Genomic DNA, 288358 nt, shown 5'->3' with positions numbered 1-288358 from the left:
ACTTAACGAGTTACTGCATCTGTACTAAAAAGCCCTCTGAAAACTGTTATTTTTCTCAGTCTTGACTTGCGTGTTCTCAATCGATTGCAGTTTCTGCTTTGTCTCCAGATTCATATTCAAGTGCTGTTATATTTACTGGTTTTCTTATGAAATGTGCGGCTGGTGTTCTGACAACTGAGTGCTGCCTTGGTGGTGGCATTACTGCAGGGCATTTGTGCTGTGTCTACGATGACAGGGCCTGACATTCAAAGCTTGGCTTCATCCAGTTGCTTGAGGGGGGTTGAGAGCGGATTCTTGCCTGGGAGCTGCAGCCTTGATGCCAAATCTTTTAAGGAAGCCTGTGTCTCGGAGGTGAGAGCTCCCCTTTTTCCTACTCATTAGGTGGTAGGATCTGCTACAGTGCTTTGACTTCTACAATGCCAGAGGCAAGAGCTACCACTGCTTTTTGCATTTTTACCTGAATCATTGGCATTCTACCTCTCTGCATTTGAGACTCGGATTAGGTATCAGATTCAAGAAGAGGCTGGGAGACACAGAAGCGTGCTGACTGCTTTCTAAATCAACCCTGATTAGACATGAAAAAAATATTTTGTTTATAATACACATTTATGAAAGCACATTACCTTTTTTACCAACTTATAATTACTGAGGCAAAATGTATCAGTATCATTCTTTGCATTTGGGAGGGGCATTGTTAAAGCTGCCTATGTTTTTTTTGGATTTCTGAATATTTATTTTCTATTTTTTTTTTCCATTCTCTTCTTGATGCAATTGATCTTGGCACCTTGTTTCCAATGCCTAGCCCTTGTATTGCAGAGGAGAGACAGAAACAGAACGTCATACCCTTGCTCATTTGGAAAGAAATTTTTCCCCTTGCAGTGAGGAAGGGGGTGACAGCTCCTCAAATGGTGGAGGGGTAGAGAGGGAGTGAGCAAGCCTGTGAGGGGAAAACCCAAGCCAGCTGTTATTGCAAAGTCACTGTGGTGGTAGGAACCTTACGTACCAGAGCAGTGTAAAGTACTAGAAAATAAGTAAAATTATATTTGCATTCTCTCCACCCTGGAAAAAATCCTGCATAAGCATGTGGATCAAAATGAAAACAGATCTCAGCCTCCTAGTGACTCCAGGTCTCCCTAGTGGGCAAGTTTGCTGCCTTTTTTCCTCCCTTTGCTACTTCCCCCCACTTCCTTGCTCTCCTAGCTGAAGAAAAATGGTTTGCCCCCATCAATCTATCACGTTTTCTGCACTCCACTCCAGCTGACAAATAAAGCCTTTCATAACTTTGATAATCCCATTTCCACTCACCTAATTGCTAACTGTGATAACCTGCAGAGGTATCGTTTTCCTCTCTCTCCCTTGTTAGATCCTACATAATTTTAGACCATAAATAATACTTTGATATACCTCTGCAGAAAGTGCTAATAAGCAATGGTGCTCTTGACTACTTCTCACAGTTATCTATATCCTGATATGGCTATGTGCTCAAAGGCAAAATGGAATGTTTCCAAATACCCACCTCTCCTTTTGTATTGGCATTTTGAGCATGAGTGTACACTTTGAGTCTGCAAGTGGCCTCACAGCACATGAGTATCTTGGATATCTACACAGAGCAGGTACTTTCCCCCATGTCTTTGGGCTATACGAGTTGTTCTGGATTCGTTCAGGGCTTGTTTTACATAGAGTGATCTATGACGGGAAAGGTGAGCTCTGCCTCTAGTAACTGTCTAAAGACTGCTTTTGCTGGGCTTCAACTAAACCATGTACAGCTTCATTTCCACTCGGTGTCCCTCGTGCTTCCCCTGCCTAGCTGTATATGGCACAAGGCCAAAACAAAACGTGAAAGTCCATGCCCCTTTGGGGAAGAAATGCACCAAATGCCCCTAGTTTTTCCCAGAGTGAGAGCAATGGGAGAAGAGGTCGCTGGGCCTCACGTTGTGGATCTTGGATGGGAGCACCCTACAGCATCAGTAAGTAGGAAGTGGATTTGTGGAAGGTAACTCACTGTATAATCCCTTTAGCTGGTGCTTTTTGGTAGGATCTGACAGCAGGACTCTACAGGGACTCAAAAAAAAAAAAAAAAAAAAAAAAAAAAAAAAAAAAAACAAAAAACCAAAAACAAACAAAAAAACAAAAAAAAAAAAACACCCCAAAACTCATGACAAACTTCTTAGCCCTCTAACTGTTGCCACATGTTATCAGAAGGGCCTTTGGGGTTGGTGTCTTCTAGAACCTCCCATCCTTCTGCCAGTAGCCCTGTAAAGTAGAGTCCTGTTCATATAATGGAGTCACATTCTTCAGCAGGCCCTCCTCCATGCCGTGCAATAATGTCTGGAGACAGTTGAAAAGGGAACAAGTTAAAAAAACTACTAATTGTAAACACAACAGGAACTTTGAGATGCTGCAAAAAGTAGCAGAGAGGAATGAGTCCAGGTCCCTGAATCCCACCAGCGCCTTTGTGTGCCCACCATAGGCTGCTGAGGTGCGGAGGTAGGCCAGGGATTACTTGTTCTGCTTGTATTATGGTAGTGCCCAGAGGTCTAACTCAGGAACCAGTTCCTCACTGTGCAAGCCATCGTTGGCACTCCCAGATCCCCACTCACATGAAGAAATAGGCCCTGCCCTGCTTTAGCTCACATGAGGATTGATTTTTTTTTTTTTTTTTTCCCCCTAAGAATTTCCACTGATGTAATTACATAGTGTTAACTGAAATTATTTATACAGCTCTGACTGAAGTAGTTGTTCCTCACAGGTAGCTCCTGGTCAAGGCACTATTGTTTGTGCCTCTTGAATGTCCGCAGATGCCATTCCTGGAAAGAGAAATCAACTGCTCCCAAAGGGCTGCCCTACCCAAATTTGCTTAGGCCTGTGTCGTGAAAGGAGCTCGGGCACAGGGGCCTGTGCGTGAGGCTTTGTCAGTGAGGGAAGCTGAATCATGGGTAAAGCACACAAACAAGGAGGCACACAAAATCTAGATAGCCCAGTGTTTGCTGAGTGGTGCTTGCAAGGCTTTTGTTGGGCAGTGTGCTAGTGAAAGGCTCGCAACCCAGAGCGAGGCTTCTGAGTATTCCTGCGCTATCGGGGGAGGCTGCTGGTATCTTGCCTGAATTTTTGTGTTTATCTTCTCTTTGATAAGTAAACATCAATGTGCAAAACTCTGCTGTATCCTTGTGGCTGTTCTCATGGCTGTAGTCTTGTCTACAGAGCAAAAAGTCCAACAGGCTGTTTGCCTCACTGGCAGTTAACCTGTGAAGGCTGGGTGTGCACAGGGGAATGGGGTGGGGGCCAGCTTGAACTAAAATTTATGCTTCTTAAGCCCCTGACTTCAAACAAGCCAAAAATGCTTCCTCAAATTTTCTCAGCTATAAAACAGGGAGAAGATGGATCTGTCCTTATAAAACTTGGTTCTAAGTGCAGTTAAAAAGCATCTTGTCACAGCAGTATTTTTTCCACTCTTGGCACTAACTGTTCTTTCTTATTTCTGTTTCTTAAAGCAATTTCATGCCTTGATAAAATACAGTCATTTTTCTGTGTTGCATGTAGTAGAGTAGCTACTCTTGAGCAGACCAAGTATATTTTGTTCCCTCCCTGTCCTCGCTGCAATACAAAATAGCAAAAGTAATTAGTCCGCAGTATGGATGAATTGATTAGATTTTTCAGCTTTGGGAACAGATATATTTTAAAATGAGAGCCTCTGGAGTGGTATCTCCCTCCCTCATATGGAAGTTGACTGGAACTCACAACAGAACTATATTCCTGATTTTTTCTGTCTCTAATTTACTGTGCAATTTAACTGAAGCATTTAAGCTCCCTGCCCTCGATTTATCATCGACCCTGTGCGCTTGGTTTCACCTGGGCAAAAATGGAGCTGTGCAGAGCAGAGGTTCAGCACACAGTGACTACGTGGTGGCTCTTGGTGCTGTAGGGAAGCTCTGGGCTGGGCAGCAGAGGGGTTAGTGGTGCCCAGGCTGTGCTGTGGGTCTGCTGTCTCTGCTGGAGCACGAAGGGCTGTGAGCAGCTTTTGTGAGGGAGACCCAGACCAGCTCTTTCCTGCTCTGAGAGATGTGGAAGGGGGTGGGAGATGAACCTTGAAGATGTGCTCTGCAGCTCAAGTGATGCCTTGGTACTTGAGGATTTTTGGATAAGAGGTGCAATTAAGTGCTGGCATTATTCTGTAACTTGAAAATGGTCAACTCTTCTTAAACCCAGATTTAATTAACTTTGTTTTAAACAAAGATTATTATAAGACCTTTAACTGCCAAGTTTCACTTCAGTCCAAGCATTTGCAAAGTGGAGTTTTATGCCCTCTTGAAATTTGTGGTTTGCAATGGAAAAAAACAGCAGACTTATATCAGCATTAACAGACACTCAGGATAATTGAAAATACTGTCTGTTGCCAAAAATTGAATCATAAGAGTTTTACAGACTTTTTTCTGTTCCTTTCACTTTAGTGACAGAGGTTACTCCTGAGTTTAAACGTGAGCCACACATCTACTACTTTCCCCCTCCTGCACCTTCTGCCCACAAGCTTGGGGTGACAATACAGTCCCCCAAACTGAGAACTGCAGTATTTCCACCAGCTTTCCCCACATAATGAAGTGTGAGATATAAATGGCCAGGGATGTTTTAGAACACCCTGTTTCTCAGGTCAGGCAGTGCTATGCCCTTTGAAAATCCCTATGTCAGGGAAGAAAGGCAGAGGGGAGGCAGGAGGGATACTCATGTTTCACAAAGTCCACAAACTGCAGCCAGACTCAAAAGCGCTTAAACACAGCCTGACTGCAAAAGGAATTCAATATTCCATTCTCCAGAGTGAATGACTCTGATCAAAGGAGCTGCTTCTGAAAAGACAAACTCTCTCCTGTCCCCTTCACTTGCAGGCTTGAAGGAAAAAGTATGAAAGATTGCTGTGCCACAGGAACTGCCAACCCCCATTTCCATGGAGAAAATCCTTTTTTTTTTTTTTTTTTTTTTTTTTTCCTCTTCTGTCAACAATCCCTTTTTATATCAAAAATACTAGTGTTTAATTTTAAAAAGGGAAACACTTTACTATACTTGTACTGCAAAGCTGCCTTCAAAAATGCTAGGGCAAACCCAGGGTAGGGAAAAAAAAAATCCATCAGGCACTGCTGCTAAGCAGCCCTAAACAGAGCTGCAAGGACAATCTCTGGCTGGGCAGTGGGACAGTGCAGCACAGAGGTACGACACCATCCCTGCCCCTGTACTCCCACCCATGCCGTAATTCCTTCGCTCATCCCGAGGCAGCTGCTGCCGCTGTTGTCAGCGTAGGGCCAGCTATCAGGAGAGGCAGACTTTTGGTTTGACAGAGGACAGGTGTCATGTTGGCTTGTCCTGGTAAACACAGAGCAAGGCATTGCTCCTGGCCCATGTGATCTGTTCCCCGGAGGACTCATCCTGCACACATAGCTTTTGGGAGCTGATAAGGCTGTCAGCACTGAGTGTCCTCCCTAGGAGCATCCTGCTCTCCCTGCAGAGCAGCTGCTGCCCAGGGAGGCCAGTTGCAGCTGTGGCCAGCTCCGTGTCTCAGGGCAAGAGCTCCAGCAGTAGAAATGGCTCTGTGTAAGGAGCCAGGCCTGGTCCTCCAGGCCTGGAGGTTTGCATTCAAAACGCCACTGCCGCAACCATAAAAGCATAAAACTGCATCAGATCAAACAGTCATAATTATAGCAAGCATATGAGACAAAACCCATTGTCATTTATCTCTCTGGGGACACCACACTTTTTGTTTGAGCCCTATTACTGGTGAAGTATGAGTTCTAAAATTACAATAATTAAAATGATGATTATAAAGTGTCAGGGATTGTAATTTTTTTTTTTTTTTTTTTTTTTTATATAGCTGAGAACAGTCTGTTCATTACTGAAGCAAAGATTTGGCTTTAAATTCACATCAGTTTAAAAGACAGCCAGAGGGGGAGCATTGATGTGAATGCAGAGAGAGCGCCTGAGTGCTGAGGCCCCTTCTTGTGCTGCAGACTGGTTCCCCCTTCTCCGCTGGGTGTGAAGAAGAAGGGACCTGTGGTTAGTGAGGGGGCAGCCCTGGGCAGCGTGCCACTGCTTGAATTTCCAGGGGCCTGCTGGTGATTGCTGCTGCTCGGGGGGGCTGCTGGGTTGTGTGAATGGACAATACGTCATCCACACTTTCTGTAATAAAATGTGGGTAAAAAATTGAAGAAAACCACTAGACACATCAACAACTGGAGCACAGGAGACCCTTGCTCTTGTGTGCCTCCTTAGTTTCTTCCTTTACATTGCGTATCTTCTGGAGCTGGTTCCCATCACGAAGTCTGGGCTCTGTCTCAGGCAGGACCTGGGCTGCCCCTGGCCAGGCATCAGCCTCTGCCAAAGGTGGTTATGCATCTTGGGGTTAACTGGCTTTTTGAGCTTTGCATGTTGCCAGGACTAGACCTGGGTGCCTCAAATGTGAGAACGTGTTGAACCCCTGAGATTCAAAATACTTGGCATTTTCAGACAGACTCAACTGTGGGGATGAAATGGTTCCAAAATGTCAGCTCTATCTGTTCCATGTCAGAAGTAAATGAAAGCTGAGATATGTGTTGGTTTCAGGCACCCATCCAAAGCTGCGGGGGAGAGAAGAGGAAATCTATACCATAGGTTTCAAAGAGTCCATATGTATGATCCAGGACTCGCTGTCTGTCCTTTGCTGGATAGGGCCCACCTATGAAAGGAGGCTGGGGAGCAGCTCGGGGATGGAGGGGAAGAGAAGAGAAAGGAAAAGGAATCCGAGAAACATTGATAAATTCTATTTAGTGAATAACACAATGCATGTAGCAGCACAATGGCCTTTTCTGCAGGCAGATTATCCCAGCCAGAGTCTTTGCTATATTAAAAAGAGGGGGAAAAATAGAGCACCAAAGAAAAGGAAAGGCGGGCTGTACAGCAGCAATCAATGCTGCCCTTTGTGCTGCCTGACATTTGAGGGACTTGTTATCAACGATTGCTGGCTGCTTTATCTAAATGTATCTCCCCAGCTGCCAGGCACAGCACTGATAGGCAGCGGGACGTGCCGATGGCCCCAGCTGATACCGCTGCCACCCAATTCACCCGCACACCTCGCTGTCAGGGGCTGGGCAGCCTCTGTCGCTCCACCGCTGGCATGCCTGCACCTACCCCGTGGAGGGGGCAGAGAGGATAGGAAGATTGCTCTCACTCCTCCCCTTCCCAATCGCTGCTTCTTTGTTTTTTTTTAAAGGAGGAGGAAGGAAAAAAAAAAAAAAAAAGACAAAGGCCAGAGTTAAATAAAAATTAAGAAATGTGGGATGGGGGAGGAACGTGTTGAGGAAAGGAATTTTATTTCATTTTTTGTTTGTCCTGCAACAACTCTGTCATCTGCTGCTCTGGCAGAAATTGCCTTCTGTGCTCTCGCCTTCTCTCTCCTGCTTTACTGTAGAAGAGTGATAAGAATAATCTACTGCTTGGCTGCTAGGTTCCCTCATCATGTGGAAAATGTCTCTAATATTTTCTGTTTATATATACAACAGATATGCACATGTCTGTGTAACGCGTAGAGTTGTACACACATGTATGAGTGCAATTATTAAGTCTTATGAGCAGAAGATGATGAATAGGCATAAAGCAAGGGTTAGCTTTTAACATTTAAAATCTTATGTGTGTGTGCATGTTTGTTTATTTAAAAAAAAAAAAAAAAAGGCACTGCAGGCTGTTTCTGGCCAGAAAGTAGCTGCGTTTAGGTGTGCAGGCTGCCTAGAGGCAGCTTAGCACTTGCTAAAGAGTAGTCAGTTATTGACAGGTTTTAAAGTACAAAAATTCTAGATTGGTGTGGCCTCTTATTTCAAGAGACAGCTTAAATTATTACCTTTGCTGCTAAAAAGGTTTTGAGGTCTGCATGGAAATGTCAGCTCACAGGCTTGCATGTATATTTACTCTTGCTTGGTGCTAATGAATCCATTAAAAATGCAATATGGCACAGTTCAAAGATTTCCCTAAAAATGAGCATTTTCTGCTGTCTGTGGGGAAAATACAATCTTAGACTTCTTCTGAAGAAGCACTTGGAAAAAAACCACAACAATAATACAGAGGCCACTGTGTATTAACTAATCTGCTTTTAATGATTCTTCACCAAAACCTGAAAGTAATTAGAGTTCTCAAAAAATAGACGATTCCAGGAGAATAGAATAAATTCTTCCTTGTGTCAAGTTCAGCTAATTTGTATATTTAGCATACACTTACCAGTTACAGACCCAGCTTCAAAAAGTGTGCAAACTGCTGCCTCGATTGTAATTGAAAACATCACATGCAAGTAGTGAAAATGAATCTGGGTAGTGTATTTGGAGGAAATTCGGGCCAATTTATAGCGCCGTATATTTTTTTGGATCTCTGTGTCTCAGGGAAAGACTTTTTGCACCATCGTGTTTGCTTTTGCTCTGCAGTGAGGTACATCTATTTCCATCAAAAGGCCCCCTGAGGAGGAGAGCAAACATATTCCAGAGAGTAAAATCCCTCCAGAGAGCCAGAGCCAAAGACCAAGGTATCCCTATATACCTGTTTAACAGGAGAATAATGAGACATCAATAAAATACAAGAACTGCTTTTCCAAAAAGGGACAATACATAGAGCTTCAGGTCTGAGCAACCAGTGTGTTGAGTTCAGCCCTGGCCTGGGTGCTGAGCACCCTTGCCCCCTGTGCTGAGCTGGGGGCTCTTGGTGAGCCCGCGCTGCTCCTCCCGGCGAGGAACAGCAACGATTTCTGTGTGCTGAGGAGGGCCATTAAATAGAGGCTGTCCTGCCTGGCGTCAGAAGTCATCCAAAATATGACATAGGCGCTTTTAATTAATAAATGGCTGGCACCAAGTCCATTTGCCTTGCTGTCTGACCATGCTGAACAAGGGCAGAAATAGCCTCCACCTCCCTGACACTCCTCAGCCCTTCACAGTGCAGTTCAGGGAGCATAAGCTCCGGCACACATGGTATAACCTTCCTGAGCATTTCTCTTTCCGTGGCATTAGGAAGCCAATTCCTCCCAAGAGCATGTTTATATCAATCTAAAATTCATTTCAGCTGAAATATTTATGATTTTTGGGGGGAAGGCTAGAAGTCTGGGTGTTATGTGGTCAGATCAAGTTAGCTTCAACTGGCAAGGTTGACAAAAGTAGTAATCTCTCTGTCCCTCCTCCCAGACCTAAATGGGCATTTATTCCGAGCTCTTTCTTAATGCTGTAACATAATTCATTAGGACAGCCTTAATGAGCTGGTAATTAGTCTGGTGGGAGGGGGTGAGGAGGGGAAATAGAGCTGCTAGACAAAGTCGAGCAGGCTGGGGCACCTTAAAGAGCCCTGAGAGAGCCTTTTGTCAACAAAATGGATCAGGCTTGCAGGCAGTAAAACTTTCAAATGACCTTCGTGTCAAAATATTAGGCTGCTATTTTTCGCTAGATGGTGGTTTCATAAACATAAAAAGCACACATATCATTCAGAGTGCTGTAAAATTTGTCTCAAGGATGTGGTGTTTTCTGCCCTCTCCCCCCCCCCCCCTTTTTTTTTTTTTTTTTTGTTGCAAGACTGATGCCACCTCTACACGGTATGAGCGGGGGATGGAGTAAAGGGAAAGGCATCTGATACCACAAACTTCTGCTTAGTCTGAAAGTAATGTTAATAGCAGCTCATCTTTGTTCCAATGACCGATGGAACAATGCTCTTTTTTTTTTTCTTTTTTTTTTTTTTCTTCTGTGTGTATACATGCCAGAGACTGAGATGAAGGGATGGTGACATTTTCACTTGTAAAATTCAGGAAAATTACTTATAGCTGCTTATAATTTATGGTAAAAGCCATAATATTGCCCTGTAATTAGAAGACGGACATGTATAATAAGTATAACAAAAACAACAGCTCATTCCTGGAGATGTGAAACATCAAAACAGTTGACTATTTAAATGTTTTCCTTTTGTGAAATCTTTATTTCCAAAGTTAAATTCTGACGTGGGGTGGAGGGTAGAGGGGCAACGATTTTCTACAAAGCGAGGAAATGGTTGATCAAAGCATTTGCTTGTTTTGCATTGCAGTTGTCTTGAGGCTGCTTTCCTTTCTGTCCTTATCTAACAAGCCCCAGAGCAGTAGGACTTGTGTAACTTGAATAAGTAGTAGGTGACTGATAAGACATGGTTTGAATTGAACCATAAGAACATGTAAGCAGCAATAATGGGGATAAGTAGCCAATTTATTGAGAGCAGAAACTAAGGAAATCGAAGAAGGCCAGAAAGCTGGACTTCCTGATCAGACGAGCCATTAAGTATTTATTTCTCTGCCATCAGACATCAGCTCACTTCAGATTGTGCAGATGCACCAAGTGGTTCCCATGTGCCTGCTGGGTCTCACCTGCACTTCCCATTTGAACACCAAATAAGATAAGGCAAAGCCAGGGGTGGGGTTGCTAGACACCCTGCTGCCTGGCCACTGCTTCTAGTCTTGGTATAGGGAAGACCAGAATCATATAAAATATTTGTAATGTGGCTGGAAGTATCAGGAACTGACCCAGTTTGAGGCATTTCTTACCCCTTTGATCTGCCAAACAAATGTCTCTATGGCCAGTTTGTGGCTGTAGATGGAGACTGGTTGGGTCTGAGCCTCTCTCCACCCACGTGTGAAAGCCATGAAGGGCTGCCTCCAGGCTCAGTTTTAATGGAATTTCCTTTTGGGACCTGAAGGTCATCTTTCCCACAGAAAACATGAAGAAATTAAGAGAGAGAAACTTAGACAGGGATGAGATGATGTCTGACTTCTCCTCATGGACCCAAACAGAACAGGAAGTTTTACTGGCACTTGTGAAAAGTTTAAGCCTGGAATTTGGTATTGTTCTAATTACCCATCATCTCAAAAATAAAATGACCTAGATGCTTTTTCCCCCCCTCAAACTCATCCGAAGTACTTTGCCAGTATTGCACTTGTGCTCTGTCAGAATAGCTGAATATTGACCACAATGACATCTGGAGAACAAATTGTTGAGTTAATACATGAGGCTTTCTTTTCTTTCTTAGTTAACTGGAAAGTCACAGTATAGCTTACAGCATCTGTAGCATACAGATCCATTCAGAAATGCTCAGGTATGTTCAGTTTGGCATGGGGTAAAACATTGGCACTGCCTTCCAGAGTGATTGGATTGTGTTGTCTGGCTACGCAAAAGCTACCAATGAAACTCTACTTTCAAACTTCTTTATTTAATTTTATTTTCTTTGCAGCCACTTAGTGAGAGAGGCAACAACTCTCTCCACCTTTTAACATGTTATATATAGGATGCTCCAGGCACACTGTGCAGTAGTAAAGTATTAAAGCTCAATAAAGAATCTAGATCTGTTCACAAGGTGAAATACACTATTTCTGATACTTCTTATACTTATGATTTGTTCCAAAATAAAGCATGTTCCAAAATCTGCTTTTTACAGCACAGTTTGAACTTGGAAAGTTTCATCACGTAAATAACTGGCAAGGCTGCAAGATCTGTCTGGCTCTCCTTATTAGAAGTTTGTTTGTTAGCTTATCCCCCAAACATAGATTTGGGCTGAAAATTTCTCTGCTGGATGTCTGCTGTAGAGTGAAGTTCATCACTCTCAAGAAAGACAAATCTTAGTGGGGTTACAGTAAGAGTACATGTTAGATTCTGGTGACTTTTCCTTGCAAAGTCCTACCGTCACCAAGCAGGACTGAAAGACAGTATTTCAGGCAGGGGAATTGCTCTGATTTTAGAGGGGTATCTTTTAAATTTTTCTGATTTGAAAGAATAGCCAAAATCATATGCCTTTGAAAATTGGCAGCATGTATAAGCTCAGTAAATATTTCTCAGGTGACAGAAAGATGTCCTAAGGAGAGAAGGAATACAGCTGGAGGGGAAGGAGCTCAGAAGGAGCTGCTGGGAAGGAGGCTGAGCCAGCACGTGCAGGATCAGGCAGGTCTGGGGGAATCCAGAGGGAATAGAGCTGGGGACTGGGCTTGCCAAGCAGAAATTAATTGCTTGTGCTTATGTGCCTGAGGAACAGAGGAAGGAAGTACCTCAGTGAAGAGAGGGCGCCTGTGATGGAGTGAGTGGATGGATTAGAGCAGAAATGAGCAGGAGGGTCACGTGCTGTGTCAGTAAATATGGAGCTCTCTGTGTTCATCACAGCAAGTGCCTCGCTCCCTGCTCCCGAGTACCTGGAATAGCATCTCGGGTCTTTGAATTTCAGGATCTGTCTGCTATCAGTAAATAGCCAAGACATCGATTGGCAAAGCCTTCCACCCCCTCTGAAAAATCAAATTGAGACCCAAATTAGTGGCTCCTTTTGACTTAATATCCCCGTGACTTGCCTCTATGTACCGTGGAAGTAAATTAACTGTGAATTAGTGCTGGAGCCATAAGGAACTCACACAGAAGTTAATAGTTCTGTCTTCATAGCAGGGCCTGAATAATGTGCAGCAGGGTGAGAGCAAGGCAAGTACACAGAAGAATACAAACAAAATATTGAAGAAATGTGGTCTGTGCTGAGGCAAGGGTTTCCCAGGCAAAATATACGATTATGTAATTAAGAGCAGTGTCCTAATGCAGAGGCGGTGAGTAAAGGCTCTGCAGGCATCCTTCATTCCAGCATGTCTTAACTCTGCTTTGCCGCCTGAATAATGTTCTTTAACTCGCACGTTTTGTGAGATATATTTATCATTGCACTTTTCACCTACCTCCTGCACAGTGTTGAGTGTCAGCAATTCACTGTACGCCATCCCTCAGTAGCAATGTTATTTTTCTTGCTCTGGAAATGCCAAAGCTAAAGTTGCCCACATAACCGCAACTCTGGTCCCTCGTGTAAACATATTACAAGGCAGTCTTTAATTACACGAGTTACGTTTTTTTTTGGTTTTTTTTTTTTTTTTTCCCTGCTGCATGATGCTCAGAGACATCTGGCCATATCATTCAAAGTGTGGCCCAGGCCTTATTTACCTCACACCATCCAAACAGTGTACGGAATACAAAATTTTTGGTTTGTTCTTGGGTGTTTCAGCTATGTTCTTACCAGAGCGTTTGAGTGCTTTATAGACACTCACAGATCTGAATTCATAGCACCCTTGTGAGAAGAGAGGGTGACAGTATTCCCATTTTACAGTTGGGGAGCTGAGTCACAGGGAGATTAAGGTCAAAGGACCCACTGATTTTGGGGTCCCAGTTTGATGTTTCTGAGTACTTAGTGTTTTTATGGCTCAATATATGTTCAAAGCACAGCTCCCAGAGATTTCAATTACAGCTTCCAGCACTCAGCACTTTGCAAATCAGCCCCCAGGGTTTCAAGTCAGGCATCCAGAAAATGAGGAATACACAGTTAGTGACCACCTGTGGTTTATAACTTGGCCAAATGTGTGTGGATTTTCATGGTAATAGCAAAAGGCACCTTTTTTATTCCTGGGTGATTCTTTTCTTTTCTTTCAGGCAAGCCAACTGGTCCCAGCGGTGAAACAGGGAGCGCTGCTCGGGGCTCTCAGCAGAGCAGTTCCGCACCTAGGGGAGAAGGGATACAAGAGGGAGAGGCCATCACTAGCAAAACAAAGCCATTTTCTTTTCTGTCAGTCTTGAAAAGAGCTGACATCACCTTTGCTAAAACTTTACATTGCATTTCAATCTCTAAGGCGTGGAGACTCACCTCCAAAGTCTTAAGCCTCAGCAGCAAAATTGGGGCAAAGGTATGCGAGTCTGAGAGCACGGTCACAGAAGGGAAGGCAGTGGGTGCCCCGCTGCAGGGTTGCTGTCTGCACTGCTGCTAATATGCTCTAGCAATATACTGAAGGTGAAGTGGTGATAAACTGAGGCTAATACTCTGTTCCTGCATAGTACTGGTGTGAGAAAAGGAGTACCTTTCAGCTGTGTTCAGCCTGGGGCAAATTTTTATGGCAGAGTTATGAATCCCCTGGAAGTAATATTTTTAATGGAGACCTCCCAGGCAGACCATAATTATAGATATGCATGAAGCTTTCATAAAAAGCATTTAAAATGTGAGTAAAGTAGAGCTGGAATGCCCAGATATAAGTCACTAGCTTTGATAGTATTAACAATAGCAAGATAGCTGTGAGCATGGTAGGGAGGATGCAATATATAAATGAAATACTATATATGATTTGTTTTCTTGAAATACAGAGAAGTAAAACTGAATTAATCTCATGGTTTTATCTATATTCCACACCTTATTGTCTGTGCTGGCAGATGCTTATTGCTGAGTAAGGTGGAACATAGCTGGTGAAATGAGCTGGAGATTGCTTCAATTTCACAAGGAGAGAAATAAGAGAAATACCAATTCATAAAATTGTATGAAGTGGGGTGAGCTGAAGTGTGGGAAGGTGTGTTGCATGGAAAGATGCAGGTGGTTGGGACTGAGGGAGGAAAGCTACTTTGAGAACAGATTCCTGTGATCTGGTGAGATATGGGGAAAACTCAGAAATTACTTCAAAATAAGTTAGTAGAGCCAAAAGGAAGATGCAAGATGCTGGAAATGTGACTGCTAAGAACTTGTAAGGATCCAGCCTCCTTAGAAGAGCAATATCTGTGGGAAAAAATGGCTGCTCCTAATTTGCTGGGTGTCTTGTTTACTGTGACTTTCCAGTGCTGCTGATGAACCTGTTCCTTAGCAGCAGTATATTTTGCTTGTTAGTTCTGCCGTTGTTCCACAAGAAACTGAGGGGGATTTCTGGTGGCCAGATTCAAATCAGAAAGCCACAGCTCCTTGTGCATTGACAATAAAAGAAGTCCTCCTCGGATGTTCATTCCTGCTGTCACCATTGCATGTCTTATCATAACAGCTTGGTTACAACAGGGAAACCCTGGACCTCAGAAGAGGCAGTGGACTAGATTTTATCCTATTTTTTTTTTTTCCACTTGATTCTTCTGGTTGCGTCTAGGTTGGAGGGTATGTTCTGAGGGAGCAAAGAGCAACATTTGAGACCATGCCTTAATATGAGAGAGAGAGAGAGAGGATGCCTGTAAGGAATGGAACAAGGAAGTGTCTTCCTTATGTGAATGTTTCTGAAACCTGCTCACCTTTTGTGAGCAGCTACCATATATCAGTGAAATGATTTGCACCAGGTAGGTGAGCAGGATTTGTTCCCTGGCAATGTTCAGAGAGCTTGGAGGAGAAGCAGCAGCCTGTACCCTAAGGAAATGAAAACAAACCAAAAGAAACTTCCCAGCTTCTTTTATAAGCAGTCCTGTACAGGTCACCTTTAAAAGGTTTACATTTATGGCATCAGTATTTGAACTTCCTTCTTGTACTGTCAGTGTGTGTGTAGGCTGAAGCAGGGCTACAAATGCCCCAAAAATACAGAGGCTAATTACAGCAGTGTGAAAGTAAAATAATGAGAGCCTGAGAATGTGACTGATAAGCAGTTAGATAATAGACTAACAAGCAGGATGTCTGTAGCCCATCAAAGAGCTAATGAAGGTCTCCATGTCCTCTGTTACTGCCTGAGGAGGATGTACAAATGGAAAATATCCCAGAAATGGCATTTAAGGGTATACACCATGTACTTACTGACTGTGTGGTGACGATAATGATTGGATCCAGTGAGTGCTTAACCTATGGATAAAGTAATTACTCAATTAAAAAGTGCACCCTAGGTACTTAGAACTAAGTGGGACGTGCTTGAAACAAATGTTTACAAAGCAAATACTGCTTGTTTTCTTTGCACTGAAGCTACTGTATGGAGTCCAATAACCTGCCCTCCAGGCTGGGCTTGTAGCCCATGGTATTACTGTGGTTTCAGTGACCTAGCAAGGTCGAGGGGACTGGCACCTGGGGTGATGGGTTTGGGGAGCCTTTGCTCTTAGGCAGTGAGTGAGCAGCTGTGGACCAGCAGCAAAGGGTTTGGGTGCCCAGGGTGTTAAGGAAGGCCAGTGGGAGAGGCACATCCTGAAAGGAGCAGGACACATGGGAGGTGCTAAGTACTTGTCCCAGCTCCTTCCAAATATACTGGGGTGGTGCTTTCATTGAACGCAGAGCTAAAACTTTTCTCCAGAATTAAAGGGGGTGTACGGCTTCTGTGCTTGTGTGTCACCTTATGTGTCACAGCAATGCAGGAGAACTTTTACTGAAAACAGCTCTGTGCACGTCGACGTCTCTGCTATATTTTCAACCTCTGTCAGTTGCCTGACTTTTCTCGGTACGCTTGCAAATTCTGACCCTTTGGGGTGCGCTGTTCTGGGCGAGGAAGCTGGGGAGTTAAGCACTGTGGCAGGTTTAGAAAATAGCAAGGAAACAAAAGAACAAACAAGCAAACCCATGACCAAAAAAAAGATTAATAAAAAAAGACATTTTGGCCATTTGGTCATAAATAGTACTGTTCAATAGCACAAGAAATCATGCAGACTGTGCAGGGAGGCATAAAACCACTGAATTATGTATTAATATGTCATATAAAAGGAAAAAGTACTAAAGAAATACTGTAGGAAAAATAAATAAAACCACCATTAAAAGTGAACATGTCCCATTTGGTCAGTTATGCCAAACATAAAACAACAGAAAATGCCATTTGGAAGTTAACAACACTTTTAATTTTACTGCTGACTTTTCCATTAGAAGCCAAACAAAGGTGTGGTTATACCACAGGCTCAGGAATTGATTTTAAGCCTGTATCCATCTAAATCAGTAGGCTTTTGAAACCTATATCTGCATAGGTATCTCTCTGAGTGTATGCATGGAGGAAGAGGGGAAGAAAGAACTCAGGAAGCTGGAGTTGAATGAGCAGGCTAATGTTGAGCTGGAGGTGATGCCCTCCTTGGGGCTGTGTGGGTGGAAGGAGCAGGAGCTGAGATCAGCTGGTGGTAGCAGTGAGGTCCCAGCACCATTTCTCTATTGCATGGAGGTGGCACATGGGCACACCTGGAAGACCAGTGCCCGTTTTGCATCAGCCTGGCTGGCCCCACATGGAGCAGGCTCGGCTCAGCAGTACCCCAGGGGGACAGCACGGCACTGCTCAGGTTGCAGCTTCGGTTTCACTCCGTCCTCCAAATGTTCCCGGCTTTAATGTGTGATGACAGGTGCTGCGGCCAGCCCGTGTTGTGAAGCAAGCTCCAAAAGCCTGGCAGGATGTAGAAAAGCAGCTGCCTGCATTAGCACAGCTGGGCCTGCTCGGCCAGGTTGGTTTGTTTACCCACCGAGACACCCGGTGCAGCGCTGGGTAGGCTCTGGATGCCCCCTTTTGTGCCTGGGGCAGCTGGTGGAGGCTGAGCCATATCTGGCAAGTTGGGGCTGCTCCGATCCGGTTGCTGCTGCTGGACTGCTTGCAGTTGTGCCTTTCCTTTATTTTGAAAGCTGCAGTGGCAGCCCGAAGCCAGCTCACACACCCCAGCTCAGCCACACGCACCAGGAGCACCTCTCCTGCACACAGACCTCTGGAGCGATTAAAACAACAACAACAAAAAAAATTCAAGGGAAAGAATTTGCTAGCACAAGTGACACAGAAACCACTGTGCTGCTGGTTCATTAAATACATTGGCATGCTGGAGCTGCATTGCAGATATCCTCTCGGTGTGCTTTGAAAAGCAAAATTCCCTTTGGTCAGCTCGGCTGCGATCTGTCTGCCTTCCCTAGCCTGGCCATGGTGATGCCAGTGACATCCCTGCTGCAAGGTGCAGAGAGCTGGGGGCCCTGCAGTGACAGCTGGGGCTCACTCAGGTGCTCCAGCACCTGCACTTGGGCTGCTCCCATCTGCTGCTGCTTGTTCGTGTCCCCCAGTGGTGCTGCTGCTTCTGCTTGGGGGCTGGAGATCAACATCCAGTGGAGGTGGCCTGCCAGACCTACCAGAGCTTGTCTTCCCTCCTGGGGATAAGCAGGGAGACCAAGGAGGCCCATAAAACGCACTGCAGCCAATTCATCGCCCATTTGGGAATGTATTGGTGTGTGAATTTACAGAGCTGGGTCTTCAGGGCCCCTTCCAGCTCAGCACAGGGCAGTGCTGCACAGTGATACCAACTTGCTTTAATTTCAGCAGCCTGGGAGCGTGTTACAGAGAATGAAAAGGGAGAGGAAGAATAGAAGGCAAGCATGTAAATAATCACAATTAATCTAAAGGGCTAATGGCCTGCCTTGCTTCCCACTGCAGTTCACCATATGCTCTAGCACTTGTGTGAGACTCCCAGCTCACGTGCTGTTGGTTTATGTAAGTGCGCGCAGACCTTTGGCAAATTTGTATTTTTATTATGTAGAAGCTAACATTTAGCTTTCTTGTTGTGGGTATGTTGTAGCATATGTTAGTGTTTATGTTGCAGTGAAAATGGATCTCCTGACTAGAAAGTATCTTCATCTAATATTCCAGCCATTTGTTATTTTGACCTTTTTGCAATGACTTTTTGTCAATAACAAAGGCAAAGCTGAGTGGGACGGGCCAGGCGAAGGCGAGTCACTTGTGCATGGCACCCATGGTGTATTATTTCCACAGGGTCCTTGAGGGGATAAGGTACGATTCAGAAGATTGGCTTCAGTTGGAGGGAAATGATTTCTCAGAAGTGGCTGAGAAATAGAAAGTTGTTTTTTTTTTTTTTCCCCTTTTTCCCTGTTTCAGTTGGAAAACCCTATGTGTGGCAGAGGCGCTACATCTTCTTCCTTAGTTTTCTTTGTGCTACTCTTTTTCCTTTTATTTTTTTTTTCAAAACGATTTTATTTTTAACATTGCCATGGCAGAATCTCTAGCACTTTCAGTGGGAAATATGTTTACATCATTGATATGTTTTCTCCAGGGCCAGCAGAGAGAAGCTCTCAATATGTTGTTACTGGACTGAGACCAATAGATAACATACTATAATTTTCCTCAATTAATGGGGAAAAAAATAGTTCTAGCAACATTTTGAAGTGTTTACACTGAATTTGGGGTCTGGCTTTCTTTCAAAAGCCCCCACAAGAAATGTCACAACAACGCTGTGTTTCAGGGTACCCAGGAGGAGAATAAAGTCTGAACTGGCCACCACAAACTGCCCAGAGGACCAGGCCTATAGACAGGGCTCACAGCTTGAGAATCACAGCATCATCCAGGTTGGAAAAGACCTTCAAGGTCACCAAGACCAACCATCAGCCTGACCTAATGAGTCCCATCACTAACCATGTGCCTTAGTGCCACGCAGCCATGCCCTAAGTGCAATTATGATTGCTTTCTGTACCCAAAACCTACGGAAAGAAATACTCATCTAGCTTAAAGAATGGAATGAAATCATACACAGCATGTTTCACTGGTCCTGTTATCACTTTGACTCAGCTGTGCCCTCATTTGCTCATCACCCCCACCCCCTTTTGTTTTGCTTTGCTTGGTTTTTGTTTTGTTTTTGTAGCTCTCAGAGGCAGAGCTCCCATGTCTGGAAAAGCCATCTGCATGCAAGGGGGAGAGTGGGAGTGGCATGCCTTTTTCTTTGGTTCCCATCAATTTCATTTTCCATCATTCCCACGTGCTATGGGCCTGACCCTTGATTTGTTTTTGGAAATATCTGTCTTCTGCATTCACAGAGAAGTCTAATTTGATTATCTGCAGTCCTATGACTTTGTATGCTACGTTCAGGTCAGATTCAGTAAATATTGTCTATAAGTTAATAGATGTGGGTTTTTATGAGCTCATATGATGTCTCAAGAAGTGCATGTGAATTCACAATGAGTGGTGACAAAGGGAGCTTTTGCCTGTGTGAATATCAGATTCTTCACTTGTAGCACCATGAACGTTACTGCTTGTGAGTTTTATGCAATACAGACCAGGAGAATGCCTGGAAATCTTTTCAGTTCAGAAGTAGTCTCCTAGGACTCCATGTGAGAGGCTATTTGGAAAATTTTACCTTTACTTCGCACAACTTCACTTTGACCGCAGTACATACATGTTCATAACGATGCAAACTGGGTTGAAAATAAAAAGGATTCATTATGATTGAAGTCCAATGTAGTTAATATTATGAGGATTAGAAAAAAAAATGTTGTTGAAATATGCTTTTAACCTTGATTTGATGGTATTTACTGGATTGATGTTTCCTGAATCTCTGTGAGCAATGTGTTCCAGGCCTGCTGGACATAATTTGAAAAGACTGACACTTAATGATTTATAGCACTACCGTGTTTCTGTATTAGCTGGAGCCCAGTATCTACCAAGTACAGAACATGACCAGGGCAACAGGGAAACAAAACCCCATTTAGTTATACGGAAGCCTAAATTGAGCACTGCTTTAAAAATCAACAGGATCTTAAAATGAGCCTTGTAAGCAACTCAGCAGCAAGTGAGAGATTTTGGATGTGAGGAGGGTATTTCTGACCGGCTTTATGCTGTGCTGAAGCTGGGACAGCTGGATTCTGTGCAGTTCCCACTCCAGGGAAGCCCGTGAGAAAAGATGTATCCATAATCCGCTAACTGTCCCTGTTTCCGTTTTTAGCTGCTTTGTCTCTTTGGATACTACATCAGAAACAGTTTTTTGTTTGTTTGTTTCTTTCTTTCTTCCTAGCCAGTTTCAAATCATTAGCTGCTCTTTTCCAAATTATTTGCCAAAAAATGGCAAGAAAACAGAAAATCTGAGGTTTTTGGCATGAAGCCATCCATATGCATTCCCATTTGATAAGGTTTGCTGGATTTTGTTTTTGTTTCCTTTTAAATGAAAAGTTTGTTGACCCACTGCAAGTAAGATATCACAAACCACCCTATCTGATGGAAATGTTGAGATGAGTTCTTTGTATTTGACAGGCAAAAAATACATGAGGAGGAAAAACATCTATGCAGTGCATGGAGCACGGCTAGCACTCATTCAAATTGTGAAAGCATAAGGAAGTAAAAAGAGGCTTCAATATTTTGTTATGAGAGGATTTTTCCAGCAGTATTGCTTTTTCTTACTAGAGTGGTTTCTCACATGTACCACAAAGATAGGGGGATGTTTTCCTAGGAGAGGTTAGATTATTTTATGAGTAAAATACAAAGGAAAAGGTCTAGATCTCCACTGCAGGAGCTCTCTGCACCGTTCAGTCTTTGGTGTCTTCAAAGCAGTTATTACCAGGTGCTGCAAGGCAACAGCTATTAATAATGTACTCTCAGAGCCTGCTCAGCCTCTGCCTTTTGGATTTGCACCAGCCCACTGTGGGTGTATCCCCCAAATTGGAGCCACATGTCTTCAAGCTTTCTTAATCTGGGCAGAGTCCAGGGATTGTCTCCAATCTGGGTTTCTAGGAACATTTTTGTGGCATGGAGTCTTTCTAGGATTGCTCTCTCAGCTGAGATCCTAGAAGTAGGGAGTTGTTCTTTCTCTGGCATCTGCGGTTTCCCAGAACCAGCTCTGTTAGAAAAAATAGGTGCCCTGCAGTACAAGCAATTGCCTTCTCATCTCCTGTTTTCCCTTGCCCTGCTCTGTTTTTTAAAGCCTTGGGGATTTATTTTTATTTTTGTTTTATAGTTTTGTTGCTCCTAGTCAAGATTGATTCTGATGCTGATAGTCCTGTCTGAGCAATCTATTATGAGACAGAGATGCAAGCCACTGCTCAAAAAAGTACACATATAACAGATATTTGTGAGGGTTTCAGTGTACAGAAAGTTGGTGATCTAAAACAGAATTACAAACTGTACCTCCATTCCTTGAACCAGGGCACAGAGATAACTTAGCCTCCATCTGCGCTGCCGTAGCTATGTGTCTCGGAAAGCTGTGGTTGGAGATGGATCTTTCTGTGCTTTCTAAACACATCTTGAAGAGGTTTTGGGTTGTTCTTAATAACCAGTCACATCAACAATCCAAACTGTTACATGTCTCTACTTCTGTGGAAATATGACATGTTCTGGTAACTCTGACTTAGGAGGCATTATTTAATGCTGTTAGAACTTTTCTGTGTAGGATTTTCTGGGGGACAGAACTCAGCTTTCTGTGGAACACGATTCATTTGAATTGGAACAGATTGTTCCTCCTTAGTCTACCAGTAAATCCACTGTGCTGGCCTGACGTAGCTGGAAACAGCTCTCTCTAACATCTCTAAGCCAGAAAGATCTGAAGTTGACAAAGTGTTTGTGGCATCTCTTGTTTCTTGCTATTTTTTGCGATAACTAGGCTCTGGGGAAAAATCCTTAAACAAGCTGAAGGAAATCACTCCCTCTGATCTGCAGTGTGGAAACTCCTTGCTGCTTGCTCCATGCTTGTCAGTTGGAAGAGCCACACATGGGACATCAGTGGCTCTTCCACCTGTAGGAACGGCACTTGCTGTGGAAAAGGACCCAGTGACCCTACAGGCTGGGAGGAGGGGATTTCGTCTCCTTGATGATACATTATTGGCTTGAGGAAAAGAAAATGTATATTTCCAGAAAAGCCTGGAAGAATGCCCATTGTGAAAAAAAGAATGAGTCTTACAGATCCCAGTTTCTCCCTTTTCCAAGGGAAAAATTGAGGGATCTGTGTAGTGGATGTCTGATCTTTGCACAGCAACGTCAGATGTTAGCTTCTGTTTGCTCTCCAAGAACAAGTGTAACTGCTAGTATTTGGCACAACATTGGTAAATCTTCATATTTTTGCCTTTTATGATCTTTCTGACCTTTTACACCAAATCTATTACCATGAAGTCTGAATATATGCTTGGTTAGGGGCCAGTTAAATACAGAATGTATAGCCATTTGGAAACTTTTATTACAAAACACTTGTTTAACTTCTTAGTGCATGTGTGCCATTAGAACAAATGAATCACAGTAATATTTGGCATTGTGGTTGCACCTGGCAACTGAGGATCTTGAAGCATTTATGAATTTACTAGGTTTTCTCTGACTGTATATTGTGAAGTATCTGTTTTTTCCAACTTGTATAAGACGGCCATGAATAATTCCTTTTACAGATTTGAGCTTTTTTTTCTTTGTGAGGTGTTCTGGCCAGTGCTTCCTCCACTTCCTAGGTGGTTCTTATAAAGAATTATCGCTGAGTAGTTCTTGATATTTATACTGAAGATGGCTGATCAGATACGTAAGTAACTCATCAATATGACTAGGTGCCTGACCTCAGAAGTCATTGCTCATAAACTTTCACATTGTATTTTTTTCTTTCGGTTAGGGTTGATTATAAACTAATAATCATTATAAACTACTAATAAATAATATTTGCCTAAAATTTACTCTCATGGGCATTCCGAAACTTTAGGAAATATCATAAAAAGTGAACACAATGTGCAGATCTCTGAAATTTTGGTTATATTTATATAGCAATTGTTATAAAGCTTCTGTTGAAAAACCTATGGCCAAAGCATGACTTTTTTTTTTTTTTTTTTTCCTTTCCCCTGTTTCTTTTTAATGTCATACAGCAGTTTTGTGAGTAAAGTTGGAATGGTCTTCAGTCTTGAACTTTTATCACTGGATGATTGTTTCTTAGCTGGAAGCAGAACAGATGCATATGGAAAATGTGCAAGGAAAGGTTTCCAAATCTTTCTGTGCATATCCAGGGCTGGCAATGCGCTAGGGGCTCTGCAGGTATTCTGCAGGCAATGCTCCTGCTCCACCATGGAGCTGAACCTCCAGCTCTCAGTGCTGAAAGAGTTCTTTCATGTTACTTCTCCCCTTTCTCATCTAAGGAGAAGCACAGTCAAAGCAGATCATTAAAAACTCTGGAGCACTTGTAACATTTCCGCAAAGGATAAGATGCTGACTAGTAACAGTACCTTACTGCAAACAGTCATATAGGCATGTGTGACCTTGACATGTATCAGAAGCTTCAAAAAGCCGTTCCCACTAATGCTTCTCATATTTCCTGGAGGCACAGAACATACTGACAGTTCGGCTTTTAGGAAATGCTTTAAGATGGGAAGAGCCAATGGACCAAACTGAATTGTGCTGTAGGTGGATAGAGCTCCTTTGAAAGAAGCACTTGCTCTCTTCAGTGATTTTGTTCCTGCAGCAGTGAATTTGTGCCACTGTCCCTTCCTCAGGAGCCCACCTTCCTTTTTCCTATTCTCTCTCTCTTTCTTTCCCTTTCATGTCTTAATTCACTGTTGTCATGATTTATACTAGCAATACAATGTGCAAGACATGAAAATCTATACATCTATCATACCCTGATCTGAACACCAGGACATGACATTTCAAAATTATTTTTTCCCTATACATTTATCATACTTTTTTTTTTTTTTTTTTTTTTTTTTTTTTTTTTTAATTCTTTCCTAAAAGGAGACACTGTCTTCTTTGGATTGAAGCAGGCTGAACTTTCCAAGTTGGTTCAGCACCCCTTACTTATCCTAGTTCACATACTCTATTTTGCACATGGTATAGAACAAAAGGCAGAAGCACCACTCCTCTATGGCTCTCTGCCTGTCCTTTGGCTGATAGTATGCAGCTAAATATTTTATGATTCTTGTAGAGATTAAGGTACGTGCATTTAGCATGTTATCCATCAGTGGCAATTTGAGGTTTAGTGTAAACATAAATTGTTCTTTAGGGAAGAGTAAGAATCTGTGATAGCCTGTTCCTGCAACTGGCTGATCTTTATCAGCCTTGTGACAGTCCCTTAGGGACAACTGGTCACAATTAGCTCATTTATTATTGATTCAGTCTTTGGACAATTAATCAGAATTAATCAGAGTGGTGCTTTAGAGGCCTCAAAATATGTACATAAAAGCCAGGGATGCCTGAGCTTGCTGAAGGAATCATGTAGTGCACTCTGTCTGAAGAACAAAATGCAATTGTGTTTCTTTCAAGGTTTTAAAACAGGTGATCAACTTTTTGAAAATCTTTGCTTCCTCTCCCTCATCTTCACTTCCCTGTACATATAGTTGTAGGAAAGGCTGAACATAAATAACAAGCTACGCTGAGAGAAACTGTTCTTAAAAAATGTCAGCCCAATCATAGATCTTTCTCCCCTGGTCACTCCCTCTGCAGACAAAGTCCTGCCTTCCAGAAGCTGTAAGGCACTGGAGCCTGAAATTAGCTGCGTGATCTTATTACTGCAGCCCTTGTGCTTTTTTCTGCACATACAAATATTGGTAGTTACTCTTATTCTTTATAATTTAATTTTAGACATAACATAATCATGTTGGAGTAAATGCTTCTGTCTTTTTTTTTTTTTTTTTTTTCTTTTCATAATGCATGAATGGTGGTGTCTAGATACTAGAGGAGAACGTTGGTGTAGTGTAAGGACCAGATGTAAACATGTTATAAAATCACTTAACACTTTTTTATGTCTGTTAAAAATGGTCAAGAATTTTGACTGGAAAATGAAAGTGGTTGACAGAACTGGGATATGGTTAGGAAACAGTTTTTCACAAAAAAATGGTTTTCTTCTACATGGAGCTTCTGAACGAGATAAAAATTTGTTTCATTTCCTCTGTTGCCTGTGTGTTTTAGAAATAAATTTTTTCTTTTAGTGTAAATAAGTGTTTGAGTTAAAGAAAATACACCATGGTCTGTCTGCATTTTAGAGTTTCTTGCAAAAGTTTTTAATGCAGAGTTTTCATGCAAGAAAAGATCTCATTTTCTACACATTCTCAACTGTTTTTGATGAATTCACACTTGGATTACAAATATCCTGATGAAATAGTCTGGGGTTGTGTAGACAGTATGATAGATCATTTGGAAAGGAAAGCAACAGAGAACCTATAAAAGTTTTTAAAATAAGATATTGGTAAATGCTGAATATCTCCTGTGCATTAGTGGATACTCATTAATTCTCCTTATATCTAAGATATATACTGATTTTATTAGCAGTAAGTCTAAAAATCAAGTATGTAGTAATGTGGAGCAAGTTATTGTGTGTTATGGGAGCCATAGTAGTTAGTTGGGTAATTAATTGAACTATATGTGAGTTTATTTTTCAGTCAAGGTATTTAAACTAAATACATGGTTCTTTATCTCATCTTAATGAATTGTTTGCAGAATGTATGTATTACCTTCTGCTACAGATATATTTACTCAGTCTCATGTCGTTAATACCGTGGTTAACATCCACGATTAATTAAATAGTTTTGGCACAGTATCCAATCTAAGTTGATGAGCAGAACCGGATATAATTTGAAGATTCAATGCATTCATCTGTGTGTTTGAATTTTTCTCTAAAGGAGGTGGAGATGCTTGGGTGAGGAGGCTGCAGTTTTGTTGAACTCCTCCCATTTTTGAGTTAAAGTACCCTGGAGTGCAATTGAGGCTGAGGCATTGGTGCATTATAAAATTATTGCCAATGACATGTAGTATTTGAGATTAATTTAGCCATGGGTCTTGTTGTCTGAAAGATTTAAGAGTAACATTTTAAATGAGAGTCCCAACTATGCATTTAATTTAGATTTAATACGACAGTTATTTGTTCTGCTAATAAATGCCCCATTGCATATTAAAAACATATTAATTGAGGATTAGCCCAGATATAGTAGATTTAGAAATCTTAGATGAAAGCATTTGAAAGCATCAATTGGCATTTACAATTACTGTAAATACATTAGCAGCATTAATGTGACCATCTTTTAAAAATCTAGTGGATTTTATGCATTTTGGAAAATAATGCTTCTGGTGTTATGTTTTTTTTCTTTCTCTGTCCACCTCAATTGAGCATTTTGTATGTCGTTTGAGCAGTGGCCTTTTCAATACTGTTTGTAGGTGCTGCCACTCGAGATGTGCAATCACTTCCTTGGTCTGTGAACAAATGGTAACTGTGCACTGACTGTGAAGATCATGCATATTGTGAGATGCCTTCTTACAAAATAAAGACATTTCAAAACAGATATTTCAGTCTTTTCTGGAGGCTGGAAACTAGGCTTACTGCCATCCCAGTTATGAAGTTTTTGGACATTTGCACATGCATAGTGATTTTATCACTTGACTGCAGCGGTCATATGCAGAAAGTTGGTATAGCTTCATTGTAGTGCGGTGCGGGTCAGCCTGGGGTGCTCCATTGCCCTGCCCAAGCAGCATCCTCTATGCACAGCAAGGAATATAATTAATCCTAGGGGTAGCTGTCAGTGATGTGTAGCTCATAATTTTCTGTGAAGTATCTGCTGGGGAAAGCCTCTGGCTATGCTAATTGACAAGCTAAGGCCAACTGGAGCCGTTGGTGGAATCTTTTTGTGCACGGTGCTAAATTATCTTGTGTTCTTGTTCTCACTTCTTGGTCCGTGTAGTTGATGATCCACCTTGCACAGGAGTGGCTGTCACTGAGGGATACCTTAGCTTGAAGTCAGCTGGAAGGAATGAAGAAAGGGAAAGGCTGCATCTCTTCCAGGAGAGAGGAGAACTCTTCATGGAAGATCAGTTGTGGAAAGGGCGGGGACAATGTGTGTCCTTTCTCCCTGTGAGAGCATGTGGAATTTTTTTAGTTGGCCGTCTTTTTAGGAAGATGGCAGTCAGTAAGAAGTCACTGACATGCTCTGTCAGTGCAATAGTCTTCTGCTTTTCTTCTTTTAGCTTTTAGGTAGATAAGAACAGAGCAGACTAGGTGACTGTACTACTCTGTGACTCCAGCCAAACTTGTCCTCTGCTTTCTGCCTGGTGTAAAGAGTGGTCCTCTGCTGACCAGTTAAAGCCCCAGTAGCAACCTGCTCTATTATTCTACTTCTCCTGCTCAACAAGCTCCAAGACAATTTCAGAAAGGCACCAAATCAGATCTGATGATTGCAGCATTCTCTAACACACAGCAAGACACTGGGCAGGCAGTGTGCATGGTCTTGCCTTGAGGGCTGTAATGCAGCCTTGTAGTAGGATCTAGGAAGGATGTATTATTATAAATCCTTATCATGTTTATTTCACTTTTCATTCTCATTCCTTCCAATCTTTTGATATTTAGCCTCAGGGCAGATTCAGCTATATATCCAAAGATGCAACTTTACATTGAATTAATGTGTGTCTCTTTGCCAGTTAAGCAGTTAACAAAAAAGGAGTAGGTGTCACTATTTTGCTTATGGTGGGAATTTGACGATGCACTGAACCAAGCACAACACACTTCCAGAATCTTAACTAGTTTGATTGCACCATCGACACTGTTATTTCGACAGCCCCGCTCTATGGCATCTGGCATAATTGGAAGCAGCAGCCAGCAGGTATCAGATGTCAGTATGAATTGTCTCCTGCTGCGTGAGCACTGACTATGAAATTGATTTGCTGTCTTTTTTACACAGTTTTGTAATGAAAGTAATGTAAAGTCCCGAGCAGACAAATTCCGTATTTGTGTACATACAGTTAAAATAGGTGTGTATATATAAAAATTAGAGAGGGGAAAATATGTCAGCAGGGAAGTAGCATGGCACCATCAGGTCCTGTTTCCTCACAGGTGGTTGTGGTGGCATTTCCCCTTGTGCTTCTCAAGAAACTGAGCTAAACCAATAGCTGGAAATGTATTTCTCTGGGTACTTGTATGGATCAAAAGCATAAAACATGAGAAAGAAGAACCCTTCAGTGAGCGAATTTATATCTCTATTTTACTTGCTGGAGATAATAAGGCAAGAGAGACAGGCTGGAAAACAAGTCTCCGACCTGGAGCAAATTTTCCCCTGATTTGTCATCAGGACGATCGAAAGCCCTAAGACTGAAAAAGTGGCCTGGTATATTTCTGTTGATTTACTACAGTCAGTATGTTGCCTTAGGGCACATCAAAAAACCAAAACAAAACAACAAAAAAAAAGACAGTTTTCAGTGCCTTCAAGGTGCTGTCATAGACAGCAATTTCAGAAATATCAATAAAGGTAACACTTCTGGAAGTGGGATCTTAACCACCTATTTGAGGAACTGTAGGGACAATTAGACTGGGTATAGAAATGGCATCCTCATTCCAAGCCTTGAAAAGCCTTTGGGAATTCCTTACAGATTGCTGGCTTCAAGGTAATCGCAGCACAAGCCACAGAGCTGAGGCTTCATTGGCAAGAACTGGTGCTCATTCTCAAGCAGGGAAAGAGCTGGCTATGAGAAAAGCAGTGTTTATGGGCCTCTTCCTCAGCTTGAGGCAATGCTTGGCTTTGATACAGGAAGGTTTAGTCAGCTCCTACTGTAATCGAATTATTTAAGCTTTTTCAAAGAAGTTGCAACAAGTTCTCTTCCTAAGAAATCAGGGTCAAAACCCTTTTTAGAAAAATCAGCTTGAGCATCAGTTAGTGAACTCGGCCACCTTCTAGAGAAGCACAATGGAGAAAAACATTCCCAACATCTGGTTCAGTAGGGCCAAAGTCTAATGTTGAATTGTGTTTTCACTCTGACACCCAGTTGCATAGCAATAAGGGGGAGCATATGATACAATAATCTATATATAGAATAGGTGGGGCCAAACCTTTGACTAGAGGCCAGCTAGTCTGGTATTGCAATCTTGGTGCTGACACGAAGGCAGTCAGTAAACTTCTGCAGGTCACTTGAAGTTCTTCCTAAATTTCAGATCCTTTCTTGATGATGGGCAGGTTCTGTGGCTGTCCTGCAACAGACAGCTCTCATACCGTGATCTAACCAGCCATTTCATACAAAGGAAGATCACAGATGTGCCAAAAAACTGTGGACCCCCAGGAAAAGCACAAGATAGCTTACAGGGAGCTGGGTGTTGTGCTCTGAGGACAGTTTCCCACAGAAGCAGGAAAAGCACTGCAGTTATCTTCCCTGTGGAAGCAACCAACCTGGTTGTTACCTGACCACAGCGGGATATGGAGGTCAGTTGTTGAAACAGCCTGTCCCCTTCTTTTTCCCCACCACAAGGTCCCGGCAATGATGCTTTGGCTCCTCCTGATTCCTGGACTACTTCCTTTCCTCAGTCACAAGCAACAGCTCATTATTTTCTATCTGTGAGGCTGGGTCTGTTTTCATAGCCTGAGCACAACAGCCAGACTAGAACCAGATGTTTACCCTATCTGATTTGCTTAGGCCCTTTTCCATGGAAGAAGAGTTTCTGTGAGCATTTAGCCCTGTGATTCAATTCCAAGGATTAGTTGTAATTCCACCTGTAAGAAAGTGGAGTTGTAGGAATGCTCTCTGCAGATCACTCCCCAGAGGGATGCTCCACAAAAAAACTCTCCTATCTTTGTGCCAAATCACTGTGTGGGCTTGCTCAAAGACAGGACACCGCTGACTGAGTCAGCCCAATTTGCCATCGTGTTTTTTCCCTCATTTTTGTGGGGAAGCTTCAATAAGGTGTACAAACCTCCAACAGCAACTGGAGGTGGATGAGGAGGGGGAGGAAGACTTAGTGCTCTTCTTCCTGCAGCTGCAAAAATTGACCTGTACTAGGGAAGCTGCTGCCTACTGTTAGGGATGTCATTAAAATCAGGAGAGGAACAAAGACATGACCCAACACAATTTCCTGTCCTGTTTTAAGTTAGAGGAGTCCCATCATTTATTTAAAAGACGCTGTTACTGGAGTCAACTTTTTTCTTTTTGTACCAATGCATCCATTAATAGAGGAAAGAGGATTCCTGAAAGAATGAAATACACTGAATGAAGTAAACTGAATGAGTTAAAAAAAAAAAAAAAAAAAAGCCTTAAACCAGAGCATTTTATAATGCATTTAACAAATTCTTCCAAGCTGTGTGCTTCCAGTCTGTTTCCTTCCCTTCATTGTTGTGCTGTGAAGGTGAGTGAATAGTAACACCGGGCACTGGTCTCCATAAGCCTACTCCCCTTTCTCCCTGCAACACATAGCTGTCATGCTGTCATTTTACAGTGACTTTATTTGCTTTCCAACTTCATCAGACCCCTTATGGGGATTTAGTAACCCACATTTCTCAACAGAAGTTGAATTTGATTGCATGTCTAAATCCAGCATGGTGGGAGGTTTAGTCCAGAAGTGGCCCAGGAGGATCTCAGTGTGCTTCCCCTCACTTTTCTCAGCTGACTGTTCAAGTGTTGCTGCTCTTTTACCCTGGTTTATTTCTCTTAAAAGGAACAGACCAGTTCAGCCTTCTACTCCTGGATGACTTTGAAAAGAAATTTCAGGGGAATAAGTGTAAGCATCATGGTTAAATTCCTGTCTGCTTCTTGCTGAAAACTTACCCCTCAGCTATTGTTTTAGTAGCAGTGAAACTTTTGCAACTGCATGACTTTTCTGAATGTTTTACTGTTCCCTTTACAGCAAATGTTGCAGCATGCACATTTGATGTGAAATTCCTCTTGTGAGCATTTGATTTTTAGTGACATGAATATGACACAGATGGACATGAGAACCAGGCTGCCGACGCAGTTTCTCAGTGCCCTTTTGTTTATGCCTGTGACCTGGTCACGTAGTACAAAGAGCTTCCTGCTGAACTACATGCAGCTGCCTGGCTGAAAAGCATGTGAGGGCTTTATTTGTCCTGCCTGCAGCCTGAGATCTTCTTGGAACCGGCCCTCAGATCCCTCCTGGCGTGGAAGTTGGTGATATCACCGCCCAGGCTTCCCAAGGATCCTGGCCTGTCTGGAATCTGCGGTCAGGGATCTGCCGGGTATTACAGCACGTATTTCAGCCCTCGGCTCCACATAAGCTGCCCCAGTAAGGCAATGGGCTCTCCAGGGCTTCAAAGCAGCACCACCACCACATTTTGTCAAGGGAAACAAATGTTAGTGACACGTGGGGGACATAAGCTGAACTCTGCCTGGTTTGTCCTTTTTTTTTTTTTTTTTTTTTTTTTTAATTTATTTTAACAGATCCACATCCTCCTCCCACCTCGCCCCTTTGAATCTCTCTCATCTCTCTGTGAATCCTGCTGTCAGGGAAACTCTTCAGGACTGTTTTCTCATTTTTTTGATGATATGAAGGACCTAGAGATCAGTCAATCCAAATGCTTCTCCAGGCGGCTGCACCACATTGCATCACACCCACAGCATGCTTGGCATAGCCTGTGGGCAGGAGGAGTCAGATGTTTGGGGCATGCAACCATTTCTGGGGCATTGGCAGGCAGTTGGACAGTTTCGCATATGAGCGAAATGCAGCGTTGTTATGCAGCTGCTGAGCACAACCTCAGGTGCCCAAATGGGAAAATAGTGTGTTAATCAGATAGCACACATTTCTTAATTGGCCTGTGTGGAGCTGCATACCCTGAAGTTACTTCTTCACTTCTATCTATCTGAAAGCACACCCTGGGGCCCAGGCCTCCCTGTGTCAGGTGAACAGAAGAGAAACCTTGAAGCAAAAGAAAGTCCCTGCTATAAAGAGTTCATGTAGTCCCAGGATAAGAAGAGGCTACGTATACAGGCAGAAGAAAATGTTGAAAAAAAAAAAATATTAAAAAAGTTTCTCAACAGCCTTAACTGAAATTATATATGTTTTCCAGTATATCTCATTGGTTTTCAGATCTGTTTTTCTTTCTGAAATAGGAGTTTGGCTTTGCCCCTTGCATTTCCCCAGGGTGATTCATGCCTCCCTTTACCATCTCCCAGTGCATGGAGCACCGCTCTGCCACCTCTCATGTCGTCAGTTTTCTTACATCCTCATTTCAACACTAGCTAGTGATCACATGAGAAAGCAATATTAAGAAATCATTTGGTATATTTTTAGCGGTGTTCAGGCTGAAGTAGCAATGAGAAGGGAGGAGTGCCAGCCACATGTGACCAACCAGCTGTCTGTGGCCCACATTTTGGAAATCACTGATTCAAGTAACTGGCAATAGGTTATGGAAAGTTTCTCTTTTAGATCGCTATTTCAAATTGACCCAAGTTAAACATGATAGGAAGGTCATCTTAGCTATAAACAACTATACAATGTGTGAGCAGTCTTCATCTAGATTCTTTGCCTTTAATGAAAGAGAAATATTTTAATTGGAAGTGAGTTCTTTTGTGCTACTTTAGCCACAAGAGCAGCTGAAATATCACTATGGGGAGGGGACGGGGGAGGGAACTCTGTGCTTCCTCCTCACTGTTGGGTACTTGGTCACAGTGAGGTAAGTGCTGTGGTCTTGTCCTTTCTGGTATGGAGAAAGGGGAATCATGAAGCAGGTCTGGTTCTATAAATCTTAATGCAACAGCCATATAACAAAAACCAAACAAACAACCCCCCTCCCCCCCTCAAATAAGAACAACAAAACACATTAAATGTGAGCAAGGGCAAGTGAATCTTCCTCCTTCTCCAACCTCCTGTCATGTACAACAATTGGCTATGACTTCCAGCGCACCTCCTTTCCTGTCTTCTTACTCTGTTTTTTTGGAGCCAGTAACTCCTTGTCATCTGGCACCTACTGATATATATGTATTGAAGGCAGGCAGTTGTTAGAGTTCAGCATGTTTCCACGGTTATTTAACTGTACTTGTAAGTAGACCTTGCATTGCTTGCCCCTGTGAAGTCCCCTGTCCCAGTTTCAGCCAAGCTTGCCAGCCCAGCTACCCACTCCTGTCTACTCCCTGCCACACCAAGTGTGTGGGGGGTGTGTGTCTGTAATGTGTGCTGCCTGACTTCCAGTGGTTTTCAGCTTTGTTTCTCCTGCTGGCTCTCAAACCAACTCTGAGCACAGCAGGGAGCAGGACTGGTCCTTCTCAGGCCCTGTCATGTGCAGAAGGTAGAGTGAAGAATGACTCCTACATGCCAGCTCCCTCAAATCCTGATAATTAGCCAAGTCTGCTTAGGTGAACAAGGCCCCAGCATCCAACTTGTGTGGGGAGGCAGGCAGAGCAGGCTAGGTGGGATTCATTTTTCTTTGTGGGGTTCAAGTCTTTGCCAAGCTGCCTGTGCAGGAGATGACAGGCACCGCGTAGCAGCTATGATGGACGCTGTGGGACTGAGCTCCTTTGTGTTTTGGCTGAAGCCATATTTTGATTCCAAAGAAATGCCCCCAGCAACAATCTTTCAATGTCCAGGGAGACTATTTAATTTATATATATATATATTTTTTTAGGATGCATTTTGTAAATCACTCAGGTGATGGCAAGTTTATGTATTTGGATGGCAAATTTATGTTGCTCTATTGGTTTCAAGGAAATGCAATTGTGTGCATAGATTTTGGACTGTCGACCTTTAAGCAGAATGCGTATTTTTTAATTATTTATTTATTTTTTGGAGAAGTGTGAAGCAGCCTGTTTATCTCCGTGAGATGTACTCTGCTGAATGAAAATGCCCTCTGCAAAGACATAGGGACAGGAGAATTAAGGGGTGTGTACTCCTGCATTCATCTCAGCCAATGGTACCTCCCTTCCTAGCCTATGCAAGTACTAGGGACAATGATAAGCACTGACCAGGTCTGTTTTCAGTCTCACACTCTGTTCTGCAGAAGTTCCCAGAAAGCTGGGAAGGATTCCCTAGCGCTGGCTCTCATGAGGAATTAAGAAAGTCACTGCTTGCCCTAGATGGCACTTGGGGCAAGGATTTCCCAGGTCCTGTTGTGGATGGGAGGGGGGCAGAAAGGAGAGTGACACACTCATTCCCTTGATTTGGAACATCTGTGAGCATGGCTGTGCAGCTCCAAGTCTTGTCCAAGTTCTTCTCCCTTCTCCAGCCCTCCTCTGTCCCTCCCCAGCTCTGAGCTTTTCTCCCTTCCCCTGCACACGTGCAGTTTATTTAGCTGCAGTGCCATTTGAGCTTTCTGTTTTTGCTGGTTTTATTTCTGTCAAACCACAAACTCCTTTGACAAAGGCAAACCATGACAACATGCCTGCCTCCTTTGTTGTATTGATTTTTATTTATTTATTTATTTATTTATTTATTTATTTATTCTCTTTTCTGCCAATGATCGGGTTTGAACTGACATTGTCTGGTTGTAGGTCAGGTTCAAAGACACTGAGCACTACCTGAACATCCCCCTGAGCTACCAGCTTATGTGAAAATGAGTAGTCTGGAAAACCTCTTCGACTGCACAGGTTAATCCATTTTATGGGTGAGCTCCTAGGGTTAGCAAAATTCTCATTTAATATGGAGCTTTCCATATTTCAACCTGAAATCATGCATCCTGTGGTAAAGGATAGGGTTAGTAACTTCACTGTTATGTTTCCAAAAAATCATGTGGAGTTCTAGGCTGAAATACAGAAACACAGTCCCACCTTATATTTTTCTTCACAGCTTCCTTTGTTGTCTTAAAGCTGCTACTTTGGCCTGAAAGCAAAGAAGGTTGTAAGGTGTCAAACAGGGAAAGATGGGTGCATGAATGATAAATGGAGAGCTGCACAAAGGAGTGGTGCTGAGGCAGTAGGACGGGGTAATCCCATATTCTAAAAATGCTGATTTTAAGGAAACTACTTCCCATTTTATTTCTATAAAAAGTCATGGGTGGTATATATCAGCTTGTGGGTGTATTAAGTGATCACATATGGAGGGAGAGAGGAGAAGCAAGGCTACAACTTGTGGCCCCTGCCACTCCTACACCATTTATTATACTCATTTTAGGAGCTGCTTATGTAAAGTTCTCCAAAACCGATGTACATACCCTGCAATGACCCACACAACTTTTCGGAGCAGTTTTTGTGAACATGTGGATTTAAAAACATTTATAAACTGGATGTTTAAACAAAGATGAGCTTCTCAGCTATAACTGTGGAGGAGAGACTGTTCTGCCTGAGTCAGGGTGCACGTCTTTAGCCTGTTTAATTCAGCATCAGCTTGATTGAGACTCTGCTAATTGACAGCAGCCAAGGATCTGGCCTTTTTTTTTTTTTTTTTTTTTTTTTTTTAAGGAACTTAGTGTGATGGGCAGTGGCGGAGAATACACAATATCCAGCTTCTGTGTGTTTTCAGTATGCAGCACTCACAAGCTATTGCTTGATGAATATGGCCTGAAGTGATGCAGGCAACTTATTGTAATTTTTTTGCTGTGCTCTGTTCGGATTTATTTTGCAGTCAGTCAGGTGGGACACCCTGTAGATTAAGACTTAGCACACACATTTTGAATCTGTAGACTAGTACTTGAGGTGAAATAGGAATTGCTTTATGTTTCTGAGCAGTAATGGCCTGAATTGCCAGAAATAACCATAATAACAAACTACTTGTTTCCTGAGTCAGGCACATAGTGCAAACAGCCGTAGTCTCGGTGCACCAATAGTCTCCTTGTTTTTTAATGAAAATAACAGGGATGGGAAATAATCCAGGAAGAGTTTGTTCTCTTGGCTTGTCTGATACTCTTTTTAAAACTGTCTGCTGCTACCAAGAAATATAATTACAGACCTATTTAAAATGTGTGGGTCTTCTGAGGAAAGGAGTGGATGGGTTGTATGAAGCTGTAGTCAGTGCATAGGCAAACTAAAAAAACAGGTGCACACTGACAATTTCAGTTTTCTGGGATGTCTCTGGGTTACTCTTCATTTTATTAGAACTATTATGCAGAATTGAGCTTTCCAGCTGACAGTCCCTCCTTTCCTCATGTGCCTTTCTCAGAAATACTTATCTTTTCTATGCATCTTTTCGTAAATTGATTTATCCTCTCACCCGCTTCTCTGGGACTTTTCTGGATGCTTCTGAAAAGGGGACACACCCATCCACATTCTTTAAAGAACTGAAGACTTGCTCAGAGCGCATTATGGGGTGCGAGGCTTTTGACTTCACTGGTTTCTCTCAGCTTGATACAAAAATTTCTTCCTGCCTCATGGTAGACTACACTAAAAAAAAAAAAACAAAAAAAAAAACAAGCCTGATTCACCATGAATGTGAGTTCGCATCACACAAGCACATGCCATGGGCCCTCATGACAAAAGCCGTGGTTTGTGTCGGCTGAGGCCGCTGTTGCTGTCTCTGGGAGGCAGAGGAATGGAGGAACCTGAGGAATGAGCTGTCCCATCAGCCGTCCAGTCAATCACTATCGGTCAGCTGCTGCTTATGATGAAACCAGTCTTTGGGGGATTTCATTCTGCATGGCTGGCAAGCTGGTATGTGTTTCTGTCTGGGCTCTGCAGCCCTGGCCCTCATTTGAGGAGGCAGGCCTTTTGTTCTGTATCAGGCTTCAAATAATTTGGCATCTGTTGATTTGTGTTGTCTGTTCAAACATTTGTTGCATTAGTGAGCTTACTTCTAATCACAGTCCCTAAGCAGTCTGCTCCTTTGTGACAGTTTTTTACAAAGTAGAGGTGGATGTGTGCTGATGGCGAACTTCTGAACCTGTTCTCACTGGAGAGGTGAGGATACCTGCACACACGAAGCAGAAGCTAGCTAACAGGATTTGTTTCTGATTAGCTCTTTGGTCACACTACGGTTTCTTACCATCAGGGCATGTTACTGGAGAAAAGTATAAGTCTTGTAATCCACGTTTCCACTGCTTCACAAACAGCAGAGTTGATGGACAGAAGAGAGTGGTACTGATTAGATCCACAGCAGTGATTCACAGCCTGGGATTATAGTTTCAGCAATTTGCTTGAGTTTGTACAACCCAAGTATCAGATAACGTCACGATTTACATTTTCTACGGAACACTGTCTCAAGAATCTATTGATTTGTGCTGCATCAGATTACTCAAGGGTTGGAGACAGCCAAAAGGAGAATTTTATATATATATATTTTTTCCTGCCGACATCTGAAAAACAGGATTATACAACTTTTGCACCTAGCCCTGTGTAACCTTTGGCAATCAGCCTTGGAAAACCACTTAAGAATTACAATTTTTTAGGCTTTCTTTAAACAGTTAAGACCTCTCTTCAAATCCCTTGAAGGAAAGCATTCGTCTGTTCCAACCACCTTAACCACAGACAAGATGCAGATCAAGATGGGGAAAAAAAGGCAGGAGATGACTGCAATTCACCCTTTGGGTTCAGTGTCACCCTCATTCTGCCTTAGGCTGATCCAAAACCCATTGGGGGTTTGTTCATTAGCATTCCTGGGCTTCTGGATAATTGAAGTTGAATGGGATCGGTCATCCCTTGTGCTCCCTGCTATTACTGCCTGTTGTAGCACATTCTCTGTGTGACATTGGCAGGAGAGTGGTTCTGTCACTGCAGAGCCTTCCACTACCCCAGTCCATACTGCTTCATGCAATACTCAGCCCCACAGTAGTACTTAACGTGGTTAATGCTACAGAAACTGGACATATAGTGCTTGATTTTTTTTATTTATTTTTCCCCCCAGTGCTTAGTTGTCTACACTTAAACTGTTTCCAGAAGAGCAAATTGAAGGATTGAGCCATTAAAAATCATAATGTTAAGGCACCTACTCAAATGTGCCCAATTTTCAGAGGAACTGAGCTTCTGTGTTTGCCAAGAAACACAGTTCTGAAAAAGCAGAATCCATGGGCAACACAAGTGCTCTGTACCTCCTGAAAATCAGATCGCTCTTAGTTATATGCCTACTTTAGTCATCAGAGTTTGGCATCAGATCTAACGTGTATGTGGAAATGAGTCGGGAGGGGAAGCTGAGTGTTTTTTTTTTTTTTTTTTTTTTTAAACTTCTCAGCTGCTTTGCTTAGAAGTCACAAACCACTCTTTGTAAGAGTGCAGCTGTGGCTAGTCCATCACACGGTATTTTATTTTAGGATAAGACAAGCACTGAGGCAACGTAGCTCCTATTGTTGCTTGTCTGTCATCCTATGTTAGTAGAATTCAATGCATGCAGTGTTCGCCAAGGAGATGTGGCATTAGAGCTGCATATGTAGATGAAGACTCCCCAGATGTATTGTACTGAAAATGCAAAGCCCAGAGCATGCAGCGGATATTTTTTCTCTCCTTGGTATCTTTATAACTTGATGAGGCACCACAGACCCGATAGTCTCAAAGGAAGTAATAGCCTTTGCCACAACAGGTCACCTTCTGATGCAATGGGAGAAGACATCTTCAAATTGCTGAGCCAGGAGTTGTGCAATCCAAAATGTCAACTTAAAACATGTCCTGGTGCACAAGAAGTAACAGTAGAGTTGAATGTTCAGGTGCTGGAGATGCTTTGGTATTTAGAGAGCATGGTGGTTCAGCAAAATGAATTTAGACAAGTCTGAGAAAACAATGGAAATTGCCAAAATTGAGCTATTGAGAGATTCAATTTGTAGTGGAGGAGGAGGAAATTACCTAATTGTTTCAGCGCACTAGGACTAGGAAATGAATGTAATTCTTAGTAGGTAGAACTCTTTTCTTGATCTAATGGTGCTGTTAAATCCCCAGTCTCTCTTCAAGAAGGTGGGATGCCATGTGTCTGCCTGGGACCAATGGTGTTTCTACCCTTTCTCTGATGTTACTGTGGCACACATTTGCCTTCCTTTGCAAAGGAGTGTGGTGCGTGGGCTCTCAATTAATCTAATCTCTTCATTTGCTTCCCAGTTCACTTCCACCAGATACTGCTTTGCAAGGACAGAGTGTGGGGACCCTGAGTGAAGAGTGATTCTGGGGTAAAGTGGCAAGGGGGAAAAAAAACTTTTAACTGGCACAAATCTGAGGCTTTCCTAGGTTCCTCATTGTTTTGTTGTCCAGGCATTTTCCTGGCTACAGAGGAAAAAATGTTTGTGATATTGCTTTGCTTCCCTGTACCAGATATTACAGCAATGTCTCTCACTAGAGTAACCATATCCAACTTACTTCACCTCAGGAATTTGAGTCACCCTTCATCAGTTCTTTCGCAGAGTTCAATGATGCATAGGAAACATTGAATTGCTAAATGGGGGGTATGGAGACGAGTCAGCAAAAGCTAGGGGTTAATGAAAAAAGCTAGAGCTAAACTGGATAGGTTTGGCTCAGGCAACAAGAAGAGCTTTGGAAAATGTGCATTTCAGCTCCAGATGCTTCTGCAGGGGTGAAATGGTGACCCTTAATACTACTGTCAACTGTGATTGCCACTCTACACACCATCACCTTCTTGGTAGTAGCAGTAAGAGAAAAACTGATTTTCCTTGGCTTAGAAAAAGGAAGAAAAGGGGAAAAGGAGCCATAGCAGTCTTGCAGCCTAGAGTCATCCTTTTTTGGAGAAGCTCTGTGTAGCCTAGTTTCTTATGTTCAACTGCTTCTTTTCTCAAGCAGATTTCAGAGTTAAAGAGAACTCAATCACAAAACTGATTATTAAAGGAAACTGCTAGTAGATGGTGGAGGAGGGAGACCGCTGAGGTCAGTTCATGCTGTTCACAAATGACTGTTACATGGTCTGTGGTGCTGCACGGTGTTGCAGATTCAAAAGGACATCTCCCAACATTCTGCTGGTGCTCGAGCATGGGAACTTGGCTAATTAAGTAAGTCAGACCAAAATTAAGTTGCATCCTTGGCAAGCAGGTGCTCATCAACACAAATGGCCTGGGAAGAATGTGAGGGGAAAAGAGATAAATCTTACTAGTCCATAAATCTGACCTCCCTCTTATTCCTCTATGAGTTATGAATGAATGCAGCTACTTAGGAATCTGGTAACTATCTAAATGACAAGGGGCTGTGTAATAATCATGTGGAAGGGAGGCAGGAGAAGACATGAAGTGCAAACAGGACAATGAATTACAAAATAGAAATATATATTATTTTTAATGCCAAGTGATTGACAACTTAAATTCACTGAACATTTTGAATGAACTATTTGTAAATTAATTATTTAAAATTTGTTTTCACAAACAATCCCTAGGAACACAACAATAAATTCAAAGTGATAATGACCTGTTTGCTGATAATATCTTTAAATGGAACAGTAAAGTTGTTTGAAAGAGAAAACAACCATCCTGTACTGAATTATTTGCTCATCTCTGTTTCTGAGATGTTTCATCTTCTTCCATGGGCTCCCAGGGCACAGGCTGCTCAGTCTTCTCCCCTCCTGGTGGTTGGTCTGCAGTCTTCAGAATATCACAGACAATTTCTCCAAGCTCCTGGAGTGGGGCAGCACTGGCACAGACTGCGGCTTCATACAGCTCCATCACGTCAAAGGGGCTGCTCCAGGTGAGCAGTTTCACTTTGCAGGTCCAGAACTTGGTGCATTTTTCTCCTTGGGGCTCACAGGACAGAATTGCAGAGAGCTCCTCTGACTGGACACCCTCCTTGATGAGCTTCAGGCACTCAGTTAGCAGGTTGTTGATTTTATCCAAGTGGAGCTGCTCAGGCTTCTCTGCTTTCTCTTCCTCCTTGACAGTGCTCCAGATGGGCAGCTTCTCTCTCACTGGCTTTTTATTGGACAGCATCATAGATGGCCATTTGTAGGACTTGCCTTTGGATGCCAGCCCCTGCTCCAGTTGTCTCTTCTGATCCTCAGCCATCTGGGTCTTGGGGATGCATCCTGCGTGCACCCTGCATACCTGCAGCAGCTCCAGGTTCAGGCTCTCTCTCCTGCTCTCAGCCCCTTGAGCTTTGGGGCTGTGAGAACAGCCCATGGTGGCTCTGGCTCGGGACGTTGCTGTGTGTCTGGGCAGCACTGCCTTCATGTTCTTCCTCTCTGCCCCCCCTTTAACTGAAGGTCTTTGCCCCAGCACCGCAGTGCCCAGCTTCACGCTGGAGCTCCTCATGGACCCCAGGTTTGCAGTCCCCTGGGGCCTGCTGGAGGCTTTGGGGGAGATCTTTTTGCTTGGGGAGCCCTACTGCGGTGCTGAAGACTTCCCTCCAGAAGCGTGCCATGTGGCTTTCCTACGGGTTGCCCTGCTGTACTCATTTTTTAATGTTTTACTGCTGTTTTTTAGTGTAGCAAATTAGTAGAAACAGCAAGCAACTGAGGGGGTTGCAGTGGTTGGGTTTTGCCACTTGGTTTTTGAGATGCACTCTGAGTTTGGCAGGGACTTCCTGAATTTGTCCTGAATCAGTGTTTCCTTAGCCTGGCAGCTATTAATTCTGTCCTTTGGGCCCTGGATAGTGCTTGACACAGTGTCTGAGGTTTGCCTATGAGCCAAAGCTCTCTTGTTCCTGAGACTGCTTCCATCAGACTGAAAAGCTCTGCTCTGCTCAAGGTTTATAGGTGCTTGTGCTGAGAAGTTATCTTTGTTGCAGTCCAGATGTTCCTGCAGGCCCTCACTCAGTGATGAAGGTGCCCTGGGAACGGGGCGGCCACTTGCGGTTTCCTCAGTCCCTCCCTGGGTTTAGGGAACCAGAGGCAGAAGCTGGGAGCCTCCCTCTGGGCTGTGTAGAAGGGTTCATGCCTGGGATAAGCCCTGGGGAAAGCTTTGTGCTCTTCCCCGGCTGCTCTGGATATACCACGGCTACTCCCCTGGATGCACTTGAAGGTTTCTGTGGGGCAGTGTGGCCACCCAGCCACGTGGGTTTGGAGGCAAGCTTGCCGTCCCTCTGAGCGTCCTTTGCCACATCTGGGAGAGCATCCCTCTTGTGCCTGTCAGCATGTTCTGTTTTAGAAATTGGTTTTATTAGTAGATCCAGGTGATTAATCCAGTCATTTAAATAGGGGTTGGTGCTCAGGTGTTTCACCTTTCCTGTGGCTGCCAGGTACTCCTGGTGTTGTCTCCTGCACTCATCCTGCTCAGCCTCAGTTGCCTGCACCATGTCCCGACCCCGTCCTGCAGCACATGGCTGCCGCCCTTAACTGCTGCCTGCCCTGCTGGCTGCTCCCGCTCTACTCCGTGCTGGTGCGGCATCACCTCAAGTACTGTGTGCAGTTCTGGGCACCCCAGTACAAAAAGGATGTAAAACTGCTGGAGAGTGTCCAGAGGAGGGTGAAGAAGATGGTGAAGGGCCTAGAGGGGAAGACGTATGAGGAGTGGCTGAGGTCACCGGGCCTGTTCAGCCTGGAGAAGAGGAGGCTGAGGGGGGAACCTCATCGCGGTCTACAGCTTCCTCACAAGGGGGAGTGGAGAGGCAGGTGGCCTATTCTCTGTAAACACCAGTGATAGGACCCGCTGGAATGGTGTTAATCACAGAACTGTAGGGGTTGGAAGGGACCTCAAAAGATCATCGGGTCCAACCTCCCTGCCAAAGCAGGTTCCTCAGAGCAGGCTGCCCAAGTAGGCATCCAGACAGGCCTTGAATATCTCCAGAGAAGGAGACTCCACAACCTCCCTAGGCAGCCTGTTCCAGTGCTCCGTCACCCTCACCGTGAAGAAAGCTGAGGCAGGGGAAGTTTAGGCTGGACATCAGGAAGGGGTTCTTCACCGAGAGGGTGGTTGCACATTGGAACAGGCTCCCCACTGCACCAAGCCTGTCTGAATTTAAGAAGCGTTTGGACTGTGCACTTAGTCACATGGTCTGAATTTTTGGGTAGACCTGTGCGGTGCCAGGAGTTGGACTTGATGATCCTTATGGGTCCCTTCCAACTCAGGATATTCTATGGATTTCTAAGCCTTGATGCGTGAGTCACAGGCAATATGATGAAACAAGGGATTTGCATGAAAAAAATCTCCCATCTTTTTTAAACAGCCATTTCATCACTTCTTCTGTACTTCTAGCTTTTCTCTACACACTGAATTAAGATGGGAAAAATATATATAGACTATACACCTAATGATATCCTATACAGTTGTTTCTTTCCACCAAACATTCACTTTATCCATGCTGTTATTTTTGAAGCTGTTACTGAGTGAGAGATTTTAAAACTATTTTTCATCATCAGTGTGTACTGCTTTTTACGGATGTGTTTTGGAGAGATTGCTCTTTACACCAAGGTTTCTCATCAGTGGATATTTTTAAAAAAAAACATAATGCATGATTTTTATTGTTTGCCAAGGTATCTTTTTCTCCACAGAAGGCTGGCGGTAACTTGTTTTGCCGTTGTCTGTGTATATATCTTCTGACTGCATTTCTTCTGTAATGATGTGCTGCGTATGCCATGCATGGGTCTGAAAATTCAACAATACAATAAATTAGAGAAAGATGATGATTGATTTAAGAGACCTATTATTTCTATCACATTCTGCTACAGGCATACCAGGACTGCAGTTTTGAGCAGGCGTCGCACTGCTATCAGTATCTTTTAGATAAGCTTTAAATAACTACTGGAAAAACACTCTGGACAGTTTTATGAAGATAATAACAGCAATTAAATCGTGACTCTTTTGGGAGAAACACTCAGCAAAACACTGAAGAAAATATCTCAGTGAGACCTCCTTGCTCGGATGTAGAGATACAAAGACACCTGCTGGGAGGCTGGGATTGATGCGGTCCACAGTGGGTGGCAGGGGGCTTTGTGGCCTGGCAGGTGGGCAGAATTTGTGCTCCACGTGGGCAGGATGTGTGCTCCCTTCCCCTGTCAAACCCCTGGGCTTATGTCCTCCCCTGGCTCCATCTTGCTGACAGCCAGTGGGGCAGCCCTGCCACCAAGCACCCCCAGGCCTGGTCCCCATGCAGGGGCAGCTGTTGAAAGGCTGTGGTGTGCCCAGAGACTGCAATTTATGATGAACACTCTCAATGGTGGCCTTAGGGATGGCTTGGCAGGGCAGGGGGCTGGGTGACACTCATTGGTACTAAGAAGGCAGTGTCTCCTTATCCTGCCCAGGCAACCCCAGGGGCTTTCTTCAGGAAGGAGGTTGCTCCTGAAGCGCCTGCTGGTCTGAGCAACAAGGCCATAGTGGAACCCTGCCTCCACCCAGGAAGGACAGCCTGAGGACTCACCGATCTCCATCTGCTTACTGGGCCCTATCCCTCCAGTGACAGGTGATCCCTGCTGTTGCCTTTTACTCTTTCCAGGACATCGTGGAAGTGGGGCTGCCCGTCTGGGTAACCTGATCCCTTGCTGCCTGTTGTGAGACCCAAGTCCAGTCTTTGTTTCTGTCTGGGGATTTTCCCGTGTGTGTCCTGCAGGCAACAGCTGATGGCCTGCTGGTCGGGGCAGGCCCAGGGCAGGATCAGCTTTCACCTCAGGGGTGACATCCTTCCATTCTCCAGCAGTTGGCTGAGAAGAATGCTGTCTAACCCAGCCAGCAGCTTACTGCCAGAGGTGCAGACCAGTTTTTCCCAGCTGCCAACCCATAGCTGCTGGTCTGCTGGAGCTTGCACAGAAAGCAAATAATAGCAACAGGAGTGGATCCCTGACTTTTTATATATTGTATAAAATAGTCCCGTAAAAAGGTGAAAAGCAGTGACACAGCTGCAATCTTGTTTCTAGGCCTCATGGGAACACTGAGATGCAGAGGTGGGAAAGTGGTCTTGTAAACCAGAAAAGCTTTGGTAGGGAAAGCAAGGAGGATATTAGAGTGGAGTAGGAATATCCAAAAAAGGCGTGAATAGCTGTTCCTAGTGGGTACAATTACTTAAGTCCTTGCTTCATTTATATTCCTCCCATACCTAGCTGAGTGCTCACTGACTTAATGGTGGCCTCCTAAATGTCCTGAGAGATGTCAGTTTGCTAGCTTCCTCCAGGAATAAATAAAATCGACTGGTAAGCTTGAAGTTGTGTCTATCTGAGGACTGCTACTTTTGTAGGAAATAAGCTCCGCATTATGCATGTGGACAGTGAGCCACCAGTGAAGCCAAAGTGAGGAATAATGGTGCCTTTAGAGCTTTTTTCCAAATGCCTGCTATTAAAGTTTTACATTCTGAAAGGAGCTTATTGCTTTCAGGCAGGACTGTTTTACCACAAGAAAATTGGAAAGGGGAGGAAGAAAGAAGAGAGGAGGGGAGAGAAAGAAAGGAGTCCTGCGTTGTATAAAAACAATCGGGACTTAGTGGAAAGTGGAATTGGTTACTAATGATCTGTGGCTAAGAAAGTATTAAACAAATTCAGACTCCAGCCTCTGTGATGATAATACTCAGTGGGTGAGAGCAAGGCAACGTGAATGTCAGTGAAGAATGAAAGCTGTGGTCCTGCTGCAGCCTGGTGTGGCTGCTTCCCTGGCTCTACTGCTCCGCCTGACTGCCTGATACCCACTGCGATGCAGTCCTGCACTAACAATTAGCAGCATTCCTGGCTGCTCCTTTTGAACCAGCAAACAAACAATTTTCTGCCTATCATCTCTCCATTCCCCTCAGTCCTTTTGAGTGTTCATATGAAATGGAGTTGTAAGGAGCCTCCCTGCAGCATGGAAGAATAAATTGTTACCGCTGGAGGAACTGCAGGATAAAATCCCATGGCCTGTGTTACGCAGGAGATCTGGCTACATGATTATTGTAATGGTTCTTGCTGACCTTAAAATCTTTGTTATTTTCTGCTTCAGCAGGGCTGACTTACATCCTAGAGGTTGTAATATAAGGTTGGCTTTTTTTGTGAAATATTGATGTTGACTCTTCCTGCTGTCCACTCCCTATGACGGTAATATATGCCACTCGGAAGAGTTCATCTTGTGCACTGCATTTATACAAACTACTCTAGCTATCATTTTGTTTGAAGCATTTTTAATGCCAGGCACTTTTACTGTGGCCACAGACTCCATGGGCAGAGAACACCTGATATGGTTCTTTGTACACCACGTCTGTGGGAGAGCTTCCCTTCCAAGAAGTGGATCCTGAGAGTGTCTCTGCCCTATCCTGGTGTCTCTGCACTGCTTACTTCTGCAGCAGTAAATGTGCAGTGAGAAAAGCAGTCTTTTGGGGGTCATTACATTCCTTGTCTGCAAATGTGTCAGACAGCAGTGTAAGCTGTCTGTAATGTGTAAGCAAAGTTATTTCCTTTCCCAGTTCTGCAGATGGGCATGGCAACCTTCATGCTGGACTGCGGCTAGGTGCAGGATCTGGTTTGTGTTACTTTGTCAGTCACTACATCCTCAGGTAAAGGAAAAGCCCATGAGTAGGCTGCAATATCACTTCAGAGCTTGCACATCATTGTGTTGTCAGAGAAATGTATTTTGTGTCAAAGCCTCGATCCAGTTCTGAGAACTGAAAAATCTGAAGTAATTGCTGTCTTTCTGTGTATACGTCCATGGCTCTGCCTTGTGAGGTGCTGCTGTTGACTGTGTATCATAAGCAAAAAGGGAAAGAACATGGGGTTATGTATCCAGGCTCCACTCAGAGCCTTTCATTTTCTTAGTTTGCTAGAATATTTTCTAGTTTGATGACTTCAATCACAGGCTTCTTTGTTTATTTGCTCTGCTGCTAAACTGTGATTTCTTAAATCACTCCCTGTTGGCCCTTTTATAATTCTCAGCTTCCCTAATAACCTTAATTTTCTGTCCCAATTTTCTTCTTCGGTGTTAACACCTGCTATTTTCTTTTTCTTTGTAAACTGGAAACTCTTATGGTGCAACTCTGTTTAGTGGAGTGGCTGTGGTGAGCTGAAATATCTTAATCAAATCCTGTGCTCATATGGAGCTCAGACACCAAGGAAATTTGAAGGTGTGAAACCGTTTTCTATTCAAACAATGAAAAATAAATTGTCTTCACTACTACTATGTAGGAAATTCATCGTAAAAAAAATGGTGTGGTCATTTCAGTCAGACTGCAGCTTTTGATCTTGCTTGTATATCTGAATTGTTAGAGAAGGAAAAGAGGAATCCATATACATACAATTTTTGTGTGTTGATGAATGCATGTATATGAACCAGTAGGCACTGAAGTGTTTCTCTCTCATTGGGAAAGCACTATTGCTGAGAAATCATCTTTGTGCTTTTTCAGGTATACGAGGTCTAGTTGTGTTACTTTGCATCATCACGCCAGAAGAAAAATCCATTTTTCTCTAATAAACCTGATGTGTATTGTTTTGCAGATAAAATCAGCCTCTGCTGATGTACCTCACTTAGTTTCTGCCTGGAATTGTCACTTAGTCTTGATCTCAACTGCTTCTATGTAAATGTATTGAAAATTGCCTGACAGTCACAGATATCATCCAATTTGCAGTGAAGGTGCATAAAGTCGGAACTGGCTCCCAGGACTGAATTCTTGGTCAGTGTAAACCTTGACGTGATATCCATGGTGTGACTCTGGACCTGCCTCAGTGGATGCAGGACAACATGAAGTTCTTGCTCCTGAAAGCAGACAGTTTAGATGTTGAATGTGAGCATGGATAGAGAAGAGGATTGCTCATCAGAAAAAATGGCTAAATTGAGTTAGAACAAGAACCCCTGGGATCCTCTCTTGTGCAGTATCTGTGAGTACGAGTCCTGTAAGAGCAGAACAAGACTAATACTTCCCCTTAATGCTCTCCTGGCCTTTACCTACTTTCAGCTCAAAGAACTTCCTAAGCTTTTTGAGCTCTATTTAGTAACGTGTCTTGTAAACTGCATTTAGACAAGTGGATGTGTCTTACAAGAATTTGTCTGACTTCCTGTTGAGCCCACATCATTTTCTTGTATGCACAACTTCCTTTGACAAGGAGCTGCACAGGCAAACCACCTTTGTGTGAGGGCTGTCTCTTTTTATTTGCTTTAAATCTAGCTCCTATAAGCTTCATTTGACAGTCTTTAGTTCTTGCAGTGGATAGACAGCAAACAGTCTCTATCCATTTGCTCCACAGCATTCGTAACATTTCAGAACTCTATAAACCATTCCATAGTTTATCATAGTTGGTCTTTGTCTGAGCTTTTTCCACCTCAAATGTATCCTTTTTTGAGATAAGGGAACCCAAACTGGAGAAAAAAAAAAAAAAAAATCGGTCTGCAGATCAACGGACTCATTATATTTTTGGTTTGCCTTTGAGTTGTATTTTTGTGTGTGTTGGTTTTGATTGTTTGTTTTTGACTGCTACTGAGCTCTGAGCTGATGCTTCCATGGAGCTGTCTGCTGTAACCTCAAGCTCTCATTCCTAAATAGCAATTGTCAGCTCAGAGTCCATCATGTTATATGTAAAGCTGACAATGTTCTTGGACACATACGTTACTTTATACTTCCTGAAACTGAATTTCATCTGCCACTTCCTCTTCTAGTCATTTAGACTTGTAAGGTCTTCTGTGGTCCTTCACAGTACTGCCTTGAATAATTTCATATTCTCAGCAAACTTTGATACTGCCCTAGTCAGCCACCTTTCCGGGTCATTCAGGAATATGTTAAACATCACATGTCTCAGAGCAGACCCTAGCACAATTTCACAGTGAAGGATATTTGTTCTGTTGCAAGGACAGACCTATTTCACGTCTATCAGCCAGTTACCTGTCCCTGCCAGGTTCTTCCCTCTTATCCCATGGCTGCTACATTTCTTTAGAAACCATTAATGAGAGACTTTGTCAAAAGCACTTTGAAAATCCAGCTGTACTTTGCTTGACTGGCTCACCCAACCCACATGCTTGTCAACTTCAAAAAACTTTAATGTATTTTACAAGGGAGAAATTCTCTTTACAGAACCAACATTGGCTTTTCCAAGTAGACTGCATTTAGACAGGCATCTTAGATAAAAAGTCTGTCCTTTGTTGTAGCTTTTACAAATTTGTGCACTAGAGATAACAGCTTGCAAGCCTGTAGCTCTCTGAATCCTTCCTGGCACTATATTTGCTAGCATTTAGTGTTAATGGTACCCAAAAAGTGAAACTGGGAGGTCACATTAGTGGTTCATCTCTGATCTCCTTGGGTTTTCTCAGAGCTCTTGGCTAAATACTGCCCAGTCCAGAGGTTTTGTTAGCACTTACGGGAACTTTACAGTAGCCTTTCCACAGTTACTGACATCTCAGATGGACCCTTGGCAGCAATGACTTCCGAAAAGGCTTCTAGCGAAGAAATCTCCTGTTTCTTCCACAGCGCACCATGATACAAATATTCATTCTGCTCTTCTGCGACAGCCTTCCCCTCTCTGAGTACTCAGCCTGGCTGTCAGTGCGCCCTACAGACTGCCTGGCAGGCTTTTTGCTCTGATGTGCTGCAACAGGAATTTAGTACTACTTTTGATTGCTTCAGCCAACTGTTCCTCAAACTCTTTTTTGGCCTGCCTAATTATATTTTTACATTTAATCTGCCAGAGTTTATGATCCTTTTTATTTTCTTCATTTGGATACAGCTTCTGCTTTTTGAATGATGTCTTCTCAATTCTAATAACCTCTTTTACTTCCCAAATCTTTAGCTCACTGCTCCACCACACCTGCTTCTTTTTATTGTTTTTCAAGCTTTTCCTAACAGACAGGATGCATCGAAGCCCTGCTTTCAGTAGGATGTGTTTTGGTAGTGCTGCTCAGAAGGATTTCATTCTCTTAGCTTTCTCTTTTAGCTTCTTTATTATGAAGTTTCCTCATTTTTGCATACTTCCACTGTTCAAAGTTCAGCACTACTGTGGTGATTTTTTACTCTTTGCTGCTTCAGAGGGGAAGTTGGATCTAAGTACATTATGGTCACTGCCCTAGTGGTGTTTTTCCTGTGGAATTTTGAACCAGAACCTACATGGTCTTTAGTACCATGATGCAAAATATTCTGAGAGCCTGAGGTGAATGTAATTTAGGGTTTAAAAATAAAAATAAAAAAGAGAGGCAGCTCAGGTACTTGGACCAGTATTAAGAAGACTGTTTTGAAGGCAATATGGTAGAGGTAGGTTTAAGAAGTTACTTTGAAGAAGTAAACTGTTTAGGAATTTATCACAGACCAGGAAAGAGGGCAATGTGGAGATGGATTGACTGAGGCTAGTTTCACTGAAGGAGCAGACTTGGTGTCAGCTGGACATGGTGCCATGAAGTGAGTACAGGTGGTATCAAAAGCAAGCAGAACAGATGGATTGGGAAGATAGATCTTTTAACGGTGCTTAGAATGGATTTGAAAAATAATCAAGAAATATGATTGGTTTCAGGGTGTTGCATGAGGTGATAACATGGCCTTTCCCCATATTAATTCCTTTATGCAAATAAATTTTCCTCTGTGCAAAATGGGCCAATATCCTGAATGCATTTGAACAACTGGGCCCCTGTCTGAAACAGTTAATGTATTAAAATCTGATTCAAACTTTATAAAATGTTAGCCTGAATAATACATGATAGAAATTAAAGATTAGAAGTTATGACTAGGACTGATGGCCTTGAAAATATACTACATTGAGGAAATACTATGAGATTATGTATGCCATAGTGCTTAGAAGATCCTCCGGTAAGAGGAAAATTAGCAGAATAACCTTAGGTCAAAAATGGTAACAGAAGGCTAATCCTTCAATTAATTCAATCATTGCAGATGAACCATCTTTATGCAAAGGGAGCAGGTGAGTTTGCATTGCTGTTTTGCACACGTGGGTTTTATTCACTGAGGAGAAGTAATCATCAGCCTAGGCAGTGATTTTCTCCTTGCCCCCCAAGCCCCTAGGTTAGAAATGAATGTGTGCAGAATGGATGTGTATGGTAGGAGCTATATTCTTTTCCCCTGATTTATTTGGTCCCATATGCGCTAAATACATCAGGCATTTGTTTAAGCGTGCCTTTCTGGGTAACCGTGGGCTGGAGGAGTATTGAACTTGGTATAATACGAATCTCTCAATAAATAAAAAATCTCCTACTAAATCTCCCTTTATAAAGGCTGAGAAGAGAGATCTGTAGCATTCCACCTGTGTATGAATCGATTTCAATCAGCCTTTAGGAGGTTTCAGGCTGCGTTAGCTGTGGGATAGTTTAGGGAAGCACTGAAACTTCCCTCAGCTCCCTTATTGACAGATTTTTATGAAACTTGGAATATTTAGATTGAGGAGATTGGTTCCACTACTGTTGACACCCAGCCCTATTATGTTCACTTCAAACCTATTGTAATACTGTCCATGAGCACACCAGCTTTCCCATCACGTGTAACAGGCACAATCTTCTCTGGATAAGCCTTTTCTGGTAGCTAATTAGATCTTTAAAGAAAAGAAAAAAAAATAAATTCTGACTTTTTTTATTATTATTTTTTAAAGACCAATTTCTGTGTTTAGAAAAATGGGCCAACTTTCTCATTTCAGAATCCTCTGATTCTGATACGGGCAAGGTGAGAGGTTAGAGGCCTCGTTGTTAATGAGAGAGGCAGACTGATTTTTACACTAATTGAAGCATTTACATTTTTCAGCAGAACTAAAATGCAAAACTAACACATTCCTTGGAGATTTATAACCCCACGATGGATTCTCCTATCCTCTCTCCCTTAATTATCCCAAATTATCTGAACTCTCATGAAGAAGAAAGAAATTAATATTAATATTCCATTTAGAATATACTCTAAAATGCAGTAGAAAATGGAGGCAATAATAATGATAAAGAGGGTAGCTGAGATGATTTGGAATATATAATCTTTCTTCTCTTCGTTGCAGCTTCGTTATACTAGAATATGCCAGGAAAAGTGTGTGTTGCATTCATTTAGCAGAACAATTTTTGTGCTGCATTGACTTCCAGTATAAAAGTAAAAGCTTGGTGAGATATTGCTCAGTTAGATGCAATATTTTGGTTTTGTGCCTTGATCAGAAAACGTATAAGGGTAAAGAAAATTGGATAACTTCTTCTGAAGTGTCTTTGTACAAGGATGTAAATAGACAGATAAGGCTCATTACTGTACAGTAGATGAAAATAGCAAGAAGAAAAGAGCTATAAACTGGACATGAAATGAAGCAGAAATCAGAGTTTGAAAAGAAAGGAAGGAATTACAGTCATCTGAGGAGCAAACGGTGGGGTCAAATTAGTCAAAAGCTGGAAATGTTGAATCCATGTATATGAGCTATAGGGGAGAGGAGAAGATCTGCTTTTATGAGAGGAAACAGACGGAGAAGTGCAACAAGAAAGGGTGGCAGGGAAAAAGTGAGAACGTGTTTTCATTTGGATGGTGAGACCAAAGTGCTTGGAAATCTCCAGTTAGTCACTGATTAACTACTAATCATGAGTTAAAGGTTTGCAATTGGCCTTTACTGCTTGGAGGTGGCTCCCAGCTGCTGCCCTAAATTCCTTGCTCCCAAATTTAGGGCATTGGATTTGGGCTCTTAGTGCCCTGGAAGCTGGTAGTTACAAGGCACGAATGAAAGTGGAGCTTAGTTTTGTTTTAGAAGAGCCCCAAGATACAAAATGTTCTTGATAATGTTCTTCAGTGTTGGGTTACCATTCACATTAAATGCAAGTATAAGCCTAAATTCAGCTTTAAAATTGAAGGCAAATAATAATCTGGGCCCCATAATCACGTCAGTGTTTGCATTAACAGTCATTCAGTGAATGGAACCAGAGACTTCCAAAGCACCCATCACCTGTGAGCATCTTGGCTTACATCTGCCTGGATGTTACAATGTCAGCTTTATTTAGAACTGTATTATCCAATGAAAGTGATATTTGATTTTTCATACAATACTTTGTGATGAAAATATAACTTGTTAAAGTTAGGTAAGATACAGACTAGCCCCCTACTCTTTTATTTTTTGTAAACTCTTCCTTTTTCACTTTCTTAAAACAACTTTGGCAGGTTGGTGCAAGGGTGGGAAATATCAACCAAAGTGAAGCCCATCTGCAAAACTGTTGCATACAGTATCACATACGAGGCTTGAGGATTGACTGTGGGAAGAAAAGCCTGTTATATTAAAAAAAAAAAAAAAAAAAAATAAAACTACAGAGTATGATATTAAAATTGGAGAACAGACTTGAGATCAGCTGTGAATTAAAAAAAGCATTTTGCTGTGGTTTGAAAATAGCCTTTACTGTTTTTGTAACACTTTGCCTCTTGTGTTTTGTTTGCTCAGCTTTCAGAGGCTGGAGAAATGTTTGTGAGAATTCTTGAGAAATAGAGCTAAACTTGAGTCTGACAATATATAGGAGCTGTGCATGGTCAGCATCCAGTAAAATACGGCTGGTACAAGGAACCAGGCAAATGTACTGTTGTGTGTGGAGGATGCCATGGGCTTGCAGGGACAGGCACCACAGCATCATGTGTAGTGATGCCACCTGTGGCATGGAGCCAGCCTCTGGGCTTTGTGTGTTGCAGTGTCCACAGCACACGTGCAGAACTGGCCCTGAGGAGTGCTGAGCAGAACCGACTTGCTGGCGCAACCACCTCACTGTGCATGGTGACTGCATTATTGTATGCCACTGCAATTGTACTGTAGCTAGAGGATGTGGTGAGTTGGATGCTTTGGGTTTGTTTTTAGTCTGGAGCATCTGCAAAAGGACTCTGTTTTTCAGCCTTCTTCAACAAAATATTTGGGGAGAAATGCTAGGTCCTAGTACAGTCTTTTGGTGTTACTTTCAAACTAACAACTTTCACTATAATTCAAAGCAATTTTGTGTTCCTGCTGCCTTAGCTTTATATAAAAGTAAGAATGAAAACCAAACCAAAAAGCACTGCTAAGGATGCCTGTAGTAACTACAGCATTTTGGTGTATGTGTGTTTTGAATAGTTATTAGTATATATGTGACCTTTAAACATAATGGAATGGGGAAAGTAGATTTTATTTCATTTAGCCTGATGCAACATTTTTGACGTTAAGCATTGCAAGAGCATTGAGAAACAGTAATGTCATGGATAAAGCACTGGACTGGGATTTTATTCTAGGCATAGACATAGACATTCTACATTAATTTGGTTAAGAAAATTAAACAGACCATTTTTCCAGGATTTTCTAATCTGTAAAATGAGAAAGATAATCCCACAATACCAGTCTGTAACAAATACATGACTATTACTCGTATTTACAAAAGAGCTTCAGATTAAATCTTTCTCTTGTCCGGTTATTTCAAAAAACAGCTATGAAGAAAACCTGACTAAAGCAAATGAAAGATGCTATAGCAGACATCTAAAATGAATTGGCTGCCACTTGCCAGACAGTTGAATGTCTCAGGATGAGAAATTAAAATAATTTGTTTAAATTCTTAAATAACTGCTGAAGTTATATGACTGAAGGCACCTCCTACTGACTTCACAATCATTGAAAATTTCTGCAGCAGTCATAAAAATGATGCATCTTAGATACATTCCTCATTAATTTTGTTCATTAAATGAGATATATGAGGCTAAAATGAGACAATTTTATTATTAAAACTATGATTTGATTTCCAAATACCCTTTTGATTTGTTCTGCAGCAAACATTTTATGGATTGCTTCCTTGTTCATCATTCAATGAGCAGCAAACCATTCTGCAAACTGTCACAAAAGAAAAAAACACTTATGACATATATTTATTTGTAAATATACAATTTTATATTATGTTTTATGTGATGTTATTATCCTAATGTAACATACTGTATATATACAATATAACATATATATTATATCACATAATTATATATTTATTTAGAAATAAAACAGCACGTAAACTAGACAAAACAAATGCAAGGTAACTTTTCATATCTTTTATTACATGTTGCCTTCTGTAGTGCTGTGTTTAAAAAAAAAAAAAAAAAAAAAAAAGAGTAATCTATATTTTTTCATTAGAATTCAGATAAGACAGCAAATTCCAGAAGCTGCCTGGTGCCTTTTCTTAATTCAGAAAAAAAAAAGTCTTTTTTTTTTCATTCTTGTTTTCATTTCCTTACAGCTCTCTCCTGTGCATCACATACAGAGTCTGCAGTGCTACTCATTTGCAAGAAAAGTGCCGCATATGTGTGCACAATGGTCTGATTGTGAAAGACTTGCAAGCCTTCCCCTTCCTGGAGATCCCAAAGGCCACATTTGTCATATAGTCACTTTGCTATGAGTGTGTAATTAAATGTAAAGCACTTTGGGATGTTCAGCTGTATAAAGTATTGCTATTGAAATGCAAGTTGTTTATTTCTGCAGACAAACACACAAGGAAAAAAAAACAAACACAGAAAACAAATGAAAAGGTTTCTAGGGATAAAAATGTGAACACTGGTAGATAAATAAAACATTAGAAAAAAAGGAAAATACTTCCGGAAAACAAATCAATAAGATTAAAAAAAAAAAAAAAGGCAAAAGATTTATTTGAGAAAGTTGACAGCCTTGCAGAAATTTCTGGCTTACAAGCTATTTACAGAGAGAAAATATGATGAATCAAGACACAATCATCAAAGTAAAAACCCAAGGTATTAAAATTTTAACTCTAAATTGTAGAAAGAGTCCAGATCTTTTCCTCTGTGACATAAATTTGCACAGGCAGAAGAAGTTTCCAATTACAGAGTTTCTTCTGTATTTTACATCTTTTGAGATAATGTTTGTCCTTTTGTGAAATAAGTGTAAGATTCTGTCCTCACCAATTTATGTCTGGAATATACTGACACAATATATTAGGAACTGGAATGATTTATAGAAACTGGAAAAATTAAGGCTGAACAAACGTGGTGGTGGATAGTTCTATTTATTTGTTGCAAAAATGACTACTTGCCATGTTGAAATGTCAGGATTTAACCTGAATTTTGGTCCAGCCATAGACTAGACCCCAGGCATGCAACCTTTTGGAGGAATACCCTGACCACAAGGTTTTAGAAGTATAGGTATGATCATATACTTTTTTCTCTCCCTTATTTCTGCTGGTTGACATCCACTACTATAGGTAAAGGAGCTGCATGGAGATCTCCCCTTTCAGGGAAGCACCCCTTGCACTGCTAAGTCGACAGTCGAGGAACAAGTAGCACCTCATCCTACTCCTCCTTGCTGTTTTTGGAAAGGCTACCTATGTCTAAAGTCAGGGACGCTTCTCTGCTCCTTGTTCCATCTGTGGTGTTTTGGGAGGTTACCAAACCACCTCCTCATAAACCTCAGTGGATGTTACCATCCCTTCCAGATATTCTAATGAACTGCTCCCCTGATCGTGCTCAGGCCCATTTACATCAAGCACAGCCAGGTTAACACAGAGGTATTATTTTAACTGAGAAGGCTAACCTGCCTCAGTTTGGAGAAGACTGGTGAGGGAATGGGTGGCAGGTGGGAGTGAGACTGGTGGCAATGAGGGGGAACTGAGGATGAGGAACTCATCCTTTGATGAGGATGAGATGAGGAACTCAGCCTTTGAAGCAGGCCACATGCACGCATCATCCTCTGACTCCAGCTGTGCTGAGCACCTCATGTTTTCATTTAAAGTGTCTAAAAAGTAAGTGAAACTCTAACCTCAACAATTTGGGTTGGATATTTTCACAACAAATACAATGTGAAATCATATATGCTATATTCCCATGTCACCTTATAACCAAAGCAGTGAATTATCAATAAATGTCCTCTGTGGTCTCCTAGCTTTCTTTCAGCCTTCAGTGACAACTTGTCATCAGACATTGTGCTCTGAGGGTCCTGGATTGCTTTTCCTATGATAGCTTTATCATAGTGCACCATATTAACCCCTCTTATTACCTCCCAGTGAGTCCATGCTGAATTGAAGCTGATGGATTCATGGCAGTTCTCTTTACAAAATGTTTGTGCTTCTCAGTTTTGGATTATTACGTGCTGAAGGCCAAAGAATAACAGAACTGAGACCTGCCTTTCAATTTTCTACTTGCCCTCTGTACTTTTATTTATTTATGATTAAACGTGTCAAATATGTCAAATCACTTAGTACTATGTTTTTATGAAAACTAAGTTTTCTCACTGTTTTACAGAATACATAGCTACATATGATTCCATGCCAGGAGGGCTTTGTAGCAGGGATTTGAACTACCCTATAAAGTATTGCTTCAGCTTGCTCAGTTTGGGCAAGGAGATTTCAAAATTTGAGAATCTCCTGGAATTTTGTAGTTAGCTCAATGTGCATGGCCCTCAGGCATCCACAGCACTTTTGAGTAAAGCTCTTACTTTCTTACTAGGTATCTGAAACTGTTTTGGTTAGATCTGGCAAATTCCAAACATTGGCTTTGTGTTTCCCTCTTTGTTTGGAGAAATAATCCAGTGTATCTGATTTCCTGCAACACATAACTATAAACTCTTAAGAAAACATGTTGCTGGTTGTGTTGTTGTGACCTAGACTGAAATGTAGTGAGAAGATGGCAAAAGGCCTCAGAGGAGTTGAAATTAAAGAGAAAGAAAGAAATGTGCTTGCACCATTGAAATCTGTATCCTTAGAAAGTAGTTTTTATGGTAACTTTATTGTTCGTATGTCTCTAATAACCTTCTCATTTCATCCTATTGTGAATAAGGGGAGATGATGTACCACCATGAATGCTAGCACCTGGTCTAAGCAGCAGCTCCTATTATTACTTCCATTATCACAATGGATCTTCATTGGCCTGAATTGCTAACATTCTTATAGGAACGATAAGACTAAAATGGCTCTGGCTGTCATTCACTGATGTGTGAATTGACAATCAAATGATTGATCAATTTTTCTGCACTTCAATAGCTTCTTTCAAGCCACACATCCTGAGTTACTGTATAAAATGCTACAGTTCCAGATAAGTTTTCTAAGGGATGGGTAAAGCAAATTAGGCAATTAGACCTAATCTTAGATTTAAAAATTGAAAATCCATCAGCATCTCTGTCTTGCAAAGAAAATACATTTCCAAATCTGAAAGGAGAAAATATCCTTATAAAAGAAGGATAGTCCTGACAGCCTGTGAATGGCTTTCATGATTTTCTAATATATTTTTCTTTTGTTCATTTTTTCAAAAAACTTTGGACCCTAGAAGCTTTTAAGAAGGAGGAGTTTTGAAACTTGAGCAATAGAAAGTGCTAAATATTTTATTAGTGATTTCTGAAAACATGCTTTTACCTTATCCCTTTAATAGGAAAAAAATCATGACAGCAAAATGATGAGGATTAATGTATGAAAATGGATTGCATGGCAGCTTCTGAGTAATGGATTTATAAACAGTTCCTTTTTTAAAAAAAATAAAAATATGTCAAAATGGATTAAAAGAGGACTAGGAAATTATCATAGTCAGGTCAGAGTACACAGACCATGAGTTTTTCTCTGCTAAACCCTGAAGTCATCTAGTCTTCATCTAGCTACCACTCTAACTCTATCACGTTGATTTGTTCACCTGCCTGATTTAAAGCAAAGACTAAACCAGGTGAATCTCTAAGCAGTTCAATGTAGGGAAGATGTTTCTTGATTTAAGATAAGCTTCATCCAAAATCTATTTTTCGGTATCTGATACTGATACTATTTTTCGGTATCTGATACTGATGTATTATGTGTTATCATTTTCACAATTGTTGGTGAGCCTCTGCCCTTCCTGGTGTACAGGTAAGGATTCAATTTTAAGCAGGAATATAACCAGATTTGGAAGTTCTACACAATCAGGCAAAACTGAGAAACACTAGAGAGCTGTAAAAGGGACATAAAAATAATAATAAAAAAAATAAATAAATCCAGAGGTAAATGACAAATGTGAGACAGAAACCATCCAAATAGAAAAGTTGAGTCAGACGAGGGCTGGATAACCATTTTGACAAGCTCACTGGAAGTCACTGTGCTTTATTCTGTGAGGGCTTCATCCAAGTTTCACTGGTGGCAGTAGAAAGGCTTCAATGGGCTTTGATGAAATTCAGCCAATTTATTGAATGATTTCTTTATTTTTGTGATACTAGTCTTGTTGCTGAGCAGGGATGAGGAAGAAGGGGATGAGAGGAGGCCAAAGGAAAGTTGACCACACAAATGTAATGTTGGAGGCATTAGACCTAGTATGCATGGGGCTGTTCAGCCTCCACAAAGAACTGAACTTATTCCCATGGAAACCAATGTTTGAAGATGAATAAGTAGCTTGGCTCTCAGCAGCTCCCTTTCCTTTTTCTCTTTTCTTCTCTCTTGGGATGTTTTGTTGTTGTTTTTGGTAAAGGGAAAGAAAGAGGCTCTTCACCTCTAAGCAGCTTGAGAAAAGACTGGCAACATTCATTCCACTAATAAGCTGGCAATTAATGCAAAGAGGAATGTCCTGGATTTCTCAAAGGGAAGTATTTTTCAACAGGAGCTAGTCAAGATGTTGATGAGGTTTTGTTTCTCTTTTGTTGTTGTTGTTGTTTAAATGAAACTTTTTTTCTGGAAAAGGGGCTGCTAAACTGGTGTTGTAAGTCTGCCCTCACGTGTTGGATTTTAACTCTTCAGAAGAGAAAAATGTAAGCAAGCTCAGTGGAATCCACCAGATAAATCATGGCATCACCCATATACAGGTCTTCAGGTCTTCAGATCTGCTCTTTTATTTTTCTTCTGAGTTTTAGGTGCTGGTGGATGCATAGCAATGGGTTACACACACTAGGAATACACAGAGGCCCACACCATCCATTTGATATAGCAGATATGGGTCATTATCATTCTTGCACTAAGTAGATAATGAATTCAAGGGGAATGTTACAAAGGTGTTGCTGATAGTATCAGTGTTAGAATGTGTTGCAACTATTGACTGATATAAAAAAGAGACAGCCGAAGGTAGGCTGAAAAACAGAAGAATTAACAACCAGCTTTCGGTAATTAAGGAAAATAATCACAGCCTCAGTAGTTTGAAAGAAATCCTTTGTGGCTGGCTTCTTGTGAGAAGAGTTTCAGGACCCAGTTCAGTTTCTGACAATAGGAAATGTCACAAGGAATGGTATCATATGGGGAATTTCCAGTGTGAGTCAGCATGACACTTGTGCTTAGATGGGACATGAGAGTTTCTGCAGGCTCTGAAACTAATGAAGCCAGGTTGCCTGAAGCCAGTTGCTTGCATCTTCAGGCCAGTTTACTTTGGAGTCTCTGGAAGTGTAAGTGCCTACTGAACTTTTGGTATCAACAGCATTTGTAGCAGACTTTTTCCATGTGGATTGTATAAATGATGACCTCACACTGCAACCTTTCCCTTAGCAGGGAATAATTTTTCATTGTTCTGCCTTTTCCCTCTCGACAACTGTTTTTACAAAACTTGTAGGAACATTATTGTCTTTGAGAGCTCTGTCCCTCTATTCCACTTGGCTGAAATTGGTTAGTAGGTTCAAAATTATTAGGGAAACCAGCCAGCCAAAATGATTGCCTAAGCCTCATTTCCTTAAGAAACTAGGTTAAAAAGTTAATATTAGTAATAACTCCTGAACTGGAGCTGCCATGGGGGAATGCAGGGTGGCACTGCAAGCTGCGTGTGCCAAAGCACAATCTGATGTGTTGCTCCTATTATGCGTTTGCTGTAAACTTTCTCCTGGGTCCTGTTAGCAAGCAAACCTTACCCTGGCTGCTCTATGGGTGAATGGTCATAGCAGTGTGCTGAGCAGGGGTGAGTCAGAGGCTCTTTGGTCCTTGGTTTGACTCTCTGAGCTTACCCACTGGTGATTTCAGGATGTGGACCCCTGCTCACCAGAAAGTGGCAGAGACCACACATGCATTTAATCCAGAGCTGGACTTTGCCTGGCCTTCTGAGCACTTCAGACCTACACTGAAATCAGCAGTTTGCAATGGGTTTCATATCTTATTACCAAGTAATTCATTTTCACGGCAAAATATATATTTTTAATCTTTTATAAAACCTACACACTTCTCTGCTTGAGTATATGAGTATCACTTTGACTTAACCTGTCTGGAGGCCATAAATTGTTTTTGAATTTACTTTTTAAAAGTTTTATTTCTAGACAATGATTTATGGATGTGCAATGTGAGAAACATATTTTCTGCTGCAATGGGTGGAAACCTCAGTTTCCATTGCAGCTCAGGGTCTGAATATTTATCTGCTCTGGGTGGTTCATGGTATATTTCCTGCCTTTCCTCCTTCCCCTTTCTTAGAATTCTGCTTAAGAAATTGTCTCTAGCTTAGCAAGAAGCTGAAAGCAAGAAGCTCATCTCTGTTTCTAAAAAAAAAAAAAAAAAAAAAAAAGGAAAGAAAACACATTTCACAGCAGACTCTTCCTTCTTCATCACATATGGTCAGCGATAGTCACCTCACTGAGATTTATTCAGCTCCCAGTGTCTTTTAAGTAGTTCCTGATATACTTAGAGAGGCATATGGCCAAAGCTCCTTGTGCTGAAATTTTTACTGTCTGAATATAAAGCAGGGAAATGTAACTGCTTTCCAACATGAGCTTATCTTTAGTATTTTGTTTTATCCTGAGGCATTGACCTTTCTATTATCAGACTCCCTGAAAAGAAGGAGTACAACTATGTCTTGTCCGTATCATCTTGTTTATGGTTTATATGTGGCTCCAAGTTCTGCCAGAAACTTAGTGTCATTTTACTGCCTGGTTTTACATTCTGCCTGTGATGTTCTAATTATTGGGGTGTGACAGAGCACTTATTTCCTATCATAAACCAGGGGTTGTTATCCAGGAATGAAATTTTGTTGAAATCATGAAAAGATGTAACAATATGAAATATTCTCTGAGGGCCATATTCTGATCTTGTTGACATTGATGAGAGTGTTACTTTTGTCTTCACTGTGAGAGCCACGTAATGAAAGACAATGGAATTACAATGTCTGCTTCTATTGTTTTTTAAAAAAACATTTCCCTACAGTACTGTGAGCACTGGAAAATGAGGCTGTTGTATACCTCAGCTGAGTACCTGGTGCAGCACTAGCATAGGATATGTAGTACGTTAGAGAGATGCAGTCTTTGTGGGTATAAATCAGCGTAGTTCCTTTCACATCAGAGGCAGTGTATGGTTATATATTGTGGGGAAATCTTACTCTCAGCTTCAAGCTGCCATTTCCTTCCCCTTTCAAAGCAGAAAAAAGCAAAAAGGCTGCCCTTTCAATCCATTCCTAGTAAGGGGACGATGGGAAGAAAGAAATAAAATGATTTGGAGATAGTGTAGTAGTTTCCTACTTCACTACTAGTAGCACACAGTTAATGCACATGACTTAATGGGAATATACTTGCACTCAGCTGCAGTTGCCTACGGCAGAAGAGATAATGAAATATTTCTGCTTATACCATCACAAGCTCTCACTTGAACAACAGAAGCACAAGTACAGACCAGCCAGATTGAAACCAAGAGCAGGGGCAAACTCAGTGCAGCCCCCAGCCTGGCCAAGGCTCCTCAACACAGCTCTTGGAGACATGAGGTATTGCTGTACATTTATGTATTGTGTTAGAGCCTCACGTTGCTGTCGGTATAGTTGTTTCTATTCTGTGTTTTTATTAGTGGCCGTTTCTTCCTCCTCCATGGAAGAGATGATAAAATTTAAGGACAAGTAAGAAAACTGGTCTATTTAGTCAGACTCCAGTAGACTAGACAGCCTGCGGTGTTCTGAACATGCGTGATGTTATGTTACAGGCATTTCTGGTTGTAAGAGTAGAACTCAACCTCGAGCTCATTTACATGATTAAAGAGATGCCATAATGTCCCACCATGCTTTTATAGCACTGGAATGCAAATTTGGATTTACAGATCCAACTCAGCTCTTTTCCTTACTGATATTCTCCCTCTCTACCCTCATCCTGAAAAAAAAAAAAAAAAATCCATGTCTTTCACTTCGATCTTAATAATCTCTTTCTGATTTTCTACAGACTGAGCCTTGAACAGTTTGTAAGAAAATAGATGGTTCTTCTGTTCTACATATCCCATAACTCGCTGGCTTCTTGCACCTGTCAAATGCCACATTTCCTCCCGCTGGGAGTATGCCCCCATTCATGTAATCCTCCTTCCTCTGTAACTAGAGAAAGAGATAAAGTTACAGGTGTCAGTTAAGCCATGACTGCTTCTTTGATCTTTCCCAGTTATTTTTTATTGGAATGTTTCTTCCTAAGTGTTTTTCCTGTGTAACTTTGCTTCCAAAGAGAGCGGCATTTGTTTTGCTTTCATTAAGCATGGAGCCCCAATTCTGCCTGTGTACCAGTGAAAGATGGAATTGATTCCCCTGATCTCAGCAGATCCTGCTAGGTTGAACCTCATCTACACAAAGGGTGTTGGGCTTGTTGAGAAATGAGATTCCTGTTTGTGAAAAAAAAACTCAATGTGTGCTTCATATCCTCCCCTTATTTGAAAAAGCACTCAAGTACTTTCCTGAATCAGGAAGGCAGAAAACATACACTTACTAACAGGACAATGTCTTGATAAAAAATCAGGTACATTGAGGGGGAAAACAAAACCCTTATTTATTTTCTGTGGAATCGAAATGCCTTTTGTCAGGACTAGATATCTTTCTAACTGATGTCCTGTAGGTTAGGAACAGAAGAGCACGAAGCTCATAGCATTGAGAGGCCATTTCCTACTGCTGTTCAAGAGGTTAGGCATAGTCTCTGCTAGTTCTCCCTGCATCAGTGAAAGGAAATAGTTGGGCTCATCACTGTGCTTTCCAGCTTAGATATTCAGACACTTTTAAAGTAATAAACTCTAAAACCCCATAGTTTTTAAACTAATGCTATTAGTCAAGGCAGGCATTTTTCATATCTTGAATTAGTCATCTAACCGGCCACTTTTATTTTTGACTCCAGTCTTTCATCCCTTGATTCTTCTGTCCTTGCAAAGGGATAGTGCTCTGTGTATGAAATGGCAGGAGGCTGCCCGTGCTTCTGGCAAACAAATCATTACCTGCAAGGCTTTCAAAAACCCTGGAATAATGTTTACATGCACGCTCTTGTTTTCTTTTGGTAATGCTCCATCTCCGCCTCCCTCCTCTCCCCCCCCCCCCTTTTTTTCCCCATGGCCAAACATCAACAAGCATTCACTTTGGGGCAATATCAAGATTAATTCTTTAGGTTTTCTTTTGGTGCACTTAATGATGCAGTTTACTTCTTGCCCTGCTGAAAACACCCCTGGACAATACAACAGACCTCGCACAAAACCCCTGGGCTCTGTCCCCTCTTCTCCCCTTCATCTCCCACCTCCAGCCTGTTTCCTTCCATCAGGGCTAAGGGGAACAAAACACACTCCTGTGCCCTCAGTGCTACCTCGCAATGACACCTGCTGGTGGCATTGCCCTGGGACCGGCACAACTCAAGGTGCTTGGCTGTGTCCTCGCTATGCCTGTAGAAGGCTCCAAATATATATATGTATATACATGTATACATTTATATGTGTATATATATTTAACCCTCTGTGAAAAATGGCTTGCTATCTCCTTTCAGTGTGACGTGACGGAATTTAGGAAATTTCAAACTAATTTGTTCAGCTACATTTCCCTATACTGCAGCAGCCCCATATCAAGCGAGGTGGCTGGCAACACAAGTCGGAGGCTCTTGTAGAGTAGATTTTCTCATCTCAGTCTATTGCATTATTGTCTTTAAAATATTTTTTTTTTTGTAATATCTCTTTCAAAGTACATGTTTTAAAAATGTGAGGAGGATCTGTGAGCTTCCTGCTTTGTTTATTCATTCCTCACCCCTCCAAACACTTGAGAATTCGAATTATTCAGCTAGGCTTAATGAGGCTGACTCAGAGCAAAGTTATGTGCATAAAAGTCAAGGATAGGGGCCTTGATGTGATGCATTTTTAGGTGGTTACGGGGGTTTTAATATTAATATTTATTACTGAACAGTTTAAAGGGGAACTTGGGCTGTACCTTTTCGTCAGTGCTTGCTGCTTCTTACCTTACTGCAAAGGAGCTCTCGGGGGGTTCTGGCAGGTGGAAGTTTGTTTGGTGGAGGCACTGCAACCCAGCAGTGCTGACGTGCACAACTGTGCAGGTTGGTGCTGCTAACCACTAAGCTCTTACATCAATCCCTTTCCTTTTGCCTCCACTTTCCAGTCAACACAATGGGAAAAAAACCTTTGAATACCTGAAAAGACAAGTGTGAAGTATCGCCATGGGCTGTACTGTGATCCCTATCACAAAGCACAAAAAAAGGTAAGAAAATTTGATACAAGTAAGAGTCTGCCCATTTTCATATCCTGTCTTTTCTAGTCTTTTCAGTCATTTTTTGTTTGTTTGTTTTCCCCTCTTTGGTAGCATTTGACCCTCCTTCTGGTCCTGAAGAGCAGGAACAGGCCAATGTACTTGTGGCCTTGGTGGTTCTGAGTCACGGGACTGCAGGCAGGACTGTAGGCCTTGTGTTGGAGACATGATGATGACTTACCCTCCTGCAGCTCTGGAAGGGAAATGGAACTGTTTGGGTAGCCTAGAAAAACCGTGTGTGAGTTTGGGAAGTTTTCTGTGCTGGTCTGAACTAAGCCTCCTGGGACTCCTCACAATTAATCTTACAAGCTTCTCTGGGGCTTTATCCTGACCTCATCCCTGCTCCCATTCACACATATAGTAACAAAATTTCCTTTTGAGTCATCCTTAATAAGTGTTCAGAAAACTCACCTTTTCTTCCCAGATGTGCTGTTTGCTGTGCTAAAGCAGCTCCTGGACAAAGCATATCCTAGGATGACAAAGACATCCTAGAAGTGCCGCATGGAGAATTTTGTTTAACCCGGCTGGAGAATTAAATTTTCTTCTGGCTTGCAGCAAGGGTACAAGGGTGCAACTCTCTTCATTTCAGAGGATCTGCAATTTCATACAGTATAAGAAAGGCCTTAGCATCTCTGTTATGAGAGTAGAGGAAGAGGCGTCTTTCATTTTTCTTGTGCTTTTTATTCTGATTTTGCTCAGGCCTTCAGATGCAATTTGCATATCTGTCTTCATAATTTTGAGCTGGTAAAAGATTTTGATCAGAAAATGCTGACTGCAGTGAAGGAAAACTTTTTGCTGAAATATTTCACTTTAATGATGTAAATATCATGTTATACTCAGATCACTCCCATAAAATTGAGTATTTGTCCTCCACAGCATGATTTTGGGTTTTACACTGTCTTGCAATATTCATGCTATAATTATAAAAAATGCATAAACATAGAATTGGTTTCGGAATATTTTCTTTCACAGTAAAGTTATGAGATTATTGACTTTTTTTTTTATCCTGTTCCAGTAGAAGTACAATCTGAAAATTCTCAACTAAATAGAATTTTCTACTTTTAATTAGTTTTACTAAAATTATAACAGCTCCCCCCTCCCCTTTTCCTTCTCTCCCCTACATCCTACCACCCTCTTACAGTCCAGGGCTTTGGAAAGAAGTCCCACCTGTTTCTTAACAGCATGTTGGGGAAGAATGGAAAGTAGGAGGACAGGAGAGGGAGGTGTGACTGTCGGTGATCTGAAACATTAGCAGGAACCTCCATTCGAGTTTTATCTGTAAAACTCCTTCTGGTGTGAGACAGCTGCTGCCTCTGAAGGCTTCTACATATCTCTTGAAATCCCAAGGATCCTTCCTTTTTTAACCTGTATTGTATCCCCATTGCCCTTGAGATCCTATATTACAGCTGCTTTCTTCAGAAGGATTTGATAAGAATATCTCTTTTGGACCATGTCAGTGTTAGAGAATTGCTGTCAAGCATCAAGAGATGCTCTCTCTCTTCCCCTGGGGCTTTAAAGATGCTATTCTAAAATTAAAGTGTTTGGTATAGATAAGATACTTAGGGTTATAATGAGGTCAAGAGTTGCTGGCAGTTTCTATCTGGACTTTTTTTTTAGAAGTTGATCAGATCTCTGGCTGTGTTATTTTCCTTTTTAGACAGATAAATATAGACAGACCAGGTAGAGAAACAGTCAAGAACAGGAAGCTTTTGAAAAATATTTGGAAATTATTCTGATTGCATTGTTTAAGTCAAGTTGCACCATTTGATTGTGCTGGCATTCTCTGCAATGTAATGTGACATGGAATATGTGATGTAACGAGATATGCCCGCCAAAACCCAATGTGCTTTGTTTTAGTCAGAATGTATTAATCCACTTACTGAATAATTGACCCAAAGATATTCTGTCAAACAGTACTAAATTATTCACTGGATTTCCAAACCAGCAGACAGTGTCCTTTAAATATTTAAGAATGATGTCAAATAATTTTCCACACCAATATATATATATATTTTTTTTGTATATTTGTTTAAGTTCTCTGGCTCTTCTCAGTTGCTTAAGGAGGAAAGGGTAATTAAATAAAAGCCATTATGCCCTTCAGAGGTGCCAGGCTGGTGGGAGGGCAGAGGCTGTCCTGCCTGTGAACACCCCCAGAGGGAGAAGCAAATGCACATCCCGTTTGGCTGTCAGACTCGGCTGGATGCTGTATCATTAGCACCTTTTCACTGCCTCACCCCTATATTTTAAGGCAAAAGCCAAACTCTCCACATACATATGCATATATTTTACCATGTAGCGTGTGCCTTGGCGGTAAGTTCCCCAAGACAGGGCGCAGCACTGCAGGCTGCACAGCCAAGGCTGTTAAGTGCCTTGCTATTCTCTACCCTGAGGCCTTGCAGTGCCTCTCTAGGTGTGCATTATGAGATAACAACCTTGCCGGATCAATTTTGGTGTGGAAAATAGGTTTCCTTAAAAAAGGGACACCAGTATAGCAGCATTCAAGTTCTACCAATTACAGTGTCTGACACCTTTCCCCTTGAAGGTTGCATGCTGAACGAGTGCAGGGTATATTTCTGGCTTGTTTAAAAAGGATGAGGACAGGCATCTGATAGCTTACCTTAATTATTCCATTTCCTACTCTCTATATACATTTCCAAAATCTAATTATAGTGCTTGTGGCCCCTGCTATCAGCCAGTACCCAGAGATTAATGTAAAGGCAGGGGAAGGACAGCTACCTCCCTTCACGCTTTACGCAACATTGCAAATATATTCCAGCAATCTTTTGATACTAATATTTTGATATATTCATCATTGTGTTAGCATCTGCAGTGAGCAATATTTGCAGTTTATAAGCTCTTCCAAGACCAACCATTTGTATTACTCCTATTAAGTCCATTCAATTTTCCACCTGAAATACCACATTTGTCTAGTCAGGGTTTGACATCTATTTTCAGGGGGGTACTTTTAATAACAAGTTTTATTTAATTGTATGTTCTTCTTCTCCCAAATAATAAGCTAGGCAATCTGTTATGTATTGTCACACAACTAAGATGTACTTGGCTGCATTCTCATGTTTATTATCTTGGCCTTGATAAGGGGACATTTTTGTGTATATGCATCTGTGTGTGTGGAGTTGCAATTGTTTATCTGCTCTTCCGCAGCTTTATTTGGATTGGAATTTGCTGCGACGTCCCCACAAGTGCAGGAATGCTGCCCAGGGGTGAGCTCTGTGTGCAGGCGGTCAGTCGGCAGCAGGCAATCCTCCTCAACAGGTTTGCTATTCCAAGCTACAAGTATTGTCACACCCGGTTCCTTCCTGTGGGCAGCCAGAGCCCAAACATACACATGTTAAATATTATTTATTTGGGAAATTAAATAAATACAGTAATGATTCCCTTGCATCTGCCTTCCTTTAACAGTGTTTAGAACTGGCTTTAGGAGAGAGCAAGTCCGCTGACTCTGAGCAGCCACAGTTCAATAGGAGGAAGCAGAGCATCTTGTGAATGAAAATTGAACAAAAATACACAAACTCTTCTTTGTCTTCTTCTTCTTCCTATTATGATTATTGTTACTTAAGGGGTGTGGGGCAGGGAAATAAAACCAGCATTAAAAATAGACTTTGCAACTCCTTCAAGGACTAAAATTCTAGGCTTATGTAGGTCTCCAAGTTCTTAATGCAAGAGGGTTGTCACAGGCACCATGAAATTCAATGTTTTGGCATTTTGGAACAGTAACAACAAAAAAAGACTTGCCCAAGAAATGCACTGCTTCATTGATTTGCCTCATAATTGCCATTGCATGGGCTCTCCTGCCATAGCCCCTACTCACTGCATAGATAAATTCACTCCCAGATGAGACCTTGTGACAGTCATCTTCTGCAATGAACTTCCATCCTTTTCTGACACTTCCTGTGGATGGATATGCTAGAATTTGTGCATGGTTACAGTGTGTGAAGAGCATGTCAAAGACCCCTTTTAACAGTCACTGCATGCAGCAGAAGTGATGGACAGAGCTGGCTGGGAAATTAAGTTGATGTTTTCTGAGAAATTCTGAAATTACAGAAGATTTTCTGTTAAACAGAATAAACAAACAAAGATGTAGTTATTTCCAGAAGGAAAAAAAGAGAAGAAAAAAAAAAAAAAAAGAGAAAAGGAAATTGGAATCATATCAAAGGCTTTTTGCGTAGCAGAATCAAAACCTTTGATTCTAATTCTAAATTCAGCCCTCTAAAAATTCTGTATAATAAATGTACCCATATAAAGGAATTAAAAGCCATAATATTGAAACAGAAAATCTACATCTTCCTTTCAGAGATGACACGAAAGAGCACTCTGATCTTCCCTGGATTGTTAATTTCTCTGTGCTTTGGGTTTTGCATCTTGCAACCTTTTTTCTTGCTTGCCTAATGATATCAGGTGGTTTGAACCTAGGCTTCTCTTTCAGCATGATATTTGTACCACACTTGTTGAACTAGGCAGCACAAAGCTACAGAAATGACTGTGCTCTTCCAAAAGGAATTTTCTTGGGCATCCTCAACCTCTGAAAAGGATCAAGCAGGCAAGAGAGATGGGGATGGCAGAGTCCCAGGCTCTCCTCCAGCCAGAGCAGAGAGGTGGAGTGGTTTTCCCCCAGTCACACAGCTAATAGGCATAAGAGTTGGGATTAAACCCTCACCCTGTTTGTATGAGCAACACCCATGTTCTTCCTTTTACTGGATATGAGGCAATATCTATGTTATGGTGCTCTATAGGTACATTAACTACACTGACAGACATGCTGTATAGCCTGCATAAAACATTGAACCAATGAAATGAATTTGGAGGCCAAATTTGGAAGCTGAACTGTTTCTGTCTGGGTTACAGTCTTGCAAAGCAAGCTTTTAGGAGAAAGGCTGATCAAATCTTTGCAGAAAAGCACCTTAAGCCTCAAGTGTCACAGCACTAGCAGTCAGGGTGGTGATGCACTAGGATGTACTGTGTGTGTGCTGGTGGGCTAACATGAGCATGAAGCAAACATCTTTTGAATGACTTGGTGCCAGAGGGGGCATGTACAGCATCCTGAGACAGCCTTGGTGAGACATCTGACTGATTAGATACTGAGGTCAGGCGCTGACATACCAAGGTCATGCCACATGCTGTTTTCCTCGTGCAGCTGGGCTCTGATAACATAGCAGTTGGTAGGACCACCCATCAGATAAGGTGGCAATTTTCTACAGGCTCAAATTGTTGTTGCAGCAAGGGAGGTCCAGATAAGATCAATCAGGCTCTAGAATGATTCAGCCATTCCTAGTCTTTCCCTCTCCCTGTCCCTCTCCCTTTCCCTCTCCCTCTCCCTTTTTTTTTTGTGAGGACACAACCTGTCTTTTGAATATGAATTCAGGGAGCACTTGTGGAATCCCATACCATCCTTGCAGCAAAATGAGAGGATTGATTTATGGGCTAGATCACTGAAAAACAGTAATTCTTCACTCTTTATGATGTTTTGTCAGAAGGTGCAGTACCCTCCAGTCAAAGAAGCGTGATTTCAGCTGGGTTTTCAGAATGAGAAGTGTGTGTGTGCGTGTGTGTTTGAGAATACAGCAGCTCCTGTAACACAGCAGTTAATAAGACATGGGCACATTAATCATGTGACATGTATTGAGTCTAACAGGGCAAGGCAGCAGGTTTTTAAAACAGCCAGTTAAGTTACTACCTGGTAGAAAAAGGCTGATGGCATGCCCCAGGTTTTATGCCACTGTCTGCAATTAAAGATATTTTTTATCCTTTTCTTTTTTTTTTTTTTTTTTTTCTGTTTTAAAGTTTTTAAATGTCTTTTGGTACCTATAAGAAAATAAGCATGTGGAACTGGAACAGAAGGCTGTGCAGCCCCTTTCCAGTTCTTTTCCTGTTGATGTGCTGTGGCCCAGTCTGTACCTCAGGAGTTTGCACAGGACTGTGCTGTGGTCCCTCTCCTGCACCATGGCCCCAAGTGCTAGACACAGCTGAATTCGTCCTGAGGGTCACAGCACAGAAGAGAGACTCCAGTGCTGTGAAACAGGCAGGATTGATTCTTCCCATTGGACTTTGTGATCAAAAAAGACCTCAGCTGTAACCTAGAGATGTGACAACCCCCCCCCCCCCCTTCATGTGACTCTACAGGCAGCTTTATCACTATAGGCCATATGTACCTCTGCCTCTTATTATCACCCACCCTATCAGGAGTGGAAAAGTCAAAGGGGAAGAAGAGTCAGGGTAATCCTTATTCATAAAGGCAGATGAGCCTGTGTGTCTTCGGTGTCCTTTATTTAAGGCATCTCCAGTCATTTCAGTTGTGAAGTTGTGCTCCAGCAATACTTATTTTCTGTTGCTAAAAAATGTTTGTTATCAGGAACATGATAAACTAAAGGAAGAGAGCTTTTCTAAATGAATCCTTCCCATGATTTTGTAAGCTTTCTGCATGTGCACATGTTCATCATTTTGGGCCTTTGTCAAACACTGCTTGCCATGGTAGGTTGAGAAAAAGTGGTTAGGTGAGCCATATATGACCACATAAATATTTGTCTTCGTTCCCATATGACAACTACAGATTTCAAGGACTGTATCCCTTGACCACTACTGAAAAAGGCCCTTAAAGTAGGATACAAGCAGATGACACCATTGAAAAGGAGTTATAAAGATTGCATTCTCAGAGGATATGGAAATTCCATCTTTCTCATTAATCGGTCCCTGACAGTGATCAAAGCCTGGTGTTTCAAGGAATAATAAAAAAATAATTGTAATAAACAGAGACAAAAATGTGCCTAGATATGATCTGGTGCAATGGGAAAAAATTGTCCTGTTGACTCTGGACTAATCATCAGCAAATGCCAAGCAACAAAAGGTGAAGGGCATAATTATGGGCTCTGTTGCCGAGAATCATAAAATGGCGTTTCATGGACAGCATTGGCAGTGGCTACGGTAAGCACAGCTTCCAGGGGAATGGGTGTGTTTGCAAGATGCAGGCCATAGATTTGGGTAAGATACCTGGCTTTGCCTGAGAATCACCACTTTCAGAAGGTTCGTGGTCTGGGCTGAGGAGCTTCCTTTTCTACAGTGGGATATGTCTGGTGCAAATCTCTATAGCTTTTTCTGAGCTGATATATGTGAGTGGTGTTTCACTCGAGAAAAGGAAACCATAATGATTTGCAGCACCAGAAGATCTCACCTACAGTTTTCAGATGTTAGTCTGTTTGGTTTTCTTTTCAATGTGGTTGCTGGTTGCAGATTGCATTTGGAGGATCTTTGTGTTTGATTTTATGGACTCTTGAAGATGTTTGACAGTAACAGTGCTGAGTAATGGCTACGTGAATTTCATGTTGCTAATCAGATGGTTTTTTTTTTCTTCTTTTCTTCTTTTACACATTTGTTGTGCTAAAAAGTTGAGTTGAGATGTGCCTAGGAAATAACTTCTCTGGCAAGTTCTGATTTATTTTTCTGATAAGTTATTTTAAATTTATTTTATGTTCTCCCAGCTGTTGCCTCTCTGTGATTTCTCTTCAGATCATAGCTTCAGAATATACTGCACGTTACAGAGTAACTGAGGGAGATGACTGAACCAGTTTTAACTGAGTGGTAGTTTGAAATAGCACTGCTGCAGATATCTTTCTTCTGGCACCCAAGCCAGCTTAAAGCAGTTGGCTATCTCTACTTGACACTGCTGCCCGGAGTGGAGATACACACTTCCAACCCTTAGTCAATTAACAGAAAATATTGACAAACTCTCTCGCACTTTAATATTTGTTTCCCCGTAGAAAATCCTTTCTTAAGTACATTACAGTGTAATTTCACTTGTAGCTGACTAAATACAAATATGGCTTGTGCAGTTGTGTTTACTGTCCAGCTCTCTTTCTGCAGAGCTCTACAGGCAAACTGTGTTCACAGGAGCATGTTGGATGGCTGCTCCTCTCCCAGCCAAAGGGAAATCTTGGCCCCACTGAACTCACTGATGAAACTCTCACTAATTATTTATGGGGCCAAAATATTTATTGTAGCAAACACTCTGGGTGTGCAAAGAACGAGAGTGCCTATTTTCTTTCCCAGAAAGAACTGGAGTTCTCAGCTAGACTGTCACTTTGAACGTTGGTGCTAAGCAAATGACCTCTCTGTCACCTTCTCAATCTTATCCAATCTCTCTTTTTTTTTTTTTTTTTTTTTTTTTCTTCACTGGGTTGTTCTGACCATATAATTATCAAAATTAAGAAAGGCTTTGTTTCTTTTTTTTTTTTTTTTTTCTATTCTTGGCAAGTTATGTTTGTTTTCAGTTGTGTTGTGTTTTTTGTTTGTTTGTTTGTTTGTTTTTGTTTATTTATTTTTTCCCAAAAGAACACACAAAAAAACCAGGAAAGCATGAGGCGTCTCTTAATTGCCAGAGCACTGATAACTTGTGATGAGTTCAAGTCCACTTAACTCCCTCTCAGACTGGCTCCATCTCACCTGGAAGCTCTATCTGCACTCCAGCCCACTGACTGCCCATGAGCCTTTTCCCTGCAGACACTTGCATGTGCTAGCTCATTCCCTAATGAGCTCATTCCCTAGTGCTCCATTTTAGTTGTGTACCCGTGCTTAGAAGCTGCTGCTGGGATGAAATAGGCTCTTATCTCTGTGGCAGCGTTCTTGTGCAGTTGAAGTCAGGATGGACAGACAGCTTGCCCTCCGCCTGCCTTGTTCCCCAAGGGTGTCTGCAGAATCTCCTGAGGGATTGCGCTGTGACACCAGGTGAGAAGGCAGAGCCCCACTGCTTCAGGAATGATCCCAAGAGCACCAGTCACATAACAGCTCCTATTCCTTCACTGTGCTCTCAGTAACAGATGAATATTTGTGGCTTAAACCTCAGGACTACCTAGACTTTCATATGGTCAGTGGTGACAGAAAGGATCTGTAGGTTATGTGAATAGATAATCCTCTGGAGACTTGCAAATGTATCTCCTTATTTCCTTTATTTATTTATTTATTTTAAATATAGTCATCATCTAGCACCCAAAATCTAAAATTTTCCAAGGTAGTGCACTCCCTAAACAGGGCAGTCAAAGCAGGTGGACTGGGTTTCACTCTTAATAGGCTAACCAATGATCTATAAGGTAATGCAAAAAGCAAAATAAAAAGGGGGGGAGGGAGAGAGGGAATGAAATCTTCCAGTAACAGAAACCACTTCATCTTTTGTCATTCTCAGCTATTTGAAAGTGCCTCAAACTTTCTTTTGGTAATTGCTATGCAAACATTTTTGATGTCTGTGTAAAAACATCTGGATGCTTACAGTGGCATCTGGACATAAATATTAAAATATCAACAAAAACCTGATGTGAATTAACCATGTGGATAACCATAAAAACCACAACCACAAAAACCTGTCCTGAGTCTTTGGCTGGAAAAGTGGATGCCTCCTCCCTTGTTTTTAATGTACTTATGAACTAACATTTAAAAAAACAAGTGGTCTTGACTAATGGCTGTTTTTTCTTTCATTTTGACAGCTCATAGACTAGAAATTCCCTGGTCTGATTAAATTGGTAGGGAATGTCTGTCACTGCCTCTCTAGGCACTCCACCATTTTTTCGGTGTTATAGGTGGAATATTTGATTTTGGTTCTGAAATGTATGCTCATAAGGCTCCTTTTCCTCCTGGACACAGCCCGGACTCTCACTGAATTTGTACTGTGTGAATGCAGGGCCATGAGCTGAGGAACCTAGAGGCAATTGCCGCAGGCAGTCTCGTCTCTCAGTTATGAGAATTGTGGTTTTGGTGGCTCAGGTCTTGTAGCATTGTCACTGGGGAGAAGAATTGTGAGGAAAGAAAAATGACTCTAAGGTCCTCCCACACAGGACATTTGAAGGAAAATAGTAGCCCCACATCCAATTCTGACAATGTCAAAAACAAGCTGAAGTGTTAATTCTATTATTATTTTTTATTTTATAGAGTCTAGTCTCATCGCTATTGGCCCTGCAGGTCTGCAGTGATGCAGGTTGTTTTTTCCAAAAGTGGTAAGGACATTAAGACACCTAAGAACCTTTGCTTTCTAATGAGTTTGAGGTGCAGATAATCAAAGATTTTAGAAGCTGGCAGGAGTCAAGCATGCAAATAGGGTTAGATAACCCAGGTCTTTTTACCTTGTTTTTCTCCTGGTAAAACCAGGAACAATAGCTTTTCCCCTCCAGAAGTGAATACATGAAAGACTGAGCAGCGTTAGGATAACAGTGATCTGTTAAATTTTTCAGAGAGAACTGGAAAATTCACAGTTGAGTGGATACAGATCAGCTAAGCAATGCTGAATCTTCTAGGAGACATCTCTTGCTCTCATCTCATTTTGTTCTCATTCTTAATCCTTTCTTCCCAGTCTTTCAGTTTGGTTTGTTCTCTTGCTGCATGGCTCTTTCTTAGCCATAATTAACTGCAAGCTGTATATATCTCACCACCCAAGCTAGACTGCTTATGGAACGGATTTGTTTTTGTCAGGGCATTTCTGTCTCTTCATATGCTAAAGACATATGTATTCCACAGTGGAAATAGAAATGTTGTCACTGGTGGTTGCCCTCTGTGGTTGGTAACCCACTGGGAGGTTCTGGGTAGGCCCTACTTCAAGGTGAACAAATGGCTCTAAAAGATTCTCAAGAATGGAAACACACAGATGTTTATACTTGATTTCTGCCCTAATATTTGGTGAGGACTCTGTAATTTAAATAAAAGGGCTCATTTTTCCCCAATTTAATGTCTTTTTAGCAGTGTGGGAGTTATAAACATTATAATAATTTTACCACTTTCATATTTAAAAATATGCCCTTTAAGCATTTACATTCAAGATTTGTTTTTCTTCAGATGTGTAAATAACACATAGCAATTTGCATCTCATGCATAAATCTTTCTCCTGTTGAATGCAAATTAAAAAATAATAATAATCCACCCCCCAACCCCTTTCATTTGCCTTTTTTCCCACTTCCTCATATTTATGGCTAACTCTTCCAAGGATAATTCTGGGGGTTTATGTGTGTTTAAAAATTTTTCTTACTGAAGTTTTCTTCCGCTGTGTAATAAGAAGCCTGAAGCTGATTAATAGTGTTTTCTTTTCCAGTCCTAATGAAAGTATTTCAGGTTTTACGCATCCCTGATGAACCTGTGTTAAATAACGCGCGCGCGCGTGTGTGTGTGTGTTGCTCTTTCTTGGGATTTATCCCAAATGAATTTAATTTCTGGGTACCTTTCCCTGTCTGTGGCAGGGGGGTTGGGACTAGATGATCTTCAAGATCCCTTTCAACCCAAACCGGTCTAGGATTCTATACCGTGCAGGACAGTGTCAGTACTGGCTTAGTCTATTTCTACTTGCTGTTAAATCAGAAGTGAGGCATTTGTCAGGATGATCCAGGAAGGGCTGAACGGACATTTTGTGCCACTGATTACTCCTTGTGAAATTTGCTGGAGAAAAAGTGGTCTGGAAAGTTGCTGGAGCCCCAAATTCACAGAAAGTGTACTCTGACGTGCACTTGCCATCTCATCTGGTTGCACCCTCAGGGTGGTTTTACTCCACAGATTTCCTCCACCGGCAGTTTCTGTGCCTGTGGATCAGCACCGTGGGGCTCAGCCCACTAAAAATACCTTCTCAAGAGAGTCTGTCTGCCTTGGTAAAAACGCGACTGAAATACCTCGTTGAATCATCTCCCTCTGCTCAGATGGGCTCTGCTATTTCTGCAGAGCCCCTTCTGCCTGGCCAGGTGGGCGAGCAGCAGCCCTGTGGAAGGTGCGGGTATCGTGAGCTGCCCGGCTCGGAGGCAGGTGCTGTGGCACCAGCAGCTCCAAGCGCCACTCCAGCAAGCGGTGGGTGAGTATTTCCTCCACTGCTGCCTGGTTGTGGTGGTGCTAATTTTAACGTGGCAAGGAGAAGGAGGGATGTGATAGCAGGATGGTCCCAGCTGTTCAGCCTAGGGAGGCGAGCGGGCAACTTTTTATGCAGAGAGAGGAAGGCAGGGAACTCCAGTTTCACTGCGCAGGCTGGGGGAGTGGGGAGAGGAGAGTAAAACTTTTGCTAGATTCCTCTTTTGTCTTACAAAAGTGCTTCCAAAGACGCAGCCTCTCTCCCCCTCTCTGTGAGTTATATTAGTTTTAAGCTCTCTTGGCGCTGCACTGATAGCTCCCTTACCATTTCCGGTGCAATTAATCAGAGCAGGGTTGATTGTGCTTTTGTCTGTGATTGTGTAAATCAGGATCCTTCTGTCTGAGATGGAGAGAACTGCACTGCCCTGTGCCCAGCCCTCCCAGCCTGCTGGGAGGCCCATGGGGCTGGGGGTTCTGCCCAGCAGCACAGCCACACTCCCCCATTTCAGGACGGGAGTGAACTGCCTTCTTAAAAACAGGTTGAAGGCAGTACAGGGTAGCACTTCTGCAAGCTGAATTGACAAGGAAGAGTAATTTGGACACAAAGTTGTTCACAGAGAGAAACTGTAGAGTCCCGAGGAGCTACATTGCATGGCCTATAGACTGCTCCTACCCTCATTTACAGGAGGGGCAGGAATGAACATTTTGGGAGAAATCGTAACAGCTTTGGCCCTTGCCACAGGCCTGTCTGGGTCACCCTGAGGCAGCCATGCGCTCGCTGAGATCAGTTTTGTTTTGGGAGAGCAAGAGCACAGGAACAGCTATGAGGATGTGTGACACCTTCTGTGTATTTGGGGAGGTGAACTGAAAGAACAAACTGTATGGCAGGAGCTCCCAGCATGGCCAGGCTTCACTGGCTCTTCAGCAATTGCTCTTTTCCTGGATACTTCACAGTCTGTGAATCGGCCCAGAAAATATCTGTCCATCTAGAGTCAGGCATGCCTGGGAATCTCAAAGCTCTTTAAAAATAACATATTTAAACCCAGCACTCAGACTGGAGCAACTTCTTCACAGGTTTGTCATCCAAGGTGTGGAAGGGTTAAAGTTATTTGCCCAAAGTGTTAAGATGCAGAGCTGAGCAGGGAATGGAGCCGAGGAGCTGCAGTTCTCAGTAGTACACCTCTTCAAGCACTTGTCCATAATCCCTCCTTTTCAGTTAGCAGCCGATGATAATTTATAACATTGCCTCTTAGAGAAGTGAGAGGAGGATTGCTCTCCCAAAACAACCCCGGTCAGAAATCAACCAGTACCAGCTAAAACTGCAGAAAATATTTCCGAGGGACAGATGTAACTGTGCGCCTTTTTCTTCCACCTGCCTGAACACTTGGTCGTGTGGTTCTGTTCTGGTTTTGAACAGGATTGATTAGATGCAACTCCAGTTCAGCTTGTGGAGTGTAACATTTGATTTTGCCATGTCTTTGGTTAGCAGATCATATCCTTAATACAGCCTTACTTGTCAAGCAACCACTCTGTAGGCAGAGATGAAAGCAGCCGGAGAGAACACGTTTCCTTTGCTTGTGTAGGAGAAGATGACAGGTAACATGATCTTGACCTCTGAAAGTCAGGGACAGCTCTGAGGGTGGGTAACTTGAGCCAGGACTTCTGCCCGTCATGTAACAACAACACATGCGGGTGCTGAAACACAGACACAGCTTAACTCAGTGGAGGGGGCTCATTCTGTGCTTGTTTTCCCAGCTGGCACTACATTGCTCTGGGTCCTAACCCCCTATAAAGCTACAGTGATGTTTGGAATTAAGTGGGTAATGATATCCTGTATTAGTTGTAATTTTAACTATTTTTTTCTTTAATAGGAAAAAAACAAAACAAAACAAAACACAATTTTATTCCTAGTAGATTGTGTTGCTGAATTTTTGGGTGGAGAAGCAGCAGCTCCTGGAGCAAATTACATCTTTGGGTGATGTCACAGGGACTATCACTTCAGGGCTTTATTGCTCCCAAAGTAACACACTATCTGCCCTTTCCTAGGAATTAGTTTTATACCATTGACAATCAGCTGAGAAGCCGAAAATATTATCTGCAGAATTTAGTAAACTAACATAAGTAGATGTGGCCGTAAACTACACGTTAGCATGTGCATTTACAGATGTTCTTCTAGCCCAGATGCAGCTACTGTACCTCAGAGATCTTGTGAATGTAGTGTATAGGCTTCTTTGCCATGTTCCATGCAGAGCTGATCAAGTCACATGATGCTGTAGTTTCCATTTTATTTTATTTTTTTTCCCAGCCACTAAATTACATTATAAGGCACTAAACAGACGTTCAATATTTTCCTTATATAAATTTATCATGCAGCAATTACTGCAGTTAAACTCAGTGAAGGTATGTGATTGTAAATGGGAGGTGGCAATCAGTGTAATTAGAAAAGGAAAAGATGTACCTGCAAAACAACCTCTGCATTACAATATTGCCCACACGATAAACACCCTACCACGTGGTGTGCCCCTTCTCAGTTACACAGTGTATGTCCTGTGTTGATTCAGGCTTGAATTACACTGTAAATCTTGTTTGTGAATTTATAGACTGTCCCTTTGAAGGCAGAATTGTGCCAGCCTATTTATTTAAAGTCCTTTTTTCACTGCAGCGGCATGCTTTTGAGATGTAATACCTTATGTGCACAATCCCTGAGTGACAGCAGCTCGGGACGCTCATGATACTTATAATATATTACATATTATCAATAAAATGTTGCAAGACATGTCATAGATCTTATTAACATAACTTTAAATTATGGGTACAAGTTTGACCTATCTGTTGATGGATTAGAAGCAAAGCGTGGATTGTTAAACAGAAGTAAGAGGCTCAGGGCATCATTAAATAAACTGTTCCAAGTAAAATGTCTGCATTTTACCATAAAAAGTCACAGCAAACCTGAAAAGTTAGCCATCCCTGAGGCATGTTACAAAGTTTAAAGAAAGCCAGAAATAGCTTTCAAGCCTTTTTTTTTTTTTTTTTTTTAAATTACAGTTACCACTGCCCTGATAATAATTACGATCTAAATTGTTGCCAGAGACCTTGACTGCCCTAAAACAGTTTGCTCTGTGCATTTCCCCACCCCCCCTGGCAAACTGTAGAAAATAAGCTCTGAACTGCCAGGAGATCTAAACAGTAACCGGACCTTTGGACACCACTGAGGCTTAGCTTGCCTGCCTGTACATCCCGTTTCTGTGCCGAGGTTCATTCTGTCAAGACTAGAAAGTGCCGTGACAAGGAGGGTCCGAACTGAGGTTTAGAAGTGACTCCTCAGACATGCAGGAGCCTGTGCTGGCGGCTCAGCGGCAGAATTTGGGCGTTAGATCAGAAATGGATCTTTTACAGATTTATTTATTTTTTTTTTCAGAAGCATGTAGGATATTTGTGTGTGCCTAGGTAGTTTTGCTAGTTGTAATTTATGGATTTTTTTTTTATAATTATTATTATTATTTATTTTTTTTTATTGCAGTGTATTTGCCACTTCTCTGTGGTGGGCACTGTTGTTCTCACTTTGGCAACAGCAGAGAATTTAAAGCAAGCCATTTAAGTGACTTGCCTGAAATTATGCAGAATAACAAGGATGGGGCCAAGGAAATAGATGTTCTGTTTCCCAGCCCTCTGCTTTACCATGGAGATATTCCATTTCTTTTGAGTGGCCTTAGGAGTTGCTTTCTACAGGAAGACACATAAGGCTCTTTCCTCCATGCTTTAACTTTTAAAACGTCAAATTTTGTTTGTAGGATGTAAACTCCTGATTTGGAGGAAGCATGGGGTTTCCTTAGCCTAGTAGAGATGGGAGCTGGAAGGCAAGACCCCTCTAAATGACTGCCTTTTTGCATTACTTCTATAGTATAATTTCTGGTTCAAGTAGAAAACCATGACTGAGAAACACCTCTTCTGTTGGCCTGGGAGGGAATGGGGAGAGACATTTAAGAGAAATGTGTCCAGCTGGTGAGTAAGCTGGCGTGCACTACGGACTCGTTAGTAATGTTTGTTCTATTGGAGTGGACAGTCTTTCGCTGTTGACGAAAAAGCTGCCTCAGCCCATTGCACATTAAATTAAGAGACCGCACACATGCACCATAATCACGGCTCTCTCTCCCTGCGCACTGATCAGTAATAATTACCTTTTGGGTAGGGGGTGGAAGGAGATAACCTAAATACTTTCAGGTTAATTATTACTCTCCTGTGCTCAGAAAGATCCCAGCATTTTAATAACAGCAACCTTTCTGTGCTGGAGGTCCTTTGAGACTTGAAATTGGCAACAACAAAAGAACATATATCTTTGGACAACAGCACTATAAGTCATTCTGCTGCTCTCTTGTTCCTTTTTTTAATTTTTCCCAGAGTGATGTTAAAAGCTTTCTCCGATGAGTTTAAAAATGTTGGTTTTCATTCCTATGGTGTCGTATGCTGAATAAATACAGGCACAAATAAGAGCAGTTTTAGCTCTGCACTGGACTTCCCTGTCTCTTTCTGTTAACCTTAAAGTTCACTGTGCTGAAAACTAATAGTGCCTTGTTGTCAAGAAGCCAGAATAATGACATTTTGTGCCATTATTCTAATGTGTTTTTCACTGTGCATTTTCTTTAATTATTTGCATGAGTAATATCATTATGCATTCATGCCAATACAATTCTGATAATTAATTTACATGATGGCAATTTCTTAATGATTTTGATGTCAAAGTTAATAGCAACAGCTGATAGTTGATCTGTTGGTGCTGACATAAATTTAACTTTTAATGTATTAATGCCAAAACCAACAGCAGCATCAAATTACACTAGAGAAAAATAAACATCCACTGGGTAAAAACTTCATTGGAAAAGTCTGGATTCTTACCCAAGGTTCAGACATTTAAAATTGAACCAAGGCCCCTAGACATGTTGCATGTCAGATTTTTTGTTTCATTTAGTTACTTGCATCAGTAATATTACTGATGTCTGAGGTTTAAGAGATCAAATTATGTGATATCATGTAATAGCTGATGGTCTTTTGCCTCCAGCTTAGTGCATATATTCCATATTTTATAATGAAAAAATGTGTTAATTAGGCTTTATGTTTCTGGTACTTTAAACATGAACTCCAAACTGCTCCAAAGTGGGGAAATCTGGGACTGGTATCTGAGCTTGAACTTGTGTCTCAGTTTGTGATTTCAGTTTGCACTGTGTGCTAGTAACATCAGCAAAGTAAACTTGGTGTAGAGATGTAGAGGCAAATAATTGTTGATATCGTTTTAAAAAAAAAAAAAAAAAAGAAAAAGAAAAAGAAAAAGAAACAGAAAGAGGCCAATGCATAATAAGGTTTGAAAAATCAGTACTCAGTATATTTTGTTATGTGGAAGTGATGCGTAAAGTGATAGTTGCATGTGATACTCTATGCATGTGCATATCTTTTTATATAGTCTTATGTTAAATATTACAAGACGACATAGAATGCAAGGACATTCTTCAGTCTTGGTCCAGGTGCTCTGAAGATGTCTTTAGAAGTTTATAGGCATTTTTATTTACCAGTTAAATATTTTAGTACATCTCACTATTGAAAAAATGTATGTGGAACAAATTACGATATCTATAAAACGGTGATGGTTGTTTCCCTTTATTTTTTTAATCAAAAGCAAAGCCTCATCCCATGACACAGTTGCTAACATAATTTTTATTTCCATCCGCTTCAGCCAGTTAAACGTATAGATGAAATGTTAAAACCATTAGAACTAAAATTGATCCTGCAGTGTATTTCAACCCTTCTCCCCATTTTTTTTTTTGTTTGTTTGTTTTTTTCCACCAATTATAACCACTGACGGAGTGCACATTTCATTTTATATAGAGAGGAGGTAATTGTACAGCCTCAATTAGACCTTCCACCACTGGATTATAAAGAGCTGTTGGTGCAGATCCAGACTGTCTGCTTTTCAAAATGCACAACCTTTCCTTCTTCAGTTTCCACAAATGGATTGTCTGTCCATGCTGAACAAGAAATCTCTATTTCTGATTCCTTTTAGTCTATTTTATCCTTGCTCTCAGAAATATCAGGGTGCATGCATGTTTGAAGCCCACCCCCCAAAACTCGGACCTTTTGCCACGTTCATCCTGTGGAGATGAACATTGCTCCATTTGGAGATGGCCTTTGTTTAACAATTTCCAAAGTCCTGCTTGAGATGGCAAGAGGAGGTCAAGATAGGTGGATTGCTTTTTAAACAGCTGCTTAAAGCAATTTGCAATTAAAGACTAGCATTGGTCTTAAGCACAGCTGTCCCAAGGTATGTAAAGCATGCAGCTGCACAGAGGACCTTTGACAGAAGCCCTGCTTATTTCTGTTAGTTTGTGGTGGTGCAGCTGCTGCTCCCTGCTTCCTGCACCACTTGCTACTTGCCTCTGCCCAGCCAGAGCCTGAAAGGCAATGCCTGGCACTTGGCACCAGGAAGGGGCTATGGCTTAGGTCCCTGGCAGGCTGGGAGAGGCAGCAGGCAGAGGCAGGTCTGGGAGCAGGAGGTGCCTCTGTTCAGAAGAAATTGTCCAGTGTAATTGTCTAGTAATGAAAGCAGAAAGTCTGCTGGGAGGGAGACATGAGCACGTCTGAGTGGCTGCATGGTGCTTGCATGAATGCAGCTACAAGGGAGGTCTGCCTATGCCCATGCTGGCTGTGGATGTACGCCATCCCTACACCATGGGTCCTGTGCTGAAGTCCTCACTTCCTCCTCTGCCCTTCACTTCTGGAGAGAGCACTGGGAAGTAATGGTCTCATGCTTAATTTCTCAAATGTATTTCTGGGGAGTAGCACTTTGGAAGAAGGCTATGGGATAATGCAGACTGTTTATCCAGAATTTTAAGATAGCCTATGCAATGTATGATGGATTTAGGTGTCCAGCTCCAACTGCCCTTTCTCAGGACATTTGCATCCCATAGCACATCCAGATGTTTAGACATGAGCTAGGTCCACTTTAACCTTTTATTCTTAGAAGAACATTGGGCTGAAGCAGATACTAGACATACAAGTAAGGACAGTGAGAGAGAAGGCTGGAAAAGTGTCTAATATAGAGAGAGGTTTTTGTTACATAGGTTTTGTCAAAAGTGCACATTTGTCTCCCCACACATTTGTCTGTGCTGAAGATCTGGAGATGCTTTCCACTACCCGAACAAATTAATTTCAGAACCATCACTTTTGGGTGGAGAAAATGAAAGAGAGATTTCTTTCTGTGCAAAACTACCCTGTATTAATTAAACATTATTTTAATAATATTATTTTTAAATAACAGTATTTTATGTTATGAGACTTTGAGAAATGGGTGGAATACTAATTGACTGACCTTTTTCCTCTATCTTCAGAAGGCATATTTTTTTTTACTTCTCAAGCTTCTTTTGGAAACAGGTTAGTCAAGAACACTTGGTTTTAAGAACAGCTGCTCAACAAGGAGCAGCAGTGTAAATGTTATCTTTATTACAGGTGAGTAGGAAACCTCTTAAAAGCATTTCTGAGTGGTGTTAGCTTTGTGGGTTGATTGTTGGAAGGTACATGAAATATGACTGTGATTGTGGTTTGCACACTGAGTGACTCTCCCCCACAACCCAAATGGCTTTCTCCTGTGTGGCATTTCAGAGGACTCCTTTTTTGCCTCCAACCATGTGAAATGCCTGGGCAGAAAAAAAAAAATTTGATGCAGGGCTTGTCATGAATTGGACACAACACGTCTAAAATGTAGTGTAGGAGTTCGGAAGGGAGGCTTTAAAAATTCAGAGCTGTCTGATGACTGGGAGTGTTACTAATGAAAATCTGTTTGAGTTTAATATTGAAACTAAATGCCCATAGAAGAGAATGACATTAATTTCTTCCCTCCCCAAAATTCATACTGAAGTTTCCATTGCCTTAAATCTGGCCTAACTAACTTAGCCTGTGAGTCAAACACTGCTCCCTATGCTTCACATAAACACCCACACCCAGCCAAAGGCATCTCATATTATCTTCCATTTCTTCAGTCTGCCAATTATTTGCTACACCCAGTTATTGTGGGCTATCTTAAATTAGCTCCCCAGTGACTCAAACATTTATTAACTGCTCAGGTGCCAGAAGTTTGACATGCACAAAGATCCAGGGCCTGGGTTGATACAAGAGGCATTGTTTAGGATACAGGCAGTCTTTCTGTGGGCTGAAGCGTGACAGAGGCAGCAGGTTGTCACCTGGTAAATGGGATGCTGCTGAGATGTCCCTGTCACCCTGAGGTCTCGGGATGATTTGGCCAGGAAGCTGCTGGCAACTGTTCTGATATAGGCCTGTCACATAGATGATTTGGGGAGGATGAGGCAACAACACATGCTCTAAAGTGATCAAGTCCCACCAAAGACAGAAGACCCTTGTCCATCTCCTCCTGGCCATGCCAGCCTCCTGTTCACCTCCTGGGGGTGCTGGGTGCTGCTGGGGTGCTCCTCCTCCTGGGCCACCTTGGTTTTCACCACTTGTGCCCTGTCAGCTAGGACTCTACTGGGAGAACAGATAAAGGCCCTGGGGGGAGTTAAACACCCTTTGGTCATTGCAGAACCCTGTTCCCAACCCTAACCCTCCAGCATGGAAATGTGGAGTGCTCCAAGGGAGGTGGGATGCATCCTGTTAGCAGTGTCCGTCTGATACGCCTGAGTCATGGAGTTGGAGGGAGATGGGAGCAGCAGTCCACTGCACATTTTCTCTAATCTGTTGTGAGCTCAGAGGTGGGACAGTGGATATGGTCTGACTGCTTTGGTCCTTAGCACAGAAGCTGCTTTCTGCAAAGGCAGTAATTAGTCAGTAGGCAGCCTAGCTAAGTACAATACTCATTGTTTCTCTCCTTGACAGCTAGCTCAGGCTGGTTATTAACACAAAGAAAAGCTTTCACTTTGAAAGTCTCATTGGTCCCTTCATCCTCTACCATTACATTTCCTCTGCAGAAACCAAACTGAACCATTTAATCTGTGGACTGAGTTGTAGAGTCTAAGGTGGCATTTGATGCACAGGTCCACAAACCTCAGATTGCATTAAGACCACAAGAAGCAAGGGGTGTTTTCTGGCAGAGCTTGCCTCTCAGTTCCCATTGCATGCACTGCTGCACGTTGAGTTGGGAGGAAGTTTTGCAGAAGTTCTGCAATGTGGTTCTGTGGGAGCATTGTAACTACAGAAAACTTATTTCCTCTGGTATTTGTTGAATGAGGATTGATTGTGCTGACTTTGTTCAGTAGCCATTTGGATGTCTTCAGTCTGCAGACTGCAAAAAGATTTCACCGTAACTGGACAGTAACTAATGCCCATTTATCCCCCTGTCTTTGTCACCCAAGGGTCTGAGTCATACAGTTTACTCACTAATTGTACTGAGCAACATGTTTTTAATACAATGGGTATTTACAGTCTGTAGTGCTGGAATACATAAAACCTTAAAAAAAAATTGCTATGTTTCTCTCCTAAATCATATGATTTTAGAAGGAGTTGTGTATATTTTTTGCATCCACTTTAGAATTACACACATACAGTATTTCCAATTGTTTACATATGTTAGAATCTCTTGCATTTAAATAGCTCATTATGCAAATATTTATGAAATACATGGATATTTATGTTTACTGTACCCTCCATTCAATCACTGAGCTGAGATTTAATGTCTAAACATTGTCTGCAGTACTGCATGTGCAGTAATGAATTATGAGTAATTATGTACTATATACAATTACACAACAAAAATTACAGATTCAAAAAATATTAACATTGCAGAGCCAAGGACTAAGATTTACGGAACATCCAAGTTAAGGTACAATCTAAAGGTACAATCAGTCCTCAGTTATATACGTGTGCCTTATAACATGGCCTTTATTGAGCAGATTTCGTTTGTCTCCCAAGAGCCCTCAGCCGCGATGGGTGCATGACTGTGCCTCTGGCCAAGGCCCCAGTCTCCGGCCAACCCTTGGGATGAGACCAAGGCCAAATTCACAATGTTTCTCAGATGAGAACTCTTCCCTGGATTTGGTCACCTAAGCAACTGACCTGGCTTAGCGAGCATGTGTCTGATTTTCCCATCCCAATAGCAAGAGCTTGCAGCAAGAGAACACCCTGCATTAATTTACCTCTCAGTCCTGAGCTATGCACAGAGCAGGACTAATTTTGCATTTGAGACATTTGAAAGAGCACTGTGTTCTCATATAATCAAAGCCTGAGTCTGAAGTACATTTTGTTGAAAGGTTTTTGACCAGAATATCTTCCACCAGGAAATGCTGCTTTGTCAGAATTGAAATGTTTTATAGGAACATTGTGTTTGTGATGATATTTTTGACAGAAAAAAATGTAAGCAATTCAGACTCCGAAGAAGGTAATTCTCACTGCTGGTTGTTTCACTGTGGACCCGCGGTTTTCCTTTGGTTTCAGAACATATTTATTTTTAATATTCAGGTTTTAAATATTATCAAATCACCTGCAGAATCATCCTGAAATGTTTCAACCCTGTTAATTCTGACATCGTCCAACTGGATTATGGGAAGGTTTATTAGAAGAATGTTTTTTAAGGGTCCTTTTGCACAGACAATGCTTTCCTATATTTTAAGAAAGCAAAATCCAGGAACTTAAATTCAGGACAATATTATTGTGAGGGTGACACACAATCTGAAAAAAATAAATAAAATAGTTCGAGTGGATAAAGTTTGCCTAAATTCTAAACAGCCAAAATAAATTTACAGATTAGGTCGAGTGATCTCAATAATAAATGACATTCTTGCGTCCATCTATTATATTGCAAACAATTTGTCCTTGGAAGTATTTTTTTCCCTGAAAACAGTAACTGTATCTCATTTTCTAAATAATACAATTTATAGAGGATTTGTAAGACAAAGGGAGGGTAGCTGAAGCCAATTTTTTAGTGTTAGCTGAATCAGTGATGAATATAAAGAATTCAAGCAAAGATTTTTTTTCTTGAGCTAATTTATAGCAATATGCATCCAGCTTTTTAATAAAAGCCAGACTAAAGACAAGAAGTGTTCTTAAACTGGGGACTGGTTGGACTACAGTAATATCATTTGAATAAAGGTTTCCCAGGCTGTTAAAATGAATCTGATCCTGAACCTTTTATTTCCAGTTCACAAAACACTTTATAACTTCCTGGGGTGCTTATGTTAATTCACTTGTAGATCAGCACATTCTGGCTATGGAAAAAGGTAAATCAAATCAGTGATGAAGGAGATTCTCATGTAGACAGGCTCCAGGTAATACTGTTTTATGAGTGCCTGACATCCAGGTAGGGAGGCTCTGATTCATTTCAGTACTTGGGTGCTGCCACTGCAGCCATTTGGCATCATGAGCACTCACAGCATGCATGCTCAGAAGCATAACCTGGGTAGGAAGAAATCCATTTCCATACAGGACACTGTAACAAGGGCTTGCTTGACTGTAGGCTTGACTGCTTTTTTTTTTTTTTTTTTTTTTTTTTTTTTTTTTTTTTTTTGTGAAATATTAATTGGCTGGATAAAAGAGATCACCCTGCATTTCCATAGACCCTTAGTCTGTGGTGGCCACAACCCCCTCCAAGCTCTTTAACATCTACTTCCTTACAGACTGCTTGTTGTGGGTCTTAATAGAGAAATCAGCTTTTGATCTTCCAAGGACTGAGCTTCTTGAACAACTTTCCTGCAGACATAATGGGGGCAAGAAAGCCAGGAGGTATTATAAAGTGAATCCCCGTGCATTTATGAAAGGGATTATAGACAAGCTTTCCCCGCAACAGCAGCCAACTGTGGTTGGTGGTTCAGGAGTTTCCTGTGCTTGCCATTCAGAAGGTCTAATGTCTTTTCAAAAGCTTCAGCTTTCTTCTGGCAGCCATCACAAGTTAGCTGAGGCATGGGTTCTTGCCGCCAAGATGCAGGCCTGAGGGTCAGACATGTTAGGCTTCATTCAAGCACCGGTGGGGTCCAGTGTCGTTGGCTGGTTCTCTCACCTAGTCCTACCCCAGTCTCACAGTGTGGTCTTGGGAGACTCAATCAATGTCCACATCGCATTTTCTCATCTAGAATAATGGCAGAAGTATTCCATAAAACATTGTTATGAAGGCAGTGACGGTAAACGGCTCTGAAATGCTTGAATAAAGTGCAGTTTATGTGTAAATCGTTACTCCAATAAGCCTGCAACATGGAGTCCAGTGCTGGGAAAGTGAGGACCTAAGTACTTCTACAGCCTCAGCTTGCTCTGCTCTGAATGTAAGCATCTCTCTTTGTTTCTCTACCCCCTTCTCCCTTCACTTCCCCACACACGGTCTGTTTCAGGTGAGAATCAGAATGCCTTTAAAATGCAAAAGAAAAAGGAATGCAAAAGAACAGAGACACCTGTGCATTTCACATGTGATTTCCACCCCCCAAATAGCTACAAAAATGTTGTATTTACTTATATATAAATAAATACTTTTTTATCACTGCAACTTGTAAATAGGAAATGAAGTCACAATCCTCGAAATTATAATGGCAGGCACACAAAGACACAGTTGCTGGCACGGAATTCAATTAACAGATAGCAATCACCCTTGGGTGGCTGTGTGAGGTGGAAATATACAGGCATGCTAATAAGTAATATCTTAAAGCCAAGGCGTTTATCAGCCAGCAGCCAGACATGGGCATAAGTGTGGGCAGACAGCACTGCTCTGGGATATTTAATAAAACCTGCTCTCTTCATTTGAGGATTTGTGTTTAATCATTTGGTAACATTTTAGAAACATCCAGGCTGGGAAACTTCTCAAACGGAACTGCTTAGGTCAGAAAACGTAAAGAATTATTTACTGATACTAAAATAGCTGAAGGAACAGAGTGGATTCTAGGTAATATTAACAAAACTCTTTGTTGCCATCTTTCTGACCTTTTGAGTTTCTGGGGTATGCCTGCGACGTGAATCACAGCCTTATCTGGGGAAACATACAGAAGGCGTTCATTAATATTGGGAAAGTAAATGATTGAACTGCTATTTTAAATAAAATTTTAAACTTTTTTTTTCTTGGTTGAAAGCCTAAAGCTAAAATAGTTTCCTTCTAGGCTCCTTGAACTTTAATTTGCATTGCATTTTGGGCTTTCAGAGGCTTCAGGCAGGCCAAGATTTGTCATCCACTGAAAAATGTTCAATTTAAACTTTCTTGTCAGGGCTGTCTTTGTGCCACAGCAGTCGGGTGAATTTTCAGGACTGTTTTGCATGGCTAAATACTGCTGCTTGGAGGAAAGGGCAATCCAGAAGCAAAAATGTGCCTTTCTGTAAAGGAAGGCAGTTGAACTCTGCAAGATATTTGTTAGGATCTTCATGCAGAAGAAATGTAACACATGGTGTGAGTACATTCCTGGGTAGCTCTCCAGGGTTAAAGCATTCATAAAATTAAAGTTTCTTGAAGCAGGACAAATGGAGACCAGCCAGCCTGGTCATGGGGCACGCAGGAAGCAGCACGTGTGAGCCATTAGTGAAGTCTGGAGGCTTTTGGCTTGGAAGAAGATAGTATTGCTGATAGATATTCATTGCTTTTGGTTTTGCCTCTGCTCTGAGTAGACAGATGTGCTTTCTGTAGTCATATGCTTGGCTGCAGTAACTAGGCTAGTGGCAGCAGAAAATCTGCTGTGCTTCTACTCCTGCCCCACCACGTTAGCAGCTGCAGGAGCTGGAGGAACTTTCTTCAGAGCATGGTGCTTTAGGAACCCCTGGGTTGTCCTGCTGTTATTGGCGTGGCTGCCTACCACACTCAGGTTTGAACATTTCTGATGGTCCATGAAGGCTACGGTGGTCACTAATAGCAAAACCGTAGCTAAAGAAATGGCATGGTTGTCCAGATTGCAAATCTTAGTAACCCGGTTTTGCCAGGGGACTTGTAAAAGGCATGAGTGGGCTGAAACCAATGGTAAAGGTGGGCTGTGAGCATGCTAGAAGTACCCTCTAACAGGTACTCTCACTACCCCTTTTCTTTTGCCTGGGGATTCATGTGATCTACAAATCAGTGGCCTGAGCCTTCTCTGCCAACCATTTCCCAAAGTGCTGGCACACAGCCCAGCTTCGGCTGTGCTCAGGAAGTTGTAAAGTGGCTCTGAATAGCTGCTGTGAAGCTGTCCCTGCGCTGCTCCTGTCACAAAGAGTTTTCAGTGCCCGCCTCGCTAATGGATGGGTCTCTCCTATACATAGCGCCGAACAATGTGGTGATACATTCAGGTTTTATTAGTGTGAGTTTAGAGTGGCCACATTATTCATAATGGCAATGCCGCAAGAGAATTGTGCAGTTCATCCCAAATGGGAGACTATAAATCCAGCAAGCCACACAGCACCGGCGAATGGTGTGTTTTCACCACTTATTTTGCAGGAAAGCTATTTGTATTCCCTCTGTATGTAAACCCAAGCTGTCTTAATATTGCAAGCCCAAACTGTGTTGGAGGAGGTAATAACAACAACAAAAATCGTATCGAGTGCATTTTAGGAAACTCCGTCATAGCTCTGTTGTACTAAGGCTTGGTACCTGCTGCCTCGTTAGAGGGGAGCAATTACTGTAGCAGGATGTTGGGGCAGGGTGCTGGGGCACCTCCGGTGCTACTGGAAGTGCTCAGCCCTTGCCTGTCTGCATGGTACTGCAGGGCAGCCCTGCAGTTGCTTTGGGACTGAATATTGCTCTCCTTTGCTGGGAATCGTGCGTGTGCGGGTCTTGTGTATGTATGGGACAAGGAGAGACTTTGTTTTCCTGCTTGCTGAGGTTCCCTTTATAGACAGCAGCTGCAACAGTGGGAAGCGTGTGAATTATACTCGGCGGAGCTACATTAGTAGACAGAGTGGAGGTAAGTTGGTCAAAAGTTCAAGACAATTGTAATTTACTGTGAGGATGACACATCAGCTGTCTGATATAAATCAGGTTTCACAGGCGTCAGGGAGCAGTTCAAGCTATACGTCGGTTTGCTGCTGGGCTTTTCTGAGGAGCCTGGGATCAAGGAGCCAGTGTGGGTTCGCAGCAAGCACAAGCAACTGCTCAGGAGGAATGGGACTGAAGCAACTGCCTCACTTTGTGTGGGCACCAGGTGACTGCTGGAGAGATGAAGCTGACTTCTCTGTGCTTCTGAACCTGCCCTAGTGACCTAGAAATGCAGGGCTACACAAGCTGTTACCAGCCTTTCCAGCTACTGACTCTTGCAAAATGCCTGTCTCAGCTCCAGCAGCCCCTGTAGGGCCTGGAAGCTGGACAGTGGCTGCTTCCCCACCACCCACAGCCTGAGCACTGCTGCTGTGTTACAGCACAGCACTTGTTAAAGGAAATATTCATTAGAAGAACTGTGTATATTCCAGTTGCTGAGTGTTACTGTGTGACTCAGAACCAAAGGCACAGTGAAATTACAGAGTGGCTGCTTGTGAGTTGCGTAGGAAACTCTGTCTGAACTTGCAGACACCCTTCCCCTTTTTCTCCTTCATCCACACCCTTTCAGGTATGGTCATTAATTAACCCAGGTCTGAGAGAGGGACCTCTGATTTCCCAAATCTTACAGCTGAAAAAATCCCTCTGCACACCAGCAGGTAGTTCACTTGCTGTTGGCATTAACACTGGAAGTGCTGACAGCAGCAGTGGAAGGTTAAACATGTTGGTAGAAAATCAATAGCATGATGCCCCCTTCTGCTCCCCTCAGCTTCTGAGGTAGAAAACAGCCCCTAGGTGCATGAAGGATATAAGTTAACATTTCTCCAGCTCAGAACACATGCATTTATGCAAGAGGCTTAAAGGATATCTTTTATAATCCTAGTGTAGCGATGCTCCTCTTCATTCAGTGTCTGGATGAGGATTCTGCAGCGCTGGTTATTATGCCAAGCATGTGTTTTAAAACGTTAAGTACCTTGATTGTCTCTCACATAGCGAGTGCTGTCAGCAGTTTGCACAGTGCTTTTATGTGTCCTTTTTTTTTTTTTTTTTCTTTTTTTTTTCTTTCCTCCCTGCGATACCTGTGTTCGGTGTAGAACTGATTCTGTTTCTGAAGCAATTCATTAAACATCTTCAGTGCTCCACTTCTGTGAAGAGGTCAATTTGTTCCTTCTGCCTAGTGATGCAAAACTCTGGGCTTCAGTTGGTAAATGCAAGTATTAGATGCATTTCTTGCTGTTTAACTTATGCTTTCCTTCAACCTATCCTCTCTTGCCATCCCCTCCTTTAACATGAGCATTTATTATTCATGAAATGTGGAGAGTGATGCTGCCGTATCAGTCTAGGACAGGTGTGGTTGGGTAGTCTGGCATGCATACAGCTCTCTGCTTGCTCTCTTCTGGAGGAGACATTTTTCACAGGGCAGAAATAAACTCTTTCTTTCTCCTAGGCTCCTTTGTTCTTCTTACAAGGTACCAGTGTTGTGGTGGGTCTTTACATGCCTGTATGATGAGTTTCCTGGAGCACAACCAACACAAAGGTGATTCCTAATGAGGCTCATGCACAGGCTGCCAGATAGCCACAGTGGTGGCCTCTCTGGTAGTTAAAAGCAGGACTCTGGAAAGAAGCCCTGTCCACAAAACCATTTTGGTTAAGTTCTTGCCTTACATTATAGTTTCAAGTGTGGATGCATCCATAAATCTTTAGGTATGTAGTACTCTCTGTATCTTATACAATAGTTGCAATAGTTCTTGTTGCCCCATCCCCATCCCCCCTTTTAATTTGGATATTTCTAATACGGAAATTGATCTGGACCACACCTGCACATGCTAGATACAATAGGGTTCTTATTCAACAGCAAGTTCTAGGCTGGTTGGATGTGAACCAAAGGTAAACTTTATCTTGTGGGGGTCCTAGATAAAAGTGTTTTGTTTGTTTGTTTGTTTGCTTTTGCCATTTTTTCCACATAATTCTTACAATTTTCTGGGGACTACTCTAGTTTTTCCACTGTAGCTAGGAATACAGATTATGGTGTTTGGCTACCCAATAGGTCTGGAGGGAGCACACTGCTTCCTGCTGGAATAAAAACCAGTAGAGCTTCATAAAATTATGCAGATGCTCTGGGTCAATATTAAACGAGTAGACTGGGGACAACAGATCCTGAAATCACTGGGACTATTAGAATATCAAGTGTATTAATTAAACTGTCCTACCAAGGAGTTGATATTTCCTCTGAACTGTGATTTATTTATTTTTTAAATTAAACTCTAATATTGTTTATTGCAGTAGTTACAGGTTTTTCTGAAAGGGTTTTTTAATATAAGTGAAGAAACCTAATTTTCTGGGCTGTATTTTGCATATGTTATAGCTTCTGTTTGGAAAAATATCCTCTTTCTCTCCCCCCTCTCCTCTCCCCCCCCCCCCCCCCCCCCCCTCCATTTTTGTTTAGATAAAGTCAGAGTGTGAATTTAAGAAAAAAATAAATGGTTGCAAAGAGTACCTAGAAAGCATAAATCACTGGGGGCTTCAGGGGGAACAGAATCTCAGGGCTAGTAGCTTGTGAAAACTTTGCAGTTACTTACCTCTTGATGCAATGGTATTTTCTTTTTTTTTTCTGTTATCATAGAAAAGATCTGCAGAAGTATGTACTTGGATCACTGAAAATGTGCAGTTCTCAAGGATGCTGACCAACTCATTATTCTTTGTTCTGATCCAGCTGAAAGATTTTCAGCCTACGGTTCATTTCCAAACAAACAAAACCAAAAAAGCCTGAACAGTAAGTGATGCCTCACATTTCCTGTTGGAAAAGATTTCAAAAGCTCATAAAATGTCTCCAGCCCATACAATATATCACGTCATATTAATTTATAGTAGTCAATGAACAGTCGGAAATGGTGGAGGAGAGAGATGGAGAGCCTATAATATTCAGCTTTATTCAGAACTGTATATCAGAGTGCTTTTTTTTCTTTACACACAGATCAGCCACAGCATCTCTTCTTCCTTGCTTCAGAAAAAATAAAAAGAAAGGAAGTAAGAAAGAAAGAAGGAGAAAAGGAAAGAAAGAAAATCCACATATTTGTATTATTTTATGTTCTCCAAGTAGCAAATTCCCTCTGCCAACTATCTGTGGGTGTGCAGCCCTTCCTCGGGAACATGCTGTATCTTCTGAGTTCCTGTATTTGCGATATCACAGAGCTTTTGCTCTGCAGAGCCATGAATGGGGCCATTATGAGGGACCGTTAGATGATTAAGATTCTGAGAGGGGTAGGCTGCTAAAAGCGTGTTTAGTGAGGAAATTACAAGGCCAATAAAATAAAATGTCTTTGCAAGTTCCGACTGTATTCTTTTTTTCTGTGGATCTAATTTTTCAAGGTCTGTCTGGATCACGTTGAGGTTTTCTTTCATGCATTTTTTTTTTTTTCTCTCCACAACAGGAGTTGAGTCTAGAGTCTAAGTCCAAGTTAATGAAGCTGCCTCAAAGTCAAGGAGGGAGAGAATAAACCACAGCTCTGAGGCACAGACCACTGGAGATTCCTCTTTCAAAACCTGCCTGTGCTGCTCACTGGAGTTATTCGATTTGGGAACAAGATAAGAATTCACAGCATCTGATTTGTAGAAATAACCCAGAGGAGGGAAGAACAGCCAGAAATACTAATTTCAGATATCATTTTCATCTGTCAGTTTCCTAATAGTCTTTCTGAGCACTAATAGCATTAACCAAATATAAGGCTCAGACTTAGGGGAGGTTGTGCACTGACTGACAAATGCATTTCCAAATAGCCCACAGTTCAGCAGTTCTTATTCTGTCAATACTCCATGACCAGGGAAGGTTTGGAGCATAATTCTCTCCCAGTTATTCATCTTCTCTCTTTCTCTTTTTCCCCCCACCCCCCCCCCCCCCGAGTAAGAAATACACCTGGCAATTCATTGCTGATTTCCCAGGAGTGTTATTCATGCCAGTTTATTTATGTATTTATTATTCAAGTGCAAACTTACAAAGTTCTTTGTGGTAATCTGCAAATCAAACTGATGAAGGCAGAAGGCTGGCCTTTAAAGCAAGTGCTATAGAGGCAAAGGCAGGCATTGTGGCTGCCATTGTGCTGTGGCGCGGGATTGTGAGGAGCAATTAGGGGGTTGGATCCAATGATCTTTCAAAGCCCCTTCCAACCCCTACAATTCTGTGATTCTGTGAATTCATCCTGCCTGAGACCCAGGCCCAGGCCCTGGCTAGAGTTGCTAGACACAGGTAGTCACCATGCTTAAATTAAGCAAGCTCTATGCTATAAGTGCTTAATTTTGGCAAAGCAACAACTTCTGCTGTTGACTGCATAGGTGTCATCTTCATTCTTGAGTGCTAGTAATGTATCGTTTGCAAGAAATGGGTATATATTTATGCCTAACTCCTTCACGCACTCAGAATTTGGGCTTCAGATTTACTAAAATTAAAGTCAAGGTGCAGTGTGCAAGGGCAGGGCCTTTGTGCCATTTTTCCATGGCATCCTTGCCCTGGGGTGATGGTGCAACCAGGAATTTTGGTGCAGCCCTTGATGGTGACCCCTTACAACTGAAGAGGACAACCCGAGGAAGGTTTGTGAGGTGGGTTTCTGTCCTGTGGGTAATGGTGTGTGGGGAGATGTCTGCTCCTCAGGCTGGACACATGAAGGATGTTGCCTCCAGTGACTGTATTCATGCTCTTTCTCCAAAATCACAAGATACTGCTCCACCTTCAAAGGTTTGGAGACACGTATCATCTGGTCCAGCTTAACTGCAACACAGTTACACGACATTTTGTTGGTAGGGCTGTCCAGCCTGCCTGTGGCTTTACAGCTAACTCTTCCACACACTCAAAATTTAAACTTCAAGTTTTGTGTGGATTAAAGTTATTTATTAGGGTGGTGTTTTCATAATTTTCTCATGAATTTGTTCTGCATGCCTTCACAAGGATTTAATTGCCTTCAATAGGCTATTAAGTACACCTGTATCCTAGCACGTTAGTATCATAATTTATTATGTTAAATTGTCAGAACTACAACTAGGAGAAATCTATACTAAGGTTGTTAAGAAAAGGGAAAATTCAGCTTGGAATGTGGTCAACTGCAAAATAAAAAGCATCTCTTATATAGCACTTGTTTCTAAGCTCCTTTCTTCCTATTCCTGACTTCTTTTCCACTATTTCTGATAATTTAGACACAATCTTGTTACACAGTCCTTTGTTACTGTGTGAAAAACCCACACAAATGAGGTTCACTGATTACACAGAGGAAGAAGTAAAAATCCCATCAAATGCTTAAAGAAAGTGAATCAAATGTATTGTCATTTTTCTTTATTGACTTAGTATTGTTCCCTTTCACAATGAAGGATAAAAATGTGAGTTTGAAATTGTTGTGTCCCTTTACATGGTATATTGGTTTTCATGGGGTAGGAATCTCAGGGGGAATATAGTGATTTATGCTGGCAGAAGTTCTAGTTGCTTATTTGAATGCCATTCTGTGATGGTACCTTAGTAGAGACATAATGTTTCTATGTTTTTCATGCAACTGTGTCTCATCTGCAAACCTCAAATGTCATTGCCGCTTAGGGAAAGGTTACTGGTGAGAAATGTTTGAACTTTAAATGGATTCTTAATTTTGAATAGGATCCTTTTTATTTATTTATTTATATTTTATTTTGCATTGAGCAACAAGTTTAGATTCAAACACCTCTAAAACTTTAGAAGATTCAAATTTGTATCTAAACCAAAAGGTGTGACTCAAATCTATGTCTAATATAAGGATAATTCAGTGTGTAAAGAGTGCATGCACACACATATACATTTGTATCAACATATATGAGTGTATTTTTCTCACTTCAAGATCGTATTGAAAGTAGTGACTTATTCCACTTTCACCAGAATTTCATCAGAGTTGAGTACTTCTCATAAAAAAGGAATTCAAGGAAAGAAATTTAAAAATAATTTATTGAGTAGCTAAAGAAGTTACTGATGGAAAAAAATCAAAGTAATCAACTGTTTGTTTTTGGGAGGAAATTTCATTTACTAGAAGATTTTTAATTGTCCATTAGTCCCTTACCATTGTTCTGTATGGATTTCAGGACAAGATTTTGATTTGCAAATGGATGTAATAAAAAGGAGAACCCTTCTTATGTGGCTAATGCAATGTAAATCATTTAAATGTTGGAAGCGTGAAGCTGTGATTGGCAGGAAGAGGGGAAGTTGAGTGGGCTGTATGGTAAAGCAGGGAATCAAAATGTGGAAATGAAGTAGACATAGAAACATTCTGGTTCTTTTGGAGAAAATCACTGTCTGATTTTTGGTTTTGCAGAAACAAAGACTGGGTGGCCTGGATGCGTATCCTGTCTTACCAGCAAATCCAGTGTTCAAGATTGTTTGCATAACCAGTTCCAGCTTTGGCTCACTTCTGTTCTGAATAAGCACTTAAGCAGTTTGGGTATTTTTCAGTTCCCTGTGGGCTGGCAGAGGAATGATAAGCAACACAGAGAGAGGACTGAGCGACATGATCTGTTTAACTTCTGTTAGCCTATATGGATGCACCTCCCTAAATGTGGTAAAGTGAAGCCAGCTTCATTCCCATTGCTGACCAGTGTGCCAGGCAGAAAACCTTTGGAGTACTCCTTTCATGGGGAGAAAATGTTCAGTTCTTCAAGCACCCAACCCTTCTGCTGCCTTCCTTACCCTTCAAAATATCTGCAGAAGTTTTGAGTAGATTAGAAACAGATTAGAGCTGTCACCTGAAAACTGAGAGCACTCTGAACCTTGTGTGGGTTCCAGCTTGAGGGGGCCTGCAGCTGATACAGGAGGGACTGGGGTGACATCCAAGCATTTCAAACCTCCCCAGACCCTCTGCTATACTCTGCGAGTGGGTGCTAATGCTCTGCTGCACTGCAGACTCTCGCTACAGAAGTCCCCAAATGTATAGTTAGCAACCAAAATCACACCAGCTAGTGCATCTGACTTCCATCAGCAGGTTTATGGCCATGATTTATTTATTTTTCTTCCATCTGCATGTGATTTTAGAACATGACAGAAGCCTGAAATGGAGACAAACAACCTTCAGATTCATTTTCTCTCACACTCATGGACACATGCAAGCTTATATAAAAAATAATTGACCACGGTGGAAAGGTACAGTGTTTATCCTTTTAAAAAGGCAGATATTTGGTTAATGCCAGCACTTCAGAGGCCCAGACAAGAGTGCATCCCCCTGATGAAAGCAGCCTCCAAGCACAAGGTACGAGACGGCTTCTGCCCCCAGGAATTTGCCGTCTCCACTCTTAACCTGCATGAAAGGAGTGTATTATGCCTGTAGAATGCACAGGGCTGACCAGGAAACTGAGAGTAGACCTGGGATCTCCATCCTGATACCCTGCATGGTGAGCTTCACTATGGTTGCTTATTTCCTTACTGCAGTAGCACATCAATTGGATACATGGGTAGGGATTAGGTCCCCACTGCACCTAATGCTTCCTGAGCACAGAGGAGGAAGCAAACCCAGCCATGAAAAGCTCAGCAGTTGCAGCTGCTTAATTGATGGGGTTATTTTAAATCCAGTCAGTTAAATTGCCACGGACACCCTTTATTACAGCCTAGACAATTTTATTTCAAGTTGGCTTTAATCAATTAGGAATTGATTTTAGCTAAGTCGGCATAAGAACATCTGATCTGGTTTAACAAAATTGGTTTTAGAGAATTGAAATGGGTGTAAATTCAGCATGGGCCTAAGAAAGATTTTCTCCCTTTGCCTGCTAATGATGAGGTAGAGAAGAACTCAGTAAAACAGCAAGCAAGGTGCAAGCATGGGGCTGGCTGACTGCCCTGCCAGGCTGCAGCTCCCCCAGCCACCAAGGCATGGTCTCCCTCCATGTGTTTTTAATGACCTTGTTTCCCACTGGGCCAGTGTTTTAAAGAGGTCTCCAAAGAAGGCTGAGCTGGTGGGAGGTGGAGGGAATCAGGAGCTCTGCTTTTTGGTGAGGTGCTATCATGTTAAAATAGGAATGCCCTGGGAACTGAGTGTTATTAATAAAGGGTTTTTAGATATCACCCATCTTTAATGCTATCTCACCTTCAGGGCTACTGAACATTTGCAAAGTTATGTTATTCTTTCATGTGTCTTTAATTCCAGCTTTTGATCTTTGTTCTTCTCAAAAAATTATTTTGATATTTTAGCCATACTGTAAAATTGGTACTATGTTAAAAACAGCAACAACAACAACAAAAAATCCTGTTATCTTCGATCTGCTGCTGTTGTTTTTATCATGATCATTATGAGGTCTCATGTGGGATCTCTTTGTCACAGAATGGTGAAATTTTCCATTTCTGTTCTCATAAATTGAAAGAACAAAGCTTCTGCAATCAAGGACCTGCTACTTCTGGTACTCTTGGAAGAAAAAAGCAGGATTTCTACCTAGGACTTGTTTACTTTGTGCCTGAGCTGTTCCCAAGCTTGATTTCTTCTGTAGGTACAAGTAGTGTTAATGAGGTGTTAATGTGTATGTAGGCGATGCAGTCATAGATTTGCCTTTGATCAGTCGGTGTTCTTTATTTCTCTCTCTCTCTCTTTTTTTTTTTTTTTTAACCTCGAAAATCTGTTTGCACCATGAGAGCCTGTTGACTTAACAGAAATTTCTCTAGAAGCTGAAAGAAACTCTGAAAACAATGTGAAGTGAAACTCCCACCGACTGCAATGGGGTCAGTATTGTTCCTTTGATTACAATTGTTTGAAGAGCAAAAACATATTCCCAAGGGTTTGCCTACATGCAGTTTCTGTACTGCTTTAAATATAGGCTTGAAAATAGTATACTGAAAGCACTATGTAGACTATGTACAATGCAGTTGTATTATCACCAGGATGTTTATGCCAATGTAGCCTGTTTCCACAAATGTAGAGGAGCTCACAGTGCCTCCCTAGTTGTATCAGTACCATAATCTTGACTTTAAATTTGCACCCTTAAGGAGCTCACTTGGCAGAAAGACTGTGTGTTAGGCTTGGGTTTCTTGGCTCGTAATTATTAACACACGTGAAAAATGAAAACCAAGCTTTTAAAGTGAACAAGCTCCAGAAAGTAGAAAAACAATGTTTTCGTCTTGCTGATGTGAGCTTCCTTATCATGTTGCTTTTGTTATCACTTTTGCTTACTCTTGCTGACATAAAGCAGCATTGCCTCGTATTTATCAGAGTCACACAGAAATACAATCAGTGTCTATGTATGTGTGCGGGACATTTATAAAGCAAAGCCACACAAAGGTGTTCTGTTTAATGCTTGTGTCTCATTCCCAGCACTCCCCAGGCATTTCTGTATGACCCTGATGCCTGGAACAATTTTGTTTTTGAGGGGATGATTGTGTGGGTTTCTCAGGGGATCCCATTTGCTATGGTTGTGCCTAAAAATCTACCAAGAAAAGGCTCCATCTTCCCAGGCTCTGTGCAAGCAAACAAACCAGCAGACAGGTCCTGCCTTCAGCACTGCAGCCCTTGTGTTGTGCCTGGCCATGCACAGCAGTGGGCAGATGTCAAGCACACAGCTGAAGACAGCAGTGAGGTAGCAGCAACCAGCGTGACAGTGCTGAGGCTTGAGGAGGGCTGGATGTGGGAGGCTTCCTGAGGAGAAGCAAAGCTGAAGTGGAAAAGGAGGGAAAAAGAAGTGAGAAACAGGAGCAGGGGAAGACGAAAACTCAGCAAAAAGCAGTGCAGGAGCCTGAAGGATGGAGCCCACCAGCACAACTTGACAACTCAGTTAAAACTTGAAAGAAGCTCCAGAAACAGCTCCTGGTGCTGGTGGTTCTGTAGCTTTCCCTCCAGCATGGGGTCTCGTTCTTGTTGCAGTCTTCCCCCCAAAGGCAATATGACAGGAAAAAGAATAAGGGTTGAATCACAGAGAAGGGATCTTAATTAGCCAAATTAGGATCCTGTTCCAAATTGTACTTTAGATAATGCCTGTCTCACTGTCTTATAACTAAAGAAATTAACCTTACCAGGCTTAGGTCAACCTTTGGAAGTACCCTCCGCATCCTCCTCTTCCCTCTCCACTCCTGGGGTGAATTAGGAGAGAGGAAGAAGAGGTGTCTCGCTGAGTAAGGTTATGCCCAAGGATTGCAGAGGTGGAGAACAGCTGGGAAACTGGGCCCCAGTCTGCAGGGTCAACAGGTTTCTGCCTTGTCTGCATCTGATGACTTGAGTTTTTTTTTCTTATTATTTATTATTTTTTATTTGGAAATATATGCAAACTCCTAAAGATGGAAAGGGAGATTTTAAAGGTACTAGCAAAGAAGAAGCATAGTGAGCTGCACAACTCTATGTATAATGCTTGTTTATGAGCATTATAAATTAGAGCACTGTCTGGGTTTGTTAACTAAGCTTAAGTGATCCTGTCATGGCAGGGCTGGGCACCTCACAAGGTAAGACTGACAGTCCTGGAAGCATTTGTTTTTTGCAGTGAGTAGCTCCAGTAACAGCTGCTGTATGTTTCCTCATCTTCCATTTCCTCCTCTCCCGCCCCAGGCTTATCTCGTTTGTTGTTCTAGTTTAGGCTTGATGTGCTTTCCCATTTCTTCTACTTTCTTTTAGTATGTTTTGACTTTTTTTTTTTTTTTTTTTTTTTTTTTAAAAACCCACTTCCCCTTTCCCCTCCCCATATTGAAGTTGCTGCTGACAAGAGGTGCCAGCCTATTTAACAGCTGCCTGGAGATGAGCACTTGGAGGATACAGACAGCAGGTGCAGCATGGGTGGCAGTGTCGGATGCCAGCCGAGACACTGTTGGTGCATGGAGTACCTCCTCTCCTCAGCCTCCGTGTTCATTTGCCCCCTTGGCTGGGCTATCAAGAGCATGTCACGGATGATGCTTATTTTTGGAGTGGGGACCAAATGCTTCGGAGCTGAACATATTCCATATGTTTTCACACCTGAAAGCTTTTCAAGGAGAGATCTGAGATGTTTCCTTTTATGCGCATACATTGAACTTTCTTTGCTTGGCTTTAGATTTTTTTAACACATATGCTGATTGCTTCCAGTGCGTGCTTATAGAAACTGGAGACATTTGCATTCATAGTATAGGAGATGATGGGGACTTGACAGATACTTGATTTGAGTTGGCTTGTTATTTCTAGATCTGGCTTATTGCAGCCACAGTGCCTACTGCTGTATCTCTATTGATTGAAGACAGACATCCTGAGGGATAACTTTGTCTTCCCTTTCATTTAAAAAGGGAAAAAAAAAGCTTGTCTCCAGCTCTGCTACTTGTGAAGACAGAAACAAATATGTAATGCAAACTGTTTGGTAAGATTGAAGGAGTTTCACTGAGTTCTAAAAAGTGGTCATTTGTTCAGCCTGTCTTCTCTGCCCTTCTCTGAGGTGTCCTTGCCACCCACAGCCCTAGTGTCCAGAGGTGTGCTGGGAAGGCTGTGGAAAAACAAGTGCTTGGCACTGCTTAGGTTAAACTAGTGAGGAAGGGTTGAAGAGAAACTGAAGGATAACTGATCCAAATTCAAAGCTTTGCCAGTTCCAAAGCAAAAAGGCACCCGACCTTCCCCTTATTTGTGTCCAACCGGGCAAACTCTGATTCCTGGGTTCAATACCTTTGGGAGAGTTTCCTTGGACCATAGCCCAAATGGCAGGTTTATGTTTGCATCTCTAGAGCTCCAGCATCCTGAAAGTTTCTCTGCTATTTCTTACATTGTTCCTAGCAGAGAAAAGCCCTGATTGTGTCTAATTGTCCAAGTAGAGGATGGAGAAAGGATGAACATGGGTATCTGTTGGCACCGAAGAACTTGCCTTTGTCACTACAGGAACCGAAGCAAAGACTCAGTTCCCATCCTTCGGCATTGACTCTCTTGACTGAAGCACTGGGACTGCTCTGGCTTCCCTGCTCTGGCACTTCTGGGTTTGACTGCCCTGAAAATGACCATGGCTTGTACAGGTAAAAATGGGCAAAACTAAAACTCTCTAGAGTGGGTAACAGCGGCAGTGCAAGGCTTCCAACAGGACATGTGGCACAGGCTAGTAGCCCAGGAATTTACCTCCAGCCTCTCTGTTTCACCTTGCCTGAGCCTCTGTGGGATTTCTGCTAGCAATACCCTTGTATCCTCACTTAAAGAAAGCATGGCTGAATTCTCAAAGTCATAGAGGATTCCTACAAATGCATGCCTTTCCTTCCTGGGATGTGAAGAAACTCTTTATATTTTGTACCTCATATCTGCAGCTCGTAGAAGTAAAAACGAGGCTAGGAGAAATGGCAAACATCACGCTTCAAGCCTGAAAAATCTGTGGTTGCCAAGGTACAAATCTCTTTGAAGTAACGTGCTTACTATGTTTCATTTAGCGAATTGATCTGGTGGCTTACATTCCTATGAAGCCACTGCCTCGCTTGCTCCTAGTTCCTGTCCCTCCCTCCCAGCCCCCAGAATATGGACCTGTCTAAGCAAGCTATGCCCTATGCTGGAAGGAGACCTCTGCTCATTCCTGCAAAATGAGGAAAAATAAAAATCCTTGCTGAGCAGCAGCAAAAGAGCAATGTTGCTGCCTGGAATTGCGTCAGTAGCTCTGTGCTTATTAGGCCCTGTAACTGTTACCGCAGAGAAACAACTCACTGAGCCTGTTCAAAAGCCTACGGATTCTTTCTTGCATTAAGTTAATTAGTGAGAACTGAAAAAATCAGCAAATGTGTGAAAGAAAAGGATTAGGTATCTCATATCTTAGTAGCTCAGTGGAATTGCAAGGAAAAGGGATCCTACTCATCACTGATAAGAAATAAGTATTTTATTCTGCCTTTGTTTTTTAGCAAAATTCATCACGACTTTTCCTTGTTCGCAGACACAGAATATTTGGTTGCTGAGGCAGATTCGATAACAACTAAACCAGAGAAACTTGTGTCACCAGGTATTGCGTGGACACCATCTCATCTGAACCATTTGGGTGTACTTCTGGCTGAGAAGCACCATCCTCTAATTCCCTCCTGCACTTATTCCACTGTGAGAATATAGGGAGGAGAAAACCCACAAATGAACACACTCACTCCTCCCCAGCACTTAGCAGCACCAGGACAACAAGACAAACAGATGGAAGCCAATGCATCATCCACATGAAATCCCACCCTTTGTGAAAACATGCCAGCTGAAGAAGAGACAGGGTTCTTATTGGTGTTCTTTGCTGTGGATGACAAATGTGACTTTTCTTGGCTTAAAGTTAACTAGTGAATGCTTTGCTTTTTTTCCCCCACTTTGGGTGTGTGTTATCTTGGCCAGGTGATCTCTGAAATCTGGGATGTGAAAAATTGAGACTTTCCAGGGAAAGCTCCAAATGGTGTAAACTTGCTTCCTGTTGTGTCCTATGGGCAGGGTTGAATTTTGACCAGGAAGACTAGGAGTTCCTTACCAGCCTCTTGACTTGTATTTTACATGGACCAAATGCATTTCCATCCAGAGCTGCAGTGGCAGATTTTCCTCGCCTTGCTGATAGATTTCATGTTGTGATGCACAAAACTTGCTTTTGATGGGTATTGGGATCCCTCTCCCCTACGAGCATTTCAGTTGTGACATTTGGAAGTATTACTTGGGAAGTCTCTCACCATCTGGGCCTCCAGCAGGCTCAGCACCTGCACAACTGGCGTCCCCTGGCCTCTCCCAGCAGTGAGCCATTGCTCCCCTGCAGCTGTCCCCTCCAGGTTCTCTACCTCAGCCTGTCAGCAGCTTCTCTGACAGCAGCCAGGTTAGTGGATCCTGGCCAGTCCTTTTTCCAAACCTACAAATGTGATGGCAGCTTTCTCTACTTGCAGTTAATGCTTGGTTTCCATCCCTTGCTATGAAGTGAGGAACGCTCCTGCAGCGTTTGCGGAGGCATAGATTTACCTGTACATCTCACCAGCCTGCTTATTGGTAACAAATCATCGCTTCTCATCTGCAAAACTCACAAGCCAAGAATTTCTCCAGCCTGAGCTTTGAGGGGACTGCTTATAGCTGCTTCCTTCCATTCTCAGCCACAGTGCAGGCTCACTGGGCCCATGCCAAAGGCTTTTACCCTCAGCTTCAGTATCTGCTCTGCTGTGCTCTGTATCTCCATCAGCAGTAAGCAGCCTGTTGAACCTCTTCCTCTGCTTCATCCTCTGTGGGGTCAGGAGCAAGTGATAAGGAGGAGGCCATCCTGCCAGGTCCATTCCCAGACAGCTCTGAAAGCGAGAGGCTGATCTCTCCACACAGCTGATGATGAGGCTGGATCTATCCCCCAACCTACATCTACACACACAGGCTGGTGCCAGCCTCAGCAGCCTGCTAGGACTTTAACGTGTTGTGGTAGCTCCCTCTCTCATTAAGCTCTGAAGGGCTTGTTATCTACCCCTTAACAAAGCTGGGGATCATTTGGCAGCTTTTGCTTCCTGGGCTCCTGAGATCTAGTAACAAGGGCCCAAGCAGAAAGAGCCAAAAGACTATAAAGCTTTATGCAAACACATGTATATGTCTATATATACACATGTATGTACAAAGCTTTAAATATATATGTGTATAGCTACTGAAGAAATCTTTGAATATATCACTCAGAAACCATCCAGATTTTAATACCACAGTAGAAAGCTGGATCAGCTCTACTGAAGCTAATGGAACAATGAATCAGATTAACGTCCCAATTTAATCAAGTTAAGAAGGATGGTTATATAAAGTCCAGTGTTTCAAAGTGTGCAATGTTTCTTTAAGTCTGTGAAACATTGCTGTTTAAAAATGTGATGCATAAAAATGTGATTTCTTTTCTAGCTGTTACCAGTAACCACTACTAGAGAGTTTAGTAACATGAATGGTATTTTTGGAAATAACTTTATATTTTAACTAAAGTAATATGTTGCTAGAAGACAGAGAATATGGAATGAATATTGGATTTCTCTCTCCAAGTTTTATGGTGAAGTATCATATGCTGAAAGGGTGGACAAACTATGGGAGTTCTAAATACCGCTAGCGATTCCATCTAGCTAGTCAGTTTATGTAAAATCATTGACCTTGATCTGAGGATAGACCTCTTTAACACAATCAATACAGGTGCAATCAGATAAGAACATTCTACTGTTTTATTAAAGTGCATCTAATTCAAAACTCAATAACTCTCACAAATCCTTAATCAGAGAAGACATCCTGGGAGGTATTTAGGTGAGTGATCTTATAACTCTTGCTCTCTCCTTGTTAGGATGGCATTTTACAAATAGACATGTCTGTTTCCTCTTTACCCTCTCTGCCATAATTCTTTCAGTGTACAGTTGTGTTGATTATCATGCATTTATCAAGTCTTTTCCCCCCTTCATTTATTTAGAGAGGTTGAGTCAAGTGACTGCTTCAGCTTACCTCTTCCCCCAGCGTCACTGTGCACCAGCATATAAATGCAAATGTGGCTCCCTTACTGGCACACTGAGCCCTGTGTTCCAGTCTGTGGCTTAGATGTGTTACCCTATAGGAGGTGCAGTGTTAATGCGTGCTGTCTAACTCGGGGTGGCCTGGGATAATGAAAGAAAGCAGTCCATGTGCAGCATTATGTGATATCCTAAGTAGAATGAAAGCCAAGGGCAATGACTGAATTATTAGAAATGATTTTAAATCAAAATGATACATACTGAATAAGACAAAATAAGCACATGGTAGAGAGCTCCAAGAGCACTGCTTACCATGAGGTAATTATTATTCTTTCCAGGTGATCCTCAGCATGTTTCTTGATAATGCAAAATAAATTGTAATTTGGAGCAGTTGAGCTGAAGGCTTTTTTTTATTTTTATTTTATTTTATTTTTTATTTTTAAATGTTCACATACAGCAGACTGAGGGCATTAGGTTTTTAATGTAATTGAAATAGCTGTACACACTTAGCTAGACCCCTGGCTCCTATCATTACACAAAACAGCATTTAGCCAGTCTATGAAATAAAATTGAGAAAAAAAATAAAATATGCTTTTAACTATATACAGCACAGAGAGGCTTAAGTGGCTGCAGGACTGCATGAGTCTCCTTTACACATCTCTGGTTGCAAGAGAGGAGGTCTGAATACTGGCTCTTCATGAGTCTTTGACTTGTGATTCTGCTACTTTTACTACTATACGAAGTGGGTCTACCCACTAGATGCAGGAATATCTCTGTCCACTAGTAGGAACAGGACAGTGTCCTTTCTGTGAAGGGCAGTGAACTCTAATTGGCTAAAGCAGTCTCATGTCTCAGTTCTGTACATCCTGAGATCCATCCAGGACACTGCTCTGGGAGCTGCTTTCCTTGGCACATAAGACTTTTTATGGTGAGCCCAAACCTTTAGCTGACCCAAGACCAGTTTGTTTGGAAAGACTGTCCACACATGTTACACACAAGTCTAGATTGTATTCATCTAGACTCTAAAGTGTCTGATACAGTTTCAGAAAAAAAAAACCCTCCTTAGGTCAGAGCCTTAAAAACCTGTGTGCAGGAATGTGAGGTGAATCGGAGGAGAAGTGTCTATGGTATGCTGAAATGAAGGGATAAATGTGTAGCCAAGACATCTGAAAAAAATCACTGCCTCTTAGACTGTGAAAGCTGTAGTTAAGCAACTTTTGGGAATGGGTTCATTTTCAACAGCTAAGACAAGAAGATTTAAGCCAAAAAAAAAAAAAAACACAAACCAAAAAAAAACAAATAATAAACTGGATGCAATTTTGTTATTTAACTATAAGAACAAGTAGCCAACCACTATGCAAAATATGCAGAAAGACAGTGGCTTTGTCAGCCAGATCAGGCCTGGGGAGATCACTCTAAAGGAGAAATTAATGTGATGCTTTCATCAAGCAGGGACTATTGACCCCAACAGAAGTGTTACTGCTTGAAAGGTGGTGACCTGAGCTAGATAGTTGTGGTGTGCTGTTTGAGGTTTCCTAGAGAGGAGCTGAATAAGGAGTGTGGCCTGGGCCAGCTGCTTCTGTTGTAAGGAGAGAGGTTGAAGGTGAGAAATGGGGAAGGACAGCGACCCAGGGAGCCTTTCTGAAGCAAGTTTGGTGCTGCTGCTGCAGTGGCTGAAGGAAGCAGAAGAAAAATGTTGATTCTTCTTGCCCAGCCAACACAATAGTCATTGTCATCGCACGTATTCTGTCCTTCCTTTCTATTTGAACCAACACCATGAATTTTCAGGGCTCTGGTGAAGGCAAAGCAGGACTGTTTCTGGCCACCTGCTAATCTAGACAACTGCTTGCTTGGCTTGTGCTTGTCCATAGCCTCCACATCCAGGAGCATGCTTGCTGCATGCTGTGAGGATGATGCAGTCATGCCAGGTACTCTCCAGTTAGCATGGTGCTGTTGTCTTAGCTTGCATCCTGAGGTCAGTGAAGTGTTAGCACCGTGTTGTGCAAGACCTAGTCACTCCATCAATAGCACCATATTCTCCACTAGGCCAAGCTGATTTATCGGATTTTATATGATGGCTTGAATTAAAGGTGTGATGAAAGTGGGTGATATTTTTGGTTGTTGTTGTTTTGGTTTGGTTTTGTTGTTTGGTTTTGAAATTACTCAACAGAGTTAATTAAACTCAAATATCTCTTTAAAACACAATTTCAAAATAAGATGTGCTTGATAGTAGAATAGCCAAATGTAAATCCATGCTAAGTACCTTGGCCTTTGCAACAAAAGACTTTGCTGATTCAAGTCATTACTTAAAAGCAAGGACCTTCACTGCTTCTGCAACACTGCAGTCTTCCAATAGCTACTATACCTGGCCTTATTGCTCTTCTTCCACAAGGCAAAAATAATACCCTCTTTTTATTTTGCAATCAGAAGAGATATCCTATCATCCTATCAAGGTGTTCTTGTATGTTGCTGCTTTAATAAATTCATCCCCTGTCATTAGTGGAACAAAAATAAAATTAAAAATAATTTCTGCAGACTTCTGTGGTGCTGGGTTTGCAGTTCGAAAGCAGCCTCTTTTGTGGGGAGGGTGAGAAGTTGGTTTGTGGACATACACAACTCTTTAGATGAAGAGGTAAAAGAGAAAATACTGTTTACTAATGCTAATGGGAGAAAGAACAGTGAGCAAGAGAGAGAAAAGCATTCCAGATGCTGCATTATGTCCACAATGATATGTAACACTTCCATATTAATCTAATAAAGCCATGGTCTGTGAGTAAGTTTTGTGCTTTTGCCAGACGGGTTTGGCTCGGAAGGATTCCCACACCCGGTGGAAAATAAGGATACAAGAGATCTAATTAAAAATGAGAGCTTGAGATGCACAACAAGACTTTAAACTCTTCTTGTATTTAATGGAATTTGCTGTGGTGCTAAAATAGTATTCCCCCCTGTCATTCTGACATGAAAAACATTAGTGAATATTTGATTTTACTGTGGAACAAATTATGGTAATAATGAGTCTTTGATAGGAAAAAAAAAAAAAAAGTGTTCAAACTGGTACAGTCTCATTTAAAATGTGCATGTTAAAAATAGAGCAGATACACAAAATGTTGTCTGCTGCTTCATCAACAGACTGTTATTTTATGAGATGCATGCCCTTTCAATGTAGTGCTTGACACTTAACATTTGCCTGTCTCAACCCCACTCTTATTGCGAACTCCATTCTTCTCTATATAATTTGGGCATTGGTAATGTATGAACAGTCAGGTTTCAGCTCCTACTCAGCAATTCAAAACTTCAAGGTCAGATGTCAGTGGGCAGAAAATCCTCCCTATATTTGCAACTGATTCTCAGAATTAGACTTTATGGTATGAGCGAATGACCACATCCAGGGAAATAATATGTATACCCAGGCAACTGTTATTGCTGGATTTGTTGAACATATTTATTTTAATTTGTACTAATTCTCATGATGGTGGTTGAACAACAGGCAAGAAAGCAAGGAAGAGACTTTAGAGACTTTGCATAGAAGGATTTTTTTATTTTTTTTATTTTTTTAATATAATGCAGTTAGCAATACACCCATTGCTAAAGTGGGTGATGTTACCATAAGTACTATAAAAATACAGATGCCTCCTGATATCTTTTTGTTTTTAATGTTGCAGCAATTTTAGAAATGTTGATGAAGAAACAGTTTCACCTTCTATCTGAGGATGAAGAGTCACAAACTCCCCAAATTCAGTTCTGGTAAGGAAAGCCTCCATGACCTTCAACAAATCCTTCAACTTCAACTTTCATTTATTCCTTGGTAAAATGAAAATAACACTGGGCTTGCAAGACTTATTAATGGGGAAGTTTCAATGAAGATAGGAGGCCCTGTGAACCACACTGAGATCAACAGAAAGACTGCCAGAGACCGCAGTCTCTCCACGCTTCATGGGAAGAAGCTAGAGGAGGAATGTGCCAGGCTAATGTCTCAACTGTATGTGTTGTTCCTGTCTTGGCACTCTATTTTCAGCAGATATCGCCCACTTTTCAGACTTCCCTGTCCCTTTTGTGTGTTTATAAATGGGACTTGAGAGAGGTGTGTGTGACATGGGGGTGAGCTACTTTTTGCTCTCATAAACTCCTCTTCATCATAATTCCCACTGTGTTGGCCTTTGTCAGAGGACACCTTCAGAAAACTCCATGGTGAACTTGGCTCAGCCTTTACAAATGTCAGCACATTAAATACCACTATGTGTCTTTTGCTGGTTATGAATGAAGATTCCCTGAAGGTCATAGCTCAAAAACAAGGAATAGCTGGGTATTTCATCAGCAGGAGAGAATGATTTTGTTTTTTCTGTCTTTAAAAATTGAAAGAGTGTGTGTGTGTGTTCTGTAGCTTGGGTCACATTATGTTAAACAGAAATGTAGATATTACAGCAGGGTTACAGTTCTGCTGAAAATATTTGTAAGGTGAGTTTTACTCTAATTTTTGAGCTCGTGATTGCTCTCGATATCAGTGAGTTAATGACAAATGAATGTGAATGATGAATGTCAAATGAAAGATCTTTTCATTATATCTGGATTGGCTTAGTTTTATAAAAGCATCTTAAAAAAATAAAAATCTAACAGGGTATAAGCATGCATTTCTTTTCTGAGGATGCATCATATAAGCCCTTTGCACTCTATTGACTGATTAAATGAAAAAGGGCTGGGCCAGAGAAGATCTGAAATGGATTTCTGTCACTGAGCAAGCCTATTAAAATCACTCTATTTCATACAGCCAGCAGCATGATGTTTAAAGTGAATTTTGTTGGTAGTGTGGGTCACAGTGGGGCAGGCTTGCCAGCTTACGCAGCACACAAATACAGGCTAAGGAAAACAATAAATGTGAACTGTCAGGAGATCTTATGAAGAATTTGCACAAGATCTCCCTCTTATATAGGACAGAGAAAGGAAATACCTCACAATCAAAGGTTCCGCTATCTTCATGGTTAGCTGCTGTCCCAGCCAAAAATGTAGGACACATTTAATATGATCTTGCAGTATAATGTAATCAGACTGTCTGAGGGATATCTTATGCTACTCTGATAGTCAACAATCAAGTGTGGTCAAGGACAGTCAAATTGTTTTATTGCACATAACTTGGCAAAGGCTAAGGAAAAACGTGTATGAATTTAATGGCTCAAAGCTTTTATTACTTACCCAATAGGTGATTTTTAAAATGTACTTCCTTGCCTTCATGTCAAATGCAAAGTGAAATGGATGGCTTTAAAAATCATTAGTTGGAGAGAGAGGGAGAAAGAAGAGCATTCCTCTGATGTCAGCCTGCAAATTGCTCTAAAGAAGAACTGAAGGCCAACAGAGAAAGTCCGAGAAGCCTCAGGAGAGCTGTAAAGAGTGACACTACAGGACACACATCAATCCACGTCCAATAGCCCTGAGATAAAGGACTGGCCTATGGAAATGTTAGTAACCACACAACTAGAGAACAGACTTTTGCCTGTAAGACTGCAAGCTCTTTAACAGGGCATCGAGAAAAATCTTGCTTAGACAACCATGTTTTAGAGGTACTCTAGATCTTCTGCCTGTCTCTAATCTCCCATAATGGAGAGAATTCTACAGAAACAACTCAGGAAACAAAGGATTTTGCACAATTCATCCATAAGAATGAGAACACACATTTTATTTAGAGGAGATATAACACTTTTGGGGAAATGCACTCCCATTCTATGGAATGGAAGTAGTTTTCCAAAATCATCAAAGGTTTGTTAAAAAGGGTGTAAGAATCAAGCCAGAATTAATTTTTGTCTTAATTACAAAGCCCAGGATACAACGCTAATAAAGTCAAACTTTAACAACTGATTTAATCTTTATTACAATTCTGCTAGTGTAATAAAAATAGGAATAATGTTGAAATTAAAATTTAGAAATAATTATTTATTGACCACTGTTCTGCACCTCTGAAGCAGTCACAAATATTCCACGTTACGTATGTCACATAGTCATGCTGGGAGTGGCCTGAAAATTCTTTTGACTATCCACTGGAACATCTACAGGTTTATTTTGTTCATTTGAGATGTTAATAAATGTGAATGGCAAGAGTACAGCCACACAGAATGATTTAAATGGGAGGCCATAACTGGTATGATACAATTCATGCATTAGTGCCATACAGTCTCTTGTCAACTGTGGGCAACTAAAACTTGACTTTAATTTCTATTTCAAAAGGTCACAGAGCTGGCGCTCAGCCTAAGAGAAGAGTTGCCATTGACTCAATGTGAGTTGAAAAGACGGAACTTCATCAGCTGGAACTACATCAGTGGAAACAACCTTGCTTTTCCAAAGGTGGTCTGATGTTTAAACACAAACTCCAATCCACTGCATCTTGCAAAACTTCACAAGGTCGTGCTGAGGAGCAGAAAGGCTCCTCAGCAATGAATCCTCCACAGAATTTTGTGGAGGTGACCACCATCTTCAGAATGTGCACAGATGCATAAGATTGACGGAAGTGAGGCGACCTGTGATTTGTCCTGGAGGTATACTGAGAAAAGACAGGAACACTGAAGAGTGAGTTGTACTCTAATGATTTATTATTTTTTTATTATTATTTTTTTGCTGGATTGTCTGTGAATTTTTTCTCTAGCTTGACATCTTTCATATGGTTCTCATAAATTTACACCATACAGTTAAAGTTCTTTATGGAGTTAAAATTTAAGGCAAGATAGAAATATTTTAAAATGCTTTATAACGACACATTAGAACCATAGCAAATCCCTTGATAGCCTAAATGGACAGAAACATTCTAGAGTACAAATGAGTTAGAGATTAATCCATAGTAGCTTGTAAAGGCTTGGGGAATTCTTTATGTTAGAAATGGCATTACAGCAGGAACAATCTCTTGGACAAGAGAAACATTCTCTCTTCACTTCTTGTCATTCCCCGGAATGAGTGTTTATGGGTGGAAATCTGCCTTGATTCACTGTCCACCCTGTTTCAGCCTTTTTATTGTCAAAGAGGTTGGAGAAGGTGAAGGATATCCCTCTGTCTACCACAAGCCTTGGAGAACATATCATAAAAAAAAAAAAAAAAAAGCCTCTTCAGCTATGAAAAGTGAACAATATATCCCATTATAATTAGAGCTAGGAAAGCATGCTATATGTGCTATACTTGAAATGAAATCAGGAAGCAGATTTACTGCTTCTGTAGAAAGAACACAACTTATACTTGAGCAAATCCATGCTCAAGTAACCAAAAAAGAGCTTCTATAAGGTGTTGTTGTCAGAGAATCTTTAATTCTCCTTCCATCACCAGTGATTTGTAAAAGAGCAGCAGAAAGACAGCAGTTTCAGTGAACATGCAGATGCCTCCTCTTCCTACAAGTAATCAGTGAAGGCTGGAAGTGGTATTTCCCCAGGGGAATCATCACTTTTTTTTTTTTTTTTTTTTTTTTTTTCGACTGTAGAACTCTATGAAATAGCCCTTACCTTTTGCAGTATTTCCTTGGGTTGAGAGGCTCCAGGTTGAGAAAGTCCTTGTTCTTTGCATGCTTGACACATTGGGATTGTTTCACTTTTGTGGTGGGTTTGTCTCAGCAAACAGCTGAACTCCCACTCAGCTGCTCATTCACAAGCCCTCCTCAGCAGTGCAGGTGAGCTAATAGGATAGCAAAGCTCATAGGTTGAGATAAAGACAAGGAGATTGCTTACAAGTTACTGTTGCAAGTGAAACAGATTTGACTTGGGAGAAAATAATTTATTGCCAATAGATTCTGGTAGTGAAACACAAAGATAATTATAACATCTTTCCTCCACTTCTGCCAGGCCCAGCTTCACTCCTTCACTCCAGAATGTTCCACTAACCCTACTCTGAGTGGCATGGGGGTTGGGGGGAGCAGCTACAGTCAGAGAATAGAAATTTAGATTTTTTTCTCTCCTGGTCTGTTCCTCTTGTACTTTTCCCTTGCTCCAATGTGGGCTCTTCTCACGTGCTCCAGTTTTTTCAGGAACATCTGTTCCATCATGGAGCACCACCTCCTCCTCTGACCTTGGCATTCCTTACACCATTTCTCACTCTTTTTTATTCCCTCCTCCTCATCTTTCTCTGGTGTTTTTACTATTTCTTAGATGCGTTTTCACAGACATGCCACCAGCACTGATGGTGGGCTCAGCTGTGTTCTCTAGCGGGTCCACTGGAGATGGCTGTGTCCAGCATGGGGCAGCACCTGGTCCCTTTTCACAGAAGCCACCCCAGCAACACTCCCCACTGTCAAAACCTTGCCATGTATGCCCAACACAGCTTTTCTAACAATAAAGTGAGGCAAATATTTGACGGTGTGGTTTGACCTGCAAGCTTTGGAAAAACAGGTATTTTGGCTCACTGCACAGAGATTGCAAGGATTCTTTATGATAAATTGGAAAACCTTTTGGACCTCTTAACTAAGTCCATTTAATTTATATTCCTGTTCAGTTCAAAGCACTCACCCATTCATGCAGCTTGCACCCCAGATCCAACCATGGTATATGAGAGCTTTTGTTTGTTCTAGAGCCCTGGGGACTGCGGCAGAGGGCACATAGCTGGGCTTTTTGGCAGTCCTATCCAAAAGCACTCCCTAATTTTCTTCCTGAAAGAAATACAGAGCTTTTTTCTTGAAAACAGTGTTGCACAAGCACCCTTGGGTGATCATTATAGCTTCCGGATGAATATCCCATTCTGAGCATTAATGACCCAACCAGACGGTGCTGGTCCCCTTGAATCAGTGGGAGAACAACCAGCAGGCAGCTGGTGAAAGAGCTGCTGGGAGGTGAGCATAGGAGCTCCTGCCTCAGCATTTTCTTTGTGAAGATTAAAGGTGCAAGTGTGTCAATCATCAGTGTGAAAAGGCTGTCAGAGTTCAGTATTTTTAGCTCTTTAGCAGATTATCTCTTTTATTTTTAGAGGTAACAATAGTTCCTGGGTTAAGAGGGAGACAAAAGCCTCATTAGTTTTGGAATTTCAAATGAACTCAGTAAGGCACTGAGGAGATTTTTTTCCATAGGAACCTGCAAAGTTGCTTAAAGGATGCTGTGAAAAACCAGGGAAAGCCTCCTGCTTAAGGGTCTCTATGCTAATGATATACAAATATAAGCTGCCTCAGCTGGCCGTGAAGCAGCCTGGGAGCGTGCTCTTCCCCAGCCGGTGCAGCAGCAGCCCCTCTCTGTAGAGGGTGGAGGTGGTTTCTAAAACCACAGTGTTTCAGAGATGGAGGATTAGAAAAGTCAAGTAGTCCTGCTGAATCCCATGCTTATGAAGAAGTTGAATTCAAGGGCTATGACTGCAAGGCCTTATGCTGTCTGGACAGACTGCCCCTCACTAAAAGCTCATGTAGCTTAGAGAACTGAAATGGTGTTGCAGGACCTCTGCTTCTTGTGGCCTGCAGGACTATTCCTGCAGGCAACAGCAGTTTTACATGTCCCACTCACAAAACAAAAAATGCAAATATATTTGTAGTTTGGTCAAAATCAAAGCTAAATGTAAAAGTGTATGAACTTTTTGTTGTCATTTTCTTCCTTTTTCCCCAGTCAAGGCCTTGCTAAAGTGATGTCAACTCCTAGTTCTCCAGCACTCCTTCAGCTCTATTTTTCCTGGTTTTGTCTGTTAGATGTTTTTGTTTGTTTGTTTCTTTCTTTCTTTCTTTTTTTTTCCTCCAGGATATGATAAACTGATACACTTTTTAGCAGACAGTCTATATCAGGAGACTGTGTCTTGACCGTGACTGTGTTTTGCAACTGGGAGTCACTTTTTCTTTGAAGTGAAAGCTTTTGTGTTGAAGCTCTCTATACTTACAATGAAGCTCATTATAGCTGTTTAATACTCATCCAGCAGACCCTGAATATACCCATGAAACAAATGTTGCTCCAAGTGAGAGCACTCGGGACAGACAAGATCAGGCACCTTGACCTTGGAATCCACTTGGGAATTTTACATTCTCATGTGGCATTTTGCCCTGTTTCATCCTCCCCTTCCTGTCTCAGGGAAGCTTTTTGCAGGAACTCCGTCTGCTGGCTTTCCTTTGCTGTATTGCTGCTGAAAATTTCCTCCTTTGCACTTTCTGTAAATGTGCAAAATGGAAAGAAAAGAAGGATGAAAAAGTATATTGGAATCATACTGAGCACATTTCTTTTGAAAGTCTAATTTATAAAAATGAGTACATATAATTTTGCAATTATAAATATGTGAAATAAATGCATTAGTTAAGAAGTTATGCTTTCAAAAGTGCTAATTATTAACCAAACACATTTTACAGTGTTTTAATGAGCACTTTTTCATATCATATTAATATCCATTAGCTATACTCATACTAGTAATGCTAATAATGTGCAAAGCCATTAGTTAGCTACAAAGTCAATAATGGATGATAGTGATTCCAAGCTTGCGCTACACTAAAATGTTCTTACTTTGCTTGGTACAGTGGGACAGTTAAGCTGGACTTTCTCCTGGCTATTCTGTGTGAAGGTGTTCACCAGGGTCACCTGGGTGACTCTGGGGTCCATTGTTGAGGACCTATGAATCAAAACATGCATAGTGCTCCACCCCTGTCTCCTAGACAGCAGAAGTCTACAAAGACTATTACACTACTCAGGAGGGTTCTGGACATTTCTGTTCCTGGACTCTATCTCAAATGCCTTCTAGACTTCTTCATTATTAAATTCTTATTAAGAAGTTTCAGCAACGTTTCTTAGCTGAGGTGTTTTTAAAGATAATTCTTCTATATTTCTTCTGATATGTTATCTGAATGGATATTCAAACAGATTATCCTGTTATTTGTCCTTTGAAAACATTTGCTGTTATTTTGCCAAATACATCTATAAGATATTATCATTGTTTGGGTGGTGGATTGAACAAGAAATGGTTATGTGGAGAAATTCCAGCTGAAGTTGCACTACAACTTACAGCCACATTATATTGCTTGCTTTAGAAAAACATTTATAAGCTTATTTGCAAGTAAAATATTTTATTATACTAATATCAGGAACATTTTATGCTACTAGTAAAATCTGTATATTGTTTTAGAGACTGTTCCTAGATTGTAAAACTAACCATATATCTTGTAAATCAACAGAGAGAAGAAGCCTTAGTGGTTGTCTGAGATATTAAGCATACAGATTTTAATAATAGTGTGTTCCTGTTTAATTTTTAATTTATTTAACTACAAGGTTTATTCTAATTTAAGGCCTACAAAACGCAAACACAGAAAACTTCTCCAAGAACTTTAATACAGCAGACATATATTTAACTCCCTGCACAGCATCTTCCATCTGCTTTATTTTCTTTTGCAGGGTGTTAGCTTTTGGGAATAAAATGCTCTTGGCTCAAAAAATGAACTCTCAGTCCACATGTTCATGAAATGGATTAAGCTCACTGTAGTGCTGATTCACTGTAATTAGATGTAAGATTGATGCATACAGAAGAAACTGTTCCATGTATCTCATCCATCTCTGGTACCACCTCTTCAATCTCTTTACCAGCTTTGATTTTTCCCTAGTAATCCAATGCATACCTACTGCACAGGTGAGATTTTCTTTCAGTGAAAGATCAAGATGGGATGAGCAAAGTGGAAAGGACAGATTAAAATCTCTTAACTTGATGAAAGCAACGGTAGGAAAGGATTTAGCTCCAAACTTGTGTGATGGCTTCTTATTCTTTCAGCAGGGAAAACCCACCATCAGCAGGAAAATGGAGCAGATGAGAACAGCCTGTGCTGTATCCTCTATGGCCAAAAGTAGTGGTAGGTCTAGCACCCAAAGATGGTCATGTGTAGCTGTTCATCTCCCCTCAGGTGGCTTTAAATCTGATGGGAAGGTACTCTGCCCTGTGTCTTGTTGCCTTTGATGCCAGCATAGGGGAGCTGATTTCCCTTTCAGGTGTCGAAGTAATGCTGTTCTTGTGAAGCCAGTGCTCTTGCTCTTCTCCCTGTTCCAGGCCATGATGTGAGGGCTGACTGATTCTGGGACTTCCACTGAGAGTGGGGATTTGGGGCCAGGAGTGCCCTTAAGAAAGATAGAAACATTATGCAGCACAATTAGGGAGTCAAAGCCTGCTATAGATCTGCAGAGGCTTGGTAAGGCGTGAATCCTTACCAAAGTGAACTAAATCAGAAGTAACTCCATTAGAGCAAGCAGATTAAAAACTGTGTGAAGGAGATCAGAAGCAGGCCCCATGTGGGAAAATACAAAGCACTTCAGATAATTGTGTGGAGAGCAGGGAGCAGAAAAAGGTAATATCCTGCCTGACAGAAATCTTGATAACCTGGAAAACTAGGTGAAAGCTGGGAATGTAAACATCCTGTCTTGGGAAAATATATATAAAAATTAAAAAAAAAATCAAGAGCAACAAAAAACACACAGGAAAACAAACAATCTCTTGACATTTATGAAAGGCTTGATCTCCTAATGAAATTAAAGACTGAAAAAAAAACTAGCATATCTGAATAATTCTCGCAGGGACCCCCTGGGGAAGGAAGACAACTCTGAAAGCAGCATAAAAGCAATCCTCCCCATGGTGCATGAGGGGGGCATTCCAGGCTTTGAAAGCTGAACTGGAGGAGGCACCTAGAAGGACAATAACAACTTTTTATTCCTTCCTGTCATGTCAGCGATCTAGACCCATAGGAAAAAGAAAATATTCCTGAAAAGTACTCCTATAGAAGAAGGAGCAATGGCATTAATCTCATATAGATCAAGGGAATGATTCAGAAACACAAGGCAAGTATCATGGGGTTTAGATTCTAGAAACAAATTCTTCTTTGAGAAAGAGACACTCAAACTGGGCTTAATCCACAGTACTGCCACTCAGGGACCGACTGTAATCTGTTTAGGCCCATATCTTGGATTTACAAGTACCGGAATCAAATACTGACAGCACTCAGTAGTGCATAATTAAATTCTTACTCCCCTCTGAAGTCATTGGCAAAAATTCTACTGACTTCAATAGTGCTGGATTAAGCTTTCACTGAATGTCGTGAGAATTTGGAAAGTGAAGTTGATCCAAATTTTACAAATGGTTCCTTGTCTTTATTGTGGATCAAACCAAAACCATAACCTAAACAAACAAACAAGAGTTCACTGTGAATGAAATAAGGGTAAGGATTCATATTGTGTGTTCTGAATGCTTTTCCAGAAGATATTCAAAACTGAGTCACTTGGGGGACTACAGCAATTATAAGAATTGTGTAAATATCACATAGCAAAAAATATTCCTTGGTTAGCCTGCTCTTTTTGGCACAATCCATCTGGCAGAAACTTATACATTTATTTTGTTGTTGTTGCTCAAAACCTCCTGGTGAGTAATTCTTGCTCTGCAGATGGTATATGATGTAGATGATTCTTTAAGTCCAATTTCAAGCTGTAGCTCTGTGGTTTGTCACAGTGTTTTGCTGTAGTCTGATGGCAGGAACTTTCAGAAGCCAATTTCCAGTGTTAATTTTGAAATAAATCCCATTGCTTTTCAGTAAATTCTTCATTACTAATCTACAATTTAAAACTGTAGAGAAACTGGAGTGCCTGAATATGCAGAAGTTCTTCCCTTCTTCTCTCCCAACCTGCAACTACGCCATGTGGGCCAAGGTTGCTGAAGCTTGTGAAAATGGTTACGCCACAGAAGTTTTCTCCCTTCCTTCCTTGTATCATTTCATTTTACTATAAAGCAAGAGCAAAACAAATTTGCTACACTAGACTATACTTACATGGAAATAGTAAGCATATTCAGACCATTAATAAACCAGAAATTTGCAGAATGGAAGGTGACCTGAATTTCCCTTGATGTCTTAGAGGATTATTCTGGCACTCACTGGATAAATGTTTGTCAATACATGTTATTCCCAAAGCTCAATGCCTTTGTGATAGCAATAACCTCTTGTCCTTGCTGAAGTTGCCTTAGGATCTGAATGCAATTCCCTTCTCTTTAGGGAAGATGAAGGGTCTATTTCTTTAGGGAAGCAACAGCTGGGAGAAACTGGTTGCCCAATTGACAGAAGTTGTTCTTGCTCTGATATACCACGTGAGATGACAGGCTTTCTGCTCTTACCAGTTGAACTATATCGGTAACACTCCATCCTTCAGTCCTATCTTTGAGATGTCAACATTTTTCTTTGGCTTTAGTAGTGACATAATGGGCTAAGTAGGGCTTAAACAGATACTGCATTTCTACAGGGACACCAGAATAGGACTGCAACTGCTGTGATCACTCACCAGCATGCCAGACCTGGACTGCCCTTCTCTGGCTACACACTTTCTGTCCTGTCCCCTGATGCCCTAATATTCTCAACACTCCTTCTCTTGGACAAAAGGAGTTGTCCTCTTCTGCCTCTGCTATGCCCTAGTCTCCTTTTGCCTCTGCCCCTACCCACCACAGTCCAAGGGTTCCTGGTACACATCTACAGTATGTGGTCAAGGTCTTGGTGAATATAATTATGCTTTTCCGATACTTATCACTAAACATTATTATCTGTATGTTGTTTGTCAGTGATTTTTGATTACACATGAGGATTTGAAAACATGCATGTGGGCAAAATGTTTCTACTTTATATGTTTTGCTTTCTGAGACGTTTTATACTTGTTTTTATTGCTATTACATTTCCACAGCTTTCTGGCAGGTCTTTTCCAACAAGTGTGGGAGTTTTACCTATCAGATTGCACTGGCAAAGAAAATCTATCTTTTCAAATATTTATGGAAATAAAATAATAATGTTATTATCTACACTCTTGATTACCAAGATTATCTTATTGTATATATACAGATCCTCTAGATAGGCAGATTATGTGATCAGAAAGTTCTTACTGGGCCCCAGGCTCAGAACGCACATTAAAGCAGATCAAGCCTGCTTTAATTCATGTGCTGCTTTGCAAATGCTCCTGCTCTTTCTCATGAGAATTTCTGAAACATGCTATTGATTTGAGGCCCAATGCAGTACCCACTGAGGTGGCTGGACAGCCATTGACTTTGATGGACAATAAATGTTCTGTCTTGGAGCAACAATGTGTAAAGAAAGATGCATTTCACTCTTCTGGGGCTAGAAGCATCTCCGTCTTTCATATATGTTGATGGACATTGGTTATCTCACTTCTATTTTTTAATGTTGTTAACAAATGCCTTTAGAATCTAGTGAGCTTGTCTCTTTAGGTATACATAAATCTCAGGTATTTAAGGGAGCATATGAAAAACCAAACCGTGTCTCAGAAAATAGAAAGGAACTGGAATGACTTCCGTGGCTGACTGAACAGTTTTAAGGCAGGTAATAGGACTTGCTTACAGAGTGTGTTTCTAAGAAGCTGGTGCCTCTTCATGGCTCAGCTACCATGTAGCAGTTTGAGAAGTGAATAAGTAAACCATCCTCCAAATGTGCTTAGGTCATCAATAGATTTTTAAGAGGCTTGATTGCTTTTTGACTAGGACATGTATCCTGAATCTCTTAATCTTTTTGATAAGGTTTGTTTATAGAATTGATAATCATAGTAATTCAGAAAAGATCTTCTTTACAATTAATGATGGGGACAGAACTGAAGTTTCATCCATGCTGAAATACCACGATCTTAAAAGTTTCTTTCCTACTTACTATATTTCTGAACATGCCTGTGGCTCCTACTCTCTCTTTGTGTTGGCAAATAACTGAGCTAGAAGTCAGGAAACGTGAGGTTCAGTAGTGGAGAGTGCTATGGGGTAGGAATGAGATTTTTATATTGAGTCTGAGAAAATTAAAGGCAGGAGAGATGTGGAAAGGTCTTTTTACTTAAAAATACCAAAGAATATGAAGATTGTGACTGGTAACAGAGAATTAGAAGAGAATAGGTGAGTAGACAAGGTGCCTAGGAAGAAACAGTGGGATTAGAAGCAAAAGCTGAGGAAAAAAGGTGCTATGTGTGTGTGAAAAATATTGTTGCATCTCATAAACAGGGGCAGAAAATATGAATTTAAAATTAAAGCATAAGAAATCAGTGAAAAGGGGCTGCAGAAAGTTGTGGCAACAAAGGAAAAATGAGAGTACGGTGACTTTGGTAGCAGTGTTTTGAAAAGATTAGGTCCTAGTGATTTCATAGGGTAATACTCCTTTCCTCACCCCTTCTCTTGTTTCACAGGGAAGAGGAGGAGGGTAATCTGTCATTTATTTATATTTAAAATGTAACTATCCCACGTGTGAGATGGAAGTGAGAGCTGTTTGGATCCAGAGTCTGCCACAAGTAGTCCTATGAGAAACCCTCTACTTGTCAGGCCTCTAATATTATACTGTGACAACTCTATGCCATGACATTCTAATCTTCCCTGGGACCCAGAGACTGGCCCAGTTACAAGGCCAAGCTGCCTGGTTTCATTTGGTCTTCCCTGCACCAGCTTTAAGCACAGGATTGGTGCTGCGAAGCAGAGGTGCGCTTGTGTGACTACAACCACAGAGCAAAAACACAGCCTTTTGAAATAGCTTGCACATGTCCTTTTGGTTGTCTGCTAGTTGTGCTGGCCCAAATATAAGGAATGTACCTTCCAAAAATATTATCTTGGAGGCAGACAGCAGTGTACTCTCTCAAGGGCAAAGCTGAGAAGCAAAAGAGAGAACTGTTGAGCAAAACTCTTCTTTTTGTTTTTAATTTAAGGAAGGCTCATTTGGTTAAGCTTGGGCTGGATGGCTTTCAAATGCAAATCCTTCAGACTACTTTCAGCGAACCTGATATCGTCTTTGAGTCAGACTAGTCTCTTAAAATGCAGCAGGACCAAAAAAGGACTTGTGATTAAGGAGACTGCACATCCTTGGTGTCCTGGAAGCATTCCAGGGTATGAGATGATATTTCAGTCCTTTGCATTCCTAAGAATGTCCTTTTGTCCCATGAAGGGCTGACATCTTCCTGTGTCATAACGAAAGGATGAGCCAGAGAGGGAGGTGTCTGTCTAATGAATCAATCCAGAGACCAACTAACAGGCTCCTGGTAGGCTGGCTGACTGTTGCTTTTCTGGGCTCTGAAATGAAGGGGTGTCAGGGCACTGATGCTAATCCCTGTCCTCTGGCTGCCCCCTGTTGGCTGATCTGCCCAGTCTGCAGTGGACCTGGAGTCCTCCGTGCCTTGCAGTGTTTGCAAGGGCTGGGCACAAAGGGAAAAGAAGTTTAAGGAAAAAAGTTTGAAATAAAGTGGCTAGATTTTTTTTTTTTTTTTTAATTCTTCCTCTTCCAATACCTTCTGTATGGTTTAAGTCTTAAATGGTTATGAACACGCAATTAACTTTTGGGATGCTGTGCTGGAAGCTGGCAGCTACTTTCATTTCTGGTTCGTATTTTATTTCAGTGGTTTTCTCACACACAAAACATCCAGTGCCAAAATTGTTGCTAACTTTACAAAGACAAGATGGCTACACCTTGTAAAAATCACCTTTGCATGAAACAACTAAATCCAAAATTCCAGATAAGTAAACACCCTCAGTTTAGGTAAAGTATATGGAATTGTGAATGCCAGAAGCTCTTCCCTCTGCTACTCAAGTATAAGTTGCACTGCAGCACGTAAGAACTCCAGCTAGCTAACTGAGGGCAGAATTGAGGCGTTTCTGCTGGAAAGTAGTTGGAAAAGATATGACATTATTCTGCCACAGTAACTTATCTCCCCATAGATCCTTCTTCAGAAGGACGTAGGAACTCTTCTCCTAGACTAGAGGGCCATCTAGCTCAATATCCTCAGGCTGGCAGGGCACCCAGCAGATGCTAGGAGAAATATATAAGCAGAAGACACATTCAGCGTGATCTTTCTTTTGGTGCATCCATCACCCAAGGGCCACCATTTTTAAGAGTTGTTACATAGAGATTGCATAAGGGATGTCACATTTATAGTCACTGACGGAACAATTCACCCTCTAAAAGTTGCTATGTTGCTGATGCATATTCACATGTAGTCCTGCTAACCTTACAAAGTCCATGAAGCTGTAGATGCTTGTCTCTACCATGTTTTGGCTAATACTTCATAAGCAGTATGGTGAACTAATCTTCCATTCTGGAGACATTCCCAGTTCTACTTTCAGAGCTAGGATCCTCACCTGCTCCTCTTCCTCCTTGTCACGGTATGTGAGTAATCCACATCCCAAAAGTGCCATCTGACCTACCTCACAAGGTAGCTGTATGCAGCTGTCTTCTCTAGAGATACCAGATAGTCAGACAATTGACAGATTGTCCAAACAGTCTCTAGCTTTCAAAATAATCTTCCATGAGCCTATGAGGTGGGGAAATAACTGGAGTGACTGTCCTGTTTTGTACTTTCAAGCATGTAGCAGGAACAGAAAGAACCCTCTCTGTAGCTCCACGTTGTAGGGTTACAGACTTCAAGGTATTGACCATAAGGAACTTAGAAGTCAGTCCTACAAGCCTTCTCTTTTGTGACCTCATTACAAGGTCTGAAAGTGATATGTTTTACAAGCTCAGTTAGATTTCAGGGGACAGAAGCAATGCAAGATGCAGACTTTCCCTAGACCTCCAATTTAAGCTGATCATGAGGTCTAATGGAGCCCAGAGAGAGAAAAAAGGAAGGAAATGAGGGCAGTGGATGTAGGGAGGGAAGATAGGGAGTTGTGTTACATTGGGAAGAGAGCCAAGTAAGAACCTGACAACCTGTTAGAAAGAGCGTGTCCTTCTACCAGAAAATGTATTGGATGCCAGGAGGAATAGGATAAACAGAAATACTGGATAGAAATAGGATATTGAAGCCTATGCCCAGCAAAGGTAATGGAAAAAATCGCGTAAACTAGCTATGTACACAGATTCTTTCTATCCAACATGTGCCAGTTTGTTGCATTCGCAGATGGTGTATCAAGGGAGCCCCAATGGCCAGTTAGAGCAATTCCTGTACTAATATGAACAGAGCCTTTGATTTCATGGATTGAAATAAAATGACCCAAATATAATTACACAAGCTTATTAATTTATTTGTTATGGGTCGGTAACCCTTCATAGTCTATAGCACCAGCTACAAGAAGGGCCAAGGGGATTAAAGCTTGAATTTAGAACAGTCTGATTCCTATATGGAAATTGGAAGAAACGAAGCACTAAATTGCATGTTTTATGATGATATCTTATTGAGAAACAATTAATGCCCAACATTAAAAGCACTAAATTCATACTGAACAGGAGAGCTACAAAAAGAACATCCTCATGAAGGTTTAAAGTGAATGATATATATGTTTGTTATGCCTCTGTATTCAGTTCTGAAAACATGGATAGAGCTTGAAAGTTACCAGTGAAGGCTAGCTATTTGTGGCCAATACAATGTGGGCTTTTCTGTCTCCACAGGAATTTCTACAGTAGCACTGCCAGCATTACTTGAAGATTTAGCAATATCAGGGAACTGTATAAGGGATGGCAGCTCATCTTCTTCCAGAAGAAATCTGAAGGTTTGTCCTCAGGGCTCTGGGACCACTTCAGATTATCAATGTAGGGAAGTGTAAGGTTCTGTTTCCACATAGTGGAAGGGAGGTTGTAGGTTCAGTCTTCTTCCATTTCCTGTGCATTAGGCTGTTAGTATATGAGGTGTGTGCTTTGACTGAATGACCACTGGCTAAACACACTTCATTGTATTTGGGGGCTTAAACAAGACAAATAGGCTTTCACATGTTGGGCCTTGAATATCCCCAGAGAAGGAGATTCCGCAATCACCTGTTGGCTGTGCCACCCAACTTCAGATAATAATAGAGCTAAAGGGAATCAGGTGTTTGATCTGACCTATTAGGTGCTGTCAAACATGTAGGGCCTGTGCTGACACTCTTAGGGAATTATTTCTGTGTTCAGAGTGGAGAAGCCTCTGGATTAGTGCACTGGTATAACGCTATGCTTTTCTGATGCGAAAAGGCACCACAGGCACTGGTCTTATCATTCAGGCCTAGAGGTAGTCAGGACCTTCACACAGATCACCTTATGAGAGGACAAACATTACCTTGATTACTTTGTGTTTCTTCCTTGAAAATTATCTTGATGTGTGTGATTCAAAATCAAAGGAAAAGCTGTTCAGCAGAGGTAAAAGTTAAATGCCATTTATTTTTCTCCCTGGTATTTTTTTCTACTCAGTTAATGAGGATGATATATATGATGCTTATGTCAGTGTTAATGGTGGAGTCCACAACTACAGCTTCAGACCAAAAGGCACCTTATGTCTGAGCAACAATCTGGTGGCATCCATAATATAGGCCTACCCACAAACTTAATATAAGATAAAATGGCTGTGACATTCCTCAGAATGAGAAGCTATGAGGTTGAGCCCTTTTAGGTGAAGAGGATCTCAGCCTGTGTCCCATTTCTTGGGTTGGGTAGGAAGTACGCCTTTAAATTAGCTCTCTGAGGGGTGACAATGTTTTAATTTCTTTTAATTCCAGAATTTATATTGCATTCTTTCATTGAGGTACATATAACCAGAGGGAGATGGCTACTTTCAAACTACAGAAGTAAGTATGTTTATTATTTTTTTCCCTGCCATATGCTGTAATTAAGAAAAACCTGTATCTCTAGCCTTTTGATGGAGAAAAGCCTTGCTGTTAAATTAAATGTCTGTTCCACTTTTTAGAGGATCTGGACTACATGGCTGTGATGCTTTTTCTAAATTGGAGTAAAGATGATGCATTTGTCTAGGGCAATAAAACTGAATCCTGCAGGTGATTATTTTATTGGAATTCATAGAAGCTTATTATAGAAATGTAAGAAGGAATCAGGGCACTACTTCAGAAGGAAAGAAAAAACTGACCCTAACCTTCTCTCAGCACTGAAATGAAACCCAAACTTATTTCAGATTAATTTTCTAGAAGAAGCCTTATCAAGTTTCTACTTATGCTTGACATTTTGCCAAGTCCTTCCCCTGCTGGTGCTTTTCTCACAGGATACAATCAAATTTAACCTTCACAAGTTGTATGGGGCCTCCTCCAAATTCCCAGCCCATGATTTCAGGACTTGCTTTCCCCATTCTGAAGATCCTGTTGTTGAACCCAGATCTTTCATCAGCTTCTAGCTGGGGTCTGCCTGCCATTGCATCTGAATGCCATACCTCCCAGGGCAGGTAGGGTGCTGAGGATGCTTCAGGATCAGAAGACATATTGAGCAATAGGTTTGTTGTGTGTGATGAGAGAGGGCACGTAGAGAAATGTGAAGACTGGCCTGGGCTTCAGTGGCTACTGTGCAATATAGCAATCATTTACCTTCCTACTGTAGGTAGCATAGATAAACTAGATTTATACTACCAAGCTTAGGTGCAATTACAGTAAGATGCAGCAACTAATGAAATTTACCTTAGGCTGGAGGTGCTGCAGAAGCCCACACTCAGAACTACATCAACTTTACCTGTTAGGGGTGTATGATCTATTTAGTTTAAAGCTAGTTTAGCTCTGCCTGCATGGTATCTGCCTTCACTGCTGCCAACCTGTTGCAGCAACACACTCAATGGCTGCAAAGGTAGGATGGAAGCGGGTGGTAGAGAAGGAGAAGAAAGTATTCAGCCTTTTGTAAGCACTGAGTTAAGGAGTCAGGTGGGCCAAGAGCTTTTTTTTTTTTTTTTTTTTTTTTTTTTTTCCTGAGATATTTAGGATATTTAGTGGTACTGCCTAGCTTATATGAAAGATGCTAGAGGAAATCTCTCAATAAAGAATCCAGAAACTGACCCTGATAGAGGCAGAGTCTGGGTTGGTGATGGTTAAATCAAAACCTCACAATCAGAAGAAGATTTAGGAGAAGGCCACTTACCGTGGCTGCACTACAGGAATGGCAATAGTAAAGTGGATTTCTTATGTGATACCCTTTCCACATATATTTTTTCCCTGCAGCCTATATTTGACTTCCAAGGTACAGCTCATGTGCTTGCGCTGCTGATCCCACAGTGCCATGTTCATAAGTCTTCTTTCGACTGCACTATACAACTCCTCCGAAAGGCATCATGGCTGCAGTGTCAGGATTGAATTAAAATGTCATAAAGAGGTAAGTGGGGAACTGGAGATAAGATTATTCTGATCACAATGCACAATTGGAGGAGAAATATGTCTCTGATTACTAGTCTGTACCCAGGGCACAATTCAGGTGACCAAGAGAGGCTAGCTGAGAGGCAGATGTTACACAGAAAGCTTGGTTTCTTTGAAATATGTGTAGGGGGCTAATTTCTAATACGCTTTTGTGAGTAGTATTGCTTGAATCATAAAGAAAATGAAAAGATGCTGCTAAAAAAGCACAGTGCTGAGGTCTGCAAAGGGGAAGGAGCAAAAGCAGTTAACTTATTTAAGGTCATTTGAAATACGTGAAAGGTTTCTGATGTCAGATAAAGGTTATAAACAGAATTTACTTCCAAAAGTTCTAGGAACATAGTTAATTAATCATTTAGTGAGTTAGTGAGTTTAATCTTGCTAGAGAACACCAAAACATGAAGTGAAACAGTAGAAACAGTCACCTGTGTTAATTTATTAGAAAACTAGAAGGACTGTGTTTATTTCTGTCCTGGGTCTACTCTTGTTAAGCTGTGCATGAGGCATCTGTTACACCCCTGTTTTTGTGTTTTGTACCTGAAAGTTTAAATTCACCACCAGAATACTTCTGTTTTATGTTAGGGTAATTCTACTGATTTCAGTTAAACAGTGAAGTTATTCTTGAATGATAGAGCATTGGTTTCAAAAATTTATCTTGTAATAAACCTTATGGCCCCTTTTTGATTTATTAATGGTGCATATCAATGATTATGGGCCTTAAGAATTAGAATGGCCAAATCAGTAGATTGACAACAATGAGTTGTCACCTTTTCTTGTGTGTGTTTGAGGGGATCCCTCCTGTTTCATTATTTCTTTTCATCCTGTCTGGGTTCCAGCTGGTCCCTCTGCTCACTAGTCCCACAGTAGGGTGCTAGTTCACTGCCTGTAGGATAAGACCTCTCCTTCCTGGCTTTGAGCCAGAGCTGCAGACTGCCAAGTAAGGAAAGGATCTGACACTGCCTTCCACTGCTGCAAATGAGGATAACTCTATTGATTTCAGTGACATTAGGCAGTTTCAGAGTCAGAGAGGAGCCTGGCCTGCTAGGATCACATCCTGTGTGGGCAAGGACAACTTTATTCTGCCAGCATCCTTGAGTGTAAACATGGAGACACACAAAGAAATGCTGGAGATGGTGGTGTGTCAGCATTAAAGACGGGTAAGCATAAACATGGGGACATGGGAATTTCAGGGTATTGGAAAACCCTTTGGGACTGCTGATGCATTTTCTATGACAGTTGCTACTTTGTCCTTGATGTGTCTGAAAGGAAAAAGAGGAGAACAGAGTGTTTCCTTTCTACTCTAAACTACGACTTATGGTCAAGATGATTGTAATTATACAAATTTAAATCAACCATTTAGGAAATATGTAGCATAGGCCATCCCACCCTTACCAAACAAGATTTCCTATAATAAGAAAGAATAAATCTGTGAGGACAGTACTTCATTTATTAAGTTCCCAAGAAAAATTAAGGGACAAGATTGCAAAGAGTTGAAGGAATCCTGTCGATTAGAGGGGGAATGTGCAAATTCCTCTCATAGGCCTGTGCCATCTTTACTGGAAGCTTTTAAAACATGACTAACATTGTGAATGTTTGGCTGTACAACTGCGTTTCTGTTCGAGGTTAATAGTAGTTTCAGTGGGTCAAACGCTTGACATAATTACTGACCGGGTTCAGGGTGCTTCGGAGGGCTTTTCAGATCCTTTATGCAACTTCTCCCATGCCACAATGATGAATGGCTACTTGACTTTCTCAACATTGCCAGTGCTTTGCTGTCACCAGCCAAGGGAGTGTTTCTCTGCTCCATTGAGTATGAAGGATTAAAAGTGGAGGTCTTTTCCACATCTCCACTAAATATTTTTTCTTCTCCCAACACTCCTTAATAAACCATCACTGGTCTACCTGTCTTTCATCATATAACACTCCCTTCCCAGTGCATGTATTCCTCAGGTCTTGGGCAAGCATATGCTCTGAGGCATCAACATACAAACCCCAACATGGAAGAGTCACCTGCCACCTTGCTGCCATTGCCTTCTTTCAGCTTTGCACGCTAATAGCTGTGAGGCTTTCTGATTCTCTAAAATGTGGATTTGGACATATAACATTATATTCACTTTTTGCATTTTGTTTTCTTCTTTCTCACCTGCGGTTATTTTCCACAATTTATTGTCTGTTTTACAGTAGACTCTGCCTCATATTTTCCCTGATTACATTACTGTCTTAGTTAATAGGCAATGTTAATTATATTAACAGAGAGGTGAGCTATATTTATTTGCTTAAGATTATATACATTACTTAAGTGTATTTGGCTTGCCTCTAAACAGAAGCTGGTTTTATGTGTTCCTGAAGGAATAAATAAAAGGTGGCACTTTTTTTAATTTCTATTTTTTTGTTTAAGTAAGCCAAATGCTGAAAATGTTTTCTCCATTGGCCACATTGACTTGGAGAGTATAAATTCAAGATTCTTCACAGTCATCTGTATAAGCAGTGCTCCTTTCTGCTGTAGTGTACAGCGTAGAGGTTAACCTCCTTTGCCACACCTAAGAGAGTCCCAGGCACTTCATATTTCATGGTACTGCTTATTGAAAACAGTTCAAAATTTACTTTCTGAGGTAATATATCAGTAATCCCCCCTCTCCCCCCCCCCCCCCCCCCCCCCCCCCGAGATATTCCTTTGTATTCCTTTGTTTGTTTTTTCTTGAATTTGCAGCTGTTTACTATGCCAGAGGGTAAACAAATCACTCCTACCTACCTTATCTTCCCTCCCACCCTTCTGTCCCCCTCCTAGGAGAAATTCTTTCTACTCTCTACTTCTCCCACTACTTCTCAATGATTTTTGCTAGAGTACAAAGGACATGGAGAGAAACAGAAGGATGACTGTACTTTCTCAGATGAAGAGGGAATTTCCATTTTTGGAATAGTGCGGTAACGGAGTAAAGTGGTTTCTCCCCTGCATATGTAAAGGGATTTTGAGACCTCATCCATCCCCCATGGAACAGCATTTTATGACCTCTGAATCTTTGTCTGGGAAGACGCCTTGAGGAAGAATATGGTGCTGTCATAGGAGTGAGCAGGTTTTGTTTCTGTGCTTCATTTTCTATTAGAGTCAAAGCTGACACTTGAAGTCTAAAAGATGCCAGAATTTCATTGGTGCTGATCATCAAAAGCTCTTAGTGCATTCATTTGCAGTTCTGATGCTCTGGGGACTGAACTAAGCGAGATAGGCACCTGAGGAAGGCCTGAAGTGTGTAACTGGAAACATGCACATTTGAAACCTTGGCTCCTGGTGATCCCAGGTTCTTAGTGAGGCTTTTCCACATGGCCTAGAATTACAGCAATTCAAATACTAGAAAATGACACTGAAAGCTGTCTCTAGATGCTGCTAATACATTGACCACTACCAAAATCTACTCTCAGCCCTGAAACAAGAAGAAAGGCTTTGCCTGATATTCTTTAATGTTTAAACTTTTTATTACTTCTGCAAAAAATAAATAAATAAATAAATAAAAATAAAAAATAAGTAATGGTGAATGTTGGTACAAATTGAAATATAAAATGCTTCTATTACACAATAAAGGAGTGATATAATGTACAAAATAACAATCAGAAATTAAAGAAAGAAAAAGAAAGAGAAAGCATAACATAGAAAACTGTACCTGGTGAAATGTTAAAGTAATCTCAGAATAATGAATATCATAAATATTACATTAAGATATTGGATGACTCTCTCTGTTTTTATGCAGAATTATTACCCCTAGAATCCTGTTGATATTTTGCCAGAATTAACCATATGTTTCTAGCGTCCTATGATGCTAGAAATCTGGTGTATGTTGTGAGAAGTGATTTTATGGAATATGGCTCCAGCTGTAAAATAAAAACAAAAACAGGGAAACAACCAAAACAGCCAGTAGCTGAAGATTGTTGCTTGCATACATTAACTAGTTCTTCACGAGGTTTTGTCTGCACAGCTTTGACCATTACAGTTTGTCCACAGGAACATTTATTTTGCAGGGACTTCAAATGCAAATTGGCCACTGGTACTCTCTTTGACCTGCACAGAGACTGCTCCATGTTCTTAGTTCTTCAACTGCAAATTAGAGAAAGTTGCACTTCCCGCAATTTTTCTCAGCTTATGGTGTGTGTTCACAGGAGAGGTGATCATTGGGTCCCCAGTGTGCTGCAAATTGCCTAGCTTCCTCAGAGAGTAAAGCTCTTAAAACCTGACTATTCCAACTAGAAGTGTACGATAGACCCATTCTTAGAGGACTAAGCCCTCATGAAGGACTGAAAGGAACAGCTGTGTTTCCGTTTGGAATGTTTTTCTTAGGGTGTTACATAGGAAACAAGAATTTTCTTCCCCTTACTCCCCACACTTCCAGTGGACTACCAAACCATGTTCCTTCTTGCTTGTTCTTTCCATGGATCTATACTTATAAGCAAAGCTTTAAGTTTTAAGTAATTGAAGTTACTTTCTGCAGAGTGATACAACTTGAGATTGGGAAAGGATGGGTAGGAGGAACTGTTGTTTCCTTTTCTACCAACATGATTGAACCTAGGGTACAGCCGTGCAGTCAGGGAACTCTCCAGCAAAGTGCAGAGTGAAGCTTTATATTCCAACCTCTCATCCATATTGCAAACTGCAGTTTTTACTGCTGCAGATGCTTTGTTTCCAGAAGAATTTAGTGTTGTCATGGTTTCTAACACACACAGGGCAAATAGCTTAGCACTCAGTTCCAGCACACCTGAGAAATAGGCTGTACACCTTGCTCTGGGCACAAGCAGAACCTCCAAAGCAGGGGCCGTAGGAGGGGTGATGGCACTGACTCATTAATGTATTTCCAGAGCCAGAGGGCCTGCATCACTCTGTGACTCTCTGGTGCCCTACAGATGCTTAACTTGGGGCAAGGGAGGAAGTCTGGTGTTTGCTGTGCTCTAAAGATGAAGAAAAACTCTTGAGGGAGCGGAATTGACCTGGCTTCTCCCTGTCTATTCATATAATATGAGACTTGATATTGTCTGTCAGTACTTGTATTGTAGGTCTCTCAAGCAGAGCCTTTTGCATGCTAGGCAGATGCTCTGAGTTTAGGTGGATAAAAGCTCCCTAAAGGGGGGACCATGGCCCAGATCCAATAAAATATTCAGGTTCCTCACTTCCCACTTAAATCAATGATCAGCTATTAACTGCCAAGCATTTCAAGAGTACTTCTAGTGCCATGGGAAGATCAAAGAGGAGCAAGACCTTAACCTGGTAGTGAGATATTTGTACAAGGAATAAGGTATTTCCAGAGGCTGAGACATACGAAAGGGAAAAAAAATAGGCATGGAGAAAGCGAAGAACCATAAACTGTATTTTGGAGTTAGTGAAGGAATTCTGTGCATCCACAGTAGTGTCTCTGTGAACAATGGTTTGAAGGGAAAAAGGAAGAGAACAAGATCATATGGATATGTTATATCCTTCTTGCATGACCACAGGCAAGCAGTCTGAATGTGGATTATCAAATGAGTTCAACTCACCATTAAGCACCAACACAATAGTCATAATCCTAGGAAAAATCTGCATGTCAGTCTGTTTTTAAAAATGACATAAAAATGGATATGGATGGGATTATCCAGGTATACTTTGAAGAGGGAGGAAAGAAAGTGGTCTGGGGCAGACTTTCAGAGATTCGAAGTCTCAAAAGCGAGTGGTTTCTAAAGAAAAGGGGAAAGAAGAGAAGAGAGACCTAAGCCAAAGTACAATATCATTTCAGCTGTGTTTAAGTCACTTGAGATCAAGAGGGCTGAAATCTTTGACAATGATGAGATCACTGAATTCCTTTCTTTTTTTTTTTTTTTTTTTTTTATTTTTTTTTCCCCTGTGGTAAATGCAACAGTGGGGGGTTGGAGAAGAAGATTAATGATTTTTTTTTCTTTTCTCTAAGATAAGACTTAGGGCATGTGGAATGGTCAGAGGAGATCAGACAATAAATGTTAGCAGCTGAAAAGGAAGAAAAGAGTTGTGGGGGAGGAAGATGGAAGAGAAAATCAATAAAGAGGAAGATGAAATTCCAACTACACATTGATAATTTTCTCTATAGAGGAATTGATGAGATCAGGTATGGAGGTAGAAATGAAAACTGGGAAACCAAAGGTAGGAAAATAGCCCTTCCTCTCCTCCTTCCCTATTGCCCCTATATGCTGCTTAACCACAGTGAGTTCCCACATTGAATCATCTTCTCATACTACTCATAAAATCTCTCCCAACTGTAGCAGTCACTGTGGCAGCATTAAATATCTGAGGAATACCACGCTAGTTAATGTGGAAATGATAGCTACTGGTGGATCTTGGTCTCTCATTTGGTAATACGCACTGTTTCTGCTCTTGTTGAGTAAAGGTTGTCAGTGGAAGGAAGGGAATAGAAGGCAAGGGGGAGAGCAGGAGGAGCAGGTGAACCATTAATGTAGATAGGCTTTAAGGGAAGGGGAAGCATTAGAGTGTTTGGCTGTGTGCTGTGTCAAGCTAAGAGGAAGCAAGTGGTCCTTAGCCTTTGGTTAAGAGGAAGTAAAGGGAGTGGGAGAAGTTATGAAGGATCTCTGAGTGCAATGAAAACAAAAGGGAACAACACATGCAGCTGCAAATCAAGAAGGTCACCAATATTGAAGCTGAAGTCTCAGATGAAAAATTGTGTTGAAAAGAAACAAAATTAGAGGGGAAGGCTAGTGGGGTAGTGTTGGAGGGATAAGAGATGGCAACATGGGTAGAGGAGGAAAAAAGCATCAACTACAGCGCTGTGCAGAGAATAAAGAGAGGGAAAGGGAATGAGAAAAGGCTTAGAGAGCAAGCCCAAATTTTCCACCACAATCAATGCCAGGAAGCAAATGAGACCGAAGGAAAGCCCTCTGTAAATGAAGGTGGCTGCGGATAGCAGACAGAGACCTAGTTTTTGCAAGAGTGAGATTTTCACAGGTCCCACTAGAAAACTGGGAAAGCTTACCTCCTCAGGTCTTGAAGGGCAAAGAAAGGGAGGGAGACATAACAAACTTACCAGTGTCCATGAGGAAATTAGATATAAGATGATAGAAATGTTATGTAAGGAAAGAACACATTATATTCCTAAAGATTTTCTTTCCAAAATCTAATTAACCATATTCACAGAGAAGCTGTGAGAGTTTGAAGCACAGAAAGGGAGGCTTCAGGAGAGACTACTTTAAAATATACCTGCCAGCAGCCAGCTCTTAGAAAATCATTTTAATTTCCCCTGATCTTGTCTGGATAGAGTTCAAAAGCCTTTTAAATCTTGTTTTGGCCTTCTGCCTTCATAGCTGTTTATTTCCTATGATTTTTATCCAACTCAAACTTTGGGGGCTGTTCCACTGAGCTGCTTCAAATTTAGCTGATACATCCCTTCTTTCTTAGAGCAATATCTTAAATGACTGGAACTTCCTAATGGTGTGAGCTTTTCTGTGATAAGTGAAAGAAAATGGTGATGCTGGATGCTTACTAAGAGCCTGGTGCCAGACGAGACAGTCCAACCTTCAGATAACCTTCAAACAGAGCTAACAGAAATCTGGACTTTCTGTCCTGCAAGTCTTTGCAATGGTTACACGTGGATTTTCATCTGGAATCAGGACAAAAAAAAAATAAATTTAATTTAATTTAAATTTTTAAAATATTAACTTCCATTTAGTCACGCATTTATCATCACAATGATTTGAATCCCCTCTAAGTCTCATGAGGGTTGCATTTTAGATGCAGTTTTCTAAGTGTAAACTGCAAAATATTTTTTCTGCAGGGGTTTGTGGAAATATATACTATATATGTATATGTATATATATATATATATGTGTATGTATATTTATTTATTTATTACTATTATATTTCTTTTTTTTTGGGGGGGGGTCTTTCCCGGTCAGCTTGGCCTCAGAGCCATTTCTAGACAAGACATGGTAGTCCTTCCACAAGGACTGTGTTTGCTTCACCCAGTGCTTGTTGGTATAGGAGAGCCTGCCATGAGGGCCTCTGGGGCTCTGCAGTGCTTGTACATGTCTGACTGACCAGACTTGCTTAAGGCCTGAATGGGGTGACTGGGTATAGAGAACTGTGCCCTTTTCCCTTTTTTTTTTTGGCAATATATAAAGAAGGCCTGAAAAGTATTTTCATTTTTTCATCTCTTAACATTGCTTTTTTTTTTTTTTTTTTTTTTTTAATATATATTGGTCATTTAAGTCTATTGTGGACATAAAGAGGACTAATGAAATGGTGAAGTCAGAAGACCTAAGCGGAGGGAAACTCGAAGAAAAAACACCTCAGGCAGGCACTCTGGTATTTTTCTTAACACCTATTTATCTTCAGTGGATTAACAATTTAGGTAAATGGCACCAGTATCAAGGAGTTAGCACCTCAGTCCCTGCAGTTGTAGAGACACAGGGATTGCATACATTCCAAGTAGACATGTTTATGTGATTAATGATACTGAAACACCTATATCAATTATAAGACCTGCTGTTTTTATTTTGGCTGAAGTCTGTGTAAAGGAACTTTCCTATTGGCACTAGGTGAGTTTATTGAAGCCAGTGAATTGATTTATAATGAACTGAAGCATAGTTCATATTAACGTTATTCACACAAGCCTGCACTAGTCAGGGAAGGAAAAAATGGCTAAGAGGGGTTTTCACAGCAGCATGAGTTCATCAGAGATTGTCCCACCATCAACAAGCATAGTGTGGGTACAATGTGTGTCCAGGGCTGAAGGCAGAAGGCAGTGTCCCTTGGGTGGCACCTTAATCTCAGACCAGGCTAAAACTGTCTGAAAACACAGCCTTGTATGTTTTCCTTGCTCTTTATTTCTACCTGAATGGACAAGATCTGAGGCAGTAGGTGCCCAGTTAAAGCCAAACAGAACAAGATACTGTATTGACAGTCTTTTTAAGGAAAAGAAGGAAAAACTACCTTGGGGAAATAACTATCTTCTTGCTTTATCTTGTAAGACTGGTTAGAAATACCCTTAATGGAGCATCTTTATGACAGGAACTTTCAGAAGTTCTTCTGGAGTTCAGTAGCTGTGCTGGTCTCATCACCAGGCCAAAAAGTAAACTTCCTACTGTGGGCTTGGCTGCAGATGGTTCATCAGTGGGTGCCAATATTTCTGGAGAAGGCAGGATTTGTATTTGCTCTAGCATAAAGGTTTGGTTTGGTTTGCTTTGATTTGCTTTGGTTTTATTCAGATGACACCTATCACGAGAAAGGTACCTCACTACTAAATCCTGTCCGGAGACAGAGAGCCCCTGTTTAGTAGGTAGGCACAGGCTTTTCCTTTTTAAGCATAAAAAGCTGTGTCTCTTATCATATGCAAGAATTATTTCACAATAAAAACACAGTGAAGACAAAGCTCTTAAGTTTTACCAGAGGAAAATTCACTGAAGTCAGCCTCACATGGGTATAGGGCTGATCTTTGTGAATTTACCTTATGGCAACGCTAAAGCACATTGCCTGTGCATAGCTTTTGCCTCTGGCTACAAAAGCATATTGGCTTTCTGGGGGGGTGAAGGAAAGCACCAACAGAAAGATAGTTAAGGTGAAGCCAGCAGCCCCTTTTACAGCACAACAAAGCTACCCCAGTATGTGCTGTGTGATTGCCTTTTTTTTTTTTTTAATAACAGCAAGATGGGAAACTTGTGTTAATTATCCATTGTCAGAAGCTACCCTTTTTGCCTGCAAAGATGCAAAGATAGTCTCAGCAGGACAGGGTTGCAGTAAGGCACAGGGAGGGCACTCCCCAAGGGGGACTGCTGCTAAAATATCCCAGTGCAGCTGTAATCCTGTTCACACTAGCTCCAAACCCCAGCACACCAGGAGCCTGGTGAGGCTAATCCATAACGTAATGCTTGCTGCCTGCACAACGCTGCCATCTTGTAATTTTGCCTCAGGACAAGCTTAGCCAAACCTGCATACATTTATCCCTATGAATAGCAAGTATTTCATGGAGGGTAGGAAGCGATCCAGGTGGGCTTGCAGGCCAGGAGTGTTGAAGCGGCTTGGTTTTACTTGCAAGGATTGTGTGTTAAGTGCTTTGCTCCACGTTCCCTTGCGGTGTGCATGTTCAGACAGTTTTTGCAAAGATACTTTCCAGGAGGTGCTGGTAGCACGGGGAGGCCAGGAATGGCAGGCTGTGCTGGTAGCACGGGGAGGCAGGCCGGGGATGGCAGGCCATGCTGGCCAGGGGACATCGGCCTAGCTGCAGTATGCCTGCAACCACAGGCAATGCACCGAGGAACCTTCTTCTTTCACCCCTCTGCTATTTTTTTTTTTTTCTTCTTGGTTGAGGACAGAGGAGCCTTTGAAAGCTTTTGATAAACTTATGTAATTGGGTATGTTTTCCAAAGCATGGCTCTGTTCTTTCCGAGGGCTTAGCTAAGAACATTATTCCGATTCTTCCCTAGGCCTTCAAAAGTGCCGATCCTTTCAAACATGTGCAGTGTGAAGGATTACAAATTTGTTTTTCAAAGGACCCCAAATCCCTGCTGCTTTCATCAGTTCCCCTCCTGGTGCCCCCCGTTTTCCTCCCCCCAGCCCTACTAGCCTCTGAGCCCCAGCTCCCAGCCGCAGGATGCTGACACTCCTCCTCTCCTTCCACCTCTCACTTTTTCATTTTCTTTTCAGCCCCCCCACCCCCCTTCAATCCCCAAATATTTTTTTATATGCAAACAAATGTGCAGAGAAACATCGCCATGGCAACCACGTCGCAGTGGGCCCTTGGTGTTGATGCGAGGTCTCAACTTTTAAAATAATGGCCTGAAAAGAACAGGAAGGGGACAGACTGAGACAGAGAAAGGGAGTGAGGGAGAGTGCAAAAGCAATGAAAAGTGGGACAAAACCATTGGAAATGCATTCAGGCTGACATCATCACCCTTTCCCACAGTGGTCATTCACTTATGAGGCTCCAGTGTCCATTCACTGTCTTAAAGCTAGCTTTCTAGAGCCCAGGGAGACCATCTCTCCCGGCCTGAATGCCTGCCTGAATGCCTTTTTTGTTGTGAAACAGTGAACTGTTTCTGAAACCCTGCATAAAGGGCTGAGTAATTCACTTCAGTTGCCAGGAAGTCTGAGCCACTTGTGAGCTAACAATAGTTAACTTTATCTCCCAGCCTGAGCCCCAGTTCCAGCTGTAGGTCCCGAATCCTAATAAGGGCTTTACTCATGCCTCTGAGGTTATGGTAATATTTTATACATCTTTTTTCATTAAAACACAGTCATAGCTACTGTTGAGGCACCGGAGGCAAATGCTGTTGATTGAGGAGGGGAAATAAAAAAGGAAAGAGGGGGGAGAAAATAGCTTTTTATATCACGCAGACAGATTTGCTGTTTTATACTAGAATTGTAAACTTGGTTTGGGGGAAACCGGGGAACATAATTTAAAACAACAACAAACCTGCATTAGAAACCTCAGAATAAAGTAAGATCTTATAAATGTTTTCTATCTGTTAAACAAACAGCCTCAGCTTTTCAAATTTAGAGGTTGCTGCTTTTATTTTTTGCTCTCCTTCTCTGTCCCTGCATTGCATCCATGATGGTGGCAAGGAAGCGGGTGAATCATGAGAGAAGTAGATGAATTTGTTTGGGTTTCTCTTTTAATTTGAATTTGGATGTTGGTGCTCAGAAAAATTCTGCATGGTGACAGCACAGCTGTGTATAAGCAGTGACACAAAACAGTGATTCATATGGTAGTCCTGCAAAGCTGGTAGCCATGGTATGCCTTTGAAAGATGGGGATCATCAGTTTTCTTCTTTACCTTCTCAACTAGGTGCTTTCCTAAGAACTAATAAAATCAAGTTCAGTGCAAGAAAAGTTCTACATGATCCCTTTGGCCTCCGATGTTTTTCAAAAGAAAAAAAAATTGCTTATTCCTCACTTTTAAGCAAATGATCACTTGGACTGGAATTTATTTCAGAGCATCGCTGTGAACATTCTTGTTCAAGGTAAAAGACGGCACAGCTTGAAAAACTCTTGCATGCCTTTGGTGTATGTCTTACTCACTGTGCCTTGAGAAACGGCATTAGAAATGCCTGGATGAAAATAAAAGCTCATCTTTCAAAGTTCCACTCAATACTTTTATTAATGTTTATAAAAAGTGATTGAAAGGTGCATATGGGATTTGTAAAACTAAAGCGCAGATGCACTCAGTGTATTCCCCTAGAACAGCAATACTGTTTTCTTGATCTGTACTCACGACACCAACCGATGCCAGTGGGAGCTGCATATGTTGTGGATGAGGTCACCACAGGGTCACTGCATAGTAAATAAGTTGCTTGGCTTTGTGTATAAGTTCAAGTATTGAATCACTTTCATATCTTCTCTCAAAGTGACCTTTACCAGGGGGGAATACCACGCTCTGATGGAGTGACAGATTTGAACTGGCCCTTTTCCTGTCTAACAGCAGTGACTTCTGAACTTCGCTGTGGGTTTGTCTTGACAAGAATGAAAAGCTGCTTTCAGAGGATGGAAGCTCACAAGCTATGTGTTGTTGTACACACGCGCAAGCATACATCCCCCTGCATACTCTCTTTTCCTCTAATCAAGATGAACCAGCTGAGAGCAGAATCAGACATCAGAACAGCACAACCCACAGGTAGCAGGCAGAGGAGAGAGGAGAGATGCAGGAGAACCATGTTACAAAAGACATTTATAAATCATGAACTAACTGTAAAGTCATCAGAGCCACCCCAGTGGTGCTGACTGAAAACTCTGGTCTGCTACTAGTGTGACTTTCAGAGAACTCTCTGCATGGACTGTTTCTGCTCTTGAGCTGAAACACATGAGTTGAAGCTGACTGCATTATATTTTGACAACCCATTTAAATAAAATGAATTTATTTGCTAATCCTTCAGGGGGAAGGGAGGGACTAAGGGGGAATTAGAGGGACTAAGAGCACGTGATGGAGAGAAGAGGAATCCAGCTTTCTAATTTACACTGACCTTCAGGCTTGACCATAAACTTTTACCACCCCCAAATGAACATTTCATTTCATTCTGGAAATATGTTTTGGTGCATGTAAAAAAATCTGACCACCTTTTTTACATGCACAAATACAGACTAAGCTCTTTTGAAAGGCATGACCTGTGATATGGACTTAAAATCTGTGTCTTAATATATACTTTTGCCACAACTGTCTGTATGATCCAGTCTCTCTCTAGTCATCTCCTCCCTCTTAGGATACAGCAAATACTCCAAGAAACTGTATGCCTCAACTACATCTGATTTCATTCTCTCACTCCATTGGGCTATCTGCTGACCTAAATGTGTGATAGTGAGAAATCACCATCTAATTAAGGCATAATAGGATGCAAATGAAATAAATTAAAATCAGAAAGGATTTAAAGAATACAGTAGCACTCCTGTGTTTCAAACTGATTGGCAGGATTTCTTCTAGAAAAAGACAGCAATTGAGATGTTTTTCATTTTTAGATAACCAGGTCAAACATTTTTCACCCTGTGTGGTGAAATCCCAAAACTTCATCTTTGGAGTTACCTGAAATGGAATATCTCCATGGTTTTTATATTCTACTTGTGCTTTCAACTTCCATACAGCAGTCCCTTTGATCTTAGTGCCCTACTCCACCCCTTTTGGCTCTTTGTCCTCTGCTTTTAGTGACTTCCTTTCTTTTTTTTTTTTTTTTTTTTTTTTTTTTCTTCTTCCCCTCCTATTTCAAAGCATGGTCTCTCTTTCCTTCTGTTCTGGCAGAAGAGACCTGTGTCTCACTCCTCAAGTTTTCATTATTTGGGGAGATTCTTTCTCCTCTTCTGCTGCCTGGGTTGTCTCTCTCTTATTCTTGGTCTCTCCCCCTTCAAAGGTTTCTTTTTCTGTTTCCAAACCTCCCCTGTTGGACTCATGTTTCTTTTTTATTAGAAGGTTCTTACTCAGAAAGCCTCATCATCCTGTCAAGGACCATGTTAGCTCCTGAGAACTGCATGCTACAGCCCCAGAGCTCCTCAGAGTTAACTTGTGATCCAAAACACTATGAAGAACAAACACATAGCAGTATATAGCCTGCTCAGTGTTCTGCTCTTCTCCTAGCAGCCTCTGTCAGGTACAGGGAGCTGAGAGATACTCCATATTAATAGCACAGGCTTGATTTGCTCCAAGTGTATCATACAGGCCATGAAGCTCCTGCATGAGGAGATCTGACGGCTTTCCATCCCATTTGTGACTTGGGGACAACATTAAACCAGAGAATATGAGCTGTAAGATCAGACTGTAAGGTCTCTGGCCCATTTTATCTACTGGACAGCAAAGATTATCCGCAGGTTTCTGCATCCGACTTGAGAGATCTCTGATGAGCCAGAAACTGCAGGGTATCTTTACCAACCGTATCTGATCCTAAGGGCTACAAGCATTACTTTTCACTCTATTCTTCATGCAAGAGCCAAGGAAAGGCAAGTGTTGTGAAAGCTGTAAGAAAGCTGTATGTGTCCATAAAGGGATGTTTCAACATGTGGCATTTCTCAGCACAGCTTCCTTTTACAAAAGTAATGGTGAAAGAGGAGAAAAAGCCTTTTCTCTTTCTACATCTTTGAAGACTAAATATTATAAAATGAAACTCCAGACGAGACAGTGAATCTGATGCAATGCTCTATTATACCCCACATTAGCATACCAAACTCACTGGCACAAACCCAGTGGTTGGAGTTTGCCTGTTCATCAGCTGGATCATTCCATTTTGGTGGTGCACTACCGGTCTAGAACTGATGTAACACCTCAGTCAAACTCTGTGAGCCCACTTTGAAAGACTATAAGTGTTTCCTCCAGGTGGCCAGGCAAGCAAAGCAAAATGAAGGCTGCTGGTGGGTGAAGTGAATTAAAAAAAAAAAAAAAGCAGGATAAGAGAATGTGATATTTCTCAGAGCCACACTGGGAACACAGCAGGCATCCTAAAGAATATGTCTAAGGCAAAAGGAGAGAGGAATGTTTTTTTGGCTGAGGATGGTGACAGCGATTACTGTGTACATACCAAGAGCAGACTTTTTTTTTAATGTCCCAGGAAATAAATTTGGACATAGGGCAACGGGAGGCAACTCCTCTTTTATTTTTTTAACTGTCATCTACCTGTGTAACACAACCAGAAAACTTCATTTCTGCATTGGGAAATACCACTTAAGAATCAAGGCATTGGTCCTTCATTGAGAAGCCTGATCTTTGCCCAACTATTCTCTCAAGTCATCTTTTCCAGTGAAGTCTAATTTTAACTGCATGTGTGTCTTTATATTTTCTGAAGCAGGAAATATTAATCACTAAATCTGATTGGTCTCACTGCTGCTTATCCCAGAGCAGCTTTTTTAGCTTATGAAAACTGGTGTCAGTTGACATTGTCATCCACATGCCTTGATGAGTAAGAGCTGAAGCTGAGCTATTTCCATTTTAACTAGACAATAAAGCAGAGAAGCTGATAAACGCTGAGGTAGGGTAGATTTCAGCAGGGAGGTTTTATGAAATGAAGTTTCTCATTGGTCTCATACCCATCCTATTACTGGAAATGGAGCTGCCTAAGCTCATCCTTTTAATGTTTTTATTAAGAGATCTCATCAAAAGACAGGAGAAGACTGTGCAGCCAACTGAGAAAATTAAGGGGGGAAAAGCTTATTGTTATATAAATGTCCCTTCCTCCCACTTTCACAGAGCTGTTCTTGATCCTTTCAAAGCAGTCTCCCTTCGAGTACAGAAGACACCGTTAGCTTGAATCATACAAAGAAGAAATTACAACAGTTAGTCTTTTATGTTAATATTTTAGTCTCTTAATACCATTTTTATTTATCTAGCTAGACCTGAGTGCTAGGGACTTTTCAGGTAGCAAGCTCCGAGTCCCAGTGTATGGAGTATGGGTGATACATGTAAAAGGACGCATGAGCTGGCATCTAATTAGGTGTTGGCCTGCCACCAAGGAGGAGGGCATTGGGGTTCCAGCTCTGTGGCACCAGGGTAAGTCAGACTACGCACACTCTTCAAAGTTGCTCTGCTTTGAGCTTTGAAGTATGAGGCTTGATTTCTCAGTGCATAACTTTTCCTGCTGGTAAAAAAGAAGCCACTGTGCTTTGTCGCTGTGTCTTTAGATTTCAGAAGGTGTCAGGAAACACATCTTCCCATGTAGATAAGGACTACTTAGCATACTGGAACATGCTCTCATTAGAGGCCTCAGTGCACTGCTACAGCGTGATACCTCAATAAATGCATTTCTTCCTCTGCCAGAACACTTTTTGATTTTCTGTACTCAGTTCCACAAACAAGCAGTGAAATTTCACCTGTATTTTTAACAAGTTTATTCCATACCTCCCTTTAAAGTTCCCTTTTTGCCTTGAAAGATGAATATTTTAAATTAAACAGAGAGAAAAGGCAAGGGGCAATCTGAAGGATAGTGGCAAGGGTTACAATGTTTAGTCCAAGGTTTCTTGTAATTTCTTCCTTTTTCTTTTGCTCTCCTGTGCTTCCTTTAAGAGAAGTTTGAATGGAAAGTTGAGCAGAGTTGATTCTTGATTTCTCTGGATACCACTGTAGAGGAAAATTCACTACACTTAATTGCTTAAGCAATTGCCTAAGCAAGCAATGCTTTCTGATCTCCGTGGATAAGATTTTCTAAGCTGATGCACTCACCTGCTCTCTGATAAAGTCTCTGAAGGCCAAAGATAAGAGGTTGATCTGGTCCAGAGGGTCTCCTCATTTTGGGTGGAAGGGCAGAGGCTATGCACCTCCACAGGCTCACTGGCACATATCAACACTTAAAGTGAGACCCCTTCAGTGGTCATTGGAAGCAGCATGTTAAAGGCAGGGCAGAAAGGGAGACAGTTCTGTGTTTCTTCTCTTCCTTCCCATCTCCCCCAGGCCCTAGGCATGTCAATGCAGAGGTGACATAGGCTCAATGGAAGAGAACTTCTTTTTTAGAGGAACATCAGGTCTGGCCATGATATGCTGGAAAGAGACGCTCCATGTACCCTAGGGCCTCCGTGGGCTCTGCAGACAGCAAAATGCTTAACAATGATGTGCCTAAATTTGGGTTTCATACAGCTCTTTCTGAAACTGTGCCAGCATGACACTGTGTAATGAATGTAGGCTACTACATTCATTAAAGACTCTGAGGCCTAAAGTTCTCTGTAGATAGGACTGGGCTGGTAATCTTCCACCCCCATGCCAATCATGTAGGGATTAGTTACTTAAGTCTAGGGGGATATTTGGTGGCCCAGGACACACCACCTCTATACATATCTAGAATGTATAGACATATAAACTGTCTCTGAAGCTTTGGGGTGTATATTGCAGCTCAGAGTTTGGTTTAGCTCAAACAAAGAAAAGGCCCAACAAAGATACTCAGTTTGGGATCCCTTCCCATAGCTGAACCATACAATAGATTTGGTCTATGTATATCTCTTGCACATCTCTGAGAGAAAACCTGATCTTCTTTATATATAGGTTGATACCTGTGTGCACACATGGGCAAATGCAGAGCATTCTTTGGGGATGGCAGGCAGGCAGGTGGGAAATCCTGCACACTGGGGCCCTCGATGAATTCAGCTGATAAATAAATAATGAGTGCTGGCTTCTGGCAGTGCCAATTTCTTAACCTTTGGGATCATTAACGACTTCTCCCTTCCAATGGAAGAAAAAAAAAAAAAAAAAAAGCCAGCAGTTCCTGCAGCTTTCTGAGACACAAGCAAAGCATTTAGCACCACAAATAAGCTCATAATTTGACAGGCAAAATGCCAGGGAAAGTGAAAGCTGATTTCTCCTTCCAAGGCCCTGAATATTTTAGTAATTCTTTACTTGTTTTCCAAATGCTATTTCCTTTTTGTTTAATCACAGGTTCAGGTCAAGACACTTTTCAAAATATCATGCCTTGTCCATGTGCATTCTCTTAACCTTAAGGATGCTCACAGTTTCCTGCTTTGCCAGCCAAAACAAACACAACCCAGAAATGCCTATGCATGTCCAAAGCAGCCACCAAGTAGCTCTCATTTTTAATTTATTGTAAGATGGATGTACTATCCATCCATGTATTATTTTTTTTTCCACTTATGTGCAAAGCCAGCATCCATAACAAGTTTTCAAGAAGCTGTGTTTGCTGTGAAACTCATCAAAAGGAATTAGCTACAGTGAATGAGCAATAACTTTAGATGGCAGGGCTACAAAAAAGTTGAGGCTGATAAAGGCCATAGGCAGGCAGAATATTTAAGCTCCTTGAAAATGAAATAATGCTTTGTCTTCCCCAAGAGCCTTTCAGGCAAGGAGCCCAATGGATTATCACAGGGACTGGGGAAGCTGGTTGTATACCAGGGCAGAGTCTGGCTGTCCCTGTCTCCTTGTTGGAAGGGGGGTCTTCGGCTGCACTCATGGGACTGATCTAAGAAGATGGGACTGCTTCTTTCTTTCTGAAGGACCAGGCTTCCTCCTCACAGTGGGTCATCCAGTCGTGCAGAGACAGGATGCTTCAGTTCAGTGCTCTCCTCATCTAGGGAAGTTATTCAGGAACAAGAGTAACAGCCTGGGGCTTCACTGCCTTTCTGAGAATTGTTGCAGCTTGAGAGGAAGAGGATAGTTGCACCATTTGCATAGAGTCACAGCAAGAGAAGTTCTAACTAGATATAGAGAAAAAAAATCACTGTCAGAGTGGTTCAGCACTGACACACGTGCCTAGCGAGGTTATGGATGAGGTCTACCTTTTGTCCTTCTCTTCGAATATGCACCTTTTGCTTGGCATTGTCTGCTCTTCTGCTGGGAAGACACGGTTTGGAGTTAACTGACGACACCACATACACACATATTTTTGAGGAGAAGCTCACATCCTGGAGGCAATTTAATGCAAATTTTGCAAAACGAAAGGACTTGTTGAAGATCACACTGTATATTGGTAACAAAGCGCAACTGCACCCTGGCAGTCTGAGCACTAATGCCTTGTAGCCAGAAGACACACTTTTCCCCAGTTTCTCTGAGGAAAGGAAAAGAATAATTCTGTGGGCAGTCTCTGCGAGGAACTTGTCACCATGGTGAAATGCCAGTTGTGATTATACTATGTAAACCTTCTGAAATACACACGTCAAATGGCAAAAAAAAAAATTAACCTTAAAATTAACCCCTATCAATCAGATTAAAGGGAGAAGAATGACATATTTAATTTTGCTTAGTACTCACCAGGGAAACAATGGACTCCAGCCTTGTTCATTAATATTTAATATGAATTTTATTAATTTTCTTAAATAAAGGGTTTATTTTCTGACTTGTACCTATTTCTTGGATCCCAGTGGAACTCATCTTCTGTGTTATCAGCTTTTGCATTTGCTCTTCAGATCTTCATTTATTTATTTATTTATAGTTCCTGCTCTTCCTCTTCTTTTTGACAATGAATCCCAACAAAGTTAGCCAAACTACAGGGCCAAGATGTCACAACAGTCAGGATGGCTGTAAGAGTGAGAACCACATGCTGGTTGAATTGCAAACGGACGTGGACCTGTTCTTCTTGCAGTCCAGAGCAGGCTATCTGCCAAGATGCTGAGAACCCTGGAGTCCTCCAAGCTGATCATACATCCCACTCGATGCAGAAACGTAGCTGGCTTCACTGCACTGTAATTTGTTAATTAATTAATCATGCTGAGATGAGGTTCAGGGCTAAGGTGACTGCTACAGCGGTTCTTACCAAGGCCTTGCTGGGGGTGCTGGCACAGCCTCATGAAGAGGCCACCCACCCCTGAAGCAAGGTCAGTCTGTTCACTCATCCAAGGGGTGACCCAGAGGTAGCGCTGTGGTGACTCCCAGCCCAGTTGTGATGGGATTCTTACTGGCGTGTGGTTGGGGAGAGGGAGCTGCTGCAGGTGCCAGGCATCCCATACCTCCAGCCCTCAGCAAGCAGTAATTAGCCAAGGAGTGTGTTAATTTACTGTGTGTGCAAGGCGTACAAAATGGCTTTTGGTTAATTTAATGACAAAATGGATTCTCTTCCTGGCCAGTTCTTGATATGTGTTTACTTGGGTGTAGGAATACCCAGGCTGTGACTGGAGAGGGAGGAAGGACTGTCCAGGCGCTGCTGCACCAAGGAGAAATGGTGGGGGCCTGGGGGTGCTAACTGTACTGAGGCTGATGGAAGAAAGTCTGACTTCCCTTTTCTCCCAGAGACCTTGTTGAAATGAAAGAAAGCACCTCTGGGTGGAACAGCAGGGGGGAGAATTTTTGGATTAGTACAATTTTTGCAGTGCAGAAGAATTTGGAAATGATTTCCTGCAGTTCTTGAATTTTTCCCCTCCCCCTGCAAGCTGTGAAATTTCCTGAGTCCTTACAGGTTCTTACTCAGATTTTGAAGTCAGCAAGGAATTTGCAATAGTGACTTTTTGTTTGTTTGTTTGTTTTTTTTTTTTTTTAATTTGAATTTGCTGTGACTTTTCCTTGGTGTTTTTTGTGAAATGCACCACATACAAAGGATGTATTGCATATGCTTTCTGAGCTGGAAGATGGAGTTGAGGGAACGGTTCCGGATTTGCCTGCCTGTAACAGTGATTAATTTGGCCAAAAGGCTGTGACAAGAGCAATCACAAATGATTCCTGAAGTTGATTGTATTATTCCATCACATAGAAAAGGCAAACTGCAGGTCCACTTTTCTTTCACAGGATATGATTAATTCCCATTGATTTAATCGCTGTTGGTGTGTGTGTTACGTGGGGACAGAGCAGGGAGAGGAGAAAGGACCCAATAGCAGAAAACTAAATATTATCTCTAATCCCAAATTTTTCTCACTGGGAGTCACTGAAAGGACTTGGCTACAAGACAGATAATGTTCATATACCATTTTCTATTTTTTTAATTTTTTTTCTGCTGTAAACAGCAAAATATTTTGTGAACAGAGTGGGGAACATGGATGGTCAAATCAGGACTGTAAGATTACTTTGGTGTTTATAGTAAAGCACTGCAAGTCTGGTATTGAGAGGTGCTGCAGGGTCTCAAAAAGCAAACAAATCTGCTAAAATGGAAACATCTTTCTTATGACAGGAGTGCAACTGCCTATACAGCTATTGGCAGCTTGCAAAGCCCACATAATTGGTCATGGGGATAAAGGGCAGAAATATTTCTAGGTCCAGCACTTTTTTGCCCATTTCAGTATCACCCTGCAAAGCAGTATGACCATTCTCACGTATTTTCCTCCTGCATTTTCCCTGTTTCTTCTTGAGAACTTTCCTCTTTCTCCAAAAAACAAACAAACAAACAAACAGAAAAACAACAACATTGTCTCTCAAGGACACCTAATCCCTATTCCTTGCTCTGAGGGGTTCATTGATGTGGCAAGAAAGACCACAGTTTAGCTGAGCTAAAGTAGGCTGATCTTGTGATTTCTGTTTTCTGTTTTCCTTTGTTTTATGATCTATTTAGGACTAGAAACCTTTTTTTTTTTTTTTTCTTTTTTTTTTTTTAGATGAAATTGTCCAAAAATAATGTTTCTGTCAAAAAATGAGGGACAAGGGGAAATCTTAAAAAGTTTGAAACTTCTTGTTTCAACAATCTTTAAAAGAATTACTGACGTAGTTTCAAAAAAAAAAAAAAAAAAAAAAAAAAAAAAGCTAAAATGATTTATTTTGACATTTTCCAAATGAAACTTTTTCACCTTTTGTTTCAAAGTGGATTTTTTTTTTTCCACTTTATTTTAAAAGTGTCCCAAACAAACGAAAAGGAAACAAAGTTCAACAAGAGAACTAAAAACCTGGAGAATGAAGACCTTGGGTTGAACAGTTTAGTCTGAATTACCCTTTGAGGTTGAGGAAAATAATAAATTCACAAAATAATTTGCTATAATCAAAACAATATTTCCCTGATTTGTCGGCCCCATTCTTTTTGGTGATAAGAGAACTACAGCCCCAGATCACAAAGCTCTTAGTGAAGAAAAAATCAGCTGATGCTCAGCCCTGAAACTGGCCAGCTGTGGCTATATTACTGAGCCGAGACGAGCTACCAGCTCTTTTGAAGAGTTATCATCTCTCACCTAAATGCAGTCCCAAGACCTTTAATTTTGTTGTTGAAGCCCCATGTCACTGACCTGGCTGCCCCTTGCACACAGCTTGCTTGCAGCTCTTCCCACATTGCCCTCGGTGCTGTGGCCACTGCCTGTGGGCACTGAGAGAGGAGGTTAAAAATACCCCTGTCACACATGCCACCAGAGAGCAGAAGCATTTCTTTCTGAGTACCAAATCCCTTCCCGGGGGTTCAGTTACGGTCCCTGCTTGGGCTAGCACATGCCGTCTGGGATCAAGCAGTCTGTGAAACCAAGACCTGCTGGGAGCAGAGTGAGCTCCCCAACCACAGCCTCTGACTACAGCCCCCTGGAGGGTGGGTGGGAGGCTCAGCAGGGCTCTTCTTAGATGCCTTCTCTGGGGACTGCTCCCTCAGAGGGGCTGGCATCTGCTTTGCTTCCCAGCCACAGTCCAAATGCGGGGTTTGGTGCCACCCCACTTGCCCCAGATCCCCGCAGTGACTTTGCCCTCATGCTCTCTGGCATTTGATCTCTCTTTTAATTCTCCTGCTCATTGCTGTCACCCAGACCCATCCTTCATGTGAGAATTTTCCTCCTTCTTTCCTTTGGAAAGCCTTTCAAATCCTTGAGGGGATGGGATGGGGTTTGGTGATGGGATGGGATTTGGCCCCTTCCAGCAGTATGTGGATTGAGCAGGGGCTGTGTGTAGGAAACATAACTCCATGTAGACTATACTGTCCAGACACTTTGGCTGTCACTCCTTGCACTGTAAATCCAGTGCATTCTCACCAGCATGAGTAGAGTTTCCTTTTTTATCTGTTCATAAGATCAACATTTGGCTTAGAGTCTGTCCTTGCCATTGTGTTTGCATCTGTATATCCACATAAAAATATCCATATAAATACATATTAATGAAGTTCAGCTAGTCTGTGAAATGAAGAACACAAATGTCACTGTAATAGCTTGAAAAAATAAGGACTACGGGGCTTAGCTCTTTTGCACTATCCTTTCATGTTGCAACAGCTTCTGTAAACAGGCTGTCAGGAGGGACTGGGTGACTTGAAAATTTGTGATAAGGTATGGAGCTCTTCAGTGATGGCTTGCTGGTTCAGATGTAACTTCATGCAATAGTGCCTGAAGGCTGCTGCCATCAAGAGCAGTTTTATATTGGTGTTTTTACGTCCAGTGGACAGAGACATCTCTAAGAAGCTGCTGGCCCCTCTGGCATCAGCTGAGGTTGCTCTTGGAAAAAATGGCTGTTAATATAGTAGGTGAAAGATTGAAAAATCCCTCCCTTCCTTCCTTCCTTCCTTCCTTCCTTCCTTCCTTCCTTCCTTCCTTCCTTCCTTCCTTCCTTCCTTCCTTCCTTCCTTCCATCCATCCATCCATCCATCCATCCTCCCTTCTTTCCTCCCTTCCTCCCTCCCTCCCTCTCTCCCTCTTAGTTCAGAGCCAAGGTAGATTGGTATAGCACCAAGGACATAGCCACACGTCCCCCACTCCTATACAACCGCCTTTTGAAAGGAGTGCTTCAGGACCCTGGATATACATGTAGTGTGTTTCATGGGCACCATAGCTAGGCATTTTAAGAGCAGTTTATTACAGCAGAAGCTGATAGCATGTTGCCTGGAGTGCACTCCCAAGGATGGCTGCAATATTAAGGGGTCTAAAAAGAGCCTTTCAGAAGTGCCACTCCTACACACCAGGGTACAGCAGGAGGTACACAGCGGCAGTCTGTGTGTCACTCACAGTAGGGATTGCCAGCACAATGGGTTCTGCTTTTCCTGCCTGTTCAGTATTATTTGTTGTATGTTGATATTGTTGATGCACTTAAAGAGATGATGTATTTTTCCCATGGCATAAACAAAATGACTTGCATTTTGCAAGGAGAGTAATGGTAATGAGAAGTCAGGCTTCAAGAGGGAATGGTGTTAAGGTTGACGGCAAGGAGAAATAAATCTTGTATGCTCAGCTTGGTCTGAGCTGAGTGTAGTTTCCTTAAATAAATTACTAAAGTCAAGTCCACATGCTCTAACCTTATGGGGAGAGGCAGAAGAGGGAGTAGACTGCAACCCCAAAGTGGGTGTTGTTTCTAGTAGCTGCTGTCTTGCCATTAGCTTGAATCCAGCTTCAGACAAGCCATGAGTTTGGTGGTTCTGGTCAGCCTGACACCAAACCCTTGCCCCTGCCTTGAAGCAGCTCAGAGCTTGACATGATCATGAAGACGAACGATGATGTAAGATTAATTTGAAGCCAGCCGGGCTTAAAGGTCATTTGGGGAGCAGCTTTGGCCCTTCTCTCCCTATCCCATGTCACCCTCCCCCTACTCAAGTGAATTGGCGATGTACTAGAATGAAATGGGGATGGGTCATCATGCTATGAATAACTCTGAGTTGCTGCTCCCTGGAAGGTGCTGAGCATTCATTTGTCCTTTTTTTCTCAGGGAACAACATGCTGTACATTACAGCCATTTGTTCTTTTTTTTTTTTTTTTTTTTTTCCCCACCCAAATACAGAACAGTGGCAGCTGAGCTGCTGCTTGAGAATAGCATTAAAATGTGTAATGCACCATAAATAAACAGAAATAGACAGCCAGGAAGCTGTGGTAATCACTGCTTTGATGTAGCATGAATTATGATGTGTGTATATATGTGAGTGAGTGTGGCGGGGGGGTTGTTTAAGGGCTCCATGTTTCTGGCTGTGCTTGTTTTGACTCAGCTGCTGTTGCTCTGGGAAGGCAGCGAACCCATGCCTGCCATTTACATGTCTCCACCTTCACACTGACAGCTGCTGTCCCTTGACTCAGAGGAAAGGGATGCAGCCTCCATTGCCTGTCCCCCTGGCATCCTCTTCCCTCCTCCCCACGTCCCTGTCCCTTCATGTCCCCTCTGCCCCATGGCAAAGCAGAAGGGGGAATCTGGCCTTCTCCCAGGGAGCAGGTCAAGGCTCTCCTGCCACCCTGGGAGGATCTCTGTAGCAGCCTGGGTTTCAGCATTGCCTTCCAGAAGGTTCTGATTTTTGTTCCTTGGGTCTCATCTACATCAGGCTGTTGCCTTTTTTTTTTTTTTTTTTCTTTTTTTTTTTTTCTTCCCCTGCTGACATCCCACTGCTACCGGGATAGCGAAAGCAGCAATGGACGTGTTAGAGCAGGCAAGTGAGGCTATTAACAAGACGGCCTCATGTTTCGCTCAAGGTACTAAACATTAAGAAGGTGCCTGCTGAATCTTGGTGCTCTGAGATCAGTAAGATATCCACAGTAGGTGGAAAGACAGGAAAGCCAGCAGAAAAAGATGTGGCGTGGGTGTCTCCTTGTTGATTATCCTCTGTTGGCGTCCCAGGGACTCCTTTAGCTGGCACAGCAGGCCGCTTGCTGGGAATAATCTCCTGCCCGTCCCTGCCACAGCAGCAAGACAGCTTATTAAAACAGCCTTGCTTTCTTCTGGTGCTCTTTGCATTAATGTTTTACCAGGAGCCAATAGTCTTCCTCTGAAAAACTTGTTGGGTCTGAATGGCCACAAATGAGTCTGAAATTGCTTAAGTGCTGCTCGGGTTCAATGAATTCTCTGACCTTATGATAATTTAGGTGTCACAGGGCACCAATAAATGCTGAAACCTGCCTGCCAGTCCGTAACTAGCTGCATAACTGCTGCAGAGTGCCGGCGCTCGTCCTGCCTGCGAGGCCCGGTCATGAACTGTGAGCAACCAGGCCCCGGGGGCCCATACCCATGAGGACCCTCACACAGCTCTGGGGCTGGAGCAGGGCCCATTCCTTCAGGGTATCCAGAGCATTGTGTTCAGCCTGGGCTGCTCTCTGAGCTCTGGAGTTAAAACACCACCACACACCTCACTCTCCTTTTACAAGAGATACCATTTACTGACTGGGGGAGGCAGAGAAAGCACAGGGCCGAACTGCTTGACAGAAGCTGCCTCAGATAGGGAAAAGGTCTAAAAGCCCAGAACCGGGAGCACTCAAACATTCACACATTTATTCATTCAGCCCCATTGAGCCTGACTGGCTTAGATAGTCGTAATTAACTACTGAGAATGGGTAAAGATTTCTGGAAACTGCATTATATTGACATAACCAAAGGCCAAGCACAAACTATCCACGTGAATGAATGATTTTAGTGAGACAGTTTCAATGGGAATTGGTGCCTAAATATCTCCTAGCATCTGGAGCTATATTTTTCCTGTTGCTCTCACTTAACACAGTTACTCTTCATTTTATTTTCATTTTAGCAAAGAAGGCTGTGCATTGAAGTCTTCCTACATATAAGGACTGAAAAGCATAAAAGCAGCAGGCAGCCCTACTATTTTTCTCCACAGAATAAAAATGCACCTCTGTGGAGGTGAGCCTCAAGTTAAGTCTGTAACTAATCCCCTCCCAGCTCTGAAGGATGGGCTTAACTTTTTTCACAGACTTTAAAGTTTGTGAAAGAAGCAAAGGCTTGCTACTGTGTGGCATAGCTGCTTACTAATGGATGCATTAGGAAACACTTTCACAGTGCACATATATTGCCACACATGGTAATTACTCAAATTGCAAGGCAATTATCATCTCAGTACTGAAATAGCTGACTCGCATTTGCTTCCCAAATGCTAGGAACACCTTCCTCATTCAGACCTAGCAGGCCTAATTCTGTGTGATGTTGTAGCTCCATTGCCCTCCAGCAACACAAGAGGCCAGAAATAGCCTCTGGGGAGCAATCTCCAACATAAGATGTTCATCCCAGCCCATCTGTTGGCAAGCTGCAGTGCCTCAACAGTGGCTCACTACAACTGTCTCATAAACCTCTGCCCAGGGCCTTTGTTGGGAAGAGGACGTGTTTGACGTGCAGAGGGCACCATGGAGTAGTTATTCTCAGGCAGCCTAGGTCCTAGGGGATAAATTAAATTCAGTACAGGAGATAACTGTAATTCATAAAGTGCCCTTTCCTCCCCCCCCACTCCCAGACCCAAAATATTATCCCCTCCCATCTTGCTTGCTTGCTGTTCCTCAGCAGACTATTGGTAGACCCTCTCTCTGCAGGTGGGACCCAGCAGGGAGCCATTGATGGTGTATTTTGAGCTGAGAGACTGGCAGAAGCAGGAAGGGAGGAGCAGACTGTGGCTCCTTCATCTCAGTGAGCTGCTTCATGCCAAGAGCAGCATGGAGAATGTTCCTGTGGATGGTCCCTGGGAAGTCCACAATGTGCCCCTTCCCTTTTCCCCTTGGAAGTACCATCATCATCAGAAAAAAAAAAAAAAAAAAAAAAAAGATGTCTGAGAGAAAGGGGAGATCACAGAGCTTCAGAGCTTCCGACTATTTCTGGAGACAGCAGATTGAAGTGGGATATCTACCTTCATTCCAGTATGCCCCAGCTCATGGTAAAGGAGCAGAAGGTCTCAGGCAGGAGGTGTGACTGTTTGTCCTGCAGAGGTGCTGCCTCTTCCTGCCTTTTGATCAGGATAGAAGGTCTTTCCTGCCTGCTTTTTCAGGTTCTCTGTGTCTCTGCCGTCCAGCAGGAATGGAGTTGATGGGTTTCCCCTCCACAGTGGCCCTGGGCTTTCTGACCCTGCTGCTGAAGTGCAAAGCAGAGCATTACCCACACTGCCTGTCTGCCAAGTACCAATAGTTCAGATACTGGCTGCAATTTGAACTTACCTTTTCTTCTCTTTCTTTGTCTGGTTTGTTGCTCTCAGCATTAATCATACTTCTATTATGCACAATATTTTCAAAACTCTAACACTGCTTCAAAAATTATATAAACATGAGAAATATCAAATACCCTAATATCGAGATTACTTTTTGCTCTTTGTAAATACAAGACTTGGTGTATTAACAATACAAAATGGCTTCTCCTAAATCATCTACCTTTTTTTTTTGTTGTTGTTGTTATCTTTAGAGGCTCAAACCATCCAATAAGACTATGAGGGTTTTTTACAGTCTTTCTTGATCAGAGGAAAAAAGTAAGTATTAAACTTCAAAAGAACGTAAGGGGATTCTGCAATGCAAGAGTTATTTGATAATGCAATACTAACTATAACAAATTATTCTGCTCATCTATAGAAGTAAGTAATGCATACTTAAACCAGCACAAATGTTGGTTTATCTAGACTTCTGAGCCTTTTTGATTTCCTTTGCAATGCAGAAGAAAAATAGATTTTTTTTTAAATGAAAAATTATTGACACTTCAGTACTCCCCAAGTGAGTCAACAGAAGGTTTGTCATTGTCTTAAATGAAGTCAGAATCACACTATTGCAGTCCTGCTTAGTGTCATAAAATTGTCAAGCTGCCAGTTTCCTGTTTGATTGTTAATGGCTTTTTTAATGATATTTAAAACACATAAATTATTTGTATAGTGATTTATTCTCCTTTGCAATTAATTGTAGTCATTGGAATATATTTAATCTTACAGTAGGATTTTATTTTGCATGCTGAGGCCATTATATTTTCATTTTTTATGCTATTTGAGAGCTTTGCATTCATCCGAAAGATGTAAGCATGCCAGTGAATGATTGCATGCAAGTTCAGTGTTCAGCTTTCAGGCAGTTTATGACATTCAGTCAGTGTCTTTTCAGAGTAGAGGTTTACATTTTATTATTGTTATTTTCTTGTAAAGCTTCTGACACATTATTGCTAAGATTTCAGGTAAATCCAGTATTATATCTTTCCACATTTCTTCTTCATATTTGCTGGTGCCTTTTTTTTTATTTTTTAATTATTATTATTTTCAAGGAATACTAAGAATGAAATGTCCATATAAAACCATGTTACATCATAAAACATAAAGCATATTCACTAAGATAATATCAGAATGAAAATATTAGTAGATATAAATCCATCTCCAAGAAAAACAACAACAACCACAAAAACACCTATATTTCTCTGCATCTGTTCATTAAATAGAAAGACACTGCCTCTAAACAGGCTAAGTCTTAAGGTCATGTATCTCCTTTTAATGGCCCAGTCTTTAAAGGAACATTCTTCCAGTTGTTAAACTAGCTCTAAACATAAAATTTATGTGCATGAGGATGAAGTTTGTATTCACACAGACAACTAAAACAAGGTTTATATCCTTTTTCCCCAAAGCTGTGTTCTCCCACCTTTATGATGCTTATGCTCTTGAGATGTGGAAGCATGTGAGCTAGGCCCACAAAATTGCCAAAGTGGCCTGAACTGCATGTTTTTGGTATCCACCTCTCCTTTGTATTTTGCAGTCTTCGTTGGCTTCCTGACCTTGTCAGAAGGTTGTCAATGTTTACCATGAACAACCGAAAACTAGGAAAGCTAGAAAAAATGGAAAACATGACATGTTACTCCTTGAGTAGCTATCAATAATGTATGGGCAGAAATACAGCATCATAGGGGAAGTCAGCGTGGGAGACGTCTATTAGAGGTCCCGTGGAATGGAGTGATAGACTTCAGTATTACACCAATACCAATGGCATTACAGTTCTTTATCAAGTGTCCACAGTGCAAAGAGATGGTCAAAAACATCTCATCTAGTAAAACTGAAAGTTAAATGTGTAGACTTTTAAACGTTCTTTATTTGTGGCCCTTTTAAAACATCTCCACTGTCACTAATAGCAGCTAAGAGTAAGCTTGTTTTCCCTTAGCCATTACTCACTACTCCTTAGCAAGTTGCCACCTGTGGATGTCCAGGAGCCTGCAAAACAGTCTGGAAACCTCACGCCAAAACCAAAGCAGATATTGCAAGAAAGAAAGCATATTACCTGGTTTGATAAAGCCTCCAGGAAGTCTTCAGATGAGACCTGAAACCAGATCTTTCAAGTCTTGGCCTGTGCTTATACATTAAGAACAATTTTCTTGTTAATTCTCCACAGCTGTATATCTTGGTAGCAACTTCTGTATACTTTGTTCAGGATCAGCGGAGGGATTTTGCCAACAATAGTAAGCTCAAAAAGAAACCCTCCATCAAAACAAAGTTATATGCAACTAAAGTGTGGACTAGTTTTTATTATTCCTATATGCCTTTCATTCTCTGGTCAATATGACTCAAAATTAATGACATGCAGAATAGGATCTGAGAAATTCTGTTAATCTGAGGACAAATAATCTGATCATTAATAGATACAAATAGTATCTAAAGAGTTTATACTAATGTAGGTGGCAGATGCAAAGTCACTCCTAGTTCTGACTGTCAATGTCCTAGCTCTAATCAGATCTTGAGGTCTCTTCCAACCTAGAAATTCTGTGACTATTGTCTGGGCTTAAGTTCCATAAACAATATGTTTTCTCTGCATTGTTGTAATAAACAAGATTGAGTGACAATTCGCCTCCGAAAGTGAGATTAGTATTTATTCAGGAATAAATTTCTATTTAGTAGTTTTTAAATGCACACATAAATTAATAGTTAAGCTTGTTAACAGCTCTGAAATACAATTTATTTATTTGTTGGTGTAGGTTGTTACTCAGCAGGCAATTCAGGTCTGCAAAATAGCTGCATTGTTTTAGTTGCTGACAGTCACAGTGCTTTAAATCAATTATTTCCACAAGTTTCATGAAGCAGTTTGTAGATGGTCTTATTTCATCAAAGCATTTTATATTACTCTGATTGCAACTTTTGTTCTTCTATAAAACTTCCTATAGGAAAAAACTCATCTCTCAGACACCAAACATATGGGAAAATCTGAAAGCAGAAACTCCTCAAAAGCACCCACTTATTAACCCTGCATCATGGGGTTAAAATTCAGAGAAGGTGGTAATAAACTTTGTTGAATAATTCTTGGCTCTAAGCTATAGCAGACAGAAAGAGGAATTTCTGAATAATAAAGCAAGTTTGGCCACGTAACCACAGCTGAGGTCTGAATGTTGTAGCAAATGGATGCTCTCTGAGTTATAGAAATTAAAGGTCAGTCGTTCAAACACCAGTTATTTTATTTGACTTACATAATTAGTAGCCATTACCAGCCATTTCAACTGTCTGGTAAATGTTTATTTACTTTTGCTTCATGTCCCCAGAGCAGCACAAAACAGTCTCAACACACTGATGTATCTAGCAGCAAAAAACACCTACACTGTAATCAGAGGTGTCATTGCAACAAGGGCAAAAGCACCTCTGATGCCTGGGTACCACTAGAAGGACTCTCTTCAGTATGGACCTTAGTGCATAGCAGCTGCCTCTGCATGTAGTCGTCATTTCTGGGCAGATTTGTCCAATTTATCCTGAGCTCCCAGTGCCCCAGTGTGCTGCTGCCCAAGCTGGTTTGCGCAGTACTAGTGCAAATATGTTTGTTCCTGCTGAAAACATGGCTGTGCCCTTGTGAACATGCCCACGGAAACAGGGATGCACCAACCCTCCCTTCCTAAAACGCTCATGCTAGATTCACAGAGTTTGTGTGGCAGGGACAACTAGTGAGATAAGTTCTCTGTCAACAAAATGAGCAAAAAGCAGAGGTAGAGGCACAAATGCCACAACTGCAGCCTCAGCGGTACCTGGGGAGTACATTGACTTCCCAGATATCCATGCTAGCTCACACCGTGACTTACCTACTGACACTGTTCGCAGATCCAGAAGTCTTGTTCATGAAGACAGCTTAATTGCCTTAAATGAAAATGCTTGCATACCACTTGGGACTTTTTTTAAAAGTTAAACTTTAAAAAATGAGTATGATCTAAAGTCACACGATGTAGAGACAGTCAAATGTCCCTGGGATGAAACTGTATGAACTCAAGTGCTACACTTTGCTGGTGAGAACTTTTTATGGGTACAGCAGGGAAAGGCAAACAAAGCTGGTTCTTTACAAAAAGAATTGTTTATTATTCATTCATTTTTATTTTGTTACAAGTAGGAGATAAGGTGAAATAAATGTTTCAGCTCATCTTCCTTTATCGCTGCAATCCTTTTCTAGACCCACTAGTGACATAATTTATGCTTGTTTCTCCATATACTGCCATTGCCCTGTATCAGAGTTTAGCGTATACCTGGCTGATTAATTCTGATAGCTGGAAATAATACAAGGAAGATGTTTTTAAAGTAAATTATTATAGGGGAAAGGTTTGCATAAAAATGAGAATTTCCATCAACATAATGATGTTTGTAAAGGGGATCTAAATTTTCCTTCAAACCATTCACTAACTGCTTAAATCCCCTTACCTCTGTGAACATTCACAAACAGAAGTACCAGGGTTACTTTTCCCATCACCCAAAAAGATAAACATGTTGATAAGATAATATGAAATAGAAAGGCAGTTTCAGCTTGATATTTTTTCCTCTCGGTCAAACAAATGCAGAGAAGCAGCTATGAAAATAACTTAAAATAAGCTTTAATGCCAGGGTCATGTCTGTTCCTAGTGATAGAGGGATGATGTTTAAGGATGATGGATGAACATGCTGATCTCTTCTGTCCTTAAAAAACTATGACATCAGGTCTCTAAGCTCTGAGAAAGGTCAACCATCTTTTCTGAGGCAGCCAGAGCAGCAGAAATGCATATCTGACCAAGACTTTTCAGAGCACTTTGAAGGCCCTCTAGGAAGCTGTTCTAACACCCCAAATTTAGAGCAGTCAGTCGATGGAAGTATTGCTAACATGACAGTTTCAGGGTTCAAAGTAGCCTGTGAAAACCGCACAAGGAGAAGCAGTCTTGGGTATTTGTCGAAAATTCCCTTCCCTAGCTGATGTTGGCAGGCATCCTATAGGCTGGGTCAGGCTGCGAAGCTTCAAGGTGAGCAGCTGCCCTTAGGCACATTTGTACTCACTCTTATTTGCATCTGAATTTGCCCTGAAAAATCTGCAGATGCATTCAAACCTCAGCTTGCCAGCCCAGGCCTGGCATCAGGGCCACAAGAAGGAGGGGGTGGCCAGCAGGGTGCAAGCTGATATGGCCAGCTGCGTGAAGAGGAAGGGATGCCTTGTGGCTTCTGTCCCAGGCCCTGCACTGATAGCAAGGACCTCCTGCCAGAAGCAGTGGCTGGACACTTCCTTTCTCCTGGCAGGCCACAGATCTGCGGACATTATCCGCAAACAACAGCAAAGGGGCCAGCTGAAATTTGGCCAGTTCAGGTGATACACAATTTTGCTGCCTCATAGTTCGTTATAAACCTCACAGCGCTTTCTGAATCTAGGAGATAACCAAGGGAATTCACTAAATGTATTGGCTTATTAAGGATGACATCATCTTTTAAGATTTATTATACTTCATGTGTTCCCCACCACAGGTAATTGTAGCTGATTAAGGATATGAGGGCCATCAGTTGTTCAGATATTAGATAACACTGCTGTCTTTCTTTCTTAGCTTTATTTATTATTTTTTTTTTCAGATTAGTAAGTGAGTCCTGATTTACAGCATTGTGCCATGTTTTTAACCCTTTTTTCCATCCATCAAAGGCACAGAAAAGCCATTTCAGGCCATTTAAATTGGTTGCTGCCGCCATTTTGCAGCCACTTGCTGAGGCGATCAGCTCCGGTGCAGACGCGTTCTGCAGCGGAGCAGGGGATCGGGTCAGCCGGGGCTTTTTTGCTGCACCGAGGCCACTAGAGGCAACCAAGGGAGCCGCCAGGGCCTGGCAGCCTCAGGAGGGAGCCTGACGAGGCGTAGGCGGAGCCAGCAGCGCCCCCTCGCCTGACCTTCAAAAGCTGCCCCTAGGGAGCGGGGTGCGGTAGTGTGTGCAGGCAGGGTAGGGTGTTGGTCCTCGCTCAGAACAGCTCATCTACTGGCTGCTGACCTATAGCTAAACCAGCCATGGTCTGCGCTAGGCAGAAAGCTCTTTCTAGAAAGTCTGCGGCCACCCAGACTGAGTGCCTGCTCAAAAATGTGGCAGTTCAGGTCTCTGGATGCAGGGAGTGCCTGAGCCTGTTGCTGACATCTGAGGGAGTGTTATCAGGACACCAAGTTAGGTGTGTGTGTGTGTTGATCCGCTCGAGGGTAGGAAAGCTCTGCAGGAGGATCTGGATAGGCTGGACTGATGGGCTGAGGTCAACTGCATGAAGTTCAACAAGGCCAAGTGCCAGGTCCTGCACCTGGGGCGCAATAACCCCAAGCAGAGCTACAGGCTGGGAGATGAGTGGTTGGAGAGCTGCCAGGCAGAGAAGGACCTGGAAGTATTGGCTGACAGTCAGCTGAATATGAGCCAGCAGTGTGCTCAGGTGGCCAAGAAGGCCAACAGCATGCTGGCTTGCATAAGAAGCAGTGTGGCCAGCAGGGCTAGGGAAGTGATTGTCCCCCTGTACTCGGCTCTGGTGAGGCTGCACCTTGAGTACTGTGTTTAGTTTTGGGCCCCTTGCTACAAGAAGGACATCGAGGGGCTCCAGCGAGTCCAGAGAAGGGCAACAAAGCTGGAGAGGGGTCTGGAGAACAAGTCTTACGAGGAGTGGCTGAGGGAGCTGGGTTTGTTCAGCCTGGAGAAAAGGAGGCTCAGGGGCGACCTTATCACTCTTTGTAAGTACATTAAAGGAGGCTGCAGTGAGGTGGGCATTGGTCTGTTCTCCCACATGCCTGGTGACAGGAGGAGGGGGAATGGGCTAAAGTTGTGCCAAGGGAGGTTTAGGTTGGATATTAGGAAGAACTTCTTTACTGAAAGGGCTGTTAGGTATTGGAATAGGCTGCCCAGGGAAGTGGTGGAGTCACCATCCCTGGAGGTCTTTAAAAGATGTTTAGATGTAGAGCTTAGGGATATCATTTAGTGGAGCACTTGTTAGTGTTAGGTCAGAGGTTGGACTCGATGATTATGGAGGTCTCTTCCAACCTAGATGATTCTGTGATTCTGCAATTGTGTTTCTAAGGATGGTTCACAGCAAATTTCAAATCTCAGTTTGAAATTTTATCTTACTTTATCTCTAGTAGCAGTAAGGTCTTCAGAGTCTGAGGTACATAAATAGCCGCTTCTTGGAGCAACTAATCTGAAACCCCTAAAAGACTTTGTTCTCTGAAGCAGTGTGTGGATGCTGGATGAACAATACTTACATTATCATATCAGGAGTGAAAACATGAAGAAAAAGGTAAGGTTTATTATGTTTAATTTCTAAAAATGGAAAACTGTAAAAGTTAAGAGAAATAGTTAAAAGGAGTGGACAAAGAAGTAAATGTTTATATTAGTAGAATAGTAAAGTCTATACATCACACATTCTGAAAAGGAAAAAACACTAAAACGAAACAACAAAAAAACACACGCGTGCACACATACAGAAACAGAACAACAAGGCATTAAAAAGAATTTGAAAAAAAGCCAGTGTATTTAAATAAAAGAACAAAGGAGGCTATTAGAAGTAAAATAGCCATCCATCTGAATGTGCATATCCCGTGCAAGTGAGGAAAATAAAACAAAACAAACTTATCCTGTTAAATGTAGAACTCTAATGAGGCAAACCAATTAAAAAAAAAAGTGACCTCCTAAAGGCACAGAACTGACTAATAAGAATGTTCTCAGATACCTCAGAAACAGGAAGCCTGTTAGGAAGTCAGTGGCCTGAAAGATGATTAAGGTGTAAATGGGATACTCCAGGAAGCTAGGCCCAATGGCAAGAAAGCTAAAGGAATGATTTGCATCAGTGTTCTCTTCAGAAGAGGTCGTGGAGGTTTCCACATGTGAACCAGTCTTTCCAGGGACAAGCCAGAACAGTCTCAAATCAAATTGTCCACAGAAGAGATTTTCAGAGCAATTCAATAAAGCAAACAGTAGCAGAACTCAAGGACCAGGTAGCATTCAACCAAGCATTCTAAAGAAGCTAAAATATGAGACTGCTAAGCTGCTAATTTCTGAAATCAGCCTTGAAAGCAGAGAAATACAAAGTGGCGAATGTGATGCTATTAAAAAAAAAAAAAGTTTAAAGAGCAGAGCTGAAAAACTACTGACCAGTAAAATTGATTTCTGTACCAGACAAATTGGTACAGATCATAGAAAATAGAATTGGTAAACACATCATTTTGTAGAGAGAAAACATGCCTCACAAATCCATTAGCATCCTTTGAAGAAGTTAATGAGAATCAGGCTGAGGGCGTGCTGCCTGATAGTGGACTTGGGTTTTCAAAAAGCTATTCACATCACCAAAAGGTCTTAAAGAAATTAATCAGTCATGGGATAAAAGGGAGGGCCCCTCACATGGTTTAATACATGGTTAGGGAAAAAAAAAAAAAAAAAAAAAGAAGAAGATTAGGTATAAATTGCCATCTTTGCCCAGTAGAAAACTGCAATCCAGTTGAATCCCATGTGGCTCCTGTTATTCTTATTTAGATTTGCTATGGAAACAGAGATGGAGCCAGATTATGCTCCCACTCCATAGCTTTCAAATATTTTCTTTAATCAGGAAAGATTGCACAGCTTGGTCATAAAAGCCTTTATGACCAGGAGGTCATTTCCAGGAGTATGTTGTTGAGATTTTGTGGGTTGGCAAGGGGGCTTGTCTGCAAGGAAGAAACTGTTTCTTAAATTAGAAGTTGCAAGGCAGGGATCAGTGTAGTATCTACCTCAGGCTTGACAGAGGTGGCAGATATTTTTCAAGTGTATGTCAAGCAAATTAAATACCAATATTGACCCACCGTCAGCAAAGACATTTCTTGTCTGTGAGGGTGAGAGAAAAGAAACAGATGGCCAGAATGGCCAATCTGTGGGCCAGGATTATAATACTATAACAAGGAACAACTCATTATAATTGAAACCTCAGATTTTCCCAAATAGTCAAATTCAAGTAGCTTTATTCTCCTCTTTTATGAATTGATGTTCTCTTTTATGTTACATTAGGCAATCCAAGAAATCTAGGTAACTTGTTTTGGTGTAGGTATATGGAAATGAGTATCAAGAGCTAACCATACCTAGTCGCATGTGGAAAGAGTTATCTGCAGAAATTGAAAAGTGAGCCTTTTCAGACACTTCCAAATCTCAGTCCATGAGAGCCTTAGGGCAAAGACAACCTTTGTATCAATGTGTATGCGTTTATGTTGTTTCTTTGATATTAAATAACTAATATTTTTCCTTTAGTGTTGTTATGGTCCCGTTAAACGACACGTTGTTTCAAAACCTATCTTTCAAATATACTGCACTATAACTGTTGCATACAATGATAATAACTCTATGCAAAGAATTTGTTCACAAAGTGTATTGATGATACTTAGGGTTATATTTTTATATTTCAAAGTCTTTTGCTTGCATAACAGCCATTTTGGAACATGGTAGTTAGCATGATTATGTAATTTTTACTTATCTTACTTTACTTAAATCCAAGTGGCTATGTAACGGTCTAAGATCAATGCTCTTGTGTAAGAAATGCATGTATCTGACTTTCAGTGGAGCCATGAGTAAAGAACAGGTAAGTCATTGCATAGTTTGGTACAGCTTGCATATGTATACACTCATACCTGCATACACACTGTGCATCTTCTGGAAGTGCTAGGGGGCATGGAAGGTACTGCATACCTGCATTGGGTAGTCTGTCTGGGAGACTCCTGTGTGGGGAAGTAATGATTTGCAGAAGCAAAATTAGTGAAAGTCTCAAGAAACCACAGCACAAACCTGTCATAATAGCTATAAAAAATCCATTTTCCCACTCTTACCATGATGATAAAGTTAGTGAAATCGGTGCAGTTAAGGATGCCTAACACCTCGAGGAAGGATGGTTTGTTTATTTCCTTTAGGTTTGATTATTTTTTCTCCCATCATTTAATTTTTAGTTGTTTCTGAAAATCATCTCTCTTCAAACCAGCTACCCAGACAAAACTCTTCAAATTCTTTTTTTTCTTTTTTTTTTTTTTTTTTTTTAAATCATGCCCACAGAGATAATAAATATGTTATCCAAATAAATCAGTTGGAGCCAAGTCTGAAGCTTCTGAAAGACTAGCTCTTCCCAAAACAAGTGGACTCTGTAATAAATATGCCACTGATACACTTCTCTTAGGTCACAAGAAAAGGAGTATGACCATTCTAGCTTCTTGTGGAAGAAGGTCCGGGCCCTGTAGGGTTTTATAAGAGCTGCTTCACAGATTCACATCAGCTACAGAGGTACTGCCCCTTTTGAGGAAAGTTGTGTTTGTTGTTGAAGGCAGCAAAGATCTCTTTGGTTTAGTTTCTATGTTGCTTATCAGATGCTGATTTAATATAAATGATACGGACCCCACTGATTTCAAATAAATTGTTTCATTTTATGTTACCTGTAGATTTGGCTCATCTAGTACCACTGGCAACACTCTTGTGTGGGTATTGTTTGTCATTGCCTTGTGCATTGTGTAATGCCAGGCAGTGCCCTCAAATTGCTCCAAGCTCTGGTTAGAGCAAATCAGTTCACATCAATTGACAGTGCCGTGACAGGTTACACCATCTGAAATGTGGGCCTAATGAGCAAGGCAATACCAATCTGATCTGACAGTGGCTTCTAGTGACATTGAGCAGCTGTCAACAAGGACACCAGTGCATGGAGATAGAAATTCTGGAACATCTACCTGGATTCTTCTTTTAGTTATCCTCAATTTGCACAGATTTAGCGAAATTGATTGTGTTTGCAAGGAAACCACGTGGGAACTAGGTCAAGTAGCACAATTTTGTCTGTGAAATACTCCATTGAAATGGGCAGAATGATACCCACTGCTTTAAGGGTTGAGTACAGCCCATTATTGTTTCTTGTACATCAAATGAGTCCAATCAGTTGACAGTTTCACAACAGGAATTAAAAAAAAAATAATAATCTTTTTCATTAGGTTCCTGAGGCATAGTTTGCTTAAGGCTGAGAAAAACTAGAAAGTCTTTCCATATCTTTCTTTGTTCCTGTACTCTTCCCCAGAAACCTGTTGTCTGTCACTGTTGATAGCAAGATGTTGAAAGAGCTGAATTTTTGGTTTGAGCTGGTAGGGACATTTCTATATGTATGATGAAAGGGTGAATAAACCCATATTTCTGCATGAAAACTATGTGTCAAAAAATCATGTAATTTCATCCAATTCTGCTTATATTTCCAAGAGATTAGGGAATTGCAAAACTGACTAAAGGAGACAGCTACCTGCACTGACATTGCCTCACTGAAATTTTCACCAGTATTCTTTTTTAAATATATTCGTTAATACCTGTCCCAGAAAGACTACAAGTGAAGCTAAGTCCACCAGTGGAAAATAACAATGAACATTGACTTTAGTAGAAGATAGACTGTATCTAGGGAACAGAACATTTCTTCTGCATGGAGAATGCCCTTACCATCTGAGGGATGAGGTAGCAGATAATAAGTACAAATCTTTGTTAATGTAACCATAAAGTTTTACAGTTAAAATAGAAAAGGTCAAGCAGTCCAAAAATCAAGGTTTCTTTAGCAATCTTTAACTTGGCTGCATTCCACAGCTGGAGTATTTTCTGTTCTGTCTTTCTTTGTTAAATGTGTCATGTAATATATTCCTCTTTGACACTAAATGTGTATGATAAGTATACAAGGCATGAATTGCAGTAGAGATAACTGTTGCCATAGGAACCTTAACTTTTGCATTTGCCAAGTTTGAATCTATAATAGTGTAATCATAAGACTGCAAGGCAGGGGAAGGTCATATCCCTCTGACCCCTCCCTTTGGAGGAAACCCTTCTTGCACACCTCCCTGCCAAGCTCCATGCTCTCACCACCAGCAGGTCTGTACATCTGTGTGGGGGATGCTGGAGACAGTGGACTTTTTTTTCTACCAGGGTGACTTTTCAGGGGCTGTTGTGGTCCCTTGAAATTTCCAGGTGAACCTATAGGATAGACCTGCCTGCAAGCTCCTGTGTTGCCTTGTTCAACTAGTTCATGAACCCAAGCATTTAACAACACTTACCTTTTTTATTTTATTTTTGGCTATTCGAAATGTGTTTTCCCTAAACTTCTCACAGATACAGACATACAAAGCATCGTATTTTATGATGTGAAGAGCCAGTATGTTTCTTGTATGATAACTTCTACTGAACCCAACCATAACCAGGAACCCTACTATAGGGGCATGAATAAACTTATTTGTTCCCTGAGCATTAGCACCTACAATTTCCTAGAGGAAAACACTGCACAGAAGCTTTTCTCTTCAGGCCCTTCATCCTAACACAGTCCTAAAATGTGAATTTCTGCCTTGATAAAATTTTGATGTATTAGTGTTTGCTTACTCCCAAATAGAACTGAAAACCTGAAATATCAAAGGCATGAAATAGAATTGCGTAGTGAAACATCTGTTGGAGATAACAAAACTGCTCATTTTGTATTAACTCAGCACTCCACTATCTTTTTCTGAAGAGACTCACCACCTTGTGGAAATTTGATCTGATACCTTGTGTGTGTTTTTTTTTTTTTTGTTTTGTTTTGATCCAAGGGGAAGAGATACAGGAATACAGTCCATGGTGGAAATGCCCAGCCACTGTTGAGATGTTTTGATACAGCCTGGTGGCTTTCATGCCTCCAGTGTAAGATGAACAACTTCTGCAGACATAAAACACTTTCAACAATTTTCTGTCCAGTGATTTTTCCTGAAAAGAAGGGAGGAAGGAAAGAAGGAAAAAGGTAGGAAAGAAACAGAAGAAGGAGGGACAGAAAGAATTCTGCCTTTCCTCCAAAGCACATGCAGTCCTGAAAGACAGCCAACGGGAGTTGAAAGGTAGCTCCCCAAGCAGCAACCTTGTGTGCCATCACTTGATGAACGAAGTATTTGTTCTTTCTCTCTCTTGGGATGATCACTCATGCCAAGTATTCTGGCATGCTCCTGAGCCTGCTGTCCAGATGATATTCACTTACTAACAGGAGCATTTGTCTTTGGGTAGTGCTCTAAGTTATACCACTGGGGTTTGCAGGGCATGAGAATTTTCAGTGTTGGAAAGAGAATAAAAGACCACCTCCTGTCTCTTCAGGCAAGCAGAGACTCTGCATTCTCTCCATGTAGGCTCTTTGTTATTTTTGTCCAGAGATTGTCTTAGATCCAAGTCAACCAAACAAAAGCTGATTATCTCACCTTTAAATAGAGGGATTACAGCAGAGAAGTTGACACTGGGTAACTGATCTCCCACTTGAGCGGCTGAGGGGGATATCCCTTATGATGAAACAAATTTGATGGAAGGAGGGGAAAAAACTGCCAGGCTAAAGATTAATGCAGAGCCATAGCTCCAAGCATCATGGCTGACATTTGACTCATCATTCATAGTTATTTCTATCTACAGGAAAAAAGAGCACAAATAAATAGCAGTTTTAACTCCCACTGCAGTAGAAAACCAGCTTTTCCTCTGGAAAGGTTCACCATAAGGGAAACTTTCTTGGGAAGCATTAAAGAGAAGAAAAACACCAGTGTCAGTTAATGCTGACACCTCTCTCTTTTCTCTTCCCACAGCCCTACAACAAATTTTTTGGTGTTCTGCTAATGACATATATTACCCAGTTATAGTGGATGCCTTGGAACTAAATAGGCTACAATTTAATACCTGGAAATACCCTCTCCGGAACAACTCTCTTCTAGGAATACCATAGAACAGGTCCCAGGTTAGTACAAAGAAATGCTCATCAGGATTCAGATGTTACATGTATGCAAAGGTAATTTTAAGTAACCCTCTCATTTCCCTAGTCCTTGTCTGCTTCTGCCAGTTCCCTTGGCACTGAATAAAGCATATTAAAAACATTTTTAATCTTCACCAGTGAAACAAAGGGCAAAAGTCCTGATGACAGCCTGGGCTTGCTGAGGAAGATCTGGGGGCTTCTGGGATTTCCTGAGGCACAGTCATGCATAGCTGTTCCTCCTGTCTAACTACATCCTCTCTACAGCCTTTTCTGGGGGAGTTTAGGGGTTATTGTAGCTGTAGCATGTTCATCAAGGACTTTCCTACTCTGGTGCAATCTTCCTTAGATCTACCTTAACATGTTGTTTTTAGTTAGCAGAGAAATTGAGGCTAATCTTTTTCTTCAGAGTAGGTTAATGCTGAAACCAGTTTCTGGCACGTTCACGCTTCTAACTCTGAAATTCACAGAATCACAGAATTGCTGAGATTTGAAGAGATCTCTGGAAGTCGTGTGGTCCAAATCCCTTCTCAAGGAGGGCCACCTAGAGCAGGCTGCCCAGGTCCATGTCCAGGTGGCTTTTGAAGATCTTCAAGAAGGAGACCCCACAGCCTCTCTGGGCAACCTGTGCCAGTGCTCCGTCAGCCACACAATAAAGACGTGTTTCCTGATGTTTGGATGGAACGTCTTGTGTGCCAGTTTGTGCCCATTGCCTCTCGTAATTTATATATTGGTAAAATTTCAAGGTATTAAGAGTCCTGGTAGTAAGAGAAACCAGACACCATAGAAGTATGTTTCTGTTCTCCATTTAACCCGCAGTATCTTCATTCTGGAAAACATAATTTCAGAAGATGACGTTTTCACTTGAGCAACATGGTTAGGAGTGGGCCTGATTCTGCTTTAAGTTGGTGCAATTTCAAGGAGATAATCCTGATTTATACTCAGGTAACCGAGAGGAAAATCAGATCCATTATATCCATAAGAGCAATCATATAATAAAAGAGCTGGAGTTTTAAACTGTCATTACAGCCAAGACAAATAGATTTTCTTGTCACCCATCCTCACAGCCTCTGACAGCTCAGAGCTCTGGTGGATGGGTTTTTGAACTGGAGGATGATAGGAACAAGCTATGAAAACACCACAGAGTGTCTTTTTGGCATTTTACCTTTTCCTCTGGTCTTCGTTTTATCATCATAATCTAGATAAGAAACCGCAGTGCACAGTATGAGTAGCATTTTGATGTCATGCAGGCTGCTGAAGAAGTGGAAGATACAGCCTAGTTCAAGTGTCAGACATGCATCGGCAAGATTAATTTACAGCGAAGTCAGAAATCTGAGTAGGTTTGAATTACGCTCCTCCATAGTACAAAAAAAGATTGCACTATGAAAATTGATGTGGCATAGTGCAGAGGTGAAAGAAGAAATTGGTTTCTTTTTACTTTAAGGATAGCATCGGAGTCTAGTATTAAACCAAGCTAGTAAGATTACCTAATACTGGCATTAGAAGACAAAAAATATTCATCTTCTTCTGGTCATGCCAAATTCCCCTTTTCTTTAATTGCTCTGGGGAAATATGGATTTACACCTGAACCAATAAAAGCAGGATGAACTCCTTTTCAGCACGTAAGAAGAGAAGAGACACAGACCACTCTACAAAGCAGAAGGAAAAATTGCAAAGTAATTTTTACCAGCAAAACACATTTTGCCCTCCAGTATGAAGCAATGGGGAACAGCAATCAAAATTGATTGTTCCAGTTAAAAGTCTGCATCATGATGTTACCGAAAAAATAGCATGATGAGCTCAGCTTTTCTGACAACGTGTCGCAGTAAATATAGACAGGAGCCTGTTAAGATTAAAGAGTTCTTTGGCATATCATACATTTTCTTGATTCACTGTGCATCATTAAGCTATCCCTTTTTATGATGCTTTGTTTATTTCATGGACAAGCCATTAAATTCAAATTACATCTTGAAGGAAATTTACTTCTTTTGGGTCCTTCTGTGGAAAGCTCTCATTATCTGTATTTGTATTTCTAATGCAGATGAATGGGTCAGATCTTAATAGCAGGTCAGACAGGTGAGGTGGTTGTAGACATCAATAACACTACGCTTTTTTGCTTTAGCTGCTCTGCTTCTACTTTTTCTTTGCAGAATCTCCAAATATTTTTGTAGATATGTAAATCAGGGTAATAAAAATGATATAAAACCTTTTTTTTTTCTTTTTCCCTCCAGCTCCTGTGCCATAATTTTAATGTTTTATTGCTGATTACAGTGACGTTAAATAGTCAGTAAAACAAGTATATCTGCATCACACAGTATGTAAACAGCATTTCAGATGTCTAAGATGTTTCAATTTTTTCAGTTGTATGATATTCAAAATTGTATCTTTCTTTAGAATCCCTTTACTTCTTTGGCTGCTCAGTGGTCATGAATTTTATGAGTAAAAGGCTAGAGCTGTGTAATCAAATTTATTATACAGAAGTAGAAAGGCTTTATTTGCCATTAATTTGGAGAGAAATTGTGTCACTAAGTCTCTCCTTTCATTGAAAGATAATCATTTTGTAACATTTAATAAAATGCAAAGGTAAGTGCTCAACTGAAGGTCTTGTGCAATTCTTAAAAGTCATCTAAATATGATCACACTTTCTTTAATCAGTTTCTCACTTGTGCACCCTGAGAAACCTCTTTCACCCCTCTTACCATTAGGTTACACTAGGATTTGCTATATGCAAATAGCACAGCAAATATTTCTAGCTCAAAACTGAAGGCAGGTTTTTGCTTGTTTGTTTTGACAATAGAGTTTCTAGCGGGAGCTCATCCAAACCTTTACTGGGATTTTAGAAACCAGTGAAAAAATGGTTCTGATTTTCTGATTTCTGGCAACTCTTTTTTTTTTTTTTTTTTTTTTTTTTACCTTTCAAAATGTTTGTGTTTGTCACTTCCGTTGTTGCTTGCTGCATTATCATTTACTACAGACAGATGTCTTTATGCAAGGTGCTGAGTTTCTTCAACGAGGACTGGAGGAGTCAAACATCGCAGAAGACATGCGTCTTGGAACACCTTGCAGGATCATGTCCAAGACTTGGTAATAGTCTTATTTCTGTTCATGTGTAAATCATTGGTGCAGAGTGACCTTTGTGATAATGCTATTTCTTTTCAACTTACCTGTCATTTTTATTTGTCATAATGTTTTGCTCTGTGCTGAAAGCTCAGTAAGATGCCATGTTACAAAGATAAGGCTTTCTCTACCATTATGCTGTCAGGAAGAAAGAGTGTTCCAAGGTTGCCTTCTGAGATGCATCAAATTGTTGTACAGGACTGCAGGTGGACTAATTATTGCATCTGATACATACTCAGGAAGTCAGCTCAGCCATAGGTAGCCTGAGTCTCTGGGAGAGACCCAGAGTTATCTGTACTCCTCATGTAAATATGTTCTGGAGATCACCTGCAAGAGACCTGAGAGTCATTTGGGAAGAAAATGCAAACAGCATTTGCTGTCTTAAGCCATAGATTCCTCTAGGGAAATTATGGAAATACATGAGAAACTCTCAGTCCAGAAGGTTGATAAACATAGTTCTTGACATAGTCACTGATTTCCATTCTGGTAAGGAAAACCGTGCATATATTCGCCTGACCATATTAAAACAGTACCCATTTGTAGTCACTAGTACCAGCTTAACCTTTGCCAATGGAATAGAGTCTCTCCTTGGAATCAGGCTGGTGTATTGCAAGTGGCATGTTAGCAGCAGGAGAACAAATACTTCCCTTGGCTTTAGCCACTATTAAAAATAGGTTTCTGCACTGATTTGCAATCATTCCTCTCACATTCCCTTTATACAAGATGCATTTTAATCTGGGAGCTGATAGTAAGACTTTCACAGTACACAAGATCAAGAGCACATAGTTTGTGGAAGATGTATCATGCATTAGAAAACATTCTTCTGACAGTTTCATATGTCTAAAGTCTTGTCAATGTGGTCAATAGGAAGGAGTTCAGTTCTGCTGGGCACATCCTTGGTTGACTGCTTTTCTTGCTCCTGTATGTAGAGGAATGGACTTGAATGTGGTTTAAAGCAGTATGTTTTATCTTGTAATAAATAAACTATCCTAGCCGGGTTTCTGCTTCCATTCTGCTTCCCAAGCCATGAAGGCAAAATGATAACCAGCCTTCAGATCTGTCTATGTTATGTTTGACACTGTGAAAAAGTAAGAGCTCAGGGCACTTCTCAGAGGTTTATGAGGACAACATTTCTCTTTTGGGGGAAGACAGCATCGCAGTATATATACCCAAATTGCTTTTCTCATGACTCAGGAAGACTTTTCATTGTTAATCATATGTGGTAGACTGCAAGTATTCATCTAAAACAGCTCACTGTGAGGAAGTTTGCATTGCATTATTATTCTCCATTGAGTCTTCTGTATAAATGTCTGTCTATATTCCTCAGTCACATGCCACAGAATCCTATAGGGCATCTGCACAGTACAATGCATCCCTGAATGTTGTTAGTCAAGCTATATGCAGTGTCAACAAGAATATAGGAATTTCTTCAGTAAAACATACAGGCCACAAAGGGATGCATGTTGTAGTAGCTGCATAAATGCTGCTGGGCCTCAAAATTGTCTTCATTTCTGTACCTATGGAGACTTTTCCTGTATGAAGTCTGCACAGTGTACATTTAAGGACACTTTGACAACTAACTTCTGTGAAAATCAATGGGTTTGACGTCTGAATGTCTTTAAAATTCTAGTCCTTGGTATCTGCTGAAGATTATCTATCTGAAGATACAAAATGTTCTCCAAGGAAGAAGAGTGGTCTACACATTCTCCAGAGACATGACCATAACTTGTTATGTTTGTCCAGTTCTTTGAGAGTCTTGGCAGCTCCTCAGAGGTAACTCTGTGTAAAAGTAAGAGCGTGCTCAGGCACTCTTGAGGAGAGGAACTAGGTGTTACCATTTTGATTATTTTAAATCATGATATTCCAAGTGAAGAACAGTTGAAGCATAGACAAAATGATAAACCTTACTATACTGTATTCGGCTTCCTGGTAACAAAATCCTCTCTGGTGTGTTGGTATCTATACAATGCAAATAACCTCCATGTGTCTGGCAGTCTGCTTAGCAAATACGTTGTAGTCAGTACTGAAGAAATAGATTAGTTTTTAAACCATGAAATTATATGTTTTTTTGTTTGTATCTAAATAACATTGCATCTGTTTCCTTATTCCATATAGATTTTAGTTTTATTATTGCCACCATGAAGCCCACACTGTAGTACTGATGGGATAGTTAGTTTGATATTGGTGTGCCAGTACCAGCTGGACAGCTTTGCTGGTTGCAGCTCATTTCATCATATTTCATCAAGGGCTGGTAGAGGACATGCTTCTAACGCAGACAGCCAGGAAACTGGTTTATTGTTGTCCTCTCTAGTAATTTAGCCCAGTCTCAGAAATGACACCATTTTTTTTTATTTTCTTTCTCTGTTTTTCCTCCATCACTAGCAGACCTGATTCCCTTCTCTGGCACATCAGACATGTTCCATTAGTTGCCACAAAGTGACCCTGGCACTGGTCTTCTGGGATATCACATAGACAGCCATCCTGCCCCTCCAAGATTCATTGGGCTTCTCCTTTTCTTCACAATTTTTTTTTTTTTTTTTTTTTTCCTTCATAAGGCCAACTTCTAAGTATACACATTTCAGTAAAGTCACCAGATCTCAGAGACTGAGAAAAGCCTGTTTGAAAAAACTTAATGACTTCTTTCTTGCTCTTGGATTTTCCAGGAGTGTTCAATTTCCTTTTCCAGCACCCAGAATGCATATCTTATTTTACTACTAACTGTTAGTCAAAAATGAGCTTTGTTTAATTCACTGGGCTTTTTGCAAAATGTTATATTTATACTAGACTGTTTTATGATATTTATGCTATGGCATAAATATTTTTGCAAGTGTACTATAAAACAGATTGCATCTCCCCCTCACTGTGACTTCAGAGAATTTTTTCTTTATTTTTTCTGAATGTAGTGGTGTCTTCCTATTGTTTTTGAGGCCACTGGCTCCAGGCGTACAGTTATTCATAGTCACACACACTTGGAAATAGTCATATACATAGATGATCATACAAATAGAGAACTTTCAAAGAATGTAATCTGCATTTGGGAGCCTGGATTAAAGGGCCTTTCATGGAGATTCAAAACCTAAACAAAAGCATAAGGAATAATTAATCAACATGAAAGTGGGTAGAAAGCCTTCAGAAACTGGTGAGATTTCTAAAAAATATTCCTTATCCAAGTCAGAATTAAAAACAAAAGTGTTTTCTGTTTTGAATGTCTCTCATTCAGAAAAAAATGATATTGACATAAATGTCTTGATTTTGAAACTATGTGTTTTGATTTAGAGTTGCTAAAATCTTTTTCAGAGAAATTTCACAGAAAATTTACTAAAAAGTCAACACACTCCCAGAAATAACTCCAAGCTGAAGAACACAATGCTTTCTTTAATGAAGTTCAGCGCTGGCATTGGGGACTTGGTGCTAGCTGCCAGATTAGGTTTCTAGGTTAAGACCTATGATTTTCAGGCCTGAACCTGGGCTATAACAAATGTTTGAGAGGGGAAAAATCCCACCAGAATGTCCACCTCAGAGCAAGGGAAGGAAATCAGGCAGACCAGGAACTTTCAGTCTAAATGGCATCTAATGGTCTCAAGTGTCTATAGCATAAAAAAAGTCCTAGAAACCCATTCCTGTTTGGGGCCTCATAGTCCTTAGGGACTACTGTCCACAGTAGGCAGGAGTTAAGCAGCCTGGAGCCCATCACTCTTCTCAAAATGAGTTCAGTTTGTTCATTGAGAAATATTGGCCTGTGGATGAAAAACTACTGAGCCATCCAGACGAGAGTAAACAGTTGTATTTGGAAGGGTCACTCTGAAGGGAAATGACTAAAGCATAACAGCAGGAATGTTTTAGGGCCAATCTTAACACCCCAACCCTCTTACAGAGTTAACATCTAATTTATTGCCCTCTTTTATGTGATAGTACAGAGGGTAAATGAAATGCATTAACAAAATTTGCAGATGGTAATAAATTGGGAGGCACCAGAGAGGGGAGATAAATACTACAGAAGAGCCTAGAGATTAGAAGCATGACTAGGAGAAAAAATTAGATTCATTTTACAAAAATGTAAACTTGTAGGTCTGCTCAGAATTAACCAGTGCACAGATACTATAAAGCAGAGAGACAAATGGAAGCTTTTCATTGGCCTTCATTGCTGCTTCTGTAGAATTTTAAAGTTTCTCCTTCTTTTTCTACCAGTTCTCAAACAAAGGCAACACCATCAGACCCTGATGTCTTGGCTTGGTATTTAATGGACCTTACTGCTGCTAGAATAAGCATGTGTTCCAGGAACAATTTCCCACACAATATCTATTTAAAGGGATGTGCCAGCCACACTAGATGGGCACATTTTAAGGATAGTATTAGTATGTCATTGTGTGCTTTTTTACAGAGGTTTGAGGTGTGTAAGTGATTGTTAGGCTTCAGAAAAATATTCTCCATTAAGACAATCAAGTGATGATAAATCTTTTTTCAGTTTTTGATCCAAAGACCACTGAAGTCAATAGGAGTCTCTGTCACTTGAGAGACATTTGGATCTGGCTCCACAGGCTTTTTTTTTTTTTTTTTTTCCTGTCTGCTTGGCTGTGAATTTAAAAAAACTGTGTCATTTGCATTGGGAAGGCTATTCTCACAGCTAGAAATCTTTTCTGTTAAAAAAAGATGGAGCTGGGAAAAGGAGGAGGAGCTGGTCTAGAGAACAAAACAAATCCTGTGCTTTTCTGTGGAGTTTTCAGCAGTTCAGTGCATGTTTTCCTTTTGTTAGAGTGCCAAATGTGTGGTCTGCTACACAAAGCAGGACACGGCCCTTTGCTCTCCTTTCCCAGATGCAGTTACTTGTAGTGTATGACACTTTCTTATTGTCTTGGAAGACCTGGCTGTATATGAAAAGCAGACTCCAAACCATTCCTTCAGTGTACAAGGCAAGCGTGTGAGTAACCTGACAGGACTGAATTCAGAGATGCCAGTGGAAGGTCTTGATTGCATATGAAGGATGATCAAGCTGAAGTGATCCAGTGCTAATTGCTGTGATAGTGTGCAAGACTTACCTTGAAATTTCTCTGTAATGCCATTTTGTTCCATCAGCTGAAATAAAGTTATCATAAACTCCCACATCTGCCTGTGGTATATTTTGTGAGGACCGTGCAGCATGGGTATGTATCCCCAGAATGTGAGAAGTATAATAATTAATAGGCCTCATTCCACGCTACTGAAGTACCTAGGAGGCTTTCCATCAGTTTTAATGAGAGCCGAAATGTGCCTTAACTGAGCTGTATGGGGAAGGAGAAGCTTTCTAAATTCTAAATTACATATTTCTTTAGCTCTGCAAAAGGTTCTTTGGGGGTCATTCCCTTTTCTGGGTGAAATACACATTTCCAGACACACACACGCAAAAAGACTGCTCATCCCACCTGACAAAGCATGTTGGCAAGATAAGGAGACAATAAAATAAACTCAAACCTCTCCAGCTCCCAGGCTATTTGTTCTGCAAAGAAAAAAAAAAAAAAAAAAAAAAAAAGACATGGCTCGTGATGTGGCCAAACATAAAACTCATGCAGTCCCAAAGGCCTCAAAGGAGAATAAATGCCAAACTCAGGGATGCCTACTCCATCGACAGTTCTCTGCTTTTATAGCAAAGAGCTCCAGCCCAAAGGGATCAGTTAATCATAACTGAGGGCATGTGATCCCTCAGGCTGTTGAAACCAGGGATAAAAGCAACAGTAGAGTCCACAGCAGGTTATCAGACAGAATTATGGCAGCCATATCTCCAGGCAATAGAGGTGCAGATAGTAATGGGAAAGTCTAACAGAAACGAGAAGAATTGCTTCTGATCCTCATGCACAGACTAACACAACTTCCTTGGACAATGTCCAGGAGGAGAAGCCCAGACTCTCAACACACACATAAATTCTCCACCTGCCTCACCACCAGTAGACATGTTCCCTCAGTGAGCAGCAGGGACAGAAGTTCTGGCAGGACTTCTCCCTGCCTCTGCTCAGCCCATGAAGGTTGTCTCAGTCTCTTCCAGACTCATTTGCAAATAGCCAGTCCCCTGCAAGCCTTGAGCATGTCTAGACATTGGTTAATCCCTTCTCTTGTGCCAGCTGGGTGACATCAGCATAGTGAATATCACTACAAATCTCTGCACAGGCCAAGTCTCTCATAAAATGCCTTTCCCATGCTACTTCGCTGGAATCACTGCAGAAGAGAGGAATGCTGCCAACAGCTACCTGTTAGGGTCTCTCTGGAACATGAAAGTGGCAACTGTAGGGGGAGACTCTGGGCATCTGTGGTGGTCTCCACAAATAAGTCATCAAGCATCATGGTCATTGCTGTCTTTTTCTGATGGGCATCAAGGAACCAAAGTGGATTCTGTTTCCTTGTCTGTATTAAACAGGAGTTAATCCATCTGTTGCACATGTATGTATATCTTTGTATTAATTTCAAATTGAGGCCTGTAATCCATTTGACCACATTCAAGTAAATCTCAGGATTCAAGGGGCTGCTACTTGCTGTAACAATAATCACAATGATCTCCTGCCACCTGGCTGATTGTTTACCCATACACAAGACTGTCAGCACCAAACTCTGCTGAGCCTTGTCTTCCTAAAAGCTATTCTAAGTTCAGTGGCATTCTCAGTCTCTATTATGTATAAAAGAAACAAGAGAGCCTGTCAGAATAAAGTCATTTATTGCATACTCAGAAATACCTCTAATTGTTGCATGGCACATAAATACTTAGAATATCTTGAGATCAATAGATTGATCTCACTGAGTCATCTGTCTCCCACCTATTCAAATGCTCATGCTCAGCATTGTAATTATCTCAGCACCTTTAAATTGTCTGTTTTGAGTATCAGAACACCAAAATGATGGGTAAATAAGGCTGTGTTGGCCCTGTCTGCTGTGGCTGAGCACAAGGAGAATGATGCAGAGGGAATATCTGGGGACAAGGCCATCAGTTTTTATGGGAACTGAGTAGATCTCTGTCCTGTCATTGAAACAATAAAAATTACCTTATTTTCTAGGAGACAATGTTCATGTGCTACTTGTAGTACTTGAATATTACACAAGAAAATAGAACTTGTCACTGTCTGCTCAGCTCATTGATCTGCCTACTAGTCTAATATCCTGACTGGAAAAGTTGTCAATATTCAAATTTTCAGAAGATGAAACATCCCCATAATGCACCTCACCAATTGTTTAGCAGTGCATAAGAGGAGAAAATCTCCTTGTTGATCACATACAATGATCAATTCATGTCTTGGAGAATGAGATTTAATTGTCTTTAACTTCGTCTTCAGTTTGAAAAAATAGCATTTGTAAAAATGATCTCTTTGTCTTACTCCACACTGATGGGCAGTGGATGCTAAATCCAGAAACAGCCATTCAAGTACCAACCTCTGCGGCAAGTGTAACTAGGTTTTAAATGTACAACATTTTAGTCAAATAAATAATAACTGTTTTTAACATCCATATAATAATAAAACCATTTTTTTAAATCATCCTCTGCATTGTTATACCAATAAAACCCCACCTATACAGATGATTGAACACTGCAGTTTGGAGTTTTAACAAGTTTTTCCCCTTTTCTTTTTCCCTAGCAGGTTCTCAACCCTGATTATCTGAGACCTCCAAAGAAATATATTTTAACAAACAAAATTAGGCAGATGTATCACCCACAGTGGGATCTGAACCCATCATCACTGGGGAGAATGCTGCAGTTTAATAGATGAAGATGTCAAACCACGTTATAGGAGCTTTTGCAACTGCATATTTATCACAGTGTCATAGGGGTCCCTGGCAAACGGAAAGATTTCACTGTTTATTCACAGTGAAGACACTTAATTAATGACTAGGCCTAATCAGACTGTTTTATTATTTACAGGGATTCCAACATGGCTTAGCTCAACTGATATGCAAACAAACCATCCTCAGCCTGCTCTAATTAATAATTCTGAACCAGACTCACAGAGTGGCACTGTCAAGTAGCTCTTTGGTGATTTACAACACCTCCTCCGCTACATTTACATTGCTTGCATGCAAATGAGCTGCCAACCCTGCAAATCCTTCATTTTAAAATACAATGTGCCGTCTTGTTGACTACTGAAATGCCCTTATCTTTGCACATGACTTAATGGAGACAAATGCCTGACTTGGGCAGGTTCATGGGGACCTTCATGGACACACACCTACACAGGATGTCATTTCAGAAAAGTTTAGGAGGCAGAAAATAAAAATCTTCTATTGCCTTTGGCACAGTTGCTGCAGCTAAATTCTTTCACTGAGTTGTCAGGCCTAACCTCTCCAAAAATGGATGGACTTCCCATTGTCTTGTACTTGCTAAATTAATTTCTGTTGCTGCTACTTAGATGAAAGGCAAGGAATATGTGACAGAGTGGATGGAAAGTTGTTATGAAATCAGTTTATTCCAACCTCACACACAGGTACAGTGTGATCTCAGCAGGTGATTGGATGCCATGCTGGTCTGAGGATGAGATGAAGCAGGTTTTCCTCTGTGGGAGGTTAGGAACAAAATCACCGTAAAAATACACATGGGAAATAATTTTTGTTTACAAGCAATTGAAGAATATTTCACATTTTCAAGTGAATTTCATATTCACAGTGGAGAAACTGAGGAAAAGAGAAGGTGAGTGACTCAGTCGGGAAGACATGCTGCCAGCTGGGGACAGCACCAGCAGATTCACACCAGCAGATCTCATTTTCTCTGCAAAGATTTCTGAATACAGAGGGAAAATGTTATTAGCAGAGCAATATAAGCCAGATGAAAATAGCTTGCAAGTGTGAGTCATCCCACTTGTGACTGCTTCCTATTCCATTGTAAGCCATGCTTGAGAAACTCCGCAAAGCAGCACATCAGCAAGGGGAAAGATCTCCCTCAAACCTATCAGCTGTAATGAAAAGCCAGCGCTACTCAGCTGTCAATAGGAGCACCAATCATGTTTGCCCAGCCTAGGGGACACTGTCATTTTGAGACTGGAAGGTGGGACTTGTGTATCAAAAAGCAGATACACACATACACATGGCTAGCTAAGTATTTAGTACATTCCCAGGCAAACCTGGCTTTAGCATGAGGCCAAAGGGGATAAAATACTGGCACAAAATAAACTGCCTGTTACATAGTACACAGCTTCCCAGGCACTCCACCCTTCACAAAGATGATATTGAATTAAGTAATTATTAAAGGCTTATTGTCAAACTTAGCTGAAGCCCTCTACACTGGTGCCACCAAGGTGTTTCCTATTCAGTAATCTCATTAATGAGATGGGTAATGGAATGGAGTGAATTTATTAAATATGGAGATGATACCAGCCTAGGAGAGGCTGCAACACATTGGAGTACAGGATGAAAGCTCAAGATTATCATGAAAAATTACAGAAATGGTCCAGGGAAGGAAAAAAAGTAAGTGTGGAGTAATACATTTACAGTATTGTACAGAAATAATGAACCACACAAATACAAAATAGGAAATTAATTTCTCTACAGTCATTCTGCAGAAATGTATCTGGGCCTCGTAGTAGACAGCCAACTGAATATGAGGCAACTTAACTGTGAAGAAAAAGGAAGCATTATACTGGAAAATATAAACACAGTCACTGCAGATAAGATAGGTGAAGTAGTTCTGTTACTTTACTCTGTTCTGGTGAGGCTTCAGTTTACGTAATCTTTCCATTTTCAAGACTACACTTTGCTGAAAGTCCAAATAGGAACTAAAAAGATTGGTGATATGGAAATGAAGATTTTTAAGGGAAGACTAAGAAAAAGAAAATAAAAAAAGGGCTGCATGATTCTCAAAAGACTTGAAGAGGCAGATAACGCTCATCTCCAGAAGAAGTTTACTAAAAAGGAAATTGCAGATTATTTTTGTGTTCACTGCCAACAAAGCAATGAGTTTACTTGTAAGTGAAGAAAATTTTAGGCCAGGCATCAAAATACTTTTGACCTGGAAAGATGACATAGGAATAGATTTCCTGGAGAGGCTAGAAAAGTAATTAAGAAGGCACAGGGGTGTAGTATCTATTAGGAACAATTTAGGCCTACTTAAACCCACAGGTCCAGGGAGTGAAATGAGAGTCATCATGATAACCCTTGTTTCCTTGTACCTAGCACTGTTTGTGATGGACAGTGGAATATACAAGACAGTTATCAGAGAGCTGTTGCTGACCATTATGTGATCCCTTTGATGTAAGGAGTCAGAAAGACTTTCCCTTCACAGGCAAGATTGAGTGCATATATGATAGTCACTGTGGTTCCTCTAAATGTTTCTATTTCTTTAAGTATATTTTGAGATGAGAAAGTGTCCCAGTATCATAGTATGCATTTCAAGCATAAAAACCTATGCCTTAGATGACTCTTGGTTTCTAATTTTTATATATATAATATATATTTTAGTATTCTTGAGCATCTCCAAAAAATCTTTTTCTGTCTGTGTTCAAATAGAGAATATACACATTATTTTTATGAATGTAATCTTAAACTCTTATTTTTTGTGGTAGAAAGTAAATTGCAATATTAGTGCAGTTAGGTTTCCTGAAACTCTCTGACAACAGTGTCTTGTATAATCCACTTTATGCTGTAACCTGTACTAGATATAAGGAAAACAATGGACCAGATTAGGTGGATGCCCACCAGCAGAACAAGCAGATTTCTAGATATAAGTAGCAGCAGAGATATCAAAGGGAACAATAAGCTGTTACAGACAGGCATGGGAACTAGGGACAAAAAAAGAAGCCAAATTGATAGGAGGAGGGTTTTTGAGAGGTGTCCGTAAAGAAACAATGGGCTGGAGTGGCCCAAGAAATGCAAACAAAGGAGGCAAACATGCATGCTGTATTCCAGCCCAGGCAAGAAGTGATCCAGCAATCTCGGAACAAACAACTTGTCAGATTTGGGGGGAGATACTTGGTTACACTTTGTTTTGATTTTATAACGCAAAGCTACTAAACATTCCAGATCCTCTATCCAGAAGATAAAGCTTTGCTTTGGAAAGACTGTCATGTGACACTACAGATCTCTTCTGTCTGTGTTGTCACTGACACAGTAAGGACAAGATTTTAGGACACCTGAGATGGACTGAAACACCCCACAAGAGCTGAAGAATTACAGTGAAAAATACTGGTTAGGTAAAGATACTGAGGTTAATATTGCACTATATATAAAAATTAAAAGTCTTCAATGGCATGAGAGAAAGGAGTAAATAAATAAGGAGGAAATTATCTACACATATAATCACTTTAATTCAGTGGTTCAGCAACACCACTTCTGATAGAATATGTGAAAAACCTTGGGGTACCTGGGATTTTAAATAGCTTTTTCTATCACCATCAACTTATGGGCAGAGTTTCCTTGGGTTTAAAAAGGAAACAGGGCATAGCTGGATAAAGCAGACAGGCAAATGGACAATTTATCAAAATGTTATGCACTCAGCTAGATAAAAATTATTAATTTGTAACCGGTCTATTAAGAACTGTCAAGCCTCAAGTCAGGTTGGCAATTCTCAAGTTTGAGAATTCAATTTGTAGTCTCCAGCATTAAATTAAAAAGTCTCCCTTTGTGTCAGTCTTCACTAATGTTTGTAGATATAACAGGGATGTCTGGCATCAGTGAGTTTGGCTTTTGTTTATTTCTCTTTTTGGCTTATAATGGGGTGCAAAGGAGGCAGAAATACAAAGAAGCCTCTTCCAATTCAGGTTTTTGATATTTGGGGAACATGCAGGGGTCTGTGTAAGCCTCCAGTCAGACTCAAAAGTTGGGCAGGTTAAAAGCAGCTGCATCACAGACCTGTCCCTAGGCACTACTCTGTTCCCATCTGAAGGCAAGATCTGAGGTGGTGATATGGGAATTTCTCTGCTGTTAGAAATCTCCAATGGCCAGGATGGTGGAAAGAGACCCAAAACTTTCCTTCTCTTAGTTACAAAGAGGTAAATAGCCATAGGTGCTCCAAACCCAGTGACCAGAGACAGTTCCACAGTTACCATATACACTGGATGAGGAGGAGCATAAAAGAGTGGAAGATGGAACCTGTCTCCTGTGTGCTTTATTCAGGGGTCCTCCTGCAAACTGATGAATTGTATTCAGTAAAGATTCAAGTAGTCACTGGGCTCATTAATTCCTCTTGTTTGGCTGGAAACAAGCAGTATACAGAGTAGGAGGAGAGGCAACATCAACATTAGCCATGCATTTGTAAGGTCTAGAATTAGGTTGTAAAATTTTTAGGGTCCTTACAGGGTGGTAATGACAAGTTTTAAATGTTTAATTAAAATAAGAGAAAGCTTTTATGTTTGTAAACAGAAGCAGACAAATAAGGTGATAACAAATACTTAACTACATTATGCAAATTTTGTGTTAGATTTTGTTGTGAATCTAGGAGCATTCAACACCTAGTGGAAATGGAAGATTCTGGTGCGTGCAGGAATTACTCTTACCTTCGGAATAAGGGGTCTATTCCCATCAGTACTTTGTAGAACTTTCCAAAATCTTGTATTACCTTGCTGTTCTAAAAGTGACGTGCAGTGACAGAATAACAACTTGTTAGCTACTTCATTGGAAGAAGTATCCAAAGTGTTTTTTTTTTTTATTTTTTTTTTTTAACAATGCTAAAACTTGTTAGAATTGTCTTATATTTGTTCCATGTTTTTGGTGGAAAAGATAATAACAGACTTTTCAAGGTAATGGCTACTTTTTTTTCTCTCTCTCTTTTTTTTTTTTTTTTTCAATGTGTAACAATTAAATATTTGTAACTCATATTAGTATTATCTACATAATAACCACCCTACGTTGTTCTTACTGTTTGATATTCTCCCCTTAAAATTGCATTTAGTTATACACATAAGCATGTGTGCACAGTCACAGTAACACATCTACTACAAAAAATACATATATTCTGCTGAGATCTCCACAGGCATTTGAACTCTTACTGACTCATGTTAAAAAGTTACATCCTTATAGATGCTAGGATGACTGTCTTGGAGACTGCTGGAGACTGCTATCTTACCTAAGGGACAGCAAAGGCAGTGGAGAGCAGTAGACCTGTACATAAGCTTCTCTGCAGCCCTGAAGGAGTATTACAACATCAGATAGGGCAGCTTGATTTCCATGGCTCTTTTGATCCATAGCTGAAATCACCTATACAATGGCATCTGACACATGTTGTTATCCACTGTACCCTCCAATTTTCTCCACAAGGACATTGCAAACATTCCCAGAAAATATAAAAATGTTTTTATTGGATCTAAGGGTGAAAACAAGAGGCCACGAGCAGACATAGTCATTACTGGACTGTTTGGAGGGGTAGGGACAGCAGGAGTCTTTGGGTGCATGGCAAGCAGGTGCTGCCATAAAGTCAGTCACGATCATGCTATTGCAGATTTCAGGAGAGCAAACTACAGTCTCTTAGCTGCATTGCAGTCACCTGTACCTCCTGGTAGCTCTGGGGCAATGACATGTCTTGGGATTTGAAGTGAAAAGCATGTGTCTTCTACCGATAACTTGCAGAGAGTTTGATGATAACATTACATCAGCAACACACTGGTTTAGTACTTACTGTATAACTTTACTCTTGTAAATCCTGATTCCTTATTACCTCTTCAGGTAAACTTTCTATTAATTTGTTAGACTTTATTCTGAGTGATGATGATGAGATAGCTGACCATTTCTGGAAATACAAGTAGATCATGCCTCTATCACAGCTGATGGCAATTGCCCTCCAGAGATAAAGAACATTAAGGACTGGATTCCCTGATGGAGGATACTGATGCAACTCCACTGGTTTCAGTGAAGCTTTTGCAGTTTGAACAATCAGATGCGGTGCACATTGGAGGAATGTTGAGGAGAAAGGCAATTCTTAATTATTGCAAAATTTTCTACATGTATATTTAATTTCTAGTCCTCACACAGACAAGACCATTCTGTGTGGCAATGCCTTCCTATAAAATTTTAATTTAATATGCAAAATATAACCATATTTTTTTTCTATTGGACTATTACATATATGATATGATATAGAGATATATAAATGAATGTATATAATAAATGATAAAGGATGGCAGCCATTAAAAATGTATTATCTAGTTATGGTTGAAGTTAACTTCGATTACATTCAAACAACAATCATATTTAATATCAGGCTAGTTAAAATATGTAACGCAGTTTCCCAAAATAAACATAGATCAAATCTACAGGAAATTCTGAATTAAGGCTTTCTCTCAGCCTTTAGAAATCAGTTTCTCTTTTATATATAAAATTCAATATTAGTTTGAAAAGAAAAATTACATAGCAACCACAACTGAGACCATATTCTACTTTTCTATGCAATGTATTCTTATAGTTACATGATTATGTTTCATCATTCCTGAAGAAATTCAGTCTTAACAATTATATTTTTACAGAGTCTTTCCAATCTGTGTATGTAAAATACTAAAAATAATTAGACAAAGAAATAGCTGTGTCCAAATAATCCTATGATGGATAATAAAGCACAAAGTGGCTGATGAAATCATAAGACTAATTTCAGAATTCCTTTCAGAACGATTGAAAAACACAATGCTAATTTACATTTATTCCCTGAAATGTAACAGAGACTTTATTTTAGACAAGATGGATGACATTCTAAAAATCATTCCTCATCTATCCATAATAAACTCTCTACCTCTGAGACTCTGGATGAATATTACTGTAAATTTAAACAGGAGCCAAACCATTTCAAAAGTTAGCAATTTTGCAATGCCCATCACAAAATAATCTTTGATTGATTGATTTTTATTTTTTTTTGCAGACCATCTGGTAATGATGGTAAATAAATACTTAATTTCTATTGCTCAATTTCATTCTAACGGGATGATGTTATAAAACTCACATGGACAACATGGGTCATGGGCCTTTAGAAAATACTGCTCAATGTCCATCTGTTCTTTCTGAAAGATTAAAGAAGTGACAGGAAGGACTAAGAAGCAAAATCTGGACAGGAAATGGAAGCTCTGGGGAGACCTTGCAGGGGGCACTTCATTGTGATTCAAAGAAAAGGTTATAAAGTGGTGTTAGCAAAATGTAAGGAGCTGCCAGACAGGGCTTGAAGAGTTATTGCAGAATAAGATCAAGAAGGTTTAAAACTGGAGGGCCAAGAATGGAGAGTAAGCAAGAGGCTTACTGTGTCTTACTTCCATAAGCAAGGGAAGAATGCACAAGTTCTAGCAGCTCAAGAGACTACTAAAGCTGTGCTCATCTGTAGAGTGGCCTCTGAACAAATCAGTTCATCAGCAATAGTCTATGGGCCAGTAGCCCTATAAGTCCTTGTTTACTCCCTGGAGTGAGAAATGATTATCAGACCTGAGCAACTGTGAAGGATAAGTTGAAAAGTGCTTAGGGAGATGTGATATTTATCAGAAAACTCACTGTCCAGGACTAATATATACAGATATTGAGAGCACTGCTACCTGAGAAATGGAAATTGTTTGAAGTATTGAGGGCCCCCCAAGTGGGATTTTGAGGGAGATCTACCACATTAAACTGCAGCAATAAAATGATTTTGAAGACTATACGCTTGTAAGCTAGGAATCAAATAGAAGCCATTGTAGAGAAAATAAATAAATAAGAAACTACTTTCAAACTTTTCTGTTTCAACCCATATGAGAGAATCTATTCACCATTTTGCTCATATTGAATTGGAATGTCAATAGCGGGTGGTAGGAAATGCAGATTATTTTTTTTTTATAAGCTCAGTGTATGAAACTCCAAGCACTTTTTTTTTTTCCCCATGCAGTCTCAGAAGTTCTTCAGAAATTAAGGTTTAGAGAATGATGAAACATTTGGATGTGTGTACAGTCTACTGACAAAGGGGAAAAGTAACCCATTTTAATGATTTTTCCTGAAGACTGGAAATTGAAAGTAAGGACTCAATTAGACTAAAACGAACATGGACATATAGTTGTACAAAACCCCAGACTTAACCATGCCCCTTACAGCTCATTTCCTCAATAGCAGGGATAAGTGCATTATCCCACAGTAACTCATTATGTTTTATACCTCCCTCTGTTCTTCTGCATCTTGAGAGTCATTACTTAAGTTCTGCTATGCTGTTAGACAATGAAATACATTGTAGGGATTGTGGCAGGAGGTTACTAATTGCACAGCTGATATTCTGGCTATCCTGTGAAGAGAGTAACTGGCTATAAGGGAGCCTGTAACAGAAATACAAAGAGAAACTGTGGGATTTTGAAAGTTTCATCTATGATGAGAACCCACCAGAAAACAGAGAGGGAGAGAGATCCTCCTCCCTTGAACAAGTGCTTTTTAGAACTTGAGTAAGGCTTTGAGAGACCCTTGATCATCTTCCCTGAATGTGCTGCTAATGGACATGGGCTATGCCTGTAGCACTCCAAGCCTGATGCTTGCAAATCAGACTTAAACTATAAACCCCAGGGCAAAGAGGAGGCGAAATGTTTCACTGTTTGTAATATTATGGTTCCTTTCTTTATATCAGTCGTCAGAAAGGCAACATATCATGTGATCTTGCTGAGGCCATAAAGTGGAAGAGGTATATGAATTCTAACTGGGAAAACACCTAAATATTGAAGCCATATGGACACCAGTCTAGTTCATGACTTTAAAACAGTTTTCTTTGACTAGCCAAAAGAGAGATGTGATTTTGCCTCTCCTTTAATAAAGCAAAGGGAATAGGGTACAAGTTTTTTTTTTTTTTTTTTTTTTTTTTTTTTTTTTTCTTGAACAAGGGAAAAAAAAAAGATAGAAAATGTGAGAATCTGTGAAAAAAATCACACAGCAGATAGTGACATTGCTATTGTGCTGGCTCCCACACCAAGTAAGGTTCAATGTAGTCTTTGACAAGACAAGCAAGATGAGTTCTCTGGAGAATGGAACAGAAATAATAGGCCAAGCCATCTATCTCTAGCTTTAGATATAACAAAAGAACATCAGCAAATTCTGCTTACATGGATCTCATGAGAGTGCTTTGAATTTAGGGTTATAACTTTTGGGACACATCCTTAGAATATGACAGTTATGCCTCTTATCTGATGGATAAAATAGGTAGACAGTACAGGGAGCACTTGGCTGTGCATATTGCTGATGTTAGCATTTCGGACACTTCCTGAAGCATGCAGGGTGCAATGAAGTGCACAGTTCTCTGGAGAACACATCACTCCCTTTAAAAGACTGGATCTACAACAAGCCTTACAGGAGGAAGAAAGAAGTATATGACCTGGGAACAGCATGAATGGAGATTCTAGCTGACAAAGAACTGTCCCTAGTACCAGAAACCATGGCTGGTCCTTCCTAAATCTGGCAGGCTATTATAGAAAATGTACTTCTTTATTTTCAGGATAAACTGTTTCATCAAGGCATCAACCTGTCAAAAGAAACAATAGTCAAAGTAAAATAGACTCCTGAGATTGCTTTCATAATCCAACTGATAAGATAAGAGCTCCAACTGATACTGCATGCAGGGGATTTCACTGACTATTATCCATTCAGTTTCTGCTTCTGTGTGACCTTCCAGGTGGCTACCAGAACTGCTCTGACTCAGGAACATGGATGGGAAAAACACTCATCCCCAAAGAGCATCCTATTTTAGCTCACAACTTGCCCTGCTTTCTGTAGTGCACAGAGCTAGATAAAAGCACAGGAATTTTCTTAAAGAAAATGCAAATTCTACTAGACACATGCAAAGGAGTGAGATTTGTAAGGGAGCCTGGGTGCAAATTAATCATATAGAGCAACCAGGATCCGAGTGGTAATGGATTAAGGTTTGGAAGGAGAGTGAAAGGGACTGGTTACAGCACTCTGATGGAGACAGAAAAGCTGGGAGAAACAAAACTTGTATCCCAGACTGAAGACTGACAGAAATCTTGGGGGATTGTGAAAGGAAGGGAATTAGGATATGAATAGCCTCAAGAGGACTAAAGATGTGACATGCCATCTGTGGCTGTGATACCTAAAAACAGCCCTAAATATGTGAGAACTGAGCTGAGGTGCTGGAGCTGGTATGGGGTGAGATTCATCATCTACACCAGCATAAAGCTAATATAGAACTAAATTTGGGGTGATGGAGAAAACCTGATGGTGTTTGTAAGTTGATAAAAGGTGGAGGAAGAAAATATTGTGAAAGGAAAGGTCTGCCCATAGTGAGCACAACAGTTTCATTAAGATTATGAATGTCAGCCATTATTTATTTATGCATATAATTTGCTAAAGGGTAAATCCAGACAAGACAAGGACTTCATGTTACCAGCACTGGTACATTAATTGAAATATTTTGTTTTGCTTCTGGTTGCAGTCTGGATGATGTGACAGAGAGCTGTATGCTTGTGCCAGGATGTTTGATGGGCTATTGAATTAGCTCAGCATTACAAGACAGCGGCATCCCAGCCTTCTTAAATCTTTTTCCCTCCTTCAGGACTTCCTTTTACATCTGTCTGAATCTGCTCTTGCTCAAGGTATTGACACAGAAAAGCAAGTTTTGCCAAGGTTATTTCCTTATGCCTAATAAATTCTACAACCTCTAAATGTCCTGGTACATAGGTGAGTTTTCTTCTGATTTAAAAAGAAAGAAGCATTTCAAGAGCAAGGTCTTCTTGTTTTTTTTTTTTTTTTTTTTTTTTTTTTTTTTTTTTTTTTGTGGTATTAATTTCTTTCCCAGTGTAAATCTTACAGCTATCAGCTCTCTCCCACATAACACTAAGTGCCGTCAGAACAGTTGAAGCCAGTGAATCTTAGAGGATTCAGTGTCTGCTACTGTATTTGGTACCTGCAGGTCTAAGTACAGAGGTCTGGGAATTTCTCAAAGAAAGGAATTTTATTCAGGAAGTACTTATTCAGGGAATGGGTACATAAGTACTGAAAAACCATCCCTATCCGTTCCAGAATCGTTATTGTAATAGGTGATCTCTTTGGGAAAGAGTTTGTTCCTCTTTTAAGTTTCATCTTGCCCAGTTCCATTGTAGCCCAGCTGATTTTATGATGTTCTCATTCAAAGTACGTTAGTTCTCCAGTTTTGAGATCTGTGGTTGGCAAAATGTTTTCATCCAGGTCTACATCACAGTAAAAATTAATGGACTTTGAAACCTACCACTGCTCTGGTTTGTCAGCAAAGATTGTTACAAGTTCTGTAACCTTCATGTGAAGACAAGAGAAAACTTTAGCATCTATGATCTCTATAATACTGAAATTTTCTATACTTTCTTAAGTGCTGAAAAATCTCTCTTTTTTCACACCCACATTTGCAATCTTGCAAGGTGGGACTCTACAAGTCAGATCAACTGCTAGTATAAGTGTAGAGATATTCACCTTTAATAAAGTTATTCTGATCCTACTGGGGATCTGTCTTCCAAGTCCATGTGTTTTCTGCTGGAAACTGACTTCTGACAAAGTACAAAGTAAAAGTACATATCTATCAGCTAACAGACTGTCCTTGACCTAGAGCTTGCTTTTTGGAACTGATGGATACTTAAGTCTCTCATCAGTACCCCAAATGCCATATTTTGCTGATGGGAAAAACAAGATAAGAAAGTAAAGTAGCAGTAGGGTGAGAGGATGCACACGTAAATACGTGTTCCTGTGAGGAAGGCCTAAGGCATGTACCCAACTTGAGTGATATCCTGCCTCAAATTAAATTAGTGGTAAAGCTTACTTTGTTTTCGGCATGATATGGCTTCCATCCCTGTCTTTTATATATAATCCATCTCAATCTTCACTATGCATTTTAATGTTAGTTTTATATTCAAAGAATATATAGGCACAATATATATACATGTTTTTTAGCCTAGCCCTACAGACTGTAAACAAACCATTCTATTAAATATATGACAGAATATAAGGAGACAGCATATTACAGGAAAGTGATGATAAAATTACAGATTTAATATTACAAATTAGGTAGACAATCCAATTAACATTTCTACCACATTCTTGCCTATAAGATAAACAAACAGAAACCCACAGAACTCCGGTTATTACTGATCAAAAGAGCATATTCTGAAAAAAAAAATAAAAAATAAAAATCAGTGTGTGGACTGGAATCAATGAATAAGATTAAGAGAGGATTGTGATTCTGGAAATTCTGTGCATAACAGTGAGATTGTTCCCTCAACAGTGAACACTGACAACTGGATAATGAGAAGATTCAGATAGAAAAAAAAAAAAAAAAAAAAAAAAAAAAAAAAGAACTTACAGAATAATAATAAAAAAAAAAAAAAAGCAAAGTTTTCCAGAGAGCGATGACAATTAATGAAGATTAGAACCAGTTTTGGGTCTTGATACCATACTGCTTAGTACATTTTTGAGAGAGATTGTTGACCATGAGCCATAAGACATTTCCTACGACATTTTCACCTATCCAGTGCTACAGAGTGTGAGTGGCCACCCAGATCTAATGCTGCAGATCAAAGAATTGGTCTAAAAAAACTTGCGAGGCAATGAAGGCCCCTACTTTTAAGGAAGCTCCTTTATTTAAGTGGGGTGTTATGGGCTCCATTTTCTATTACTAGTGAGAAGTAGAAATCACAGCAGAGAAAGACATGGGTGGATGAGTTGGCACCTTTACTGTCAGCTGTGATTTTCCTCAAAAGATCTTATCCAGCAGCCAAATTCAGACAGTTCAACATCATTAGGGGTCAGCAAATGATGGGTTTGGTTGGGAAAGTTAATAAGCATCAACATGCTAAGAGAAGAACAATCTGAATGATTACTTGTCTATTTTGGTTAAAAGTGAGTCTATCAGAGAGGAAAGAAACCTATTGGAGATTGTTTCTTTATGTTGTCTTGTTTCTCTTCTTTCTTTTTGTTCTTTCCCAAATAATAAGCCATTTCAACAAGCCTGTTTGATTCACTGCTTGTGAGTTGGGTATATATTGGTCACTGGCTGTTCTGACAGTCTTATTTGGTTTCTCCCTAGTTTTGGATGATGTCTCAAGATGATGTTAAAAGAAGACATCTGAATGCAGAACCTGGTCCTCGCTGCTACCAGTCAGGGATTGGCAGAAGAGTTACCCAAAGAAATGGTATACATTAAATAAAGTTGTCTTGAACGTGCCAGCCAGCTCTAGTAAAAATCCTATTAGAAATCCATCAAATATCTTTAAATCCAAAGAATCTGTTACACACTATCCAAATATACAGGAAAGCATTTGCCTACTGTAATGCAATCACTTCTGGGGTACAATGGGAGAGCTGTAACCATTTAAAGCTACAGGAGGAGGTAATATATCAAGAGCACACAGCTGATTCCTCTCATTTTCTACACATTCCTATGCCAGAATTTCTGCAGCTAAGCAAATAATATCAGAAAACATTATATGGCATCTCCTTCATGTGGGTGGCAAGAAGCAGCATAGCATAAGGGTTATTATAAATATTATGAATCTATTTGAAATAGAACTCTTTTGCATGCATGTTCTGAAGCATATCAAATTAAAATGACTATTATTATTATTATTATTTTTAAAATACCTTTCCAGCATCTTGCAAAAGAACCAAGAACTTTTTTTTTTTCTCATTTTGTAGCATTTCAAAGCATACTTTCTCATTTTGTAACATTCAAAGCATACTTTGAATTCTGCAGACATTTTATTAGAAATAACCCTGTAAATACTGACAGGGCTGAGTTAAGACTTTGTGGAAGGAGGGTTTCCAGTTACAGGCTTAAGAAACCTTGTGTTGGTTTCACATAGGTTTTCTGGAGTGGTCCCACTGGGCTCATTTCACAGGGGGTTGCATCTTCATCCACAGGCTTCAGTAAAATATCCATTTAAAAATAAATTTAATTCCATAAAAAATCAAATTTTTTAGCTTTCTGTCGTTAGCACATAAACCCCGAAAGCCCAGTTCTACATTTGACTTACAAGGACCTCCTAGGTTTTATCCTAGAGGCCTTTTAATGCCCTAACTCTTGTGCCAGCTGACATTTTATTATATATGACTGTCATCCCTGTCCCCACCTGGCACCATGGGGTGGGAAGGACTGCTTGGCCTCACCCCAGATCTTCCTTATTTACTTCCCTCTTCTCCATAGGAAAAGCAGAAATGGATCCTGCTGCAGAGCTACCTGAGTTATCACACTTTGAAACCTCCCTCTGAGGTAGAAGTATTATTTTGGGGTGTTTCTGTGGTTCTTCACTATTCTAGAGTCAGGTAACATTCAGTCAGTGAATCCCAAGTTTTCTGTTGCAAATCTGTAACTGCAAATATCCCAGACTCTGGCATTTATATGTAGTTAAAGTGAAAGGGCAGTGATAAAAGCAGTTAGCAGTGTAACTGAGATCATAACACTGTCTTCCATGCACCCTGTGCAAATAAACGTTTGGCTGGGGAACGAAAAATGTTATTGTAGTGGAATTGGTTTGGAACATCTTTCCTGATTAACATTCAGGTATTCAACATTTAGGTAAAGTAGCCACTCGTCCTCTGAAAGCAATGTGCTCCCATTTAATCCATTTATCAGTGATACTGGAGTTCAGTGTGTTTTCTAGAAGTCATGAAAAGAGCCCCAGCTCTAAACTGAATGGCTGCTTTTGTCTCTTGTAGGAGCAGAAAGATTTTCCTTATCCAGGGGAAGAAAGAAGTCTTTTCAGAGAACAAGACTTTGTGCCAGGTTCTCCGCTAGGCATCATGGGCTGTTATATGGAGAGGCCACGTAGCATCCGTGACTTAGCAGGATGTAACATCCTCTTTTTTTTTTTTTTTTTTTTTTCTTTTTTTTTTTTTTCTCAACCCCTCCATTCCCTTCCACCATCTGCTCCTAATGCCTCTGGCAGTCCCTGTTTATCACCCCTGCCCTAGGAAAGCCTTGCTCTGCAGGCAAGGGAGGAAAACCTGAGCTCTCTCTCAAATCCAACAAAATTGCTTATTAATCAAACAGACAGTTCATGGCTGTGAAACATAAGGGCCTCCCTCCTGAGTGGAGAGCATGCTGCTTCCAAGGGAGCTCACTTCCACCACCTGCCCCAATGAAATCCAGGAAACAGGACATTGGGAAGCAAATTCCGCACAGATGTATAACTTGTGAAATACTCCCTGTTGCCTCAGGGGTTTAAACCACAGACAGTTTTTCCTCCTTCCCTATTACCACCTTGATGTAGATGTCAGTAGACACACACAATGCCACCTAACTCAGATTTCAGCATGATCATCAGTGGAGTCACAGTGTTTTGTCATTTGTTATTTGGTTATTTGCTTCAGCAAGGAAATAGTTTACATGGCACACATGAGCCAGGTAACCATTACGTATACTGTGTTGTATTACTGGATTGATATTCACAGCAAACTCTGTGACAAAGGTTGTCTCTCTGCACTTGGGAAAGACACAGGGCTCTACCTGACCAGAAAATACTCCTGATGGTACATTGGCAGTAGGTGGGAGAAGCAAATGGGACTGAAACAACACAAAACCTTAATAATTTATAACTTCTATAAGATTTCTTTTGGAAAAGTATTTCTAAATGACTTCTTACTCCATGCTTAAAGGGACCAGAAAACATCACCCATAGCAATGTCACACTATCGTGGTCAGTATGTCTGTGGATTTGATATGTTGGAGTGTAAAACATCTTTGTTGACTCATGTTAGTTTGGAAGAAGAATAGAGGAGACTGCAATACCTTTCCTTTCTCAGGACATCTATTCAAGCAGTCAGAAGCATCCAGCAGACAGGCCCTTCTCAGTGAGTACAGACGGAATGGCTCCAGACTGTGCTCATTTACACTACCACATCTGACACTCCACTCATTTACCAAGTGCAAAGTATTGAAATGTTAATAATGCTGTTCAATGTGCTTCTGGGAGGAGTTCAGGTATGGCAGTGCTCAATATGCCACAAGTACTTGAATAAATTTTATCTTGACAATTAAATCTAAGAAAATGTATTTTTCTTAGATTTAAGAAAAAAAAAAAAAAGGATTTTTTTTTTTTTATTAAAGAGTCTGAACACATGTTGGGTTTTCTTAGGTTAGCACCTACTGAATTAAAACATGTGGAAATCATCTGGGGAGTACTATTTTTCTGTTATAGATTAAGCCCCCAGTCACATTTCTTTCCAGCCTATAAAACCAGTCTGATACGTTTTCTTTTCTGTCGTCATTTTATGCAAAATCTATCAAGAATATTGAGTTCTATCTTTTTTTTTTTTTTCTTTTTCTTTTTTTCCTTTTTTTTTTTTTTTTTTTTTTTTTCCTCTGAAGAATTGGTGAAGTAGAAAAAGCATGTTCTTTAAATGCAGGCATAAGCATATCTTGTCTTTTTTCAACTCTTAATGGCAGAGCGTGACCTCTGTTGAAAATCTACCAAAGCCAATAGAGTAATATCAAGGATTGTTTCTAAGTCATGTTCCAAAGCTGCTGGTAAATAAAAAGCTAGATCCATATTTCTTCGTTGTTTTAAGTTAACCACCTTGTTGTAGGTTGAGTGAAAGAACATTCCTTTTTCACATTTTCATACAGCTTCCTATGAGCAGAGAAACATCAGAGTTTGGAAAAAACTCTTCCTGGAATCTCAGGACAGGAATGTTGCAGGATTGCTGATGACCTCCCTCGGACAGAGTGACTCACCTTGGCTGTTTCTCTCCCAGGAGTAGCTGGGAGCCAGAAACCAGGCTGTTTGGTTTCATGGTCTACAGATGGGGCACCTGGCCACACAACTCACCCTTTTAAGTGCCTGTGACAATTTAGCTCATACTGAATACACACTAGGAATGCACATTGTCTCTTGTTCTAAAATAAGCATTTGCAGAAACACAAAATAAATGGACACCATCTATGTGCCTGGGATATATTGTGCCCCCATCTCTGAGATGTTTTTTGTATGATGTCTGACTGACTGGCAAGCAAGACAGCACATGATTTTTCAGAAAAGAATCAAGAAACAACAAAACGAGTTTAACTTCCAAAGTTTGCATAATAACAGTCTTATGGACTTGGGAGAAAAGGGTGACATTACAGTTCCAGAAATGTGGGGAGTGGCATATTGCCTGAAATAACTCTAAGGGGCAGCAGAACAAGAGTGAACTTTCAGCATCTGAGATTTATGTGTCAAAAATGCCTGAGCCCTTGTACATGTTTTATGAGAGCTAAAATAGAAAGTACAGTCCCTATGTCTCAGGTGGTGAACAAGCTATTCTTCTATAAGATTTAGCTCTTAGCAGACATTCCTGAAATTCCTTAAACCCCTGAAATTATGAATGATTGCTCCAGAGGGGTGTGAAGTCTATATCTGGACTTCAGACTGAATTCATGTCATTGGCTATAATTGCAATGGAATTTTTTGTGCCAGAGAGATCATAGGAAGCCATGGGGAAAAAGAAGAGGAAAGGAAAGAAAAAGGCAGTTGTATATTGAAGCACAGTTGTTTAATAAACATACATTCCCAATAAATAAGACTGGGAACCTCTTCAGCAACACTGTGCCAATGTAGGTAGGCCTGCATTTACACATGGAGGCTTGGCAGTATGGAGGTTTGACTCACCAAATATACCGTATAAACACTGTGATCTGCTGAAAGTGCCAAGCTGAGAGGCAGATTTTGTCAGCTTTGCTCCCAATGAATATGACTGTGTTCTGCAAGCAGTACCTTGAGAAGAAAACACAATGGAGGAAGGTTGTCAGTGCTGACCAAAATAAGGATGTTTTACTTCTTTGAACTACTAATGTGGGCAGAGCTTCCTTAAAAGGAGGAGGTTTTTTGATGGTCTTTGAAGACTTGAATTTTCATTTTTTTCCAATGTCCGTCTCATTTTAAGCAAGCAGCTGTTACATGCTAATCTTATGTAGCCATATTCTTAAACACCCTGTATGAAACACTTGTCGCAAACATGGCTACAAGTAGAGCACATGACTTTGCAGAGACTCATTTTTAGAGCAGGACAGTACTAAAGATGTTCTTTCAGCTACATATGTGGGCTCAAGGAGAGAATAAATGGAGGGGAGGGGGAGCTCGATTAGTATCTCCAGACAACCTAATGTACATTGCACCCATTTATGGCAAGTTTCTCTGTAATTAAACAAGAAATCTTTTCCACATTTTATTTTTTATTTTTATTTTTATTTTTATTTTTATTTTTATTTTTATTTTTATTTTTATTTTTATTTTTATTTTTATTTTTATTTTTATTTTTATTTTTTTAAGCTCTTCTGTAGAATTTTATGGAGAATTAGATATACAGATCATCATTTTGAATATCAATTTGAGTTCTAATTTTAAAAATACAATGTTTATGTTAGCTCTCTTAAGATCTATGGGACTTTTCCTTAGGACTCTTTACCTCTGGAAAATGTGGAGGTCTATTAACTAAAGGAATGGGGAATCTAAGTTAAAAAAATTCTTGTGTTGCTGGTTCACCTAAGGGGCAGAAGTGGAGGGGGCAGGAGTTCACCCAGTCTGAGTGACTTCTTCACAACTATGAGTGACCTTCACAACTATGAGTGACCTCAGGATGTTAGAAGGACTTTCTGGCCATACTTCAGAAAGGATGGAAGGCAGCTAATGAACATCATTTCTTTGTCCTTAATGTGATACATGAAAAGAAAACAAGTTCATGTATCATCTTCCTGGGTCCCAGATGGAGTTGAGAATGCATTGCTGTCCTGGTTTCAGTTAGAACAGAATTAATTTTCTTCCTAGTAGCTGGTGGAATGCTGTGTTTTGGCTTAGGATGAGAAGAGTGCTGATAACACCCCGATGTTTTAATTGTTGCAGAGCAGTGCTTATACCAAGCCAAGGACATCTCAGCCTTTTGCTCTGTCCTGCCAACAGGCAGGCTGGGGGTGCAGTAAGAGCTGGGAGGGGACAGACCCAGGACAGGTGACCCAAACTAGCCAAAGGGGTATTCCATACCATCTGACCTCATGCTAAACAATATATAGGGGTGGCTAGCCGGGGGGAGGGGGCCAGACTGCTCGGTTAGGCTGGGCATCGGTCAGCGGCTGGTGAGCAATTGCATTGTGCATCACTTGTTTGTACATATTATTATTATTTTCCTATTATCACCATTGTATTATTATTATTATTGTTGTTATTATTACTTTTGTTATTATGATTTTCCTGTCTTATTAAACTATCTTTATCTCAACTCACGGGCTTCACTTTCCATTTCTCTCCCCCGTCCCAGAGAGGGAGGGGGAGGGGGAGTGAACGGCTGCGTGGTATTTAGCTGCCGGCCTGGTTAAACCATGACAATTGCCTACTTCATCTCTTCTCATTCCATGAGATCCCAAAGTCTAGCTTGGGTCTAGCAAATTATATTGTCAGATTGGTGCAAAGTCGTTTTATTTTCCTGATCTGCACATTAGATTTCTTCATCTGTGCTCTTTCAGACACCAACTTTTTCTAATGTGGCTTTAAAATATGGTAGTGTCTCCTCTTGTCTGTAATAGGAGGTCAGCAAAGGAAATCCCTCAATTAATCCACTCACTCCTGGGTGCAGGCACACAAACACATTTGGGGCTTTTCCTGACTGTGACTCCAGCTGTGTAAAAATGGAGGGTTTTCTTGCATATAGAAGTGTAACTTTTTCTTAGATTTAAGGGCCTAGTAGATTTCTTTAATATGCGAAGAGCAAACATTGCTACTATCATTATGAATCACTATTCCTGATGAGTCTAATTCTTTTTAGTGCTATTACAGCAGATGCTCACAAATCTATCCTCGGTGGCCAAATCAATCTTCCCAACCCCCTCATAAATATCCCAGTAAGAATACTAGATATTATAACAGCATCTCCTGGCCTTGGCAGGAGAAGATAGAGTTGCTCCTTTGGGTTAGCTTTCCAGACTGCTTACCTGTAAAACCTATGGGGACACCAGGTATGGATCCCTTGCTGAAAATTGCTGTTATACAAGTAAATATTTGGAGTGGCAGCATATTTCCCTGTTAATAGGCTTCAGTTCAGTATTTTTCTCTCTATGGCAATGTCATTTCTTTCAGCTTCATCCATCTTCAAGTATGTGGTCAATTATAAACTCTGGGGGCTTCTAGCATGGGGAATTTCTCAGAATACAAAGCAAGTGAACAAACAGACATCCCCTGAAATACCCTGGATAACACAAAGCATAGTGAAATAAAATATATGGGTTGCTCAAAACAGTAGATCTTTAAAAGCAGTCAGTTTCCTAATTTCCCAAACTAGGTGGCTGATCTGCAAATAAATTTCTCTTCTCCTTTTTGTTTCTGTCTCTTTTTGTTTCTTTCTCTGTCACCCATCTCTTCGCTTCATTTTCTAGCCATCACCAATGGGTGATGCAGGATCATTCCCATTTTCCTCCCAGAAATCCTAACTCCTATGGTTTTGTTCTATGCATACTATACCACACAGAGTTTAAAAAAGGAAAAAAGGAAAAAAAAAAAAAAAAATCCAATAAACTTGTGGGTTCCTGGCCTTAGTTCCTACCCTTATTGTAATTCTACTGAACACCTCATTTTTCCCCTGGTCTTACATTTCCTTTTTTTTTTTTTTTTTTTCAAGCTGTGAAAGACAAGAAGACTTACAGGAACTAAGGGCTGAGACTTGTCTAAGAATGAGCATATGGACAGAGGGAAAAGGGAGTTTCAGCTCCAAAATGTTGCCATCCTTTGTTGGTGAGGCTGGAAAAGGGTGGGACAGGAAAAAACATGGAGTCATTTCCTTTGGACTATGCAGCTGCAATGTGGCTGATTCAAGGCCTGCTCTCAAGTCATAGTCTGTTGTTTCCTATGATTAGACAGAACTGCTTCTCATACAACTGGGGATAAAATAGATGGATGAAATGTTGCTTTTCAGATCAATTTTTGCTTTTTATCTTCCATGTTCTTGTGTTCTTAAGTGTTTTTCAAAGCTGTCTGAAACTTTAGATTGGGTGGTTTCTGGCATGGAGTTTGAATATGATTGAAATCTAGCTAATAAATATAGTAAGATTCTGAACCAGTTGAGTTATTCTTAGGATTTGCTCATGTTTGACTATAATTCCATTTATAGAATACATGTGAGGATTAACAGCTCAGAAGAAGTGTGTATGTTGTGAGATAGCAGTATGTTTTAGGTCCCACAGCTGCTGCTGAGAGATTTCCTCCCTTGATATCTTTTTGTTTCTCTATGTTTTCTTTCAGCAGAAAGAGGGCCTTTGCTGGTGCCAATACTGTTTTCTTATCCTGTGTCCTCCTACAGGCTGAAAGCCTGCATATAAAAACCTGCCTGCAGGTTTTTAAAGCCTGCACATATACAGGCTGAAAGCCTGCACATATACACAGGCATGACACTATGTGGAGCAAAAAGCGTTTGCTTCTTCCTTTTATATATCTTTAATAAGAGGAAACATCTTTAATAAGAAGAAACATAATTGGAAAGCAAAGCATGGATCCAAAGGAGATCAATTACTGCCCTCTGTTTAAATCAGTGTGTGCCAAGGACCATACAACTGAAAAGTCTATCCAGTTTAAGATGCAGCACAGTTGAATGGATGCATAGCACATCTGTCCCAGTGGGTTTGACAAGGACCATTGTAAGTGCCAGTGACCTTGGTCAAATCTCCCTCTGCCACAGCCAAATGCATTTGAATTGCTACTGTCCAATGACCTTACACTTAGGCAGAGGGATGATTCACTCATATAATGATGTAAAAACATTGAGAGTTTTCAGGGCAAAAGTAATATTTTAATTATGTTAAACCAGGGTGCTCATCATTAACTGAACTTGATTATGTCACACCATCGTGATACAGCAACCTGGTTGTGGAGAGTAGAGGACCCAACTGATTAAGTTTGTGTAGGTCTTATACTGCTGCATACATTCCCTTTCTTCCCTGTTCTACTGCTAAGCAAATAGCCTGGTGAATTTTCCAAGGACTACAGTCTTCCTTTGAAAAATGAATCCTTTCTTGTTTCCAAGTGTTTCTCTAGGACTGGATGAGCAGTGTTATAAAGAATGCTAGGTGAGACACTAAAACTTTCACTGGGTATGTTGTAGTACAAACAAGGGAGAGACTGAGGCTCATTTCACATGAACATCACACTTTCCATGCTTACATCAGTCTTTTGAAATTGGAAAATTATCATACTCTCATAATACCTCTCAAAAATGTACCTAGTTAAAAATACCGTCGATTAAAAATTCTTTCCACCCATCACAAAAGTTGTGGTTTGAAGGCAGGAGTTTCCAATGAGGATTTTCCATCTATTACTCTAGACATCTGATAGAATTTTTACCCCTGTTAGTATGGAATCTTTACTGTTGTAATGCAATGGAATTTCACTAATACCTTTTTTTTTTTTTTAATTATTTTATTTTATTTTAATTTAATTTTTACTAGAGGCCTGAAAATATTCATAGCTTCTGAGTTAAATGTGTAGGTTTCTTATGAAGTATAAAGAAACTATTCTCTAAGAATTAGATCCAGAAAAGGCAGTACACCAAGTGGGGAGTAAAACTTGTGACAGGTAATAGAAAAAAAAAGGAGGCAATGGTGGTGTCTTTCTCCTCATGAAAAGCTCAAACCACCAGCATATAGTGAACTAGGTGTAATTTCTTTCTTTCCTGTTCTAGCTCTGCTGCTTCACATGGAATAACTTAATATTCACTGGGCCAGAGAAAAACTGCTAGCTATACCTTCTTCACAGGTATGATCTAACTTCCAGCCTTTGCACCTGTGAAAACTGCAATGTCACAGTGAGCATCCATGAGACCACAGGTCACAGGTGTACTCCCAAACCACTACCACATAGAAATTCGTATCTTCTCAGAGGAGGGAATGAAGCTCATGTCTCCTACAACCTGGAAGAATACGTTAACCATCAGGCATCACTACCCAGCAGTCTTTGCATCATATCTCTGGCAAAAAGGTATGGTTTCTTGGTTTCTGAAACAGTGTTTAGTCACAGACTTCTAGGAGAAGGCTGAGTTGTAATCCAGTGTGGAGAAAGGCAGCATGCAGCAAGAGCTCTGCTAGGGGCTCTGCAAGGCTGAGTACTGACTTGGGCCACACACTGAAGAGCAATGGAGCATACTTACCTGCCTGTGAACATGTACGTGAAACTGCACAAACAGAAAAAAATAAGGCAAATGAGCTCATAACTGTATATCCAGGGCTACAACAACTTTGTTGTAAAGATTGGAGAAACCTCCCAAGGCACCTCTAGTCAGCTTAGCTGAGATTTTAAGGATTTCACATTTAGACTGAACCACACACAACTGTGTGTTAGGCTCCTAAGTCTTATCCAAATCTCTTTATGAATGCAGACCAAACGCTTTCCATGATCTACAACACAAAGCTAACTACTCTCAAGAGGACTGATCCATGGCAGCAGTGAGGGTGAAACGTTTCAGGTGGTGTTACCAGGCACAGGATAAAGCTACCTGAACTAAACCGGCCTGACAGAATGTCCATTTTGAGGAAGCCATCTGTCAATCATAAAGAAGTTGGGATTACAAATCAATATTTCTCTACTAATTTATTGAATAGGAGAACTGAATTAAGTCTGGAAATTAGTCTGTGCAAAATTCTTTTCAGTTACCACCAGTGTTATGAGATGGTGTAGGACACTCCAAATCCTACAGTGTAATTCAAACAGGGAAATATGGTCTTGCTGTACTTTATCTTTCTAAAGGGACCCAGACAAGCAAATGTACTTCACTAGATATGTAACTAATTTCACTGTATGTATGAAAGTAGCAGCCCTCTCTCCCCCTCACCATCCATCTGATATCCTAAAGCTTAGAGGCTAATTACTGCTGCCCATAAACACAGATCATCTGTTCTTCAGTGAGTTTTTGATATACTTGCTTGGCAGGACATTGATTTGGGGTTGGGTGGGGTGGGGAAGGGTGTGCATTCTTGCATTCTAAGCCTCTGTTGCTAATCATAATCCCCTGTCCTGGTACTACTTTTTTCCTCATCAATGTTCCTGTTCTGCAAAGCAGAGTTTCGAGTGTAAACAGGCATAACACTAAATCTCATGGGGCAAGATTCCTCTTCTTTGCAAAGCTAGAGCTCTTTGTACTCTTCAGCAAAGTTATTGAGGTGACTGTAAGGCCCACAGCCTGCAAAATAACTTTTCCATTCTAGCATGATGATGAGCAAGATATATATATATTCATCAAATATCCTGCTTAAATAGAGATTTCAATAAAAACCCACAATAAAAATATATCTATATTTTTTAACTGAGAGCCCGTGTGTTTCAATTTTTTTTATTCAGTTATTTGTGGCAAAAGAACTCCTCCTAATACTACTTAAAGAACAGATAAAGGCAAGCAGGAGGCTGTAAGTAATGGATGTCTAGGAAAGCTGTCTTAAAAACAAGTACACCTGTGAGGAACAATTGGCAGACTGTTGGGATTTTTATGGATAATTACATTACACAAGCTCTCATAATGTCAGATGTAATATAATAAATAGGCTGTTCACTTTGGTGTTCCCTATAGTCAGCTAGAGCTATCTGGAAGACAACTCCTCATTTTTCTGGTTTGTGTGAAAATTATGTCTTATTTTTTGGGAGCTCTTTACTTAGTAGAACACCACACAGCCCAGCAGTTGCTCGTCACAGCTGTAATTAGATTATATCAAACCAGCAGTGTTGAAACACTGGTGCCTGCTTTGCCTTGCTCAGCTGTAATTCCTGAGCTCTTCCAAAGCACTGAGCTGGCCTCAGTGATGAGGATGACAACAGTGATGTGTGGCAGGTGAAGGTGGGCTCTACCCAGGGAGGTGTTAAAAACACTGCCCCTTTCATTCCCAACCTGCCCTTTGTTGTTGGAGGTATTCTGCACATTGAAGAGGGCATTCAGGATTTGGTAAGACTACACAGCCAATCTGTTATTTTCATAGGAACAAATTCATTTCACTTATTATTATTATTTAATACTGCAATGTATATCACTGATGAAAGAATACTAGGCAACGCATATGGAACCTTTTTGCCATGCCCTGAGCACAGACAGCTCGTCAGATCTTTCAGGAGAGCCTCAAGGGAAAAGAAGCCACAATTTTTTGAGCTACTGTGGGCTAGGAAGCTTGTTAGAGAGTTAGACCTCAGGCCTGTGCTTGTTGTTTTATCTACTCATACATGCCTCAGGAACAGACAGCTACAATATAAAGGTATTGCTGGTCAGCCCTGTACTTCACAGGGCTCTCCTCATGTGGGTGTTAAAGACAAGTTCCTGGACAACTTCTGGCTTCAGCTGGTAGTCTCTAGGACATGTTGTGTGTGCTGATGCTAGAATTATTGCCCAGAAGACACACACACATGAACATAAAAAAAAAAAAAAAAAAAAGATGGGAGCAGAAGCTGGGATAGATTTACTCTACAACACTCCCTGCTTGCATAAGACAGTGCAGGCAAAATGATGACCACCTGCTCTACAGTCTCTTTCTCCTGTCTTCTCCACCACAGTTAAAACGGTCACACTATCATGAGATGGAGGATTGGCTCTTTCCTCTCAAGTGTCCGTATCTCTTTGAAATGATGGTGCTGCGTCTGACACATTGGAAATAACCTGGACACTTAAGCATGGAGTGCTTACTGCTTTTACGGATACAGCTTGAAGCAAGAGTATTTCTTGAGAGTGTTGTGGTGGGGAGAGTTCTGGTGAAGTTCTATTTACTGTTTTTTCCCCTTATAACTAAACCTACAATCTGAGTGCCCATGAATGAGGTAGAACTACAAAGGGAGAAAGTTCCCAGATAGCCCAGTATTTTCTAGGAACAGAATCTTGCTCTAGGCATTTCTGGTAGTCATCTAAGGAAGCAAGCAAAATAAATGTAGCCATCTTTCAGAGTCTGCTTTAGGAACCAATCTTTTTATGTTGTAATGACATGTGCATTTAATAAAGATATAGAGTATTCTGAGGGAAGTAAATCTACACCCTTATCTTGGAGACATTTAGAATGAAGATTTCATTTAATTGTGGCTCACTGCTGAGCACAATTTACCAAAATGGCAGTAAACTGCTATTGAACTGTAACATCTAAAGATGTCTAAGTGCTTAGATAATTTGTGGTGTGTTGTTTCTTTTTTTTTTTTTTTTTTTTTTTTCCTTCTCCTTGGAAAGATAGTAATAAAACAGCTAAAAATAAGAAGGAAAGATACTAGTGAGGCTTTCAAAGCAAAGCAAGAAGTGGTCATATACTCAGGGGCTCTATACAAACCTCACACCCCAAACTGGTATGCTTTGACCACCTAATCTTTTATTATTTATTCCTTATGACTTTTTTGTTCACAGAATCAGTTACTTGCTGACAGTTACAAATAAATAAGATGAAGCTTTTATATTCCAGATAGACACAATCCAACACTACTGTTGCTTTTGCAACTTTTGTAAATCTGTAAGTGCTTTAAGAATTTTCCCATAGGTAAGTTACAGACTGAGATTTGTTTAATTAGGTTTCACAGACCAATCTCTTCAAAGTAGCTCATGACCTCCCCTTGTTCCTCCCCACCCTGTTCTATAGTCAGAGGTGTAAAAATAAACTTAAAACAAAAATATGCTGTAGATGCACTGGATTTATGTTCACTGTTGAACAGTTTTACAGTCTTAGTGAGATTCTGGGGGTCTCTATTCTGCATTAGAATCTCCAGGAGTTTCCTTTGATCCATGGCAATTAATGAAAGGTCCCTGGGGAATCAGACCAAGGCCGCTGACTTCTATGAGATAAGGCCCAACAGTTTGGTTGTAATAACTGGGCCATATGGGAGTGACAGAATCATTTTCACGTCTAAAGTGTACCCAGTGGAGCATTTGCTTTAAAATGACTCAGAAAAGATTTAAGTTGATTGAGTTGATGTCGTGTTGCTTGTATTAAGTATGAAATGTAGAAGCAACACTCCACGTCTAGGCATAGAGGAGTGGGTGTCAGCTTTGAGGGGCAAGAGCAAGTGAGTATGGCATTCAAGTGACTGAAAAGCACTACCTTCATGGGTAAAAGGAAGATTCAAATAGACAACCAGAAGGGAAGTTCAGGAACAACAAAAGCAGCAGGAAGGCTGTGGGAGAAGTAGGAGAAACTAAAAGGAAGATGATGGATTCTGGATTCCTTATTGAAACTATTCTGAGTCTTATCCAGCCTTTTTTTTTTTTTTTTTTTTTTTTTTTTTTTTTTTTTTTTTCTAATAGCATTGCTGGTTTTTGTTTCCTTGGTTAGTGGGTTGTTGTTTTTGTTTGTTTTAATGTATGTGTATTGCTATATGAGTCCTTCCAGCAAAACAGAAAGTGATGTTATCCCTAGAAATCTCTCAGTCCTTGAGCAGTGTTATACCGCTTGTATTTAGGGCACAGAGACCTTGGCTACCTAAGATGTCCCTGGCCTCACAAGACAAGACATCATGATACAGACTGGGGTCTTCGTGTGCACTGGACATGGAAAGTGTTAGTTACAACCACGGCAGGTTTTGTTAAGTTAAGCAAAAGGCTCCTTTTCCTTGAAGTGGATAAATGAAGGATTCCCAGCAGTCACCAATTCCCAGGGATGAAGCACTTGGAGCAGAGATCTGACATACTGCAATACACAGCATCAGTGCTGAGCTACCTGCTTGCAGTGGATAACTGGGTAACGTTTTGCAAATACCCTTGCCTTATGTTGAAGCCTAACCCCAGGACTGTGTATCTTTATTTACTCTTGTTAATAGACAGTGTAATCTACTTCTAGGATATAATAGCTATAAACTTTACTTTTTTATTAGCTTCAGATATATGCAGTGTAAATACTGCACAGTGGAAGTTATCTCTGATTCATCTAAATTACGTTGACTAGAAAATACTAATTCTCTATCTGAGATAAATATATATGTAAAATATTTTAATCTAGTGATACTAGCATGTCTAGGGAGGGTTATTAGAATATGAAATTTAGTTGAATCAGGAAAGTTGAATGTTGTATGAACTTTACAGGTAGTGAAATGATGATTCTGATGGGGAATGAAATAAAAGCTGTAGGTGAGTTTCACTGTGTTTAAGTGCTTGTTGGCATCAGCTGTGTGCACAGACAGGTGAATAGCATGCTTCAGAAAAGAAGAACCTGCTATGTCATGAGAATCCCTCTGTTAACTCTCATCCAAAGGGAGGGCTGACCACCTTCCTCTGGATTTGTCAATGGAATCAAAGAAATGCAATTACAGCTTTCTTTTATTATTTTTTTCTCTTTCCTTTAGGAGTTCATTGTATATGTTTGTTTCTCTATACATATTAAGTTGTTCATCTCTGCCACTTTTGTTAGCAAGGAATGAATAAATTAAGTCAAATGAGCTGAATGAGTTGTTTGAAGAATGGTGTGAAATTTACTTGAAAGATTATTCAACAGTTTGAGTTGACAAAGAAAACTGAGAAAACTCAGTTGCATATTTATAGAGATGGTGTCAGCAGCTTTTGGGGTCAGTCCATGGCTCCTCTTCTCTTTTGCAAGTGTGCTTGTGGGTGAGCTTGTGATTTTTTTTTTTTACTTTATTTTTCTGTCAGGCAGCTGTGCATCCATCCATTTTGCTGAGGCTGTGCTGGCCCCAGGAAGACTGCATCAGAGCACAGGAGACAGATTTACAAATGCATTCTCGTAGTTTAATGTGCTACTTTCTAAAATGAGTTTTCACTTAATTTACCCCCAGGGCTGAGATTTCAGAGCTCACACCCGCTGCCACATTGTAAAGTAAAACAATGCCCAGCCAAACTTCTAGGACAAAAATTATTCTTTTCTGTGCTTTTTTTTTTTTTTTTTTTTTTTTTTTTTTTTTTTTAACTGGCTACATTTCTAGTGGAGATGAAAGGTGCTGGGCTTGCATCCTTGGAGAATAAAATCCTTCACAGGTTTGTGTCAGTGCAGTGTAAGATTTCACACCAGATTCACCAGTGAGCCATGTTTCTGACTGGAAGGGACTACCCCAGAAGTGCCAGAGTAATTCAATCATTTGCTGCTTACTCAGTCCTTGGCTGCCTGGAAACTCCCAGAGTTGTTAATTAATGTCATTTCTGATTGTACTTTTCATAATATAGACAGCAGCTCCCTGGGACTTCACTGAACCCATCAAGCATTTCACACAGATCCCAAACAGCTGTCATGTGGTGACAATATTCAATCACTGCTGAGCTTGACCAGATCTGAGACAACAATCTTCAGATGAACAGATCAGCATGGGTTTTCAGTCCTGGTGAAGCAGGAGAGAAAAACAGTGAGAGCAATAGAAGAAAACTTCTTTTAGCTAATAATGAAAGGCAACACTGGCCAAGTGCTATGAAAAGTGTTCGCAAACATTGATTAAATTTCTAAATACATGTTGAGTTAACAAACATAATTGTTCCCCTTTCATATTTGATGTTCATAAATGCATGATGTCTGGAGGCTGGCTTTGTATCAAAAGATACGTATATTTGATTTTCATATCAGCAAATTGGCAAAGAACGAGGACTGAAATCTTGGCCTATTGAGGTCAGTGGAGTTTTGCCATCAACATTCAATTGAGTCATTTTTTTCCCCTGGCACATTGTGAATTCAGAATAATGCATTAATCCCCTGATTTAAATTTTTTAGTCATCTGTGATTCAGAAAATATTCTTACCACTCTGGGGCCTTAACCAAAAGCAAGTGGTTTATGAACAGCTGAAGCCTGTTTCTCCAAGATTTAAAAAAAAAAAAAAAAAAGGCAACAAACAAAACAAAAAACCTGTATTCATCCATTAATAATTTTGACCAGAAAAAAATAATAATAATAAAAAAAAGGAAATGGAAAAAGAGAACCCTGTCTACTTAGGGTATATTTGGAAAACTCCACAGTTTTCTTTAAATCTTATAACAAAACTTGCTTTAACATCAATAATTTTTGCTGGATTTTTGGTACATTATTTCTGAAAAAGCTGACACCATACAGCAGACATGCATAAAAGATATAAAATAACTCTATATTTCTATAGCTTTTGTTTTATAGTACTTTTTGCCTTGAATCAAAGTGTTTTTTTTCCAAACATATTGTATTGCATGGCTTTTTCTTCCAATTTCAGGTGCTATGCAGATGCCACTTTGGAAAGCCCTCTGATCCTTCCTACTCTCATTCTTTTGTCTGTCTTAATGTTTTGACTGCAGAGAGGCAAAGAGTTCTCTTCTAAAAGAGTTTTCTTGACAAACCCATGAAAATGATGTCTAATTAGAAATCTTTAAAAGAAATCTGTTAAAATTGTCCTTGAATATTAATTTTTCTTCTTACAACTGATGATTTGGCTGCTCTATATCTTGCTGCTTGCCAATCCATGACCTCTTATGTATGTGTTTCTTAAAGATTGTCACCCTTCCATATTCCCCTGCAATTCCCAGAGTCTGAAGTATGAGCACCAAGTGCAGGTGTTAAGGCCCTGGCCAAAGATCAGTGATATCATTGGGATTATGTACATTGTATGTAAATATGTTCACCGCACATTGTCAGAGAAATATCTTATTTCAGAGGTTTTGCCAAGGAAGGAAGCAAAGGGTGGTGGGGAAGGATGTCAGAAGCAACCAGAGTGCCTAGAAAGGTCAAGAAGTGGAAAGCCTGTGGAAAGAATATTTTTACTTTTTTTTCCTCTGTACTGTCTCAAATGCCTCTTAGCAATTAAATTCCTTCCTCAGTGTGATCCGCATGAAAGGATTGGTCTTCAGTAAGTATTTTTACCAGCTTGTTGCCAAGAACCCAACCTCATGATAAATTACCATTGAGGAGGGAGTAACTGCTTATCAGCAGAGCTCCAGCAACTGTTCACCTCCATGCTCAATGCTTCTGAAAAAAAGCACTGTGCAACAGAGACTGAGGTTAGAGGTCTGCTTTAGAAGTGGTTGTGCCATTTCTTTGTGTTACCACTGGCCCTCCTGTCACCTGACTGTTAACCAAGTCTCTGCTAGATATTTCTGCTCCCAGGGTGGCGTTTACTGCATGGTTTGTGTGAGCACTCCTCAACCACTCCAATGTAAAGTCAACAAGTTTGCTTTAAAGCTTGCTGGTTTGACAGCACTGGCCAGAAGAAAACCACTCATATAAGTGGTTCTTCTAACTGTGACGTGGGATAAACAAAGTAAACTTGATCCCTAATGCAGTTGATCTTCAAGTGATTTTTTTTGCTGCTTATTTGTCTAGAGCCTTTATGGTATGATTTTGCACTAACTTAGTTGAATTGGTGCCAAACAAAACATAAGGTATTTATTAATTTTAGGGTAAGCCAAAGGAAGAAGAAAATATCTAAAACAAGAGTGACTACAATGTTTTGCGTTCTAATTTAACTAGCAAGTATTTTAAGGTTTTCAGTTTTGTATGTGCTGAGAAATGAGTTGTGGAAGAGTAAAAGAAATAAGGGAATTAATTAAGAATTTCTTTGACTGGCCATTCTGACTTTGAAGGTACACCTCTACTACAGAATGCAGTATGAAATAGTGAACAAATGTAGTCCTAGGATACCAGAATCATTGCAGCTAATGATACGAAATTTTGCCATTGTATTGTCAGAAACTGTGAAGACCTCTTAAAACAGCACAGCTGGACGCAGGAGACAGAATTTCTGAATCCTCTGAGGGAAATGGGCTGCACAATTACCTGTAAATTTCTACGTAGGAATAAACAGGCAGACTAGAATGAACTATTTCACATGTGACTGCAGTATGTATAAAATCAAACAATTTTCTAATGTACAGGTGGGTTTTGGCACTTCAAAATGCTCTTGTATTTATTAAGATTTTCATCCATTCACAAGTCTAGTTGGTCTTTCTCAAGTCAGATGGCAAATCCCTTTTTGTTGGACCATTACAGTCTGTATTACCTACATGAACTATACAGACACATGTAAAATATCTGAATTTTCCCTTTTAAGTAATCTTCAAATCATCACTGACTAAAACTATTTCAAAAAAGATGTTACTAAGTCATACTTGTTGTCAATTTAATTTTATTATAACCCATTTTGATGCAAATATTGATGGAGATTAATAGGCATAGATACCTTTTGATTTCAGTAGGTAGTTATACCTGTACATTTCAAGACCAATCTTGATATGAGTAGACATAAATTGATAGCAACTGAGATGTTTTGATAACAATAGGCACTGATGCCTATTCATTTCAACACTTATCTGTAGGTATCAATATCGATACCTACTGGTAGGTGTTAATACCTAATACCTTTTGATCTCAGTAGGCATTTATATCCAACTGTCTCATTTTTTGATATCTGTAGACATCACAACCTAATAATAGTGAGACCTTTCAGTGTCAATAGGCTTTGTTGCCTATCATTTTGGATGCCTATTGATAGACATTGATATCTATAGGTATCAGCTAATGGTAGGCACTTTCAATCTCAGTTTTGAAACCTACCTCTAGGTGTTGATAGCCATAGGCTATTCTTCAATACCTATCAACAAACATGGATACCTTCCAATCTCAACAGGCATTTGTATCCATTGTTTTCAAGACATCTTCGGTATGCATATAAATTAAGTCTTATAGCAAGATCTTTCAACATCAAAAGTGCTTATCAATGGCTGACATTGTATTAGTTAAAGGAAATTATATTTTCCACGAAATTTTAATGATCATCTTATAATGTTCTGAAAGGTAAAACCAATGCAGTGTGTTCTCCAGCTAAATATGACTGCAAATTAGTATTTCCCCAAAAACTTCAGGGCTTATTAATAAATTCTGTGAAATAACTAAAGCTATTCGTAGAGTAGGAAAATTATAGAATATAATCCAGTTAATCAATTTCTCATGAAAAATTATCTAACTGCACATGTATTTCCTGATAAGTATCAGTATAGCTGTAAAAGATTAAATCATATAACATGTTAAGTGTAATTATGATATAATTAACCACTGATCATTCAATTTCTGTTCCTCTGTTATGCATGTATATTGGTAGAAGGAACAATTAACAAGTTATAAAACAGTTCACATCAATTTGTAGAGCTCTGGTTCAAAACAGTGCAAAATCCCAGATGGGCTGAAAATTAAAATTGCATTGTGGGAAAAAAAATAAATAAAATGAATTAACTTCATTCCTTTTATTTTTGCCCTACTTTTTTTTTTTTTTTTTTTTTTTTCCTTAGAACCTATAAATTAACAGCTACTCTGGGTTCTAATACAGAGAAAAGGATTTGTTATCCACTTAACAGTGCTACTCAGCTCTACTATAGAAGATATCAATGCTAGTGCACTTCCACTAAAAAGCACTGAAGTATAAAACAAAACACAGATACAATTAGCTTTGATCTAAAATCCAGCACTTGTATGTACAAGAAATACAACTTGAAGCTTAATAATGCATTTTTGTGTCCCTTTTATTTCTGTTGAAGTGACTTCATTTTTATTTCATAATAAATGCAATTATTAGTTTCTCTTGTAGCTGCATTCCTTCCAGAAGTACCTTAATTTCTTGCTGTTTTTGTCATGTTTGTTAAGGTTTGGATTTTCTGGGCTCTGCTTACAATGTTTCAGGGAAATAATACTGAAATAGCACAACCTATCACTGTCTGTGGATCACTGCCTCTAACTCTAGTCATTCTGTAGGCAGTGATATTTTTCTTTCATACATCATTACAACTTGTTATTGAGAAGATGAAAAAAACAAGAGTGGTTTCCAGTACCTATATACATGTATATGAGAGGGTGATAGGATTAAATTGAATCCTGAAAAGCTGGGAGTATTTACAACTGGCAGTACTTTGCAAGGGCTCAGCTCCTTCAGGCACTAGGCAGCTCACAATCCACCAGTTGGTATATAAATTAATTATTCATTTAAACAACTGTTTTGGATTGAATTAAACACTAATTTTTATAGGCCTGTTTTGTGGACTGCAAAACCACATGTGATTGAAGAGAGAGGGTCAAAATCATCTCCTACTCTCAGCACATTAAATCTCAAGCTGGGTTTGGAATCGGATTTTCTTCACAATTTTTTATTTCATCCAATATATCCATTTAATTAAACTGGGTGCTTGCTAGAGCTGTTCAGCTTGAAGGTTTTGACCCCTAATAAGTTACAGAAAATGTAGCTTCCCCCTTACTGTCTCCTAAGTGAGCCTCAGTGCTGAGCTGGGAGATGATGTGTGATGGCCTTGGTTTACAGACTGTAAAGGCATGCTTAGCTCCTGGGTCTCAGCTGTGGTGGCTCATCAGATGCTCACCAGGAAGCAGCCATGCCATCTATTATTCTCACAAAACCAATTCCTTGGGAATTCTGGTGTGATCCCATTTATACCACTGTACTTTGGAGGCTATGTAAATGTCAATGGCTAACCTGTCTCTGAGAAGAGAACTTGGTGTATGGGGTTACAGGATCATTGGGCCTGTTTTCTGCAAGCTCAACTAACAGATCTGTCTGCATGCCTATATCAAGCCTTTTTTCCTCACTCTGGGGGGGTGGGGTGGAACTCAGCATGCCCACCAACATCCTTGTTCATAGCCTGTGAGAACAATGCTGAGAACTTGTACATGGAATCCTGAGTGGCCTGCTCCTCTTAGGATGTTACCTAATCATCTGAGCCACCCCAGATTATTCATGTTGTCACTTGCTAATTTTGACTCACTGTGTCTAAACACTCCAGGAGCACAGGTAGACAGGCAGAATACATATTATTTATTTGACCTGCTAAAACATTATCTATTACTTCTCACTGTGTACATTCCAAGCCAAAATATAAACAAGTCATACATAAATCAATTATGGTATCTGAATGCCCTCTGCAAGGTTTTCTCACTGTGTCAAGACTGCCTCCCCACTTTGTTTACTGAATGCTTTTACAGTTGCTTTTTCTTTACATGCTAGAAACTGTGGCAAAGTCTGTGTAGTCTGAGATGTACTCAGACTTTTGGATGACTGAAAAAGAAAGTATTAGTGTCAATGGCCTGTTATTGAATATGCATGTCTAGCAAGTTCCCTCAATTTTAAGGGTCATTACTAGTGCAAGTCCCTCAGATGACCTCCTGTTGTCTGAATCTGAGCTGCCCTAGTCATTACAGAATAAAATATTGAACTTGGCAGTGTGGTTTAGTGGACAGGACATCAGAAAGGTTGAGGACACTTTTCTACTCCAGGTTCAGCCAATGGGTCACTTAAGGCAAGTCTTAATATCTCCTCATGCCTCAGTTTCTTCAGGTGGGAAAGGGAGCTAACTGGACTGACTTCCTTTGTAAATCACCTTTAAACTTACAGGTTAAAAGCATTGTGTAAGATCAAGATATTGCCATATTCTATCTGTGAATGCCTTTTAGCTAGCACAGATGTTGGTGACAGAAGACACAGAAGATATACCTGATATACTGGGAATAAAAGGGCTAGCACATTTTGTCTTGCTCACTGTTGCAGTACAACCCATTTCCCTCAGCGTATGAGGATTTGATAATCTTGGGCTCAGTAGGACACAACGCACAAGGAAAAGGAGCATTTCCTCAATTACATCCTCTAGTCTGTCACAACGATAAACCCAGTAAGTGGTACTTTGCTGTCACTGAGTGCATTTGCAGAGGAGTGAATACGTACCTGCTTATCCAAGTCTAGTACTGGAGAAACCACATGGTCATGGATGCACAACCTTTGCTTGTTGCTCCAATGAGATAACAGAAGTCTTAATGTTACAGATATTGTGAATTATGGTTACTTAACTGGTGCACTGGGCAAGCAGCTCATGTCCTCAGCTGAGTGTGGGAACCTCCTTTGAGTGCAAGGTGTTAGGGTGCTGTAGAAGCACCCTAGGAAACAGTCCCTGTGAGGATCTCATTCGTTGATGTCAAGTCATGTTATATCTGCAACTGAAAGCAACAGCAGTAGTTTCCAGCTTTTAGTGCTGCAAAATTTTATTGCTAGTTAAACAAAAGGAAACTGAAGTTTTCATCTAAATGAAGCCTATAATTTTGTAGGGACCCAGTGGTGACATTTTTCACATGGTTGTAGGAAGGGAATGAAATCTCTAGACAGCACTTATTATACGTTCTCCTAGGCATTCGTTCCATATTCTGATAAAGATCAGCCTTGGGCTTTCTGGTTATTGATCTCAGCCAAAAGGCAGATCTCTCAGCTCCAGCAAGTATTTTTACTAATATATTTTCCTTCCAAATGTTAATGCTCTTTCTAATTTCAATCTCAAGAAGCAGCAATAAATTGCAGAATGTGGCTTTAGCTTGTAAAAGCAGAGTGGACTATATGAATATGTGTTGGACAGCTTGTCATAGCCTGCTGCAAAATCCAATTAATTCTCTAAGGTTATTACGCCTTCGTGCACTACAGCTAGTTTAATTGGGGGGAATAAGGTTGAATGTTCACCCCAGTTTTAAAAAGAAAACATTAAATCTAGATTAATTAGCTGATATCCCATCAAACTTGCCTATATTATCTGCTAAAATGAATTTGGGAGTTTGAGCTTATAATCTAAATTTAAAGGCAGAAAATAGCCAGTAGTCTTCCATAAATCAATGAGCTAATGCTTGAAAGCTCCCTTTAAATACAATTGTGTATCTTAAGTGCCCTGGGCTTTCTTGATGGGTGGCACTGTTATGAACTTGTATTTTTGTGTAGGATATATCCTCACAGGCAGGGAGACCTACCCAAATGAACTGTTTCTGTTCTCAATTTTGCAGGTCAAGGTGGGAAGACAGCACAGTCCGAGTGTTGACCCGACCTCCCCACATAGCCGTGCAAGGAGAAAAGGGTCTGTACCCTACAGAGGTTTGTGCTGCCTTGAATCCAGGGTGGGGTGGTGCTGGTGCTAACAGGAGACCAGGATAGCAAGCCAAGATGCTATTGTTGGTCTTCTTCTGTAGCAGTATATTTATGTAGTCTCTTCTATGTAGGCCTGTCCAGATTAAACCAGGGTTTACTCCATTATGAAGTCTCAAGAAAATCAAGAGCAAATGAAGATACAGTAGAAAATGAAACGCTACTAGGACCACTGCTCAGGGAGTCTGACAAAAAAAAAAAAAAAAAAAAGTAAGCTATTTTTCTGTTTTTAACTAGCAGCTTTCTGAATTATTTTTTATCTGGAGGAATGTGTAGCACTTCCTACAGACAGGTTTAAATAGCAAATCATGCTTTCCCAGCACATATAATATATTATATATATTACTATTAAAAAATTTCAGTTAATTATTGTGAATTATTTGTTTATTGATGCTTCTTGGAGTTTATGGGACAAAGCTCAAGTCTAGACAAATTGACTAACTTATTTGAATATAGTTAGAACTGAGTTTTTCTTAAGTTGTTGATTTAGAAAGAAAGATGCTTCATTTCCATAAGAAAGTATGAAACTAGATGTAGTTACACAATGCTGTGAATGATAATAACCCTTTGTTTCATTATAGAGCTGACAGTTTTTCTAGAGGATGCCAACAGAAACATTTCGGAAGCAGTTAGTGTTAAACAAATGGCATGGCTCTTGGGTGACATTAGCTAATCAGATAGAAACGAGGGCCTGAAAAATAGGATAAAAACAACTTAATTTGTAAACTGAATATAACTCAAATGGCTTTTGCTTGCCCTTTATATTCTGGAGGAGTTTTCTCAGAAACAAGATAGCTAGATGAAGAAAGAAGACAATGATGTTTGTCTGGATATGTTCAGGTTCACCTGAATCTTTACGCACTGTATTTAATTTTCATTATGCAGTTTGATATCACAGCCTTGAAGTAATTAAAAGACTGCAGCTGGCTTCTGCCTACAGGCTACTGAGTTAGCTCAGGACCACATGGGCAAACTTGAAGTATCCTCCTCACAACTGAATGGCCAAAACCAGACCAAACCTGGACAAATTCTGGAAAAGAAGAGGGGCAATAACTCAAGGAAATAGCCTGGGGAATCATAGAATCATAGAATGGATTAGGTTGAAAGAAACCTCGAAGATCATCTAGTTCCAACTGCCATAGGCAGGGATGCCACCCATTAGACCAGGTTGCTCAGGGCCTCATCCAACCTGGCCTTGAACACCTCCAGGGATGGGGCATCCACAGCCTCTCTAGGCAACCTGTTCCAGTGCCTCGCAACCTTCTGGAAAGCTGAGGCTGCTTCAGCTGCTGCTACCTTGGATCTGGGACATAAAATGCCGCACCTTGGCAGGGTGAATCTGTTCAGGGTCACCATGCAGCAGCCACAGCCCATTGTCCAATTTCTTCCTCATCAGGAGCAGCCAGCCTAGCTTTCAACAGCTCTGGTACAGGCAGTATTGGCGGAGACAAGATTTGTTGGCACAGGCAAAATCCCACTAGTTTGCCACCCTAAGCAGCTGCCTCCCCTGCCCATGGTCCGAGCCAGTTTACTGGATTATTCAGACTACATTCTTACGCATCCAATACTGTTTCTTCCTTACTGCATGTTTTTTCATAGCTCACAGAAGCCCTCATCCCATTGCAAATTTTTGACTAGTTTCAGAGTTTACAGCCTTAGACGATCTTCAAAATTCATTACTGGATAACATTTTTTTAACAGAAGAATAAATATAAACACATTATTATAAGGAGTGGCACTATTTAAAAACTGGAGTAACTAGAGTGAATGCTTAGCCTGGCAAGGTTCAAAGGGTTACTCAAGCTTTTCTATAACCTGTAATTGGGTATCATGTTTTCCACAAACTCATTATACTGTATCTGTGAAAAATGATTTTGCAGTAGATAACATAAGACCCTTTCATGCTGAGTCCATGCATAATACAGTGACCCCAGTCACAGCAGAAGGTGCTGCAATAAACTGAATTTGTTGCTGACAGTCTGTGGCAAGCTGAGTTCAGATTTGTTGTGCAATGCAAAGAATTGATAAAAAGTGATCATTGGACAGATGTGCCCTCAAATTGAGCTTATTAATGTTCATATTTGAGAAGTTTTTTTCTCATGCGTACTTACAATTTACAATTCTAAGGAGAAAAAAAAAAAAAGGAGTGTAATTCATGGAGTGCTACCAAATTGCCCAGGATGTTGTTAGTGATTGAATGACATTTCTAGCCCAGCCTCTTCATCACTTAGGCCCTCTGCAGCTCTGAAGCCAGTCCTGCTTAGACTAGATTCCTGGTGATTAGTCCTGTCTGTTGATGAAGACCATAATGAGAAAGTCCTTAAGCTGATTCCATCCAAAGTCTTCATGGGCTTTAGGTGACATCTGATCTATGCTTTTAATTAGCTTGGGACCTTCGTCATGGGCATCTATTTCAGGGATGCTTCCACATTGCTCTCAGCATGCCTCACATGCAGCAAAATGATGGTAGTGCATCTCGGTACTAGGAAAAAGTCTAAACAAATCTTGCTTACATTGAGCTCTGTTTACAAGTTTGTTCCCATGGGTACAGGCAGTTTCACAGTGGAATCCCATACCACACAAAAGAACTCTGAAGACCAGTCAGGAATATCAACCTGCTACACGGAATATCCTGCTACAGGAATATCAACCTGCTATCCCAGCTACACAGCAAGCTCCCAGTGAAAAAAGAATAAAAATCATGAAACAGGAACATGTCCCAGCTTGGATGGGGACGTGTTTAAACCCACACCTCTGCCTCCCAGGAAAGTACCCCAGCTACCATGGTAAAACCTGTTATGACTTTGTTTTGGGGTGCAGCAATGCAGTGCACTGTGTGCATATACACAAGTGTTTGTGATGCAGGTTTTCCATTCCTGTTATTCAAGGTTCAGTAGTATTACAGAAAGATTCAGAAATTACTGAGCAAGAAGAAAAGAAGCTGAGGGAGAAGGGATGGCAAAAAATAAAGAAAACAGGAATATACCCCAGTACTTAGCATCATGGGTTCTCTTTTCTGCATCTCTCCTGAATGATTTCCAGCTGTGACGTACCAGGCCAGACCCAAGCACAAAAACAATGAGGGAGGAGTTCCTTTCCTTAACTGAGTAGCTGAATCACTTGGAAACTTCTTTCACACACACTCTGCATGGCCCCAATTACACTCAATTCCTTTTCTGTTCAGTGGCACAGTTTCAGAAGAAGTGGTAGGTGGCACCTGGCTTCTGAGCACTCCACAGTCTTGTGCCTAGAGCATTCATCTCAGAAAAAAACTAATTCCTTCAAGCACAGAAAGACATTGAACATGGGTATTCTTTAGATGTTGAAATCAGGGACTATATAGGGACATGGGGAAATCTTCCTCCTAGAAGCAGAATTTAATAGATATCATGCTCTGACCAACCCAGATCTGCCTGCGTGACCTCATAACATGTTCTCAAAGCACAGATACTGAATGGAGAAAGGAACTTGGCCGTAGCTAAAACTGGTTTCATGGCTGGATAATAACTGCTCAGACCTGTTATGTAGTTCTGGAGATATCAATCTTCAATGACCTTAAGAAAAGTTCTATATATCTACATTCAAATTGTTTCTATTTAATTGAAATAATTATATATTAGTTATTTAGTTAGTCACCGACTATTCTAACAGAAGAACTGGCAAGTTCAGAGGAGGCAAAATGAAGTGATATTTCATGCAACATATAGTTTAACTTTATTAATCTTGGTCTAAGTTATTGTGGACACAGAATGCTTACCTGGGTTCAAAGACTGGTGAATTAGTGGGCTCTCTGAATTTCTACAAACTACAGACACATCAGGAAGACCCTGGGATGCATACCAGTGATAGCTGAAAAAGTGACTAAGGAAGAATATTTAGTTATAAATTCTGTACTCTTCTGTTTTTCCCCAAATATCTGCTGTTGGCTACATAAAAGAGACAGTGGTAGCTTAGCTGAATCTTTGGTCTATGCCGGTACATCTGTGTTCAAGTTAAAGAGCTTTGTTTATCCAATGGAAAGAAAAAGGTTCCTTATTCATGCACTCTGAATTGTCCCTTGGCAAATACAAAGAGGATCTGGGCACCTGTATTTGATGACTAAAGTTCAAAAGTGTGCCTCTACTGTGGGAGCACTGGGGAACGCAGAGTTGTCATGGTAAAGGAATGGATCTGCTCAGTTTGGCTTGACAACCTGGTGAAAGTCTGAGGAAAAGATTTATCCTAGATTTTAATCAGGAGCACAAGATGTTCCTTCACTTTGTAAGGTACTTATCTTCTCCACTTTAGACCTACTAGTGGGGAGTATGAGATGGGGACTGAGCCCTGTGTCTCTTCCTGTGACTCAAAGCTGCAGAAGTGCCATTCAACAGATCATCACTCAGAATGGAGACTTAAATGTTTCTTGTCTCTAGCCAGTGTGTCAGCTCACACACCCAGTTCAGAAGCATGTTCCACCAGTGATGTGAACTGTTGGAATTTTAAATAAAAATCTGGGCTACCTTCATGAAGTCTAGACATCAATGAGGCATGGGTTTCCAGCACTGAAAGTTCAGATTTAGTTACCTAAATTTGAGTATTGGTGACTCAGTCTTTTACAGGAACCATTCTTAAGTAAATTAATTTAATTTTAATAAGAATTTAACATCCTAAGACAAGGAGTATGAAAGATTTAAATAAGATGACTTAGATGACATTATTCTGGGAATAAAATTCAGCTAAACTGTGATTTGTGGGTTTAAACAGAAAGACCTTTAAATCCTGGTTAATCTGATATAACCTTATATTGCCATTCCCAAGCAGTGCAAAATGTCGAGGTAGGCTGCAAGCATCCCTGAAAAAGAAGAGTAAGAAAGAACAGCCAAACAAACAAACAAATAAGCAAAAAAGGCAAACTATGCTGTTTCTATCTTAGGAATTGAGAAAAAACATGATTTGAGGATGAACTAATTCCTGGTCTGGGCAGGTCACAAATAAGAGAATAGAGCAAGAAAAGTGAAAATAGCTATGAAGAAGGAGGTAATTCCTGGAAGCAGCTATGATCAGTCTTCAGGTAAACTGCAGCATGAGCCACAGAGAGTTTTTCCTCACTTTCTTTTTGCCTGAATGTATCAAACTAACGGCTCACCTAGGCAGTAAGATAACATTTGTCACCCCAATAAACCCTGGGCTATATTACTGGAAGTGCATGGTGCTTTATATGCATACGATTGCAGCAATACTTATTGCTAAGTCACTTGCAGAGTACTTAAACACATAACACACAACCTCACTTTTCAGGCTACCTGTGTGTTGGTTGGAAAATAAGAATAATTTGGCAGTTTAACATAGTTAACGGGGTGAGGAAGATGAAGATTTCTGCCCCAGCATTGCAAACTGCCACAGCCTTCACTCTGCAGGGGAGAGGATGGCCTGATTTCAGCACAGAAAGCGTGAGGTTTGCTGAGATTGCTGCTGTGGCCAGTCCAGCAATTAATGTCAGCAAGGTCACTGAGCAGACATGAGGTAGTAACAACTTTCAGTTGCCACTAATCTGCCTGGATCCTAGCCAGAGACCTGGAAATTCAGAGTTTTGCAGGCTGTTACCAGTCCCCTTAGTTACCTTTTACTTAACACATTTCAAGCTATGGAACAACAGCAGAGGGAAAGAAAAAATTAAAGGCGAGCAGATGTTGCAGGGATGATAAAGAAAGAGGCAACAGCAATGGAAAATTGGGTTGGCAAACATATGATGCAGAGATACAGACCTAGAAAGGAGTAGTTCAGACTTCTGTCTGTCACTGGTTATCAGTTGCACACCCATCCTGTATGGTTTTAATATCAGAAGATCATGTGCAGTGTCTTGTTCTCAAATATATAGGATTTTGTTCTGCAGCTTATTCCCTCATCTGCAAAGCAAAAGACTTTTTGCTGGCAATTAGTAGTACTGTGGTGAGTCACTCTTCTAATGGTGTTTTGCACACTCCCTCTCTCCCATAAATGCTTCTAAGAATAGCTGCTACAGAAATATCTTTCAACTAGGGGAATAGACCAAAATAGCAAATTCTGTCCCTAAAATTAAGGGTCCTCTAAAAGTCCCAGTTACTGTTTATCAGACTAGTAGACTAGGAAGAACAAAAGCCTGAAAGTGCCTAGCAAATGCATTCCTTATCAGTTTATTTTTTCTTTATGATTTACGCTTAAAAGTACAACAAAATTTCAATACATTCACGTTTCTGTAAGGAGAAGGTGGCTTGCTTGTTTCTTTAACATCTTTTTACAAGTTGCAAAGGTTTTATGTCAACACCATGTTGCTTACAAGCAAATTACCATTCTGTCACAAGAAGAAAGTTTGGGGTCAGACTATTTCCTGAGCCTGCTGAGGTGTTTTTTTGAATAGCAGTGTGTGTATCAGAAAGAGGGGCAGAAGTTGTGCCTGTGACAATAGCAAGGGCACGTTGCTTCCTTGGTGCTGAAATTTGCAGTCAGCTTTGGTGTTTTAATAACTCATGTGACTCCAAACAGTGACACTAGCAGAATAGATGGACAAATTTGCCTAAAGATCTCGACAGATAAAGCTATAGTAATTTATTTATTTATTTATTTTACTTTTAACTATAATACCAATGAGCGTATTACAGAAAGTGTGCTTTATGTGACAGAAAGAGTAGTTCCCAATTGACTGAGCTTGTGAACACAGCCCATCTGGAACAATACGGTTTTGCATGATATATGCTTAGTGGGCTTGCTGGTCTCTTTAGATGCTGTGCTTCAAATAATAGGGATGTTTGGCCTCAGTGATGTTTGGCAACTGGTTAACCTCTAGAGCTTTAGAACCTTTTAGGTGGCACTTTTACTGGCTTGCATACTCTCTCAAGCAGGTTGCCACTAATAGGCTTGGCTTCTTTATTTAGCTGACTACAAACTTAAGATTTCTCTACTGTTCCTCTGGGCTTTCACAGTTAAAAAGCCCAGGTTATGTCCTCACATGCACTAGGATCTCAGTTCTGCTGTGTGCAAGTGCAGCACTGCCTTCTTTTGCAAGTAGCTCTTCAAAAGCTAGCCAGTGAAGTAATAGGCCTGCCCTATTCTTAAAAATAAATAAATAAATAAAAATAAAAGAAAGAAAGCTGTGCAGGTTATAAAAAAAGAAAACATCTGAGTCAAAGAAGCTGATGCCAGGAGAAGAGCCTCACAGATCAAAAGAAGTAGAGAAGGGGCAAATGAACAAACATGGATAAACATGTTGAAGAATGTGGCCTGGCCGATGACATGTTCCCTGCTACCAGTGTTCCAAATCACATTTCCAAAAACTTCAGGAGCCTGTGGGAAGAAAGTCTCAGCCCTCTATGGCAGGGGGACTTGGACTAGAAGATCTTTAAAGGTCCCTTCCAATTAAAAGCATACTATGATTTTATGATTCTAACAAAACTCACACACAAAAAAAGATTAATAAATAAATAAATAAATAAAAATCTCATCAAGAAAAGTATCCTGGGCTATTTTTTGTCTTGTCCCTGAGCGTATACTGAATTGTTGGCCTACCTTAGCATAACTGAGCATGGAAGCAGCATGCCGATTGTCACCGATTGTTCAGTTCACCATCTTGTGGCTTGCTGTCCCCTCAGGCGTGCTTCAGACACAGACTGGCATTGTCTTGGACAAACTGAGACCTGAGCTTAATTTCTAACATCATGATTTATTCATTGTGGCACTGGTGCGGACTGACAAGCCTGAAGTTTGCACCATGTGCTGTCTTTTGAAGGTTTACAGCTGTCTATGCTCCCTCAGCTCGGATGCCCCATTCATTCACTGGCCTAAACACTCAGCCAGGCTAGCTGATGTGAACCATCAGCCAGTTTGGTGCCTTGCCTCTTGCTAGCACAGTGCTAGCTGCTATGACAAATTCTGACAGTGTCTTCTCACAGACCATACACGATGTTGTCCTGGTAGCTTCCTCAGTGCATTACCTGCACTGGTAGTGGGAGTACCAGTTACTCAGTTACCCTTCTGAGTCAGTATCAGCCAGGCTTGCCATGTAGCAGACTTGGCTCACTTTACCTACAGTACATGGACTGTAGTATCAAGAGACCATCAAGAGAAGCAGCCTTTTCAGCTGGCACAACAGGTGTTGAAAACACCATTTTACCTCTGTTTTCCCCTTCATTATAAGGTAATCCCGAATGCTGATGACATATGGGGAGGCTGGAGGCTGGGGGGGGGCAGAGGGAACTGGAGTAGCTGGCTATATCCCTCTGGTGAAGGCAGGAAGGGTAGGGGAGCATGTAAAGGCTTGGCTACTGAAATCTTCAGTGAATCCCTGCCAGGTTTGGAAGTGAGGTGGCTATGTGGAAATTGCCCTCTATACCTTCCTGTGTCCAGAGATAGATAAATTTCAAACAGAAAAGTAAGTCCTACAGTGATTTACAATGATAATTAGTATGTAGCTTTAGTTCATATAATCAAAAACAAACAAACAAAACTAAAAAACCTACCCCCCACCAAAAACAAAGAAAAAACAACAACCATCTAGAATAATTATATTGCTCCAATTAGCTGAAGAGGATCATGAACTATTGCAATTATCAGAAAAGAATGAGTAAGATTTCTTTTCTTCTTTTGGGTTTGAATATGCTTTAGGTATCCATTTCATATTTTCTTCCTATAACTATCGGGGTAGAAAAATTTCCTGGTAAGAACATGCTTCAAAACAGACAATATTGTAAGTATTTACTGACAGCAGATTTGGAATCTGTAAAATTTGCACCAAACAGTTCATTCTCAGAGATATAATTATCCAGTTGAGGCAAGAAATACCATGTGACTAACACATCACATACAAAACACTTTTTGATTTTTATATTTGTTGTTGAAAACCTACAACAAGCTGCTCACAAAGAACTGATGGTCACAAAATTGTTTTTGGAAATTATTGTCAGAGTAAGCTGAAAAAAAAGAATAAGGTAGGTAACCTCATACACTGTTTAAGAAAATTCATAGACAGGAAATAATGGACTTGATTTTATTATTATTATTATTATTATTATTATTATTATTATTATTATTATTATTATTATTATTATTATTATTATTATTATTATTATTTTCTGGAAACTTAGTAATTCAACTGTACTGGCAATGATACATCTGTGTAATACTCACATCTCCATAATACAGATGTTTCAAAATTATTCTTCCTAGTGTTTACCAGAAGTTTTCACTAAAAAATAGTAATGGTACAAATGAAAGCAGCCAGTACTGGAAAAATAAAAATTGCCTTCCTTCAGACATTTTAGTGAAGTTTCTTTTTCATTTTTTTTAACAGACTTGTAAGCTAAACCTGTTCTGTTGTGCTACCATTAAACTGCCATATTACTATTATGCGATGCCCATATTACTGTTATACTATGCCGTCTTTACATTCATTCATAGCTTCCTTGAACAGTGCACACTCGCTGCTATTCATGCCCCAATCCTATTGGTTGTTCCAACATGTTCTTTGATTACCCTTCTAGTATTTGCCTTGCAGATGGTTTTCCTATTTCCATTGCCATATCCCTGCAATAACATATAAACATTTTAGGAGGTTTTCTCTGACCTTATTCAGCTAATGAATATTTCTGTTATTATCTCCGCCTGTGGTGGTTTTACCATGCTGGGCAGCTAAACCCCACAACCGCTCTCTCATTCCCCCTCCTTTAGATGAGGAGGGGGAGAAGTAAAGCAAAGAACAACTCACAGGTTGAGATAAGGATAATTTAATTAAAGGGAAATAATTGTAATAATTAAATAAAGACTACCATGAACTAAACAATTTAACTAAGGGGAAATAAAAAGGGAAAGGGGAAAAGGGAGGGGAAAAGGCAAAATAAAAAGAAGGGAGGAAAACAAACGAACAAAATAAATGAAGGCTATAGGGAAGTGCAGAGGAAAGAAATTACTCTCTACTTCCCACAAATGAGCAATGATTGACCACGTCCTTGAAGCAGGGCCTCAACTCATGCAGCCGGTGTTCAACAGGAGGACCAACATTTTCCCAACGAGAGCCCACCCCTCCCCTCTTCTTCCTGTTTCCACCTTTTATTGCTGAGTGTGACACCACATGGTATGGAATATCCCTTTGATTGGTTTAGGTCAGCTGCCCTAGTGATGTTTCTCTCCTCACTTTTTGCCCACCCCCTAGGAGGGTTAGAGAAAGGCCCAATGCTGTGCCACTGCTGCTCAGCAGTAGACACAACACTGGTGTGATAACACTGCTGTTCCAGCTACAAGTACAGAGTACGGCACTGTATGGGCTGCTGCAGGGAAAGTAAACATTCCAGCCAGACCCAGTACACCGCCTTATAAAATGACTACTGCTCTCACAAGCGATACAACCTTGGGATGGGTAGCACAAGTTTAATGGTGTGGTTTCCTTTGTTATCTCGAGTATGATCTTTCACCTTCCATTCTGAAAATTATTGTGACTACTGAAAGTATTTGTGTTTTTTTGAAGGTGAAAAAAAAATGGACAAAAACATTACACAGCATGCTTTAGTCGAATTCCCATTGTGTGAAGCCACACAGTGAGTAGAGAAATAACCTGCAAAGAAAACTTTCAGTAAGCCAGCCAACATAGGTGCTGCCTCATTTCAGTCAATTCCATGCCCTTTCTGCACAGGAAGAGCCCTTGAAGGCCAGAAGGCCAGAAAAGGAGAAGTTCCTTGTGCTTTTCTCTTCCTCTCCAAAATATGTTCTTGCCTTACTTGGTTTTGGCTACAAAATTAATTTGTTCAGAGGCTGGCCTTCTGCTGTATAGCAGGTAGGAAGAAGAGCTCAAATGCTTCCTTAATTGTCCCCAATTTAGCTCTAGCTGTCTTGTTGGAAGGCTTTTATTTCCATAGCTAATGTTACAGTTGGCTCAATTCTGCACTGCATGCTAGTCCAAGGCTTCCGCAGTCCACTGGGCACATCGAGCTTGATCCTGTGCCATTGAAGTCAATAGGAGTTTTGCCATCAAATGCGCTAGAAGCAGGAGGCAATCCATAATTAGTCAGCTCTGATTGCTGGATGCAACTTGCTCTGTAACAGCTACAGCATTATTATTCTCTGCTAATCTGTATCTGCCTAAACACTCTTGGCTAGTGTATTCCTGTGCACTCCCCCATTTCCAGAGAGGTTAACGGAATGACAATTGCTGCTCTTTTACATCAGAAAGAGGGGATAGAATGGCATAAAAAACAAAACAACAAACAAACAAACAAAAACATAAAATATTAACTAAGTAAATGCCATGGATGGCTGATGCTGGGTACCTACCTTGCTACCAGAGTGTCAGCAGCACCAGCACTGTCCACAGGCCTGAGTTTATCATGAGCAGAGGTGGCAGCGATGGCTCACAACTCTTCCAGCACTGCCCTGTCACCTCCTGCCCTCATTGCATCTAGTTAGCAGCCCACTGCCTCAGCAGCATGCTCGGAAAAGGCCGCCCAAAAATCCATTTACACCAAATGGATGCTCATGACTCTCAGGATGCTCTCTAGAGGCAGCACAGCATGACACTGGGGCTATGCATTACTCAGTTTCAGTCAACAGCGATGGTATTTGAGAGAAGAGGAGAGAGCAAGGTTTTAACATGGCTGTAGAGACATACTGTTATCAATTGGGCTGCGTCTTGGTGTAAGGGCCTGCATGACAGGCACTGTCATCATCAGCCTCCGAGATTATCATTCATGCTGCTGGAAAGACAACTTTATTGGACTAAATATTGGCATGTGTCTGTGTGGCCCACACAGGTAAAGACTCTGCCTGGGCCTCGCCGGTGCATCTGAGTCACTCTGCGTGGGTGTAATGCTGCTCTGCTTGTTATTAATCTCTCTGAAACCTCTTTGCAGTGATTAAGGGAGCACTGTATGAAAGCAGTCTGCTGTGTGGGCTCTCGCCAAGGAAGACCCACTAAGCAGATTTTGTTGGATCCTTTAGCCAAACTGCTCTTTTCTTGGCAACTGCAATGTGCATCAACATAAATGTAAAGTCAATTCCCAGCGTATTTTTAATGCCCTTTATTCATGTTTTTTGGACACTACGCAAACCACTAAAACCAAAGCACGGTACTTAATGTAACCACTCACTTTTCTGATGTGCCACTGTGTATAAATAAGCCTGAGCAGCAGACAAGAGGTCACACTTAAAAGACAGAAAGAAAGGAAAAGCATGCGTGTTCTTGCCGGCAACTGCCTTTACAAGAAGAAGGGACTTTGGTTGTCCTCTTGTGAGAAATGAGTGAGGAGCAGTGCTGGGCCCCCCCAGCTGCAACCAGTACAGCCCAACAAATGGCCAGGGACCTGCACTGCTACTGCAGCTTTTTCTCCAAACTGACTGCTAAGGTCTGGGCTTTTGGGGAGCAGAAGAGCCCAGCTCTCACCAAGTTCATCATGGAGATGAGACCATATGGCAGTGGCCTGCGGCAACATGGAAGGTCAGTTAACCCTGGCTGTGGGTGAACATAATGATCACAGAGAAAGGTTTAGCCTCTGTGTCACTAAACAGGGCTGGTAGCTATTTTCCATAGCTGAGTCAAGGTGAGAGGGGGACTCTCATTCTCTAGAGGAGGCTCTAGGAGGTTTCATCTGACCATAATCATTGTATTTTCTGTGAGCTGTGGTACCTTTCACTTCTGTTTACCCTGGTATACATATATTTTTAAAATTCCCCCTTTTTCTCTTTCCCCATCCCAATTTCTGGCAATTAATCAAAGGGTTTGCTATTCTTCTATGTGCCTCATGACATCTTGTCCTCATACACCAGAAAGTGACTGTCTCTGAAGCAACTTTATGAGGCTAAGTAAAGCAGAGTAAAATAGCAGCAAACTGAAGTTTTTCCAGCTTAGTCTGTCCCAGGAGAGCTAGACGGGGAAAAACAAGACACTGTGAAGGAAGCAAAAAATAAGAATAAAAAAGAAACTGAATAGTCTCAGAAAGGGAGAAAAAAAAAAAAAAATTTAACTTGAAGCAGAATGTCAAATAGATATTTGGAGTTCAGAGTGCTACACCATCCTGACTATACTAACCTTTGACCACCTATAGCAATTTTTATATCAGCAGCTTTGTGTCATTAAGTAATTAATGTTGCGGTGATGTGCTATTTTCTCCTGTATCACTGCACTCACTACACATCAGATGGCCATCATTTCAGCTTCTATTGCATTAAAGTACTTAACAGGAGACACTTCCTTTCTGACTTGATATATTCTGTGTATATGGGTTGTGTATTTTTTTTTTTTTTTCCTTTCTAGAGAACAAGAGATCCAATATGCCCAGGAGGCCTTGGAACCACATTTAGCCTATCTATAAGGCCAAAAAGCTCATCCTTAAGAAGGCAGACAAGAACACCCAAAAGGGAGACGTAGGCTCTTTTGTATCTTTGTTTTTTTTGCCCCATGCAAAACATAGCATATCTTCCTACATATAGCCATAAAATGACACAGGGAAAATGAGGTTATTTACACACACAGGGGCGTTTGGCTTTATAAAGCTGTGCAGCCCTGAGTGACTTTCCAAGAGGGCTATGCAGTCAGAGTATTACCCTGCCTGTACAACAGGCAGAGGAAACATCCTTGTTTTACGTTTGAGATGGTGCCAGTTCTCCCATTTAATTTCATCTTGCCCCCCTCTCTAGTGCCCATGGAGTAATGTGCAGTAATTGCCACAGAAGGGTGAAACACCTTCTCCATTGTGGCTTTGGTTCTTGCCATAGGAACCAAGGTGACTTTCTTTCTTTCCCCTACAGCCATCATACAGGCTGGAAACAGTGAGGTCTTTTACTGGCGTTTTGGCTGACTGTATTTAGATGATATTTAATTTTATAAATTAACTTCAAATACTGTTAAAGAAATGGGATGATGAAAACTTGTCTGAAAGGGAACATATATATACATATACATATATGTACAAATGTATATATGTATATAACATATATGTATATATATGTGCATGTGCATAAAAGAAATCACAGCACCTTGCTGGACTGGCTGGTGTTAATGGCAGTGGAGTAGGGGAAGTGTTAATGCTCCCTTGACCGACCCAGTAAATCCATACTTGAAAAGGAGGGGATTAAAATGTCTTAAAAATCATGTGCTGGAAGCTGAGACAGCTTAACATTTTCCTTATGCTGATGTCAGGTGACTTTTTCAACCCCTACATCGATTATACATACACCAGCAGGTCAAAACAGAAGCACATAAGTACTTCTATATTAAGATTGAACTGCTTGTAAGAAATGTTAGGTGTCTTGACGTGGCATGGCTTTGCCTTGCTATCTTTGTCCAGGGACTGCCATGAAATGTCTGAACTGCCTTCAAAGGTTATCATCATCCTCATCTCCATTTTGACCACTTCTCCATTTAATGAGTGTGGGTATGCATGAATGTGTGAGAATCCCTGTGGAAGAGATCCTTTTCAGCTTCACAAACCAGTCATGTTGGTCCCTCATTCAGCTCTTCCTGCAAATGGAGTGGGAGATCATCCAAATTCCTGGCTTTGCTTATCAGAATGAAAAAAAAAAAAGAATTAAAAAAAAAAAAAGAATAAAAATAAAAAGAGAAAATGCAAACATAGCTGTAACCTACCTAGTGGAAGAGGAGAAATATTAAACTCTACAAAGAAGTTCAAAAATATTGAAAAGTTCAGTGTGGTAAAAGCAGTAGAGATAATAATCAATATCCTAGAATGAGATGTGCTAACAATTACAGGGAAACATTTAATAAGTTCCAACAAAAAGGAAATCTAAAAGAGAAATTCAAATAATCTAAACTCAGAATCTCCCAGAAAGAAAATCCTTTTGCATGTTATTAGAAAATCTCTATGTGACACTGATAAAACCTTGTCTGATATTAGCAATAAATATGAAGAGGAGATAACATTACCCAAAGCATCAGCAATCTGCTTCTGTTCAGTCTTCCAGTAATGCAGTTATAACTTCTGTGACTAACATGAATGAGTGACGAATTTTACAGCCACCCTGTCTGCACAAGATACAACTGCAATGAAATTGCCTTCTTACTCCAGAGAGACACAAAATTTAACTTGTAGCCATCAAAAAGCTGCCTACAGAGAGGCCAGAAACAGTGAGTCACATTCATACTGGGAAAACAAAACACAACAAAACCACACACACAAAGAAATAGGCTCACGTTTTTGGTTCACATCATTTAAATTCTTTTGACATTATATCCACAGGAGCTAGGAAATGACATTTATAACTCCTTATTACTTAATGTATGTGTGTACATGTATACATATGTATATATATAATCCTTTAGCTACAAATGAGTGGTAATTTTGTCTGATTCCGTTAGAAACCCCTCCAGTTCCATCCACTGTGACTGAAACCAGCAGCTACTTCCTTGCCAAATTGGATGCAGATTCAAATCCCAGTTGCCCCAAACAGGTAGTATCCAAGGTAGTATCAACTATTCCAAAGCCATATGAGTAATTCACAGCACCTGTTGGTCCCTTCTGCTCTATACTATGTGTACATCAATTTGTGGCTCACTGGCTGGTACTTACAGGCAGTTCTGCCACCCGTAGTTACCTTGAATTGCATCTCTGTGAATAGCCTTCCTGCAGCAAAGCAACCACCTGTAAGATCTGGAGCAGTGTTTGCAGAAATTCAGCGTTGTTTCATCCTAATGTGGGTTTTGGACCTGAGCACCCAGCCACTATGGGTGCTAACCAGCACAGGCAGAGGACTGTACCTTTTGCTCAAAATCTGATTGCAGACTCTGAACCAGAGAAGTCTGTGGGCTGTGGCCACATGAGCCTGCACTGTGAAAGGGCTGTGCAGTGTGCCAACATCAACAGGAGGCAAAACAAAAATGTTTTATGTTTTATGCTGCTAACTTTTGAGTGTGTTTTAAAAGTTTTTTTTTGTTGTTGTTCAATTAGCTTCAGTTCTTATTTCTAGTGGGGGTTGAAGATATTTTCAATGTAAGACTAATCTTCCAAACAGAAGAGTTACTTATTCCTCTGATATTCTTTACCTATAAGGTGTTTTTAATTCTAAACAAGACACTGTACAGCATACCAGAAACAGTATACATATCTTCATAAAACTGCAGACATACAGGTCCCTGGATTTTTCAGAATAACCTAAAGCTTATTTTTAAGATGCTTGGTATTTCTCCTGTTTGGAAACTCAGTATGTCTTACTGTATTTGCAAGGGACTGGAAACAGATTAAGTAGATACATTTTTGACAAATAACTTTTATCAACCATGGGGAAAAAAATAAATAAACACCACTAAAAACTAGCACTATTGTATATCTTGTAAAAATGAAAAAATAATTGTGTCTCTCTCTTTGACAACCATCCATCTTCAACATTAATCATCCTCAGAAAGTCACACAAGAGTGATTTATTTGAAAAATCCTTTGAAGAGCTTCTCTACTGTCCTCCCACATGAGAAGACTTGGCCCACTCTGCTATACAAGTACAATGCAGATCTGTGGGATTTTGCATGCGCTCTGTGGGAATTTGGGTAGCGGGGCACTGGAACAGGCTGCCCAGAGTGGTTGTGGATGCTCCATCCTTGGAAGTGTTCGCAAGACCAGGTTGGATGAGGCCCTGGGAAACCTGATATAGTGGGCAGCATCCCTGCATGTGGCAGGGGGGTTGAAACTAGATGGTCTATAAGGTCCCTTCCAACCTGAGCCATTCTATTATTCTATTAAATCAATATGTGTTACTTTAATTTCTTTGTGTACTAATATTATTGTTGAGTGATATTCTTCACTTTACCAAAGGACACATACATCTCATTTCCACAAGAAATCACATTACAGCAGGACCTTACACATATTGTAAATAAAATGAGAAACCTCATTTAGTGGAGCAAGATGGAGCCACTGTTTGGATGGCACCCAAATACACAGAGGTTTGAGAAGTGGCTCCCAAAGATTGCAGGGAGGTGGGAAGGAGATTTAGGGCCAGCTGCAGTCATCTCTGAAAGAAGATGGTGAGTGCCTTGCAGAACAGGCCAGTGGGTAGCTCCAAGGGCTCCAGCTCCATTGCCTCCCCTACTGCGTGGTGGGGTGTGGATGAGAGTATCTTGTATGTACAGGGAAATATGATGAAGCTCATATTTTGACTGCTGTGAGGACAAAGTGTGAAAATCCTCTTTGTGCCATGTACCCTGCTCTATGCCAGTGGCCAGCTCCTGCTTCCTTCTACCTTGAACTTTCCTGACACACAGGGGCTAGGAAAAAATGTGGAGGCCCCCTGAAGGAAGTAAACAGTGCTGTTGCGAGTAAGGAAATCAGGTAGGAGTCTTTGTTTACAACCTGAGGGAGAATTAGAGATGCAGCTCTGCCATGGGAAAGAATTATAGGAAGTCTTCCAGCTGTGAAATTTTTAAAACTCCATATGACTTTCAAATGTTCTTGTTGTTGTATTTTTGGAGGTCACAATTTCCAGTTTTGTTTTCAGACATCACTATAACCCCATGTAGTGGACCCTGTTGACATCTCTTGCTGTGTTTCATTTGCAACTGTATGGCACACATAGCAATTAGCTACTCATACACTTTTGTCTCGTATCTAGTCTTCAGCATAATTGATTGCACTTGCATTCTCCATATGCCCTAGGAAGTTTGTCACAGTCCTAATCTCCTTACACATACACACAAAACAAATACAAAACAAAGCAAAAATAAACAAACAAAAACTGAACTCTAAATGCTGGTACCAATATTAAAATATTTCGTGGAATTTCCATGGATTTGCTCAGATGTGTGTGCATGTGCCCATCTATGTATGTGTATGTGTGCATTTGAGAATGCACATGTGCTTGTGTGAGGAGGACAGAGGGAAAACATTCTTTCAAATCCAACTGACCAATTCAGGAGAACACACTTGTTTGTGCATTTGGCAAATATATTAAATTAAACTGACGAAATAAATTTGGGGTTATATTTGCAAGTATCAAATAGCTACCTTTTTCTGAAGGTAAGTTTTTATAATAAACGTGCAGATTCTTTCAGAGTAATATAAGCCAACATCAGCGTGGCCCCAGCCTTGCATTAATTTTTATGACACATTATTGTGCCTTGTAAACAACAATTTAGTGCCATGTCTAAAATAAGAATGTAAGAACAGGGAACTGTGACTAATATTGCAAAAATAAGGTTGGAATCTTAAAAATGAAGAATATGGCCACTGGAATGTCTTTCATGAACAGGGTTATAAAGCAAAATATCAATATATATATATATAAAATAATAAACAATATGTGTATAAATAAAATATAATAAAATAACAATAATAAAAATATAAAATATAAAATATAAAAAATTAAAGGGACACCATCAGTTATATAGGTGAACCTTTGATTCCACCAAAGCAAGTAGCAAAATTCATTTCTTACTAACATGTTAAAGAATAAAAGATTTCAACACAGTTTCCTTGTATAAGGAGAAGAAATGATTTTAAAATTGCTTTTCAGTAAGCACATTGCTTACTTAAAACATAAACTGAAAATACGTGTAATATTGCCTAGTGTTTTTGTGTGTGTGTGTGTGATAGAAATAGAGATGAATGTAATCAAAAGTGAGGTAGTTCCAATAAAAAGGAATGAAATAATAATAATAATAACAACAACAACAACAACAAAAACAACAACAACAATAATAATAATAATAAACATTTTTCATTAGGTTCACTTTCCACTGTCTCCCTTGCCAATGACTTCCCAGCATCTTTACTTTCTGCCAGTGTATGGCTGAGACTTCACTGCTGCCTTTGTCCTGATGCAGCAAACCGTCTCCTTCATGACATGTGTGTGTTACCAGCAAGTCAGGAAGTAGTTGAGACCATGGAGGTGAGACCCTGTGTTTCTCACAAACGCGGTATTGAATACAGGTGTCACAGACAGAGGAAATCCTCCCTGGCAGCCTTTGGGACAGTCTGATTGTGTTCACAGTATGATAGGCACTCCCATGCCTTGGTCACCTCTGCATGTAGATGCCACACAGGCATTACAGGATTTAAGTTTCATAGCATCTCTGCAAAAGGACGTGCCACCTTTGTTTTATACAGAGCAAACTAAAACAGAGGGCAAGCTGCATGCACAATTTATTTAGATAGAAGTATCCATCTGTGCCATGGATACCCAGTACAAATGTGGCCACCCTGGGGCTCTCTTTCCAGACAACAGAAAGAAGCAGTGCCCTCTGGCAGACATTTATCTCATCCTAAGTTAGAAGTAAAGTAGGTCTGATGCACTGCACTCTTGAAGTGTCCATTTCTCTTCATTTCTAGCTTCTGAAGGGAGACAGAAGTGACCAGCTTGGATGCACACTGTAGTCATTTATGGTGAGAGGACACAATTTCTGCCTTACACGCTGAACTCTTACAGAAAATTTGTATCCCAAGAGAGACGTGTATCCTGGTCTCCTGAGTCCCAGACAAAAGCTGCCACCAAAACCAGTCCTCATACTGCTTAGCAAAGGCATAAATGGGACTCTGTGGGTCCCTTGAAAGGCTCCTGGCTGCTCTTGCAACAACTGCAGTTGTTTCAAAAAGAGAGAGCTGAGGGAAATCAGGAAGCTAATATTTAAAGGCCTTTGGGCCTCTTCTGCCTCTGCAAGACTTTTAACAAAATGGAGGAGAGAGTTCGCAGCAGCGGGCTTGCGCTGGGTGTAGCCCTGTTACCCCTAGCATCCTGGCCAGACAAGTAGGATGTGCCTGGACCAGTCCACCCATGTGTAAAACAGGGCATTAAGCTGGCACTGTTCTCAGCAGACAATGCATGTACCTGAAGTCTTTTCTCACCTATAGCTTGGTCTCCCTGGTCTCTGCTGAAGCAGCTAGTGGGAGATTGCAGTGCTGCTCCCTCTGTCAGTAGATAGTGTCTGATGCCAGCAGTCCCCACATGCCCTAGGGATCCTGAACGTTACTGCAAACACTGAGAAGAAATGCTGAATTTTAGGAACTGGATTTTTTTTTATTTTGTGTCTGTAAGAAAGGCTGTTTGTCATGCTCAAGCAAGACCACCACAAGAGGTTGCTTAGTTATATGTCTGGATCAGAAGCTATAGGTACATAGACGTAAACCCTTGGTTCTGCCTTTGTTACTAGCTCCCATCATCTTTCTTTCTTCTGATATTTTTATTTAGATCATCTATATATATATATAGTCACATTACCTTGTCTCTCACTCCTTTTCTTCCTGTTTTCCCCATTGCCAGAGGAACTTACAATTATGCGAATGGGAAAAAATATATATTTTTCAGACAACAGCAGGAAAATCCTGTGTGGGCTCATCTTTTCCCTTCCCAACCAAGCAGATCCTGGACCTGTGCATACCAATGTGAAACCTAGCTGCATTTGAGACACAGAGTGCAGAGTTTGTGTCTTGTTTTCCTGTTCCCCCAGCAAGGTAGAGGCTGAAGGATGATAGATCAATTTGATCCTCACCTCATTGATGGAGTAAAGGGCTGCACCTTACAGGAGAGACATGCTTCGTCCCCTCTAAGTATTGTTTGTTCCTCCCTCCCGGGAGCAAGAGGAGGGCTGAGGAAGTGATCTGGGCCACCCCTCAACTGCAGGACTCTTCAGGCACCCTAAGACCTTCTGTTTTTGAAGTATTGTTCTGGCATTATGTCTGTCTGCCCTGTTTTTTCTTCTCTACAACTTTTCTTCCTGTCCTCACACACCCTTCTACCATCCCCTTCTCAGTAAAATGCCGCACAGGGAGGCGAAGCAGCCTGGCACTGGCCTCTCAATATATTTAAACACTAGCAATTCAGTGAGCTGGAAAATTGTAAATCTGCAATTTTATTAAAAAAAGTGGTCACCCTGTTCTTTGGAGCCATGTTCAGAGACAGCAGGATAATTAATGAACCCTGATGTGATACAGAGGCAAAGAATGGCAAATTTTAATAAAATTGGTAAGATGAGTTTTTTAAATTTTAAGAAACAGATTTTCCATGTCTAGTTTTGCTTATTCTTACAAGAAGAGAAAGGTTGTCAAAGCCATTCTGTGCAGATTAAAACACTGTCACACAATACTTTTTTCCTCTGAATTAACATGGGGGAGGGGGGTGGGGCTGGGACAAACAACAGAGATTCACATTGAGGCATTAGTAGTGTCTGATAACTGTGTATTCAGTGCCTACCCTGCACTATGTCTAGACACCTTCCTACCATTTCATGTAACAGCATTTCAAACCAAAACAGAGACAGACCAGAGCTGTCATCACAGCTCATTTTAGTTATAAAGTACATCCTTACTTGATGTGCTGCTAGGAAAGTTAAGCAAGACACACAACCAAAGTAAAAAAGCTTTCAAGTGGGCAATATAAAAGGGGACACAAAAGGCAACCAAATTGGAAAATAAAGGTGAAAGGTTTCAAAGGTAGGAGAGGAGGCTCTCACATAGAGGGGGAGCATAACTAAAATGAAACAGAACTTGTCATCATCCTTTTAAAGAAATGTGGGCATACTGACACAGCTGTACTGAATTATGGATAGTGTTGTGAATTATGCGTGCAAAGAAGTATTACTAAAGTATTACTATACAGATGACATAACCCCAGGCTGGTGGAGAAAAAGGCCATGAATCTGTAGAGCTTGGCTACAAACATAGAAGAAATGGTGAGAGAAGAACTACCAGCTTCTTGAGGGAAATACATTTGAATTAAGGGCAGAGTATGAAGTTACAGTGGAGTACCTCCTCCTGAATAACTAAATGTGCATGTCTCGTTTATTGTACTAGGAATACTTCTTCTGAATTATTGAAGCTGCTTTAGCAGGAATATGTCTTCTAGAATGAGTCCTTAAGCAGTTAAGCCCTGTGAGAAACAAAGGACTTTGCAGAGAAGATGGACAGTAAGGCAGTCCCTTGGTTGCTGACGGTCACTTGCCTTTGCTAGATTATTCCAATTTCCTAACAGCCAAATGAATAGTTGGCTGGGGCCTGCACCTTCAGTGCTCTTGGGAGGAGCTCTGCTGAGCAAAGAGAAATGAAACACTAGGTTGAAAACAGACTTCTTCCACCCTTCCTGTTTCCTTCCAGCTTTGTCATTCAGCTTTTTTAACACACCCATCATTCAGGAGCTGAATCCTGGCAGAGCCAGCCCTAAAAACATTGGGCATAGCTGAAAGGGTGTGAGATAGTGGTAACTGTCAAGAGTAACTATTAATTCAACCCCATGATACTTAAAGTAGAAGAGCGTATTATTTTTTTTTCCCCACTTATGTTAAGCTGCATCATTTATGAATATAGTCTGTGTACTAAAAGAACAGCATCTGCTGTGAGCTTGGAAAACAAATTATTATCGCCCATTAGCATCTTTACATAAATATTTTGGGAATTTGTATTTTAATTTTTTATTTCATAAAGGATTCTCTCTTCAATTAGCCCCACAGCCTCTTCGGGTTCTTCCTGTCTGTGTTCTCAGCAGTTATGCTATAGCAAATCAGACCTCATGAACCACAGGCGCTTGCACGCTTGTTTCCATAGCTGGGTGCAGCACTCAGTGAGAGGAGCCACTCAGGCATATGGCCTGTAATAAGCTGAGCTCCAACGAGCTGGAACCTCCTGCTTCAACAGCTATTTGGCCATTTGTTTTCTTGCTGCAGCTCTTTGATTATTTCCCTCCCTTTGACAGAATGATGAAAGCAGCCACGGGGTTTATGTGCCACCTCCACCAAATGTTGCCCATATTCCAGTAATCAGGCACAAAACAGAGGAGATGTGCAGGGATAAAGTGCCCACTGAGTCTGGAAGTCCCGGAGATTAAAGGCACATACTCTGCTAAAGGAAGGATTAATGCATGTGCAATTAAAACTTCCCAAACCAGATAGCCAAATCAGGCTTAAAATGAACACTGAGGGTCAGATGAAACAAAAGTTTCATGGAGGCTGCCCATGCACCAACTGGCAGTCTCAGTTTTCTCTCTTACAGAGAGAAAGTCCTGTTACAGGACTGGTGATTATTATTATTTTATGGCATATCTGCTCATTATTACTTTTTTGTTGTTGTTATTTAAAGACATATAAGCTTAAAGGCATTTGCATACTTCAATACATCTCAGTGAAAAATATCACATAAACAAGTGACATGCCTTGTGCAACATCAGAATTGGAAATAAGTCTGAAAACTTTCCAAAAAATTGGGTGAACACAACATAGGGCTTTACACAACATAAACAGCTAAGGAAGAAACAAAAAAAGAAGAAAAAGCTTCATCCTTGGCCTAAAGAATGGTAAGTTTTAAAATTTCTGAGGAGAATTCAAGGGGACTTTCAGCAAGTTAGGCCTTGTTTTCTCTCCTCTCAAACCTATATCTTGAACACATAGGCCAATCAGACATTAATTGTTACTGAAGATACAGAACAACTGCTAGCTTGCATTCTGAGCCCTGGCATAGTAAAGAGGGAGCTCTACATTTCTCCTAATTGGACACAATGGAAAAATTTTTACATCAAACTGTTTTGCAACAGAGTGGAGCTTTCAGTGGCAGTGAATTTTTCATTCAAGCTTTCTGCTTTCCACATAACTTTTCAAATTTTTGTCAAAAAAACTGAGCTGGCAAACCAAGAAAGTAGGCAAAATACTTCAATTCTGAAGGACGATCACAGCACTCCAAAGGTCTCAAGTCTCTCCTGTTTTTGTTCTTGATCAGGGACCTGGCCCCTCAGCCAAACTGCATTTCCCAACAAAGCTCTGGCCAGGCAGCAGCGCTGATGCACACCCTTCCACCTGCACAAGAGGAAAATGTTGTTCATTATGGATGACGTAATGAAATCAAGGAGACAGCACTTTATGTTTATTTGTTGGGACTTTCAATCTCCTACCACCTAATTCAGTCACTGATGAACGAACAGGGAAGAAAAAAGCATGAGTATCAGGCAACCTGGAAGAGAAATGGGCATGGATCCTTTTAGCCTAGTCAACTGCAGAAGCTATTTTGTGTAGGCAATGAAGCAGTGATAGAGGGCCCTCCAAAAATGAACAGGACAGCCACTGAAGTATGAAAAACCAATTGAGCGGAAAAAGAGGCCACTCGGTCTTGCTCAGTGACAGCCATAGGATGTGTCAGCCAGTTTTCATATAGAGATCACCTCAGCACCCAGTCTGAGAGTCAGGGTGCAAGACAAATGAAAGTGCTGGATGAGAGTTTACACACAAGAAGTGCAAAGAAGACCACATAAAATATGGAGAAGATGCAGGAAAACAGTCTTTGACATCCTCAAGCTGAAAGTGTGCACTGACAGGAGCAGCAACTTAAAGACAACTGATGACTGTACTTACTTTCCAGAGAGGATTGCTTTTGATTTCTCCAGCTAGAGTCTCAGCTGGTGTAACTTAGATAGCTGATTTCTGTAAAATCCATGTCAATTTACCTGTTGAGCCTCTTGCCCTTAGAGAACTGGCATATTATCTAAGGTGAAAAATACATGCTTGGGCTTTGCTTCAACTTCTGTTCAAGCAGAAAATACTGTGAGCTGGAGGCTTCAAAACTGACAATGCTTACTCCCAGCTATGCAAAAACAGAGGTAAAAAGACACTTTTACTCCTGAGATCAAAAACAAATCTGGCATTTATTTTTGAAAAGAAAATGGAATCTTCTGAAGCAAGGTGAAGGGTAGGAATGTTAATGTAGGGAAGCTCTTAAACATATCTGCAAACATATCTACAAATAAACATGCAAAAGGAACTTGACACATTTCTCAAAGGGAGAAGTTATGAATGACTGGATATTTTTGAAACTTGGTGAGATGACTTTCAGAACCAAAAGATCAAGAGACTGCTGATCAAGGGAATCTAGGAACAACAGAAAAGGAAGAAGAGGTCAAGGAATATAAGCCCATAGTGAAAGTCTCTCTTGCTGTATTTCAGGCCTATATTCTTTCTGGTTAGAGCTTGGAGGAAAGAAGAGAGAGAAAAGGACAGAGGTTTCTGAGCACCTGTCTTTTACAGCTGAGTGACATCCACTAAGCCTGAGGAAAAGGTTTGATTAGGCTCTGTTTGAGGAACAAACTCTGATCAATTCTCCTTTGAGTGGCCCTCATTTCTGTAAAAAGGAAAATAATTGGTGAGCTGATTAAATAAGGAAATGCCAAACAAGGTACCAGATTATAGCAAAAAGCTGATCTATGGGTAGGATTAGACTGTTGATTCTCTAAGTCACACAGAAAAGAAGAGAGAGACAGAGAAACTTATCAGTCACTGGTGAGGAAATTGCTGAATTTTTTTGACTGTACCCTGTGGTAGCAGTATACTGCAGGGCAGTATGCTCAACAGTGCTTCTAGTGCTGTTCCAAAAAAGCTTGGCATATGGCCCCCAATCCAAGTTTAACATCAGTGGACATGTGTGCAGATAATGTGGGAATGTAGGTGGCTCAGTCATTGGTAGGAGCTAAGTGATCATCAGCAGAGTAGTGCAGTAAGAAATCCATGGCTACCCTGCTTTTATCCATTCCTGTTCCCTCAGTACTAGCTATGCAGAAACTAGCTGAGACAGCAGAGAAGTGCCTGGCATGACTGACATTGCCTACAGCATCTCCGTGGGCTGTTGAGATCTTTTACAACACAGAGGCCACAAGTCAGTGCTGCCTGCCTGGCTGCCACCTGTGGCTCCATCCTAGAGTGAGGGCTCACTAGCTCAGCTGCTGCTGCTGCAGCAGCTGTGCTTATCTTTGATCACCTGATCTTAAAATACAAGTTACTATTGAGCCAGGCACTGACATTTCCTTCTCAAAGATGTAGATGCTGGCAAGTGTTTTAGAATTTCATTATGACTATTCCACTGTGTGTGTGGTGTCTGTGTGTGTACACTCTTGTGATTTGCAATATATGCTTAGAAGCATTAAAGCAAAATGCCTTTGTCAGCTTTGCCTTTTTCTATTTGACAACTGCTGATGTCATTTTACTTTTGTTTGTGAACCTCAGCCTGCTTGCTGCTGAGTCACAGGAGAAGGCAAATGATAATAAATATAGTCCCTTATCTATCCAGAAAGCTGTGGACCTCTGGAATGACAATCAGAAGGAGAGCCTTTTTTAACCAGATATAGCTGAACAGAAGGCTAATGTTTCCTATGCAAATTTCCCTATCACTCACAAGCTTTGACTGACGTGGGCTGTATCCTCCAAACAGAAAATGTGAATACCAAGAAGCATTAGCTGAGACTGCCCTCACTTATGTTAATAGGAGCAGGGGAAGCACAGGGTTCAGGAATCTGAAACACAGAAAGACAACTGAACCTTTGACATCCATGTTCTGATTTCCACAGAAATCATCCCTCATCCAGCAATCCTCAGTCTTTCACCTGGTTTGACTGAGCCAAGTAATACTCTAACCATTTTCCTAATTTTTAAGTTTCATAAAAACTCTACTAGCACATTTCAGATTCTCTGAGTAATGGTGGCATCACAGGAGTTGACTGTATATGAGAAGGGTGCTGGAGTCATTGCTGCTTGATTCTCTGAGGCTGACAGCGAGCTCTACACTGCATGTTATCATAGAATCGAAGAATGGCTTGGGTTGGAAGGGACCTTAAAGACCATCTAGTTCCAACCTCCCTGCCATGGGCAGGAATGCCACCTAGTAGATCAGGTTGCCCAGGGCTTCATCCAATCTGGTCTTGAACACTTCCATGGATGGGGCATCCACAACCTCTGGGCAACCTGTTCCAGTACCTCAACACCCTTTGAGAAAGAAATTCCTTCCAATTTCTAGCCTAAATTTTCCCTCTTTTAGTTTAAAACCATTCCCCCTCATCCAATCACTATCTGCCTGTGTAAAAAGTCACTATCCATCTTTTCTATAAGTTCCCTTTAAGTACTGAAAGGTTGCAATGAGGTCTCCCCAGACACTTCTCTTTTCCAGGCTGAACAGCCCCAGCTCTCTCTCTGCCTTTCTTTGTAGGAGAGGTGCTCCAGACCCTTGATCATCTTCGTGGCCCTCCTCTGGACCCATTCTAACAGATCAACATCCTTCTTGTGCTGTGGACCCCAGACCTAGATGCAGCACTTCAGGTGAGGCCTCACAAGGGCAGAGCAGAGAGGGACAATCACCTGCCTCAACCTGCTGTTGATGAAGCCTAGGGTGCAGTTGGCCTTCAGGGCTGCAGTTGCACACTGCTGGCTCATGTAGAGCTTTTTTTGTCCACCAGAATCCCCAAGTCCTTCTCTGCAGGGCTGCTCTCAATGAGCTCTTCTCCCAGTCTGTACTCATGGGATTGCCTTGACTCGTGTGCAGCACCTTACACTTAGACTTCTTGAACCTCATTAGGCTCACATGGGCCCACATGGGCACTGGTATCAGAATGGATCCCTGAGGAACACCACATATCACTGGCTTCCACCTGGACATAGAATCTTTGACTGCAAATCTCTGGCTGCAACCATGCTGTCAATTCCTTATGCAACGAACAGTCCACCCTACAGATACATCTCTATCCAATTTAGAGATAAGGATGTCACGTGGGACTCTCTCCAAGGCTTTACAGAAGTACAGGTAGATGATATTGGTAGGGCCTCCCTTGTTGACTGATGCAGTCACTACAACACAGAAGGCCACCAGATCGGTCAGGTACTATTTGTCTTGGTGAAACCATGCTGGCTGTCTCAGATCACCTCCTTGTCTTGCATGTGCCTTGACATTGCTTCCAGGAGGATCTGTTCCATGACCTTGCCAGGCACAGAGGTAAGGTTCACTGGTCTGTGGTTCCCCAGGTCTCCTTTCTATCTTTTTAAAAATGGGAGTGGTTTCCCTTTTTCCAGTCACCAGGAACTTCACCTGACTCCAGAACTTTTCAAACATGAAGGAGGAGTGGCAATCACAAGAAGGTCTCTGGGGTACTCTGAAAAAGAGTGGTCACAACAGTGTAGCTTCTGGATAAAAGTACAAGAAGAATAATGTGGGATCTCTGGAGTGAAACTCTTGCTACAAACACAAGTCTCTTTATGGGTGTTTGGCTTGAAAATATTCGTTGTTTCTCATGGTCAGGTTTATTCTGCTATAAAGGATTCACTCAAGCAGGCAGCAGGGTAATGCACAGAGACTTCCCTCAGGGCACAAAGAGCAAGCAAGTATCACTTCCAAAACTGTGATTGGCAAATCACAGCAGTTGAAGGTTGCAGTGCTAATGTAGATTCTCCTACGTGCACAGCTAGCAATATAGCATGTTTGGAAGGCTTCCACTGCCTACTATTCTCAGCTCTCTCCTTCCCTCTCTTTACGAAGTTGCATGAAACACAACACAGTGCTACTACTTCCAAAGTCCAGTCCCCTGAGGAAGCCCAGAAAATCATTCTGTTGTTCCACATTTGATTTGCCTCCACACTGATTACTCAGGCAGTAATTGAAGGTACATTGAATATGTATTAAAACTACATTAAAGGTGCAGCACTGCTGTTTTCTCTTCTTAGATGACCTGTAAAGAAATATAAAGAAAGAAAGAAAAAATAATAATTCCATTCATGTTCAAGTTATTTAGTCTGACAGCTTTCATCTGAATATTTTTTTGTAAGGGGTTGTAGGCTGGGTTTTGTTGTTGTTCTTGCCATGGCTAATTTAGTTCTCTGCATGTGTTTTAAGCATTTTGCTAAGGCACCACATTGTTTGTAATGACATTGATGGTGACAGAACATCAGCCCCTCTCTAAGGTCCTACACTGGCTGAGGGGAATGCTCCCAGAATCACAGTCTTCTTGTCAGGCCAAAAGGTACATTATAGCCCATCTATTTCAGAAACACATGCCAGCAGGATTGAAATCTGCAAGTTTGTCTGCTCAATATGAGCAGCAAAGAGAGGCTGATCCCCTGCCAAGCAGGAAAGTTGAAGCGACGAGAACATTAGCCTGCTAAGGCACAGTGCTAGACTTGATTGCAGACTTAGCAAGGATAAAACACATTTTATTCACTCCAAAGTGATAGCTTCAAACAGATATTCAAAATATATGGCTGAAATAATTTCTTCTACTCACACTCTAAAAAATATGTCATTGCCTCAGTGCTCTTGGAGCATGGTATGTTACATACTTACCCTTTTCATGGGTTTGACATTAATACAACTTTAAGCACAGGACTGACAGATCATTTATTTATTTATTTGAGACAATTCCATGCATTGAACAGGAAAGCATTAGCATCAGCTGGCCTTAGGGCTTTCTAACTGTTTACTCTTCCTAAAAATATGTGCAGTTTCTTAAGAGAGGTTTTGTTGTTCAGTGTGAGCTATGGATTTCCTTTGTTATGGGTTATGGTAGCAAATTTAAATAGAAGCACTTCTGAACTCAAAAGGAAAATAAATGATAGCAACTGAAAGTTTTTCTGGTTTCAGGTGCTTCAGTGACCTCAGTTCAACTTGTCCAAGGCTCAGTAACTTTCCCACTTAATATAGTGGTTAAACACCCTTAGATTTAATGGCACAGAACTCGAGCTTTAACAGAAACACTTAGCACTGTCTGTCCACCTTCCACAACAACTGGTGTTGTGATATTTTACAAAAAAAAAAAAAAAAAAAAAAAGTGTTTTCTTTTTGACTATCCCTTTTACCCCAAGCACACACAAATAACAGCATTTTGGCTGTTCCAGCATGCCCATTGTGTTAGAGCACTATCTTTTTTTTTTTTTTTTTTTTTTTTTCCCCACGAGCATCAGCCTGTATAGTAAGTGAGATTCATTTCATGTTACTAGAGCTGTGGAAAAAGTAAGGATGTCTCATCCATGCTATTTGGTTTTCCTCCCTTAGGAGGGCAGATCTTTGTGTTTTAAGCTGTTTTCCAAGTAGCTGGGATTCATTAACCTCTGCAGCTGCCTTTTTTGCTGGTGCCTGAGAGATTACGGCAGACCAGACATCCAACTTTTTGACAGCTGCGACTAGAGGAGATGAATCCCACTTTAGGTACCAGTCTCTGTTTGGTTGTTGTTGTTAGCTGGGGACACTTCCAAGCCATTCCAGCATACAGTTCTTGCTCAACCTCTTTTTTTGTCTCAGACCCTAATCACAGCAAACTCTCTTGCAAGAAACTCAGCCCCCAGAACTCCAAAGCCATGTCCTCACCCCTAGAAAACCTCATCTATGACTCTTCATTAAAATAAATAAATAAGTATGTTGTCAGAGTTAATTCTGTGTGTGACATGTGCTCTCTGAAGTTCTGTATTGCATTTTCATAGTTAGCCATTGCTGCATGCACTAACTGAAAAATATTACAAATATCAAGTGCTTTAAAACAAGCAAGTGTCAAAAAGAATGCTATCTTCTACATGTCCCCCTTGCTGCTGGCAACCGTTACGTGCTGTAACAAAGATCTTTTAAACCTTGTCTAACTGTCTTCCACAAGTCCTCCCTGACAGAGCTTTAGCTTTTCATGCTTTTATTCAGGGTATTTTCTTCATGTTACTCCTGTTAACATATGTCTTTGAGAAATCGCTGGGCCAAGACATCCGAGAGAGGTCTGCTGCTGTCAGTGCCCGAGCCCTGACTGACTGGCACTGGATTTTAAGAGTTGTGTGAGCTTCTGCAACACAGCACAGCCACCAATAGCGCTGGCAGACAAGGGCTCCCTGATCCCTGACTTGTTAGTCACAGGTATGCTAGGGACTGATGCAGGTATTTTTTCTTTAAAGTATTATCAACTCTCTTGATGGTGTTATATTCCCTGAGCTGACACTGAGGCTTGTAGTTTCATTCTGGTATATTGCATGCTTGATAAATATTTTGGTCTGGATGTCACAGCAGGTAACAGGAAGACTAGACGGATGTTGAGATCAAACTATCTGAAATAGCACCCACCTCTCTGCGCAGGGCTGAGGTGCTCTGTCTGTCTGCATTGCAGTCCATGCTCCCATGTCTGTCTGGATTGGGGAATTTATTACAGGATGTTGTGGCTCCCTCTCTATCTCTACTCAAAATAATTTTTTTTTTTTTTTTTTTTTTCAGAACAAAAATATGAGGCAACAGATACTCAGATCTTGTCATGACTTTGAGGGAGTGAGGCATCAGGCTACAATACAAGGGTGTGGTGTTTGGATGAAACAATGTTTGGACGATATGTCCTATGGTGTAGAAACCATCTTTGTTGTGAGTGAACACAAACTGTTAACAAATTGGTCCTGTAACTCTTTCTAACACAAAACTGTTGAGTTTCTGACTCTTGTTCTATGATGCAAATCCAGAATGATTCTGTTGACCTCACTTCTGGGGGTCACGATCAGCTGCTGATTCTAAATACAACTGCAGTTGTTTGACAACTTAGGGATAAATCCCATGCTGGCAGAACAGATGGGTTTACAAAGAATAGTGTAATTATTTCGGTTTTGCACCGCCAATGGATGATGTAGAGCAAACCACTCTGCCCCTTTGCTTGTTATTCTAATCAGGTTGCAGTATATTTGATGTATAAATCCAGTCCTCCATTTATACCACAGCATATATCATTACTGCAACTAGCCTCATGTCTATGCATATTTTTATTTATAAATGTGTGTACTCAAACATATATACATATATGTTTATATATACACACAAAGAATCTCTCTCATACACACGAGTATATAACAGTATAAACACCTTTGAGCTCTTGTGACCTAAAATAAAGATTTGCAAATTGGATAGAGGATATCAGACAGAGGATAAATGCAATTTTCGCTCTCTCTCTCTTTTTTTTTTTTTCCTAGAACAAGTTACATGTCCTCTATGTGAATCTGTGAACAGAGCTAAAGTAAAGCATTATTTGCAGCATGGAAAGGAAATGGTTTTGATGTATATGAATCACTACTGTCAAATTTGTACAAGTAAAATACAGTACAGTGGATGTATATACGCAGCAGCCCCCTTCATGTTTAAAACATTCTGGAGAGCTTAACAAGTGATAACCTAAGATAAAGCTACTGTTGGGTCAAAGAATGAATTAAACAAGTGTTGCCTTTAGTCTTGACATGAAAGCATTTACAGAGCCAATGTTCTAAATCTCTGCTGGCAGAATATTCAGAGGTGGCAAACCAAAGAGCACTTAAGATGCACAGGCTCTTTCAGCTATGGATTTATAATGATATTCCTGTAGAGCATTTGTAGAACACAAAACCTGACTTGGGCAGTAAGGAAGTAATACTTCAGCTGGATATGTACAACCTTGAGATTAGATAAGCACCTGGAAAACCTTCAAGAGTTAATGAAAGCCCAAGAACAGATCACCTTCCGGGGGACCAGTAGCAATAGCAGCTGACTTTGTGATCCTTCCCTCCCCTTTGCTGCTTTTTTAAATTCATACAACTCCAAGCTTTTTTCCACTTACACGCGAGAATACTTCCTGATTATACAAGTGCCAGACTGAAAGCTCCTAAATGGGTTTAACTGGCACAACAGCTACAACCATAGTTAATTCAAGAAACTGCTGCTGTTATCTCCTGAGTGAATCAGCAAGAAGCAGGGAAGCAGGGAATTTACCCTCTGTGCCTGGTCACTGAATTTGGCTGAGCAGTTTGCTGTGCTGCTTTCAAAAAATGGGTGTCTGTCAGCCAAGATTCAATCTTGGTAAGAGCTAGGTGGACACTCCTTCCCATAGAGCATCAGAAAGCTATCAGATGTTTATGACTTACAGTTGTTCCTCAGCTGGCCCCAACTCAATCCAGCTCTTTGCTGTTGATTATAATCTGCCATCCTCTTGGTCTCTCAGGTTGTATTGGAGGGATCCATTTGTTCCTCCTTGAACCCAAAAATGTACTTATAAGCAATTTGCATTCAATTTTGAAAACCTCAGACACATTAAAAAACAAACAAACAGAAACAACAACAAAACAAACAAACAAACAAAAAAAACATCCCCAGGAAAACAGAGAGGTTAATACCATAGAGCTCTGAAGACATTAAGAGGTAGGCAAGACTTCAGTCCTAGACAGAAGCTTTTCCTCATTACAGTTTTGTCATGTAAACTGTAGTAGACAGAGCCATAGATTAAATTGTCCTCGATCCAAATTCTGTTTTGTCATATGTCCTTCTGTTTTGAAATGATGTGTTTCAGAAGACTTCTAATAAAAAGTGAAAGTGCCTGAAATTGAAAGAAAATGGATTTAAGCGTTTTTAAGTGATAAAGTCCAAAATTGCTATCAAAATCTCCCTTCCTGACTACACTCTATCAGTGCCTTGCATTTTGTTTTCCTTTCCTTAAGCTCTAGAGATACCCAAGGTTCTGTTTCTCTGATTAAATAAAAGCACCTTTAGTTTGAGCATAGAATCATATAATCACAGAATTATTTAGGTTGGAAAAGAACTTCAAGATCATCAAATCAAACCATCAACCTGACCTACAGAATCCCATCACTGAAACACATCCTTTAGTGCCACATGTACACATCTCTTAAATACCACCAGGGACAGGGAGTCTACCACTTCCCTGGACAGCCTGTTCCAATGCTTTACCACTGTCTTCATGAGCATCTCCATCCTAATCAGTCTAAAACCTACACAGATGAATACTTGTCTTAGACTATACCCCAGACAGAGGTACAGGTTCAGACACTACACAACAGAGACAGGCAAATGTATTTTGTATGAGAACCAGCCCTTTAGGAAGCGGCAGGCATGGGAGTTATGCCCTCTATGGCCTGACAGGGTTCAGGCTGATGTGTCTGTACTATGGAAGGGGGCCCTAACCTTGGCAAGACAAGCTACACTAAGCAGAGGCTCTCTCCGCTGGGCTTACTGCATCTATACCAAAAAAAAAGAATATCAAAACTACTGGATGAGAGACAAATGTCATGGGAGGAGAACTCAGGTAGTCAGGGCACTCACCTGCACTCCTGTAGATGCTGGGGATTCAAGCCCTCACATGCCTAGGATGACAACAGACCTGCTACCTGTGAACAAACAATTGAATTTCACAAAACCAGCCCTTTGTGTAGCCCCCCTTTGCATTCCCAGATCTACTTAGAGTGCTGTTTCATTTGATATTTGTAAATGGCTTTTAGAGTGCTTACCTGAGCAGCAGATGTTTGCCAAGTGATGAGCAGCTGCTTGTGACATCTCGTTAGCACTGCACACCTAACACCAAGGAGCTCACCTCTAGACGGTGTCAGAGCACACCCCTGTGTGGTCACGTTACCGAAAGCCTGTGTATGCAAAAACTACTTGAAAGGCTGCTGCTAATATGTATTAGAGGTTAATTCCAGAAGTCAGGAAAGCTGATGTTTTATCTGAAAACAAACAGAATATATGTTTGTACTGGAAGTTGTAAACAAGGAGGCATGCTGGGTAGGTAGCCTCAAGCTAGCAGAATTTTTTAAAAATCCTGAGACTTGTCTTTACATTATTTATAGGCTGGAGAAGATTCATTGTTTGTGAAACAACAGGCAGCCCTTGTGCTACATCTATTGACACAGCGAAACCTTCTTGGATTGAAATTTGCTTTGATATCCTGTAGAGATTTTCTCCTAAAGTCTGAGGTTCTTAAATACACTGCACTCAGAAGCGTGTGCTCGCCCATTCTCTGGTATATGAGCTCTCTCTCCGTGCTTCATACATTGCGTATGACACTTCACAGTGAACCAAACCCCATATGGTGGAAGAGAATTATCAAGGGTGTATGGTATCTTTAAAGAACAAATTAGTAAAACATTGATTCTTATTAACATGACTAAAAGCAGATTTCAAAAGAGCGTTAGCAAAGAGTGAAATAACTATTTACACAAGTTTGTGTGTTCTATGCAGATCTCAGCATGAGCTAAAGATGCAACTTTTATAATATTAGCAGAAAGCAGGGAACAAAGCAATAAAGAGCACCAAAAGACTAATTTCTCCCCCATGAAAACAATACAAAACACTGTGTCCTAAGAGGATACGCTGTACTCACTGTCATCCATTAGCCTCCATGGCAATGTGAGAGCAGACACCAAGGCTCAGTGGGATACAGTCCATTCCACGTAACTACTCTGAAGTCAAAGATATTACACCAGAAATTAACACAGCCCTTATCAGACTCAAAAATGGTTTTGCATTTTATTTACTGTTATTTATTGAACTGGAGTAGCCCCTAGAGGCTCTCAGAAGGACTGCTGTCCCATTGTGCACTGAGAACTGATGGGAAAGGACAATGAGACACTTAGGCACTCACTTTGATTTCCTTGGGGTTTAACACCAGCTCAGAAGTCTTCTTCCTTACTTCTTGTCCAGAGATCAGCTTCATGTCATCTTTTTGTAAGTATCAATGAGTGAGATCCTCTGACAGAAAGATCCCCGAAGTTGGTGGTATTACTACTACACACAGGTTGTTATTGGCTGCAACACCACCAACTCATCCTCACCTGTTGCAAGCAATATCTCCGTTGCCCAAGAAAAATAATGTCCCTGGCATATCATTGAAGGGCTTCACAGCAGAAGAGCTCCAAGGAGGAAAAAAAAATGATAATAAAAAAAATTCAAAGTTAGCAGTACATTCAGCTGTCAGAAAAGCACTAGGATAGTCAAACAGGAACCTCAGTCTTTTCCCCCTGGGTTGGAAAGAGTGATGTTTGTCATGAGGAGCAGTTAAGAACAGACTAATTAAAAGCTAAGAAAAAATAATAATGAAAGGAGACCCACAGGAGTACCCCCTCTAAAACAGATGTTTTAAATTGGTAAAGATTGCTTTTATTTTGTTTAGGGAATGTCCTCCTCTCCACCCCTCCCATATTAGAGAAAGTAGCTTTACTACTCCATGAAGAATACACTACATATTGCAATGCTGGATGCTTCTGGTGAATCTAAATATAGCCCTTTCCCCTGCCTATTAAACATATAGGAAGAGAGCTTCTGGTGCAGCTGGCACTGGCTATTACATCTGACTAACAGGCAGTTTAACTTGCTCACTGTTGAATCATAAATCCACTTGTGCACAATTATAAATGGTCTGAATGGGGCTCTTCTTTCCACGGCATCATGAAGTGTTTTGTATAAGTAACATTTTCTTTTTGTAGTAGGTTTCTTTGAAGGATCCTAAATCATTTTAAAAACTTCATGCAAACCCTGAAGGTCCTGCAAAATCAGTAAATGCATTTTAAATTAATCACAATGCAATAATTGCAGGCACCATCATTTCTATCACTGAGATACCTGGAGGTAGATGTACTATAGTGTGTTTGAAATCCAGTGGGGGTTTGACATTACTGAGCATAGCTACTCGGTTGGTTGGGAAAGGATGCACACAACAAAATTGCACACATCAAACTGATAGCAAAGGCTGCTCTTGTTTTCAGAAGATAATCTTCAAGACTAAAAGTGACTTGTAACAAGAAGCATTTCTAACTAACCCAGTTTGTCTGAAACAATCAAGGGATCTTGGCAAGAATCTTAATTTTCTCCATAATCCAAAGATTGAGTCTTTTAGCACGTGGTTTTGTCCTGATCCAAAGGGATTAGGGCTTCCTAGTCACCTGCCAACATCACTTCTGCAGAGATTTCCTCAGTGGCTTCTTCTATTGCATGTCTTTGCCTATCAATGCCTACTGAGGCTGGATGGAGCTCGTGGCTGAAGATATTCTGTTATGGCAATTTAGCACAAACTCCTCTGCTGGCTGTGACATGAGGGCCTCAGAGGGAGATGTCGAAGGCATTTCTTTGTATCTGTTTTTCTCAGTAGCAAGCCAAGGCTGGTTTCTGCTCCTCAAAGATAAGTAGTGAGAGGAAAGGATAAGACAAACTGGAATGAGAAGGAAAAATCATCCAAGCACATCCATGGGAAGGTCATAGATAATGACGAGAAAATGTGAAGCAAAGAAAGATGTGAAGAGCACAGTCTGACTGAGCAGCCTGACTTAGAGTATCACTGCAGTAGGCCCAGTATAAGTACCTAAGAGTTTAAGTAGACAGAATGGATATAGAGCAATCACAGCTTTTTTTTTTTTTTTTTTTTTTTTTTTTTTTTTTTTTTCCCCTGTAGATTTCTTCTCCTTTCAGTTACAGAAACTTAAATTTCTTAATTTCTTAAATTTCAAATTAACTCACTGTATTCCAACCTGGCTCTCTAGCAGATGCTGTGGTCAGGTAAAGATAACTGACAGGTTAAGGACACCCAGGACTCCTTCCTGGGCACCCATGTAGTGCCAAGCACAAAACTCAGGACAGAAATTTGCCACAGACCAAAGTAGTGAGGAGGAGGTCTCTTTTAGTAGAGCCCATAGCTCTACTTTAGTAGCACTTTAATAGAGCCGGTCTCTTTTCAGTTGTGCCCAGTGAGAGGATGAGCAGCAATGGGCACAAACTGAAGCACAAGAAGTACCAGCTAAATATGAGGTGGCACTTCTTTACTGTGAGGGTGACAGAGCACTGGGACAGGCTGCCCAGAGAAGCTGTGGGGTCTCCTTCTCTAGAGATATCCAAAACCCACCTGGATGCTATCCTGCCCAATGTGCTCTAGGTGATCCTGCTCAGCAGGGTGGTTGGACTAGGTGATCTTCAGAGGTCCCTTCCCACCTTGGCCATTCTGTGATTCTGTGAAAATAACACAGAAAGTAAATTATACTGACAATCATTTCTCGTGTCAATCTGTGCAATGAGTGGTATTAATAGCATGCCTAACGATTTTGTTAACTCAGAAAAGATGCTCTGGAGTGCTATTACTAATGATAGGACCACATTGCCATGTAGATAAAGCTTCAGGCCAAAAAAGATGAGTGGTGGAGTTTATGCTATGTTTTGTGGAACAAGGATATAACTAGCCTTCCTTTAAGCCCCATTACAGGGCTGACTTTTTTTGTCATTTAGACCTAGGATACTTGGGGTTAACCTTGTATCTGCTGTCACAGTGTACTTAGTGATCTAGGGAAAACATTAAGATCCAGCTGTGAAGCTCAGCTGTGGTGTGCTTGTGCAGCACAGTGCAAGGTGCAAGTTCCCTGAAGTGGCCACCAGGAGTCAGAGAGCTAATACACAGGTGCAGTGGCAAACATCAGCAAACATAGGCAAGTTGATGGCTATGTGCTCAAAGAATTACGAAAGCTGCAAAGGTCCTCAAAGATGTGCAACGACAGTGTACCTCTGCCTCCAGTGGGCTCTTCTGAGACAGAGAAGTCCCTGGAAGGAGGACTATCATAGAGATGTTCTTTTTCTCTGCATCCTTTCTTCTGTGTTTCCCACAGAGAGGAACCAACTGCCACAGAGAGGAACCTACTCCCACATTTTTTTTTTTCATATAAACTGAGCAAAAACTAAGCATTATAGTTGAATACCCCCTTATCCCCACCCACCACCACCACACTAATGTTTCCAATGGGCTTCAGAGTTTTTTCATAGACAACCACTCAATGGGAATGAAAACCAGTTTCTTTAGAATGTGCTCAGAACTACAGTTAGCCAACTACTAAATAGATTTTTACAATCCTTTAGTCCCATTAGCATTGAGGAATGCTCAAAAAAAAAAAGTATTCCCAGCAAATGGTGATACTTGGGATCTGCCTGGTTTCCAGCTCAGAGCTCTCCAAATCTGTGCCAGAATTGATATCGTGGGACACTACAATCTGAAGTTGAGAGCAGCACCCAGTATGCATTCAAAAATAAGTGTATTCTTTGGGAGTTTAAATTTTCCTTCAGCTCAGGCTGTGTAGCTAGTTTGCAAAACACAATTAGCAGGATTTGTTACTGCAACAGGAGTTTGCAGTAGTGGTTCAATCAGGAGATGTGAGCCACAATCGGATCTAATTCATTTTTTCCTAACTGTATGGACTCCTCAATGCTAGTGGGAGTAAAGGATTGTAAAAATCCATTTTTTTGTCATTAAAGTAAAAGCTCTGCCTATGAATATGTACACAAAGCACCCATTGTAAAAGAAGCAGCCATTTTACCTTGTCACTTCTGGAAAAGAATTTGACTTCCCAGAGTTAGAGAATGCAACAGAGGATGATCATGGATTTTATTCAGGATAGTGTCGTGGTTCCGCTCGAGTGGGCAGCCGAGCTCCACCACAGCCGCTCTCTCACTCCCCCTCCTCAAAGAGGAATGGGGAGAAAATATGTGAAAAGGGCTCAAGGATTGAGATAAGGACGAGAAAATCACGCAATAATTATTGTAACGGGCAAAACAGACTCGGCATAAGGAGATAGTAAGATTTATTGCCTACAACTAACAAGCGAGAGAAGTGAGAAAACAAAGGGGAAAAAAAAAACAAAAGCACCTTCCCCCCATCCACCCTCTTCCACCTCCTCCCCCCGAGCGGCGCAGGGGAACGGGGGAATGGGGGTTATGGTCAGTCTACAGCACTTCTTCTCTGCCGCTCCTTCTCGATCACTCTCGTCCCCTGTGCTGTGGGGTCCCACCCACGGGATGCAGTCCTTGATGAACTGATCCGGCGTGGGCTTCCCACAGGCAGCAGCTCTTCCAGAACTGCTCCAGATATGGGTCCGTACCACGGGGTCCATCCCTCAGGAGAAAACTGCTCCAACCTGGCTCCCCTATGGGCAGCAGCTCCTGCCAGGTCACCTGCTCCTGCGTGGGCTCCTCTCCACGGGCTACAGGTCCGGCCCGGAATCTGCTCTGGCAGGGGTCTTCCACAGGCGGCAGCCTCCGTCGGTGCAGGGCCACCTGCTCCACCGTGGTCTCCTCCACGGGCTGCAGCGTGGAACCCTGCTCCACCGTGGTACTCCATGGGCTGCAGGGGGACATCCTGCTTCACCATGGTCCTCACTACAGGCCGCAGGGGACTTCTGCTCCGGCGCCTGGAGCACCTCTCCCCCTCCTTCTACACTGACCTTGGTGCAAGGCTGTTCTCTCACTCCCTTGACTCTCCCGGCTGCTGTGTGGCGCAGCGTGTTTTCCCTGTCTTAAATATGCTCTCACAGAGGCGCAAAACAACATCGCTTATTGGCTCGGATCTGGAAAACAATGGGGCCCTTCCCAAACATGGGGCAGCTTCTAGATCTTTCTCACAGAAACCACCCCTATGGCTCCCTGCTACCAAAACCTTGCCACGTAAACCCACTACAGATAGCATCTTCAGCAATAAAGTGGTGGGTGTAATCCTTAGAGAGAGGTTCTACCATTTTAATTGCAGCAATAGAGTGGTATGACTCTGTGTGTAGGCAAGCTATAAAATAAATTTTGGGAGCCTGTTTTGAACTACGGCATCCCTGCATTCTCACTTTATACTTCTTTTTTTCAACCTCCACAAATTAGGATGAGTTACTGGCTAATATGAACTTGAAGGCAGAATTTGCAAGCAGTGCATGCAGAGAGGGGTTTGTATGTTTTGGGAGTGTGCTCTGTAACTCAGATCCACCGATTCATTTCTGACTTGTAAATAGCAAAACCATTTGTTATTCAGTTTTCACAGACAGCAAAATGTGTCAGTCTGTTACACACTGTAAGTCAGCTGTCAATAAGAACTTCTGAAACAGACCATCTTCACTTACTGGATAGTAAATAACTACTAAAAACGAAATGCTTGCTTTTCAAGTTAGCTGAGAAAAAAAAAAAAAAAAAGAAAAAAGAAAAGAAACAAAAAACAAATCTGAATATTAGCCCCCTCCATGGAGACTCTTTTTTGTTCTGGCATTCAACAAACTTTTTGTATATTACTTTTATTCTGGCATCATTAACTACATCACCATTATGTTTGTGTTCTGGATAGTGTGGTTAAATTACTGTGAATGCTATAGTTAAATTATTAAAGTTGCCTTGGTTGCTAATCCAGTGCTGACTGCCTGTTACCTTGGAGTGTGTAGCTGGTTACAGTTCACTGCCTTTTGTCCCCATCTTCCCAGGGTACTATCTCTAACCAATTACCAAGTCTGATGCTTTCTTGTTGTTCTTGCTAGTTATTAGGCAGCTTTCTTAGCTTTCCCTTTGGCATCACAGCGACAGTGCTAATGAAAAGTGCCTGGATTGGGCCTGGAAAATGAAAGCTATATTTTTACCCACAGAGCAAGCACAGCTCAGTCTGCAGCACAGTAGGTTTCCCCACTTCGCTGTGTCAAACTTTGGCCAAGATGCCAAAGTAGACTAATTAATGCTAATTCTGTTGCTGTCACCTACACCCAGGGAGGTAAGCTCATACCACACAGCTGAAGTCATGCTATCAACTTTTCCTTGTTCCCATGCAGGCCCCCTGGATTTGAACCAGCAGCCCACAACTGAAAGACTCTATAGCCTGCACAAATTCCTAGGGCTATCTACTGTCTTTGCCATGGATTGTTTCATTGGAGTCCAAAAATAAGTCGATAAACCAGTGTACAGAGCCAGCTGGGAACTGAAATTTTTGTTTGCAGGCTATTCCTCATTTCAGTAACTCTAGTTTCCAGTTAGAATAAAAGCTACTTGTGGAATAAGTACTTCCTGCAATTGCAAACTCTTAAAAATATAAATCAGTAAAGGACCATTTAAAAATATTTTGCTCGGAATCATTTCACTTTGGCTTTATATGACAATCTGTGTTGCAATAGTACATCTTTGATATGTCTAATAGTACACAGATAATGTATAGTATTAATTTACACTACTTCAACTGACATATCAAATGAAATGCTCCATCTTTATGGAAACACTGTTTTGAATTTTTGCCATAAAAAGTCAAGAATCAAACTTCTGAAAAATACTTTGATTTAAATGAAGCCACATTTTTAATGGAGAGTTGTTTTTCACCAACAGCTACAGGCAATACCATGATATATTTATTTGGCATATGAGAATGAACTTTTTTTTTTTTTTTTTTTTTTTTTTAAAACATCATCTTCCTTAACACTGACAGGATAAGCATGCATACCTAGATAAGCAAAGGCTACTTACTCTATAGATCTAGAGTTTCTCTCCTTTCCATGTTATCTTCTGGCTTGATTTGGCTGGTGTCTGGCCATGCTGGATGTCAGAGCCTATGCCTCCTTTCTGATCACTTTCTGTCAGGCAGAAGCACAGATGTGACCGTCCCAGTGGGCTGGCAGTGACCTTCCTGCACTGGGGCACTGAACTGGCTGATTGGCACCGCCTTGCAGCCCAAGAGACCTCCTTTTTTCAAGGAAATGCTCGTGCTAATAGGTTAATTTGTGTTTTGCAGCCCACCTAATACCTACTTGTTACTTTTGTATGCTAAGAACTCGTGGTCAAAGTGGAAGAGACTTACCCTGAACTAATTTTTCTATATATGTACATGCATACGTATTTTTTTAATTTGTATGGGCATATTGATATAAAATCCTCATTGTATTTAGACAGTTTCAACCATACTTTATATGGAGGGAAAAGGTGTTTTAGTGAAACCCCAACCCTTTTTGCTTTCCTAGCTAATGTTATTTTCATTATTGATGTTATTCCTTGGTATACTTAGGAAACAAAAATTGGCAGCTTCTGTCAAAACAATAAGGAGGATAACCACAGTCTTCCAGAGCAAAGAGCACATGCCAGCCCAGCCAGCAACATCTCTGCTATTTAAAGAAGCCACCCCAAAGGAGCCCATGCCAATCCAAGAGAGGCATCGCTTTTCTCCTTCTCACCAGTCCATGTGCAACCTCCTTCTAGTGCAAGTTGTCTTCCTGACTCCTCCTCTTGGCAGGTGCCTCAGCTGGAGAAGATTTTGTACCAAGACTGTCAAGCAAGCCAGGATACTTTACTTCAGAGCTGCAGCTAACAGAAAAATTAGCAAGAGCAGAAACTTAAAGGCAACAGACAGGTGTATTGCCTCCAGCTACCAAGACACTATCAAAGATCCACTGCTTGACATCTGTGTCCATAGGAAGTCCTCTGCTTTAGATGCTGAAGCAGATGCCAGGCCTTCTTGGATCTTTGACAAGAAAGAAGACCTTTATACTTGGCTGCTTCCTATGTCTTAGATGCACTTCCTTATCATCTTGTCTCTGCAACAATTTACTGCTTCATAAGAGGTGATAGCACCAATAAGTCAAAAAGCTCTTTGCTTTGTCTTTCTCTGTGGGATGATTGTCATGTGAAGTCTGCTACTTTCTGCACTCTTGGCAGAGCAACTTTTGATGCTGTCAAGAGGATAGGAGCAAAAAGAGCATTTACTTGTAAAAGGGCAGGAATAGGGATTCATCTCAGAGAAAGTATTTATTTTTTCTATTCCATGGAGAAGCAGCACGCTAAAAAGGAGAGCTACAAGATACAATTGAATTAATGGTGAACGAAGTTTTTTTGAGTGACAGGCAAATGATACTCAGTATATACAAATGTTAGATGCTACCTTGCAGTAAGCCGTTCACCCCGATCTGTACTTACAGACTAGCACCAGGTCCAGGGAGCCATGCTCATCTCTGCAGTGAACAACATGAAGGACTTCTTACTGGTACCAATGAGAGCACTGACCCAACATCCCCCACTAACCTATGCCAAGTCACCTCAGTCAAGACTAAACAAGAGGTCTGCACTAGGTCTGGAGAAAAGAGGAACATTTCTTTGTCTCACAAGGAGCACAGGCTGAACTTGATGAGAGTGGAAAATGTTCCTGTCCAACAAACAAATTGCTTGGCCTTCAAACATATTTTGGCTAAATTTTTACAAGAAAACTAACCTGTCATTTTAAATGGATTTTATTTTTTTTTTTTTTAGTTTTTACTATAGAAAACTTGCCTTTGAAAAATGCTTATAGCTTTTTTTTTCTTAAGAAAATAAGATTTATAGCATCATACTGCATCCGTATCATTTTGTGTCTGCTTACATCTTTCCTCAAGTTTTGAATCTCTTGCTTGAGCTCAACCAAATTTGACAAAGATACAGAGTCCTCAGAAATAACAAAGCTTGCACAGATTTCTTGACTATCTTCAGAAGAGCCCTGGGTGGCTGTGCAGAGAGTGAGACCCTGTCAGTGCTTCTGGGAAGAAGAGGCAGCAGTGTGAGTTCCCCCATTAGACTTCAAAGCATTCACAGGAGAAACAGATATTACAAATATTCCAGCATTTAGAGATTTTCCTTCACAGTTCTAAACAACCGCATATTCAAATCCATAGGAAAACAACCACACTAAATCTACATCTTACAGAACTGCTTTTCTCTTTTTCATCATACTTCTTTTGCTTTCTATCCCTAACTGTATTACAAAAAATGAAAGACACGTGACGTTCTATTTTCTCCAGCTTCCTTTCTTTCTCTGCTCTTAGTTTTTCAAAACTCACCCCAGTCAGGAACAAGTTTCCAGATGGAAAAAATGTGCAAGAAGATCTGCAACTGATGTTTACTAACTTAAAAAAAATAAACAAATAAAATAAAATAAAATAAAATGTTTTTGAAAGCAGACTTAGAAAAAAATAAACTTTGACTTATGGAACCTCCCCTCCCCACCCCACCCCCCCCCCCTTTTTAGGTTAGGAAAAAGGTAAAATTTCAAGAAGAAAAAAAAAAAAAAAAAAAGGAGAATTAAAATCCTTAGTTTCCAAAACAAAAATGAGATTGTGAAAAAAAAACTAATTCAAAGGTTCATTTGAATGCCTTGAAGTGAATAAAATTTAATATATATATTTTTTTAAAGTTTTAAGCAACAAAATTGATATGCCCAAGATTTTGGTCATTCCTTATTTCCTATATAAATGCAGAAGCATCCCCTCTAATAATTTTCCTGTGATAGGCTGTTCTTTTAAAACATATGCTTATCAGTGACATCTGATATATGTGACTGCAGCTTTCAATCCCTGAAGGCGGTTTGTTAAAAGTATGCAAGTTGATAATGGCTAACATGTATTTATATCTTAATTTTCAGTGCCCACAAGGCACCTAAGTCTTTCCCTATAAACAACATTTAAATAAAGTTATTGGATGCTAGTAGCTGTTTTGCCATTAACTTCTCTTGGGCGAAGAAGGCAATGAAGATTTTAATTATGCAGGTCATTTGTGAGAAGCCTTCCCAAAGCCCAGCGATGTATGTCTTGCTTATTGGAATTTTCATTTTTTCACATATCTGAATACAAGCCAATTTTTTTTTCTTGTTATGCGGAGAGATGATTTGCTTTTGGATCAAGGCAAGGACTGGGATATTTAAAAAATAGTTTACCTAATTCCTGTTTGTCTGCTCTTTTGTGTGTCATTTTTTCTTTTTCTTATTTTTCATATGAATATTTACTGTCTTAACCTAAGTTTTCTGAGACCAGCTGATCTGGGTAGCTTGATGAGATTATTTTCCAGGAAAACAATAAAGTGCACAGTGCAAATGGATAGCTTTAACAGCTATCAGGATAAGATCTGTGTAAAATTTCCCCGACTGTCTCAGCTGTTCTCACTATATGCCAAATCACAGTTTCAGATGGCCGAAATAGATTCATTTCTTCACACTTCGATTTGTCTGCTACAGAACTCTGTGCTTTGTGAAAGTGCCTTCCATAGTCTGATACAAATTCTCAAGAATTTGGATTCACAGCATAAAGTTGTAAGAAAGCAGAGTCAGACCCTATGCCCTACGTCTCTTTCTCAGGAGTATCCCTCTTTGGTATTGCACTGGCAGAGAAGAAAAAAAGGAAGTGAAAATTCCTGAGTGCCAGGTATAAGCAGTTCATCTATACAGTCTGAGTACACTTCAGCCTCACAGAGTACATTATTTAGACTGTCTTTCTAGACTGTATTCATTGGTAGCCTGCTGTGGTGCTGGCCAGCCCATGATGTCCTGCATGTGTTTTTCCACTCATTTGGCCTCATCTGCACCCCTCCAACAGCATAACTTCAACACCCCAACCCACAGGGGCACTGGGGCCTCTCAGCTCCCTCTTGCAGCCTACAACTCTGGACTGATGAAATGGGCTGCATTAGCCCTCAGACCACAGAGCCTCAATCAGTCTCGTGACAGCATTTACAGCTAGCTCACATTGAGCTCCAGAAAGTCTTTGAAGTTTTGCTCTGTGCTGGTGAGCACCGTACTGGCTCTGAAGCATGTGATTTTCCCAGATAGTCCTGATAATTCTATTTTTGTGTCTTTTTTTTTTTTTTTTTTTTTTTTTTTCCCTGTCCATGAGTTCACTAGCTCCATTTCAGAAGATCAAGAGCCCTCGAATAGTAGTGACTTTTAATTGCTACCTACCCATATTAGATTTGAACCGGTGACCTAGAGAAGAAAAGAGCCATTCCTGATCTCGTTACTCATCTCTTGAGTCCACCGTTCCCTGAAGAATGTGACTCATTAACTGAACTGCAATTTTGCTGACTGTATTTTTCCAAACACTTCATAACCTAGATGAAATTACAATATTTTCCCCATTCTCACTCTATGTATGTCAAATACTTATATATTTCCAGTTCTTTTGCTAGCTGGCCTCGTAGGAGTTGTGTAAATGGCATTATCAAAATTGCATCTCCCTGATTCATTATTTCCAATTTTATAAAATAGCTGAGTTAGTGAAGACACTATCAAAGGGTTTTTTAAATAAACATGCTTAATCTTCTGGAGATTAAAAGAGATAGTATGGGTGACATATAATGATTATTTTACCCAGATGCCATCAGAAATACAATGTACAAGAAAAACACATCAAACAAATAAGCACAATAGAGAGCATTTCAATGAAGAGATAATCACACTGCAGGATTTTCTTCAACACGGTGGCCTAAATATTGCCCTGTATGAAAAGGAAAATGAAAGAGGAATATATAAAAAAAGAGATTTATATCCCACAGTCTACTTAAAAATGAACTGCAGCTAGTATCTAAACTTGTTTATTTTTAAATTACTATCTAGCATTTAAATTTGTTGAACAGACACAAAAATAATTTAAGAATCTAGAATAATTTAAAAAATAATTTAAGAAGCTAGAAAGAAAAAAGCAAAGTGATCAATTTCTAGCAAGATGCAAATTTTTATTGATAAAAGTAAAATGATTAAGCAATGTGTCTCTAACCAGATATCAAGAAAATTCCACCGACTGTCTGATTATCTTAATATTTTTCACAGAAAATATATTGGTGTGTAGAAAAAACATAAGATCTGCCAGTATAGAAATTCATGGGAGACAGTGTAGATTCAACTCTGTAGAAAAGGAATTCATTTAATAAATAACAAATCCTCCTGCTATGCATTCTGGCTGCAAAGGGATGTCTGAGCCAGAATAATGCCCAATTTTCATACACCGTGCTGGGATATTAGGTGTAAAGATGCTGTTAGGTTCTGTCCAGGTCCAGTTGGTGTAACTGATGTAAATCAACTGAAGTTAATTGAGCTACGCAGATTTACCTAGGTAGCTGTGAGAAAATCACATATTCATTTATAGCATGCCTGAGAAGCCAGAAGAAGAGTATTTTAAGGCATATTGTGTTCTTTGAAATTAGGAACCTGATTAACTCTTTCCCGCAGATGCAGCTTCTTTGTGACTAATGGCTTTTCCACTGACTAAATATTTGGACTCATACTCCATAGGGCTCAAGCTTCCTGCCAGATTTTCACTGAGAGAAGATCACATTTCTACTGTGTAATTATTCTGTTAATTAAGTTTTCACACATTTCAGTCATGTGCACTGTGGCATTTCATCTGCCCCAAATCACTCTATGAAAGTAAAAAGCCAAAGTAGGAAAAAACTCAGAAACGCTACCTGGATATATGCTTTCATTAAAAAAAAAAAAAAAAAAGGTCATGCCTCTTGCCAGCTGATCATCCAAAGAGCAGTCTGACTAGCACATAGCCTAACTCAGTACCCAGTGTTTTCGAAATTGCCAAAGCCAGGGGTCCAAAAGACGCACAGATCACTCACAGTACTTGGGAAGGGAAGAGCTTTGCTTGTTCCTTGTAAAAGACTGGTCTGGAATCCACCCCCACCCTGCCCCCTACTACCCCACAAACCCCCAACCTCTGAAGTATTTCTGCTACAATAGCCTCAAGGGAAGCATGATTGTCCTCTCACCTCCTGTAATTTTGTTTGCTTATCTGGCATTGCAATAAAAGCCTCTCCTCACAGAGGAGCTCCACCACATATTTCTTAATAGTCACCACCTATGAGCCATAAATGCTACCTCAGCATCAGGGAAGGAGAAATAAGCATTAGCTCAGGGTCTCAAATATCCAAATTTCCAGTGTGCAGTTATACTTGAATACAAGGAGGGTACAGAACCTCATAGCTTAAGGACATTACTTCTTTTCATCCCTTATATGTTTAGGAAACATGAAGTAGACCAGACTTGACAAATGCGTCTTGCCAGTGATGGCTGGACGATTCTTACAGAGTACTGGGTGTTTGATGTTGTCAGGCCAGATGGCTCTTGATAGCTAGTGTCTTCCTCTCCTATTAACCAGAGTCAAGAGATACCTATATAAACTAGATAGAGGAATCTGGCCCGTAGGTTTAGTGTCAGAATTTAATTTTCCTGTTGTTCTGTAGCTATACAGTACAAATAGTACTTCTCAGAAGTAGTAAAATACATCACATTCTTGTTGGCATGAAAAAAAATACCAGCTGTTCGATATTCAAACACGACAGTCACATATTTGCATTGACATGAATGAGAAAGGTTTCTCAGTCATTTCAATGGAGCTTGGATGAAAGAAACAGATCTAAATGTTTCTTCTACTGCTTTTTTAACACTGCCTGCAAGGTACTTTTCTGACTTCTCTTTTTTTAGCTTATCAATATGTATTTCAGATTTTTTTACTTTTATGTTTAACACATCTTTTTTAAAAGGGAGTATGATCAGTTTCTAAGGATGTTACTTAGAGGTACAGTGGTACAAAAAGGCAGCCACAGACTGGGAGGAAAGCTTTCAAAAGCCCACAGCAAATGACAGGGATGGAAAGCTGATTTTTCCATGGCAAACCTTTCCCTGGCACCTTGCAGGTTATAACCAGCTGGCACATATTGTAGTCTTTCATGGGAGCCAGGCAGTGCTCTGGACTAGGACAGGTCTCTATTACCAGTGTGGAAGACAAGCCCAACATGGTACAGTATTACTGTCACACATCAAAATGATCACCCTGAGTTCTACTTTTCCCTTCAGACAGCACTTGAGTTCATTTATCTCACCTTTTAATCAGGCACTACTTCTCTTTTGACTAAAGCTTAACGAAAGGGAAAACATGAGTACAACTGGGAAATGAATCCTACCTGACTGAAGTCAAAGAAGAGTGTTTTTCTTCCTGATTTGAGGCAAGAAGCAGTTTGATCTTAATAATATTGTGCTATAACCTGCTCTCAAATTAGGACACTCAGAATTCTTCCACTTTTGTTTCTGCAGGTCTGCAGTAGGTGGCTCAGGTTTGGAATATGATTAGCAAGCTGTTCAAAAAAACGAAGCTTAGAATAAAAGAGGCAATTAAGGTTACATTCAGGTAAGTGTGCTACTCTCTAAAATAGTAAGAAATCAAATAATTATACAGTTCAAGGATAATACATAATGGTGTCTCCCCTGAGAATCTTCAGTTCATCTCCTGGTCCTTACTTCTAATTAATCCTTCAATCCTTTTGTAGGTTAATACAATTAACAATAGCGATAAACCCTCTGTAGTGTTAAATCAATTGGATTTGCAGAACTTGCTTTTCCTCACTATGACCAGCAGGGGTCTGAAGAAACCCTGCCGCCCTCTTAAACCTTACTTAATTCTAACATCAGCCAATGCCACGCACTCAAACACCTCCTTTTAACTGCACCGAGGGTACTGAAGAGGGGAAATCAGATTAGTTCAATATTTCCTTAAATGAACATTACACAAATCATGTTTGAACCCCCCTGCCACCACACACACATCTTTAAATAGTGCTACAACTATACAAAATTCATTTCATATTACAGTTGCATATTTAACAATGAAAATTTAGATTTTCCTTTTAATCACCTACCTATGTATAGTCAGGACCTGGTGTAGTGTTTTTTTCCTGATCACAGACGAACAGTATATGTAATATTGGGTCCCATGCTCTCTTTCATACCTCCCTTTTATGTTTCTGCTTCTTCCATACTCATTAGGTTGTCCAGTCCTTCAGGGTCACACCAGACATCTCAATGGAGAATCTCAAACAGCAAATGATTGGTAATAGGTCCTTCGGTCCTTTGGTTTCCAATGTCCTACTGACTTCAGCACCACGGTTGAACTAATTTGCCTTTCCATCAGCTCTTAGGCATTCACAGCCCCCTGGATCATGTCCTTTGCTTCTAGATAACTTCTTGCAGGTGAGTATGCACCTCTAATTGAGTCCATCTCCCATCAACAAGAGATGGAAGGAGAACTACTGATGGAGTACCTCTCTAAGACTCATATTTCCCCAAAAGGGACTGGTATTGTAATTGCCCCCTGTAAACTGCCCTGTCCTGGGGAATCTGAAGGCCTGCAAGCAGTAGGTGTTACTTATTCTCCTTTTTGCAGAATCTCAGAAGGTTTCTAATTGGATGGTTTGTTTTTGCCAGCCCATGGTGAATCTGTGTTTGTTTGTGTGGGTTTCTCTACATGCATTCAATAAAAACAGCAGAATGACACTAGCTATTCTTACTTAAGAATTGATTATGGAATATAAACACTGAAAATTCAGAAGGAAAAGAGACACTTTTAAGGGTTTTTGATTATCTATATCTCCACTGTCCCCTATCACTGTGTCCAGCCTTCTGTGGTTTCTTTCTCTATTTTCAAAAACATCTGTAGAGCAGTGAAGGACTTACGAGGTAACAACCTTCAACTGTGTGGTTATACATTCACAATGTGACTGTGGAGTAGAAGCCTGAAATGAAAGAGCTTATTAACAGCATTTTTATTCATATAGAAGTAAAAACAAACAAACAAACAAACAAACAAACAAAAAGGCTTTGCCTGTTCATCCCTTGATTGTCTTTTTCTTTTCAATTACCTTTTCTAAAAGGAAGTTTAATGTTGTCTCTGGATTCCTGCAGGTCTCCAGTCTAAAAGAAAAGGAAAGAAAACCAAACAAAACACTTTCATCTTCAGGTAGGTTTTCCTGTGACTTTTCCCCCATTATTTTATCTCTTTGCTAAAAAAGCATCTGGTATATACTAACTTGAATTTAGAAAAGTTTATGTTTGTGGGGGCCAACAGAGCTCATGTCTCCTCTTCTGGTGACACTCCCCCACACTGGCCACCTAAAACCAGGACATTTCCCCAGGCTGGGACCTCAAAGGTACCTGACACCTGTACTTACTAAACAGGAGACCTGATCCCAATTCTCCCCTCTCACATTGCTCCTTTTCCTCCTGCCTCCATGGTTTATACTCTTAAATCTCCAGTGGATTATGCCCTGTAGAATTCTCATAGCTCTCATGTTGCTGCAGTCCTGATTGTACCCCATCTTCTTCTGTGCTGGGGCAAAACAGGCCATAATTTGTGAGGCTTTCACAATGAGATGAGGGTCTGTAAACTTGGTGAAACCTAATTTGAAATTGTAATGCAACCTTCTACCAGAATACAACAGGAACATGCCCAACCTACACAAATTTACTTTCCAATCAGCCTGTGTGCAAGACTATCCTATAAAAACAGTTCAGCAGGATACAGAAACTTTCCATTGAAGTAGGTCATACACTTCAGAACCCACTGAGAATGTAAGGTGCCCCAAAATCTAATATAAATGAATATAAAATCTTCATGATTCTTGGGCCTTGGCTAGTGTCTGAAAGGAGATTTGAGTAGAAAGAGAGGAGTGCATCCAGACAGGTCTGTACAGGTGGTAAATGATCCTTGACCCATCATTTCAAACTGAATTTCTAGCCCAGGGCAGAACTTTCTGGCAGTATGCAGAAAGACATCTCACAGTACTGTGACACTGAAATAGATCATCAACATTAATTAATTTATCTTTGCAGTATTTCTTGTCTAGCTTTACTGTTTGTACAGAATTGACATTAATACTAGTTTATACATGTATTACAGCAGATCATCTATATTTCAGCTTAGTGACAAAGTCCAATAAGTGGAGTTTTTTGAATACTAATTAACACTAGCCCCCAGCACAAAACACATTTTTCTTCTTTCTTAACAAAAACAAAACAAAATTTAAATAATATGGTGTTTTGACTAGTACAAGAGGAAATGGCACTTTTTTTTTTTTTTTTTTCCTTTTTAATTGGGTTTGTTAGTAAAATAATTATCAAACAAACGTTTCTTAAATGTACTTTCTGGAAAGCAAACATTAAAAAAAAAAAAAAAAAAGGATATCTGTAAATGTGTAAAGAGCTGCAATCATTTGAGTGGTGCTGTAAGCTCTGTAAGCTCTCCGAAGACAATTATAGGCTCTTATCAAAGGGCTGTAAATGACCTTCTGACTGGGAATAGTCACGATACCTTTGAGGGATGCCATACTAGGAAAAGAAATGCTTTTGGGATGTGCAAAATATGCTATGTCCTGATTCCTGCATACCAAATGGAAGAATAGTCCACTTGGAGAAGAGTGACATGCAGCCTGAAAGTCAGATGTTATTAGTACATCTCAGCATCTTGTTGCTCTTGAGCTAAAACAAAAGTTTGTATGCTTGGTTGTCTTGCCAAGGCTGCATGCTCTCAACTCTCCCAGAAATCTTGTTCATCAGTCTTTAATGTGTCCTGAGGGTCAGCATGACAGGGAAGGAAAAAGAGGCAGGAAACCAGCTGATTTCTGATGGGTTATTCTGTTTCCTCTCTGATTATGTTTTGTCAGATTGCTAAGAGGCTCTGTTATGGGTGAGCTTTGGATAACTACCTCCTTTAGAGAGACAGTCTAGATTTCCTTGGATATGTACTCTTTGCAGTAGAGTTGGAACCCTAGGGAAATGACTGCTTAAGCTGCTATTTTTATGGCTTTGTAATTCTATCTCACTTTTTATTTCCCGTAATTTTTCTTAAATTTGATACTTTAATAAGTAACCCACCTTCTACTTGCAAGTCAGAAAGCTATTATTTTTTAACAAAGCCGGCTGATTGCTGCCAGCCTTCTATTTAGTGGCTATTTCAAGTGTTTATCCCAGTCAACTGCTATTGATAGCTTATAACATTGTCTGTAAAGAAAGATACAGCTTCACAGTGAACAGGTCTATGTCACCTCATACTCTCTGCAGTTTCACTTAATTCTCTTGCTCTCTAGTCCAGTGTGCTGTAGGAAGCCCAGGTTCAACCTTTTGTTCTCATAAAAAATAATACAGTCCTTGTCATCAAGCCTAAACTATGCTGGGCTGGACCACCTTCATTTTGTATACAGAGAAGGATGGCAAACACAAGGATGGCAATACTACAGAAAGGAGTGACACCATGCCTTGCCTTTTTTCCTCACTTCCAGCATTTCCCATGTGTTGGCAAGACTGCTTAAGCTGCCACAGAGAAAGCTGGATCAGTGAGAGAATCTGAGTAAAAACTGATCCCACATAAAGAGAAGAAAATCAGTTTTAACTTCAGTAGGTATTCTCTCTTTACCTTGAATGCAGCTGCATCAGGGAAAATTTCACCCAGGCTATTGTTAATGAGCACTTGCTAAACAGAATAATTAACGCATACACAATTTCTATGCTTAAAAGTACCTTTTCAGTTTGGCAACAAGCTTGTTTGAACACTATTTGTAAGAGGTTTGGTCTTGTGGTTAAATGCCAGCTGGTATGCAAATAAAACCTTGAGAGTAATTGCCTCAAGAAGCCAATCAGAGCATGGTAAAATCATCAAAAAAACCCTGCACTTTCTTGTTTCCTGACATTGGGTGTCATTGAGGTTCTGCATTCACTTTGCTTTGAGAAAGCAGAGATAAATGACACTGAAATATCAAATTAATTGTTCTGCAGTGAACAGCCTCTCTGCCAGATGTATTGGATTACTCATTAACTGACCGTCATTCCTAAAATACTTTGCTCTCTAAATCACGTTCAATTAATTGCAATTATCCTTAATCTGAACCTAAGACCCCTCTCCTCAAGACATTATCCACTAAATGAAAAGAAGTTTTGACATTAATCTCTCCCCATATACAGTTTGTTTGTTTGTTTGTTTTTTCCTTTGGCACAGTAGTCCTTTAAAATCCAAGCAACATTATGAAGTAGTCCTTCATAATCCAAGTGTGTCATTATACTAACCTCAGGCACAGATATCTGAATCTATATTGAATGACCAGATAAGGTTAGTGTCTTACTACCACACACAAACTCCTCTGCAATTTTACACTGGGGCAGCTAAAATGGCAACCTTTTTGACAGAGAGAAAACAGTTTAAATACTGATCAACGCATCTGACACAATTAATGTAGTTTGAACATCTTGGCAAGATCATTAAAAATAGAATTAGCTGTCGAGTGATAGCAGAAACGTAGCACTGTAAAGGACTTCTCATTTCTTGAGTTTATCACATGCTCTGCTGGAACTCGTTAATGTATCTATACTGAGAACTGTGATTTTAGAGAAACTGAAATTAAGATTTTGCATGTCTTTATAGTATATATACTATATACTATATATATAGTATAGTATACTATACTATACTATATATAGTATACTATACTATATAGTATATATACAGTATTTAATACTATATATATACTATATATATACTACTATATATACTATTATATACTACTTATATACTATAATATATAGTATTACATACTATATAGTATATATATAGTATTTATATGCAGATTATTGCAAAGAAAATGAATTACCAGTTGTTCCAGGAAATTCAGTTTGGTCAGGTGTTCATATATAAGATAAATAACTAAAGTGGGATGCGGTAAACAACCAAGGTAGTTTTATATCAGAGATTTTCTAGACAACACAGATTTTTATGTCTATTCCAATGGTATGGATTAAGAGTTTGTAGTTGACCTTGGTGGCTAGAATTTAGAGACAACAATATCTACATTTTAGGTGCCAGATTTTTACAGCCTATCTCTGCTTGGGGCACTAGAAGCTTTAGTCTAAATAAAACGGGATCCTTCCTTGTCATGGCACTACGCACCAGTAGCAAAGAGGGACTGGCTAGTTGGAGCATGTTCCTCAAGCGAGTAGTTTTCTTCCTCAAAAACCATTTGGGGCTCTATCTTTCTTTTCTTTGAAGGCCTAGTAAAAAGAAAAGGGTGAATTATGTGACAGTGGAGGTGGTGACAGCAGCATATATTCACTTTGCATTTAATGTAAAATACACAAGTATCCTATAGGGTAAACACTGAGACCTGAAGTTTTTATCCTCTTCTACTCATGTCCTGTTTCTCAAATATAGTATTACATTCCTTTTTCTCTGCCTTTCACCCTATCACTCTTTCAGTCCCAGTAAACACGAGAGATGGAGAGTACCTCTCACTCATACATGGTATTTGGGATGCCTTCCTGGGTGGTGGCAAATGTAGTTTTGAATGTCCTCTGATCAAGGAGTGAACCAAAGCCAACTCTCCAGTGAGACACTACCTTGTCACCAATAAAATGAAATTATATTTTGCATTTTGGGGGAGCCTATAATGTTGGTAAAGCTAGATGAATTATGAAATCATCTACTGGTTAGAACCACTCAGGATGCTGAGGGGAAGTTTGGAGTTTCCACATAGAGATCCCTATTTTCCTTCCACCTCTCAGAGCCTTTTCCACACTGAGGATCACACAATGCTGCTAGTAGTTCATGAATAATTTTATAATTTAATAACATGAAAAGTTACTAGTTCATGAATAATTTTTAATTATCCCTGTGGAAGACCAAAATTTATCTAAGGATGGCAACCCAATTGCCAAAATAAATAATGAGAGCTTTTTTTCATGAGTAGGGGTAAAAAAAAATTTAAAAAAATGGTATTGCCCCTTGCTTTTCACAGGCGGGTGGATGGTGACATAGGTACATAGGTAGATGAAATAACTTGAGTAAATTCACACAGGAATTATAAAACAAAACTGGAAAAAGAAGCCAATGTTCAAGTCCCTGGGGGTGCCTTAGCCCCTAGCCCTCGCCCCGTCTATTGAACTGACCTTTTCTAAACAAAATAAAACCTTTCTCTGATTTTTCTGATGCTCAGACAAAATATGTAAAAAACAGAGGGCTGGCAGAGCCCCCTCCAGACCCTTCTAATTTTCACGCATAATTGTGCTGAAATAAAGGATGCTGCAACCAAGGATTTAAACTCTGGTCTTTCCCTATCTCAAGAGTAGAAAAGTCTAGCCAGACTAGATGTCACTTGGCTGTAACCCAGCCTGTGTGGCTGGTGCCTTCAGGGGGGGCAGCATACTCAGTTCTGCTCATGCTCCATCCCATCCTCTCTGTACACCTAGGGAATAGCATGAAATACTGGCTCCGTGTATCTCTCTTTCCTCTGTGGCAGCATTTGCCATGGCATTGGTAATGAAGGCACTGGAAATGCCACTGGCCACATGATGCTTCTCCATTGTCTTCCTTGTGCTTCAGTTTTCTTGTTTCTTTGGAGGACATTGGTGTGTTCAGAGTGATTGTGACATATGAAATTTTACAAAATTTGTAATATATAAAAAATATTTATGTGCATGTATACATACATACACATGTATGTATAAATGTTCTTACTATTTGTATATTTATTTATTCTACTTCATATTTCATTTGCACTGTACAGACTTCTAAATCTAGTCTCAAATATTTCTTGAATAAGGCCCTGAATGTCCTTTTAAATTCAAATGTCAGTGTATTTGTTCAGGCCTACTTGCAGAACCAGCCAGCTGAGAAATGGAGCATGAATTCATTAGCAAATCATACCCACCAGAACTGACCTTAGAACCTGCATGAATCAAAAATAAAGACTTAGCTTGGCTGACTTCTTCAGTGGAAAAGGGGAGGCTAACCAGCACAGTCTGGGGGCATGATTCACGAAGAAAAAAATGTTGTTATCAATCTTGTAACATCACATCAAAAACAATGGTGAAAAAAATATAGGAATAAGTATAGGAGTAAGTTTCTGAAAGTGTTTCCATAGGTATTACAGTTTCTTACTTTTTTTTTTTTTTTTAAATGCACAGGTAGGCTCTATCAGTATGGAACCGGAGAGTCATATAATGACAGCCTACGCGTTTTCACTTTAGGGAAGAAAGTGTTTTACAGCATAAAAGAAATTGCTGCAGTGACCCAGGGGAGCTGCCAATGTTTCCTGGATGAGGACAATTAACCAAAACAATATCATTAATTTTGCCACAGGTTTTAAATGATCTAGAAAGCAGAATACAAACTTTGTCTTAATAGACTCAAGTTAGACTCTGCAACAGAAGGAAATTTCAGTAAAATCCTGCAGCAGCCAAGGCTGCGAATGAGAAACCAACACACCTGCAGGAATAGATATGCACGAATCTTAACAATGCAACTGAGCTTCTGTTATCTGGGTTCAGAAGGGACTAGCCTAGACCAGCATTGCTATGTGCTCCACCTGGTACATGCATCCACCTGGTGTCACAGCTTGAATCCTGGAGATCTGACAACAGTAATTACCTGCACAGTGCCTTTACCTCCTACAAGGGTTTCCTGACATACAGATTTGCATCACAACAGGCATTTCCCTAAGTAAATATTAGCTCCACTTCACAGATAAGGAAACAGAGGTCCATGACTTATTCCTGCTTATACACCAGTCTCCAGGAATGGTCCCTGCTGAAATTTCATTACCACCTAACTGTGCTTACAGTGATTTTAGAAATTAGCAGCTTTGTGAGCCCCTTAGCCTTGAAAGTTTGAAATCCACGAGAAGATAAGAGCTAGATACAGAATATATATATAGCTCCTTTTCATAACTGTTGTAATAAACAATGATGAAGAAAATTTCTCTGTTGAACTTGACAAGCTTCCGCTTTCAAAAAATAATAATAAAAAAGTAACTGTTTACTTTGGCTTGGATGCTTCCATCATGTTCTAATTACAACTCTTATTATACTCTTGTAAAATGCCAGACTTTCAAATGTGTTGTAAATGCAAACAGTGAAACGAAATTAAATGTGGCGATAGTACCGAAAAATAAATAAGGGAGTTTATTAACTTCGTTCAGTTCCTGTTCCACTGGTCAACCAGTCAGGTGTAATGTCATGATGTATCCAGGCCTTAGAGTTTGGATGTAGATCTGAATCTGCTTGCTTTCAAGATCAGGATCATTCCAGACCTGTGGCTGTTCTCCAAGCTCATTGCTGAATCAAAAACTAAGGTACTGTTCCACATTCTAGACTCATTTTTCATAAATTGATTCCGGGCATTTTTTTTTCAAATTCTGGTGCCCCAAGTTAAACCCTTGGGGTGACATATGAGCCTTGCTGAAGCTAAAGGATCGTAACAGAAGAGATACCTCAGGCTCCAGCTGTAGACTCATGCTATAACTTTCCTTTATGATTTGGGCCTCTCCTTCATTATTACAATGTAAGGTCAGAATCAGAGCCAGTGAAAACTGTCTGGACATCTTAGTGGGAAGTCAGTACAGCAACTACCCAAGGATTCCCCTCTACCACCAGCTCTCACTCAAGGACCATATGAGAACCATGATGGACAAAGGAGAAAACATGCAAGAGGAGCACTGTGTTTAGGTAGAAGGAACGGACAGAGCACTTCAAGCACAGTCCAGCACCTTATGCAAGAAATCCAAGCTAAAAATAAAGGAGTCTAGAGCTCTGTTTACCTCGAATTACATGCCTACAAACTTCCAAAAAGGTTGAGATCAGAATCAGGATGGTATAAATCAGGACTTCTGCTGTTTTGAGGAAGCTTATAAGTTGTGCTATAGTTCAACAGCAAAGTGTGCAGAATTAAGGCATTCCTTCAAAGTGGGAACTATTACTTCTCTTTGGAAGAAACTAGTTGACTGAAACCAGATTTCAAACTGAGGAAGCAAAAGCAATGTGAACAAGGCTACAACACTTTGGCAAATTCAAGAGGTCTACAGATTGCTCCAGCTTTTCATCTTACTTTAAGGTGCATAAATATTCCTATTTCCGTCATCCTCTCCTTGTATCATTATTCCTCAGTTTTAGACGGAGACTGCTACACACTTTGTGAAATTGCTGCTGGTAAAACATCACACTGGAACAATCTCCAGCTGTCCTTCACCTTGACAAGAAGGGACTTGGGACTTATTTAGAAAGTTCTTAGCACTTGATCAAACAGATAATGGAAATTCAATAACAACATCCAAGATGAATACTGGAGTCCTAGCAAGCTAGAAGACCTTCACATATGGAAATGACATGTCAATGTTACAACGAAGCCCTGCATCTATGTATCACTTCATCTCCAGACATCCCAGACCATACAAAATGATGTAATTTCACACCATCTGCACCAGATCATCTCGGCGTTATTATCCATGTTTTAAGGATGAAGATATTTGCAAAGACTCTGGCCCTGTAACTAGTTGCCAAGATGACACACAACTGACTCCAATGGAAACAGTGTATGTGACATGCCAGGGCAGTGTCCTAGCTGATCATACCAAAGGCCCAGAGACAGTGCCCAGAATACAAATTTTAACTACAGAATGCTGCTCTGTTCAGCAAGGCAATTAGATATGCCCTTAAACTTGACCATGTGCCTTTCTGTTCACTGGAACAGAATACAGGACTCCTGATTACCAGTCTTTTGCTCAAAGCATTATTCTTGTCATTAAGAATAACTTAGTTAAAACTAGAAGGAAACAGCTCTTCCAGATCAATCCAGAGAGCAATTTCATCTTGGATTTTGCTGCTTCTACTGAAGTGAGTGAGAATTTTGCCATTAAATTCAAAATGATAAAGATCAAGCTCTTAAAGCACACAATCAATTTTAGTTGATTCAGTAAAAGACTATTTTTTGCACTCACCTGAGATTTCTGCTAAACAATCCCTCTCATTTTACTGCCAGGTGTTCTGTACAGTCTGTGCTTTTCTACCTTAAAACTAAATGAGGAGAGGAGGGGAGGGGAGGGAAGGAGAGGGGAGGGGAGAAGCTCTCCAAAGACATTTGCAAGTTTTGAGAGACTCCTTTCAACAGATATTCAGTAACAGTTGCAAGTTGCTCACAACAGTCTGAAACCAGCTATAGGCACTGATTGCTTTTATTGAAGAAATTAAAATGACCACAATTATATTAAATTGCATTCTCTTATACTTGGAACTTGAAATTGGAGCTGTGCTGAAAGGAACAGATAGTACATAGATGTTAATGCACTATACACTAATACTTGAAATTAAAAGCCACAAATTACACCAGTCATCTTTACTTACATAAGGAACTATTGATCACTTAATCATTTGTTAATGATCATACTAAGACAAGATAGCCACATGGTAAAAGATATATTATTGCCATAGGCCAGCCCAAATTCCAATTTAGGTATTTAGGTCTGCTGTTTTCTTCATTTCAGCCTACATGTATATACTGTTATGGCATGTTGCTAGGCATTATTAAATGCTTTGAGATGGCAGTCCTCAAATTTTCATAGCAGGTGACATCCTCTGTAATGTAAAATAACACCGCACTGCTAGTGTCTAAGGGAGCTACACTAAACAGCTTCAGGCTGAAAATTTGACCCACTGGGCTTAGGTATACAAAAGAATTAATTGGTATAATGTAATAGTGAGGAGAGTAAAAAAAAGGAAAACAAAACAAAACAACACACCTACAGTCTCATAGTAACTTTAGCTTGATAGTCACACTAGAAATCACAACTTGCTGGAAAGCAAGTTGTCTTCCTCAAATCTTGCTAGCACATGAACTCCCTGAAAGATGGACCAATTTTGAAGTAAACTAACACAAGACCCCACAACTCTTCAGGGCTCAGAACACTTTCTGCACAACCCAAGGGGAAGCTAAAGGCACTGATAACCTTGAGGTACACTCTAGATTAGAGCATAATGAGAAAATTTATAGGAGTCTTTATTTCAAGTAAGTCACTGTCCTATAATCTAGTCTAAACCTTTCCATTACTTGCATATCCCTCCCTCTACATACATGTATACACTCTTACATGCACCTGTCAGCAAATTAAAGCACAGACCTACTGTTTACCGTTCTGTACTAAGGATGTCATTATATGACTGTTTTGTAGGATACAAGGCCTGCCTTTTCTGATTATATTACCTCCCTGATTAACTTAACTCTTTCAAAGGTTAATTAGTTCCATTTCCTACAACATTTAACAAACAAACAAAAGAAAAAAAAAAACAAAATGCACACAGTTAGAAAGAGTCAATAGAGACCAGAGACCAAGTAAAACCCCTTAATTTCTAAATGAAATACAACAAGGTTTGCATATTGAAAGAGAATTTTCCATTCTTTTTGTTTCACAAGACTGCCTAATATCCTGCTCCACCAAATTCTCCTTCTATGTTCCCCCTACTGGCAATTGGGACAGAGACGCAACAGTGTGGAAAATCCACCCCACCTACTCTAGAAATTTGTACCAGAGAGAAAGGATCAACTGATTTTTAAAGGTGCTTGTCTCTCTCTACTGGTCACAGAGGAAACTGTGATGATATGCTTAGACTGGACAGTCAGCTTTTCCTAATTTTGTAAGGGAAGAACCCCTCCTTAAAAGATTTACTAAAAGGCTCATGGTTTAGATGAGCAAAACGAGTTTCTTAAAAAAGTCAATATATATACTACAAGAAGCTGCACACAGTTGGTACTGTCCTGCTCTACCTTCTCACCCTGTCTTTGCTTGAGAAATAACATCCAAAAGATGACAAGATTTTTTGGACAATGTCACTTTTCAGTATCCCAGCCATGAGGGTTTGTCCCTCAGAAGAGCCCATTGGCATTGTTTCTTGAGGAATGGATGCACAAAGGACAAAGTCTCTCAGTACATTTGCATACCTTAAAATTAGATTTATTGAAGGCTTTGACTGCTTATTAGATAGACCGTAATATCAAATTACGTTGCATTCCTGGTTCCCTTTAAACACATTTTTCGAAGGAATTCAGAGAGAGAAACTACAGAATACATTGGTAGTGCAACATCAACTAAGTTATGCTCTCTATTTACTTTATACTGCACTAGTTTGTGATATACATACTTAGCTACTACTTAGAAAGACCAAATACATGAGGTCACCCTCTTAAGGACGCCATCACTTGTATAAGCTTGTTTTCTGTCTTGTTTTCTCTGATTTCATGCAAAATCCATCAAATTCCCCTCTTCAGAGATATCACTTGCTATTAATCTCTTTTGCAGGAGAATGCATATCCTCACACACACACTCAAAGAAAAGTTGAAAATTAGAGCAGGCTGGAAAACAAGAATTCCCTTTTTCAAAACAGACTGAAATTTTTGCCTTTCAAACTTATTCTCTTCTGAGTAAAAGAGTAGAGAAATCATCTCACCAGCTGAAGTTTACAACCTTCACCTGAGAAGCACAAGACCCAGCCACTGGATGGACTGCTTACAGTCCTTTCTGAGTCTGCCATTTTTATGCCAACTGGAGGCTCTGACTCCCTCACTCAGCCACTGTCAGTGTCTCCCTTTACAGCTCTTTCACTTTGTACACAAAATTAACTGCTCCTTCACCAAGAAACAGGATCATACAAAGCTATGTAAAGCTCATTTAAGTCACTCTCCCTTGTCCAGTCTTAAGCAAAGTGTTTGAGGGAGCACAGACATAGGGAAAGGATTGTCCAGTTAATCCAGATATCCAAAGACAAAAAAAAGAAGAGAAATATTTGTAATCTGTTGCTGCAGTCTGATTTTTGGAAGGCATTTCTTGAGCTGAGGTGGTTTGAAGGTGGGTAAGAGCAGTCAAGAATACCTATAGTAACTAAATCCTGACAAAGTGCTTTGGGGGAACTTTTGTACCTTGATGAGCAGCATGCATTTTAGAAAGCTTTGGGTTTGTTGTTTGTCTTGTTCAAGATCCCTTTGGATTCTGGTGGCTGCATTTTATTAAAAACTGCCCCTATTGTTGTGAGGGCTCCTGAGCTGAAGGCCTCAGGTTGAATGTGTGCCTTTACAAATGGCTTGAAATCACTCAATGTCACACTGACTCTTCTGTTTCATTTTCTGCTTACTGAGCACAGAGCGGAGATGGATGCTTTCACTGGATCTGTCACCTGCAAAGCCTTGGAGGGAGCGCCCAGAAATAAACATGGTAATTTTTCTTTCTGCCCTACTGATCCCAGCGGAACTCAACTTCTTCCTAATGCTCCTAGAATGTTCCGTGTTTAAAGGAAAGAGATAATCTTACCTATCCTTTTGCACATATAAACCCTACATGCCTTCTTTAAACCAACTCCCACTACAGAAAAAGCTCTTTCTCTTGAAAGTAGCCAGAGCCACCTTGTGCCATTTCATGACTTGAATATTTGCCCTCATTGGACTTTCAGAAGAGTTCAGATCCATCCCTCTGACAATAGGAACAAAGAACCATTCTGAATTATTTTCACGTTATTCTTCTCAACTCTTCAATTTGTTACTCTGCATTTTCCTGTATTCATTTTTTTTTTCCCTTTGAATTTGTGTAATGCCAAGGATCAAAACTTGCTCCCTTTTGACCATGGAGGTATACAGCTCTCAGAGAACATACTCTTCTCCAGTGCCCATCAGGAGCCTCTATGAATAGCCAATTAACTTCTCTAGATTTTCATCAGATGGTATTAAGTTTAAAACAAATAGAGAATAACAATTTTGATTGTCTCTGGATGTGCAGAGTTAAAGACTATAAGGGAAAAGGCAGTGAGAGATCTCTTCATAAAATGGAAAGATGGAAAGCAACAGGAGAACAGAGATGACTCCTCTGAGAATAGTATGTCATTCTAGATAAGGCCAAGTCAGAAAAAAGCCAATCTCTAGGACTGTATTTTCCCACATATTCTAGAATGCAGAAATTGTAAATGTACCCTCGATCTCAATAATTTTCCTTATCTCAATAATTTTTATTTGCTTTCTCTGCAGAAGTTGCATGGATCATGGGATTAAAAGACTAGTCAAACCTTTCCAAAATGCATGACCAAAAAATGAAACAAACAGAGAAGCAAACAGACAGACAAAAAAATCACTAAAATATTCACACATTTCACTGTCAATATTAATAAAACAAAGATGATATTTTACTGTCTAATTTGTTTGTTTGTTTCCTCTCCTATATGCCATCTCCTTGTGTGGCAGTCACTACCATTTGTAATGCAGGGTTGGTTGTTTTGCAGTTTTCGTTTTGGTGATATATGCTTTTTTATTAAGAGTAAGATGAAAACCAGCAAGTACTTTGACATTAATCATCAGGTAGCTTCCCATTCTCCTCCCATCTGAGTGGTAATTTAGAACCCAAAACCTAAAAATCTTATGTCCGTTCACAAGAACTTCTGGGTTCCCAAAATATTTTACCACTGTTCCTCAAGATGGTGTTAGTCACAGTAACTGCAGAATCGATTATTTCTGACAGCTAAGGTTTTGACCTTTTTTCGTGTAACAAATACTTTATCTTCCACTTCACCAAGCAAAAAAAGATATCAAATTTAAGTAAGAAATTAATCAATTGGACAATGTATCTTTCTCTCTATTTTTTTTATTTTTTTTTTAGTTTGGTAAAATTAAAAATCTCTCCAAATAAGTCTCAGGGACCAGTGGTAGTGGCCATATTTTTAGATTTAAGGAGACATCTTTGTTGAAGTTCTGGAAACCTTGAGGGAAGAGCAATCATTGGTATGCAGACTGCGGAATGAGAAGAATTTAGAAGTCCTAAATTACATTCACAGCAACCACAAAGTGGGGGAAAAATAGGAGTGAAAAACTGTTGGAGATGCCCCTTGCTATGTAGAACAAGAGAACACTCAAGATGAGGTGGTGAGCATTTAGAAACCAAACCTCACCATAAAGGTATTTTAAATAGCTTCAATATCTCAGTTTCTATTGAGTCACCCTGTCCCATCTGCTTGTTTTAGTGACAAAAAAAATCATCCTTTAGTTCATACTGTAGCTCTCCTGCAGATGTGGAAGAGCAACTAGATTCTAGCCTGCTTCATGCATCATTGACAAAGTCGTCAGCTGAGTCCCCTGCTGCAGATTCTTTATTAGTGGTGATAATTTGAGAAGCAGAAGGGAACACAGCTTGACTTTCAGAGCCCAAGCTGAATTCCCATTTAGAAAAATAATCTCTTTACTCATAGACTGAGGAAATCTGATGATGAGTCATCAATAGAAAACAAATGGGGAACCCCTGGCAATTGACCAGAAAGAGGTCCATCTGACTCCACAGAATCTATGATAAGGAATAAATAGATGAAAGGAGAGTTCAGTGGGATCAAATTCATTGACTACAGCACGTATGTCCTTTCTAACTGTGGAGCAGTCATTAATTATTAGTGTGTTGTTGGTATGAGAAAAACAAACAATCACAGCTGAGATATAATCCTGCCTTACTACTCACCTCAAAAGGTCAGCAGTCAAGGATGGTGACTGTCTTCAAAGTCAGGAAGAGCCATAGAAGCTTGACCATCTGGTCTGTCCATAGGGAATTTTTATATGGGAGAGAAAGAATGATTCCATCTTCAATGAAAAGCATACATTTCTAAGTGTCTTACAGGGAGAATCTGAACAACAACAAAGTTTATTTATATTACAAATAAGCAACTACAAAAATGTTGAATTTTGAGGACTTCTAATTGGAAAAGAGTTCTGTCAGCATCCACGACTCAGATGATCAAAGTCACCACTGAACAGGAAGACTTGGGAAGTAAGATTAAAACAGAAAATCTTGGGGGAGTCAGTCCCCATTATATGCTGAGAGCTAGAAACAAGGAGTTTCAGTTATGGACTAGTCACTTAATCCAACTCTCTATGAGGCTTAAGAAGATCAAGAGTTTTGCTGTGGGAAGAGGAGTCAAGCTGTACATAACAACCACATTTCCTTGTGCAAAATCATGTGCATCCACAGCCAAATAAATGGTGAGATTTTGATTCAATTTTCTTATTTTAAGCTCAAGAATACCAGCTTAAAATCCATAATACCATTTTACTCCATCCATCTTTTCTACCTGGAATAGAGATTATTACTGCACTGATGTGTTAGGGTTTGTTGAGCTGCTTCTTAGAGTTCATCTCAATGCAGTTAGCAGTCCTCCAGCCTCAATCCACTGTTGTAATGCTAGACATAGCAAGTGCTCTGTGGAACACTTCAATAACTTCTGACAAATTCAATAGCACAGAAAAACAGTGTAAAACCTAGCTATAATTACTTTCCAGATAAAAGTGATAGATTTAGTTATTTTGTTTTAATGGTTAATGTTTCAATGTGCAGAACTCTGCACAACAGATAATTTCCTGCTTCCTCTATACTATGCTGTACTTTGTACTTTTATAATCACTATAGACTGAATTAATTAAGGGAGTGGGGGTTCAGGTTAAACTATGCTTTGTCCTGCTCCACTAAGATGTTACACACATGGATCCATTCCCTCCTACATCCTCATGCTCCTCATCTCTAAGCAGAAGTTCCAGTTACTGATCCTAGAAATATATACCGGACCCTCTTCTCAGCTGCAGTCCTGAGTGACTTCTGGGGTGTCTATTGTAACATTTTAGTTTCGAGCAAGGTGCACTTCTGAATTGAATTTTCAGGCCACCCCCACTTAGGTTGTTTTGCTTCACGTCACATAATTGTCCTGGTGTGCACAAACTGAATCACCTGCAGAGGAAATGAAATCAGAAGACGTGCTCCAGGAGGCCATCAAAGGCTGCTGATCAGCATTCTGTTCATAAGATCAGACTAGAGCTACTGCAAAATAATTCTTCCCCCACTTCCCACCTCTGAAAATGTGTGCTGTTCAGAGGTCACAGTACCAACCATTTGTCTTTCTGAACTTGCTTCTGTTACGTTGCTATACTTGGTAATACAGGTAATCTTATACTCTCCCCACTCAGCCCAAAGGCATATCTGGAGGATAAGTTTAAAGAGGACTGTAGAATGTACTGAAGACATCAATCTTCCAAGTCCCTGTAATGTTGCCAGAGGCTACTATAACAATGTTTAAGTTTACCAATTTGGAAACAATTGAAGTTTCACAACGAAAAAAATTAGCTTACTAGGTTTTGGGTCTTCCTTGTTCTGTCCAAAATTTCTTCAAGACTATTACCAGGTAACAAGAGTTTTCACTACTGAAGGAATTGTGATAACTAGAAGACAAAAGCACAGAAGTGAAATATATTCCAGGCTATTAAATACCTTTTTAGTTTTCCCATGAACATTATAAAGAGAGATTTTTTTTTCTATTTAATCCAAGTCAGTTTGCCCATTCCTAAATCAGCACAGACACATTCAAGATCCATTCACATGTGAGCAGAATCTTTCTACATACTGTGTTTAATTTCTCTGTTCAAGGCCATCATTTAAACAAATAAATAAAAAACCTTTGTTCCTTCATCTGCGTTCCAAACTACAACTTTTTAATTAAAAAACAGCAAAGACTGTCTAGGCAGGTCGCACCCTTAAACCTACAAATTAATTACTGATAAGCACTCCTGCTGTCAAGAAGTGCACTTCCCTAGCTGAAGCCCAAATAACACAAAATTCATTCAGACACCATTGTAAAGCCATGTTTTGAACTCCTCATTGGTGTACATTGTTTATCTTCTTCAGCTTTAACCAAGTCCTTTATCATTTTGAACTGTTTCTCTAAGTCACCTTGAAATCTTCTTCTTTATTTTTTTTTTAAGAGACAAATCCATCAGCATTTGCTTTTCCTCTCCCTTCATTCCCCTGAACAAATATTTCCCATTTATCTCAAACTGCCTCTTTCCAATCAGTCTCACAAAAAGTCACTCAAAAAGGTATAGTGCAGATGTTCCACAACAAACCACTTGTTAAAAAGATTTTTTACTTCCTTTTCTGGTTCTGAGCCTTCCCAAAGCTATTTGGGAGTCTGCTTTTTGTAGCTGTTTTAGGGGCATTTTTTTTCAATTGTGCCATAAATTTTGCAGTAGGTTCTTGAATGAACTCTTTGGAGAGTTCTCCTTAAAATAACAGCAGAGAGATAGGCCCTAAGCATTTGTCATTCACTGCATTTTCATTGCCATAATCTGCTTGAAACTTTCCAAGTCAGTTAGTTAAGACTTAAGGCTCCTTTTACACATGACTGTCTCTAAACAAGTTTTGTGTTTTGAATTGCAAGGTGCTCCATCCCTACAGCCATGCAAACAGTTCTAGTACTGTAACTGCAACTGATGCTTAGGAAGAGACTCTAATTACTGGATGCATACTGTGGATCTGTTTGTAGGCAGTGACCAAATGACACTGTTCACTAGAATGAATCTGACTCATCCCCAGAAATTTTCAAAAATGTAGATGTAGGGCCTTGCTAATTGCCACTCTCTTTTCTCTCAGAGAAGCAATTTGTATGCCATAAACATAGTCATCTCAGGTCATTGGAACTGGAACAGAAGCATGACCTTCTTGCACTTTTATTTATTTTTTTGTCTGACTTGTAGGGGAAGCTGTGTGGTTATTATGACATGTATGCATGTGCAAACGCACACAGAGATCCTTTTAAAAAAGTCAATATTTATACAGTAACCTTCAACTACCTATTGCTCATAGTGCAGGGAATTGCTGTGTTATTTCTATCATCACTGTGTGGCAAGGATGGGGAGATAATGATTTCTTAATGGGCATATGTGCATGTACAGAACAAACTGGATATGATTATAAATAGTTACATACAAACAAAAAGACTACTTAGAACTTAAACAGGTCATTCCATTTCAGGATTTTGAAATCATACTGACAACACTCTACAGGTAAGAAACAGGCAAGTCTTGACCATTGTTACAAAATTTTGGCAGGGTCAATGAAACAGGAGTATGAAGCAACTGTTTCCTGTACCTTCTGATAGAAGACCCTTGAGATGGAGCACAGCAATGTATATTGAGGCTGTGTCAAGCACCTTGGCTTCTGTGCTCACTCAGAATTTCCACCTCTTGGAGGATCTCTCTAAACTGACATAACATGCATTTGACCAGACTGAAGCCCATCACTGGGAACTAGAGGAAGACTATTGCCACATTGTGCCCTCCTTAACAATCACGTATAACCAAGCTGTGAGCTAAGAATAGTTCCCCTCACTGCTGAACTGCTGTGAGTTTTCCTGAAGATCAGCTTGGAAGGTACTATTAATCTTCCCATAATTTCCTGGTTTAGAAATTGGAGAATGCTCTGAAAAAGCTGGCAGTATAATTTTTCATCATTGTGGCTCTCTTTTGTTCCAGCCATTGAAACACAACTAGTTCTTATCACTTTATCTATTTTTCTCCTGTGTTGTGGCTTCTCTAGTGTGGGTACCCCCTTCAAACATGTTGAAATATTTTTGCCTTCTTTCAAAGTTAAAAATTAAATTAAAATAAAAAAGCCAAAGTCTCTATTGCTTCTTTTCTCTTACTGGTTTTCAGATAATCTCACCGTCTAAGGTCCTTGCTCAGATAAATGCCCATTAATATATCCAAAATGGCTTGTGATTTTGTAGACTGCAATTAAAACAAATGGTAGAAGAGAACAATCCTTTAAATAACTACAGAAAAGTGCTCCCTTCTGTAGGGTGCTCATAGTTATTATTGTGAACAATGTAAAAGTCATTAACAACACACACACCCCCACCTGAGATCAAAGCTTTCACCTTACAAGCTTTTTCTTTTTTTTTTTTTTTTTTTTTTTTTTCTTCTCTAAAGATCTTTCTGATACACATGTCCTGCTCTAGGGAAATATAGGGGAATCTTAGTATAACCTGACTATATTCACAGTCCTGATTTTTCACCAGGCTGTCTACACTGGCAGCAGAGCAAAATTATATACCTCTTTTCACCTTACAAATCCCATGATATCTTAGTAGAGAAAAGCAGGCTTTGGTTTTATACAACATATCTCACTCATGGTATCTTAAAGGCGCTTTGCAAGCAGAAGTTGAATAGTGATGACCCAGAATCCACGGCAGCAGATGAGTTAGAATTCAGTCTCCAAGAGATGTCTGATAGGAGCAACTGTCTGAGATCCCTTGAGCTTGGATCTAGGCTTTATACTAGAAGAGATATGGACTATAATGGTGCTTTTCCAGTAATATTATTTTCACAAGATTTTAAACTCAGTTGCTTGAAACAGAAAGTCAGGAATGTAGTCTATTTAATGGCACACTGAGATGATGCAACTTTTAGCCAGAGATGCAATATGACTTTTGTTGTTGTTGTTGTTGTTTTATTTTGTTCTGTTCTGTTGTTAATAGCAGTTTCAAACACCGAATCTGAATGCTGGTACAGAAAATAAGATCACAGAAATTCTGTTTGGGAAGGAAAAGAAAAGTAGTACCTTACTTACCTGACCTTACTTACCTAACTATTTAGGCCACCATTCCCACTCTTCTACATATTCAGTTCATTAAACCTTTTGTCTGGTGAGTATGAAACAGTG

General features: G+C 40.6%; 4 long non-coding RNA genes and 1 pseudogene across 7 annotated transcripts; 3 read left to right on the top strand and 2 right to left on the bottom strand.

Moving 5' to 3' along the window:
- Nucleotides 1–40422: 40422 nt before the first annotated feature.
- LOC116487203 lies at nucleotides 40423–42160 on the bottom strand (annotated as a pseudogene).
- Nucleotides 42161–64917: 22757 nt separating this feature from the next.
- Nucleotides 64918–95634, top strand: LOC116487430. The gene is made up of 3 exons (XR_004253084.1): nucleotides 64918–65002; nucleotides 94387–94536; nucleotides 95195–95634. It is a non-coding gene; the product is annotated as an uncharacterized LOC116487430 (long non-coding RNA).
- A 37-nt stretch (nucleotides 95635–95671) lies between these two features.
- LOC116487428 lies at nucleotides 95672–113498 on the top strand. The gene is made up of 4 exons (XR_004253080.1): nucleotides 95672–99149; nucleotides 100378–100464; nucleotides 110760–110841; nucleotides 113311–113498. It is a non-coding gene; the product is annotated as an uncharacterized LOC116487428 (long non-coding RNA).
- A 65-nt stretch (nucleotides 113499–113563) lies between these two features.
- On the top strand, nucleotides 113564–178650 carry LOC116487427. 4 transcript variants are annotated; one of them, XR_004253078.1, is made up of 9 exons: nucleotides 113564–113649; nucleotides 127447–127515; nucleotides 128881–129031; nucleotides 163821–163978; nucleotides 169278–169465; nucleotides 170283–170431; nucleotides 173418–173527; nucleotides 175191–175333; nucleotides 178375–178650. It is a non-coding gene; the product is annotated as an uncharacterized LOC116487427 (long non-coding RNA). The 4 variants fall into 4 exon arrangements; XR_004253079.1 differs by lacking the exon at nucleotides 178375–178650 and adding an exon at nucleotides 126371–126471 and having other exon boundaries at nucleotides 175191–176757; XR_004253077.1 differs by lacking the exon at nucleotides 178375–178650 and having other exon boundaries at nucleotides 173437–173527; nucleotides 175191–176757.
- A 67207-nt stretch (nucleotides 178651–245857) lies between these two features.
- LOC116487783 lies at nucleotides 245858–253136 on the bottom strand. Its single transcript, XR_004253108.1, has 6 exons — nucleotides 253052–253136; nucleotides 252180–252395; nucleotides 251995–252059; nucleotides 251052–251251; nucleotides 250803–250908; nucleotides 245858–246634 (listed from the first exon to the last, which is right to left on the bottom strand). It is a non-coding gene; the product is annotated as an uncharacterized LOC116487783 (long non-coding RNA).
- Between the last annotated feature and the right edge of the window lie 35222 nt (nucleotides 253137–288358).

This window comes from Aythya fuligula, chromosome 3 (genome assembly GCF_009819795.1).
Source record: "Aythya fuligula isolate bAytFul2 chromosome 3, bAytFul2.pri, whole genome shotgun sequence".
In the NCBI taxonomy this organism is placed as follows: Eukaryota; Metazoa; Chordata; class Aves; order Anseriformes; family Anatidae; genus Aythya; species Aythya fuligula.
The sequence above is the reverse complement of the archived record's forward strand: the minus strand, read 5'-3'. Positions and strand labels throughout refer to the sequence as shown.